The 288,358-nt window shown below is 44.2% G+C and overlaps 1 protein-coding gene across 7 annotated transcripts; it reads left to right on the top strand.

Moving 5' to 3' along the window:
- The first annotated feature begins 52,388 nt into the window (after nt 1–52,388).
- Nucleotides 52,389–220,064, top strand: SEMA6C (semaphorin 6C). Of its 7 annotated transcripts, XM_077259649.1 has the most exons (21): nt 52,389–52,554; nt 54,963–55,138; nt 106,765–106,821; nt 178,043–178,230; nt 178,597–178,711; nt 179,771–179,828; nt 180,285–180,338; nt 195,710–195,811; nt 196,250–196,340; nt 196,613–196,735; nt 197,542–197,630; nt 198,057–198,274; nt 200,039–200,170; nt 201,341–201,496; nt 201,695–201,868; nt 201,945–202,082; nt 203,022–203,099; nt 203,956–204,008; nt 206,684–206,734; nt 212,183–212,332; nt 215,751–220,064. In XM_077259649.1, exons 4-21 carry the CDS (start codon nt 178,122–178,124, stop codon nt 216,995–216,997), a joined length of 3,138 nt encoding a protein of 1,045 aa, XP_077115764.1. In that variant the 5' UTR covers nt 52,389–52,554; nt 54,963–55,138; nt 106,765–106,821; nt 178,043–178,121; the 3' UTR covers nt 216,998–220,064. The 7 variants fall into 7 exon arrangements, with proteins under 7 accessions (XP_077115764.1, XP_077115815.1, XP_077115778.1 ...); XM_077259663.1 differs by lacking the exon at nt 52,389–52,554 and having other exon boundaries at nt 54,920–55,138; nt 206,684–206,719; XM_077259654.1 differs by lacking the exons at nt 52,389–52,554; nt 54,963–55,138 and adding an exon at nt 69,794–69,935.
- Nucleotides 220,065–288,358: the final 68,294 nt, after the last annotated feature.

The raw sequence follows: 288,358 nt of genomic DNA on the forward strand, positions 1-288,358 counted from the left end.
TTACTAAGAGAAGTTAGCTACCTCCTCTCTTATTGATTTAACTGGAAGTCAGCTACTTCTTCTGCCTGATTTCGTTAGAACTTAGCAACTTCCTCTCCTACTGATGTCACTAACGGTTAGCTACTTTCTCTTTTTTTTTAATTCCACTAGAGAAGCTAGCTTATTGATTTTACAATAAAAACTACTTTCTTATGGATTTTATTAGGATAAATTTGCTACTTCCTCTCTTATTAATTTATCAAGAAGTTAGCTAATTCCTCTCTGACAGATGCCATTAGAAGAAGTTAGCTACTACCTGTCTTACTGATTTTACTAAGAGAAGTTGGCTACTTCCACTCTTATGGATTTTATTAGAAGTTAGCTACTTCCTTTTACTGATTTCACCAGGAGAAGCTGTTTCCGCTCTCACAGATCTCACCAGAAGAGAAGTAAGCTATCTCTTTCTGTAACTGATTTCACCAGGGATAGTTAGATACTTCCTTTCTCACTAATGTCACTAGTTAGCTACTTCCTCTTACTGTTATCACTTTGAGAAAAAGATGAATGTTGGTTCTCTTAAGGATATATAGCAGAACTCAGAGCAAACCCTAACCCTAACCCTAGGGATCCAAACCCTAACCCTAACCCTAGGGATCCAAACCCTAACCCTAACCCTAGGGATCCAAACCCTAACCCTAACCCTAGGGATCCTAACCCTAACCCTACCCCTAAAACTACCCCTAACCCTAACCCTAGGGATCCTAACCCTAACCCTACCCCTAAAACTAACCCTACCCCTAACCCTAACCCTAGGGATCCTAACCCTAACCCTTAGGGTTAGGATCCTAACCCTAACCCTAAGGGTTAGGGTTAGGATCTCTAGGGTTAGGGTTAGGGATAGGATCCCTAGGGTTACTAGGGATCCTAACCCTAACCCTAACCGTTACCCTAGGGATCCTAACCCTAACCCGATTAGGGTTAGGGTTAGGATCCCTAGGTTTAGGGTTAGGATCCCTAGGGTTACTAGGGATCCTAACCTTAGGGTTAGGGTTTTCTTGTTTTTTTTGTGTTTTCTTGTGTTTTTCTATAGAAACGCATGCAAAAGCATGTGCTTGAAAACGCATGCGTTTACATAGACAGCAATACATTTTTTTGCCGCGAATAAACGCCTGCGTTTTTTTGCGGCAAAAAAACGCCGCTAGAAATTACTACAGGTTGCATTTCTGCAACTAAACGCACGCATTAAAAAACGCATGCGTTGCAAAAAACGCGTCAAAACGCATGCGTTTTTAATGTTAAGTATAGAAAAAAAACGCATGCGTTTTTTAGCGCTAAAACGCAGCGGCAAAAAACGCAAGTGTGAAACCAGCCTTAGAAGTTACGGTAGTTACTTCTCTTACTTATATCACCATAAGGAGAAGCTAGCTACTCTGCCTTGCATATTCTTTTGGTCACAATTTACAGGAAGTTATTAAGTCAAGCATGTCTCTGTGTGGGGAGAGGGATAGTAGGGTTATGTCACTTTGGCTCACAGGGAGAAGAAGAAGGAAGAATGCTCTGGATGAAATTATGACATAAGAAGTAGTCATATGCAATAGTATGGCTTACAGGTAGTAGATAGACTTGATAGTGGTATATTTTAAGGCTCCTGGATGTAAAATCTGCATAGTTAGGCAATATGGATGGTATCTCGGCTAATATGACATTCAGGTCTCAGGGAAAACTAGATGACAACACATATTATAGCAGCCATGTTTCCTTACTTCCAATTCTGTACATTTTGAGAACTGTGACCACAGATTTTTTTTATATCCCCTGGCGTGATAAGCAGAGGTAATATTTTGACGTTCGTCATAACGGGCAGACATGATAGATGCTACAGTTGAGTATATCTGGAGATAGCAGATGAGACATCGTCCTCTGCTCTGATGGAGGCAGCCTCTTTAATCCCCAGATAAGATGACACGTTATAACTCAGGCTTTATGGAGTTTGCTTTGGATTCTGTTACAGTTCAGCTGCAGAATATAATCTTGCTTTATGACACAGGACCTCGCCGCACGGCAGCCATGATTCCAAATATTCACATTGGGGATCCATTCCACAGAAGTGGGTGCTTCTAACACAATGATGATAATTACAGTTAGAATTCTTCTTTAAATGGGATGGGGAGATTTTTTTTGGGACTAAACTTCTAAGGCTGTGTGCACACGTAGCAGATTTTTTGCGTTTTTTTGCGTTTTTTCGCTATAAAAACACAAAAAAAATGCATACATAATGCATCCCATCATTTAGAATGCATTCCGCAATTTTTGTGCACATGATGTGTTTTTTTCCGTGAAAAAACGCATCGCGTTAAAAAACGCAGCATGTTCATTATTTTGTGGATTTTTTTGCGGATTTCCCACTATATTATTGCATTGGGAACCTCCGGAAGAATCAGCGAAAAAAACGCATCAAAAAGCGGTAAAAACGCGCAAAAAACGCATGCAAATTTCTTGCAGAAAATGTCCAGTTTTGCTCAGGAACTTTCTGCAAGAAATCCTGAACGTGTGCACATAGCCTAAAAGGCAGGGCATCTGTCTACATGCAGCATACAGGACAGGAGAAGTGGTACTGTGCAGTGTATATATACAGAATAATACAGATACTGAGAATTACACCCAGTATACAGGACAGGAGAAGTGGTACTGTGCAGTGTATATATACAGAATAATACAGATACTGAGAATTACACCCAGTATACAGGACAGGAGAAGTGGTACTGTGCAGTGTATATATACAGAATAATACAGATACTGAGAATTACACCCAGTATACAGGACAGGAGAAGTGGTACTGTGCAGTGTATATATACAGAATAATACAGATACTGAGAATTACACCCAGTATACAGGACAGGAGAAGTGGTACTGTGCAGTGTATATATACAGAATAATACAGATACTGAGAATTACACCTAGTATCTAGGACAGGAGAAGTGGTACTGTGCAGTGTATATATATATATACAGAATAATACAGATACTGAGAATTACACCCAGTATACAGGACAGGAGAAGTGGTACTGTGCAGTGTATATATACAGAATAATACAGATACTGAGAATTACACCCAGTATACAGGACAGGAGAAGTGGTACTATGCAGTGTATATATACAGAATAATACAGATACTGAGAATTACACCCAGTATACAGGACAGGAGAAGTGGTACTGTGCAGTGTATGTATACAGAATAATACAGATACTGAGAATTACACCCAGTATACAGGACAGGAGAAGTGGTACTGTGCAGTGTATATATACAGAATAATACAGATACTGAGAATTACACCCAGTATACAGGACAGGAGAAGTGGTACTGTGCAGTGTACATATACAGAATAATACAGATACTGAGAATTACACCCAGTATACAGGACAGGAGAAGTGGTACTGTGCAGTGTATATATACAGAATAATACAGATACTGAGAATTACACCCAGTATACAGGACAGGAGAAGTGGTACTGTGCAGTGTATATACAGAATAATACAGATACTGAGAATTACACCCAGTACACAGGACAGGAGAAGTGGTACTGTGCAGTGTATATATACAGAATAATACAGATACTGAGAATTACACCCAGTATACAGGACAGGAGAAGTGGTACTGTGCAGTGTATATATACAGAATAATACAGATACTGAGAATTACACCCAGTATACAGGACAGGAGAAGTGGTGCTGTGCAGTGTGTATATATACAGAATAATACAGATACTGAGAATTACACCCAGTATACAGGGCAGGAGAAGTGGTACTGTGCAGTGTATATATACACAGAATAATACAGATACTGAGAATTACACCCAGTATACAGGACAGGAGAAGTGGTACTGTGCAGTGTATATATACAGAATAATACAGATACTGAGAATTACACCCAGTATACAGGACAGGAGAAGTGGTACTGTGCAGTGTATATATACACAGAATAATACAGATACTGAGAATTACACCCAGTATACAGGACAGGAGAAGTGGTACTGTGCAGTGTATATATACAGAATAATACAGATACTGAGAATTACACCCAGTATACAGGACAGGAGAAGTGGTACTGTGCAGTGTATATATACAGAATTATACAGATACTGAGAATTACACCCAGTATACAGGACAGGAGCAGTGGTACTGTGCAGTGTATATATACAGAATTATACAGATACTGATAATTACACCCAGTATACAGGACAGGAGAAGTGGTACTGTGCAGTGTATATATACAGAATAATGCAGATACTGAGAATTACACCCAGTATACAGGACAGGAGAAGTGGTACTGTGCAGTGTATATATACAGAATAATACAGATACTGAGGATTACACCCAGTATACAGGACAGGAGAAGTGGTACTGTGCCGTGTATATATACAGAATAATACAGATACTGAGAATTACACCCAGTATACAGGGCAGGAGAAGTGGTACTGTGCAGTGTATATATACAAAATAATACAGACACTGAGAATTACACCCAGTATACAGGACAGGAGAAGTGGTACTGTGCAGTGTATATATACAGAATAATACAAATACTGAGAATTACACCCAGTATACAGGGCAGGAGAAGTGGTACTGTGCAGTGTATATATACAAAATAATACAGACACTGAGAATTACACCCAGTATACAGGACAGGAGAAGTGGTACTGTGCAGTGTATATATACAGAATAATACAAATACTGAGAATTACACCCAGTATACAGGGCAGGAGAAGTGGTACTGTGCAGTGTATATATACAAAATAATACAGACACTGAGAATTACACCCAGTATACAGGACAGGAGAAGTGGTACTGTGCAGTGTATATATACAGAACAATACAGATACTGAGAATTACACCCTGTATACAGGACAGGAGAAGTGGTACTGTGCAGTGTATATACAGAATAATACACATACTGAGAATTACACCCAGTATACAGGACAGGAGAAGTAGTACTGTGCAGTGTACATATACAGAATAATACAGATACTGAGAATTACACCCAGTATACAGGACAGGAGAATTGGTACTGTGCAGTGTATATATACAGAATAATACATATACTGAGAATTACACCCAGTACACAGGACAGGAGAAGTGGTACTGTGCAGTGTATATATACAGAATAATACAGATACTGAGAATTACACCCAGTATACAGGACAGGAGAAGTGGTACTGTGCAGTTTATATATACTGAATAATATAGATACTGAGAATTACACCCAGTATACAGGACAGGAGAAGTGGTACTGTGCAGTGTATATATACAGAATAATACAGATACTGAGAATTACACCCAGTATACAGGACAGGAGAAGTGGTACTGTGCAGTATACAGTCATATGAAAAAGTTTGGGCACCCCTATTAATCTTAAGCTTAATGTTTTATAAAAATTGTTTTCTTTGCAACAGCTATTTCAGTTTCATATATCTAATAACTGTTGGACACAGTAATGTTTCTGCCTTGAAATGAGGTTTATTGTACTAACAGAAAATGTGCAATCTGCATTCAAACAAAATTTGACAGGTGCAAAAGTATGGGCACCTCACCAGAAAAGTGACATTAATATTTAGTAGATCCTCCTTTTGCAAAAATAACAGCCTCTAGTCGCTTCCTGTAGCTTTTAATGAGTTCCTGGATCCTGGATGAAGGTATTTTTGACCATTCCTCTTTACAAAACAATTCCAGTTCAGTTAAGTTTGATGGTCGCCGAGCATGGACAGCCCTCCTCAAATGATCCCACAGATGTTCAATGATATTCAGGTCTGGGGACTGGGATGGCCATTCCAGAACAGTGCAATTGTTCCTCTGCATGAATGCCTGAGTAGATTTGGAGCGGTGTTTTGGATCATTGTCTTGCTGAAAGATCCATCCCATGCGTAACTTCAACTTTGTCACTGATTCATGAACATTATTGTCAAGAATCTGCTGATACTGAGAGGAATCCATGCGTCCCTCAACTTTAACAAGATTCCCGGTGCCGGCATTGGCCACACAGCCCCAAAGCATGATGGAACCTCCACCAAATTTTACTGTGGGTAGCAAGTGTTTTTCTTGGAATGCTGTGTTTTTTTGCCGCCATGCATAATGCCTTTTTGTATGACCAAACAACTCAATCTTGGTTTCATCAGTCCACAGGACCTTCTTCCAAAAAGAAATTGGCTTCTCCAAATGTGCTTTTGCATACCTCAGCCGACTCTGTTTGTGGCGTGCTTGCAGAAACTGCTTCTTTCGCATCACTCTCCCATACAGCTACTCCTTGTGCAAAGTGCGTTGTATAGTTGACCGATGCACAGTGACACCATCTGCAACAAGTTGATGCTGCAGCTCTCTGGAGGTGGTCTGAGGATTGTCCTTGACTGATCTCACCATTCTTCTCTGCCTTTCTGATGTTTTTCTTGGCCTGCCACTTCTGGCCTTAACAAGAACTGTACCTGTGTTCTTCCATTTTCTTACTATGTTCCTCACAGTGGAAATTGACAGGTTAAATCTCTGAGACAGCTTTTTGTATCCTTCACCTGAACAACTATGTTGAATAATCTTTGTTTTCAGATCATTTGACAGTTGTTTTGAGGAGCCCATGATGCCACTCTTCAGAGGAGATTCAAACAGGAGAACAACTTGCAAGTGGCCACTTTAAGTAGCTTTTCTCATGATTGCATACACCTGGCTATGAAGTTCAAAGCTCAATGAGGTTACAAAACCAAAAAAAGTAAGTCAGTAAAAAGTAGGTAGGAGTATTTAAAACAAGAAAATGATGAGGGTGCCCATACTTATGCACCTGTCAAATTTTGTTTGAATGCAGATTGCACATTTTCTGTTAGTACAATAAACCTCATTTCAAGGAAGAAACATTACTGTGTCCAACAGTTATTAGATATATGAAACTGAAATAGCTGTTGCAAAAAAAAACAATTTTTATAAAACATTAAGCTTAAGATTAATAGGGGTGCCCAAACTTTTTCATATAACTGTATATATACAGAATAATACAGATACTGAGAATTACACCAGTATACAGGACAGGAGAAGTGGTACTGTGCAGTGTATATATACAGAATAATACAGATACTGAGAATTACACCAGTATACAGGACAGGAGAAGTGGTACTGTGCAGTATATATATACAGAATAATACAGATACTGAGAATTACACCAGTATACAGGACAGGAGAAGTGGTACTGTGCAGTATATATATACAGAATAATACAGATACTGAGAATTACACCCAGTATACAGGACAGGAGAAATGGTACTGTTCAGTGTATATACAGAATAATACAGATACTGAGAATTACACCCAGTATACAGGACAGGAGAAGTGGTACTGTGCAGTGTATATATACAGAATAATACAGATACTGAGAATTACACCCAGTATACAGGACAGGAGAAATGGTACTGTTCAGTGTATATACAGAATAATACAGATACTGAGAATTACTCCCAGTATACAGGACATGAGAAGTGGTACTGTGCAATGTATATATACAGAATAATATAGATACTGAGAATTACACCCAGTATACAGGACAGGAGAAGTGGTACTGTGCAGTGTATATATACAGAATAATACAGATACTGAGAATTACACCCAGTATACAGGGCAGGAGAAGTGGTACTGTGCAATGTATATATACAGAATAATACAGATACTGAGAATTACACCCAGTATACAGGACAGGAGAAGTGGTACTGTGCAGTGTATATATACAGAATAATACAGATACTGAGAATTACACTCAGTATACAGGACAGGAGAAGTGGTACTGTGCAGTGTATATACAGAATAATACAGATACTGAGAATTACACCCAGTATACAGGACAGGAGAAGTGGTACTGTGCAGTGTATATATACAGAATAATACAGATACTGAGAATTACACCCAGTATACAGGGCAGGAGAAGTGGTACTGTGCAGTGTATATATACAGAATAATACAGATACAGAGAATTACACCCAGTATACAGGACAGGAGAAGTGGTACTGTGCAGTGTATGTATACAGAATAATACAGATACTGAGAATTACACCCGTACACAGGACAGGAGAAGTGGTACTGTGCAGTGTATATATACAGAATAATACAGATACTGAGAATTACACCCAGTATACAGGACAGGAGAAGTGGTACTGTGCAGTGTATATATACAGAATAATACAGATACAGAGAATTACACCCAGTATACAGGACAGGAGAAGTGGTACTGTGCAGTGTATATATATAGAATAATACAGATACTGAGAATTACACCCAGTATACAGGACAGGAGAAGTGGTACTGTGCAGTGTATATATACAGAATAATACAGATACTGAGAATTACACCCAGTATACAGGACAGGAGAAGTGGTACTGTGCAGTGTATATATACAGAATAATACAGATACTGAGAATTACACCCAGTATACAGGACAGGAGAAGTGGTACTGTGCAGTGTATGTATACAGAATAATACAGATACTGAGAATTACACCCGTACACAGGACAGGAGAAGTGGTACTGTGCAGTGTATATATATACAGAAGAATACAGATACAGAGAATTACACCCAGTATACAGGACAGGAGAAGTGGTACTGTGCAGTGTATATATATAGAATAATACAGATACTGAGAATTACACCCAGTATACAGGACAGGAGAAGTGATACTGTGCAGTGTGTATATACAGAATAATACAGATACTGAGAATTACACCCAGTATACAGGACAGGAGAAGTGGTACTGTGCAGTGTATATATATAGAATAATACAGATACTGAGAATTACACCCAGTATACAGGACAGGAGAAGTGATACTGTGCAGTGTATATATACAGAATAATACAGATACAGAGAATTACACCCAGTATACAGGACAGGAGAAGTGCTACTGTGCAGTATATATACAGTATAATACAGATACTGAGAATTACACCCAGTATACAGGACAGGAGAAGTGGTACTGTGCAGTGTATATATATAGAATAATACAGATACTGAGAATTACACCCAGTATACAGGGCAGGAGAAGTGGTACTGTGCAGTGCATGTAAGCAGAATAATACAGATACTGAGAATTACACCCAGTATACAGGACTGGAGAAGTGGTATTGTGCAGTGTACATATACAGAATAATACAGATACTGAGACTTACACCCAGTATACAGGACAGGAGAAGTGGTACTGTGCAGTGTATATATACAGAATAATACAGATACTGAGAATTACACCCAGTATACAGGACAGGAGAAGTGGTACTGTGCAGTGTATATACAGAATAATACAGATACTGAGGATTACACCCAGTATACAGGACAGGAGAAGTGGTACTGTGCAGTGTATATATATAGAATAATACAGATACTGAGAATTACACCCAGTATACAGGACAGGAGAAGTGGTACTGTGCAGTGTATATATACAGAATAATACAGATACTGAGAATTACACCCGTACACAGGACATGAGAAGTGGTACTGAGCAGTGTATATATACAGAATAATACAGATACTGAGAATTACACCCAGTATACAGGACAGGAGAAGTGGTACTGTGCAGTGCATATATACAGAATAATACAGATACTGAGAATTACACCCAGTATACAGGACAGGAGAAGTGGTACTGTGCAGTGTATATATACAGAATAATACAGATACTGAGAATTACACCCAGTATACAGGACAGGAGAAGTTACACTATGCAGTATTCATACCTTCTAATTGCTATAATGTTTATTCTGGTTTATTGAAAAGAACTTCAAAACAAACAAGGAACAAAGGATTCAGCAACATAAAAAGTATTGAGTACAAAAAGAATTCTCATTTACAACTGTATATCAAGACCTGTAACCAACAAGTCCCGAAATAATATAACTTTCAGGTCAAAAGTCATTTTCAATCAAGTCCAACAAAATCTGAAAAGAAAAAAATAAATCCATGGCGGATGTAGGTATCCCCTATCCAGGGAGACTGTATGACCTCTGGCGATACATATGAGGTATCCGCTGAAAGAGAACGACCCAAACAAGAGGAGCTAGGTCACTCCAAGTAATAATGGTATAAACACGAAAGGAAAGAATGAGACTAAGAAGAGGAATAGAGGAGGAGGAGAGAGGAAGAAAAAAGGGGGAGGGGGAGGAACCGTGGAGTCTGATGTAGAAGGGGGCAACTTGCACCCCTATAATGACGTCCATCTAACCCATATTGTTCAATCTATCTTCCTTGTGGCTTAGAAAAGTGGGATTGAAAATCCTGAGAGTCCATATACAAACGTTCTAATTGCTATATGGATCATGTTATGTTTTCTTACTGAACTGTAAAATGGGGTCATTTAAAGAGTGAGAATAACTCAGAATATAATATTAGCAGCTGACCTGGTATTGAGAAGGGTTAATCCCTTTCTAGTACTGATGTAGTGCAGGACGGGATAATGGAGATTCTGAAAGTACATGGATTCGGCATACTTATTCCAGCCGGGAAAAAGACACAAGACCTGCTGGGATAGATGTGAAAATCCCCAGCACTCCTCATAACCTCCATTAATTCCATTCTTCCTGATCGTTCAGTGTTACAAACAACATCTAAAAATACCTGTATTGTAAATCGCTCCCGAGTCCCGGCCTACAGCCACCGACGTGAGCACAATGTCAAGTGGTGGAGGCAGAGGTGTCAGTATAATGTCATTGTCATCAGAGATTGTCAAACAGGAGAGGTAGAGACAATGCTGCGAAAGAACATTGAAGAGCCGTGATGTAATAAAACATTTCATGAGGTGCAGAATTTTGAGGGGAATGCAGAAATTTCATCATTGTTATGCCATTTTCCAAATAGCCAGAACCCTTTGGTTGGTTGATTAATCAAGTCAGTGTTAATGCCCAAGTCAGCTTCACAGCCTGGCGATTGCAGTGGCAGTGGATGCTGAGCTGGGTTAGCAAACAAGGACAAAAGGGCCAAATTTTTAACAGTACAGGAGCTTATAGTTAATATTGTTTAGAAATAGTAGAAGTGAGTGTGTAATCGGGGAACAGTAGGAGAATGTATACTATACGAAGATACAGGAAACCAGATTCAGGCACTGATCCAGGGGTACAAGGTACTGGAAAATGGTCAGGCAGCAAAGCTAAGTCTCATTGGGCTCATCTTCTGGATACAAGGACTAAAGGTACCGTTACACTAAACGACTTACCAACGATCACGACCAGCGATACGACCTGGCCGTGATCGTTGGTAAGTCGTTGCGTGGTCGCTGGGGAGCTGTCACACAGACAGCTCTCTCCAGAGACCAACGATCAGGGGAACGACTTCGGCATCGTTGAAACTGTCTTCAACGATGCCGAAGTCCCCCTGCAGCACCCGGGTAACCAGGGTAAACATCGGGTTACTAAGTGCAGGGCCGCGCTTAGTAACCCGATATTTACCCTGGTTACCATTGTAAAAGTTAAAAAAAAAAACACTACATACTCACATTCTGATGTCTGTCACGTCCCCCGCCGGCGTCCGCAGGGTTCCCTGCACTGAATGTGTCAGCGCCGGCAGTAACAGTGACGTCACCGCTGTACTCTGCTTTACGGCCGGCGCTGACACATTCAGTGCAGGGAAGCTCTCGGCCGGAGCGCGTGCATATTAGCAGCGCTCTTGCCGAAAGCAGTTTTAACCCTGTGGACGCTGGGGGACGTGACAGACATCAGAATGTGAGTATGTACTGTTTTTTTTTTTAACTTTTACAATGGTAACCAGGGTAAATATCAGGTTACTAAGCGCGGCCCTGCACTTAGTAACCCGATATTTACCCTGGTTACAAGTGAACACATCGCTGGATCGGCGTCACACACGCCGATCCAGCGATGACAGCTGGTGATCCAGCGACCAAAAAAAGGTCCTGATCATTCCCATCGACCAACGTTCTCCCAGCAGGGGCCTGATCGTTGGTCGCTGTCACACATAACGAGATCGTTAGCGGGATCGTTGCTTACGTCACCAAAAGCGTGACGTTGCAACGATATCGTTAACGATATCGTTATGTGTGACTCAGCCTTAAGGCTCATTAACAGGGATTCCACATTTGGGATTCAATGTACTGGTAAATGCGTGGAGACAGAAATCACAATAAGGATTCAGAGCACAAATTTGAGTGCAGTTTGATTTAGACTTGTACAGATTTAGGAATAGATTCAGGTTTCCAGTTACAGGTTCAGATTTCAGGTACAAGTTCAGGCTTCCGGGTACAGGTTTAGATTTCATTCTACAGTTCAGCTTTTTGGGTAAGGATTCACGTTTTAAGGCTGGTTTCACACTTGCGTTTTGATCTGCAGCGTTTAAAAAAAAAACGCATGTGGTGAAAAAACGCATGTAAACGCGGCAAAACGCCGCGTTTTTTAGACACATGCGTTTTTGCATGCAGAAAAAAAACCGTGGCGTTTTGCGGCGTTTACATGCGTTTTTTCCTGCGTTTGCGTTTTTTAAACGCATGCTGAGAAGTGTGTGACAGCTGCCAATCATCAAAATCAACTAGAAAACCCACTAAAAACAGAAATAGCTAGGGTTAGGGTTAGGTTTAGGGTTAGGATCCCTAGTAACTCTAGGGATCCTAACCCTAACCCTAACCCTAGGGATCCTAACCCTAACCCTAGGGATCCTAACCCTAACCCTAACCCTAGGGATCCTAACCCTAACCCTAACCCTAAGGGTTAGGATCGTAACCCTAACCCTAAGGGTTAGGGTTAGGATCCCTAGGGTTAGGATCCCTAGGGTTACTAGGGATCCTAACCTTAGGGTTAAGGTTAGGGTTAGGGTTAGGATCCCTAGTAACCCTAGGGTTAGGGTTAGGGTTTTCTTGTTTTTTCTTGTGTTTAGGGTTAGGGTTAGGGTTAGGGTTTTCTTGTTTTTTCTTGTGTTTAGGGTTAGGGTTAGGGTTTTCTTGTTTTTTCTTGTTTTTTCTTGTTTTTTCTTGTGTTTTTCTATAAAAACGCATGCGTTTTTAACGCAAGCAAACGCATGTGCTTAAAAACGCATGCGTTTACATAGACAGCAATGTATTTTTTTGCCGCGAATAAACGCATGGGTTTTTTTGCGGCAATAAAACGCCGCTAGAAATTACTACAGGTTGCATTTCTGCAAATGAACGCACGTGTCAAAAAACGCATGCGTTGCTGAAAACACGTCAAAACGCACGCTAAAAAACGCATGCGTTTTTTAATGTTAAGTATAGTAAAAAAAAGCATGCGTTTTTTAGCGCTAAAACGCTGCAGATCAAAACGCAAGTGTGAAACCAGCCTAAGACACAGCATCATATTTCAGGTACAGGTTCAGGTTTCCTACGACAGGTTTTGGTTTCCGGGTACAGGTTCAGGTTTGCAGCAACAGGTTCTGGTTTCTGGATATAGGTACACGGTTTCCTGGTACACGTTCAGTTATAGTGTCAGGTTTCTGGGTATAGGTTCACATTTCCCAATAGAAGTTCAGCTTTCTGCGTACATGTTCTGGTTTCCGGGTGCAGGTTCAGGTTTCAGGTACAAGTTCAGATTTACGAGTGAAGGTTCAGGTGTTTGCGTACGGACTCAGGTTTCAGGTACTGGTTCAGGTTTCCGGGTGCAGGTTTCAGGTACAGGTTCAGGTTTCCTGGTGCAGGTTTCAGGTACAAGTTCAGGTTTCCGGGTGCAGGTTTCAGGTACAGGTTCAGGTTTCCGGTTGCAGGTTGCAGGTACAGGTTCAGGTTTCTGGGTGCAGGTTTCAGGTACAGGTTCAGGTTTCCGGTTGCGGTTGCAGGTACAGGTTCAGGTTTCCAAGTATAGGTTCACATTTCCGAGTACAAGTTCAGCTTTCGGGGTGCATGTTTTGGTTTTTGTGTGCACATTCATGTTTCAGGTACAAGTTCAGATTTAAGATTAAAGGTTCAGGTGTTTGCATACAGACTCAGGTTTCAGGTACTGGTTCAGGTTTCTGGGTTCAGGTTTCAGGCACAGGTTCAGGTTTCCAGGCACAGGTTTCAGGTACAGGTTCAGGTTTCCAGGCACAGGTTTTATGTACAGGTACAGGTTTCCGGGTACAGGTTGATGTTTCCAGGTACATTTTTAGGTTTCTAGATACATGTTCAGGTTTCTGGCTATATGTGCTGGCAACTGGGTGCAGGTTCAGGTTTCAGGTACAAGTTCAAATTTCTAGGTAAAGGGTCTGGTGTTTGCATACATACTCAGGTTTCAGGTACTAGTTCAGGTTTCCAAGCACAGGTTTAGGTTTCCAGGCACAGGTTCTAGATACAGGTTCAGGTTTCTATGTACCGGTTCAGTATTCAGGTACAGTTTCTAGTTTCCAGGTACAAGTTCAGGTATTAGGTTCAGGTTTCTGGGTGCAGCTTCAGGCACAGTCCAGAGAAATGACAGCATAGAGGTCAGTGCACATCAGATTCCCATTCCTCTCCCACCCCTCCGATAGGTGAGCCAGATTAATTCCTCTCAGAATGTTACAAATAGGGAAAATCTGGGTTTATCTAGTGGATGGCAAATCCAAGTCAAAGACATATATACAGTTGTGCTCAAAAGTTTACATACCCCGGCAGAATTTTTGCTTTCTTGGCCTTTTTTCAGAGAATCTGAATAACAACATCAAAGCCATTTACTGTCAAACTACTGTGTTTTCTCTTTTTATGTCATAATGACAACCCAAAACATCTAAATGACCCTGATCAAAAGTTTACATACCCTGGTGATTTTGACCTGATAACATGCACAAAAGTTGACACAAATGGGTTTGAATGGCTACTAAAGGTAACATCCTCACCTGTGACCTGTTTGCTTGTAATCAACGTGTGTGCATAAAAGCTGAGTGAGTTTCTGGGATCCAGACAGACTCTTGCATCTTTCATCCAGCCACTGATGTTTCTGTATTGGGAGTCATGGGGAAAGCAAAAGAATTGTCAACAGATCTGTGGGAAAAGGTAGTTGAACTGTATAAAACAAGAAAGGGATACAAAAAGATATCCAAGGAATTGATAATGCCAGTCAGCAGTGGTCAAACTGTGATTAACAAATGGAAAATCAGGGGCTCTGTAAAAACAAAACCACGGTCAGGTCAACCAACAAAAAAATCTCGTCCACAACTGTCAGGAAAATTTTTTGGGATGCAAAGCAAAACCCACAAATAACATCAGCTGAAATACAGGACTCTCTGAAACTAGTGATGTGTCTGTTTCAAGATGCACAATAGGTACTTGAAGAAAAATGGGCTGCATGGTCGAGTCGCCAGAAGAAAGCCATCACTGCGCAAATGCCACAAAGTATCTCGCCTACAATACGCAAAACATCACAGAGACAAGCCTTAACACTTTTGGAACAAGGTAATTTGGAGTGATGAGACCAAAATTGAAATTTTTGGCCACAACCATAAACGTTACATTTAGAGAGAGGTCAACAAGGCCTAGGATGAAAGGAACACCATTCCTACTGTAAAGCACGGAGGTGGATCGCTGATGTTTTGGGGATTTGTGAGCTACAAAGGCACAGGAAACTTGGTCAAAGTTGAAGGAAAGATGAATGCAGCACGTTATCAGCAAATACTGGTGGCAAATTTGCACTCATCAGCCCGGACGCTGCTCATGGGACAAACTTGGACGTTCCAAAATAACAACGATCCAAAACACAAGGCCAAGTCGACCTGTCATTGGCTACAGCAGAACAAAGTGAAGGTTCTGGAGTGGCCACCTCAGTCTCCTGACCTCAACATCATTGAGCCACTCTGGGGAGATCTCAAAGGCACAGTTCATAGTAGACAGCCCAGGAATTTACGGGAACTAGAGGCTTTTTGCCAAGAAGAATGGGCAGCTTTACCATCTCAGAAAATAAAGATCCTCATCCACAAAAGACTTCAAGCTGACATTGATGTTTGAGGGGGCAATACATGGTATTAAGAAATGGGGCATGTAAACTTTTGATCAGGGTTATTTGGATTTTTTGGGTTGTCATTATGATTTAAAAAGAAAACCACATTAGTTTGATAAATGGCTTCACACAACCACTGACCTTGGGTGGAGAAAAAGTTTTGGTGTTCATATTCTTTTAAAAAGGCCAAGAAAGGAAGCAAAAATTCTGTGGGGTATGTAAATTTTGGAGCACAACTGTACACAGAAACTGCTCTGATAAGATAGGATGAATATATAACTCCATCGTAGCTCATTCTTTTTCATTTCTCCTTGTATTGTTTTGTACATTTTTCCTATCCATTCCTGCCAGTGTCGATAATCGGAAAGCATTTTTTATTATCAAACAATCATTTTGTGACCTTCACAGGTTCTTTGTAGGAACATATAATGGAATTCACGTGAGCACCAGTCTGAAGTAAATAATACTTCAGGTTATGCCTATTTTTATTACCAAGAAAGCATCATTCACAAGTCTCGTCCAACCTTTTGTCATTTAGGAATAAAAGCTATGTGGTTAAATAATATTATGTCACTGTTATGTACTCTTAATCCTCTCATTATTATGGTCAGCTTTAACGGCTGCTGACTGATGCTGACCACTTTAGTGTCCAATTTCAGCTACTGACAAAGCCATATGGAAAACAGAGACTGACTTAGTGTTAGTCAGCGCGCTGAATTTGCAGAATTGGCAAAACAAAAATTGGAACAGGACCATCAGTTTACACAGAACATTATGTTCAGTGATGAGGCAAATTTTTTTGGGTGGCCCATTTAGATGGATACACCAAAATAACATGGGAATGGTGACAGTTTTCTTGCGTAGGGTGTCTTGCATTGAAATCTGCTGCAATTACCCGGGTACTGCGTTCACCAGACATCAATTTCTATCCACTCCTCACGTGTTAACCTCTGCGACATGTCAATGGCTGTAAACAAAGAGAAACTTGTAACTAACTCATGAAAGAATAAAGTTACGTTAAAACCAAGCATACCATTGCTTTTCTTGTGGAATTCTCAATAAGTTTGATGTGTCATATTACCCTCTTCCCATTGAAAAAATAAAGTTGGATCCAAAATGGCCAACTTCAAAATGGCCGCCATGGTCACCACCCATCTTGAAAAGTTTTCCCCTCCCACATGCTAATGTGCCACAAACAGAAAGTTGATATCACCAACCATTCCCATTTTATTTAGGTGTATCCATATACATGGCCCACCCTGTATATAGGGAACTGACATGTGGGCAATATATTGTCTTGTATCATCTGAGATGATTGTTTTATATTGAGACATCTTTTGTGCCTTTCTAATTGTACTCCATAGGCATAATATTATTATAAAAGTATATATAGGTATATTAACATTCTTCATATGAGATATCCCCCTTCATTATTTAGTGTCCCTACTGCTTGGTGTCCCTTGACAGTATTTTTTATTGTATTTTATATGTAATGTGTAATAAGGGTTACTTTTTTATCTCTATTTGAATTTCGGATCTCTTCATATTCCCATAAATATTTTTCAGTGAATGGGAGTTTTGGGTTATTGTATTTGTTGAAGTGCCCCTTAACTATTTGGACATATTAGTATTAGTTTATATACTCAACTGGAATAGGCCAAAACCGTCTTTCTTTCTACATCATCTGTCTGGGGAGAGTTTGGAACCAATCTCGTCAATATCAGCAGATTTGACTGACTTAGTCTAATGTGCATGGAGGCTTTTTGAAAGTACCACAGTTTGTACTCATTGTATATTGCAACCTTATGAAGACTGGCTCAATATTTCCTCTATGGGCCCCTTCTGACCTTACTTTGGGTCTACTCATTCCCTCTTTCCAAAGATGATGTGAACGTGGGCATAAAGAGTATTTTCTTTGTAGCAAGGGCTAAGTTTTATGATCTCACATGTTGTGATCCAAAATAACAGGATCATAGACAATTAGAATCACAAGATCTGTGGATGGGCCAAATAATACTGTCATGTGAATTAGTCCCTACCAGGGTCTGCTCCAGGTTTTTGTGGGCCCCGGGTGAAAGAGTCTCAGTGGGCTCTTTTAACACATACCGCAATTCATGATGCACAGATACAGCAGAGAAATATAGGTATAGCACAATGTCAAAGATTTCACTTCTTACATTACATGAGTGATATCTATTGTATAGTACTCCACACAGTATTATGGGCACCACATAATGCTCTATACAGAATAATGAGCCCCACATATTGCTTCATACAGAATAATGGACCCCATATAATGCTTCATACAGTATAATGAGCCACATTTAATGTTCCATAAAGTATAATGACCCCATATAATGTTACATACAGTATAATGAGCCACATACAATGCCCCATACCGTATAATGAGCCCATATATTGCTCTATACAGTATAATGAGCCACATATATTGCTCCATAAAGTGTTATGGGCTCCATATAATGCTTCAGTATATGATGGGCCCCATATATTGCTCCATATATATAATTGCCCCCATATAGTGCTCCATACAGTATAGGATGGGCCCCATAGAGTATAATGAGCCCCATATATTGCTCCATACAGTATATAATGGGCCCATATATATCTCCATACAGAATGGGCCCCATGTAAAGCCCCATATAATGCTCCATATATAAAGGATCCTATATGATGCCTCATATATAATGGGCCCCATATGATGCTCCATATACAATGGGCCCCATATGGTGCTCCATATATAATGGGCCCCATATGACGCTCCATATATAATGGGCCCCTTATAATGCGCCGTGATGACCCTCCTATAATGCTTCCATATATAATGGCCCCATATATGATGCTCCAGTGAATGATGGGCCCATATAATGTTCCATATATAATGGCCCCATATACAGTGGGTATGGAAAGTATTCATACCCATTTAAATTTTTCACTCTTTGTTTCATTGCAGCCATTTGGTAAATTCAAAAAAGTTCATTTTCTCTCATTAATGTACACTCTGTACCCAGTCTTAACTAAAACAAAAACAGAAATGTAGTAATTTTTACAAATTTATTACAAAAGGAAAACTGAAATATCACATGGCCATAAGTATTCAGACCCTTTGCTCAGTATTGAGTAGAAGCACCCTTTTGCGCTAGTGCAGCCATGAGTCTTTTTGGGAATGATGCAACACGTTTTTCACACCTGGATTTGGGGATCCTCTGCCATTCTTCCTTGCAGATCCTCTCCAGTTTTATTATTATTATTATTATTATTATTATTATTAATAATAATAATTTCCAGTTCCGTCAGGTTGGATGGTAAACGTTGGTGGACAGCCATTTTCAGGTCTCTCCAGAGATGCTCAATTGGGTTTAGGTCAGGGCTCTGGCTGGGCCAGTCAAGAATGGTCACAGAGTTGTTCTGAAGCCACTCCTTTGTTATTTTAGCTGTGTGCTTAGAGTCATTGTCTTGTTGGAAGGTGAACCTTCAGCCAAGTCTGAGGTCCAAGCACTCTGGAGGAGGTTTTCATCCAGGATATCTCTATACTTGGCCACATTCATGTATCCTTCAATGACAACAGTCGTCCTGTCCCTGCAGCTGAAAAACACCCCCATAGCATGATGCTGCCACCACCATGTTTCACTGTTGGGATTGTATTGGGCAGGTGATGAGCAGTGCCGGGTTTTCTCCACACATACCGCTTAGAATTATCACCAAAAAGGTCTGTCTTCTTCTCATCAGACTAGAGAATCTGATTTCTCATAGTCTGGGAGTACTTCATGTGTTTTTTAGCAAACTCTATGCGGGCTTTCACATGTCTTGCACTGAGGAGAGGCTTCCGTTGGGCCACTCTGCCATAAAGGCCCGACTGGTGGAGGGCTGCAGTGATAGTTGACTTTGTGGAACTTTCTCCCATCTCCCCACTGCATCTCTGGAGCTCAGCCACCGTGATCTTGGGGTTCTTCTTTACCTCTCTCGCCATGGCTCTTCTCCCATGATTGCTCAGTTTGGCTGGACAGTTAGGTCTAGGAAGACTTATTGTGGTCCCAAACTTCTTCCATTTAAGGATTATGGAGGCCACTGTGCTCTTAGGAAACCTGAGTACTGCAGAAATTCTGTTGTAACCCTGGCCAGATCTGTGTCTTGCCACAATTCTGTCTCTGAGCTCCTTGGCCAGTTCCTTTGACCTCATGATTCTCATTTGGTCTGCTGACATGCACTGTGTGCCGTGAAGTCTTATATAGACAGGTGTGTGCCTTTCCAAATCAAGTCCTATCAGTTTAATTAAACACAGCTGGACTCCAATGAAGGAGTAGAACCATCTCAAGGAGGATCACAAGGAAATGGACAGCATGTGACTTAAATATCAGTGTCTGAGCAAAGGGTCTGAATACTTATGACCATGTGATATTTCAGTTTTTTTCTTTTTTAGTACTTTTAGTATTTGTAAAAAATTCTACATTTCTTTTTTTGAGTCAAGATGGGGTGCAGAGTGTACATTAATGTGAAAAAAATGAACTTTTTTGAATTTACCAAATGGCTGCATGAAACAAAGAGTGAAAAATGTAAAGGCGTCTGAATACTTTTCGTACCCCCTGTATGATGCTCCATATATAATGGGCCCATATATGATGCTCCAGTGTATGATGCGTCCATATATGATGCTCCAGTGTATAATGGACCCCATATATAATGCTCCAGTGTATGATGCGTCCGTATATGATGCTCCAGTGTATGATGCATCCATATATGATGCTCCAGTGTATAATGGGCCCTATATATGATGATCCAGTGTATAATGGGCCCCATATATGATGCTCCAGTGTATGATGGTCCCCATATATGATGCTCCACTGTATGATGGTCCCCATATATGATGCTCCAGTGTATGATGGGCCCCATATATGATGCTTCAGTGTATAATGGGCCCCATATATGATGCTCCAGTGTATGATGGGCCCCATATATAATGCTCCAAACATATATAAAAAAAATATTCACCTCTCGTCGCTGGATGCTGCTCTGCTCCAGACTCCTCAGCATCGCCATCTTCCGGCTTTCTGTACTGTGATGGCTCAGGCAGAGGGCACACAGACGTGACGTCATCGCACTTTCTGACCTGAACGTCAGTCAGGAGACGATGAAGATGCCACAGCGGTGGAGCGGGGAGAGGTAAGTATCACAAGTGCCAGGGCCCTGAGCAAGTGGGGGGTCCACTCGCCGGCACTGGCACAGACACCGGGCCCCCATAGCGTGCCAGTGTCCAGGGCCGGCGTCAGCACCCGGCGTACCCGGGCAAGTGCCAGGGCCCTGAGCAGGCCCATTTGCACACTATGGGGGCCCGGTGTCTGTGCTAGTGCAGACACCCGCGAGTGGGCCCCTCCGCTTGATCAGGGTCCCGGCACTTGTGATACTTACCTCTCCCAGCTCCACCGCTGCGGCGTTTGATGACTGGAATGTTCAGGTAAGAGGGCGTAATTACATCACGATTGTGCACCCTCTGCCTGAGCAGTCACAGTTCAGAGACCTGGAAGACGACAACGCTGAGGAGTCCGGAGCAGAGCAGCAGCCAGCGATGAGAGGTGAGTATTTCATTTTTTTAATGTTTTGAGCATTATATATGGGGACCATCATACACTGGAGCATCATATATGGGGCCCATTATGTATGGGGCACATTATACACTGGAGCATCATATATGGGCCCATCATACTCTGGAGCATCATATATGGGGCCAAAAATATATTTGGAGCATTATATAGGAACTATTCTATATGGAGCATTCTATGGGGCCCATCATATACTGTATGGAGCATTATGTGAGGCTTATTATACTATATGGACCATTATTTGGGGCTCATTATACTGTATGGAGCAATATATGGGGCTCATTATACTCTATGGGGCCTATCCGATACTGTATGGCGCATTATATGGGGCCCGCTATATATGGAGCAGTATATGGGGCCCATCATATACTGGAGCATTGTATGGAGTCCATCATATACTGGAGCATTATATGGAGCCCATCATATACTGTATGGAACATTATATGGGACCCATTATGTATGGAGCAATATATGGGGCCCATTATACAGTACAGAGTAATACATGGGGCTCATTATACTGTAAGGAGCAATATATGGGGCCTATTATATACTGTATGGAGCAATATATGGGGCTCATTATTCTGTATGGAGCAATATACGTGGCTCATTATACTGTATGGAGCATTATATGAGGTCTATTATTCTGTATGGATAAATATATGGGGCTCATTATTCTGTATGGAGCATTATAGGGGGCCTATTATTCTGAATGGAGCAATATATGGTGCCCATAATACTCTACATACTCTACGGAGCAATATATGTGGCTCATTGCACTGTATGGAGCATTATATGTGGCTCATTATATTGTACTAGCTGAAGAACCCGGCGGTGCCTGGGCATAGTAAATATCTGTGGTTAGTTATAGCACCTCACTTCTCTTATTTTCCCATCACGCCTCTCATTTTCCCCCTCACATCTTTCATTTTCTCCCTCACATCTCTCATTTTCTCCCTCACACACCTCTCATTCCCCCTTCACTCCTCTCATTCCCCCCTAACACTTGTCATTTCGACCTCACATCTGTCATTTTCCGATCAGTACACTATTTTCCCTCACTCCTCTCATTTTGCACTCACACCTTTTCACTTTCACCTCACACCTCTCATTTTCACCTCACACCTCTTTTTCCCCTCAGTATATACATGTTTGTCATCTCCCTTATATATAGTATACACCTGTATGCCATTTTCTGTATATAGTATATACCTGTATGTCATCTCCCCTGTATATAGTATATACCTTTATGTCATCTCCCCTGTAAATAGTATATACCTGCTGTATGTCATCTCCTCCTGTATATTGTATATACCTATGTGTCATCTCCTCCTGTATATAGTATATACCTGTATGTCATCTCTTCTGTATAAAGTATATACCTGTATGTCATCTCTTCCTATATATAGTATATACCTGTATGTAATCTCCTGTATATAGTATATACCTGTATGTCATCTCCCCTGTATATAGTATATACCTGCTGTATGTCATCTCCTCTATATACCTATGTGTCATCTCCTCTTTTATATAGTATATACCTGTATGTCATCTGCTCCTGTATATAGCATATACGTGTGTCATCTCCTCCTGTATACAGTATATACCTGTATGTCATCTCCTCCTATTTATAGTATATACCTGTATGTCATCTCCTCTTATATATAGTATATACCTGTATGTTATCTCCTCCTGTATATAGTATACTAGACTGTGGCCCGATTCTAACGCATCGGGTATTCTAGAATATGCATGTCCCCGTAGTATATGGACAATGATGATTCCAGAATTCGCGGCAGACTCTGCACGTCGCTAATTGGTCGAGGCAACCTTTATGACATCTACGTCGATACTGTGCCCGTCGCTGATTGGTCGAGGCGAATTTGCGGCAGACTGTGCCTGTCGCTGATTGGTCAAGGCAACCTTTATGACATCATCGTCGCCATGCTGTGCCCGTCGCTGATTGGTCGAGGCCTGGTGGCCTCGACCAATCAGAGATGCGAGATTTCCAGGACAGACAGACAGACAGACAGAAAAACCCTTAGACAATTATATATATACTAGACTGTGGCCCGATTCTAACGCATCGGGTATTCTAGAATATGCATGTCCCCGTAGTATATGGACAATGATGATTCCAGAATTCGCGGCAGACTGTGCCCGTCACTGATTGGTCGAGGCAACCTTTATGACATCATCATCGCCATGGCAACCATTATGACATCTACGTCGATACTGTGCCCGTCGCTGATTGGTCGAGGCCTTGTGGCCTCGACCAATCAGAGATGCGGGATTTCCATTATGACATCATCGTCGCCATGCTGTGCCCGTCGCTGATTCAGAGACGCGGGATTTCCAGGACAGACAGACAGACAGACAGAAAGACAGACGGAAAAACCCTTAGACAATTATATATATATATATATAGATACCTGTAAGTCATCTCCTCCTGTAAATAGTATATACCTGTGTATCATCTCCCCTGTATATAGTATATACCTGTATGTCATCTCCTCCTGTATATAGTATATGCCTGTGTGTCATCTCCTCCTATATATAGTATATACCTGTATGCCTTCTCCACCTGTATATAGTATATACCTGTATGTCATCTCCTCCTGTATATAGTATATGCCTGTGTGTCATCTTCTCCTGTATATAGTATATACCTGAAAGTCACCTCCTCCTGTTTATAGTATGTACCTGTATGTCATCTCCCCTGTATATGGTATATATCTGTGTGTCATCTCCTCTTGTATTAGACCGCGCTCACACGTTATTTGCTCAGTATTTTTACCTCAGTATTTGAAAACTAAATTGGCAGCCTGATAAATCCCCAGGCAACAGGAAGTCCTCCCCCCTGGCAGTATATATTAGCTCACACATGCACATAATAGACAGGTCATGTGACTGACAGCTGCCGTATTTCCTATATGGTACATTTGTTGCTCTTGTAGTTTGTCTGCTTATTAATCAGATTTTTATTTTTGAAGGATAATACCAGACTTGTGTGTGTTTTAGGGTGAGTTTCATGTGTCAAGTTGTGTGTGTTGAGTTGCGTGTGGCGACATGCATGTAGCGACTTTCGTGTGATGAGTTTTGTGTGGCGACATGCGTGTAGCAACTTTTTGTGTGTCTAGTTGCATGTGACAGGTTAGTGTAGCAAGTTGTGTGCAGCAAGTTTTGCTAATGGCGAGTTTTGTGCGTGGCGAGTTTTATGTGTGGTGCGTTTTGAGTATGTGCAACTTTTGTGTGAGGCAACTTTTGCATATGTTGCAACTTTTGTGCATGTGGCAATTTTTCCGCGTGTGCAAGTTTTGCGTGTGGTGAGTTTTCCATGAGGTGAGTTTTGCACTTGTGGCGAGTTTTCCATGAGGTGAGTTTTGCTTGAGCCTAGTTTTGCAAGTGGCGAGTTTTGAATGTGGCGAATTTTGCGCGTGGCGAGTTTTGAGCTGTGACTTTTGTGTTTTGACTTTTATGTGGCGAGGTTGGTGTGTGTGTGGTGAAATGAGTGCTGAGGGTGGTATATGTGTTCAAGCACGTGGTAGTGTGTGGCGCATTTTGTGTGTGTGTTCATATCCCCGTGTGTGATGAGTATCCCATGTCGGGGCCCCACCTTAGCAACTGTATGGTATATACTCTTTGGCGCCATCGCTCTCATTCTCTATGTCCCCCTTGTTCACATCTGGCAGCTGTCAATTTGCCTCCAACACTTTTCCTTTCACTTTTTCCCCATTATGTAGATAGGGGCAAAATTGTTTGGTGAATTGGAAAGCGCGGGGTTAAAATTTCACCTCACAACATAGCCTATGACGCTCTCAGGGTCAAGACGTGTGACTGTACAAAATTTTGTGGCTGTAGCTGCGACGGTGCAGATGCCAATCCCAGACATACACACACACATACATATACACACATTCAGCTTTATATATTAGATGGAGCATTGCATGGGGTTCATTATTCTATATGGAGCAATATATGTTGCTCATTATTCTGTATGGAGCAATATGTGGGGCTCATTATTATGTATGGAGCATTATGTGGTGCCCATAATACTGTATGGAGCAAAATATGGGGCACTATATTCTGTATGGAGCACTATGTGGTGCCCTTAATACTGTAAAGGAGCAATATATGGGGCACATTATTCTGCATGGAGCATTATGTGAGGCCCATAATACTGTATGGAGGACTATACTTTCCGGTTTCTGACCTATTGAAGAATTTACAATAGATATCACTCATGTAATGTAAGAAGTGAAATCTTTGGCATTGTACTATATCTATATTTCTCTGCTGTAACCGTGCTTTACGAAATGTGGTATGTTTGTTAATAGGGCCCACTGAGACTCTTTTGCCCGGGGCCCACAAAAACCTGGAGCCTGCCGTGCCAGTGTCCCAGATGGCACGTGGGCCCCCTCGCCTGCTCAGGGCCCTGGCACTTGCCCAGCTGCGCCAGGTGCTGATGCCGGCCCTGGTCCCTAGCCTTATAAAGGGAGTTGCTCACCTTCGGAAGGACCATATCTAGCCATTACAGTCAGATTTGTCTTCCAGAGACCCTGATGTGACAATAAACCTCCCAAAGAAATTTTATTTTTAGGTGCAGTACTCTATTTTTATCTGAAGGGGTACTGTACTTAATTCCAGGACAGCTGAATGACAGTTTTTATACATTACTTTCCTGACCTGTGTCCAACCTGTTCCATTAAGGAGTTCAATCATTTGGGAGGGACCAAAACAGAACCAGTTCTACCTATAAAAATTCCCCTGAAGGCATCTTATTACTGGAATTTAATTTTGTCATTCCACGCTGCCAGATATTTCCTACTCAATGCTCAGGATTGTCAACCAACTGGAATTGGGGAATGCATATTAAGAACCTAAATTAAAAAAAAACAAAATTACTCTGTCGGAAAAGGGGCAGAGACCTCACCCTACTCTGGAAGGTTAATGAGACAGTGACTGCCTTAATGAGTCCAGAAAGACATCTATCATAGTGACTGTACGGGCTATGAGCCTGTCAGCCGGAAAAGGTGTAACCTGGACTTCACCCACCCCACGTTGACTGTATCCAACAAAAATGTTTTTGGCAAATTTTAACACTAACGTATAAAATACCTGTGAATAGGATCACCCCCGGGGGGGGGATTGTATTGTTCCTCCTGAGGAGATATTGACACAGAGGTGAGACACTCATCCTGCTCCTTTCTAGAAAGACATATTGCCTCATACTGTAATTATGGTTAAAATACCCGGGGAACTTGTTTACATCAAGTCACAATTAAAAACATGAGGCCAACTTGAGTATGTGTTGATATGCTTTATCATATCTATGAGCCTGAAATGCATCAGTGGATACTTGAATAGACCATGGATCATTTTATACATTGGCTAAAAAACTAAAATAGTGTATTATTTAAAGAGTCTCTCCTCTTCTTCCTTATAAAGGTGTGGAAGGGGCAATGAGACACGTTAGTGGACTCATTACCTAAGGTTTGAATAGACCCCAGATCATCTAATCCTGAAATATTTTGAACAGAGGCATAAACCAAAAACAATTAGCTTCTTTTTACTTCAGCATAAGAGTTTGTGGGCAATGAAGTGCACTAAGTAACCTACGGTATTTTCATCATGTCAAGCAGATGAACTGTCCTTTGGGCTTGAAACGTGCCAATAGGATGACATGGTCTGCTTTAAACACGGGCTAAAAAATGAAATTATACCTATATATTTTAAATGTCTCTTCTCTTTTTCCATATAAATGTTTGGTTGGAGCAATGAAATGCATTAGGGAGTTGCATGAGATTTCATTAGGTCATTAACCATATAGCGCCTATTTATTTGTAACAGAAGCATAAATTAAACTCATTAGCTTGTAGATGATGATGAGACACATTTGCCAACAATTCATTGTGTTAAGTCAAGTAGTCAGGAGGTCCAGAGTGCAGATGTGGAAGACGAGGTGGTGGACAGTGAAATCACTGACCCAACCAGGGAAAGTGTCGGCAGAGCGAGGACAGCAGAGCAGATGGGGAGGGATCTGCAGCACGGCAACAGGCAGGCAAAGGCAATGGGATGGCCTCTGTTCCCTAGAGCACCCACATGCGGCAAGATTCCAGGCCAAGGGTTAGATGTTTCTCAGTCTGGCACTTTTTTATAGAAAGTAAGGATGACAAGAAAGCAGTCATTTGCAACCTGTGCCATACCAAGATCAGCAGGGGCCTAATCACTACCAGCCTGACCACCACCAATATCCTAAGGCACATGTCATCAAAGCACCCGACTAGGTGGGACAGACGCCTGGGTCCACGATCAGTGTGCGGGTGACACCACTGCCTCTTCCTCTGTGCTGCGTGATTGCCAATCCCCTGTACAGGACACAGGTCCGACTGCCTCCTGTCCTGCACCTGTCTTTGCACATTTGCAACCACCATCAGCAACCACGTTCACTTCGTTGTCCTAGCGCAGCATTCAACGGTCTCTATCCCAGGCCTTGGAATGCAAGTGGAAATAGGTAGCCACCCACCCAAAGGCCCAAACACTAAACGGACACATTTCCAAACTGCGTGCCCTGGAAATGTGGTCTCGCTCACCAGCCACCACTATTTCTCACTGTGTGCCTTACACAAACACGTGTCCCATAACATCACCCGTGCACTGGCCAACGCCGCGCAGTTACTGGGAAGGTCCACTTAAAGGGAACCTGTCACCTGAATTTGGCGGGACCAGTTTTGGGTCATATGGGCGGGGTTTTCGGGTGTTTGATTCACCCTTTCCTTACCCACTGGCTGCATGCTGGCCGCAATATTGGATTGAAGTTCATTCTCTGTCCTCCGGAGTAATATTGCCTTGCGCTGGCGTGTACTCCGGAGGACAGAGAATGAACTTCAATCCAATATTGCGGCCAGCATGCAGCCAGTGGGTAAGGAAAGGGTGAATCAAACACCCGAAAACCCCACCCATATGACCCAAAACTGGTCCCGCCAAATTCAGGTGATAGGTTCCCTTTAACCACCGACACGTGGGCATCTACTTGTGGTCAGGCATGGCACATTTCCCTGACGTCACACTGAGTGAAACTTGTGGAGGCAAGGACCGAGTCGGACCCTGGGACGGCACACATGCTACAGATGCCTAGAATTGTGGGCCATAGTTCCATTAGGGTTTCCCCCACCTCGTACACCAGTTCCTGCCTCACCTCCTCCTCCTCCAGCTCTGAATTATGGTCCATATTGGTCACAATCTGGAAGCACTGTATCACTGCCTCAGTGAAGAGGCAACAAGCTCTGCCGAAACTAATTTGGTTAGGTGACAAACAGCACACCTCCACAGAGTTCTTAAAAGGTCTTACAGACCAGACAGATTTGTGGCTCTCGCCTCTGAATCTAAAGGCCCCGTCTCACATAGCGAGATCGCTAGCGAGATCGCTGCTGAGTCACAAGTTTTGTGACGCAACAGCGACCTCAGTAGCGATCTCGCTATGTGTGACACGTACCAGCGATCAGGCCCCTGCTGCGAGATCGCTGGTCGTGTCGGAATGGCCTGGACCTTTTTTTGGTCGTTGAGGCCCCGCTGACATCGCTGAATCGGTGTGTGTGACACCGATCCAGCGATGTCTTCACTGGTAACCAGGGTAAACATCGGGTTACTAAGCGCAGGGCCGCGCTTAGTAACCCGATGTTTACCCTGGTTACCAGCGTAAATGTAAAAAAAAAAAAACAGTACATACTCACCATCTGTTGCCCGTCAGGTCCCTTGGCGTCTGCTTCCTGCTCTGACTGAGCGCCGCAAAGTGAGAGCACAGCAGTGACGTCACCGCTGTGCTCTGCTCTCACTGTACGGCGGCACACAGTCAGAGCAGGAAGCAGACGGCAAGGGACCTGACGGGCAACAGATGGTGAGTATGTACTGTTTGTTTTTTTTGGTAACCAGGGTAAACATCGGGTTACTAAGCGCGGCCCTGCGCTTAGTAACCCGATGTTTACCCTGGTTACCCGGGTGCTGCAGGGGGACTTCGGCATCGTTGAAGACAGTTTCAACGATGCCGAAGTCGTTCCCCTGATCGTTGGTCGCTGGAGAGAGCTGTCTGTGTGACAGCTCCCCAGCGACCACACAGCGACCACACAGCGACGCTGCAGCGATCAGCATCGTTGTCTGTATCGCTGCAGCGTCGCTGTGTGAGACGGGGCCTTAAAGCCAGGCATGGTCATGTGTGATAATGGCAGTAACCTGGTGGCGACTCTGAAGCTTGGCAAGCTGGCCCACGTACCATGCCTGGCCTATGTGCTGAATTTATTGGTTCAGTGCTGTCTAAAAACCTATCCAGATTTGCCTGAGCTCCTTGTGATGGTACACGGCGTGTGCCCCCATTTCTGCAATCACCTACAGCTGCCACCGATCTGGCAGTGCTGCAGCAGCGTTTGCAAGTGCCACCTCTCCCCTGCATGGTTTTCCCTTCTCCCTTCATGCAGGGACACCAACTTACTCACCGGTCCAGCCCTAGTCTGTGTCAGTTTACCTGACCCCTGGGATCAGCAGCTGCAATACTCGTATCTGCCTAGGAGTGGCACCTGGCGGCTACCTGCAGCCCCGTATATCGCCACCATCCAGCGCTCCAGTGAACACCAGGTAGCCGATTAGCTACACATCTTCCTAAGCAGGCCCGGCCTGACCTTTGGGCATAACAGAGATGCAGAGTCATATTCCTGGTGGGTGCAGGAAAGTTTTACCTGTTAGGGGTCTGGCACACATGGCTGACTTTCTGTACTGCTGCCTTTCCAGTGACCCTTGCGCTATTCGCATTTTGGCCAACAAGGATTACTAGTTGTAAACCCTTCTCGACCCATGCTACAAGGAGAACTTTACTCCTCTCCTTCCTTTGGCAGAGAAGGCTAGTAAAATGGTGCAATACTACAAGACCCTGATTGAATAGTCAAAACATTCCCATCTAACAACGCTGGAGGTCAGAGTTCTTTGGACAACCAAGTAGTAGAGATAAATTAAACAGGATGTGTCTAATCATGTCATACACCACATGCCTAAATAAGGTAGGAAAATGTAAAAAATAACAATTACCAGTGAATGGCTTTTTCACCATTGAAAGCAATGCAAAAACGCTAGGTGTGAACATAGCCCAATTGGTGGAAGAGGCAGGTTTTTTTGTTGTTCTCTTAACTTGCCTTAAATATAAGTCATTATACTGGAATGAATGTTTCCTGACATTTTTTCTTTGGTTTTGTATGTTTTATTGTCACTCCATAAAAGTGGCGTAATGCTCTGACAACATTGTTCCCAGCAGCGACCTGGGATTCAGAGATGCGTCCAGGCATCTATTTCAGCGATTTTCCTGACCCCCCAGCCCTCTTTGTAGTGTCTTCCAGAAAAATGCTTGCGTTTCCCATTGACTTCCATTATACTTGTTATTCGAATCAAGCCCGTCCGAACATCCGACCTGCTTGAGTCGAGTATCAAGCCCTCATGCATTTTAGTACTCGATTATCAATTTTCTGAACCATTGACTTGAATCTTAAGGATAGCATGTGACAACGGTCTTGAAACAAAAAAAAGCAAAATTCTGGTTATCTAAACCTGTAGACCAGTAAAATTTAGATTTGTGATCTTTCTTCCTATTTTTACAGTATATTAATGATCACGGATTCTGTAGTACCAGACCGCTCAGGTGAACTCAGGAAACAATAACCTATGAAAGAAAATTATGGATTTGTGATGGCACATACTTTTTAATTTCAGGTCACGAAATGAGAAAAAAAAACTCTTAAAATTCATTAAAAAAAAATTGAAAAAAAATGGAAAAGTGTAAAAGATGAAAGCTCTGGCTGATTTTTATCATTAGACAAATAATATTAGATGCCGCTCTCCAGCTGTGATGGAACTAATGTCTCAGCGGGCTCAGTCTACCTATGCAACGCTTTAATAATGAGTGTGCCAAAGAAATGGGAAACCGCGTCTACGGCCCATTTGTTAAAAAATATGTTCTTTATTACAAAGCGTCTTCAATATTAATAACAGTAGTAAAAAAGCTGCAAATAAATTTTGTCCAATGTATATAATAAAGGAATAAAAATATATAAAATGTCAAAAATGTAAAAATAAATTCTGAAAAATAATAATAAAAAAAAAATATTAGTCCATTCGAATAGTCTAGCACACGAAAATAGAGATGGAAAATACGGTAGATAATCTCTGGGGATCGTTGGGCAGATTACGGTAAGTTTTCAGGTGTTTGTGACAATGTGTTTTCCATGACTGGTCCTACAAAGGAGCCACAAGTGTAAAGGGCCTCTTTGTCACCATGAGATTTGCCCTTGTCCCATAGAATTTTCTGACTTTTTATGCATTAGTTCATCTCTCTAATTTCCATACTACATACTGTAACTGGGTACAATTACCATTCAGGCACCCCAAAAATGTGGCCAATGACCCTGCGGAACCTCTAGTCATGGCCGTATTAGCTGGTGCTCCAATTTTGCTGGAACAGAGACCAATCTCTCGATGGCACAAGGTCATCATACAGGGAGTCCCAACGTCATGAACACCCTCTAATATCTAGCTTAGAAAACTACTAAGAAAAAAGGGACCCTTGCGGATTTGGCCCATCTGTGTGAATGGACCTGGCAGGTTTGACCCAATTTTCTTAAATGACAACAGCTAATCACTGAGAACTTCCGAAAGACTCCTTGAGAAAGAATAGCCGAAAATGCTTTTAGGTTCTTCTGGTCTGATCTCTTTTGTCTCTTGTGGATTAAGATACATGATTTGTTTGCCTCCGCCAAGAATTTATCCATTACTGTTTACAATCATGCTGGAATTTCATTAGAGAGACTGGACTGGTTTTTCCTACAATGTAAATAAAAAAGAATAAAAAAACATGTCAGTCAAATGACAATGAACGCCTCTCGTTAGGGATAATGGATTGACTTCACAGTCAAAGAGGCTCCATGAAATCTCCACCTTCCGTGCGTCAGTAAAAATCTTCAAGATCATTCAATATTGACTAAAAAAGTAATTTCAGGTATGAAGGAGGCAGCCAACTTAAATGTGCCCATTTCAATCAGTTGTTTGGGTAAAATTCCGGATTAGGTAGTCTTAAGGTTTAGTCTGACTCCAAAGGATTGACTTTTTACGGAAGAGTGGAGGTAGAGTGCCCAACCAATGCCCCTATCATACACCACATCGTCTGTGGTGCACCCTTGCATTCCAATGTTGTAATACTTTCTCTCTGACTTTTGTCCAGTAGTGTAATTGGCACCGGTCTCCAAGAAGATGATAATTGTTTTTCAGGTAATAGGCTGCATTACAAGAAGACAAATTTGCCCAGCAATGTAGAGTTGAACAATTGGACTTGCGTGTAGATGGTACAATCTTGACAGCAAGTGAAGAAGTTGGCTGGCTAAGCTCAGTTATGGAGTTTTGGGTATCTTTTCATTCTTCTCATCCGTTACCCATATGCAGATACACTTTACAAGTTGAATACCCAGGTTGGGGTGCCCACCTATAGACAGTAGTGTCCATGTCTTGATCCTGTGGCAAAAGTCACGCACTGCTCATCTCAGGAGATTCTAGCATACCTTCAAGAAAAGCGGCAGCCCAGTGTGACATACATGAAGATGACTCATTTTGGCCCTCAACTGAACATCTTATTCCACAACCATAGCCAGAGTTGGTTCCTGATCTGCTTCTATAGGAACTTCCAATGTTTTGACAAGACTTTCCACTAAAGATAGTGTAGAGATAGGTGCCCATTCACCCATGAGGGCAGTGATAAGATTGATGTCGAGTAATACGTGAAGACCCAAAGTTCATGGTTCTAATTCATTCCAATGGTTTTTAATGGGGTTGAATGCATGGAATTTGCCAGTTTTTCCCCCAATAAATTTTGTCTTTATGGACCTCTTCTTCTTATCAAAGAATGTGGTAATTATTTGCCTGACTTTTCTTTGTAGAAGACCAAGCCATTCTACAACCACGGCTAAACAGCCTATACATAGGGAAAGGAAGTGTTCTCATGGCATCATCCGCATCCACATTCTTTCATGAAACAAGCCCATGGTTAACCGTGATGAGCTGTTCTGGAGAACTTTCTTAAAGTGATCCTGAAATGGTAAGATCAAGCCATGGCCACTAGATCTATGAAGCTCCTGGGGGATATTATCATTCTTACAGTATGGGTCCAAAGCTTCAACAATTATGAATGCAGCTTCATTATGGTGGACATCTGACCACCTGGACCAGTCGAAGAGGAGGCCACTTATGACTATACTATGATGACGGTTACCAACCCTAAGACCCATTCTACCTATAGAGGCCACAGGGCTGTAGACTGGATTGTATGCACCAGTTTTCAATAGGTGTAGCTGAAATGACCAAACCCACTATTTAGTAGGAGGGTGCACATACTTTTGTCCAGGTAATATGAACAAAATTACCAGATACAAACCTTGTGCTATTCAGGCCACAGATCTGCAAGGAGTTTATCTGTTTCTAAACCATATGATTAAGGTTTGCTTATCCTATTATTATACGGACTATCCCTTAAAACCCAATGCGAGCAGATTACTGATCCGTGCCCCTGCCAAAAAGACAATTATTGGGAAGGAAAACGGTTTCAATGGTAGGTGGAAAACTTTTGTAAAAGCTGAGTGAGTCATGCATTTCACAGACGAGTAACCATACAGCTTATCCAGAGAGAAGAGGAAAATGTATACAGTTGAATTGTCAGCAGCATTACAAGAAAATAATCCCCAAATCAATTATAAATAGGAAACTGGCCTAGTGGTTAAGAGCACTGACCAGAATCATATCCCACTTATGTTTATAAATAAAAATGTTAATTAAATTACCCTGATAAAACACCCCCAATATTTTATAATTAACTATTGTTTAACACTGTGGTTGTCGGATTTAGTGCTCTTACTCACTAAATCATCCCCACATCCAGTATCTATAAGCTGTCTATAAGCTCAAACAACATAAATTTATAAAAAAAATTAACAAAATGTTATTCTGTTAATCCTAAGAAACACTGTAATTTATTATCTTTTATCTCCCTGACTGGATCAGTGGTCATCCATTTTTGACTTGTTATACATGACTAACTAGTCATCAGAACTTACTGTAAAAAAATGAATATACAATGAGTTTCAAGTCTCTGAGGGGATTTTTTATTGTCCAAAGTAGCCAATCAGTATTTTGCTCTTATTTGCTAAGCCTCACATGTGGACTCTAATATTTTGCCATGACCACTTGTGACACTTATTCACTGAGGCAGGTTTATTATACAAATGAATCTCATGCAGCTTAACAAAATTACAGAAGGTTTATAAGATTTCTCAGAAATGAGTGTACAAGGATACCTGGTGCATAATTATGGGATTTTCTACAGGGAATTTCTGTGCCACATTCAGAATACTTTAAAGGGGCCCAGCCTTAACATAAACGTTTACCCCCAGAATTCTCTGAGACAGTGGAAAGTGTCACCCCCATCCATATTTGCATAGATAAATTCCTCCAAGAAATTTTGTATAGATTTAAGAACCTACATCTTCACGTCTTTTCCTCCCCACACTTTTCAGTCACAAGTGATGACAGGATCCATTAGGGGTCCATTCAATGCCAATTTCTTCCTTTCAAGTAAATTACCCCCTTTCAGAAGAAGTGCTGTCATGTATTCAAAAGATGTCCACGTCTCAACGCCCAGTACTTCTCACTGGAAAGTTTCCCGACATACAAAACTATTTCCAAATTGCGAAAAACCTATATGTCCTCCTGCAGTAAATGTTCTGAAAAACCCATAAAGAATCATAAAAAAGCCCGTACCATCCTGAACCCTCCGTCAATCCTCAAGTGTCATCCTGTTACCTTATCAGACAGTTCTGTGAAATGCGTTGGCACATTAGAAATACAATGACAGCCTGTAACCACAGCCAGGAGCTGGAGTGATGAGAAATGGGCACAAGCTGTGAAGTTCTTTCCTTCTCCGAAATTTAATGAAGGGGAGAAAATTGAAATAAACAGAGAATACATTTTTATGAGGAGTCAGAGTTAAGGCAGCATAGTCTGTGATATATATTTACCTATATTGTTTGCATTTTTACTCAGGGGCGGGACTAATATTGTTATAGATATTTAAAGATGCCCACTTTGATCAATCAGAACTCACTCTGATCTGATCTCATCAAGTGGCTGCTGGATAAGGACAATCCAGAGTACACAACCCCTTTAATTTTGGCTACATCTTCGTTTCTTTAAATGAGGTCATTAACGGTCAGCACGGCATTGTCCGCTTCTTGAAAATTCTGCTAGGATTGATTTTCACATTCTTCAAAGATATACAATAAAAATTCCTTCAATCTGGTTATAAATAAATGGAAATCTGAGTTCACACTAAATCTTACTCCAGACAGGTTGGTCCCAAATTTATGGACTTCCGCTGGAAAGCCTCAAGAGTAAATTGTGAGTCTATTTCTACTTCTATTGACTCTCCCTCTAATATGTCTGTCCCATCTTATGTGATCTTATTATTATGTAGCTTTATGGTGGTCCCATACTTTTAGCCTTCTTTCTAAATAGCCTCCAACATTCCACAAAATGCCGGGACTTTAGTGCTGCTTTGACTGTTCTCACCCCTGATGTTCCAACCTTCTGGTTGGGTAACTTCCATGGTTCAGCAGTCAGCTGTGAGTTCAGTTTAACTTCTATCGCCTCTCCACCTGATATCTCTACCCCTGTTTATCTTAAGACCTCTATAACTATAAGCCCAAAGTCCATCTGGTCCTCAATTTTTCTTACTTCTGTTTGGAAATCCTCCAAATCCAGCAGAAAGCTGAGAGCTCCACTTCTATTGCCTCTCCTACTGATGTTTCCACCCCTGCATATCTTCCCTGATGACCACTTTAACTACAAGTCCAAAGTCAAGTTGTTCCACATTTTGGGGACTTCTCTTTGGACATTCACCAAAATGCTGGGAGCTTAGTGATGGTTGTATTCTGCTTCCCCCAATGTCCATGCCCATGCTTATCTACTTTGATTACATCTGCAGCTGCAAGTCCAAAGCCCAGTTGGTCCACTCATTAATTACTTATGTTTGGAGAGCTTATGAGCTTCAGTAAAAAATCTGGGAGCTTAGTGAAGCATCTATAATCCCTCCCCAACCCTACTTATCTTTTCTGATGACCTCTGCAGCTACAAGTCCTCAGTTCATTACTTCTGTTTGGATAGGTTAGGGTTGCCTTTATTGCTCCTTCCCCTCATGTCCACATCTCTGCATATCTTCTCTAGTGACTTTAATGTCATAGTTTCACCCTTCAGTATGTCTGGGATGCAGTTACTGACAGATCAGCCGTCCAATCTGGTGTATGGGTGTGCTGAAGCTTTTAGTACTTTAACAGCTCAGTCATCCAGTTTGGTTCAGAGGCGTGCAGATCTGTAAGTGTGTTAATTGAAAGCTCTGCCATCCATTCTGATACTGAGAGGTGCTGGCTGTCTCCAGGTGTTCATTGTCCTAGGTGATTACCAGGCTAATAACTGGGCATTTACTCCCAGACCCCTGCCAGACATATATTCAGCTGCTGTGTGGTTTGTCTCCCTGTACCTTGTGTTCTGTATGTTGATCTTTCGACCTCGTTCTGACAATCCGTCTGTTTAACCCCTTCTGCTATCCTCCTGGTATTCTGACTTTGGACCGTTTCATGCCTACCCCCTTGTCTCTTCCCTCTGGTTATTACTTACCTTCCTGGCTTTTGACCTTGGACCTCTTGACCTTGCTGCCTCATGGCTAGTCCAGGAGTAGTGACTAGCGTCACATTTAACAAATAATACTCCAGAATCAATCTGATCCTAATTTTTTTTTTTTACTTCTGTTAGGATAGCCTTGAAGGTTTAGGAACAAGCTTGCAGTTTAGTGTTGCTTCTGCTGCTCCTTCAAACAAAATCCCCGCCCCTGCTTATCTTTTCAGATGGTGTCTACAACTATGGGTCCATAGTCCAACTCATCATGATTTTTTTAAATTTTGCATAGATAGCCTCTAAGGTTCAGGAGGAGGCTGTGAGCTTAGTGCTGCTCCTGTTGCCTGTCCCCTGATGCTCTACTCCCTCTAATCTTCTCTGATGACGTTTACAACTTTTGCTTCAGAGTCAAATTGGTCCTGGATATTTTTTTACTACTGTTTGCATATCCTCCAGTGTTCAGGAGGAAGCTGGGAGCTTAGTGCTGCCTCTGTTTCCGCTCCCCTGATGTCCTCGCCCCTGCTTATTGTCTCTGATTACCTCTGCACCTACAGCAAGAGGGAAACCATTGCTAGCAAGGCAGATAAGACTGGACTTTCTTTATAGCCACCATGCTTGTTTGCTCCCCCTGAACATTTGGGTGTCACGGGGAGACTAGATGGGCAAGAGCTAATAACCCGGGTCCCTGCAATTTCCCTCAGACTAGGGAAATCCTGACTGACCCTCTACCTGGAGTTTACACTGATGGTGTGCATGTCCAGGCCTCGACCCTCGCCCTGTCTCCTGTTCCAACCCTAGGCTGAAACCACCGCCCACCACCCGGTGAAAAGATCATACACCAATACCCACAGTTAGAACAGACAAGGATAACGGAAAATATACACCACGCCGCAGTCACTCAGGAATACACTATAAATGCGCAGGGCAAAATAAATACAAATATAGGAAGGAGTAAATAAGACAAAGGGAAATACACCACCAGCAACGATACTTCAACTACTTGCTCACCACTCCAGACCGAGATAACAACGCACAAGACAGAAGCTATAATCGGCGACGCCCAATGTTCAGGAGAACTATTTAAAGGCAATGGGCTTGACCCAGCTTCCAATCCGAGCATCAGGTAAATTAACCCCGGACCAGCTAGACAAAATCTAGCCGACGCCAATGAGCACATAGTGGTCAAAAGCGGAATTACCGCTGTCTGTCGAAAGACCTGGTCTGAACAGCGTCCGACATGACATTGGGTCCCTGTGGTTTTCAGTCTGCGATATAGCATCGGCCTCTTTGCACAGCATCATCTCGGCCTCTGATGAATTTATGTGTCCCCAGAGAAGTGCTTCTGTGGGTGACATAGTGCTGATGATCTGCACGGTGACATCACCTCTCATATCTTACAGACAGGTTACATCACCGCGGGGTGATATTTCATCAGCACGGTGAAGTTTTGGGGCCGCAGTCATTTCCCGGCCAACACATCGGGGCACAGACTCCCGGTATTACGATGAAATATTAGCCCACTTGATTGATAACTACTGACTTGCTCAAATTAACGCAAAATGAATTGACTTTATGCCAAAACACATATTTGTGGTGTTTTGATACATGGCCTGCAGATGCTGCATCCCAGCCACTTCTCGAAGGACGCAAGTTTATGAATATTCAACACCATAACCTTGGCCGCAGTGGAGGAGATTAGGGGTGATCCCTCCTTCCAACAAAGGGAGGCGCTGGCACAGGTATGTGGGCCGATAGGAAGGTCAAGGTTGAATCCTCTGCACCGGGCTGAACACATTCAAATGTCTATTAGATACAGCAGAGAATCTGGAGCATCACGAGACCAGGATGTCGTGTGCCAATTACCCTACCAAGCCTTCATGTTACTCCTGAAACACTCTGTGCTGCTGGACAGGGACGGACTTGGACTAAAATTCAGCCCTGGCATTTGAAGTTACACAGGCCCACTTGTCACATGGTGACTTTATAATATCTTTGTACACTTGTAGGCAGGGCCGGTTTAAGGCAAAGTGGGGCCCTACGCCTAGGCAAAGTTTAAAATGGGGCCCCAAATGCTAACATATTGCACATCACACAAAAGCATTTCGGTTGTATTTACATGCGCTGAGTTCAGGCCGCTAAATGAGTTTGATCGACAATACTGAAGTTGTTCAACACTTGTTTCCCGGCCTCTTTCCACCGTCTGAGAAAGAATGATGGGACAGAACGATCACTAACAGATCACTAACCGATCCCCATACAGTATCATGTTATCAGCAGCACATCTACAGTTTACATCGGCGATGTGCTGCTGAGAACAATGATTTTTGTTTCGGCAAAAACAATCTGAATATGCAGCATTTTACTTGTTTAGTAAACTACACCCCATAGTCCTCCATATATTATAATGTGCTCCACAGTCCTCCATATAGTATAATACACTCCCTATAGTCCTCCATATATTAAAATACACTGCTCAGTCCTCCACATAGTATAATACACTCCTCATAGTCCTCCATATAGCATAATACACTCCTCATAGTGCTTCATATAGTATAATGCACCGCCATAGTCATCCATGTAGTACAATTCACTTCCCATAGTATAATGCACCCCATAGTTCTTCATATAGTATAACGTATTCCCCATAGTCCTCGATACAGTATAATGCAGCCCACATATAGTATAATGTAGCCACCACCCTACAGAATATAATGCGGCAACCACAGAGTATAATGCAGCCACCCCACAGAGTATAATGCAGCCACCCCACAGAGTATAATGTAACCCCATAGACTATAATACAGCCCACCTCCCCATAATATATAATGTGGCCCCCATAGAATATAATGCAGCCCCCCATAGTATATAACACAACCTCCCCCATAGTATATAACCCAATCTCCCCCATAGAATATAATATACCCCCACAATAGTATATACCACAGCCACATAGTACATAACATGGCCTCCCCATAGAAGATAATATACTCCCCATAGTATATAGCAAAGCCCGCATAGTATATAGCAGTCCGCATAGTAGATAACACAGCCCACACAGCAGTATACAGCACAGCCCACACAGCAGTATACAGCACAGCCCACACAGTAGTATATCCAGCACAGCCCACACAGTAGTATGTACAGCACAGCCCACACAGTAGTATATACAGCACAGCCCGCACAGTAGTATATACAGCACAGCCCGCACAGTGGTATATCCAGCACAGCCCGCACAGTGGTATATCCAGCACAGCCCGCACAGTGGTATATCCAGCATAGCCCGCACAGTGGTACATCCAGCACAGCCCGCACACTGGTATATCCAGCACAGCCCGCACAGTGGTATATCCAGCACAGCCCGCACAGTGGTATATCCAGCACAGCCCGCACAGTGGTATATCCAGCACAGCCCGCACAGTGGTATATCCAGCACAGCCCGCACAGTGGTATATCCAGCACAGCCCGCACAGTGGTATATACAGCACAGCCCGCACAGTGGTATATACAGCACAGCCCCCACAGTGGTATATCCAGCACAGCCCGCACAGTGGTATATCCAGCACAGCCCGCAGTGGTATATCCAGCACAGCCCGCACAGTGGTATATACAGCACAGCCCGCATCTCTCCTCCGAATCCCCCCCCCCCCCGAGAATGTCCCCACAGTCCAGTAAAAAAAAACAAAAAAAACACTCTCCTCACCTTTCCTCTTGCCCGCGTTGCTTCCTGCTCCTGTCTCAGCAGCTGCAGTCTGCCCGGGACACAGCAAGTGCGCGATGATATGACGTCATCGCGCACCTGCAGTGTCAGAGGCAGAGCGGGGAATGATGGGAGAGGGAGCGTCTGTAGACGCTCTCTCCTCCATCATTGCATTCAACTGTACCGGCGACGCCGGTATAGTTGAATGCGACGGCAGGGGGGTGAGTCGGCGGCGGCGGGGGGAGGCGGATCGAGCGACCCACGACTGCCACCGGCCCTTCTGGCATTTGCCAGAAGTGCCCGATGGCCAGTCCGGCCCTGCTGCTGGAGGAGGGGTCCTGCTGCACCATCAGTCTGTCACCAATCACTCCACTTCCCTTCTGTCACATGCAGTCCTATCTTCAAATCAGTGCACAGAGCATTGCCTTCTAAAATATTAGCACACTGCTCTCCTGAAACACTCTGTGCTGCTGGGGAAGTAGGTTCTGCTATACTCTCATTCCCCGCCACATCATGATTACAGCCCTATCACATATAACCATGTCTTTACTAACATCATCCCACAAGTGGACAGGTCACAGGGTTACAATCCTGAAATACTCTGTGCTGCTGGAAGAGAGGGGGGCCTGCTTTACTTTTATCCCCCTTCTCACATCATGGTACTTCATGTTGGAAACAATCTTCGTCTGGACATCACAATATGGCCCTTGTCATAGTCATTCACATCCTTAGTTACGCTTGCTCATCTTTCCTGCTTCCACTGAGCAGTATCATGCACTTTATGATGGTTGTATGATATATTATGTACTGTGTATACACACAGGAGAGGTCGGCACCGTATCAGTAGAGCAGTACCAGTCCTGGAAGACATCGGCTTCAGCACATCACAGAGAGGCCTGAGGGGGTAGAAGAATAGGCACTGGGCAGATGGAGACGGGGGACAATCTCCATCCGAAACAGATTCCTGGACAGCTGCTAGTGACAGACGTCAGCTGCCTGCCGCAGTTGTCATGAGATGAACAGTCCCGCTTTGTGTGTGATGAGATTTAATGCTGAGATGTGATATGATCCCAATGTCCTGAGGGTCTGCGCCGATACCTGCACCTCAGACCTCTCTGTTAAAACCCAAACTAGGGGCATATTAGATCAAATCTAGTTGCTCATACTAAGGAGCTCATCCTATAACTCACTACACTGATCCGGCTCCTTGGGATGAGGAACCTGAATCTGGGGACACCATGATTATATGACCACTGGTGGTGGTGGACTAAATAATCAGCAATAAGGATCAGGGTGCTGAGGGTGCCTGCTGTCTACATTGCAAGTTTCCACCCCAAATAGTTGCACCTGGATCAGATTTTCTCACTCGCTTGTAAGAGGGTAAAGGTGGACTCTAACCACCCTATTGTGAATATGTTGCCCCTATGATTTTCCATTGTTTCCCCCGTATGTTACTACGTGTCGTATTTGGTTTGCCGGACCGCAGCACTGCCAGGGAAAGATGGTGGGTGACCTGTGAGATTTGTGTCTTTAGACCCCTCATGAAAACTTATGTTCAGTGTACTTGTTTGTGTTATGAGATGTTTTTTTGCAAAGCAGTTAGCATCTGTTGTCCAGGAGATTGATCATGGCTGTGCAGAAAGTGTTTGATTTACAGACAGAGGATTTTTAGGAGCTGGTTTCCCTCCATTCAGTGTTCATTTCAAAGGGACTAATTTCCCTCTATCCAGTGTCAGTTGCAGAAGTTCTGTGTCAGTTGCAGAGGGCCAGGTTTCCCTCTATCCAGTGTCAGTTGCAGAAGTTCTGTGTCAGTTGCAGAGAGCCAGGTTTGCGTCCTTTTAGTGTCAGATGCAGAGGGCCAGGTTTCCATTTATTCAATGTCAGTTACATAGGGTATATGTCAGTTGCAGAGGGCCAGGTTTTTCTCCATTCAGTGTCAGTTGCAGAGGGTCTGTGTCACTTGCAGAGGGCCAGCTTTCCCTCTATCCAGTGTCAGTTGCAGATGTTCTGTGTCAGTTGCAGAGGGCCAGGTTCCCTACATTCAGTGTCAGTTGCAGAGGGCCAGGTTTACCTCCATTCAGTGTCAGTTGCAGAGTGCCAAGTTTCCCTACATTCAGCGTCAGTTGCAGAGTCCCAGGTTTACCTCCATTCAGTGTCAGCTGCAGAGTGCCAGGTTTCCCTACATTCAGTGTCATTTGCAGAGGGCCAGGTTTACCTCCATTCAGTGTCAGTTGCAGAGGGCCAGGTTTACCTCCATTCAGTGTCAGTTGCAGACGGCCAGGTTTACCTCCATTCAGTGTCAGTTGCAGAGGGCCAGGTTCCCTACATTCAGTGTCAGTTGCAGAGGGCCAGGTTTACCTCCATTCAGTGTCAGTTGCAGAGAGCCAGGTTTCCCTACATTCAGTGTCAGTTGCAGAGTGCCAGGTTTACCTCCATTCAGTGTCAGTTGCAGAGTGCCAGGTTTACCTACATTCAGTGTCATTTGCAGAGGGCCAGGTTTACTTCCATTCAGTGTCAGTTGCAGAGGGCCAGGTTTACCTCCATTCAGTGTCAGTTGCAGAGGGCCAGGTTTCCCTACCTTCAGTGTCAGTTGCAGAGGGCCAGGTTTACCTCCATTCAGTGTCAGTTGCAGAGGGCCAGGTTTCCCTACATTCAGTGTCAGTTGCAGAGGGCCAGGTGTACCTCCATTCAGTGTCAGTTGCAGAGGGCCAGGTTTATCTCCATTCAGTGTCAGTTGCAGAGGGCCAGGCTTACCTCCATTCAGTATCAGTTGCAGAGGGCCGGGTTTACCTCCATTCAGTGTTAGTTGCAGAGTGCCAGGTTTATCTCCATTCAGTGTCAGTTGCAGAGGGCCAGGTTTATCTCCATTCAGTGTCAGTTGCAGAGTGCCAGGTTTCCCTACATTCAGTGTCATTTGCAGAGGGCCAGGTTTACCTCCATTCAGTGTCAGTTGCAGAGGGCCAGGTTTACCTCCATTCAGTGTCAGTTGCAGAGTGCCAGGTTTCCCTACATTCAGTGTCAGTTGCAGAGGGCCAGGTTTCCCTACATTCAATGTCAGTTGAAGAGGGCCGGGTTTACCTCCATTCAGTGTCAGATGCAGAGGGCCAGGTTTACCTCCATTCAGTGTCAGTTGCAGAGGGCCAGGTTCACCTCCATTCAGTGTCAGTTGCAGAGGGCCAGGTTTATCTCCATTCAGTGTCAGTTGCAGAGGGCCAGGTTTATCTCCATTCAGTGTCAGTTGCAGAGGGCCAGGTTTACCTCCATTCAGTGTCAGTTGCAGAGTGCCAGGTTTCCCTACATTCAGTGTCAGTTGCAGTGCGCCAGGTTTCCCTCCATTCAGTGTCAGAAGCAGAGGGTCTGTGTCAGTTGCAGAGGGCCAGGTTCCCTACATTCAGTGTCAGTTGCAGAGGGCCAGGTTTACCTCCATTCAGTGTCAGTTGCAGAGGGCCAGGTTTACCTCCATTCAGTGTCAGTTGCAGAGGGCCAGGTTTACCTCCATTCAGTGTCAGTTGCAGAGGGCCAGGTTTACCTCCATTCAGTGTCAGTTGCAGAGTGCCAGGTTTCCCTACATTCAGCGTCAGTTGCAGAGTGCCAGGTTTACCTCCATTCAGTGTCAGTTGCAGAGGGCCAGGTTTACCTCCATTCAGTGTCAGTTGCAGAGGGCCAGGTTTACCTCCATTCAGTGTCAGTTGCAGAGGGCCAGGTTTACCTCCATTCAGTGTCAGTTGCAGAGGGCCGGGTTTACCTCCATTCAGTGTTAGTTGCAGAGTGCCAGGTTTATCTCCATTCAGTGTCAGTTGCAGAGGGCCAGGTTTATCTCCATTCAGTGTCAGTTGCAGAGGGCCAGGTTTACCTCCATTCAGTGTCAGTTGCAGAGTGCCAGGTTTCCCTACATTCAGTGTCAGTTGCAGTGCGCCAGGTTTCCCTCCATTCAGTGACAGATGCAGAGGGTCTGTGTCAGTTGTAGAGGGCCAGGTTCCCTACATTCAGTGTCAGTTGCAGAGGGCCAGGTTCCCTACATTCAGTGTCAGTTGCAGAGGGCCAGGTTTACCTCCATTCAGTGTCAGTTACAGAGTGCCAGGTTTCCCTACATTCAGTGTCAGTTGCAGTGCGCCAGGTTTCCCTCCATTCAGTCAGATGCAGAGGGTCTGTGTCAGGTGCAGAGGGCCAGGTTCCCTACATTCAGTGTCAGTTGCAGAGGGTCTGTGTCAGTTGCAGAGGGCCAGGTTCCCTACATTCAGTGTCAGTTGCAGAGGGCCAGGTTTACCTCCATTCAGTGTCAGTTGCAGAGGGCCAGGTTTCCCTACATTCAGTGTTAGTTGCAAAGTGCCAGGTTTATCTCCATTCAGTGTCAGTTGCAGAGTGCCAGGTTTCCCTACATTCAGTGTCATTTGCAGAGGGCCAGGTTTACCTCAATTCAGTGTCAGTTGCAGAGGGCCGGGTTTACCTCCATTCAGTGTCAGTTGCAGAGAGCCAGGTTTACCTCCATTCAGTGTCAGTTGCAGAGGGCCGGGTTTACCTCCATTCAGTGTCAGTTGCAGAGTGCCAGGTTCCCTACATTCAGTGTCAGTTGCAGAGGGCCAGGTTTATCTCCATTCAGTGTCAGTTGCAGAGGGCCAGGCTTACCTCCATTCAGTGTCAGTTGCAGAGGGCCGGGTTTACCTCCATTCAGTGTCAGTTGCAGAGTGCCAGGTTCCCTACATTCAGTGTCAGTTGCAGAGTGCCAGGTTTCCCTACATTCAGTGTCATTTGCAGAGGGCCAGGTTTACCTCCATTCAGTGTTAGTTGCAGAGTGCCAGGTTTCCCTACATTCAGTGTCAGTTGCAGAGGGCCAGGTTTACCTCCATTCAATGTCAGTTGAAGAGGGTCGGGTTTACAACTCCATTCAGTGTCAGATGCAGAGGGCCAGGTGTCCCTACATTCAGTGTCAGTTGCAGAGGGCCAGGTTTCCCTACATTCAATGTCAGTTGAAGAGGGCCGGGTTTACCTCCATTCAGTGTCAGATGCAGAGGGCCAGGTTTACCTCCATTCAGTGTCAGTTGCAGAGGGCCAGGTTCACCTCCATTCAGTGTCAGTTGCAGAGGGCCAGGTTTATCTCCATTCAGTGTCAGTTGCAGAGGGCCAGGTTTATCTCCATTCAGTGTCAGTTGCAGAGGGCCAGGTTTACCTCCATTCAGTGTCAGTTGCAGAGTGCCAGGTTTCCCTACATTCAGTGTCAGTTGCAGTGCGCCAGGTTTCCCTCCATTCAGTGTCAGAAGCAGAGGGTCTGTGTCAGTTGCAGAGGGCCAGGTTCCCTACATTCAGTGTCAGTTGCAGAGGGCCAGGTTTACCTCCATTCAGTGTCAGTTGCAGAGGGCCAGGTTTACCTCCATTCAGTGTCAGTTGCAGAGGGCCAGGTTTACCTCCATTCAGTGTCAGTTGCAGAGGGCCAGGTTTACCTCCATTCAGTGTCAGTTGCAGAGTGCCAGGTTTCCCTACATTCAGCGTCAGTTGCAGAGTGCCAGGTTTACCTCCATTCAGTGTCAGTTGCAGAGGGCCAGGTTTACCTCCATTCAGTGTCAGTTGCAGAGGGCCAGGTTTACCTCCATTCAGTGTCAGTTGCAGAGGGCCAGGTTTACCTCCATTCAGTGTCAGTTGCAGAGGGCCGGGTTTACCTCCATTCAGTGTTAGTTGCAGAGTGCCAGGTTTATCTCCATTCAGTGTCAGTTGCAGAGGGCCAGGTTTATCTCCATTCAGTGTCAGTTGCAGAGGGCCAGGTTTACCTCCATTCAGTGTCAGTTGCAGAGTGCCAGGTTTCCCTACATTCAGTGTCAGTTGCAGTGCGCCAGGTTTCCCTCCATTCAGTGACAGATGCAGAGGGTCTGTGTCAGTTGTAGAGGGCCAGGTTCCCTACATTCAGTGTCAGTTGCAGAGGGCCAGGTTCCCTACATTCAGTGTCAGTTGCAGAGGGCCAGGTTTACCTCCATTCAGTGTCAGTTACAGAGTGCCAGGTTTCCCTACATTCAGTGTCAGTTGCAGTGCGCCAGGTTTCCCTCCATTCCGTCAGATGCAGAGGGTCTGTGTCAGGTGCAGAGGGCCAGGTTCCCTACATTCAGTGTCAGTTGCAGAGGGTCTGTGTCAGTTGCAGAGGGCCAGGTTCCCTACATTCAGTGTCAGTTGCAGAGGGCCAGGTTTACCTCAATTCAGTGTCAGTTGCAGAGGGCCGGGTTTACCTCCATTCAGTGTCAGTTGCAGAGAGCCAGGTTTACCTCCATTCAGTGTCAGTTGCAGAGGGCCGGGTTTACCTCCATTCAGTGTCAGTTGCAGAGTGCCAGGTTCCCTACATTCAGTGTCAGTTGCAGAGGGCCAGGTTTATCTCCATTCAGTGTCAGTTGCAGAGGGCCAGGCTTACCTCCATTTAGTGTCAGTTGCAGAGGGCCGGGTTTACCTCCATTCAGTGTCAGTTGCAGAGTGCCAGGTTCCCTACATTCAGTGTCAGTTGCAGAGTGCCAGGTTTCCCTACATTCAGTGTCATTTGCAGAGGGCCAGGTTTACCTCCATTCAGTGTTAGTTGCAGAGTGCCAGGTTTCCCTACATTCAGTGTCAGTTGCAGAGGGCCAGGTTTACCTCCATTCAATGTCAGTTGAAGAGGGTCGGGTTTACAACTCCATTCAGTGTCAGATGCAGAGGGCCAGGTTTACCTCCATTCAGTGTCAGTTGCAGAGGGCCAGGTTTACCTCCATTCAGTGTCAGTTGCAGTGGGCCAGGTTTCCCTACATTCAGTGTCAGTTGCAGAGGGCCAGGTTTACCTCCATTCAGTGTCTGTTGCAGAGGGCCGGGTTTACCTCCATTCAGTGTTAGTTGCAGAGTGCCAGGTTTACCTCCATTCAGTGTCAGTTGCAGAGGGCCAGGTTTATCTCCATTCAGTGTCAGTTGCAGAGGGCCAGGTTTACCTCCATTCAGTGTCAGTTGCAGAGGGCCGGGTTTCCCAACATTCAGTGTCAGTTGCAGAGTGCCAGGTTTCCCAACATTCAGTGTCAGTTGCAGAGTGCCAGGTTTCCCTTACAGAAGACCTGTGTTGTGCTCCAGGATACAGAGGTGACATTGCCTCAATGAGACTGTCTCAGGACTCTCTTGCAGAATTGTCCGCAGTCCTTCCATTCCTTCATGTCATTACCGCGAGTCATTAGAGGTCGGATCATCTTTTTTGTGGATGATTTCTCCGCTCAGGTCAGAATTCATTAGTGAGCCATTAGAGGCCCGGAAGAATATGACAGGAGCGACGTCCGACATGAGCGGCTGCCATCTTGTCACCAAGACGACAGGCTGTAAACTCGAATTGATGGGGCGTGTGTAATAATATCAGACGCCAATTACATCCAATATACCAGATACGATGTCCGCAGCCCAATCTGCGGGGGTACGTGACCGAGCCCCGGACAGCCATATATCACAGCTACCAAACTTACCGCAACGCTCCTAATTGTATGGGAACAGTCCCCCACACAAGAGGGGTATATACACCCCTACCTGAAAATGGGTGGTGCAGGGCTGTGGCGATGCGGGGCTAAAATGTCCCCAATTTACCCACATGAGACCGCAACTCCACACAGCAAACCCAATATCCTGAGAATGTAGTACGCCATGCTGAGCCCTGTATCTAAGCCAAGTGTGATACCCTATGCTAAGCTACTGTATTATGCTTATAATGTGTGACATGTCTGATGAGCCGTGTATCTAAGCCTATCCTGTGTGATACTGTCTGCTGAGCTTTGTATCTAATCCTACCCTGTGTGATACTGACTGCTGAGCTGTCTATCTAATCCTGTGTGTGATACTGGGCTGTGTATCTAATCCTATCTTGTGTGATACTGACTGCTGAGCCGTGTGTCTAATCCTGGGTGTGATACTGTCTGCTGAGCCGTGTATCTAATCCTATCCTGTATGATACTGTCTGCTGAGCCGTGTATCTAAGCCTATCCTGTGTGATACAGTCTGCTGAGCAGTGTATCTAATCCTGTGTGTGATACTGTCTGCTGAGTCCTGTATCTAATCGTATCCTGTGTGATACTGACTGCTGAGCCGTATCTAATCCTATCCTGTGTGATAGTCTGCTGAGCCGTGTATCTAATCCTTTGTGTGATACTGACTGCTGAGTTGTGTATCTAATCCTATCCTGTGTGATACTGACTGCTGAGCTGTGTATCTAATCCTATCCTGTGATACAGTCTGCTGAGCCTTGTATCTAATCCTGTGTGTGATACTGTCTGCTGAGTCCTGTATCTAATCCTATCCTGTGTGATACTGTCTGCTGAGCCGTATCTAATCCTATCCTGTGTGATACTGTCTGCTGAGCTGTGTATCTAATCCTATCCTGTATGATACTGTCTGCTGAGCCGTGTATCTAATCCTATCCTGTGTGATACTGTCTGCTGAGCTGTGTATCTAATCCTATCCTGTGTCATACTGTCTGCTGAGCCGTGTATCTAATCCTATCCTGTGTGATACTGACTGCTGAGCCGTGCATCTAATCCTATCCTGTGTGATACTGACTGCTGAGCTGTGTATCTAATCCCATCCTGTGTGATACTGACTGCTGAGCCGTGTATCTAATCCTATCCTGTGTGATACTGACTGCTGAGCCATGTATCTAATCCTGTGTGATACTGACTGCTGAGCCGTGTATCTAATCCTATCCTGTGTGATACTGTCTGCTGAGCTGTGTATCTAATCCTCTCCTGTGTGATACTGACTGCTGAGCCATGTATCTAATCCTATCCTGTGTCATACTGTCTGCTGAGCCGTGTATCTAATCCTATCCTGTGTGATACTGACTGCTGAGCCGTGTATCTAATCCTATCCTGTGTGATACTGACTGCTGAGCCGTGTATCTAATCCCGTCCTGTGTGATACTGACTGCTGAGCCGTGTATCTAATCCTATCCTGTGTGATACTGTCTGCTGAGCTGTGTATCTAATCCTCTCCTGTGTGATACTGACTGCTGAGCCGTGTATCTAATCCTATCCTGTGTGATACTGTCTGCTGAGCTGTGTATCTAATCCTATCCTGTGATACTGTCTGCTGAGCTGTGTATCTAATCCTATCCTGTGATACTGTCTGCTGAGCTGTGTATCTAATCCTATCCTATGTGATACTGACTGCTGAGCTGTGTATCTAATCCTATCCTGTGTGATACTGTCTGCTGAGCTGTGTATCTAATCCTATCCTGTGTGATACTGTCTGCTGAGCCGTGTATCTAATCCTATCCTGTGTGATACTGTCTGCTGAGCTGTGTATCTAATCCTATCCTGTGTGATACTGTCTGTTGAGCTGTGTATCTAATCCTATCCTGTGTGATACTGTCTGCTGAGCTGTGTATCTAACCCTATCCTGTGTGATACTGTCTGCTGAGCCGTGTATCTAATCCTATCCTCTGTGATACTGTCTGCTGAGCTGTGTATCTAATCCTATCCTGTGTGATACTGTCTGTTGAGCTGTGTATCTAATCCTATCCTGTGTGATACTGTCTGCTGAGCTGTGTATCTAACCCTATCCTGTGTGATACTGTCTGCTGAGCCGTGTATCTAATCCTATCCTCTGTGATACTGTCTGCTGAGCTGTGTATCTAACCCTATCCTGTGTGATACTGTCTGCTGAGCCGTGTATCTAATCCTATCCTGTGTGATAATGTCTGCTGAGCTGTGTATCTAATCCTATCCTGTGTGATAATGTCTGCTGAGCTGTGTATCTAATCCTATCCTGTGTGATACTGGCTGCTGAGCTGTGTATCTAATCCTATCCTGTGTGATACTGTCTGCTGAGCCATGTATCTAATCCTATCCTGTGTGATACTGGCTGCTGAGCTGTGTATCTAATCCTATCCTGTGTGATACTGACTGCTGAGCTGTGTATCTAATCCTATCCTGTGTGATACTGTCTGCTGAGCCATGTATCTAATCCTATCCTGTGTGATACTGTCTGTTGAGCTGTGTAGCTAATCCTATCCTGTGATACTGTCTGCTGAGCCGTGTATCTAATCCTGTCCTGGGTGATACTGGCTGCTGAGCCGTGTATCTAATCCTATCCTGTGTGATACTGTCTGCTGAGCCATGTATCTAATCCTATCCTGTGTGATACTGTCTGCTGAGCCGTGTATCTAATCCTATCCTGTGTGATACTGGCTGCTGAGCTGTGTATCTAATCCTATCCTGTGTGATACTGACTGCTGAGCCGTGTATCTAACCCTATCCTGTGTGATACTGGCTGCTGAGCTGTGTATCTAATCCTATCCTTTGTGATACTGTCTGCTGAGCCGTGTATCTAATCCTGTGTGTGATACTGACTGCTGAGCCGTGTATCTAATCCTATCCTGTGTGATACTGTCTGCTGAGCCGTGTATCTAATCCTATCATGTGTGATACTGACTGCTGAGCCGTGTATCTAATCCTGTGTGTGATACTGACTGCTGAGCTGTGTACCTAAGCCCATCATGTGCAGGTGAGCGGAGCCCAGTGGTGAGGTGCAGACAGAGGACACCGTGACTGTGACATGATCCGAGCTTTGCTTTCCTACACCCATTAGCAGCTACAATGCGCCCAGAGCCGTCCGTGTGCCGCAGCTCCTCACCTCCTGGCTGCTCAGACGTGGGCATACATAGCTAATGGTAACCCTTCTCGCCCCAGATATACTTGGTGCATCTGATGACTGATCCACCAACGCCACTGTCCTACCATATTGCTGCATGGCATCCATGTGCTTTTTTGTTTTGTTCTGGCCCTTTAACTGTGATATTTTAAAGAGACAGTACCCAGAACTATAGGATGGGCTGGATGGCAGAGGATTAGGATTAGTGACATCCTGAGGAGTCAGCGGTGACAGCACCCGCTCTGCTGAACCTGTTCGGGCACATACTATGTATGATGGAGGCACGTGCAGCCTCACAGGGTGACTATAATCACTGCCACCGTGCCACGTGTGTTCCTAGAGGTCAGGCTGACCCAAATGCCGGGACTAGTTTCTGGAAGTCTCGTCTTGCCCAGTGAATTTATGAGGTGTAATACTTAATTTCCCCTGTGGTGGCGCTGTTGAGAAAACAGTCACCAGATTTAACCACCGCTGAATAGAGATCAGGGCTTGTCTAACAAGATGGAAGTGTCCAAAACGGAGCATCCCTTTAACTACACTCTATGGCGGACACATGGGCACAGTCTAATTTCCCTGAACGTTCAGTATGTGGCTATTTATCGTGAACCAGGGACGGACTATTCCCTCTTTGTCTGTGGTTGGAATACCCCTTTAAAGGAATTTTGCTTGTTGGATAACCTACTTGGTAGAAAAGCCCCTTGACCCCAAGTTTCCTCCAATCCGCAGTGAGTGATCGGCTGTGATCTGTGTCACAGTAATTGTACAGTTTGCCCACAGCGACACCGCTGGAGCAGTGAGGTATTACATGTAGATATCATTGCCCTGTGTGTGGACGTGTCCTCCAGAGAGAGACGCTTTTTATAACCATCGTCCACACTAGGAGGACCCTGATGTCATCTGATTATCCTAAACTGGAGGACCCCAGACTGACCTGACCCGGGTCTGTGTATGCCAGACTGACACATTGTAACGATTCCTCTTCTGTGAGAAATATCAGGTATGTACAATTCACTGACAGCAAACAGCTCTCCACAACCCAGACTAACCCACTGTGACTGACCCACTGTGACAGACCCACTGTGACTGACCCACTGTGACTGACCCACTGTGACAGACCCACTGTGGCTGACCCACTGTGACAGACCCACTGTGGCTGACCCACTGTGACTGACCCACTGTGACAGACCCACTGTGGCTGACCCACTGTGACTGACCCACTGTGACAGACCCACTGTGACTGACCCACTGTCACTGACCCACTGTGACAGACCAACTCTAACTGACCTACTGTGACTGACCCACTATGACAGACCAACTGTAACTGATCCACTGTGACTGACCAACTGTAACTCACCCACTGTGACTGACCGACTGTGACAGACCAACTGTAACTGACCTACTGTGACAGACCCACTGTGACTGACCCACTGTGACTGACCGACTGTGACAGACCAACTGTAACTGACCAACTGTGACAGACCAACTGTAACTGACCAACTGCAACTGACCAACTGCAACTGACCCACTGTGACTGACCCACTGTGACAGACCCACTGTGACTGACCCACTGTCACTGACCCACTGTGACAGACCAACTCTAACTGACCTACTGTGACTGACCCACTATGACAGACCAACTGTAACTGATCCACTGTGACTGACCAACTGTAACTCACCCACTGTGACTGACCGACTGTGACAGACCAACTGTAACTGACCTACTGTGACAGACCCACTGTGACTGACCCACTGTGACAGACCAACTGTAACTGACCAACTGTGACAGACCAACTGTAACTGACCAACTGCAACTGACCCACTGTGACTGACCCACTGTGACTGACCCACTATGACAGACCAACTGTAACAGATCCACTGTGATAGACCCACTGTGATAGACCCACTGTGACAGACCCACTGTGACAGACCCACTGTGACAGACCCACTGTGATAGACCCACTGTAACTGACCTACTGTGACTGACCCACCGTGACTGACCCACCGTGACTGACCCACTGTGACTGACCCACTGTGACAGACCAACTGTAACAGACCCACTGTGACTGACCCACTGTGACTGACCCACTGTGACAGACCCACTGTGACAGACCAACTGTAACTGATCCACTGTGACAGACCCACTGTGACTGACCCACTGTGACTGACCCACTGTGACAGACCAACTGTAACTGACCAACTGTGACAGACCAACTGTAACTGACCCACTGTGACTGACCCACTGTGACTGACCCACTGTGACTGACCCACTGTGACTGACCCACTGTGACTGACCCACTATGACAGACCAACTGTAACAGATCCACTGTGATAGACCCACTGTGACAGACCCACTGTGACAGACCCACTGTGACAGACCCACTGTGACAGACCAACTGTAACTGATCCACTGTGACAGACCCACTGTGGCTGACCCACTGTGACAGACCCACTGTGGCTGACCCACTGTGACAGACCCACTGTGACTGACCCACTGTCACTGACCCACTGTGACAGACCAACTGTAACTGACCAACTGTAACTGACCAACTGTGACAGACCAACTGTAACTGACCAACTGTGACTGACCCACTGTGACTGACCCACTGTGACTGACCCACTATGACAGACCAACTGTAACAGATCCACTGTGACAGACCCACTGTGACAGACCCACTGTGACAGACCCACTGTGACAGACCCACTGTGATAGACCCACTGTAACTGACCTACTGTGACTGACCCACTGTAACTGACCTACTGTGACAGACCCACTGTGACTGACCCACTGTGATAGACCCACTGTAACAGACCTACTGTGACAGACCCACTGTAACTGACCCACTGTAACTGACCCACTGTAACAGACCTACTGTGACAGACCCACTGTGACAGACCAACTGTAACTGACCCACCGTTACAGACCCACTGTGACTGACCCACTGTGATAGACCCACTGTAACAGACCTACTGTGACAGACCCACTGTAACTGACCCACTGTAACTGACCCACTGTAACAGACCTACTGTGACAGACCCACTGTAACTGACCCACTGTAACTGACCCACCGTGACAGACCCACTGTGACAACAGACCCACTCTGACTGACCCACTGTGACAGACCCACTGTAACTGACCCACCATGGCAGACCCACTGTGACAACAGACCCACTGTGACAGCCCCTCAGCTGTGAAGCCGCCCCTCTCCAGACATTAACCCGTGGCGTGCTGCAGAAGCTGGCAGTGACAGATGACAGCAGGTCTGGGCGGTGATGGAGGAGGAGTGTGCAGCCAGGGGTGGGCAGGCAGTGGCTGGCCATTGGTCGTCAGCAGCAGGGAGTGATCGGGGGCTGTCGGGGGATTACGAGATTCTGGCATGCAGTAGTTTTGTTTTTCTCTGCCTTCAGTTTGGAGAAAAGGAGCAACCTTCACACCACAAGGAATTATACCACCCCTGCCCAGGAATCCGGGGCATGTGCCACCCCCACCCTCCTCCCCGGACCCTCAAACCCTCTGACAACCCATTGTTTTCAGAAACGACCCTCAAAAAAGAAGGAAAGTGACCTCTTCATCACCCTGCAAGGTAAGACCCGTCCCCGCTCTTCTCCTTATTCCTGGCCCATTGTCTCCTTCCACTTTGGAGATCCACTGGGATGGCAGCTGTCAGCGGGCAGACGATCGCCAGCTCCGCAGGTCAGGGATCGCAGTGCTCGGTGGAAGTTGTAATGGGGAGACGTGGTGGTCCCAGCCAGGAGGAGGGTTGGGGGCAGTAATTATCTGGCTTCTTGACTGGTGGGACAACGTTATTCGCAGGTCACCCCCCCTTCCCCGCTGTCAGCGACTCCGTAATCAGGACTTCTGTATACAGTTATATACACGGACCACCTATAGATGTGTGTCCTATATACACCTGACAGTACCGATGTGTGCTATACACTTATATACACGGACCACCTATAGATGTATGTGTCCCATATACCTGACAGTACCGATGTGTGCTATACAGTTATATACACGGACCACCTATAGATGTGTGTCACATATACCTGACAGTGCTGATGTGTGCTATACACTTATATACACGGACACCTATAGATGTGTGTGTGTGTGTCACATATACCTGACAGTACCGATGTGTGCTATACACTTAAATACACGGACCACCTATAGATGTGTGTCACATATACCTGTTATATACACGGACCACCTATAGATGTGTCACATATACCTGTTATATACACGGACCACCTATAGATGTGTCACATATACCTGACAGTACTGATGTGTGCTATACAGTTATATGCACGGACCACCTATAGATGTGCGTGTGTTTGTGTCACATATACCTGACAGTACTGATGTGTGCTATACAGTTATATACACGGACCACCTATAGATGTATGTGTGTGTGTCACATATACCTGACAGTACTGATGTGTGCTATACAGTTATATACACGGACCACCTATAGATGTGTGTGTCACATATACCTGACAGTACCGATGTGTGCTATACACTTATATACACGGACCACCTATAGATGTGTGTGTGTCACATACACCTGACAATACTGATGTGTGCTATACACTTATATACACGGACCACCCATAGATGTGTGTGTCACATATACCTGACAGTACCGATGTGTGCTATACACTTATATACACGGACCACCTATAGATGTGTGTGTGTCACATATACCTGACAGTACCGATGTGTGCTATACAGTTATATACATGGACCACCTATAGATGTGTGTGTGTCACATATACCTGACAGTACTGATGTGTGCTATACCGTTATATACACTGACCACCTATAGATGTGTGTGTCACATATACCTGACAGTACTGATGTGTGCTATACAGTTATATACACGGACCACCTATAGATGTGTGTGTGTGTGTGTGTGTGTGTGTGTGTCACATATACCTGACAGTACTGATGTGTGCTATACACTTATACATGGACCACCTATAGATGTGTGTGTCACATATACCTGACAGTACTGATGTGTGCTATACAGTTATATACACGGACCACCTATAGATGTGTGTGTGTGTCACATATACCTGACAGTACTGATGTGTGCTATACAGTTATATACACGGACCACCTATAGATGTGTGTGTCACATATACCTGACAGTACCGATGTGTGCTAAACACTTATATACACGGACCACCTATAGATGTGTGTGTGTCACATATACCTGACAGTACCGATGTGTGCTTAACAGTTATATACATGGACCACCTATAGATGTGTGTGTGTGTCACATATACCTGACAGTACTGATGTGTGCTATACAGTTATATACACTGACCACCTATAGATGTGTGTGTCACATATACCTGACAGTACTGATCTGTGCTATACAGTTATATACACGGACCACCTATAGATGTGTGTGTGTGTGTCACATATACCTGACAGTACTGATGTGTGCTATACACTTATATACATGGACCACCTATAGATGTGTGTGTGTGTCACATATACCTGACAGTACTGATGTGTGCTATACAGTTATATACACGGACCACCTATAGATGTGTGTGTGTGTGTGTCACATACACCTGACAGTACTGATGTGTGCTATACACTTATATACATGGACCACCTATAGATGTGTGTGTGTGTCACATATACCTGACAGTACCGATGTGTGCTAAACACTTATATACACGGACCACCTATAGATGTGTGTGTCACATATACCTGACAGTACCGTTGTGTGCTATACAGTTATATACACGGACACCTATAGATACCTGACAATACTGATGTGTGCTATACACTTATATACACGGACCACCTATAGATGTGTGTGTCACATATACCTGACAGTACCGTTGTGTGCTATACAGTTATATACACGGATACCTATAGATACCTGACAATACTGATGTGTGCTATACACTTATATACACGGACCACCTATAGATGTGTATGTGTTGTATATACCTGACATTACCGATGTGTGCTATACACTTAAATACACGGACCAGCTATAGATGTGTATGTGCTCAGCATATATGCTGTGCGGTATACATATGTGTATTTTCAGTTGTGCGGTATACACTTGTATACATAACACATCTATATGTTGTCCATATTTGTGCCCGTGCACACACGATAAAAAAAATACACACATATACAAAATGGTATATGTGCGCACAGTTCTACACATGCATACAGAACAGACACTCTAATATATATTTGTTTACACACAAAAATACATTAAGATACAAACACATTCACAAAACCAAATACACAACTACAGAAACAAGCACAGAGAAAGTTCCATACATAAGCTCCCGCAGGCAGGTGCTCACACTGCAGAGATTTGTATATTCATACATACACACAGATCCATGCTGATACACATAGTGATACGTGCACAAAGTGTGAACACCCATATCCCGCACCCCCTCCAGATACAAACGTACACACAGTCATAGACACAAGCACAAGTGAAGCAGCAATCAGATATACACACATAGTTGTATATTTCTGTGTGCAGCCATACTTGGGCACATACACCCAGACCGGACTCTCCGCTCCCTCCTCATCACAGGGAAGTACAGCATTAACCCTGCTCCAGCAGGTGAGGAGTTAAGCAGAGGCCTCTCCAGCTGTGACTGATGGATCTGCTCCTGGGCACACCATCCTCTGCTGGGAGCTCACAGGACTGGAAATCTCCACACTGGGATCAGGACTGGGAGCAATTAACCCTTCAGCTGCCCCGACCCTGCACAACAGCAGAGCAATGTGCCAAACGTGCAGTATATGCCATGCAGAGCAATATGTGTATGATATGTGCAGTATATATCATGCAGAGCAATATGTGTACGATACATGCAGAATTAGCCGTGCAGAGCAATACATGTCCGACATGTGCAGTATATATCATGCAGAGCAATATGTGTATGATATGTGCAGAATTAGCCGTGCAGAGCAATACATGTACGACATGTGCAGTATATATCATGCAGAGCAATATGTGTATGATATGTGCAGTATATATCATGCAGAGCAATATGTGTATGATATGTGCAGTATTAGCCATGCAGAGCAATATGTGTATGATATGTGCAGTATATATCATGCAGAGCAATATGTGTATGATATTTGCAGTATATATCATGCAGAGCAATATGTGTATGATATTTGCAGTATATATCATGCAGAGCAATATGTGTATGATATGTGCAGTATTAGCCATGCAGAGCAATACATGTACGACATGTGCAGTATATATCATGCAGAGCAATATGTGTTTGATATGTGCAGCATATACCATGCAGAACCTTATGTGTACGATACATGCAGAATAAGCCATGCAGAGCGTTAAGTGAACTATATGTTCAGTATATATCATGCAGAGCATTATGTATATGATACGTGCAGTGTATACCATGCAGAGCATTATGTGTACGATATGTGCAGTATATACCATGCAGAGCCTTATGTGTACGATATGTGCAGTATATACCATGCAGAGCCTTATGTGTACGATATGTGCAGTATATACCATGCAGAGCAATATGTGTACGATATGTGCAGTATATACCATGCAGAGCCTTATGTGTACGATATGTGCAGTATATACCATGCAGAGCCTTATGTGTACGATATGTGCAGTATATATCATGCAGAGCCTTATGTGTACGATACATGCAGAATTAGTCATGCAGAGCGTTAAGTGAACTATATGTTCAGTATATACCATGCAGAGCATTATGTGTACGATATGTGCAGTATATACCATGCAGAGCATTATGTAAATGATACGTGCAGTATATATCATGCAGAGCCTTATGTGTACGATATGTGCAGTATATACCATGCAGAGCATTATGTGTACGATACGTGCAGTATATATCATGCAGAGCCTTATGTGTACGATATGTGCAGTATATATCATGCAGAGCCTTATGTGTACGATATGTGCAGTATATACCATGCAGAGCCTTATGTGTACGATATGTGCAGTATATACCATGCAGAGCCTTATGTGTACGATATGTGCAGTATATACCATGCAGAGCATTATGTGTACGATACGTGCAGTATATATCATGCAGAGCAATATGTGTACGATACATGCAGAATTAGTCATGCAGAGCGTTAAGTGAACTATATGTTCAGTATATACCATGCAGAGCATTATGTATATGATACGTGCAGTGTATATCATGCAGAGCCTTATGTGTACGATATGTGCAGTATATACCATGCAGAGCCTTATGTGTACGATACGTGCAGTATATATCATGCAGAGCAATATGTGTACGATACATGCAGAATTAGTCATGCAGAGCATTATGTATACGATACGTGCAGTGTATATCATGCAGAGCCTTATGTGTACCATATGTTCAGTATATACCATGCAGAGCATTATGTATACGATACGTGCAGTATATACCATGCAGAGCATTATGTATATGATATGTGCAGTATATACCATGCAGAGCATTATGTATATGATATGTGCAGTATATACCATGCAGAGCATTATGTATATGATATGTGCAGTATATACCATGCAGAGCATTATGTATATGATATGTGCAGTATATACCATGCAGAGCATTATGTATATGATATGTGCAGTATATACCATGCAGAGCATTATGTGTACGATACGTGCAGTACAGTGCCTTGCGAAAGTATTCGGCCCCCTGGAACTTTTCAACCTTTTCCCACATATCATGCTTCAAACATAAAGATACCAAATGTAAATTTTTGGTGAAGAATCAACAACAAGTGGAACACAATTGTGAAGTTGAACGAAATTTATTGGTTATTTTACATTTTTGAGGAAATTCAAAAACTGAAAAGTGGGGCGTGCAATATTATTCGGCCCCTTTAACTTAATACTTTGTTGCGCCACCTTTTTCTGCGATTACAGCTGCAAGTCGCTTGGGGTATGTCTCTATCAGTTTTGTACATCGAGAGACTGAAATTCTTGCCCATTCTTCCTCAGCAAACAGCTCGAGCTCAGTGAGGTTTGATGGAGATCGTTTGTGAACAGCAGTTTTCAGCTCTTTCCACAGGTTCTCGATTGGATTGAGGTCTGGACTTTGACTTGGCCATTCTAACACCTGGATACGTTTATTTGTGAACCGTTCCATTGTAGATTTTGCTTTATGTTTGGGATCATTGTCTTGTTGGAAGACAAATATCCATCCCAGTCTCAGGTCTTTTGCAGACTCCAATAGGTTTTCTTCAAGAATGGTCCTGTATTTGGCTCCATCCATCTTCCCATCAATTTTAACCATCTTCCCCGTCCCTGATGAAGAAAAGCAGGCCCAAACCATGATGCCGCCACCACCATGTTTGACAGTGGGGATGGTGTGTTCAGGGTGAACACGCACCCGGCAGCCCTGCTTTTCTGGACATGCGGCGCGTCTTTTTAGAACGCAGCATGTCCGTTTACCTTGCGGCGCCGCTGCGCCTCCGCAAGGTAAAACACAGGGCCCTATGTGTGGGGTGCAATGATTCCGGATGTGTGCAATGAACACATCCAGAATCATCGCGTCTACAGAAGGGGGCGACGCTTTGGGTGGAGCGAGTTTTCCGCTCCGTCTAAAGCGCCGGCCATCCTGAACGTGGACACATACCCTCAGAGATCCACGATTAACTTCTGGAGTGAGTTTCCTGCACTGAAAGTAAAGGGACTGTATAATATTGCACGCCCCACATTTCAGTTTTTGAATTTCCACAAAAATGTAAAATAAGCAATAAATTTCGTTCAACTTCACAATTGTGTTGAATTTGTTGTTGATTCTTCACCAAAAATTTACATTTGGTATCTTTATGTTTGAAGCACGATATGTGGGAAAAGGTTGAAAAGTTCCAGGGGGCCGAATACTTTCGCAATGAACTGTATGTACCATGTAGAGCATTATGTGTACGATATGTGCAGTATACACCATGCGGAGCATTATGTGCACACTTTGTTCTGTGTATACCATGAGGAGCAGTATGTGTGTGACACCTGCATTGTATACCATGCAAACTCCCAGATGGCCCGTCTCCTCCGTAGTGCACATGTGGTCAGTGGGGCTCCCAGTGGTCGCTGTTACGTTGTGACTGTATGTTGGTATCCCTTCAGCACTCTATGGTGGTACGTATGTAGGCATGGTGTGGCACTACTACTTGGGCACTCTGCGGATTAGTAGAGTATGGTGGGACTTATGTAGGCATGGTGTGGCACTACTACTTGGGCACTCTGCAGATTAGTAGAGTATGGTGGTACTTATGTAGGCATGGTGTGGCACTACTACTTGGGCACTCTGTGGATTAGTAGTGTATGGTGGTATTATTTTCCGCACAGATAGTGTTTATTACCGCACTGTACGGCCTTGTTATTGGTCAGTGTGTGGCAGTATTATTTCCTGACAGTATGTTGGTATTATGTGCGCACTGTATGGTGGTAATTACTGTACTGTTCGGGGGTTTTCAGGGTAAGGTGGTGACAGCGCAGTATATCATAGGTATTAGCCAAAATATGGCATTGTTATATGGGCACTGACACTGTATGGCAGGGTTATTTGTGCTGTATGTGGCAGTACACCATATGGCGGAGTGAAGGTACCATACAATCTTGTTTTGTTTTTACCGGTCGAAGTGAACGGTTGAAAACCGACTTTGCGGCACTTTATGATACGGCCTATAGATCCGCTCCAGAAAACAGGCGAGGACTTGCAGGAACAGCTGGGAGATTGGAGACGTAACGTTCTGTATCCCTGCCATTGTTATAGCTGTCAGTGCCGAGGGGCCAGTATTGGGGGGTCTCTGTGAGAGCGAGGTATCCGGGCCCTGAGTGCAGAGCATTGGACCTGCTGTGAACCCTTCCTTCGTATCTAGAAGCCCCTGTTCTCGGAATTAACCCCCTTGCGTCTCTTTCTTCTCCCGACACGAATCCGGCGCTGTCAGGCTGCCAAGAGTCGAAACAATGGCTGTCGAAACCGCGCTCGGAGCTTGGACAAGGAGTTTTGTGTCTCCCAGAGGTGTGTGTAATGCAGAATAGGGAAGTGTGCGGAGTGTGTGCTGCGGCGCCCCTCCTTGTGCCTGGAGAGATGCCATTTACCTGCCACCCCTTGCTGCAATCATCTCATTACTATGCCCTGCTCCGAACCCTTGTATTAACCGCTTACTGCCTTCATGGCCAAAAATACCCTCTGCCCCCAAGAGCTGGCAATCAATTCAGCGCGCAAGTGAAATTCTGTGCACAAGAGCTGACAATCGAAGCTTATAGTGTCAAGGTAAAGGCGGGAAATCTGAGCCCTCAGTGTTAGGACTACGGCTCCCATCGTGTCAGACTATCCTTGATGTAACTCCTCGCATGCCGGATTACCTCTACCTCAACTCTGTATTTTTGCCACAGAATTAGGGCAATTTACAGTCTGTCAGAAAGCATTAGCGGAGCAGGGAACGGAGAAGGGAAGATGCATGTTAAATGATCGCACACTGAGCGGCGGAGACAAAGCGCAACGTTTCCATATATTCAGTACCAACTTCTCATCAGCGAGCTGCCAGAGGCCACAGTACCGAGCAGGAATATACCTAGCACTCGCTGCACCGATACTACCATTCTCCAATAGGAGCAGTATTATAGTAGTTATATTCTTGTACATAGGAGCAGTATTATAGTAGTTATATTCTTGTACATAGGGAGCAGTATTATCGGAGTTATATTCTTGTACATAGGGGCAGTATTATAGTAGTTATATTCTTGTACATAGGGGCAGTATTATAGTAGTTATATTCTTGTACATAGGAGCAGTATTATAGTTGTTATATTCTTGAACATAGGGGCAGTATTATAGTAGTTATATTCTTGTACATAGGCAGTATTATAGTAGTTATATTCTTGTACATAGGGGGCAGTATTATAGTAGTTATATTCTTGTACATAGGGAGCAGTATTATCGGAGTTATATTCTTGTACATAGGGGCAGTATTATAGTAGTTATATTCTTGTACATAGGGGCAGTATTATAGTAGTTATATTCTTGTACATAGGGGGCAGTATTATAGTTGTTATATTCTTGTACACTGGGAGAAGTATTATAGTAGTTATATTGTTGTACATAGGAGCAGTATTATAGTAGTTATATTCTTGAACATAGGGGCAGTATTATAGTAGTTATATTCTTGAACATAGGGGCAGTATTATAGTAGTTATATTCTTGTACATAGGGAGCAGTATTATGGGAGTTATATTCTTGCACATAGGAGCAGTATTATAGTAGTTATATTCTTGTACATAGGGAACAGTATTATCGGAGTTATATTCTTGTACATAGGGGCAGTATTATAGTAGGTATATTCTTGTACTAAAGGGCATTATTATAGTAGGTATATTCTTGTACATAGGGGCAGTATTATAGTAGTTATATTCTTCTACATAGGGGCAGTATTATAGTAGTTATATTCTTGTACATAGGAGGCAGTATTATAGTAGTTATATTCTTGTAGATAGGATCAGTATTATAGTAGTTATATTCGTGTACATAGGGGCAGTATTATAGTAGTTATATTCTTGTACATAGGGGGCAGTATTATAGTAGTTATATTCTTCTACATAGGGGCAGTATTATAGTAGTTATATTCTTGTACATAGGAGCAGTATTATAGTAGTTATATTCTTGTACATAGGTGCAGTATTATAGTAGTTATATTCTTGTACATAGGAGGCAGTATTATAGTAGTTATATTCTTGTACATAGGGGGCAGTATTATAGTAGTTATATTCTTGTACACTGGGAGCAGTATTATAGTAGTTATATTCTTGTACATAGAAGCAGTATTATAGTAGTTATATTCTTGAACATAGGGGCAGTATTATAGTAGTTATATTCTTGAACATAGGGGCAGTATTATAGTAGTTATATTCTTGTACATAGGGGCAGTATTATAGTAGTTATATTCTTGTACATAGGGGGCTGTATAATAGTAGTTATAGTCTTGTACATAGGATCAGTATTATAGTAGTTATATTCTTGTACATAGGGGGCTGTATAATAGTAGTTATAGTCTTGCACATAGGAGCAGTATTATAGTAGTTATATTCTTGTACATAGGGAGCAGTATTATCGGAGTTATATTCTTGTACATAGGGGCAGTATTATAGTAGGTATATTCTTGTACTAAAGGGCATTATTATAGTAGGTATATTCTTGTACATAGGGGCAGTATTATAGTAGTTATATTCTTCTACATAGGGGCAGTATTATAGTAGTTATATTCTTGTACATAGGAGGCAGTATTATACTAGTTATATTCTTGTAGATAGGAGCAGTATTATAGTAGTTATATTCTTGTACATAGGGGCAGTATTATATTGGTTATATTCTTGTACATAGGGGGCAGTATTATAGTAGTTATATTCTTGTACATAGGGGGCAGTATTATAGTAGTTATATTCTTGTACATAGGGGCAGTATTAGGCTATGTGCACACGTTGCGGATTAGCCTTAGGAATTTCTGGTGCGGATTCTGCCTCTCCTGGCAGAAAACGCAGCTGCAGATTTGTTGCGTTTTTTGAGCGGATCCGCAGTGTTTTTTGTGCGTTTTTGCTGTGTGTTTTTTTGCGGATTTGCTGCGTTTTTTACCCCTGCGGATTTCTATAATGGAATGGGTACAAAAACGTTGCAGATTCTCAAAAAAGAAGTGACATGCTACTTCTTTTAATCCGCAGCGGATTTTCCGCAACGTGTGCACAGCTTTTTTTTTCTCATTGATTTACATTGTACTGTAAATCAATTGCGGATCTGCAGCGTTTCTGCACCCCAAAAAACGATGCGGATCCGCAGAGAATCTGCAACGTGTGCACATAGCCTTATAGTAGTTATATTCTTGTACATAGGGAGCAGTATTATGTAGTTATATTCTTCTACATAGGGGCAGTATTATAGTAGTTATATTCTTGTACATAGGAGCAGTATTATAGTAGTTATATTCTTGTACATAGGGGCAGTATTAGAGTAGTTATATTCTTGTACATAGGGGCAGTATTATAGTAGTTATATTCTTGTAGATAGGAGCAGCATTATAGTAGTTATATTCTTGTACATAGGAGCAGTGTTATAGTAGTTATATTCTTGTACATAGGGAGTAGTATTATAGTAGTTATATTCTTGTACATAGGGGCAGTATTATAGCAGTTATATTCTTGTACATAGGGGCAGTATTGTAGCAGTTATATTCTTGTACATAGGAGCAGTATTGTAGCAGTTATATTCTTGTTCATAGGGGCAGTATTATAGCAGTTATATTCTTGTACATGGGGCAGTATTATAGTAGTTATATTCTTGTACATAGGGAGCAGTATTATAGTAGTTACATTCTTGTACATAGGAGCAGTATTATAGTAGTTATATTCTTGTACATAGGAGGTAGTATTATAGTGGTTACATTCTTGTATATAGGGGCAGTATTATAGTAGTTATATTCTTGTACATAGGAGCAGTATTGTAGTAGTTATATTCTTGTACATAGGGGCAGTATAAAAGTAGTTACATTCTTGTACATAGGAGCAGTATTATAGTAGTTATATTCTTGTACATAGGAACAGTATTATGGTAGCTATATTCTTGTACATAGGGGCAGTATTATATTAGTTCTATTCTTGTACATAGGGGGCAGTATTATAGTAGTTATATTCTTGTACATAGGGGCAGTATTATAGTAGTTATATTCTTGTAGATAGGAGCAGCATTATAGTAGTTATATTCTTGTACATAGGAGCAGTGTTATAGTAGTTATATTCTTGTACATAGGGAGTAGTATTATAGTAGTTATATTCTTGTACATAGGGGCAGTATTGTAGCAGTTATATTCTTGTACATAGGAGCAGTATTGTAGCAGTTATATTCCTGTTCATAGGGGCAGTATTATAGCAGTTATATTTTTGTACATGGGGCAGTATTATAGTAGTTATATTCTTGTACATAGGGAGCAGTATTATAGTAGTTACATTCTTGTACATAGGAGCAGTATTATAGTAGTTATATTCTTGTACATAGGAGGTAGTATTATAGTGGTTACATTCTTGTAAATAGGGGCAGTATTATAGTAGTTATATTCTTGTACATAGGAGCAGTATTGTAGTAGTTATATTCTTGTACATAGGAACAGTATTATGGTAGCTATATTCTTGTACATAGGGGGCAGTATTATAGTAGTTATATTCTTGTACATAGGGGGCAGTATTATAGTTATATTCTTGTACATAGGGATAGTACTATAGTAGTTATATTCTTGTACATAGGAGCAGTATTAGGCTATGTGCACACGTTGCGGATTAGCCTTAGAAATTTCTGGTGCGGATTCTGCCTCTCCTGGCAGAAAACGCAGCTGCAGATTTGTTGCGTTTTTTGAGCGGATCCGCAGTGTTTTTTGTGCGTTTTTGCTGTGTTTTTTTTTGCGGATTTGCAGCGTTTTTTACCCCTGCGGATTTCTATAATGGAATGGGTACAAAAACATTGCAGATTCTCAAAAAAGAAGTGACATGCTACTTCTTTTAAACCGCAACGGATTTTCCGCAACGTGTGCACAGCTTTTTTTTTTCTCATTGATTTACATTGTACTGTAAATCAATTGCGGATCTGCAGCGTTTCTGCACCCCAAAAAACGATGCGGATCCGCAGAGAATCTGCAATGTGTGCACATAGCCTTATAGTAGTTATATTCTTGTACATAGGGAGCAGTATTATGTAGTTATATTCTTCTAAATAGGGGCAGTATTATAGTAGTTATATTCTTGTACATAGGAGCAGTATTATAGTAGTTATATTCTTGTACATAGGGGCAGTATTAGAGTAGTTATATTCTTGTACATAGGGGCAGTATTATAGTAGTTATATTCTTGTACATAGGGGCAGTATTATAGTAGTTATATTCTTGTACATAAGCGGCAGTATTAAAATAGTTATATTCTTGTATATAGGGGCAGTATTATAGTAGTTATATTCTTGTACATAGGAGGTAGTATTATAGTGGTTACATTCTTGTAAATAGGGGCAGTATTATAGTAGTTATATTCTTGTACATAAGGGGCAGTATTATAGTAGTTATGTTCTTGTACACAGGGGCAGTATTATAGTAGTTATATTCTTGTATATGGGGGCAGTATTATAGTAGTTATATTCTTGTACATAGGAGCAGTATTATAGTAGTTATGTTCTTGTACACAGGGGCAGTATTATAGTAGTTATATTCTTGTACATAGGGGGCAGTATTATAGTAGTTATATTCTTGTACATAGGGGCAGTATAGTAGTTAAATTCTTGTACATAGGGGCGGTTGTGCACACGTAGGAAATGTGGTGCAGAATTTTCGGCACTAAATCTGCATCTCCTGGCAGAAAACGCAGGTGCAGATTTGATGCAGTTTCTGTGCAGATTTTACCAGTGCAGATTTTTATCATGGAGGGGTGCAGAAACGCTGCAGAACTGCACAAAGGAAGCGACATGCACTTCTTTGAAATCTGCAGCGTTTCTGCACAGATTTTTCTGCACCATCTGCGCAGCTTTTTTTTTTCAGATTGATTTACATTGTACTGTAAATCACAGTGCAGTTCTGCACCAATTCTGCACTACATCTGCATCGTGTGCACATACCCTAATAGTAATTATAGTCTTGAGAAAATTTAGAAATGTTTTCTGTAGTATTATGTACAATCTTGAGTCTTAGAAGTTACATTGTATGGAAAAGTTGTGTTAATGCTGTGATGGGCGGTTTTTCGTTTGGTCATTTTTTCCAGGCGAGTCTTTATTTACCATCTGGGTATTAGGCTGCTGCTTGCACATTGGTGTACAGTATGTATAGGGATAGGAGTGTACCTATCATTATGGCACAGTTATTGCGTGCTCCATATTTGGGAGGAATAGCCAGGGCGGGTGACACATCTGCAGGAGAGAAGGGTTCAGGAACTGGTTATGTTGTTATTCAGCAAAACAGCAGATTCCTGTTTTGTTTTGTTTTTCTCGTTTTTTTTTTTTTTTGCAGTGGGGGGTACAAAATGATTATTTTCACTTCAAGATCACTACCACTATATACTTATCCGTTAACCTCTTCTCTTCCATAATATTCTGTGCCATTGTTTACTGCTCGCTTATCTGGCAGACGAGGAGGGGGGTTCTTACTTTAAACTTCATAATGATGGGAAAAAGGAAACGGCCATCTCCATTCACCATTGTACAGCGATGCCGTGTTCCCGTACTTGAGGTGAAGAATGACACATGACTTAGTAATGTGGCACTTATATCAGATGTACGACTTTTGTCATTTTGTCACAAAATATAGTTGTTTTACACAGAATGTAGTTTAGGAATCATTTTTGGGAAGGATCGACTGGACTACAAGGTCCAGAAGATGTTTTCGAGAAGATTTTGTGACCATAATTAATATTCAGTGGCATCAATGAGAATTTTGAGAAACTGATTTTGTTTCTTCTGTGACACCAAATATCATGTTGTGGCACAAACGAAAGATATTGACTGGATAAGGTGTTCTATAAAGTCTCTGAGGTGTTTTCTAGAATCTTCTCTGTACAAAGACTTCTTTTTGTTCCAGTTCATTAATATTCTGTGGCACCACATCCGATTTTTGGGAAGCACGTTTTTTCTTCTGTGACACAGCCTGTTGTTTTCTGGCCTCAATTGAAGTGTTTGATTGTTCTTGAATGGGGAGATGTTTTCTAGAAATGTTGGTGATGATTACTTATTTTTCTACTATCATTTAATATTAGGCAGTACAAAGTACAATGTTGTGGAACAGATTTTCTGATTCTTGTGCCCAGAATATCACTCAGACGGCACAATTTAGGCATTCATATCGGTTTAGTTTTGGCCGTTCTTTAGGTATTTTGTGCTTACAGAATGCATTTTGTGGTACAAAGCGAACGGTTGAAATCAGGTCATAGAGGTCAGAACATGTCTACATTCACCTGGCTGTTACACGTATGATGACCATGATCATGGCGCTGTGATGTCACTACAGACTTTTTGGGGTTGCTGACCCCATTTTCTGACATGTTTTCCATTTCGCCTTGTAACTCTGATTTTGAAGCCATTGGAAGATGCTGGGATAAAGAGGGAGGAAATGTATATCTTACCGCATATGAGATGGAAGTGGGTTATACATATAGTAGGGGGGAGGAGAGGCGAAGATTGGGAGCGCTGCGTTCTGATTAGGATTCTCTGCTGCCAGCGGAGCTGAGAAGAGCCGATCTGCGAGTCTGACACCTGGAGGGAGATGATGAGGAGGAAGGTTAGACATGTGCTAGCCTCCTGATAAGTGACTGCACATTCTCACGCCGAGAGGAGACCACGATGCCACTTGTGACGCTCTCATCTCAGGTATCTCGGTCTATATCTTCTCAGGTCTCATTTTGAATGATGGTGAACTCCAACACAGTGGTGTCTTGTGTGAAGAGCTTACAGATAGTTATGTGTCACCTGCAGGGTTCAGGAACGCCATGCCGAAATGCAGGCTTGGACTGGCCCACAGCAGAACAGGAGAATCCTCCGGTAGGCCCCTGTGAGGAAGTGCTAAACAGTAGTGCAGGATTAAGTATCGTCTTATCATTCATTAAGCAAGATAGCCATATTAGCGTTACCTAGAAGCAAAAGTGAAGTTGTTTACTAGGGTCAGGTAAGGTTATTTTGGCATATAGCTGAATAGTGGGCTCCAAAAATCACTGTTACTGCTGGGCGTTTACCAATCCAGTCCGATACTGCTAATATGTGTAATATCTATCGATTATCTTTCATCTAGCTATCTATTATCTATTTATCTATTTGTTATGTGTTTATCTATCTATTATCTATCATCTATTTTCTATCTATCTATTATCTATCAATCTATTATCTATCTATTTATCTATTATCTGTATATATATCTCTTATCTATCATCTATCTATCTATCTATCCATCTATTATCTATTTATTATGTATCTATCTTCTATCTATTATCTATCTATCGATTACCTATCTATTATCTATCTGTATATATCCATTATCTATTATTTTTATATCTATCAGCTATCTATTAGCTATCTATTAGCTATCTATCTATCTATCTATCGATCATCTATCTATCTATTATCTGTATATATATATCTATTATCTTTATATCTATTTATCTATTATATATATATATAATTATTTTTATATCTATTTATCAGCTATTTATTATCTATCATCTATCTATTATCTATCTATATATCTATTATCTATCTATATATCTTATCTATCTATTATCTATACTGTATCTATCATGTATTTATCTTCTATCATCTATTATCTATCTATCCATTTATATATCTATCCCTTTCCTTCTATCTATCTATCTATCTATCTATCTATCTATCTATCTATCTATCTATCTATCTATCTATCCCATTCCTTCTATCTATCTATCTATCTATCTATCTATCTATCTATCTATCTATCTATCTATCTATCTATCCCATTCCATCTATCTATCTATCTATCTATCTATCTATCTATCTATCTATCTATCTATCTATCTATCTATCGCAGTGTTTCCCAAACTCCAGTCCTCACGGACCCCAACAGGTCATGTTTTCAGGATTTCCTTAGTATTGCACAGGTGATGGAAGTATCAGGAGTTCTCTCACTTGTGCAGCACTATGGAAATCCTGAAAACATGACCTGTTGGGGTCCGTGAGGACTGGAATTTGGGAAATACTGGATAGTATGTGTCTCCTGTTTGGCTCTTCCATGTGAGCATTCGGTCTCCGTATCGGTGCTGCCTGGTCTGTATCGCAGCAGAGTCAGTCATCTGCCATTCAGGAGTCTGGGAAAGCTGGACAACACTTTCTATAGAAAGCATTAGATCTGTAACCTCTGAGCCTGGCCCATGATTTCCCCTGTGTATGCAGCGGAGGGGTGGAGGGAGCTCCTGGGGATCTGTGTTTGGGACTGAGGGGGCCACTTTTGACGAAAATGTCAGATTTCACAAGTTTACAGGCCGAGGGGAGATGTTGTTTGCTCAAATCTTGGCCTGTTTACGATTTTCTTAGTTTTCCAAGTAGATTGTTTTTTTCTTCATCCGTGAGAAATAAAGACAGGAAATGTATGTGTCCTCACTACGAAACCAACACTGCGGGGGGCAGCATGGGGGGTGAGGAATTAACCCTGATCTGCCAGAGGTGTAGATTTATTTGTGGGATGAATCAGGATGAACTGTATGAATAGTAGGAGTATGTCATCTTCTTAGGACTCTGTGCTCTGTATGTTAGTCCTCCACAGATCTGTATCTAGACATGGACAAAGCAGACCTCTTGGTCGGGGTCAGGCCTCCCGATGCGACAGTGGTTTTCCATTCACAGATGTGAGACTTACCGTAACATCCCCTCACCCCGGTAGTTATGAGGCTCACCAAACTTCATACAGCCAGCATCTTAATAATCTGCAGTGAGTGGCGGGATCTTTATCCAACAATCCTTAATAAAGCGTGTGACATGCCAAGGATAGGCTGGCCCCATGCCAACACAGATGCGGGATGCTTCTTAAAAGTAAACTTAGCCGCCCCTTGTTGTGGGATGGCGTGAGTCTCTGCTGTCATTTATCTTGTCACTCCATGATTACTGAACAGTTGGGCATGTCACCCCGTCATAGCCGCCGGGCTCGCGCCATACTGTTCTGTGAGTGATACAGTTATGCCATCTGTCACTGGGCATTTTGTCACCAGGCTTACTAAAGTAATACACCAGCTTCTCTAATAGTAATAAGCCTAAAACCCCCAGCAGGCCATGCTGCTGTCAGAGACAATATATTTTACTGCCCCCTAGAGGTCTGAAATATACCATAATGCCGACTGCCCCCATACTGACACTCACTTCCATGATACGTGTCTACAATCTTACAATCCTACTGCAAGTGCCTTGTTTCCTTGTAGATGGCTGTGGATCTCACCTTTTTTTCTTTGTTGGTAGACTTGTGGCAGTTGTACAGTTTTCTTTAAGGACCCTGAATAATTAGTTCTGTATTTGTTGCCTGTTCCTAACCACCTAGGAGATTATTAATGTCCTATGTAATAACTATTTGGCTTAATAAAAAACTTGGACTATGTTCCCTCCAAATGTGGGGCATACCTTAAAATTGACTCAGTCCCCTATAGAGCAATACTATGATGTCCCTGTCTTCCTTTTCTCTGTCCCCAGTTTGGCTAATATCCCTGATTATAGTTCAAACCTATTTTAATGGTTGGAGCTGCAGTTGCATCTCCTCAATGAGATCCAGTACCTCCATCCGCTCCAACACTAGAGCTTCCCTTCATCGAGGCTAAACATGGCACAGTGACTTGTTTCATGTAGAAAGCCTGAGAACTGACCATGTAAAACCAAAATGAAGACACGACACCTGGGAGCTTGAAATGTACTTTGTGTGGGGTCAGTGAATTGGTGTTATTAGCGTGTTTGGTCTTTAAAACAAATGTGATGTCTGTATGGACGACTGGTGTGTTTCTTCGTGTATCATTTTCTCTTGAAGTCTCCAGAACTCATCATCTATTTCTTGTTTTTCTTTCTTCTAAAGAAGAACCATTGAAATTGGCTGAAAAAGTCCAATTTGAATACTTTTTAGTAGATTTCTAAATTCCTTGTTAGATTTTGGATTATTTTGACATTTCTTGACACTCTCAAGAATCTTCCTTTTCAGGTGTTTGGGGTGAATGCTTAAATTAACATATGTAGGAGATCTCCAGGACTCAAAATCTCTTTCATTGTTCTTCTTTGTCAGAAGAAAAATGATTGAAATTACTGGAAAAATAAAGTGCATCATGAATATTTCTTAGAACTTTTTTTAAATTCATCATATTCAGGACTATTTCTGGGCCACCAGTTATTTTACAGGCCCATTGTGGAACTGATTGGTGAGTTTCTTGACCTTTAGTTTTGACTTGAGATCTCCAGAGCTCAACACCTCACTTTGGTTCTGCTTCTGATGAACCATTAAAATTGGTCGAAGAAAAAGTCCCACTTGAATGTTTCTTAGGAAATGTCTAAATTCCTCATTAGATTATGTATACTTTTTCTGCGTCACCAGTTCTTGATATCCTCAAGAGCCTTCATCTTCTACTGTTTTACTATTTGGTTTGACAGGTGGAATCAGCATATCTTTGAGATCTTCAGAACTTGATATTTCATTCTTTGTTTTCATTCTTTAGAAGAAGACCCATTGAAATTGGTTACAAAAATATATAGTCCATCTTGAATATTTCTTAGTAAATTTTGAAATTCCTCATTAGATTCGCAAATGCATCAAGAACTGGTGGCCCAGAGATAGTCCAGGTATCTCTGGGCCACCAGTTCTTGATGTCTTTGCGAACATTCATATCATACCGCTGCTGCCGCCTCCTCGCTCGCTCCCGGCCTCTGCTTCTCGTGCGCGCGCGCGCATACCAGGTTCAGTGCTGCGCGTGTGCACTTCTGATCTTCTGTCGGCGTCTCCTCTTCATCTCCTCTATGGTCCTGGAAGACTAGTACCAGGAAGTCGGTCCTCCTTATTGTCCTCTCTATGGTTCTAGAGGTCTGTTACCCGGAAGTGCTACCCTGCCTTTAGGTATTTAAACTGCTTCCTGCCGTCCCTCTGTGCCTGGTTATCATTTGTTCCTTCAGGTGTTCCTGGCCGCTCTTAGTCTCTGTGAAGTCCGTTTTCCCTCTGACTTTGGGTTTATCCTGTCTTTCCTGTATCCTGCTAGCCTCTGCGTTCCCTCAGTTCCTCCGCCAGTCCCTGCACTGCTGCAGTTTACCCACCAGTCCTGTGTCTCTGCAGTACTCGCCTATCCTGTGGTCCTACTATCTCCGCCTCTTCTTTGTCTTCTCCCGTCCTGGTCCTCCAGCTTCCGTGGCGATAGTCCCTCACGGGCCTGCCCCTAACTCTCCCTGTATAAGGGGCGGTCTATCTGGTCAGCTCGTCCGTGAGGGGTTCGTCGTCGCGGTCTAGAGGGTCCACTTTCCGTTTTCCCTCTTTGAATCGTCACACTCACATTAGGAATGCACTCGGATGACATCTGAGTGCAGCCTGATTCTTACAGCATAACAATTCATCTTAGTAACATAGTTAGCAATGCCGAAAAAAGACATTTGTCCATCCAGTTCAGCCTACATTCCGTCAGAATAAATTCCCAGATCTACGTCCTTCTAAAGAACCTAATAACTGTAAGATACAATGTTGTTACGCTCCAGGAAGACTTAGTAACATAGTTAGCAATTTTCTAACAGGTGTAGTGTGGAGTGACTGGTTGATTTCTTGACCTGCAATATTAGCTCGAGATCATAACTCAACATTTCTCCTTTGGTATCCTGAAGAAGAACCAATAAAATTGATCAAAGAAAAAGTCCAACTTGAACATTTTGTAAGAAATGTCTAAATTTCTTTTTAGATTCTGGACTATTTCTGGACAACAGTTTTTGATGTCCTCATGAACCTTCATTTTCTACTACTCTGATGTTGAATGATTGATTCAGTAATCAAGATGCATAGCTTGATGACATTGTCGACCCCAAAGAGTGGGGCTTAGATAGAAGTAGATAAGGAGACACTTGGAGAAGGTACAAGCCTTGGCTGGACCCATTTCTGTTAGGAATACTACACTGGTTTTTGCCCTTTTTTGAGAGAATCTAGAGAACTGATCCAAGGACAAACAAACAAAAGACCCTTTTGTTCTTAGAGGCCAAATTTGAGTAGTTGACATCCACTGTTGGCATCAGGACAGGAGGATGGTCCGTTATGGCTTGATTGGCCCTTTTTGGGTCAAGATATCTTGAGTGTACTGAAGCCTGATCCGCCAGTTGTGACTGGGCACATCCATGAATACATTATCCAGATTTGTATTCACAGAGACTCCCCGCGGGCTCCGGCAGTGCCCATCACACCCTTTATCATAAGACATGACATAGACACCGCAGGGAGACACACTAGTGAGGATGTCTGAGCTAAATGATATGTCAGCTCTCCTCCCTATGACAATCTTGTTTTGACAGCCGCTCAAATAACAGACAATTTGCGTGCGCTGTTCTGCGAGGCTGCTCGTTTTCCCCACGCTTGCTGAATAACGCTCGGAAAAATTTTCTCCTTGTTTTTGACAATGCTTGGGACAGAGAACAAAAAAGACAGGGGGCTCCTCTTTATTGCAAAGAATGTCTACAAAACTTGAAATATTTCTGACATTTTTGTGGTACAAAATTCATTTTATAAGCAAAGAAAATGGCAATAGTAAATAATAGATCATATAATGAAATTATAAAATGGCAAACACAATCATAGTCTCTGACAAACTGGTAATCTGTCACAAAAAATATAATTTTTATCTGATAACTTTATGTTCCACAAATTGTCATTTTTTTTAAATAAATCCTGTGGCACAAAATGAGAAAAAGACAAAAAAAAACCCACTTGAGCCAATAAATTGTTACACATCCACCTACAAGACACCATTTTTTAAAATGTGTCATGAAATTATAAAATGGGACATACAATTATGTTCTGTGGCACAAAAAATGATGAAATGGGACACACGATCGTAATTTGTGTTAAAAATAGTAACTAGTGTCAGCCCAGACATTATTTTGTGAGACCTAAGTTTTGTTTTCTTCTGTTGTAATATTTTGTGATTTGTAAAATGGATTTTGTGCAACAACATTTTGCGCTTACTTCATTTTAACCACTTCGGAGAAATTTGTGCCGTAGAGATGGGTCATAAACTGTATGAAATTTTCTTGTCGAAATCTTCGTCTTCCTCTGGGTTGTTTACAATTTCCAGAACAAAGGCAGGATACGGCTGCGAGGCCGGGAGGCACATCATGGGTACCTCACACGACTCACAATGAGAAAATCAACAATGGCCCTGAGGGGAAGCAGATTTCAGAAGCAGAGGTCATGCTCCACTTATGGGCACCGACTCTGTGGCAAATGAAAGGCGATTTTGCAAAGAAAAAAACATATATATACACATTGAAAAAGAACCACAAGGTGCATTAGTTATGTCTCCCGGGGGCCAATACATATGCAGTTCACGTCAAAAACCGGTTAATGTCATCCAAGTCAATGTCCACTTCGCGGCTCAGTGTGTTCATCTCTAATGGACGCTCTAAAGTGATTTTGATTTTTCAGGATGAGACTATTGACCAGATAATTTTTCACCCGGGGCGGCCGTATGTGGCAAAAGCCATAGTCATTCTCGAAGCATTAGGATGGAGCAGAGGGATCATGCGAAACTTGTAACATATGCCCTTGTGGGTGTCACTGACTTGGAGGTATCCAATCCTTCCCAGAAACGCCTCAGACTGGATGGGCCACTCACTTATGATCTGGTCTGAGGGCGGACATTTTTCTCAGGTCTACTCTGGGGTCAATATTTTTAGGGATCTGGTCTTTGGTCTGTATTTTTAGGGGTCTGGTTTGTGGTCTTTATTTTTAGGGCTCTACTCTGGGGTCTACATTTTCAAGGCTCTCTTCTGTGCTCTATATTTGTAGGGATCTGGTCTGAGGTCTGTATTTTTTAGGGTCTGGTCTGTACGCTGTATTTTTAGGGGTTTGCATCCCTCAAGGGGATGCAGACCTCAAGTCTGGGATCTAAATTTATTTTGGGGATGTGGTCTAGATTGGAGCATGATAAAGGGGGTCGTATTTGTGATTCCAATGCTGTGTATTGGGGGAAGGTCCTAAACAAATGGACATAATGCCCAGGAAAATCCACACACATCTTGTTCTGTTTTTTCTGTGAAGACTCTTGATACTTTGGCTGCTGTTCCTTTATTAAATATTACTTGTTTGGGATCTTAGCGCCAGGTATACCATCCCTTTAAGTTGCTTACATCTATCTTGTCCATTTCCTCCTTGCTTCTCGCTGGCTTTCTATGAAACACAATTGCGGTCCCGTCAGGATGGCCAAGTCCCTGATTACATTGTCTTTCTGACGGCGAGAGGTTTCGCCAATTCTTACCTCATGCTCGCTAAGTGCTCGCTGTAATGATGTGAGAGCCGCCAGCAAGCCGCTCACCGACCCCCTGTGGCAAAACGGCACCAAGATAAAGTCTTCACATTTAACCATATCAGGGCCAGTCTTAAAGAGATATTACCCTGAATAAAAACAAGAACATGTTTCTTAAAGGGCATCTACACATAAATTAAAGTGAAATTCTACCACCAAATTCTACCACATTCGCCACCATATTTGTTTTACTTGTTTATATTGATGAATGAGGCCTAATATGTTGTGTACAGTTAATATTTGGCCCTGCACTGGAACCAGGGGCCCGGCAGGAAGCCCCAGGCTTATACCAAGTAGTAGAAGTTAGTTGTAGTTCTGGAGACGTCTTTTAATAATCATTATATTTATTTTGCCTTTGTGATAAGTTTCAGTTCACCCGATAGACAGTGAGCGGCCCCCGCAGGGCTCGTGGCCAGAGGGCCATACGTCTTCTGAGATCCCCAGACCGGCACAATATGGGGGCCTAATGCAATGAAAGCTCCCCATTATTGTGAGGATGCCCCTGGCCACCATCAGTCTTGCAGGTAATAAATTGGTAGTGATTGATGAGCAGCGCCATGTCGTTATTCTCTGCCGCGCCTCTCTTCTGTAATGTGGCCGCTGTGCCCCCTTCCTCCCCGGACATATTGATTGTAGACTCTGACAAATTAGAAATTATTTCTTAGCAAACCGATCAATCCAGGATTTTTCTCACCCACAGACATGTGCGAGGGAGGGGCGGATGTTCACGCTATAGAGGCCACTTTGTCGGCCAGGGAGGATGAGAGCGAGAGTCAATTCATATAAATACTGTAAATAGTAAATAATGCTATATAGCAGACTGCCTGCCTGGCATATATACAACACTGGACTGTAATAGTGGTGTGCCTGGCTGGCGAACGTAAAGTGCTCAGACTTCATGCAATTGTAACGTACCCTCAGCTGTGACATGTATCAGATCTGTACTGGTTCCAGTGCCATTGCCTTGTAGCCTTCTTTTGAAAGAGGACTTATACCTAAATTTATAGAAATCAGGATGTGGCGTTAATATGGGCTGTTGAATGATTCGGGAGCTCCATGGTAGCCTTTATGAATATTTTTATTGTGTGACTGTCCCTTTAAGATGGCTTCATCCTCTAGGAAGAACAGTAATTAATCTTCTCCACTTCCTTCCCTAACATAAACTAATCTGAGCCGTGTGAAGCCAAAATTATAGGTATGGTGATGATATCTTCTCTACTCGTGAGTCACCCATGTTCTTGGCTCAATGTCAGAGATGAGGAGGTGGAAGCATTGCAGGGGATGCGGGGGAGGTCTGTTTTGTTGTAAGTAAAAATGTAACTGATAAAGTTGTAACAAAGCAAATTATATAATCATGACTCCACCCATATAGGTAACACCCATGAATATTATGTTAGGTGTGGAACACAAGAAAAGGAACACAACATATGGAATAAGTGCAGTGGTGGCGTCTCTACATTAGGAGAGTAGTGGTGGAGACTATTATAAACATGAAAAGTAATGGTGAAGCCAATGCTAAACCAGAAGAGCAGGGGAGGGTTCTGTGTGATAAACGCAGAGCGGGGTGGAGCCTATGATAATAAAAAGAGCAGGGGAGGGACCTACCTTAAAAACAAAGATCAGGGGCAGATCCTATGATAAATACAAAGCAGGGGCAGAGCCTGTGATAAATACAAAGAGCAGGGGAGGAATCTGTGATAAATACAATGAGCAGGGTGTCACGCTCACACCCTGACTGGGCGTGAGCTCGGGGGGTTTGTGGCCCCACCGTGCCACAAATCAGACTACCCTGGAAGGGGCATGACTATGACAGCTGCCTGGGTTTTCACTGGAGCCTCTGATGGTGAGGTCAGGCTTGTGCAGCAGGCAGCTGCCAGGTGCTACTCCAGGGTGGTGCCTGGCTGTGGCTGCTGATCCCACTTGGAGAACAGGAACACTAGGACAGGTGCGGGCATCAGGCAGGACTGGCAGATGAGCACAGATGAAACTCAGACGAGTAGGCTGGCACGGCTGAGACACACGGCTGGCAGGAACGGCAGAGACACAGGGCTGGCAGGAACGGCAGAGACACAGGGCTGGCAGGCACGGCAGAGACACAGGGCTGGCAGGCACTTCAGAGACACAAAGCTGGCGGGCACAGCAGAGACACAGGGCTGGCAGGAACGGCAGAGACACAGGGCTGGCAGGAACGGCAGAGACACAGGGCTGGCAGGCACGGCAGAGACACAGGGCTGGCAGGCACTTCAGAGACACAGAGCTGGCGGGCACGGCAGAGACACAGGGCTGGTGGGAACGGCAGAGACACAGGGCTGGCAGGAACGGCAGAGACACAGGGCTGGCAGGCACAGCAGAGACACGGCTGGCAGGAATGGCAGAGACACAGGGCTGGTTGGTGTGGTGTATGAAGGAACAGGTAGGGACCTGTTCACACAGGAGGTGAAGGTACGGAAACAAGCCGGAAGGAAAGGAGTATGAAGGGACAGGTAGGGGCCTGTTCACACAGGAAGAGAACCGCAAGGCTGCGGATAGGAGTGGTAGAGCAGCAAGAGATTGAGCAGCAGCAGAAGCTAAGCAGAGCGGAACCACAAGGAATGCGGAGAGGAACCACAAGGAATGCAGAGAGGAGCTGCAGCAAGAGATTTCTGCAGCAGCAAAAGCTAAGCAGAGCGGAACCGCAAGGAATGCGGAGAGGAGCTGCAGCAAGAGATTCCTGCAGCAACAGGAGCAGAGCAGAGTAGATCGGAGCAGAACCACAGGAGTGCGGAGCAGAGGTAAAGCTGCAAGAGAGCGGAGCACAGGCAAAGTCACAAAGGTACAGAGCAGGCAGAGCCGCAAGAGTGCGGAGCATAAGCCAACAGAGAGGACACAAGGAAAGACACAGCAGGGAAAGAAGCCACAGACAAGGAGACAGAGATAGGACAAAGTTCAGACAAGGTAATGGTATAAGACAAGGTACAAGAACAAAGACACAGGGACCAGGATATTCTGCCTCTTGGAGGGCGGACAGACCAAAACAAGGACACAGACACTGAGACCAGGATATACAGCCTCCTGGAGGGCAGACCAACAAGAACAAGGCAAAGCTAAGAGTAGATCCTCCAGAGAAAGAGGAACACAGAGCAAGGCCTGGCAGCTCAGATTCTAAACACTAACTGAGTTTACACATTGCACAGGCCCAGTCCACAGGGTGGAGCTGCCCTAAATACTGGAGGCCTCTTGGTAATTGGTCAGGAACAGATTAGACAGGTGCACCTGATTCCTATAAGAACCAGAGAGTTCTGGCGCCACCCCCCTATGCATGCACACAGCAGGAAGCATGCAGAGAGCAGAGGCACAGAATATGAAGCTGGCAACAGACAGAACACAACATGACATGCTGCTGGCATCACTACACGGCCTTCCATCCCTCATACACCATCTTACTCACTGCTCCAGTGAGTAAGATGGTGTATGAGGGATGGAAGGCCGTGTAGTGATGCCAGCAGAGTTGTTACACAGGGGAGGAGCCTGACATAAATAAAAAGCAGGGGAGGAGCCTGTCATAAATACAAAGAGCTGGGAGGAGCCTGGCATATATAAAAAGCAGGGGAGGAGCCTGTGATAAATACAAGAGCAGGAGAGGAACCTGTGATAAATACAAAGAGCAGGGGAGGAACCTGTGATAAATACAAAGAGCAGGAGAGGAACCTGTGATAAATACAAAGAGCAGGAGAGCAACCTGTGATAAATACAAAGAGCAGGGGAGGAACCTGTGATAAATACAAAGAGCAGGAGAGGAACCTGTGATAAATACAAAGAGCAGGAGAGGAACCTGTGATAAATACAAAGAGCAGGGGAGGAACCTGTGATAAATACAAAGAGCAGGGGAGGAGCCTGTGAGAAATACAAAGAGCAGGGGAGGAGCCTGTGATAAATACAAAGAACAGGAGAGGAACCTGAGATAAATACAAAGAACAGGAGAAAAACCTGTGATAAATACAAAGAGCAGGGGAGGAGTCTGCAATAAATAAAAAGCAGGGGAGGAGCCTGTCATAAATACAAAGAGCAGGGGAGGAGCCTGACAAATAAAAAGCAGGGGAGGAGCCTGTCATAAATACAAAGAGTGGGGGAGGAGCCTGTCATAAATAAAAAGCAGGAGAGGAGCCTGTCATAAATGCAAAGAGCAGGGCAGGAATCTTGGAGAAATACAAAGAGCAGAGGAGAAACACATAGAAGGGGTGGAGCCTATAATAAATGCAAAGAGTAGGAGCAGAGCCTATGATAAATATAAAGAGCAGGGGAGGAGCCTAGTGGTTGTCGGTTCTATTTACCCATACTCTCATTTCCATGCTGAGAGGGGGCCCCTGTGCCATACCATGTCCCCTGTTGTGAATTCTGCTTTTGGGTTCCCTCCGGTGGTAGTAGGTGGTAATGCAGTTGTCCCTGGGTTGCAGTCCTGGTCAGGTGTGTCTGCTGATTGCAGTTCTGACTGGGGTATTTAGGTGTGCAGGATTCATTAGTCCTTGCCAGTTGTCAATTGTTGTTGGGAGGTGTTGGACCTCTGCCTGGTTCCTCCTGTCATTCTGCCAAATCAGCAAAGATAAGTGTCTGGTTTTTTTTTCCTGTGGCACACATGCTGTGTGCTTCACAATTCAGTGCTATTCTTTGTGTTTTCTTGTCCAGCTTAGATTGTCAGTATTTTCTCAGTCTTGCTGGATTCTCTGGAGTGGCAGATATACATCTCATGTCTTTAGTTAGATTGTGGAACTTTTTGTATTATCTGTTGTGGATATTTTTGGAAGGGTTTTAATACTGACCGCCTAGTAATCTGTCCTATCCTTTCCTATTTAGCTAGAGTGGCCTCTTTTGCTAAATCCTGTTTCTACCTCCGTGTGTCTATTCTTCTCCTACTCACAGTCATTATTCGTGGGGGGCTGCCTATCCTTTGGGTGTCTGCTCTGAGGCAAGATAGCATTCCTATTTCCATCTATAGGGGTATTTAGTCCTCCGGCTGTGTCGAGGTGTCTAGGGTTTGTTAGGCACACCGCACGGCTACTTCTAGTTGCGGTGTTAGTTCAGGATTTGCGGTCAGTACAGGTTCCACCGACTCCAGAGAAAGTTTTCATGCGTCTCCAAGGTCACCGGATCATAACAGTCCCCCACTTGAGTGGAAGGGACTAAAGGCATACAGCATGACCTTGGAGGGACTAGGGGGTTGTTCTTTCACTTTACAGTTTATCTTTATGTAACTTCCCCCCACAGTCATTCCCTCCAGGCCTGAACCCATTCCATACCTTTCCATGAGCGAGCAGGTGGAGCGGATAATTCCGAGCGCGTCTCACTAATGTTCCACTGCAGTTATTACAATTAATCTTGGAGGATAATGCGGGTCAGGGGAAGACTAGGAAGAGAATTTCAAATCGCCTTTTAGTAAATTAAAAGCAAATGGCAGGTGGAGTGTGAAGGTTACAGATCAGTAACTGGGAAGTGTAGAGATGTAGCAGAGCCGGCGACGTGTCCGCCACCTCTCCGGTGATATTCCCATCACGTCTCATACCTCCTCTTCGGAATTATATCTAATGGATATAGCTATGATCCTTGGGACAGCTTTATCTAGAAATGAATTGGGCCTAACCTTTTTACCCAGAAGGCTCTTTGCTTTGCAAAGCGGAGGGTGAAGGGGTTAAAACAGCAGTTTGTGTTAGCGGATCAGACAAGCTGTGATTTATGGTGGCGCTAAGTTTCTCCATCTGGTGCTGACCTCCGCTAAGGCATCATTTCATTAGGAGGAAGATGCATTGTCATCAAGACCATGGCCGGTCTGAGGATGAGGAGTATCGGGTGCAAAACTGCCTTCATACAATAATCATCCTGATCCTCCTGTTTCACAAATCCTACACCTGCCATTTCCAGTACCTGCATGTGTTTATTGTATCTACTACATCTTTGAAGACCTATACAGGCACATATGTCGGGTTCGAGAGGAAGAAGCATTGCCATGAAGTCCGGAGCCAGTTTTGGGCTGCGGAGGGGCCTGATCCTCTTGGTTCCCGAATACTTCTCCTGGGCATTCTATGGCACTGCCTGTTCCAGTACCCGCATGTGTTTAATGCACCGGAGTAGACCACCACAGGCACAGACGTGGGAATCTGGAGGAATATGCATTGTCATTAAGGCCAGGGTGGTCTGTAGATGAGGGGTAGCCTGACCTTCCTGGTTCCCGAATACTACACCTGGGTATTTTGCAGTATTGCATATTCCCGTACCCGCTAGATATGTGAAGATCAGCACAAGTACAGATGTAGTGATCTAACAGAAGATGCATTGTCATGAGCGCCAGGGCTGGTCTGGGGATGTGAAGGGGCCTGATCCCCTTGGTTTTCAAATACTTCATCAGGGTATTCCAACTCTCTGCCTGTTCCAGTACCTGCATGTGTTTAATGCACCTAAGTAGACCCCCACCGGCACAGATGTAGGGATGTAGAGGAATATGCATTGACATCAAGGATGAGGTGGTCTGGGGATGAGGAGAGGCCTGATGAGGATAGGCCTGAATACTACGCCTGGGCAATCTCTGGTACTGACTGATCCAGTGCCCGCATGTGATTTATATGTGAAGATCCACATGAGGGCAGATGTAGTAATCTAAAGGAATATTCATTGTCATTAAGGCCGGGGTGGTTTGGGGATGAGGAGAGGCCTTATCATCTTGGCTTCTGAATACTACGCCTGGGCAATGATCATCCTGGCTTCTGAATACTACGCCAGGGCAATGATCATCCTGGCTTCTGAATACTACGCCTGGGCAATCTCTGGTACTGACTGATCCAGTGCCTGCATGTGCTAGATATGGGAAGACCCACATGAAGGCAGATATACTAATCTAAAGGAATATTCATTGTCATTAAGGCCGGGGTGCTCTGGGGATGAGGAGAAGCCTGATCATCCTGGCTTCTGAATAGTACACCTGGGCAATCTCTGGTACTGACTGATCCAGTGCCCGCAAGTGCTAGATATGGGAAGACCCACATGAGGGCAGATGTACTAATATAAAGGAATATTCATTGTCATGACTGCCAGGGCAGGTATGGGATGCGAAAGGGCCTTGGTTCTCGAATACTACACTTGGGCACTCTGTGGTACTGCCTGTTCCAGTACCCGCATGTGCTAGATATGTGAAGACCCACATGAGGGCAGATGTACTAATCTAAAGGAATATTCATTATCATTAAGGCCGGGGCAGGTCTGGGGATGCAAAGGGGCCTGATGCTTCTGGCTTCTGAATACTACGCCTGGGCATTCTGCCCCCATCCCTGATGTTCTGGATCACTGCGTTGAGAAACACGTGATGGTGTCTCCGCGGTGTTGGATGTTTTGATCTCCCCGAGGTCATTCACCCTTATGTTTATAGTCTTTTCACTAGGCACTGCTCCTAATAGCCAGTTTCCTACTCCACACTGATGAGGGGCAAATACCCCGAAACAGCTGTCTGTGGATGGATACCATGCTTTGGCATAGGTGGTTTTCCTTTATTGGATGCTGCCCTTCCCGTGGTTGTTCCTTCCCGGTGAAAGACCTGGCTATTCATTGCTTGCGTTGAGAAACACTTGATGGTGTCTCCGCGGCTTTTCCACATACATTTGCATATTTCCCATCAGGGATGGGGGCAGTGTTCTGGATCACTGCGTTGAGAAACACGTGATGGTGTCTCCGCGGTGTTGGATGTTTTGATCTCCCCGAGGTCATTAACCCTTATGTTTATACTTACTTAAATGCTGTCATACATGTCCAGGGGAGTAAGGGTATGTGCACACGTTACGGATTCCATTGTGGATTTTTCTGCATGGATTCTGTGGATTTTGTGCAGTTTTTGTGCGGTTTTTACACCTGCGGATTCCTATTATGGAACAGGTGTAAAACGATGCGGAATCCGCACAAAGAATTGACATGCTGCGGAATAAACAATGCTACATTTCCGCCCATTTTTTTCCGCAGCATGTGCACAGCGGATTTGGTTTTCCATAGGTTTACATGGTACTGTACACCGCATGGAAAACTGCGGATCCACAGGGCCAAATCCGCAACGTGTGCACATACCCTAAGAGAGGTTTGCAGGGTTCATGGTTCTCCGGACAGACCTATGTAAAGGATCAGTGATGGTAGACACGAATAGTTGATGGGTAATGGTGTTTGGCAGTCAGTGGAGATGTGCGTGAGATGATAATGGCCATGGCAGAGCCCCGCACTTCCAACACATAGGATGATAATGTCATTGTGTGAGGGGCAGGAGACTTGCATTAGAAGGACCCCGACATGGGGAATAGAGCTGAAGGCAGGAAGGATAATATGTGTTATGGACGCTGGCTGCCGGCCATCATTTACAGACCATTAATGGTGCTCAGACCCACTGTAAAGTAATGGCTTTTTAATGAACCTGGAGTGATATAATAGTGCCAGAGGGTAATGAGGGGATATATGTATCACATGTATATTACCTGCATCTATCTCTCCATCTGCAGGTTACTTTAAGGTGTCCCTGTTTCCCAGGCCTTGTGCATATTCTATAATGTGGAGGGGGGTAATTTTTCTAGAATTTGTTTCCTTCTTTTTTTACTGTAGAACTTTGAAGACATTGGAGATAATTGATTACACACTCCTCGCCAGTCATTTCTGTAAATCCTAAACTTTTAAAACATTTTTTACACACAAATTTCAACCATACAATGGTGGTGGCAGGTACTGGGATGGTGATAGGCACTGGGATGGTGTCAGGCACTGGGATGGTGATGGGCACTGGGATGGTGATGGGCACTGGGATGGTGTCGGGTACTGGGATAGTGACAGGCACTGATGTGGTGTCCAGTGCAGCAGAGTTGTCAGGCACGGATGTGGTTTCTGGTACAGCGATGCTGTCAGGCACTGTGGTGGTGTCAGGCACTGTGGTGGTGTCAGGCACTGGGATGGTGGCAGGCACAGGGATGGTGGCAGGCACTAAGGTGGTACCAGGCACTGAGGTGATGATGACAGGTCCTGGGATGGGGTCAGGCACTGGGTTGAGGTCAGGCACTGGGATGGCATCAGGAACTGGGATGGTGACAGGCATTGGGATGGCGTCAGGCACTGGGATAGTGTCAGGCACTGGGATGGCGTCACTGGGATAGTGTCAGGCACTGGGATGGCGTCAGGCAATGGGATGGTGTCAGGCACTGGGATGATGTCATGCACTGGGATGATGTCATGCACTGGGATAGTGTCAGGCACTGGGATGGTGTTAGGCACTGAGATGGTGTCAGGCACTGAGGTGATGATAACAGGTACTGGGATGATGAAAGGCACTGGGGTGGTGTCAGGCACCGAGGCCGGGTCCGGTACAGCAATGTTGTCAGGTACGATGGTGGTATCTGGCACAGCGATGGCGTCGGGCATTGGGATGGCGTCAGGCACTGGGATGGCGTCAGGCACTGGGATGGTGTCAGGCACTGGGATAGTGATGGGCACTGGGATGGTGTCGGGCACTGGGATAGTGACAGGCACTGATGTGGTGTCCAGTGCAGCAGAGTTGTCAGGCACGGATGTGGTACGATGGTGGTATCTGGCACAGCGATGGCGTCGGGCATTGGGATGGCGTCAGGCACTGGGATGGCGTCAGGCACTGGGATGGTGTCAGGCACTGGGATGGTGTCAGGCACTGGGATGGTGTCAGGCACTGGGATAGTGTCAGGCACTGGGGTGATGTCAAGCACTGGGATAGTGTTAGGCACTGAGGTGATGATCACAGATACTGGGATGATGATAGGCACTAGGGTGGTGTCAGGCACCGAGGAGGGGTCCGGTACAGCAATGTTGTCAGGTACGGAGGTGGTATCTGGCACAGCGATGGCGTCAAGCACTGGGATGGTGTCAGGCACTGGGATGGCGTCAGGCATTGGGATGGCGTCAGGCACTGGGATGGCGTCAGGCACTGGGAGGGTGTTAGGTACTGAGGTGGTGCCAGGCACTGGGGTGATGATGACAGGTACTGGGATGATGACAGGTACTGGGATAATGAAAGGCACTGGGGTGGTGTCAGGCACCGAGGCGGTGTCCGGTACAGCAATGTTGTCAGGCACAGCGGTGGTATCTGGCACACCGATGGCGTCAGGCACTGGGATGGCGTCAGGCACTGGGATGTTGTTAGGCACTGAGGTGGCGCCAGGCACTGAGGTGATGATGACAGTTCCTGGGATGGTGTCAGGCACTGAGGTGATGATGACAGGTACTGAGATGATGACAGGCACTGGAATGATGGCAGGCACTGGAATGATGACAGGCACTGGGATGATGACAGGCACTGGGATGATGACAGGCACTGGGGTGGTGTCAGGCACCGAGGCAGTGTCCGGTAAAGCAATGTTGTAAGGCACGGAGGTGGTATCTGGCACAACGATGGTGTCAGGCACTGGAGTGGTGTCAGGCACTGGGATGGCGTCAGGCACTGGGATGTGTTAGGCACTGAGGTGGTGCCAGGCACTGAGGTGACTAGTGATATTTTTTGCTGTATAGCGATAATATTTAGACACTGAATGGCAGCGTTATGTGTTGATGTAAGGCAGTCTTACATGGGAACTATACTAGTAGTATGTAAGTACTACTGTATGGAGATATTGTTTAGACATTGAATGGTATATTATGTGGGATTGTATAGCAGTGTTATGTTGGCAGTATATGACAACAGTACTACATGGGTACTGTTTGGTAGTATTTAGACACTAAGTAGAAGTTGTATTTAAGCACTAAACTGCATATTATGGGAGGGATGTTGTGTTATATGTGCACTTTCTAGATTAGTAGTACTGTTTAGTTACTATATGGCGGTAATGATTAGACACTGAGTGGCACTTTTATTTAGGCACTGAATGGCAGTATTATGTCGGCACAATACATTATATTACTTGGGTACTGTATGGTGGTATTATTTACCTGATACTGGATCCCAGGTGAAGGACTCCCACCAACCCGATCATGTAGACCTAAAGTGACTACTTCTTAAAAGCCTATGTTGGCAGAACCCTTTTTTAAGAGAAAGTTGTGATTTTTGGTGGCCGTCTTCATGCCACTTTTGTCATTCGTCGTAGTTTCTGGCATTATGTGTGCAGGTCTTGCCCTGTGGGCCATGTAGGATAACTCACATACAGGGTTGTCTTTGAATAGACAGATCTTTTGTCTCCTCGTTGTCGTGCGTTCATCACGCTTGCCGAGGCCGCACATAATTAGGTAAGCAATTTTCCTCCCGGCGCAGCGGGTGGGACTGGCGGTAACGTGATGGTGGATTGCCTGTGGAGAGATCTGACCCCATTTAACATGTAATTGCAGAACGGCGCTATGTTTATTGTCGATGCTACGCCCGTTAATTTCACAGATTCTCCCTGCAGAAAACTGAGTTTTTCATATTTCATATTGATGGCGCCATTTACCGTAGATAAAAAATGAAAAGTTGATTCCAATTACAATGGAAACTGAGGTCCAACTATCACTGACACCAATATCCCATTCTTAGCTCCGTCATCAGAAGCTCCGTCAGCAGCAGTGCTTCCAGGAGGTTTCCTGTATGTGACACTGAGAAGCTCCGTCAGCAGCAGTGCTTCTAGGAGGTTTCCTGTATGTGACACTGAGAAGCTCCGTCATCAGCAGTGCTTCCAGGAGGTTTCCTGTATGTGACACTAAGAAGCTCCATCATCATCAGTGCTTCCAGCAGGTTTCTATATGACACTGAGAAGCTCTGTCAGCAGCAGTGCTTCCAGGAGGCTTCCTGTATGTGACACTGAGAAGCTCTGTCAGCAGCAGTGCTCCAGGAGTTTTCCTGTATATGACACCGAGAAGCTCCGTCAGCAGCAGTGCTTCCAGGAGGTTTCCTGTATGTGACACTGAGAAGCTCCGTCATCAGCAGTGCTTCCAGCAGGTTTCCTGTATGTGACACTGAGAAGCTCCGTCATCAGCAGTGCTTCCAGGAGGTTTCCTGTATGTGACACTGAGAAGCTCCATCAGCAGCAGTGCTTCCAGGAGTTTTCCTGGATATGTCACCGAGAAGCTCCGTCAGCAGCAGTGCTTCCAGGAGGTTTCCTGTATGTGACACTGAGAAGCTCCGTCAGCAGCAGTGCTTCCAGCAGGTTTTCTGTATGTGACACTGAGAAGTTCCGTCATCAGCAGTGCTTCCAGCAGGTTTCCTGTATGTGACACTGAGAAGCTCCGTCATCAGCAGTGCTTCCAGGAGGTTTCCTTTTCAGCAGCAGTGCTTCCAGAAGGTTTCCTGTATGGACACTGAGAAGCTCCGTCAGCAGCAGTGCTTCCAGGAGATTTCCTGTATGTGACACTGAGAAGCTCCATCAGCAGCAGTGCTTCCAGCAGGTTTTCTGTATGTGACACTGAGAAGCTGCGTCATCAGCAGTGCTTCCAGGAGGTTTCCTGTATGTGACACTGAGAATCTCCGTCATCAGCAGTGCTTCCAGGAGGTTTCCTGTATGTGACACTAAGAAGCTCCATCATCAGCAGTGCTTCCAGCAGGTTCCTGTATGTGACACTGAGAAGCTCTGTCAGCAGCAGTGCTTCCAGGAGTTTTCCTGTATATGACACCGAGAAGCTCCGTCAGCAGCAGTGCTTCCGGGAGGTTTCCTGTATGTGACACTGAGAAGCTCCGTCACCAGCAATGCTTCCACCTGGTTTTCTGTATGTGACACTGAGAAGCTCTGTCAGCAGCAGTGCTTCTAGCAGGTTTCCTGTATGTGACACTGAGAAGCTCCGTCATCAGCAGTGCTTCCAGGAGGTTTCCTGTTCAGCAGCAGTGCTTCCAGAAGGTTTCCTGTATGGACACTGAGAAGCTCCGTCAGCAGCAGTGCTTCCAGGAGATTTCCTGTATGTGACACTGAGAAGCTCCGTCAGCAGCAGTGCTCCCAGGAGGTTTTCTGTATGTGACACTAAGAAGCTCCGTCATCAGCAGTGCTTCCAGCAGGTTTCTATATGACACTGAGAAGCTCTGTCAGCAGCAGTGCTTCCAGTAGGCTTCCTGTATGTGACACTGAGAAGCTGCGTCATCAGCAGTGCTTCCAGGAGGTTTTCTGTATGTGACACTAAGAAGCTCTGTCATCAGCAGTGCTTCCAGCAGGTTTCTATATGACACTGAGAAGCTCTGTCAGCAGCAGTGCTTCCAGTAGGCTTCCTGTATGTGACACTGAGAAGCTGCGTCATCAGCAGTGCTTCCAGGAGGTTTTCTGTATGTGACACTAAGAAGCTCTGTCATCAGCAGTGCTTCCAGCAGGTTTCTATATGACACTGAGAAGCTGTCAGCAGCAGTGCTTCCAGTAGGCTTCCTGTATGTGACACCGAGAAGCTCCGTCAGCAGCAGTGCTTCCAGGAGGTTTCCTGTATGTGACACTGAGAAGCTCCGTCACCAGCAATGCTTCCACCTGGTTTTCTGTATGTGACACTGAGAAGCTCGGTCAGCAGCAGTGCTTCCAGCAGGTTTCCTGTATGTGACACTGAGAAGCTCCGTCATCAGCAGTGCTACCAGGAGGTTTCCTGTTCAGCAGCAGTGCTTCCAGCAGGCTTCCTGTATGTGACACTGAGAAGCTGCGTCATCAGCAGTGCTTCCAGGAGGTTTCCTGTATGTGACACTAAGAAGCTCCGTCATCAGCAGTGCTTCCAGGAGGTTTTCCTGTATGTGACACTGAGAAGCTCCATCAGCAGCAGTGCTTCCAGGTGGTTTCTATGTTACACTGAGAAGCTCCGTCATCAGCAGTGCTTCCAACAGGTTTCCTGTATGTGACACTGAGAAGCTCCGTCATCAGCAGTGCTTCCAGGAGGTTTCCTGTATGTGACACTGAGAAGCTCTGTCAGCAGCAGTGCTCCCAGGAGGTTTCTATATGACACTGGGAAGCTCCGTCATCAGCAGTGCTTCCAGCAGGTTTCCTGTATGTGACACTGAGAAGCTCCGTCATCAGCAGTGCTTCCAGGAGGTTTCCTATATGTGACACTGAGAAGCTCCGTCATCAGCAGTGCTTCCAGGACGTTTCCTGTATGTGACACTGAGAAGCTCCGTCATCAGCATTGCTAGCGTCCAAACAATACATGCCAACTTCCCCTATAGGCTCCCAAATATAAGGAAAGAGTTGTAATTTTCATCCAGCCAGAAGAACCTCCCTAACAGGAACAGCCGTATTGTTTGGAGTCGTTACATTATGTGGCCCCTGCCTCCTGATCGCCGGCTCCTCCGATATCAGGGTCTCGCAGGGCTGCAGCTGCTGTGACCTTGAAGGAGGCGAGGGGGCTGCATGTTGTCCCCTGCGCACATCCCAATATTATTTTAAGTGAATTACAGGTATAAATAGCTGGGATTAAAGGGGAACTCCGCCGGCAGCACACTTGTCAGGAAGCCTTTGAAGTGACTTAAATCCTGACCACTGTCCATGTAACACAAGACGCCTGGTATAGGGAGCGACAGCTGTTATAATGATATTATGAGACCCCCTGTGCTGCAAGAGCGGTGACAATATGAAACTGTAGAGGGGGCGAGACGTCCACCGAGAGAGCCTCCGCTTCTGGCTAAGTAAACTGCTAACGGCGCCAGACATATCTATCAAATGTCCTACAAGAAGCTGCCGCCTGCAAACATGTACGCCAGGGGATGTCAAAGACCAACTTGGTATAACCTGGGTATCTTCTGTACATACGGTACTTATATATGTACAGCTGGTATAACCTGGGCATCTCCTGTATATAATTATATATGTACAGCTGGTATAACCTGGACATCTCTTGTATATAATTATATATGTACAGCTGGTATAACCTGGACATCACCTGTATATAATTATATATGTACAGCTGGTATAACCTGGGCATCTCCTGTATATAATTATATATGTATATTACAGCTGGTATAACCTGGGTATCTCCTGTATATAATTATATATGTATATTACAGCTGGTATAACCTGAGCATCTCCTGTATATAATTATATATGTATATTACAGCTGGTATAACCTGGGCATCTCCTGTATATAATTATATATGTATATTACAGCTGGTATAACCTGAGCATCTCCTGTATATAATTATATATTTACCTGCTGGTATAACCTGGACATCTCCTGGCTCTTACTGAAACCTGGATCCAGCAGTCAGACACCACCGCTGCTGCTGCTCTTTCATATGGTGGACTACACTTTTCTCATACCCCAAGATCAGACAACAGAGCAGGTGGAGGCGTTGGTCTGCTCCTTTCACCCAAATGTACCTTCCAAGTTATCCCCCAAGTACCCTCACTTGTATTCCCTTTCTTTGAGGTCCATGCTGTCAGACTCTACGTCCCCTTCTCTAGTATATAAACAAGCCCACCAGAACATACCTGCGCAAGAAATGAGTGCGTTAAGAGATATACAAAAATGGAATGACATAGTCATCCGCAAAGCGGATAAAGGTGGAAACATCGTCATCCTCGATAGGAAATATTACATAGAGGAAGCGTTATCTCAGCTGAATGATTCCAATACATATACTCTATTAGAACGCAATCCCACCAATGGTATCAAAACGAAATTAAGAACATTCTTGCGCAGGTATGTGGAGATGGGCACTATAACACGAGCAAGGGCTGAAAAATTAATTCCAGAATTTCCCCATTATGCCAATTGGTATAGCATCCCAAAAGTTCACAAAAATGCTAAACAACCACCGGGCCGCCCAATAGTTTCGGGGAAAAATTCTATCACCGAACCCTTGTCCCAATTTCTCGATTGGCTTCTTAAGCCGCTGTTAATGGAAATACCATCTTTTGTTAAAGATTCTGGCGATTTTTTGTGGGCACTTAAAGATTTAATTTGGCAACCAACCTTTTCGTTGGTATCGATTGATATTGTTAACTTATATACCCGCATACCACATCAAAAGGGCCTGGAGGCCATTCAGCGCATTCTTATGAATACAGAGAAAGATGAGAATTTTATTTCATTTATTTTGGAGGGCTTGGATTTCGTACTCACCAATAATACCTTCAAATTTCTTGATAAGTGGTATTCTCAGCGGGTTGGTACCGCGATGGGCACTCCGGTGGCGTGCGTCTTCGCAAATCTGTTTCTTGCAGCATTTGAGGAGAAGCACGTCACCGGACCCCTCAATCCATTTCTGAGCCACATACGAATGTACCTCCGTTTTGCTGACGATGTATTTATGGTATGGGATGGGGGGGAATCGAGTTTTCAGGAGTTTGTAGCATTTCTAAATGATAATAATAATGAAAATATGATATTCACATCTGTATTCGGGGACAAATCCCTGGAATTCCTGGATGTAAAAGTGGAGGTCCAAGAAGGGGTAATCACCACCAGGGCCCATAGAAAGGAAACAGCTACTAATAATGTGCTTCACTTCCAAAGTGCGCACCCTGAGCATACGAAAAATGCCATACCGTACAGCCAAATGGTGCGCTTAAGAAAAATCAACAGTAACGATGAGGGTTTTAATAATCAGGTGCGAGAACTAAAATCACGTTTTAGAAACAGGGGGTACCCTAAGCACGTTTTGCACCAGGCTGAATTACGAGCAGCGAGTCTGTCACAAATGGACCTTCTAAAAAGAGGAAGGAATAAAAAAAGGCAAACAACAAATGGAGTGGATAATTCAAAGAAAGAGGGGGTGTTCACTTTTATTTTCAAACACAGTCCATTGGATAATGAGGTGTTTTCGGCCATACGAAAAAACTGGCATATTATAAAAAATGATGCTGATTTTAGGAATTTACCCGATTGTCGTCCACGTTTTGCTTATAAGCGTCCCAAGAATATAGGAGACTTAGTTGTAAAGAATAGAATTGCAGCAGATAGTAATGATTGGATAAAAAAATCACGTCCCCAGGGAAACTTCAGATGCGGGAATTGTAGTATGTGCCATCTGCATAATACCAAAAATCCGTTAAAGATAGGTACAGTGACACATTCTGTGAGGGACTTCATTACATGCAAGACCAAATTTGTCGTATATGCAATTTTCTGCCAGTGCAATAAGTTTTATATAGGAAAAACAATCAGGCCGCTAATGGTTCGTTTCCGTGAGCACTTTAATTCAGTGCTCACTGGGAAGGGACGTGTTCGTCTAATCAAACACGTACATGAATCGCATGGAGGAGATCCCAACCAGCTCAGTTTTGCTGGTTTGGAAGTGATCAAATTCCCACAGCAGGGAGGAGATCACAATAGACTGCTCCTCCAATGTGAAGCGAGGTGGATCCTCAAAACTAATGCCCAGGGGCCCTGGGGGCTAAACGACAAATTAGATATGGCCATTTTCCTATAATCCGATAGAAATTTGTTGAAAGATCGTGTTGCTGTTTTTAAATTTAATTTTAATTATATATGTATTTATTCATCATGTGGTGCGTCGCTCACCTGATAAAGGAAATGACGTTCAAGGCTTAGCACACATGGACCCGTAGAAGCACGCAAGTGCGAAACGGCCGTCGTCTTGTCTTCACCGCTCCCTCTCTTCACATTTGCCCCAGCCTATACCGTACCTGTATGTCAAGTTTTATTGGTTTGAATAAAAAGGAGTTTTTACAACGGAAGAAAGAAGGGTGAGTGCTGCCTTTTTCTCTCTATTTTCTTTGCATTTGGATGTGTCATCATTCAAGGTTCAGCACCGCCCGGTCCTTCCGAAATAAACAAACATTAATCCCCGGACTCTTAAACTCCACGTTTGCAGCAGTGGTTCATGATCATTGAAGTACGTTCTGTGCCAACCAAACCCTTTTCTTTCATATGGTGGACTACACTTTTCTCATACCCCAAGATCAGACAACAGAGCAGGTGGAGGCGTTGGTCTGCTCCTTTCACCCAAATGTACCTTCCAAGTTATCCCCCAAGTACCCTCACTTGTATTCCCTTTCTTTGAGGTCCATGCTGTCAGACTCTACGTCCCCTTCTCCATGCGAGTGGCGGTGGTGTATCGTCCTCCCGGCCCCTCTCATCAGTTCCTGGATCACTTTGCCACCTGGCTTCCACACTTTCTCTCCTGTGACACCCCCGCCCTTATCATGGGTGATTTCAACATCCCCATTGCTTCTCCCCTCTCCCCATCTGCTTCTCACCTTTTATCTCTAACCTCCTCTTTCAGCCTCTCGCAGCATACTAACTCTCCAACGCATGAAGATGGAAACTCCCTTGACTTGGTCTTCTCCCGGCTTTGCTCAGTGGACAATTTCACAAACTCCCCTCTCCCGCTCTCTGACCACAACCTTCCTTCATTCTCTATCAAGAACTGCCATCCCGCTCAGGTCACCCCCACTTTCCACACTTATAGAAACATACAGGCCATTAACACCCAGAAACTTATGAAGAATTTGCAGTCCTCATTGGCCCCAATCTTCTCCATCTCATGTCCTAATTCTGCTCTGAAGCATTACATGAAACCCTGCAAAGTGCCCTGGATAAAGCTGCACCTCCTATACATAGAACAACTCAGCACAGACGGCGACAATCATGGCACACGCTGCAAACACGTTTCCTGCAGCGGTGCTCCAGGTGCGCCGAACGTCTGTGGAGAAAATCTAATCTACCCGAAAATTTCATCCATTATAAGTTCATGCTAAAAACATACAACTCTGCCCTTCACCTCTCCAAACAAACCTATTTCAACACCCTCATCACCTCACTGTCAAATAACCCTAAACGTCTCTTTGACACTTTCCAGTCCCTACTCAACCCAAGAAAGTAGGCCCCAACCACTGATCTCCGTGCTGACGATCTGGCCAATTACTTCAAAGAAAAAATTGACCACATTCGACAGGAAATCATCTCCCAATCTCTTCATACCATGCACTGTCCTCCCTCCCCCACTGCATCTAGTTCACTCTCTGACTTTGAACCAGTTATAGAAGAAGAAGTAAGCAGGCTTCTTGCATCTTCTCGCCTGACCACTTGCACCAGTGACCCCATTCCGTCGCATCTCCTCCAGTCCCTTTCCCCGGCTGTCACCTCTCACCTAACAAAAATATTCAACCTTTCTCTCACTTCAGGTATTTTTCCCTCCTCATTTAAGCATGCCATCATACATCCATTACTTAAAAAACCCTTCCTCGACCAAAACTGTGCCGCTAATTATAGACCTGTCTCTAATCTTCCCTTCATCTCTAAACTCCTGGAACGCCTGGTCCACTCCCGTCTTACCCGCTATCTGTCAGATAACTCTCTTCTCGACCCTCTTCAATCTGGCTTCCGCTCTTTACACTCTACTGAAACTGCCCTCACTAAAGTCTCTAATGACCTACTAACAGCTAAATCTAATGGTCACTACTCCATGCTAATTCTATTGGATCTCTCCGCAGCATTCGACACTGTGGATCATCAGCTCCTCCTCACTATGCTCCGTTCCATCGGCATCAAGGACACCGTTCTCTCTTGGTTCTCCTCCTATCTCTCTGACCGATCCTTCACTGTATGTTTTGCTGGTTCCTCCTCCTCTCACCTTCCCCTTAAGGTACCTTCACACTAAGCGACTTTACAACGATAACGATAGCGATCTGTGACGTTGCAGCGTCCTGGATAGCGATATCGTTGTGTTTGACACGCAGCAGCCATCAGGATCCCGCTGTGAGATCGCTGGTCGTTGCTGAAAGTCCAGAACTTTATTTCGTCGCTGGATCTCCCGCTGACATCGTTGAATCGGTGTGTGTGACACCGATCCAGCGATGTCTTCACTGGTAACCAGGGTAAACATCGGGTTACTAAGCGCAGGGCCGTGCTTAGTAACCCGATGTTTACCCTGGTTACCATTGTAAAAGTAAAAAAAAAAAACACATACTCACATTCCGGTGCCCGGCGTCCGCTTCCCTGCACTCCTCCTGCATCCTGTGTAAGTGCCGGCTGTAAAGCAGAGCGGTGCCGTCACCGCTCTGCTCTGTGGGAGATGCCGGAGATGTTCGGCGGAGATGTTCGGCGCTGACACAGGATGCAGGAGGAGTGCAGGGAAGCGGACGCCGGGCACCGGAATGTGAGTATGTGTTTTTTTTTTTTACTTTTACAATGGTAACCAGGGTAAACATTGGGTTACTAAGCGCGGCCCTGCGCTTAGTAACCCGATGTTTACCCTGGTTACCAGGGGACTTCAGCATTTTTGGTATCTGGAGAGCCGTCTGTGTGACAGCTCTCCAGCGACCACACAACGACTAAACAGCGACGCTGCAGCGATCGGCATCGTTGTCTGTATCGCTGCAGCGTCGCTTAGTGTGAAGGTACCTTTACTGTTGGGGTTCCTCAAGGATCAGTCCTAGGCCCCCTCCTCTTCCCTTTGTACAGGTCCTTCTCAAAAAATTAGCATATAGTGTTAAATTTCATTATTTACCATAATGTAATGATTACAATTAAACTTTCATATATTATAGATTCATTATCCACCAACTGAAATTTGTCAGGTCTTTTATTGTTTTAATACTGATGATTTTGGCATACAACTCCTGAAAACCCAAAAAACCTGTCTCAATAAATTAGCATATCAAGAAAAGGTTCTCTAAACGACCTATTACCCTAATCTTCTGAATCAACTAATTAACTCTAAACACATGCAAAAGATACCTGAGGCTTTTAAAAACTCCCTGCCTGGTTCATTACTCAAAACCCCCATCATGGGTAAGACTAGCGACCTGACAGATGTCAAGAAGGCCATCATTGACACCCTCAAGCAAGAGGGTAAGACCCAGAAAGAAATTTCTCAACAAATAGGCTGTACCCAGAGTGCTGTATCAAGGCACCTCAATGGTAAGTCTGTTGGAAGGAAACAATGTGGCAGAAAACGCTGTACAACAAGAAGAGGTGACCGGAACCTGAGGAAGCAGTGGACTGAGTCTGGTGTGGAAACATCCAGAGCCACCGTGCACAGGCGTGTGCAGGAAATGGGCTACAGGTGCCGCATTCCCCAGGTAAAGCCACTTTTGAACCATAAACAGCGGCAGAAGCGCCTGACCTGGGCTACAGAGAAGCAGCACTGGACTGTTGCTAAGTGGTCCCAAGTACTTTTTTCTGATGAAAGCAAATTTTGCATGTCATTCGGAAATCAAGGTGCCAGAGTCTGGAGGAAGACTGGGGAGAAGGAAATGCCAAAATGCCTGAAGTCCAGTGTCAAGTACCCACAGTCAGTGATGGTGTGGGGTGCCATGTCAGCTGCTGGTGTTGGTCCACTGTGTTTCATCAAGGGCAGGGTCAATGCAGCTAGCTATCAGGAGATTTTGGAGCACTTCATGCTTCCATCGGCTGAAATGCTTTATGGAGATGAAGATTTCATTTTCCAGCACGACCTGGCACCTGCTCACAGTGCCAAAACCACTGGTAAATGGTTTACTGACCATGGTATTACTGTTCTCAATTGGCCTGCCAACTCTCCTGACCTGAACCCCATAGAGAATCTGTGGGATATTGTGAAGAGAAAGTTGAGAGACGCAAGACCCAACACTCTGGATGAGCTTAAGGCCGCTATTGAAGCATCCTGGGCCTCCATAACATCTCAGCAGTGTCACAGGCTGATTGCCTCCATGCCACGCCGCATTGAAGCAGTCATTTCTGCCAAAGGATTCCCGACCAAGTATTGAGTGCATAACTGAACATTATTATTTGATGGTTTTTTTGTTTGTTATTAAAAAACACTTTTATTTGATTGGACGGGTGAAATATGCTTATTTATTGAGACAGGTTTTTTGGGTTTTCAGGAGTTGTATGCCAAAATCATCAGTATTAAAACAATAAAAGACCTGACAAATTTCAGTTGGTGGATAATGAATCTATAATATATGAAAGTTTAATTGTAATCATTACATTATGGTAAATAATGAAATTTAACACTATATGCTAATTTTTTGAGAAGGACCTGTATACTGCCCCTATTGGACAAACAATCAGTAGATTTGGTTTCCAGTACCATCTCTATGCTGACGACACCCAATTATACACCTCTTCTCCTGTTATCACGCCGACCTTTTTAGAAAACACCAGTGATTGTCTTACCGCTGTCTCTAACATCATGTCCTCCCTCTATCTGAAACTGAACCTGTCAAAAACTGAACTCCTCGTGTTCTCTCCCTCTACTAACCTACCTTTGCCTGACATTGCCATCTCCGTGTGTGATTCCACCATTACTCCCAAGCAACATGCCCGCTGCCTTGGGGTCATCCTTGATTCTGAGCTTTCATTCACCCCCCACATCCGATCACTGGCTCGCTCTTCTTATCTGCATCTCAAAAACATTTCTAGAATTCACCCTTTTCTTACTTTCGACTCTGCAAAAACTCCTACTGTTTCACTTATTCATTCTCGTCTGGACTATTGTAACTCTCTACTAATCGGCCTCCCTCTTACCAAACTCTCCCCGCTCCAATCTGTCCTGAATACTGCAGCCAGGATCATATTCCTCACCAACCGTTACACCGATGCCTCTACCTTGTGCCAGTCATTACACTGGCTACCCATCCACTCCAGAATCCAGTACAAAACTACTACCCTCATCCACAAAGCACTCCATGGCTCAGCACCACCCTACATCTCCTCTCTGGTCTCAGTCTACCACCCTACCCGTGCCCTCCGCTCCGCTAATGACCTCAGGTTAGCATCCTCAATAATCAGAACCTCCCACTCCCGTCTCCAAGACTTTACACGTGCTGCGCCGATTCTTTGGAATGCACTACCTAGGTTAATACGATTAATCCCCAATCCCCACAGTTTTAAGCGTGCCCTAAAAACTCATTTGTTCAGATTGGCCTACCGCCTCAACGCATTAACCTAACTATCCCTGTGTGGCCTATTAAAAAAACAAAACAAAAAAAACTTAAACCATAATCAGGTTCCTCGCATCATGTTCTCATACACTTTATTGAGTTAATAGCCTCTGTGTCTGTACTGCTACATACTTGGGCAGTTAACTGGTTCATGCAGCTTTACATGAACACCCGAGCCTTACACTATGGCTGGTCCAAATAACTAAAGCAATTGTTACCATCCACCTCTCGTGTCTCCCCTTTTCCTCATAGTTTGTAAGCTTGCGAGCAGGGCCCTCATTCCTCTGTTTCGAACTGTGATTTCTGTTATGCTGTTATGTCTATTGTCTGTACAAGTCCCCTCTATAATTTGTAAAGCGCTGCGGAATATGTTGGCGCTATATAAATAAAAATTATTATTATAACCTGGGCATCTCCTGTATATAATTATATACGTACAGCTGGTATAACCTGGACATCTCCTGTATATAATTATATATGTACAGCTGATATAACCTGTTCATCTTCTGTATATCATTATACACTGTATGTACAGCTGGTATAACCCAGATATCTGCTGTATATCTATATATATAATTGCCTAAGGGGTACTTCCGTCTGTTTCTAACTTCCGTCTTTCTGTCGCGGAAATCCCAGGTCGTTGATTGATCGCGGCCGGCTGGCAGCAACCAATCAGCGACCGGCACAGTCCGGCCGCGAATTGGCCCCTCCCTACTCCCCTCCAGTCAGTGCCCCCTCCATACTCCCCTCCAGTCAGTGCCCCCGTAGCTGTTTAGCAGTCCGTTCAACGGACTCCGATACACCGCGGCATAACGCGGTGTAACGCAGTCTGTTAACGCTGCTATTAACCCTATGTGACCAGCTTATTACTATTGATGCTGACTATGCAGCATCAATAGTAAAAACATATAATGTTAAAAATAATAAAAAAATACAAAAATTATTATATTCTCACCTTTTGGCGCCTTTCCTGCTCCTCGCGACGCTCCGGTACCAAGAATGCATTTCTGCAATGACCGGAGATGACGTAGCGGTCTCGCGAGACCGCTACATCATCACGTGCTATTGCCGCAATGCATTCTTGGGACCGGAGCGTCGCGAGGAGCATCGCTAAACGCCTGGCCTGGATCCGGGGGCCGACGGAAGGTGAGTATATAACTATTTTTTATTTTAATTCTTTTTTTAACAGGGATATGGTGCCCACATTGCTATATACTGCGTGGGCTGTGTTATATACTGCGTGGCCTGTGTTATATAGTATGTCTCTGTTCTATATACTGCGTGCGCTGTGCTATATACTGCGTGGCTGGGCAATATACTGTGTGGCTGTGCTATATACTACGTGGCTGTGCAGTATACTATGTGGGCTGTGTTATATACTACTTGGCTGTGCTATATACTACGTGGGCTGTGCTATATACTATGTTGCCTGTGTTATTTACTGTGTGGGCTGTGCTATATACTATGTGGGGTGTGCTATATACTGCGTGGCTGGGCAATATATTACGTGGCTGTGTTATATACTATGTGGGCTTTGTTATATACTATGTGGGCTGTGTTATATACTGCATGGGCTGTGCTATATACTACATGGGATGTGCTATATACTACTTGGGCTGTGCTATATACTACGTGGGCTGTGCTATATACTACGTGGGCTGTGCTATATACTACGTGGGCTGTGCTATATACTACGTCGGATGTGTTATATACTACGTGGGCTGTGCTATATACTACGTGGGCTGTGTTATATACTACGTAGGCTGTGCTGCATACTACGTGGGCTGTGCTATATACTACGTGGGCTGTGTTATATACTACGTGGGCTGTGCTATATACTATGTGGGCTGTGCTATATACTACGTGGGCTGTGCTATATACTACGTGGGCTGTGCTATATACTACGTGGCCTGTGTTATATACTACGTGGCCTGTGCTATGTACTACGTGGGCTGTGCTATATCCTATGTGGGCTGTGTCATATACTACGTGGGCTGTGCTATATACTGTGTGGGCTGTGCTATATACTGTGTGGGCTGTGCTATATACTGCATGGGCTGTGCTATATACTACGTGGGCTGTGCTATATACTACGTGGCCTGTGTTATATACTACGTGGGCTGTGCTATATACTATGTGGGCTGTGCTATGTACTACGTGGGCTGTGCTATATACTACTATACATATTCTAGAATACCCGATGCTTTAGAATCGGGCCACCATCTAGTCACTATAAATGTACAGCTGGTATAACCTGGGCATCTCCTGTATATAATTATATATGTACAGCTGGTATAACCCAGGTATCTGCTGTATATCACTATATATTTACAGCTCGTATAACCTGGGTATTTTATGTATAATTAAATGTGTGTAGCAGATATTGGCAATCCATGAGGTTATAATTGCTGCTATGATGGGACAGTATCCTATTAAAAAAAGAGATAAGAGGGTTTATAAATCTTTGTACTTTGCACAATTTTAATTTTTCTGCTCATGTTAGGAGTTCATAAACAGGACCATTAAAGCTCTAATGTTGTCTGCTGTGTGTCTATAAACTCTCGCCTCATGTTAGAGAGAATCCATCACAGGGAAATAGGATTACTTTCACTAGATAAGTACCCACTACTATTAACGTTAATTTCCATGGAAGGGATCCAGATTTCAGAAAACCTTTGATTAAGGGGAATTCTTGCCAATAGCAAAGGGGAATGTGTTCATTCATAAGGACACACATTACCACTGGATTCAGCTATGTTGTCCTTACAGGGCGACCCTCCAGCACTCAGGAAAATAGAGGCACTACTATAATACTGCCTGCTATATCCAGGAGCATAACTGCTATAATACTGCCCCTATGTACAAGAATATAGCTACTATAATACTGTCCCCTATGTTCAAGAATATAAGTACTACAATACTACTCCTATGTACAAGAGTATAACTATGGTACTATAATACTGCCCTCTATGTACCAGAATATGACTACTATAATACTGCCCCCTATGTACAAGAATATAGCTACTATAATACTGCCCCTATGTACAAGAATATAACTACTATAATACTGCTCCTATATACAAGAACATAGCTACTATAATACTGCCCCTATGTACAATAATATAACTACTATAATAATGTTCCTATGTGCAAGAATATAACTACTATAATACTGCCTGCTATATACAAGCGCATAACGTATATACGGTACTCGAGTATAAGCCGACCCGAGTATAAGCCGACCCCCCTAATTTTGCCAAAAAAAACAGGGAAAGTTTATTGACTCGAGTATAAGCCTAGGGTGGGAAATGCAGCAGCTACTGATACATTTCAAAAATAAAAATAGATACCAATAAAAGTAAAACTAATTGAGACACCAGTAGGATAAATGTTTTTGAATATCCATATTGAATCAGGAGCCCCATAAGATGCTCCATACAAAATACGCCCCATATAATGCTCCATAAAGTTCACGATGGCCCCATAAGATGCTCAATAAAGTTCATGATGGGCCCCATAAGATGCTCCATATACAAATATGCCCCATATAATGCTGTACAAAGGTTAATGATGGCCCCATAAGATGCTCCATAGAATAATATGCCCCATATAATGCTGTACAAAGGTTAATGATGGCCCCATAAGATACTCCATAGAACGATATGCCCCATATAATGCTGCACAAAGGGTAATGATGGCCCCATAAGATGCTCCATATTAAAATATGCCCCATATAATGCTGCACAAAGGTTAATGACGACCCCATAAGATGCTCCATATTAAAATATGCCCCATATAATGCTGCACAAAGGTTAATGACGGCCCCATAAGATGCTCCATATTAAAATATGCCCCATATAATGCTGCACAAAGGTTAATGATGGCCCCATAAGATACTCCATAGAACGATATGCCCCATATAATGCTGCACAAAGGGTAATGATGGCCCCATAAGATGCTCCATATTAAAATATGCCCCATATAATGCTGCACAAAGGTTAATGACGACCCCATAAGATGCTCCATATTAAAATATGCCCCATATAATGCTGCACAAAGGTTAATGACGGCCCCATAAGATGCTCCATATTAAAATATGCCCCATATAATGCTGCACAAAGGTTAATGACGGCCCCATAAGATGCTCCATATTAAAATATGCCCCATATAATGCTGCATAAAGGATAATGATGGCCCCATAAGATGCTCCATAGAAAATTTGCTCCATATAATGCTGATCATATCAGTGCAGTTTATGCTGATATGATCACTGTATATCTGCTGCTGCTGTAATTAAAAAAAAATGACATCCTCACCTCTCGTCACTGCCTGCTGCTCCTCAGCGTCGCCGGCTCTCTGCAGTGACTGTTCTGGCAGAAGGCGCACACTAACCATGTCATCGCGCCCTCTGACCTGAACGTCACAGCCAGAGGACGCGGAAGACTCAGCACGGCGGTGGAACAGTGACAGTTGAACATCGCAAGTGCCGTGTCCTGAGCAAGCGGCGGCACAAGCACCTGACCTCCATAGCGTGTCGTTGTGCCCGCCTGCTCTGGACATCGGCACTTGTCCCGGTGCCAACGCCGACCGCCGGCCCCATCAGCAGCAACCGGGAATACTTACCGAGGCTGCAGGGGAGAGCGGACATGTTTCGGGGACCTCAGCACTGGGACCGTGACTTGTGTATAAGCCGAAGGGGGGGGGTTTAGCCAAAAAAATGGGCTTATACACGAGTATATATGGTAACTACTATAATACTGCACCCTATGTACAAGAATGTAACTACTATAATACTGCTCCTATGTACAAGAATATAGCTACTATAATACTGCTCCTATGTACAAGAATATAGCTAGTATAATAATGCTCATATGTACAAGAATATAACTACTATAATACTGCTCCTGTGTACAAGAATATAACTACTATAATACTGCTCCCTATGTACAAGAATATAACTACTATAATACTGCTCCTATGTACAAGAATATAACTACTATAATACTGCTCCCTATGTACAAGAATATAACTACTATAATACTGCTCCTATGTGCAAGAATATAACTACTCTAATACTGTCCCCTATGTCCAAGAATATAACTACTAAAATACTGCTCCTATGTACAGGAATATAACGATAATAAACTGCCCCCTATGTACAGAAATATAACTGCTATAATACTGCTCATATGTACAAAAATATAATTACTATAATACTGCTCCTATGTACAAGAATATAGCTACTATAATACTGTCCCTATGTGCAAGAATATAATTACTATAATACTGCTCCTATGTACAAGAATATAACTACACTGTGTGCAGAATTATTAGGCAAGTTGTATTTTGATCACATGATACTTTTTATACATGTTGTCCTACTCCAAGCTGTTCAGACTTGAGAGCCAACTACTAAGTAAGTAAATCAGGTGATGTGCATCTCTGTAATGAGGAGGGGTGCTGTCTAATGACATCAAAACCCTATATAAGGTGTGCTTAATTATTAGGCAACTTCCTTTCCTTTGGCAAAATGGGTCAGAAGAGAGATTTGATTGGCTCTGAAAAGTCCTAAATTGTGAGATGTCTTGCAGAGGGATGCAGCAGTCTTGAAATTGCCAAACTTTTGAAGCGTGATCCCCGAACAGTCAAGCGTTTCATGGCAAATAGCCAACAGGGTCGCAAGAAGCGTGTTGGGCAAAAAAGGCGCAAAATAACTGCCCATGAATTGAGGAAAATCAAGCGTGAAGCTGCCAAGATGCCATTTGCTACCAGTTTTTCCAAATTTCAGAGCTGCAACGTTACTGGAGTATCAAAAAGCACAAGGTGGTCCTATGTACAAGAATATAACTACTATAATACTGCTCCTATGTACAAGAATATAACTACTATATTACTGCTCCTATGTACAAGAATATAACTACTATAATACTGCTCCTATGTACAAGAATATAACTAGTATAATACTGCTCTTATGTACAAGAATATAACTACTATAATACTGCTCCTATGTACAAGAATATAACTACTATAATACTGCCCCCTATGTACAAGAATATAACTACTATAATACTGCTCCTATGTACAAGAATATTACTACTATAATACTGCCCCTATGTACAAGAATATAACTACTATAATACTGCTCCTATGTACAAGAATATTACTACTATAATACTGCCCCTATGTACAAGAATATAACTACTATAATACTGCTCCTATGTACAAGAATATTACTACTATAATACTGCCCACTATGTACAAGAATATAACTACTATAATACTGCCCCCTTTGGGACTGATTAGAGCTCATTTCTTTTACATGTGGTTGGAATGGGTTCGGTCTCTTAGCTGTTGATTTCAGGATTTGCTGTCGTTCTCACCATCTTTTCTCTCACTTTTCAGATTTACAGTCGCCATTGAAGTTGAAGGGCCCTTCTGTGCTCCCGGAGCGGCACTGCGGTAAGGCTCTGAGTATCTGTAACCTGTCTGCGTTATGTGTCTTGCGTAGTTTACAGTCTGGTGGAGCTGCTGCAGTATGAAAGCCATTTACTTGCCAGATGTCACCACCTTGGCTGTTTATAGGCAATTTATGGGTAGCCCAGTCAAAGTGAATCCCATAAAACACATCACCATCTGCAGCACTAATCTATTCCTATGCTCCCTGAATGGAACGTAACTGCAGTACCTGACACAGCCACCTCTGTGAATATGGCGCTGTTCATGAATGCACCATGAAGAGGACTACCTTGATCATCAAAGCTGTTTCAATCAGTTCATCTGTAGGGGTCCTATGGGTCAGAGCTCACTATTATTACAGTCTCCTTTAATTTCCTTAACTTTATTCAATAGTTCTGTTTGCTGTCAATGAATGAATGATAAAAATAAGTGTATATTCCTGCTTATGTGTCTGGGCGGTAGTGCACTACATAAACAGCACATGTCAAAAATTGGAAGTATATATATCAAGCAAAATTCTTCGAAGGTGAGTTTAAATGTCTAAATGTGGGTGACTCCATCCGCTGGGGATGGTTTTAGCAGATCCAATGTTTCCAACCTGTCCGACTAAGGAATTTCTCCTTGAAAGAGAAAGACAAATGAGGCAGCATAACAAGAAGTGATGCGCCGGCTGCAAAGGTCAGCTGCCCGGGTTTGGGTTCCTCGGCTTCGCTAATAATGCACAAAACACAGATTTTTCCAATAAAACAGGATGTGCATGGCCTTGATAAATCACATTCATTCATATTCATGGCTCCGACTTAAAAGAGCAAACAAATCTGAGTGAGAGTAAGTGCGGAATACCAAATATACTCTTAACTCGCTCACATAATCTAGCGCAGAGCTGTAAGCATAAACAGGGAACATCCATACCCTGCATGTTACCTGCCAGCCAATGGCCTCTGTGGGGTATATAGCGGTATAAGGCTTCCATTACAGCCCGCACCATCAGGCCTTTGGATGTTGTATTTCCCTACTACTTATTCCCCTTCTCTCAGAAATAGGAGAGGCTACCTAACTCTTAAGGAAGCTTTGGTGGTAACACAGTGGATCCTCAGGGGTGTGACCAAGGAAGTAAGGAGGTGTGGCCAAAGCTTGATCGAGGTCTGACCTTTAAAAGTTAGACTTCAAAAGTATGTCCTGATATGGGATATCACCATACAGTGACCATAATAGTGTCAAATGTTGGCCAAATTACACTTCCCTAGAATTGACTACTTAAAAATGTATACAACCCACGCTAGGGATAAGAAACAGTGGTATACAAGCAATTAACACCATACAGTGCTCAAATACCGACATCCAGTTATGAAATAACAGCTGAACACAGGTCAAATAAGTCTAGTTATATATTAAAAAATCTTGACAACTAGTTTTAACAGCAAATCATACACTAATAAACCATGTGTCACGCCACACAATACTTAAAGGAGACCTACTATTTGCCAGAAATATGATTTTTTTTAACCTATTATAAATGCCGCTGTTTTCCTGAATCCCACGTTTTTCTTTTGTTTCTGTGCCTCTCCATTTCTAAGATCGGGCCCTCTCTTTCTTGTATATTAATCTACCCTTGTTATGCAAGTGGGTGTGGTCATCAAGCAGTTAATGATGACCTCACCCATTTGGATAACAAGACTAGTTTTATATACAAGAAAGAGGAGGCCACATCTCAGGAGCGAAGAGGTGCAGGAACAATATAAAAACATCGCTGGATTCAGAACAACAGCATTTAGACCAGGTAAAAAAATTACATCATTATTGCAAGTAACGTAACAAAGAACAGCTCTTTTACATAGGAAAAATTGTAATAAAAGTGCTCAACAGTGTCTAAATAATATTAGTATTCAATAGTATTAAAATACCTGGTGGTCACAAACCTGGCGCCCTCCATGGGCCTCTTTTTTAGTGCCTAGTCATAGTATATCTTACGTCCTAACCCCATACCACCAAGACCCTTTTCTAGCATTGCCTAGACACAGGTACTTTTATGTAAATGTGGGTTTTTCTGCCCATTTCAGAGCCATTTCACCAGATGGTTGGAAGGTAGGCCGCCATTATAGATGCAGTGTGGGTCAGGGACTGATGGTGTAGGAGTATGATAGATGATGGTGTAGGAGTATGATAGACTTCTCACCAGTTCAAGCTGTGAGAAAATACACATGGGGTAAAAAATAAACTATTTTACACATATATCCTGTCCAGGCAATGCTAGTCGATTCAGACCATTAAACGTCCTCAGAAAAATCCTGGAGAACCCTTTTAAGGTCACCAGTAAAGGACACATTGCCCCCGGGGACTGAGTTGGAGACATTCCCAAGTAGCTGCCATGAGACGAGTCAGCGGGGAGTTGTGGCAGTCTGTTACTCTGACTGATTTGCAGCGGAGTGCAGTTACTTTTAATGCATAATAAATAAAGCTCATTGTCTCCCCATCCCTTTTATATGAGGCGAGGAAAGGCCGCGTCACAGCACTCCGAACACTCGTCTCCCTAATCGCAGCAGCTGAACAGAGGCAATGAGAGGATCTAAGAGAATGTCAGCCCAAGTCAACGATCACAGAGTGCATCTATTGGACAACAATAAGTGGTCAGAGCCCTGCCCCTTTTTACTAGCATTAGAGGTAATGATGTTACAGTATAACCCCTCCTTCCACCTTAAAATTCAGATGTGAATGACGAGAAACCTCATAGCTCCCTTTTCCTCCTCTTTTGAGTAATGTCAGCCTGGTGATCACAGATCATGGCACTGTCAGCTAGGCGATCACAGATCATGTAGGTTTCAGCCATTGTAATGCCTGCCTGGCGATCTACAATCGCAGCAATCTTGATCATAGTAATGCTAGCCTGGCGATCAATGATCATGGCGATCTCTGTATCGTCAAGCTCGACCATGGGGATGCCAGCCTGCCGACATAATCATGGTGATTTCAATCATGGCAGTGTCAGCCCGGTGATCAGCGATCATGGCTATCTTGGTTGCATGAATGTCGATCATGATGGTGCCTGCCTGGCGATCTCGATCATGGTAATGCCATCTTGACGATCATTGATCATCATCTCTGTCATTACGTTTCTGACCAAGGCAATGCCAGTCTGCCAACATGATCATGGTGATTTCAATCATGGCAGTGTCAGCCCGATGATCAGCGATCATGGCTATCTTGGTTGCGTAAATGCCTGCCTGTCGATCTTGATCATGGTAATGCCAGCTTGATTATCATTGATCATCATCTCTGTCGTTATGTTTCTGACGAAGGTGATGCCAGTCTGTTAACATGATCATGGTGATTTCAAGCATGGCAATGTCAGCCCGGTGATCAGCGATCATGGCTATCTTGACCACGTTGATATTGATCTTGGCGATGCCTGCCTGGCAATCTGCAATAATTGCGATATTGGTCATGGCAACCTCACTTGTGTCGATCTCGACCATGGCGATGCCAGACTGCCAACATGATCATGGTGATTTCGATTGCCAGCCTGGTGATCAGTGATCATGGTGATCTCGATCGTGTCGATCTTGATCGTGGCAGTTCGAGCCTGGTAATCAGTGATCATGGCATTCTATAAGAGTCTGTTTTCTTAAATTGTGGCCATCCATATAATATATGGAATGAGTCGGTCCACATAACGAGAGATACTATTTTTGTCAGTAGATCTCTAATCTTCTCGTTAGAGGGTGGGGTCTTTAAAAGCACCTCCCATCACATAATTTTCAGTTCTCGCGGAATAAAAGGGAGACCTTCCATACTCAACAAAACCAGCATTTCTGTAAGGTTTCTTGTGCGTTGTGCTGGGATGCTCCTACATCATACGAAGCCCACATGTCCAATAGTACATTCATGGTACAGGACACAAGATATGGAGGGGCGTGGCATATAAAAAGGGGCGTGGTTATGGCTAAAAATTCACGTTCCACCCAAGAACCAGAAAAGATTGGCAAGTATGTCCTATGATGTCCTGATGCCCTAAAACGGCCTATGGTAAGGGGTTGTCTTATGGAGAAAGTCTCTGTAACTTTTTCCTGTCTTACATAGAGGAATAAAGTGGTCACTGGTGATTTCCTAAAAGGGATTGTCCAGTTCTTAAAATAAATTTAAAACTTTAAAAAAATTAAATCCTTACTAATCCAGCACAAATGCCTTACAGGTCCATCAGACAACTTATAACCTTACAATATGGTTGCTCTGTAGGATCAAAAATAGAAATCAGTGGTGACCACCTTTCCCCTCCATGTCGTGAAGACAATGTGAGGAACTCAGCGGACAGCTCAGAGTGGACAGCGGCGTGCTACCGGACAGCTCACTCTCCTTTACCCCCAAGGTAGTTACCTGCGGTTAATTAACGCACTTTGTGAGCTTAATCTGGGATGAGCCTATGTGGGTCATCTTTGAGGGTCAAGAAACAGAAGCAAGGCAATGTAATTTCTTCTCCTATCTGGCTGGGGCAAGCGGGTCACCAGAGGATTAGTGAGGGTGGTGGGGCATGTGATGTATTAATCTGGCTAATGCTGTTGTGTGCAGGGCAATGAATGGGCAGAAGGTGGTAAGCCGTTTCCCAGCACTGAGATCTGGTCTCCGGCTAATCTGGAGCTGTTAACTGGAAGAACATAACTGGGATTAATGAGCCGCTGGCCCCAGAAGGGATTAGGAGCGTGACCCTTCCTTATTAGCTGCAGTACAGTAGGCAAGGTGTAATTGTAACAAACAGTATTGGACTGCTGTGTGCTATATATGATGGACAATTGTACTCATAATTACTGCCCCCTGTGGAGCACATAATTCTATTACCTTTTTTTTGGAAATCTCTGCAAAATGCAGTTAGGATAACGAGCAGGTAACCCTATTGCCTATGATAATCAGGTATCATTAGGGGTACAATGCCGTGAATCCTGTGTATATTACTGTCACTTGCTTCTTACCAATAATAATAATTAGAAATTTCAAGCTACTATGTTATCTATTCTGTGTCTATTGCTGTCACTTGCTTTTTACCTTTGTGAGTTCTGTACACACTACTGTCACTTGCTTCTTATGTATAATGATTAGAGATTACCAAGCTACCATACTGTTTATTCTGTGGCTATTACTGTCACTTGCTTTTTACCTCTGTGTGTTCTGTGCACACTGCTGTCACTTGCTTCTTACTTGTAATGATTGGAGATTACCAAGCTACCATACTGTTTATTCTTTGGCTATTACTGTCGTTTGATTCTTACCTATGATAATTAGGTGCAACAGGGTTAAGGCCCCGTCACACTTAGCGACGCTAAAGCGATCCCGACAACGATACGACCTGTCAGGGATCGTTGCTGCGTCGCTATGTGGTCGCTGGTGAGATGTCAAACAGTGAGATCTTCCCAACGACGCAGCAGCGATGCGGCGACCTGTAGCGACCTGTACAACGATGTCACATGGCAGCTATTATGACGATTCAGACCTCGATGAGGGACGTCCTGTGTGAACGAGGTCGTTGGTAAGGTGTCAAACACAGCGATGTGTGCTACCCAGCGGGACCTCAACGATCAAAAAAAGGTCCAGGCTATTCGGACACGACCAGCGATCTCACAGCAGGGGCCGGGTCGCTGCTATGTGTCACACATAGCGAGATCGCTACTGAGGTCGCTGTTGCGTCACAAAACTTGTGACTCAGCAGCGATCTCGCTAGCGACCTCGCTTAGTGAGACGGGGGCTTTACAATACTTTGTATTCTCTGTCTGTTACCGCTGCTTGCTTCTTATCGATAATAGAGATTGCCAGGCCATCATACTGGACAAAGAAGACACTTGCTCCTTATCTATGGTAATCAGAGAGCACCAGAACTACAATACTGTATATTCTGTGCAGATTGCTGTTATTTGCTGTCTACCTATATTAGGGTACTGTCACACAGTGGCACTTTTGTCTCTACGACGGTACGATCCGTGACGTTCCAGCGATATCCATACGATATCGCAGTGTCTGACACGCAGCAGCGATCAGGGACCCCGCTGAGAATCGTACGTCGTAGCAGATCGTTTGGAACTTTATTTTGTCGCTGGATCTCCCGCTGTCATCGCTGGATCGTTGTGTGTGACAGCGATCCAGCGATGCGTTCGCTTGTAACCAGGGTAAACATCGGGTTACTAAGCGCAGGGCCGCGCTTAGTAACCCGATGTTTACCCTGGTTACCAGCGTAAAAGTAAAAAACAAACAAACCGTACATACTCACATTCCGGTGTCCTTCAGGTCCCTTGCCGTCTGCTTCCCGCTCTGACTGACTCCCGGCCGTAAGACAGTACAGAGCACAGCGGTGACGTCACCGCTGTGATCTGCTTTCACTTTACGGCGGCACTCAGTCAGAGCGGGAAGCAGACGGCGAGGGACCTGACGGGCACCGGAATGTGAGTATGTACGGTTTTGTTTTTTTTACTTTTACGCTGGTAACCAGGGTAAACATCGGGTTACTAAGCGCGGCCCTACGCTTAGTAACCCGATGTTTACCCTGGTTACCCGGGGCCTTCGGCATGTGTGACAGCTCTCCAGCGACCACACAACGACTTTCCAACGATCACGGCCAGGTCGTATCGCTGGTCGTGATCGTTGGAAAGTTGCAGAGTGTGACAGTACCCTTAGAGAATTCAAGTCCATAAAACGGTGCACTCTATATCTATTTCTGTTGCTTGTATCTTACATATTATAATCAGTGAGCACAATATTGTAAATTTTGTACTACTGTCACTTGCTCCTTACTTATGGTCGTAGTGCACCAAGGCTACAATATCGTGAATTAAATGTATGTTACTGTCACTTGCTACTTACCTACGTTACTGAAGTGCACACCAGGACTGCAATACCATATATTCAGTGACCGTTACTGTCAATTTTTCCTTATATAATCAGATAATACAAGGGCTATAATATTGTGTAATCTGTACATATTTCTGTCCCTTGCACCTTACCTATCATAATAAAAAAGCACTGGCGCTGCAATACTGTATATTCTGGGTACATGATCTATTGCTGCTTACCTAAAATAATAATCAGACAGTACAATGGCTACAATGCCTATGTATTTTGTGCATAATTACTGTCACTTGCTGCTGACCAATGATTACCGCAGAGCCCCTTATCTATGATAATAAAAGACTACCTAACCCGCAATACTGTTTTCTTAGTCAGTTACAGCCACTTTCTCCTTACCTATAATGATCAGAGAGCACCAGGGTTTCAATACTGTGTATTCTGAAACTATCGCTATCACTTGCTTCCTACCTATGATAATCCGAGAGCAAACAGCTACAATACTGTATATTCTGTGCAGATTACTGTCTCGTGATTCTTACCTATGTTAATCAGAGCTCAGTTGTTAAAATTGCTGTCGCTTGCTCCCAACCTATGATAATATCACAGCACAATGGCTGAAATACTTTGCATTCTGTGCACATGGCAGTCACTTGTTTTTCTTGTCTGTGACAATCTGAATAGCATAAGGAGTAGAGATATACAAGCTGTCATCTCTACAGTTCCATATTGCGTTGTAATAGTTATTGTACATTTATTATTTTAAGATCATTAGTAAGTGACTTTAGTTCTGTTACTGGATAATTATCTCACATCTGATCGATTTTTATTATATGTCTTCACTGTCTGCGTTAACTCTTTAGAGTGGTGGACAACGGGCACCGCCTATACATTTACACTCCAGGCTTACGTTATACTGGAAGACAAAAACTATCAGGACAATACATGACAGAACACACACTTTGACATTATAGGATTCCTGGCATTGTGGACTCCATGCATAAACATCCAAAGCCAAGGAGACAGACGGGAGGTGATAAGCGGCTGAAGCAGACACAACCATCTAATTCTGTCCTAGTCCCAAGCTCACAAGTGCCAGATGCAAGGTATCCCTGATAAGATAAGGAAACTGGCAATTGTATAGTTTCCCACGATGCTCTGTGCCTTCTAGCAGTGCCCCCCCCCCTCCATAAACATTGTGCATGCCAGCCTCTACATCATTAGATGTATAATCAACCTGCACAAAAATACTACAACACCGAAGATATACATGGACATACACATAAATACAACCCAATCCAATGCCCCTTTGTGGGGCTCAGATAGCCCTTTAACGCCCACATTAGTGACCTAATGTCTCCCTGTCTTGAAAGCATGACTAACCCAACATCAATTTATCTTCCCGTCACAACCATCCAGGATTAGAATAGATGACCCATTTTTGACAGGGTCAGATACAGCGCACAATATACTGTACAGAGACCCCCAGAGGATAGTCTTAAGGTACCGTCACACTAAGCAACGTCGCCAGCGATCTGTGACGTTGCAGCGTCCTAGGGAGCGATATCGCTGTATTTGACACGCAGCAGCGATCAGAATCCCGCTGTGAAATTGCTGGTCGCTGCTAGAAGGTCTGCACATTATTTGGTCGCTAGGTCGCCGTGTATCGCCGTGTTTGACAGCAAAAGCAACCATACCAGCGATATTTTACACTGGTAACCAGGGTAAACATCGGGTTACTAAGCGCAGGGCCGCGCTTAGTAACCCGATGTTTACCCTGGTTACCAGCGTAAAATGTAAAAAAAAACAAACAGTACATACTCACATGCTTCCCCCGGCGTCCGCTTCCCACACTGACTGAGCGCCGCAAATTGAAAGTGAAAGCACAGCACAGCGGTGACGTCACCGCTGTGCCCTGCTACTGCCGGCGCTCAGTCATTACAGGAAGCGGACGCCGGGGGACGCATGTAAGTATGTACTTACATTTTACGCTGGTAACCAGGGTAAACATCGGGTTACTAAGCGCGGCCCTGCGCTTAGCAACCCGATGTTTACCCTGGTTACCCGGGGACCTCGGCATCGTTGGTCGCTGGAGAGCGGTCTGTGTGACAGCTCTCCAGCGACCACACAGCGACGCTGCAGCGATCGGCATCGCTGTCGCTATCGCTGCAGCGTCGCTTAGTGTGACGGTACCTTTATGTAACCTATGGGAGACTGCGAATATAAGGGTGACAGTGATGTACTATATGTAGTATACATGAGGTCAGTATTATAGTAGCTAAATCCTTGTACATAGGGGGCAGTATTATAGTAATTATATTCTTGTACATAGGGACAGTATTATAGTAGTTATATTCTTGTACATAGGGGGCAGTATTATAGTAGTTATATTCTTGTACATAGGGGCAGTATTATAGTAGTTATATTCTTGTACATAGGGGGCAGTATTATAGTAGTTATATTATTGTACAAAGGGGGCAACATTACAGTAGTTATATTCTTGTACATAGCGGCAGTATTATAGTAGTTATATTCTTCTACATAGGAGCAGTATTATAGTAGTTATATTCTTGTACATAGGGGGCAGTATTATAGTAGTTATATTCTTATACATAGGGGCAGTATTATAGTAGTTATATTCTTGTACATGGGAGCAGTATTATAGTAGTTATATTCTTGTACATAGGGACAGTATTATAGTAGTTATATTCTTGTACATAGGGGGCAGTATTATAGTAGTTATATTCTTGTACATAGGGGGTAGTATTATAGTACTTATATTCTTGTACATAGGGACAGTATTATAGTAGTTATATTCTTGTACATAGGGGGCAGTATTATACTAGTTATATTCTTGTACATAGGAGCAGTATTATAGTACGGTAGTTATATTCTTGTACATAGGAGCAGTATTATAGTAGTTATATTTTTGTACATCTAGGAGCAGTATTATAGTAGTTATATTTTTGTACATCTAGGAGCAGTATTATAGTAGTTATATTCTTGTACATAGGGGACAGTATTATAGTAGTTATATTCTTGTACATAGGGGGCAGTATTATAGTAGTTATATTCTTGTACATAGGGGGCAGTATTATAGTAATTATATTCTTGTACATAGGAGCAGTATTATAGTAGTTATATTTTTGTACATCTAGGAGCAGTATTATAGTAGTTATATTTTTGTACATCTAGGAGCAGTATTATAGTAGTTATATTCTTGTACATAGGGGACAGTATTATAGTAGTTATATTCTTGTACATAGGGGGCAGTATTATAGTAGTTAAATTCTTCTACATAAGGAGCAGCATTATAGTAGTTATATTCTTGTACATAGGAGTAGTATTATAGTAGTTATATTTTTGTACATATAGGAGCAGTATTATAGTAGTTATATTCTTGTATATAGGGACAGTATTATAGTAGTTATATTCTTGTGTATAGGGGCAGTATTATATTTGTTATCTACAACAGTGAGGACAGGATAAAAGCCATTGTAGTGTAGACCAGTTATGACCTGCACACCGTGTTCGTTGCTGAGGTATGCTGGGAAGGACATTTAGGATACGAATAAATGGATCTTGTTAAGGTCAATCTCCTACCTCTGTGATTATCAGTGGTGTCTGGGAGTGTTCAGCGAGACTCATTAGGAGGCCATATTAGGGCCTACTCCATTGTGTGGTTTCCCTGTGGATGGTCCTGGCCCTCTGTATGAGGCAGTGGTACTGTGCTCAGTGATCGTCAGGAAGGATGACAGGAGTGTAGGTGCTGTGCAGCACCATGCTGAGTACCATAAACTGTCAGGTTGGGATTAAACAAGGCAAGAAAAGACGTTTGAGGAGATGCAAAGAATTCGATAAAAGCACAAGTCACTTTTAATGAGGGCTTTTTATAGCCTTGAGAAGAAGACGACTGAGGTGGTGGCAGGAGGTCCTATGTTAAGTGTGAGCGACGCTCACTGTGGAGCTTCATGATGAACATCTTTTTCATAGTAAAAGCCGACCTCATCTGCACTAATAAAACAAAACTGTATGAGAAGAAAAAGATTAAAGCAAATGTAAAAGGGGCATCAGGCTTAGGATCTCCAACGTAGGCATTGTATAACAGTATTAAATAGGTAGGTAGTGTATGGCGGTGCTATCCTGGCATTGTATGACAGTTGTATCCTGTAGGTAGTGTATGGCATTAGTATTAGTAGGCAATGTATGGTAATATTATCAACAAGACAATGATCCCAAACATAAAGCAAAATCTACAATGGAATGGTTCACAAATAAATGTATCCAGGTGTTAGAATGGCCAAGTCAAAGTCCAGACCTCAATCCAATCGAGAATCTGTGGAAAGAGCTGAAAACTGCTGTTCACAAACGATCTCCATCAAACCTCACTGAGCTCGAGCTGTTTGCCAAGGAAGAATGGGCAAGAATTTCAGTCTCTCGATGTACAAAACTGATAGAGACATACCCCAAGCGACTTGCAACTGTAATTCGCAGCAAAAGGTGGCGCAACAAAGTATTAAGTTAAAGGGGCCGAATAATATTGCATGCCCCACTTTTCAGTTTTTGATTTTCCACAAAAATGTAAAATAACCAATAAATTTCGTTCAACTTCACAATTGTGTTCCACTTGTTGTTGATTCTTCACCAAAAATTTACATTTGGTATCTTTATGTTTGAAACATGATATGTGGGCAAAGGTTGAAAAGTGCCAGGGAGCCAAATACTTTTGCAAGGCACTGTATATATATATATATATATATATATATATATATATATATATATATATATATATATATATATATATATATATGCACCGTATGTCGGTATTATATGGGCTTTTTTTAGGCATTGTATCACTATTATGGCCACAATGTAGACCAGTTTTATGAAGGCATTATATGGCACTGTTATTAAACCATAAAAAGGTATTGCTTTGTAGTCATTTGATCGCAGTGTTTTATAGACCATGTATGGTGGTATTATGTGCGCTTTTTTGGAACTGTAAGCATTGTATGTCAGTATTATAAAAGTATTATTATGGCAATGTAATGCAGACATGTTATTGAAGTATTATGTGGACATATGGTAGTATTATAGAAGCATTATTTGGCAGTATTATATTGGAAGTGTATGGCAGCATTATGTAAACCGTTTATGGCACTATGATGAGAGTATTTGGGAGTATTATGTAAGCACTTTATAGAAGCATTATGTAGATGTTATATGGTTCTATTATGAAGGCATCATTTGTTAGTATTATGTAGGTACTGTAATGCTGTATTGTAGATGTACTGTATAGTGGTAGTATTTAGTTGGGTACTGTATGGTACTCTTTTGATTGGCAGAGAAGCCATGCTAAGCTTTGGTTACACAGTAATATAGGATGACTGGATTGTTTTGTCCTGGTGGTGATGTATATTGTCTATATCATATATGAGCATGAACTTGACAGCACCATTTAGTACAGATAATTAGTTGGTCTCTGTTAGCGCTTTATACCGAGCGGCGGTGCTCGGCATCCCACGTAACCATAAAGCCGGGTCCTCCAGGCCAATTCTATGTTTAGATCTTGTCACAATAAACTGATGGAAAGTGTCAAGGCATTGATTAAATCTACCAAGTGAATCCCCTCTTATGTGAGAGAGGAGGCGTCATATATGTCTGTGTCTTCCCAGATTATTATGGTCTTCTAGATCCAGACAGCCGGACAATGAAAAACATCAACCGTATAATAAAACAAGCAATAAAATAGGACTCTGGAGGGCGAGGGAAGGAGAGGAATGGAGGGAAGTGAAGGATAAAATAAGACAGGAGAAGACAGTGTAAGGGTGTGGGACAATGGCTATCGCGTTCCTGTCCCTGAAGGCACCAATCGGCGTGGTATTGTAGTGTAAACTATGTCCTGCGGTTATCTTTATACATTGTGTAGTTATGTGATATTTTGTGAATTGCAAGAGCTGACGGCATGTAAAGTACCCAATGTTCTGGGCAGTACGAGGACTTACTATTATTCCCTGGGCAAATATACTCCAGTCCTGGAACATCTGGAACTCAAGGCTCGATTCTAGTGCTATGGCGCACAGAGGGCGATTGATGGGGAGACGTAATGGACCTCGGGCGTACTGGGGGACTGGGAATCCCTGGGACTGACAGAAGCAGGGTCGGCATGGATAGTACAGGTGGAAAGGAAGGAAAATGTGGAGGTTTAATATGCTGTGGATGCGAGGAAAGGAAACTGTTGTGCCTGATACTATGAGTTGCAAAATTCTGTACATGGACTGGTGAGTTAATTTCTTTTTGATGAAACAAACTGGGTATCCTCTGATCCATGTGTGGCGGCACCTGAGGCCTCTTTCACACTTCCGTTGTTTGCAATCCGTTGCAATCCGTTGTTTTGGGCAAAAAAATGGATCCTGCAAATGTGCTCGTAGGATGCGTTTTTTGCCCATAAACTTGTATTAGCGACGGATCGCGACGGATCGCCACACGTGTTTTGGCGGACCGTCATCACAAAAAAAGTTCAATGTAACTTTTTTTGTACATCGCGTCCGCAATTGTCAAAAAACTGCATCCGCTGCCCACGTCGTGCAAAACTTTCACAACGTCCGTCGGTACGTCGGCCCGACGCATTGCAATGGACCCGTACCAATGGAAGTGTGAAAGAGGCCTGAAACTAAAGACTTGGAGACAGCTAGGCCTACAAGTGATCACTGTTGTGAATTCTGCTTTTGGGCTCCCTCCGGTGGTTGTAGGTGGTAATGCAGTTGTCCCTGAGTTGCAGTCCTGGTCAGGTGTATCTGCTGATTGCAGTTCTGACTGGGGTATTTAGGCGTGCAGGATTCATTAGTCCTTGCCAGTTGTCCATGGTTGTTGGGAGGTTTTGGTCCTGGTTTGGTTCCTTCTGCCTTCTGTCAAATCAGCAAAGATAAGTGTCTGGTTTTGTTTCTGTGGCACACATGCTGTGTGCTTAATAATTCTGTGCTATTCAGTGTTTTTTTTTGTCCAGCTTAGATTGTGTCAGTATTTTCTCAGTCTTATTGGATTCTCTGGAGTGGCAGATATACATTCCATGTTTTAGTTAGATTGTGGAACTTTTTGTATTATCTGCTGTGGATATTTTTGGAAGGGTTTTAATACTGACCGCTTAGTATTCTGTCCTATCTTTCCCTATTTAGCTAGAGTGGCCTCTTTTGCTGAATCCTGTTTTCTGCCTGCGTGTGTCTTTCCTCTCCTACTCACAGTCAATATTCGTGGGGGGCTGCCTATCCTTTGGGGTTCTGCTCTGAGGCAAGGTAGTATTCCTATTTCCATCTATAGGGGTATTTAGTCCTCCGGCTGTGTCGAGGTGTCTAGGGTTTGTTAGGCACACCCCACGGCTACTTCTAGTTGCGGTGTTAGTTCAGGTTTTGCGGTCAGCACAGTTTCCACCTACTCAGAGAAAGTTCATGCGGTTCCAAAGTCACCGGATCATAACAGATCACCCCATACATCACAGCACATTTAAACAGGAACACTAATTTTCTGTTAAGTGCCAGGGCGACATAGAGCAACAACTCGCCCATGATTACCCCTCTCTTGCACCTTACTATAGAGATGGGGAGCCACTTAAAGACTGTAAAATTTCCCAGGACTGTCTGAAAGTGGGTGGAGATATGTGAACTCCACCTAAAAGTGAGTAATCCTGGTCAAGTTTTAGCGTGGGACTAAAAGATCCCTGTTATACGATTATTGAGAAATCACACAGATTGTCAGTGGGATGAACCCGACTCAGAGCCCGCATTATCCACCATCTGTGAAGGGAAGTCTCCAAAGATAGCCCATATCCATAATTTTATATTATAATTAACAGCACAAACACCTGAAACCTGGCTCAGGTCAGTTAAGATTTTTTTCACTTGGCTGTTACAAGATGATAAATCGATCGTAGGAAGGAGGAGAGTTTTCTTCTATCGCTGGCTCATCACTATGCTCCTCAGACAAGAGATCCTGGTGGGGTACATGCCATTAATCACCGCCTTTATTTACTACTGTGCCAGGGAAAAACATATGTAGAAAAAACGCAGCAGTAACTCCATGCCTGGCACCATAAATCTGGAGCTCTCATGGCCGCCCTCTGGAGAGGCCGCCATCTGTGACCCACCTGATCACATGATCTCCCCAATCAGAGCGACAATCACGCTGAACCTGCTTGATGCATAATCTATTCCTGAAACTTGGAGACGAGCCCCTGTGGTTCCCGATAAACTGAATAATCGCTCTTATTGATTTCACGGCCATTTAGGAACATCCGGATATCTCATCCAGCCCCTCCAGCCTCTGTCTTCCAATTACATCCATAGGAAAGGTATGGCGTGGCACTCTTAATATCTGGCAGTAGGGGACATTCGTTAATGTGATGCTTGCCCTTTAAAAAAAACAAACATTTTAATTAACCCTTCAGGTACTGTTTAGAAAGTCATCCTGAGGATATTCGAATAATAGAAATTTAGGACTTGATGGCATTCAAAGTTATGGACAAAAAGTGAATATTTCCATTGTTGCTGGTCATTCCCTTCCCAATTAATGATCCAAATGGTTACTGTCAGTCTTCACTGCATCTCTAGCATTCATGAACCAAGAAGCCCAGGATGAGCATGCCCAGTTAAACCCAGCCATATTTTCTTTATCATGTCCATGTGAACATGACCGCTGATGTAATTTTCCCTGATTAATTGACCTGACATGCCAATCAGAAGTGAGAGAAAGCACAAAGCAGGGGGTTATATTATTATGGTGGGAGAGGAGATATCATGATTACAGCTTCGGGGAAAATATCTCCAAACGTAAATGAAATGATGAAATAAGTGAAAGGAGCGAGATATTAAGTGATTACAAAAGGAAGAAATTAGATTGTGTTTTACGTTCAGGCCTCCGTTATGACATGTGATTTGTGAATGGGCTCATCAGCCGGTGCCCTGACCACGGGGAGAGGTGACACCGAGAAATCCAATCTCCTCTGCTCTTTCAGCTTCCTGACGAAAAATAGGGGACGGCCCTGAATTATTAATAATCTAATCTGGAGGCTGACAGCGCTGAGTGGGAGTCAGGAGCGGAGGATGACGGTAGCAGGGCCTATTGTGTGTAGCAGAGCCGGGAAATACCTAGAAGGTATCGCGCATGAGAGGCTTAGATACACCAGATAGTATCACACATGACAGGAGCCGGAGCCTGTTGTGTGCAACAGAGGCGGGAAATACTGAGACGGTATCACACATTAAAGGTTTAGATACTAGACCGTATCACACATGACAAGACCGGGGCCTATTGTGCGTAGCAGAGTTGGGAAATACCAAGAAGGTACAGTGCCTTGCGAAAGTATTCGGCCCCCTGGACCTTTTCAACCTTTTCCCACATATCATGCTTCAAACATAAAGATACCAAATGTAAATTTTTGGTGAAGAATCAACAAGTGGAACACAATTGTGAAGTTGAACGAAATTTATTGGTTATTTAACATTTTTGTGGAAAATCAAAAACTGAAAATTGGGGCGTGCAATATTAGTCGTACCCTTTAACTTAATACTTTGTTGCGCCACCTTTTGCTGCGATTACAGTTGCAAGTCGCTTGGGGTATGTCTCTATCAGTTTTGTACATCGAGAGACTGAAATTCTTGCCCATTCTTCCTTGGCAAACAGCTCGAGCTCAGTGAGGTTTGATGGAGATCGTTTGTGAACAGCAGTTTTCAGCTCTTTCCACAGATTCTCGATTGGATTGAGGTCTGGACTTTGACTTGGCCATTCTATTCTATTCCATTGTAGATTTTGCTTTATGTTTGGGATCATTGTCTTGTTGGAAGACAAATCTCCGTCCCAGTCTCAGGTCTTTTGCAGACTCCAACTGGTTTTCTTCAAGAATGGTCCTGTATTTGGCTCCATCCATCTTCCCATCAATTTTAACCATCTTCCCTGTCCCCACTGAAGAAAAGCAGGCCCAAACCATGATGCTGCCACCACCATGTTTGACAGTGGGGATGGTGTGTTCAGGGTGATGAGCTGTGTTGCCTTTACGCCAAACAAATCGTTTGGCATTGTTGCCAAAAAGTTTGATTTTGGTTTCATCAGACCAGAGCACCTTCTTCCACGTGTTTAGTGTGTCTCCCAGGTGGCTTGTTGCAAACTTTAACCCTTTCACCCCCGGAGCTTTTTTCGTTTTCGTTTTTCGCTCCCCTCCTTCCCAGAGCCATAACTTTTTTATTTTTCCGTCAATTTGGCCATGTGAGGGCTTATTTTTTGCGGGACGAGTTGTACTTTTGAAAGACATCATTGGTTTTACCATGTCGTGTACTAGAAAACGGGAAAAAAATTCCAAGTGCGGTGAAATTGCAAAAAAACTGCAATCCCACACTTGTTTTTTGCTTGGCTTTTTTGCTAGGTTCACCAAATGCTAAAACTGACCTGTCATTATGATTCTCCAGGTCATTAGGAGTTCATACACACCTAACATGACTAGGTTATTTTTTACCTAAGTGGTGAAAAAAAATTCCAAACTTTGCTAAAAAAAAAAAAAAAAATTGCGCCATTTTCCGATACTCGTAGCGTCTCCATTTTTCATGATCTGGGGTCGGTTGAGGGCTTATTTTTAGCGTGCCGAGCCGGCTTTTTTAATGATAGCATATTGGTGCAGATACGTTCTTTTGATCGCCCGTTATTGCATTTTAATGCAATGTCGTGGCGACCAAAAAAACGTAATTCTGGCGTTTCGATTTTTTTTCTCATTACGCCGTTTAGCGATCAGGTTAATGCTTTTTTTTTATTGATAGATCGGGCGATTCTGAACGCGGCGATACCAAATATGTGTAGATTTGATTTTTTTTTTAATTGATTTATTTTGATTGGGGCGAAAGGGGGGTGATTTAAACTTTTATGTTTTTTTTATTTTTTTCACATTTTTTAAAACTTTTTTTTTTTTACTTTTGCCATGCTTCAATAGCCTCCATGGGAGGCTAGAAGCAGGCACAACGCGATCGGCTCTGCTATGTAGCAGCGATCATCAGATCGCTGCTACACAGCAGAATTGCAGGTGTGCTGTGAGCGCCGACCACAGGGTGGCGCTCACAGCTGCTGAGGATCAGTAACCATAGAGGTCTCAAGGACCTCTATGGTTACCTTCCTGATGCATCGCCGACCCCTGATCATGTGACGGGGGTCGGCGATGACGTAATTTCCGGCCGCCCGGCCGGATGCGGTAGTTAAATGCCGCTGTCTGCGTTTGACAGCGGCATTTAACTAGTTAAATTGCTATTGCGGGCACATGTCAGCTGTTCAAAACAGCTGACATGTCCCGGCTTTGATGCGGGCTCACCGCGGAGCCCTGCATCAAAGCAGGGGAGCCGACATCGGACGGTATTGTACGTCCGATGTCGGTAAGGGGTTAAACAACACTTTTTATGGATATCTTTGAGAAATGGGTATCTTCTTGCCACTCTTCCATAAAGGCCAGATTTGTGCGGTGTACGACTGATTGTTGTCCTATGGACAGACTGTTCCACCTCAGCTGTAGATCTCTGCAGTTCATCCAGAGTGATCATGGGCCTCTTGGCTGCATCTCTGATCAGTCTTCTCCTTGAGATGAAAGTTTAGAGGGACGGCCGGGTCTTGGTAGACTTGCAGTGGTATGATACTCCTTCCATTTCAATATGATCGCTTGCACAGTGCTCCTTGGGATGTTTAAAGTTTTGGAAATCATTTTGTATCCAAATCCGGCTTTAAACATCTCCACAACAGTATCACGGACCTGCCTGTCGTGTTCCTTGGTCTTCATGATGCTCTCTGTGCTTCAGACAGAACCCTGAGACTATCACAGAGCAGGTGCATTTATACGGAGACCTGATTACACACAGGTGGATTATATTTATCATCATTAGGCATTTAGGACAACATTGGATCATTCAGAGATCCACAATGAACTTCTGGAGTGACTTTGCTGCACTGAAAGTAAAGGGGCCGAATAATATTGCACGCCCCACTTTTCAGTTTTTGAATTGTCACAAAAATTTAAAATAACCAATAAATTTGGTTCAACTTCACAATTGTGTTCCACTTGTTGTTGATTCTTCATCAAAAATTTGCATTTGGTATCTTTGTGTTTGAAGCATGATATGTGGGAAAAGGTTGAAAAGTCCCAGGGGGCCGAATACTTTCGCAAGGCACTGTATAACCCATGAGAGGCTTAGATATAGCAGACAGTATCACACATGACAGGACTGGGACCTATTATGTCCAGCAAAGGTGGGACATACCAAAAATGTACTGTAAATGAAAGGCTTAGATACACCAGACAGTATCGGCCATGACAGTAGCGGGGCCTATTGTGAACAGCCGAGCCCAGAAATTCTGAATAGGTATTAAAAATGAATGGCTTAGATATGCTAGAAAGTATCACACATGACAGGACCGTGGCCTACTATAGGCAGCATAGCCAGGAAGTACCAAAGGGTATCGCACATGAGAGGCTTAGATACACGAGTCTGTATTACCCATGAAAGGAGAGCAGCCTGCTCTGAGCAGCTAATAGATAGTAATGCCTAGAATGAAATACATGTGGCTTAGATACACCACTTGTGTACAGTTGATGAGCTATTGCGGTGGAGTGTGCTGGTTCCCCAGATTACAGAGAGACGGGGTGCTGGCTATATTCGGAATTACGCTCCGTTACCGGCAGATAATTAGCTGAGGCTTCTGATCAATGAGCCTCGTCTGGTGAGCTCATTACATTTGCATCAGTTGCTCGTGTGCAGCCCACGGCCACACATAAGACCTTGACAATGCTCATCGCCACCGCTACCCTCTTTGCCAACCGGTACCTTCTACAAGGGATCACCACCACAATCCATATGGCAGTAATGCGGTATACAAGTACAGTCTATATGGCAGTAATGCGGTATATAAGTACAGTCTATATGGCAGTAATGCGGTATATAAGTATAGTCTATATGGCAGTAATGCGGTATATAAGTACAGTCTACACTGTGTTCCAAATTATTATGCAAATTGGATTTGAGGGTAATAAAGATTTAATTGTTTTGTTTTTCAAATAAACTCGTGGATGATATTGTGTCTCAGGGCTCAATGGATCACTGAAATCAATCTTAAACACATGAGATAATTGGCTTTCCAGGTGATTCTAATTAAAGGAAAACTACTTAAAAATGATGTTCCACATTATTAAGCAGGTAACAGTTTTCAAGTAACATGGGAAAGAAAAAAGATCTCTCTGCTGCTGAAAAGCATCAAATAGTGCAATGCCTTGGTGAAGGGATGAAAACATTAGAAATTTCCCGAAAACCTAAGCGTGATCATCATACTGTTAAGAGATTTGCGGCTGTATCTGAGCACAGATGTGTTTGTGCTGATAAAGGCATAATGAGGAAGATTTCTGCCAGGCAAGTTCATTGGATTAAGAGAGCAGCTGCCAAAATACCATTAAAAAGCAGCAAACAGTTATTTGAAGCTGCTGGTGCCTCTGGAGTCCCTCGAACCTCAAGGGGTAGGATCCTTCAAAGGCTTGCTGTGGTGCATAAACTTACTATTCGGCCACCCCTAAACAGTGTTCACAAGCAGAAATGGTTGTATTGGACCCACACATACATGAAGACTAATTTCCAAACAGTCTTGTTTACTGATAAGTGTTGAGCAACCCTGGATGGTCCAAATGGATGGAGTAGTGGATGGTTGGTGGATGGCCACCATGTCCCAACAAGGCTGCAACAACAGCAAGGGGGTGGAGGAGTCATGTGTTGGGCCGGAATCATGGAGAAACAGCTGGTAGGGCCCTTTAAGGTTCCTGAGGTGTGAAAATGACCTCTGCAAAGTACATAGAGTTTCTGACTGACAACTTTCCTCCATGGTATAAAAAGCAGAAACGTGCCTTCAGGAGCAAAATCATCTTCATGCATGACAATGCACCATCTCATGCTGCAAAGAACACCTCATTGGCTGCTATGGGCATAAAAGGAGATAAACTCATGGTGTGGCCGCCATCTTCCCCTGACCACAACCCTATAGAGAACCTTTAGAGTATCATCAAGCAAAAGATCTATGAGGGTGGGAGGCAGTTCACATCAAAACTGGGAAGCTATTCTGACTTCATGCAAAGAAATACAAGCAGAAGCTCTCCAAAAACTCACAAGTTCAATGGATGCAAGAATTGTGAAGGTGATATCACTGAAGGGCTCCTATGGTAACATGCAACTTGGCCTGTTAGGATGTTTTGGCGTTAAATAGCTTTTTTGTTCAGTGAATGTGACCTCCTAATGCTGCAAATTCCACAAATGAGCATTTTCAGTTCTTTAAAACACATCAAATGTTTAGAAATTCTACTGTGCCTAATAATTTGGAACAGTGCATTTTAAGTTTTTATTCATTTTGGAGATTATACTGTTATCATTGGGAGGTTTCTTCAATAAAATTCGATGTATACTCTTAACGGGTGATGACTTTTATTAGACTGACTGTCATTTGCACCGACCATTTAGGAAAATCCGAGAAAAATGTCATTTGCATAATAATTTGGAACATAGTGTATACAGCAGTAATGCGGTATATAAGTACAATCTATATGGCAGTAATGCGGTATATAAGTACAGTCTATATGGCAGTAATGCGGTATATAAGTAAAGTCTATATGGTAGTAATGCGGTATATAAGTATAGTCTATATGGTAGTAATGTAGTATATAAGTAGTCTATATGGCAGTAATGCGGTATATAAGTACAGTCTATATGGCAGTAATGCGGTATATAAGTACAGTCTATATGGCAGTAATGCGGTATATAAGTATAGTCTATATGGCAGTAATGTAGTATATAAGTACAATCTATATGGCAGTAATGCGGTATATAAGTACAGTCTATATGGCAGTAATGCGGTATATAAGTATAGTCTATATGGCAGTAATGTAGTATATAAGTACAGTCTATATGGCAGTAATGCGGTATATAAGTATAGTCTATATAGCAGTAATGCGGTAAATACAGTAAGTATAGTCTATATGGCAGTAATGCGGTATATAAGTACAGTCTATATGACAGTAATGCGGTATATAAGTATAGTCTATATGGCAGTAATGTAGTATATAAGTACAGTCTATATGGCAGTAATGCGGTATATAAGTATAGTCTATATGGCAGTAATGTAGTATATAAGTACAGTCTATATGGCAGTAATGCGGTATATAAGTATAGTCTATATGGCAGTAATGCGGTATATAAGTACAGTCTATATGGCAGTAATGTGGTATATAAGTACAGTCTATATGGCAGTAATGCGGTATATAAGTATAGTCTATATAGCAGTAATGCGGTAAATACAGTAAGTATAGTCTATATGGCAGTAATGCGGTATATAAGTACAGTCTATATGGCAGTAATGCGGTATATAAGTATAGTCTATATGGCAGTAATGTAGTATATAAGTACAGTCTATATGGCAGTAATGCGGTATATAAGTATAGTCTATATGGTAGTAATGTAGTATATAAGTAGTCTATATGGCAGTAATGCGGTATATAAGTATAGTCTATATGGCAGTAATGTAGTATATAAGTACAATCTATATGGCAGTAATGCGGTATATAAGTACAGTCTACATGGCAGTAATGCGGTATATAAGTATAGTCTATATGGCAGTAATGTAGTATATAAGTACAGTCTATATGGCAGTAATGCGGTATATAAGTATAGTCTATATAGCAGTAATGCGGTAAATACAGTAAGTATAGTCTATATGGCAGTAATGCGGTATATAAGTACAGTCTATATGACAGTAATGCGGTATATAAGTATAGTCTATATGGCAGTAATGTAGTATATAAGTACAGTCTATATGGCAGTAATGCGGTATATAAGTATAGTCTATATAGCAGTAATGCGGTAAATACAGTAAGTATAGTCTATATGGCAGTAATGCGGTATATAAGTACAGTCTATATGGCAGTAATGCGGTATATAAGTACAGTCTATATGGCAGTAATGCGGTATATAAGTAGTCTATATGGCTGTAATGCGGTATATAAGTATAGTCTATATGGCAGTAATGCGGTATATAAGTACAGTCTATATGGCAGTAATGCAGTATATAAGTATAGTCTATATGGCAGTAATGCGGTATACAAGTACAGTCTATATGGCAGTAATGCAGTATATAAGTAGAGTCTATATGGCAGTAATGCAGTATATAAGTAGAGTCTATATGGCAGTAATGCGGTATATAAGTACAGTCTATATGGCAGTAATGCGGTATACAAGTACAGTCTATATGGCAGTAATGCAGTATACAAGTACAGTCTATATGGTAGTAATGTAGTATATAAGTACAGTCTATATGGCAGTAATGCGGTATATAAGTACAGTCCATATGGCAGTAATGCGGTATATAAGTACAGTCTATATGGCAGTAATGCGGTATATAAGTACAGTCTGTATGGCAGTAATGTGGTATATAAGTACAGTCTATATGGCAGTAATGCGGTATATAAGTATAGTCTATATGGCAGTAATGCGGTATATAAGTATAGTCTATATGGCAGTAATGCGGTATATAAGTACAGTCTATATGACAGTAATGCAGTATATAAGTACAGTCTGTATGGCAGTAATGCGGTATATAAGTACAGTCTATATGGCAGTAATGCAGTATATAAGTATAGTCTATATGGCAGTAATGCGGTATACAAGTACAGTCTATATGGCAGTAGTGCGGTATATAAGTATAGTCTGTATGGCAGTAATGCGGTATATAAGCATACTCTATATGGCAGTAATGTGGTATATAAGTATAGTCTATATGGCAGTAGTGCGGTATATAAGTATAGTGTGTGTGTGGCAGTAATACAGTGAAGTGCTGCCACCAGGAATTTCTGGGCCCCATACTGACATCTTTGAGCCCCCTTGAGACTAACCCCAGGCTCAGCCCCAGTGACATGACAGTAATGCGACATATATTAGAGTCTGTATGGCAGTACTTTGTTTTGCGTATATCTTGGTGCACAGTGGCAGCTGTGTTGTTTGGTTTTGTATGGTACAGTTACACAGCTTGTACCTGTTCACATTTCCATCTTTCTGCTAAGAGATGCTGGTCAGATTTGTTTCTTTTAAGATAGAGCCAGATTATAATTTTAACCCTATGTTGCTCAGTAGATAATACGGCTGGTGACAATTCTGTGTTGTGTTGTTTTGTTTTTTTTTCGCTTATTCTACAGTGAGTTGTGACAGGGACACCTGCAGGATAAGATGTGTTATTACACCATTAGAAAAAAATAAATCACTTTTTGGGTTACAGAATATTTTTCTGCTGACAGTATCCCTACTCCAGATTTTAGATGGCCTCCTCACTCAGTGTAAATGGATGATTCTCTAAACCATTTAGCAGCATGTTTTCATTGGTATCTTTCTATAACAGCCTGTCCGTACGCTGAGGATGGCTCTGGTAATAGCCCTCCTGGGAGGGGGAAGCTCATTATACCTACATTACATATAGCCTCAGGGTTAAAGTCGATGCTTTCTTAATCGCGGCCATATTTCATCAGATTTGCGCTCGGTTCATCAGCACATCTTAATTCTCACTCTAGATATTTCTGAGGATTACTACATGCACAGAACCTCTGCTCCATAGAAATAACATTCATAGAGAAAAGTGTCATCTGCTCTACGCCCAGTGGTGGACCATTGACGACGCAGGCTCGGAGGGTCCTGGTGTTGGGGTGTACTGACCTTAATACTATCTTAATTCTATCACTCATCAGAGTCATCAGCTGATCATGTATCCAAGCCACTCATGTGTGACAACAACCTCTGAAAAAAGAGGAAGACTCTTTTTAGAAGGGGTCAGAGATGTGTGAATATCACTTCCAGTCGGCCCTCAGAGTAGATGATGCTCGTGCCTAGGGTTGGCATCCCATGTCTAACAGTGGATGAAGACCTACACTCACTGGTAAGTATGTAGGAGTTGTAGACTTCATTCCATATTCTACAGCATAGAAATGGAACACGTTTCGGCTTCAGCTCAATCTTCTATTTATATAATTACCATAAATTGTCTATCATCCACTTCCGTCTGGACATCCTCAAATCCCACAATCCACTGCGCCGCACAGGAAGTACGCTGACCGCCATATTGGAATACCCAAGTGATGGGTATTCCAATATGGCACCCACTGGTGGTACCAGGCCCTTGCGCAGTACCACCAGCGGGTCATCGCCGGACCCCCCCCCCCCCCCCCCCGCTGCTGGGACTCCCCCCGCCACAAGAACCCCCCTATTTTTATTTTACCTCAAAAAATGTATCCTCTGCGATCTCCCGCTGTAATGTCAGTATTGTCTTTTGCTTCCTCCCCTGCCCAGGAGCTGTGGTATGTTCGGTACACGGTCAGACACAGACCATTTTTAAAATGAACTTTTGTTCGTGGGAAAACCCCTTTAAAAACCAAATATCAACGCCAACATGGCTCCTCATAAAAAGTACGCCAATGACAATGAAAGGAAAGCAGCAAAGGCACAACATTGAAGACAACAAAGGGCAAACGAGACTCTTGAAGAGCAACAGCATCGCTGGGACAAAAGCAATGCATATAAGCGTAGGCGTCAAGCACATGAGTCCCCTGATGCAAAAGTCATTAGATTATCACAGGATGCCATTAGGCAACAACAGCAAGGCATGCGTGCCCCCATCATGACATTACCGCCCTCCTGATGCGATCGCATCGGGCCTCCATCCACACCACTGTCCCGCACCACTGTAATACCGCACCACTGCCCCGGGACAGCGAGTGCTGACAGCACTGGATTGGCGACAGCACTGGAGATGAATTGTATCTGGGCCAAACATTTAGTTCAAGTAGGGGATGTCCTAGTAGTGGACAACGCCTTTTAACATGTTACTCACGTTATGAAACGGAAGGAGAAGAGAATATTTTTTTCTAATAAATATCATCTGCAGTCCTCCGAATAGTAGCATAATGTTTCACAGCTGCAGTTTCAAATTTTGGAGAAAATACAGCAACCCAGGAGAGGAGGAAACCGTATACAGTTGTGATAAAAACGCAAGGTGTTCTGGATATACAGATTACAGTAATTACAACCGCTGGGTTGAAATAGAGAATACGATGTCCAAAGTTTTTTCTAGTATTTTTAGTTTTTTATCCTCTAATCATTTTTTGTTATAAAATATATTTTTTTGAAAATTTTTGATGACATGTAAGAAAAATGCTTATTAATTTTCTATAATATTTTTCAGGATACAATAGTTATACCTTGGTTTATAGAAGGTTAGTACCCAGTGAGGATTATAATTAAATAAATAATAAATGAAATTTCTCTTTACTATAAAATATATGATAAAAATGCCTTTCAGTGCTGTATAATGGATGATGGTTATGAAGAGCTGTTTGATATGTACTTGTGTAATTAACACTGTTCATGAACCTATTTGTATTGATAAGGATGTATAGAATTTTATCCAAAAACTTCATGGATCAGGGATAATTACCTGAATCTGTTAAGGAATAAATGATGAAGCTGAAATGCGTCACATTTATATACTGAAAAATATGGAATAAAGTTTACAAATTCTTAAAACTTACAAGTGAGTTCCAGTCTTTTTCTTATTGTGTTAGAGATGTAGTCATACAGTTGCCCTCTACTTAAAGGGAACCTTTTACTCCCCATAAATACGTGTATGTTATTACCTGGTGTAAAGGCCGCTGTTCTCCTGAATCCGGGGAGGTCTCTCTTTTTTTCCTGCACCTCTCTATTCCTGAGATATGGCCCCCTCTTTCCTGTATTTAAATCTGGTCTTGTTACCAATTGGGTGTGGTTTGCACCTCTTTTCTGTGTGCCTCGTCCAGTAGTCTAGATTTGGCTAGATTTCTATGCAGAAAAGATGAGGTCACATCTATGGAACAGAGAGGAGCAGCAACAAAAGAAAAGCATTGCCAGATTGAGGTGAGCAGCGTCATGTACACCAGGTAAATAAATTAGATGTTTATGCCAAGTAACAGGTACTTTTTAAAGGAGTCCATTCTGATGGCAGTGATGCTTAGTGTCTACATGAGGCTTGGGTACCGACATGGGCACTTCGATTGTGCAGGAGCATGCTACATCTTATAGCTGTCCTAATATTACTGGCGCTGCCTTCCAAAGTGCTGGTCAGGGGATGGAAAGCAAATTGTAGACGTTTCCCGGCATTAAAATGGCCTTGTACCTTGTGTAGGAGCATCCTGTATCTTAAAACTGTTTCTGGACCTGACAATATCCTCTGAACTTCCTAACAAAGCACCAGATAGAGCTTGGAATGAGTACCCGGCATTAAAATAGCCTCTGACAGTGTGTAAAAGTCTCCTATCCACATTTGTCCTAGTATTTCCAAGGTGACATCAACATCACCATAACAGACTCAAAAATGGTGGGGTGGGAAGAAAATTGTGGAACAGGCATTAAAATGGATACCTAGGACCATCATATATCTGAAAACTTTCCAGGTATTCCTGAATGGGTCACTGCTTCCTCACATAGTGCCAGTTAGCGGAAGTAAATAAATTGGGCTACAGGGACCCCGTAAAGATACGTGAATCAATTTGATGTAAATAAAATTTGTGTGGAACTTTTAAGAATTAGCTGAACCTGGGATTTGCCTTACATGAATGGCCTAAAATTGCTGTAGTGATTTTATTCATTACAGAAGATTGCGTTGGCCAGAGAAGGATCACCAGACGTCATAGCCATTGGAGAGACTATCGTGACCTCTATAAAAGCTGAGGCAGGGAATGCATCCGGCAACTTTGTGGTGAATTTACATAGTAAGATGATGTCACAACCCAGCCACAAAGATTGAGAGTGAAAGCCATAAAACACTGAATAAACTGTACCGATAGTGTGTTAGAGACTAGCCATGAAGAAAACTAGTGTGCAAGGATATGAGAATAATACAAAGATTTGTATTGGCACAGAAGAGACCAGAGAGTGTCCTATTTGTCAGTGCTAGTCAGGAGAACGAGAGCATTTCTACAGTTCACCCTGTTTTCTGTCAGTCCCTTTAATTTACCAACTTCAAAATGGCCGTCGATGTGTCGGGAAGGAACTTACCAGTCTGCCAACTTTCCTTAAAGCCAGACACCTCGTTTTCCTGCTCTGAAAGAAATATTATTCTGCAATTAAGAAGCCATTTTGTGGTCCAGTGGTCAGTAATATTCCAGTCTACTGCGGCTATTTATCATCCACCCTCGTGCTGTTTTTTTGATAGTGCACGGTGATATCTTGTGGAAAATTAAGGAAAGATAAATGTTGACGTCTTTTGGAGTGTGACATGCGGCCCGGGGTCCCTTCTCTGAAATTAATAATAATAAAAACCCGCTATAATGCAGCAAGTGTCCCTATATGGTGGCGCTGTAAGCCCCTCGTCTAGCCCTGCTTCACCGTCCCGCTCGGGGGGGAAAGCTTTTATTACATTCCCTAGAGCTCTGCTGGATTTTTGTCTCTAAGAAGAAATAATTTGATTTCTAGAGAGCTGCCCCGAGGCAGGAGCCATTGTTTCTTATTTGATTTTGTTTTAATTGAAGTCTTTCGCCTCCTTCCTCTGCTCCTCTGGGTCTTTATATTAAGTCGCTTGACGAAAAGTAAAATTTATATCGTGTGTGAGATTATAGTCTATGGCGGCTTCACTGCCAGGCAAATTGCAGCGTAGGTGACCTATACTAATGGGATTCTACTGAGGTAGAACTAAGTCATAGAAACTTACATGACTATGACTGGCCCAAAAGAAAATACCACCATAGCCAAAAACATGAGAGAGTATTCAGGTCCACCTTCCCAACGATTGGTGGGGAAAACAGGAGCAACGTTGGGTCACCTTCCCTTCGCTAGGTTGCTTACGTTATGGTTCCTTCACTTGGTCAGGACATAGGTTTCATCCACCACACAGTGGTTTGGCACACTAATTACCTAAATGTAGGTCTGAGAGATTACCTAGGTAGAATCAACTTGAGTTTGGATAATGTGACATTCTTGGAAGAGTCAGGACTTATGGACACCAATTGAACATAGGAATTCAAGGATGGGTTGATGTTTCTCCAACCACCTGTATGTATCAAGATCAGGTCAGTGTATGGGCATCTTATTGTGATGAAAGCAGAGCCAGAAAAAGGTCCACATCTTCCCAATGAGTTTGCATCAGTTCTTTTCATGTGCACTGAAATTCTGTGTTGGTTCCTCTCCTGAGTGGCGTCTGTTGTAAGCTATCGCTTAACGGCCGCTTCATATGCTGTGCGCATTACGCTCAACTGCTGATACAATACCTATTATTAGTGCCGGAAACAGCAGGATAGCAGGCTGTCATTTCTTGCCGTGATATGTCCGTTAGCTGAGAGAAGCGATTTCTACTGTTGTAAATATTACATCTGTATGCTGGAGGCACAATCAGATCCGGGAGCCGTGTGTCTGCAATATGGGAGGTAAAATAAGGAAACTGAAAGATCTATACCAAACAGCATAAGAGAATACAACTGCTATAATACTGCTCCTATGTGCAAGAATATAACTACTATAATACTGCCCCATGTAGAAGAATATAACTACTATAATACTGCTCCCAATGTACAAGAATATAACTACTATAATACTGACCCCTATGTACAAGAATATAACTACTATAATACTGTCCCTTATTTACAAGAATATAACTACTATAATACTGCCCATATATACAAAAATATAACTACTATAATACTGCTCCTATGTACAGGAATATAACTACTTTAATACTGCTCCTATGTACAAGAATATAACTACTATAATACTGCCCCTATGTACAAGAATATAACTACTATAATACTGTCCCCTATATACAAGAATATAACTACTATAATACTGCCCCTATGTACAAGAATATTACTACTATAATACCGCCCCTATGTACAAGAATATAATTACTATAATACTGCCCCCTATGTACAAAAATATAACTACTATAATACTCCCCCGTGTACAAGAATATAACTATTATAATACATCCCCTGTGTACAAGAATATAACTACTATAATACTGAGCCTATGTACAAGAATATAACTACTATAATACTGCTCCTATGTACAAGAATATAATTACTATAATACTGCCCCTATGTACAAGAATATAACTACTATAATACTGCCCCTATTTACAAGAATATAACTACTATAATACTGCTCCTATGTACAAGAATATAACTGCTATAATACTACTCCTATGTACAAGAATATAGCTACTATAATGCTGCCCCCATGTACAATAATATAACTACTATAATACTGTCCCCTATGTACAAGAATATAACTACTATAATACTGCCCCCATGTACAAGAATGTAACTACTATAATACTGTCCCTTATTTACAAGAATATAACTACTATAATACTGCCCATATATACAAAAATATAACCACTATAATACTGCTCCTATGTACAGGAATATAACTACTATAATACTGCCCCTATGTACAAGAATATAACTACTATAATACTGCCCCTATGTACAAGAATATAACTACTATAATACTGCTCCTATGTGCAGGAATAACTACTATATTTGCTACGTATAGTTGTCACTTGATAATCACTTGATATGAAGTACTTGTAAACACTTTTTGAGGAAATATAAGTGTCAACAATTTCAGCAAATTAAGACAAATGAAGCATCCGCCATCGCTGTTTCGTGCTGCGTGTAGATGTATATCTATAAGAGGCTCCGATAAGACAAGGAATGATATAAGGGAAGTAGAATGCGGAGCTGCGAGTCCTCCAGGAAGCCCGTGGTGGGGTGTGAGAAGGGTGTCTGTGTTTGATGAATTTACATTCATTATTTGACTTAAAATTTCTCATTAAATCAGAGATGAGAAATGTTCATTCATCTTACACCCCACCACCATCACCATCACTTACTGGTTCTCCCCCACTAGTCGACCGGAGATGAGGAGGGGGAGCAGAATATTGGCGGCTTATATTTCATTCATTATTACGCCTGCAGGCCCTATCATGTCCTAATGGATGCGGCCTGCGGAGCCTGGTTGCCATGGTGACTCGAGGGCGTTCAGATGTTGGGGTGTGGTGGGCTAATGTGTAGTGGGCCATAATGGCATTATTCAAGGAGATAATTACATTCAGCCATTCCCTTTCCGCTGCGATTTGGACTTGACAAATGACTGTAAATCTAGTGATCTAATAAGAAGGCCTGATCACGGGTGCAGGAAAACTAGACCCGGGATTTATTATGGCACATTGATGGCCGACGACGGCAGGGCCGAGAAGAAAGCATAGTCCTCGTTCCCTACGACACCACACTATTGTTAGGGAACCATTCTAGACAATCCGATATTGTCAACGTGGTGATAGAATTGCGGGGTTATCAGCTCCATGTTAATGTCACCTATGGCTTCTTTCTTCTACCAACCAGACTCGACCTGCCAACCTAAATGGGTTCAGTCTGAATAATGAAGGTGAAAGCGACCTAAAAAGCCACAGACAAGAGCGTCTTATAAAGAAGACCGGTCTCATTCCTTGCTTCCTTTGAAATCAGACTCATATGACACTCGCGGGAACAGTGGCGTGCTCTCTTATTACTGGCCCTCATTGTCCTCTGGACATCCATTATATTTTACTACAGTGTACGGCTCCTTCGCGCCTGAGAACCTCACGTGATACACAACATCAGTCAGCAGAGAGTGTTCGGAGTCCATCCAGAATTAGGGAGTAGGGCTGGTATATATAGGTCACTTTTATATCACTGTGACTTTACTGATCAGTACTATACCCAGATCACCAGGACATAGAGCGGTGATATCACTGTATATACATCACTGGGGAGAGGTCACTATAGTGATCAGTACTGCACCCAGATCACCAGGATATAGAGCGGTGATATCACTGTATATACATCACTGGTGAGAGGTCACTATAGTGATCAATACTACACCCAGATCACCAGGGTATAAAGCGGTGATATCACTGTATATGCATCACTGGTGAGAGGTCACTATAGTGATCAATACTACACCCAGATCACCAGGGTATAAAGCGGTGATATCACTGTATATGCATCACTGGTGAGAGGTCACTATAGTGATCAGTACTACACCCAGATCACCAGGACATAGAGAGGTGATATCACTATATATACAGTACAGACCAAAAGTTTGGACACACCTTCTCATTTAAAGATTTTTCTGTGTTTTCATGACTATGAAAATTGTACATTCACACTGAAGGCATCAAAACTATGAATTAACACATGTGGAATTTTATACTTAACAAAAAAGGTGTGAAACAGCTGAAAATATGTCTTATATTGTAGGTTCTTCAAAGTAGCCACCTTTTGCTTTGATGACTGCTTTGCACACTCTTGGTATTCCCTTGATGAGCTTCAAGAGGTAGTCACCGGGAATGGTCTTCCAACAATCTTGAAGGAGTTCCCAGAGATGCTTAGCACTTGTTGGCCCTTTTTCCTTCACTCTGCGGTCCAGCTCACCCCAAACCATCTCGTTTGGGTTCAGGTCTGGTGACTGGGGAGGCCAGGTCATCTGGCATAGCACCCCATCACTATCCTTCTTGGTCAAACAGCCCTTACACAGCCTGGAGGTGTGTTTGGGGTCATTGTCCTGTTAAAATAAATGATGGTTCAACTAAACGCAAACCGGATGGAATAGCATGCTGCTGCAAGATGCTGTGGTAGCCATGTTGGTTCAGTATGCCTCCAATTTTGAATAAATCCCCAACAGTGTCCCCAGCAAAGCATCCCCACACCATCACACCTCCTCCTCCATGCTTCACGGTGGGAACCAGGCATGTAGAGTCCATCCGTTCACCATTTCTGCGTCGCACAAAGACACGGTGGTTGGAACCAAAGATCTCAAATTTGGACTCGTCAGACCAAAGCACAAATTTCCACTGGTCTAATGTCCATTCCTTGTGTTCTTTAGCCCAAACAAGTCTCTTCTGCTTGTTGCCTGTCCTTAGCAGTGGTTTCCTAGCAGCTATTTTACCATGAAGGCCTGCTGCACAAAGTATCCTCTTAACAGTTGTTGTAGAGATGTGTCTGCTGCTAGAACTCTGTGTGGCATTGACCTGGTCTCTAATCTGAGCTGCTGTTAACCTGCGATTTCTGAGGCTGGTGACTCGGATAAACTTATCCTCAGAAGCAGAGGTGACTCTTGGTCTTCCTTTCCTGGAGCAGTCCTCATGTGAGCCAGTTTCTTTGTAGAGCTTGATGGTTTTTCCACTGCACTTGGGGACACTTTCAAAGTTTTCCCAATTTTTCGGACTGACTGACCTTCATTTCTTAAAGTAATGATGGCCACTCGTTTTTCTTTACTTAGCTGCTTTTTTCTTGCCATAATACACATTCTAAGAGTCTATTCAGTAGGACTATCAGCTGTGTATCCACCGGACTTCTGCACAACACAACTGATGGTCCCAACCCCATTTATAAGGCAAGAAATCCCACTTATTAAACCTGACAGGGCACACCTGTGAAGTGAAAACCATTCCCAGTGACTACCTCTTGAAGCTCATCAGAAGAATGCCAAGAGTGTGCAAAGCCGTCATCAAAGCAAAAGGTGGCTACTTTGAAGAACCTAAAATATAAGACATATTTTCAGTTGTTTCACACTTTTACGTTAAGTATATATTTCCACTCGTGTTAATTCATAGTTTTGATGCCTTCAGTGTGAATGTACAATTTTCATAGTCATGAAAGTACAGAAAAATCTTTAAATGAGGTGTGTCCAAACTTTTGGTCTGTACTGTACATCACTGGTAAGACGTCACTATAATGATCAGTGCTTTACCCTGTATGCAGTGCGAGTGCGGTTTAGGATTAATCTAAGGGAATTGTCATGCTGCAGATGATGAGGACTTTCTTCATTCTGGCAGAGCACAGAGAAGACGTTGTCACAGACTACTGACTAGCTTTGCCGTAATGACAATATTACTCCCGAGCAGCCATGATGCACAGACCTGAATTGCCTCTCTAATGTTAATGATATTATTATGCCTTCAGTTGAATACAATACCTGGCGTCTGCGGAACATTTATTTCCTATAGATTATCTGTTTGTTCCCTCACTCTCTCCCCCGCTATGTGTTTGTTATTCAGCCAAAGGCAAATGCTCAGCCTCCACAGCATCGGAGAGTTCAGTGCTCAGCCGCTCCCCGGCATCCCTCACCTGCTGTGTGTCAGGACTAATAAGCCATTAGTCAGTTATCGCTATATTGATTTTTAGTAGCCTTTTATTTATTTATTTATTTATTTACTTACACAGGATGAAGGATCGGAGGGAATTCATTTCCAGCTTGTGGTACAAAAGCAATTTTTTACGTCTGCCTTCGAAAGGACTCTTGGGGGTTCAGGGAAAAAAAAACATTAAAGAGTGGGGGGGTGAACACAGTAATTCAGTCTGGCCACATCTGCCTGTCAAGATCCCTTTTTACTGTGAAGGGAAAATAGGTCTGAAATATGGGAACAGCGATGGGCACACCATTGATGCCAAGGACTGTGACAAAATATATGTAAATTTTACAAATGGACAGCAAGATGTACCCTTTCTTTCACCATGTCCACTGAAAATATTAAATCATCACTTAACATAGGTATGATTTACATTGACTAATGTGATAAGAACAAAACTGAGTCCATATTGTGTGGATTTTCCAATATTGGAATTATTTATATTTATTTGACATGACTATTTATCAGCTGTCGCATTGCTGCAAAAGGTGTTTTGATGGTGTGTCTGTAGTACGCACCACCTTACTTGAGCCAGGGACTGCTGCTTAATCATTAAAATATGTCATATAAACTCCCTGATGTTTTGCCATTAATCTGGCTTCATCAGGCTTACAGATGTGTACAGCTTATAGCTATATTGCTGTCTAATTGAGAGTACATTTCTTCAACTCTCCTATTGCTGCAAAAGGTATGTTGTTGTATGTCTGCAGTGTCTTGTGCCAGGGACAGCCACTACAATTGTTAAAATCCATCACACAAGCCACCTGACATGTTTCACTGTTAATTTGGCTTCATTAGGTGTACAGGGGCTTTTAGCTTGTTAAAGCTGCAGTAATTGTGTTGATGAAGATTCCTCCGTACTCACCACCCTACTTGTGCTAGCGACATCCAACACAATTGTTAAAATCTCAGATCTCAAGGCACGGTGCACATATAAATCACATAGAAGGGGGTACCATCACCACCAATGGGCACCAATGGAAGTTAACACGGACAAATCAGAATTTGAAGTGATAAACTGAGAAAAACTGACTCCCTGACGAAGGCAGATGCCGAAACGCGCGTCGGGGCTGGGCGCATCCTGGGGACTCCTCTCATACCGCAGCAGGTAAATACCAGGTGGCTACTTCTTTGACTCGTTTATGCTGGTAGCACTTGAATCACAAATATTTCCTTATTATGTTTTAAACCCCTCGATCACTGGTTTAGCCACCTCTCATATTATGCATTTGCACTTAATCTTTTTTATCTTGGTATTTTACCTGGAATATTGTTTACTCTGCTGATTGCGGTTTTCACTTATGGCACTTACATTTCTGTACCATTTATATCAATTGTTGACATGTTTTTTGCTGGTGACACTTTTTTACTATCATTTATGTCCCTGGTGTAGTGCCCTCTTTTGGTATTTTGTTCCCCACTCTACCTCACGTTGTTATATTCCCTTAATAAATGTTGTCATATATTTAATCATTGGACATTGTTTTGGTTTTTCTCCGTTTATCACAATTGTTAAAGCCTACTACACATCCCCTCTCTACATCCACCCTCTGATTTGTTTCAAGTATCTTGTACACCTTACCTCCATTCCAGGGTCTGCACCCTGTTCTTCTTGTACTATTTAATGGGGTTTAACATCCTTTAAGGGGCCCAAACCCCTACCAAATAAAAACACTGTGCTGAGGGCACAATCTGAGTCGATGCCAGATTCCATATTCTGCATTGCGATCAGGCTTATGCTACTCAGTTTTACCTATAAGAGAAAGCCGATGGGGTTGCGCTGTCCTTCAACGATAGCAGAGCGTGACAGCGCATACGCCTCAGCGCCAATCCCTCTCGAATTCAGAATTGTAATTCCGAGCTGATGAAGTTCCCAAGTCACACAAAACAGTCCTAGCATATAAATCACACCCGCTTCCTGCACTATTGTCATAAAACTGAGACTCTTAACCCAATCAGGAAACCAAGTCACCTCCCCAAATATTAACCCTGCTTCCGACCACATTGGAACAGGAAAAGAGTGCAAGTTCTATCACCTAATGAGCTGATAAACAATCAATTTCTAGTGTTTTTGTTTCTTAGAATTGATGACCGCTCTTAATTACAGAAAGGAAGGGCGAGAGATGAGAACGGTAAACTCTGCGATTTTCATAAAACCGGTATTGAGGCTGATAACCTGAAGCCCAGAAATTTAGATAGTTCTCTATGGGGACCTAAATGAAATATCTATTTATTATAATTTTTTTTCACTTACAGTACCTTTTCTCACCAGTGTGGCAGCAGAGAGCTGTTTCTGTTTACAGCAGTCTCATAACTCAGCCTGCTGTCAGGGCTAAGGCACTCAAACCATTGATCTTTATAATGCCGTAACTTTTGTACAAAACATTTGGCAGTGATGCCAAAACCGTTATTTTAAGCAACAGGATGAGATCTACAACATGTACCAGTTAGGAAAATTAGTCATAATTCCCCTTTAAGTGGAAAATGAAACCAACATGTGTATTTCCTCTTATATTTTTATTATGAGCTGTGTGAGTTTGCTGGAGAAGTAGTTGTGTATACTTTGATTTGCTCATTTAATTCAAGTGTCCATTTAATCTGTTTTGGACAATCTGGAAGCCCTCTGTTATCAGCACTGCAGCACGAGAGGTTTAGCAAACATTGACCGGGATTAGGGTGTAGCCTGCAGGTCAGGAAGCCGCAGGTCCAGATAAGTTTCCCATGGGACCACAGGGGATTGTAGTATCAGTCTAGAGAGGGGAAGGAAGCTCATGTAAAATGGGAAGAGACAGCCAAAGTCAAGGGGAAAAGGGAGCGACGTCTCATGAATCCACTGACACTTCACCTATATCCACTATCCTATAAATCAGAACCGCCCTACTACAACAGTCATAATCAACAGGACCAGAATGTGTGTAATGCATCAAAGGCTTAGATACACCGCCATGATAGAATTAGATGCAGCAGCTCAGCAGAAGGTGACACATGGCAGGCTTAGATACAGTGTTTCAGTGGTTTAAGTATCTGCAGGTCTCCTGTGATTGTCAGGGCGCCACTTGCACTTGACTTTGGTCAATGTCATCTCCATGGACAACCACAACTCTCATATTCATTAGGGACATAAATCACATTAACCCCCCTTTAGATCTCCCCCAATTAGGGAGAGGGGTGGGGGTACGGGGAGCAGATGCCAGCCAGGGGCTTGTGAACTTTAGCAAGTAAATGGTAGAATTAATGTGCAGCTGAGCTTAATTACACATATTAACCAATTAGTAACAGGTGTATGTGGGAAGCGGCTGCCAGGAATAGATGGAAGTGTTACCGCCAGCACCTGCCCTTCCTTCCCACTCCCTAATAAAGAGCTGCTGGATGCACATATACCATCACTGGAGCTGCCCAGGAGTCATAGACTGCCACGCTCCAAAGAATTTAGTAAAAGCCAGTTGGATATTTTCAGTCTTAAGGCTGTTTGGTTAATTAAGGCATCGCTAATGATTGCATGTTCCAAACTAATGTCTTGTGGCTGACTCATCTGAACACCATATTCTGCAGGTGGTACTATAAAAATGGAAATCATAGAAATATGACATAAAAGTGGACTGTAGATGCCTAGAGTCTTACGGAGCCTTGATACTGGAAAAGCAGCTCTCTCTGCCCCTCTCCCAGCGAAGGTCACAGCATGTGTCGTCACATCCCGATTAGAAAAGAACACATGATGTATATATTTTAAGAGAATTTTTCCTTCTGTATATATTGATGCTGCCAAGATCAGGCAATTAAAGAGAACCTGTCACTCACGTTAAATATGGAATTTTCTTTTACCTGGTATAAATGCCCCTTTTCTGCTGAATGTTTTTCTTTTATTCCTGCATCTCTCCATTCCTAAGATATGATCCCCTCTTTTCTGTAAGTAAATCTAGTGTTTTTAGCCAACTGGCTGTCATCCTCAAGTTTCCTCTGTGGGCGTAATCTTGTAAACCACACCCAGTTGTCAAAAAAAATAGATTTATATCCAAGGAAGAGGGGGCAACATCTCAGGAACAAAAGAAATATAATTTCGGATTCAGGAGAATAGAGATATTTGCACCAGATAAAGAAAATAAAATATATGGCAAGCGGCAGGTTCTCTTTAAGGAGTTATAAACACCCCTAGTCATGCCTGGTATAACTAATATCAAATGTACAGACAATTGTTCAACAGGGAGAACAGATGGTGACCAGAGCAGCCCTCTCTGCCCCTCTCCCAGCAGGAAGTCACAGCATCGCTAAATTAGCAGGCCATCAAACCCTTCCCAAGAAGCTGAACCTTCTCTGCACAGGCTAGTCATCACTTCTCTGGCTTAAAGTGAAAAGCATATTAAGATTACAGATGAATAAAATCCTCATTGATTGTTTAGGTGCACGGCTGACGAGAATAAACCCATCTTCAAAACTGTATATTTTTTGCCTAGCCTTCGCCTGCATCGAGGGGCTCTCGGGTCTTATGCGCCTTCAGATAATACAGATCATCTGTAGCACGTGTCCCACTCCATCCCTAGGCTGTCCATGGCTTGCATCACAAACAGCCTGACCTTTACACTTCCAGCAGCTATGATGTATGTGGATATTGCTGGAGCCCTGGCCCCCATCTGTATTCTGTGCACGCCAGCCTGATTGATCAACGCACGTCTTTGAGTCTAGACTTTGAGACTATCATTTAAGGCTTATTTTTGTTCTTTTTTTTTTTTGCAGCTCTGGTTGTCAGGCGGCAGCCACCACGGTCTCCAATCATATACTCACTATAAATCTGAGACAACCGGGAGTTCAGTGTAGAACCTCAGATGTACTATGTAATGAGACATCCTGTCCTCTGGATGGTGCTGCTAATATCAAGACTGACTTATTGTCTTATAGTCTTGTCTTAACACCTTAAACCTGACTTAATACCACATGATCCTACATTAATACCTCTAGGTTTTTCTTATATCTAAGACTTGTTGTAATATTTTTGAGAATTATCTTGCAAATCCTTTAAGAGTATGTTCACACAGGGCGTTTTTACTGCATTTTTTATGCTAATTTTCAGCCCCTTTTTAAAGTACCAGCGAAACCTATGATATTTCACAAATCTCATGCACTCACATTGGTTTTTTTGTCATCAGGATTTAGTGATTTGCTGTGTTTTTTGGACATAGAGCATGTCACTTGTTTCAGCCTTTTTCACCCATTGACTTGAATGGATGGTGAAAAAACGCTGCAAATACGCAGGTTGACTTTTTTTGCAGCGAACTTGCTACAGAAGATTCAAGGGCAGCCGGATGTGACGTCACACCCGGCTCTGCTACATCTAGATGGCAGGCTGCATGGTGCATCCATACAGCCTGTCATCCAGCAGAGCAGACCCGAACCCCATTCACTTGAATGGGGGGGCGACAACACAGTGTTTGACACGCTGTCATATGCATGACAGCGCAGCAAACACCACTTCTGATCGGCCGCGGTTCCCATGCTGTCAAAAGACAGTGTGAGAGCTCAGCTGTGATCGGAGGTATAAACTTTACCTCCGGTCACTGGTGTCAGCTGATGGGACTACTGATCCCATCGTCCGACACCTGCTACCGCTAATAACGGCAGGAGCAGCGGATGGGTGTATTCATCTGCCGCTCCTGCCGTATAAATAAGTAATTTAAAAAAAAACGGCATGGGTTCCCCCATATTTTTGATAACCAGCCAGACTAAACTCACAGCTGGGGGCTGCAACCCTCAGCTGTCAGCTTCAGCTAGGCTGGTTATCAAGAATAGAGGGGTCCTCACGCTTTATTTTTATTATTTAAATAAATAATTTAAAAAACAGCGTGAGGTCCCCCCCAATTTTTACATCCAGCCTTGCTAAAGCTCACAGCTGGGGCTGGTATTCTCAGGCAGGTAAGGGGCCATGGATATTGCCCCCTCAGCCCAAAAATAGCAGTCTGCAACTGCCCAGAAAAGGCACCAATTCTTCCCACTTGCCCTGTAGCGGTGGCAAGTGGGGTTGATGTCACCTTTCAGGTGACATCAAGCCCATGGCTTAGTAATGGAGAGGCGTTTATAAAACACCTATCCATTACTAATCCTAAAATACTAATATTAAAATGCTCTGTCATTTTCCCACGGTCCAGAGGTCACCGCGGTTCAGGCTGTGAGGGAGTGCAGCTTCAGTGACGTCACCGCTAGTCACTGAAGCTGCTCTCGAAGCATCTCCTCATTCAGCAGTGGTTTTCAGCCAGGACGGTCGCATCTTAGCACCGTCCAGGTTGAAAACTGTATATCCCCCAGATATGGATTACTGCGTGGGACACAACGACGGACGGGTAGGTATGAAACCTGCCCAATTTCAGCCTTGCTGAAGCATCCCCAGATCATCACCGATCCTCCACCAAATTTTACAGTGGGTGCAAGACACTGTGGCTTGTACGCCTCTCCAGGTCTCCCTCTATCCATTAAACGACCAGGTGTTGATCTGGAAATGCTTCAGCAAGGCTGGAATTGGGCACGTTAATCTTTTTGATGGACATATGAATCAAGCCGCAAACAAGGTTATCGTGGAAATACAGTTGATTCCTTCTGCTCAGGCAATGTTCCCCAACTCTGTGGACTGTTTTTTCCAGCAGGACAATGCGCCATGCAACAAAGCTAGGTCAATCAAGGTGTAGATGAAGGACCACCACATCAAATACCTGTCATGGCCAGCCCAATCTCCAGACCTGAACCCCATTGAAAACCTCTGGAATGTAATCAAGAGGATGATGGATAGTCACAAGCCATCAAACAAAGAAGAACTGCTTACATTTTTGTACCAGGAGTGGCATAAGGTCACCCAAAAGAAGTGGGGTGAACTCGTTGAAAGCATGCCAAGATGCATAAAACCTGTGATTAAAAATCATGGATATTCCACAAAATATTGATTTCTGAACTCTTCCTGAGTTAAAACATTAGTATTGTTGTTTCTAAGTGATTATGAACTTGATTTTTTGCATTATTTGAGGTCTGCAAATACTGCAGTTTCATTGATATTTTGACCATTTCTCCTTTTCAGAAATTAAAATACAAAATTTATTGCTTGGAACTTCGGAGACATGTTGTCAGAAGTTTATAGAATAAGAGAAGAATTTACCGTACATTGTACTGAAAAATATACCTATAAAAAGAAAAATCAAGCAAACTGAAAATTTTGCAGTGGTCTCATAAATTTTGCCAGAGCTGTATATGTATTCCATGTGTATATATCTATTCTATCCATTCTATTCTAACCTGTCAGTGTGATTTTACTGTAGCGGCACTTGAATTGCGACTTTTCAAAGGAGGTACGGTTCTACATGTAGTAGGTTTTTTTTTTTTTATCTCTGGGGGTATTCAACTTTATTAGCATGCACAAAAAGACCCAAGTTAGCCCCAAAAAGGAATGAAAAAAATTCACTGCAACAAAAATGCAAACAAAAGCACCAAAGTGCACTAAAACATGCGTTTTTGCCGCAGCTTCTTTCAAATCCGGTTTTGCTGCAGAAAAAAAGCAGCAAAACTGCCCAGTGTGAACATACCCTAAGGGTACCGTCACACAGTGAAATTTTCATCGCTACGACGGCACGATTCGTGTCGTTCTAGCGATATCGTTACGATATCGCTGTGTCTGACACGCTACTGCGATCAGACATCACGCTGAGAATCGTACGTCGTAGCAGATCGTTTGGAACTTTCTTTCGTCGCTTGATCACCCGCTGACATCGCTGGATCGTTGTGTGTGACACCGATCCAGCGATGTGTTCGCTTGTAACCAGGGTAAACATCGGGTAACTAAGCGCAGGGCCGCGCTTAGTAACCCGATGTTTACCCTGGTTACCAGCGTAAACGTAAAAAAAACAAACAGTACATACTCACATTCCGGTGTCTGTCCCCCGGCGTCTCAGCTTCTCTGCACTGTGAGCGCCTGCCGGCCGGAAAGCGAGCACAGCGGTGACGTCACCGCTCTGCTTTCCGGCTATGGTGCTTACACAGTGCAGAGAAGCAGAACGCCGGGGACAGACACCGGAATGTGAGTATGTACTGTTTGTTTTTTTTACGTTTACGCTGGTAACCAGGGTAAACATCGGGTTAATAAGCGTGGCCCTGCGCTTAGTAACCCGATGTTTACCCTGGTTACCCGGGGACTTCGGCATCGCTCCAGCGCCGTGATTGCAAAGTGTGACCGCAGTCTACGACGCTGGAGCGATAATCATACGACGCTGCGACGTCACGGATCGTGCCGTCGTAGCGATGAAAATGGCACTGTGTGACGGTACCCTAAGTCAGGAATATGAGATAACATCAAGTCAAGACGTAATAAACTAGGACTCTTAAGGTGGTAATAAGCCTAACCCTCAGACATCATGTCAGGTCTAGGACTACTATGATTGGCACTGACATCAGATGGTGATTAAATGTTCTGACTGAACATCAGTCTACATAAACCAGGGGCAGAGATGCCAAAAGTCCCCTGATTTGGGGACGGTCTTGAATTTTTAGAAGATATACGTGAACATTTCGGCTTGTTCCAGTAAGAAAAGGTTCAGGCTTTCAAACTAATTCAACCAACGTGGCATTTCTTGGGACAAAACCTAAATGCCCCCATTTCTACTTACTGAAATGTTGATAAATACACAGGAGCAGGGCCAGCTCCATGTGTGTTTGGGCCTTAATTTCCAGTGGGTTCCTGTTTTACTCCTATCTAGCCAACCTCTGCTAGAGCCCCTTGATGCCAAGTTGGCACTGGGATCTTTCTTAGTTTTCCAAGTGCCAGCCACCAGACTTGACTTTGGGCATAGAACAATGCCACTTGTCTTGCATAAATAAAACAAAAGCACTCAGACCAAAAAAACAATCCAGATCAACTGATATTCCATGGTGTTTGGGCACCAATTTTAAGGCTGGCCATACACATTAGATAGGAGAGATTGCTGCTCTGTATTGACATAGGTGCGCTCAGCATATGTTCCCACCAAGCAAAAGGATCAAGCTATTAAGTTCCAACCCCAGTTCAGGGGACTGTGGAGAGGCCCGCATAGTATTTCAGTCATGTATAAATTGTAGTAAGGCCTATGGAGTTGACGTTCCCGGAATTATCCAAGTGTGATTCGGAAGGTGTGTTGTCAAAAATTTCCTTTAACTTCGCCACCTTTTTAAGACCACACTCCATGTTTTATTCTCGAACCCCTGAATATGTATTTGGACATTGGTTTTCGATCTGATCTCTCAGAAGAAGCCTTCCGGTAGTCCTAAATACTTTCAAGGCAGTTTCGAGACGCTTTGGCATATGCCAACTCTTTCAGAAGTCAAATAGGTCTCACCTTTTTAAGGAAGCCTTATGGACGTTCAGGGATATTTGGCAAGTATGTCCTAAACTATTCAGATCTGGCATTCGGTCCCAACTCTGTGTGGGTGGCACTAGCCCAAACAGAATAACATAAAGTTGATAAAAAATGCCATATACAAATCCAGCTAATAAAATTGTAAATAACACAAAGCATTAGAGGCTTAAAATATCTCTTAACAGCAGCATGCCCTTCTCTGAGACGATTGTGATGTGTGACACTGGCACAGGCATGATTACAAGGCTTTGCAGGCAGACAGCGTAAACCACGAGGGTGTTGATAAGCCCGGGCATCAGTACGAATAAGCATATTCTGTAATCACACCGCCAGAATGTGACCTGATTACCTCCGCTATTTCTGTTTAGAAAATTGGGGGGAAAATGCTTTATGTACAGAAAAATAACAATCTTCCTGGAGATGCAGAGAATCTGCGTCCTGCCAGTTCTGCACAAGATCTCCTTCGAGATGGAGGAGTTGACTTCTTAATTGGTTGATGAGCGTCCCCCTGAGGGAATAAGCGGGTATGCGGGGGTGGCTACAGAGAGATTGCTCAGGTGGCTATCATTTTCCCTAGGTGGATGAGGGAGTATTAGTGAGTAATAGCCTTAAGCTAGACCCATTAGAAGCTGTTACAGACTTTAGATAATATACCAGGCCTGGAGCAAGTATTCCTGCATATCTAAATCTCTCGGACTGCATCTATTATTACCGAGGATGTGCTGGTATTTACCGGCCCTGTTGGACAGACGTATTAAAATCCATTTAGCTGGACGGAATTGGAACTTGGAAAATAGCATTAATCTGCTCTGCAGAAGGCCATCACCATACGAGAAACATTACAAATACCGTATATACTCGAGTATAAGCCGACCCGAGTATAAGCCGACCCCCCTAATTTTGCCACAAAAAACTGGGAAAACTTATTGACTCGAGTATAAGCCTAGGGTGGAAAATGCAGCAGGTACCGGTGAATTTCAAAATTAAAAATAGATACTCCATACCGTTCATTATGGCCCCATAGATGCTCCACATAAAGCTGTGCCACATATAATGCTCTGCACCGTTCATTATGGCCCCATAGATGCTCCACATAAAGCTGTGCCATATATACAATGCTCTGCACCGTTGCCCCATAGATAGCTGTGCCATATATATAATGCTCTGCACCATTGCCCCATAGCTGTGCCATATAGTGCTCTGCACCTTTGCCCCATAGCTGTGCCATATATATAATGCTCTGCACCATTGCCCCATAGCTGTGCCATATATATAATGCTCTGCACCATTGCCCCATAGCTGTGCCATATATACAGTGCTCTGCACCGTTGCCCCATAGATGCTCCACATAAATCTGTGCCATTGCTGCTGCTGCAATAAAAAAAAAAAACACATACTCACCTCTCTTGCCGCAGCTCCTCAGCATCCGGTCTCTGCACTGACTGATCAGGCAGAGGGCGGCGCGCACACTATATGCGTCATCGCGCCCTCTGACCTGAACAGTCAGTGCGGAGAGACGCCGGGAAGATGGCGCGGCGCCCGGCGTGTGGAACGAGGGGAGGTAAATATGACATACTTACCTGCTCCCGGCGTCCCACTCCTTCCCCCGGACAGCTGGTCTTCGGTGCCGCAGCCTCTTCTTCCTCTATCAGCGGTCACCGGCACCGCTTCATTAGAGAAATGAATAGGCGGCTCCGCCCCTATGGGAGGTGGAGCAGCCTATTCATTTCTCTAATGAGCGGTCCCACGTGACCGCTCAAGGGAAGAGCTGCGGCACCCGGAGACCGTGGGACGGGCAGGGGGAGCGTCAGGAACGCCGGAACTAGGTGAGTATATGACAGTCCTCACCCGCCGACCCCACCACCGATCATGACTCGAGTATAAGCCGAGAGGGGCACTTTCAGCCCAAAAATTTGGGCTGAAAATCTCGGCTTATACTCGAGTATATACGGTACCTGCTTTCCTGGCTTACAGTCCTCTTCTCGGTCCTAAATATCTGTCATGGGGAGACTAGGTGGGCAAGAGCTAATAACCCGGGCCCCTGCAATTTCCCTCAGACTAGGGAAATCCTGACTGACCCTCTACCTAGAGTTTACACTGATGGTGTGCATGTCTAGGCCTCGACCCTCGCCCTGTCTCCTGTTTCAACCCTAGGCTGAAACCATCGCCCACCACCCAGTGAAAAGATCATACACCAATACCCACAGTTAGCACAGACAAGGATAATGGAAAATATACACCACGCCGCAGTCACTCAGGAATACACAATAAGTGCACAGGGCAAAATAAATATAAATATAGGAAGGAGTAAATAAGACAAAGGGAAATACACCAACGATACTCCAACTTCTAGCTCACCACTCCAGACCGAGATAACAACGCACAAGACAGAAGCTATAATCGGCGACGCCCAATGTTCAGGATAAATATTTAAAGGCAATGGGCATGGCCCAGCTTCCAATCCGAGCATCAGGTAAATTAACCCCGGACCAGCTAGATAAAATCTAGCCGACGCCAATGAGCACATAGTGGTCAAAAGCGGAATTACCGCTGTCTGTCGAACGACCTGGTCTGAACAGCGTCCGACATGACAATATCAGAGAATATTTTAAGTAGGAAGGATCAGGACTGAAGCGGTAATTCCGCTTTTGACCACTATGAAGGACAGGTGTGGCAGTAAGCAGGCCTGGGTGTGGCTAGGGAATTTGAACTCCGCTTCCCAAAGATGTGATGAACCACAGTTATGTTTTAAGGGTGGGTGGGGGCACTCACTTTTTCACAGAGGGCTCTGTCAGTTTGGATTTCTTTTTCCCTTATTAATAAATACCTTACCTGCATTTTTGTGTTTACTGGTGTTATCTTTGTCTACACATGAAAAAGAATAGGAAATCAGGAAGGGAGCACACACTTTTTCACACAACTATACCTTTACTAGGAGCCAGTGGTACAACACATTTTCTATCTACAACTACAAGTTATTAGGATGGTTGCCTTTCATCGTCATAGCAAGCGTTGTCTTCTACCAGACCTGGTTCACCTTCACGACTATAACACAAAAGCCCAGTTAGATCTCTCTCTTCATTTACTTCACTATCATTATTGTCCTCCACAGGAAGGCAAGACGGTTGAGATACAATGAACGTCTGCTCCTGCACAAGGTGACACCTGGACACAAAAGCCACTGATGGGCCTGAGAATGCCACCGAGGAAACAAAAGCAGTGTCCGCCATGGCCCATTGTATCACATAGAGACACGAGACCGCCGTCCAAGGCCTGAGTGACAGCTGAGAGCAATCAATACACGTCTTGTCCATCGCATCCCCTTTATCTAAACATTTTGTCTCATCCACAGAGAGGAAGGCTCTCCACCTATATAACATCATCTCCACAGTATGACTGCCCCTCCACCAGGCTGTGCCCTTCATCTCCTCAGCTCTTCTCGGCCACCTCATTTATTTCCCCTATTAGCTGCAGTAGCCCTATGACTAATCTCTACACCCCGGGGAGCTCTCTGGAAATTGATGGATTTACACCTTATGTACTTTACTGTTGGAGCCGATCCTCCTGTTCATCAACCATAAATAACCCTTGCTTGCCTAGAGGGGATTAATTAGAAATTCTAGCACCGTGTAAAGCAGCGTTTGTTTGTTGTGTCTGGGCTGTAAGTTACATCTTGTAATCTGGCGATAAATTATATGTGAAGCAGACTCTCACTGATACACAAAATTCACTCTGTGTTGGCGGGAAAATACTCTCCCTTTCTGCTGCACCCCAAACCTACAATCATGGCTGGAAGTTCCTTTTTGTGTCACCCCAGACTTGCAGATCCAGCAGGACCTCCAGTATTGCTTAACCCTAGACCAGCAGACCTAGCTGGACCTCCCTTCTTACTTCATCTTATACCTATGGTCTCAGGACAATCTTCCTACTTTCTTCACTCTAGACCTACTTTGTCAGGCCGACCTACCTTCTTGCCTCAACCTAGAGTTACAGTCCCAGAAAGGACCTATCTTCTTGCTCCACTGTAGAACTACAGTACCAGCAGGAACTCCCTTTTATTATTATTATTATTATTATACATTTTTATAGCACCATTTATTCCATGGCGCTTTACATGTGAAAAAGGGGGCAAATATAGACAAATACATTAAACATAAGCAAAAAACAAGGCACACAGGTACATAAGGAGGGAGGACCCTGCCCGCAAGGGCTCACAGTCTGCAGGGGATGGGTGAGGATACACTAGGAGAGGGTAGAGCTGGTTGTGCGGCAGTTCAGTATGTTGAGGATCAATGCAGGCTGTAGGCTTGTCGGAAGAGGTGAGTCTTCAGGTTCTTTTTGAAGGTTTCAGTGGCAGGCGAGAGTCTGATGTGTTGAGGTAGAGAGTTCCAGAGTATGGGGAAGCACGGGAGAAGTCTTGGATGTGGAGGGAAGAAGAGATGAGAGGGGAGTAGAGAAGGAGATCTTGAGAGGTGAAGGGCTTGGCATAGGGGAGAGGCTGGGGAATAGCGGGGAGACGGGTGGATTAGTCGGGCAGCAGAGTGTAGGATGGATTGGAGTGGTGCCCTTCTTGCTCCACCTTAGATTTACAGTCCTGATATGACCTTCCATCCTCGCCCCACCCCAAACCTGTAATCCCAGGGGGGTTATGGAAAAGGACTGTGCTATATATGGAATCCTGTGTAAAGGTGTCCTTTTGGGTGAAGACGTTAGTCTGGTGCCCATCCAGAAAGAAGACCATGGGAATATCGCCTCTTAAGTGTAGACCTCCATTTATTCTCAGCATATGGCTCTACATACAAGACATAGGACTCCATAATGTTGTGCATATAGAAATTTGGGCCCCATGAGCCTCTTTTTTCATGCCAGTTCTTATCTCTATATCCCTTACCACCTGAGAAAGTAGTTTTGTTAGCCTCTATCCACCTCATTATTAATCGAGAAGGAAACCCTATTAGAAAAGGGGATGAAGCCAACAAATGTGGGGCCCCCTAGGATTAGGAGCCCCATAGCAGCTATATGTCCTCATTAGTATGTGCGACCTTGATGTGGAAAAAGTGCTCACAAGATTATTCTCAAGTCAGCAGGGGATAATTGAAACACATTGATATGGAAAAGTACCATAATCTGGCATCCCATTGGCACTATATGTGCCAAATTATCACAAGGACACATGACAGAGGAAACCTCCTCTCCATAATTATCTCCCCTGCCCATCATGTTCCCATCCAGCTGACTGGAAAGCAGTGGCACACATTATAATATATGCCTGGAGGCTGGATAGGTTAGCAAAACGCACAGCCAGCTCATGGATGCTCTGCAGTCAGCAGAACGAGGCGGCACATTTAGCGCATTATGTTATTTTGGAAGATTGATGCTTGGCAGGGTCTCAGTACGGAGACCCTAGATCCGTCTCTAGTCTCAGTGTGACTTCATCCAAATACCAAGGGAGTGCTGAAGGACATTCCCATAAGAACAGGCTCCATGGTGGTTTCTACTGTATGATGCCCATGCACACCACGCGTTTCGGGTCACCTGTAAGGTCAAAAATTGTCAGATGAATCAAACGCAGCAGGGTACCAGCTCGTGCCATGGGGGAGGCATACAAGTACATTAATTGCGGTGTGTAAACCGCTGCTTGCTTCAGTTTGTCTGTGCAGACTGGCATGAAAGCAGAAGTTTGACAGTGCCTCGCAGCACTCACGGCATGAGACACAAGGAAGCGTTAAGAGTATGGAGTGGCGGAGGGATTAACAAGTTATTTTTATCAATGGTTTGTTACTACATTGGCGCGGTGTACAAGGGGATTATGCGGATCTATAAGTTTATGCGTTAAGGCTGTGATGAATTCTTCTTCAGGCACTCGCCACCAGGAGACGACACCACAGCCGTATGACGTGTGCCCCCGACATCGCCCACCATTGAGATGTATTTATAGTTTCTCCCATCCAACGTAAAAATGAAATTGTCTCCCGACGACCTTCCATCCTGTATCCTATTAATGAAAGAGGAATTAAGTCGGATAATGAGATTCCAGTTATTTTATTTTCACAGGCTGTCAGCGGCGCGTTTCAAGCACAAGGGACTGAATTATTATTTTCACCGGCCGAGGACAGCTTGTACTATAGGTAGAAGTCTCAGCGGGATCATTAGTGATACGTAATCAGTAGCCGCAGTTACCCGGCCTCACTTCTATCTATAATGAGGTTTCTAGACTCCCATAATAAGACAAGATGTGTACTTATACACTGACATCTTCCCTTAAATTTGCAGTAGATAAGGTGATTATGAAATATATACAGGTTTTTATTTCAGTTTAGGAATACGATATAGTAATTAATTGGGGTGTGAAAACTTTCTCACCGCCATAATTTCTCTCTTATTTCCACCTCATTAGTCGGTGTACGTCTCTGTCTTCAGCCATTTTGAGGGTCAATATTCGTTTAATCCACAATAGAGTCAGCCTTAAAGAAGCAAAATTATATGGTGTGTCTATAGTGAACAGTGGAATGTAAAGTTTGAGCACCCCTAGTCAAAATTACTGTTATTGTGAAAAGTTAAGCAAGTTGAAGATTAAATTATTTCTAAAAGGGCTTAAAGCAAAGATGACACATTTATTTAGTATTTAAGGCTATATATATATATATATATATATATATATATATATAATCAAAAGAAGCTGAGGCAGCTCTTCATAATGCAAATGCAAGGTGCTTTTTATTAGTCCATTTGGCGACGTTTAGGTCCTAGGTGCAGACCTTTCTCAAGCAGATCTGCACCTAGGACCAAAACGTCGCCACAGTTGGAATGATGCTCAAAATCAAAGTGGAAAATGAAGTTACAGGCTGATCCAACTTCAGTGGAAATGCCTCAAGACAAGGAAATGATGCTCAGTAGTGTGTGTGGCCTCCAAGTGCCTGTATGACCTCCCTACACCGCCTGGGCATGCTCCTGATGAGGCGGCAGATGGTCTCCTGAGGGATCTCCTCCCAGACTTGGACTAAAGCATCCACCAACTCCTGGACAGTCTGTGGTGCAACGTGACGGTGGATGGTGCGAGACATGATGTCCCAGATGTGTTCAATCGGATTCGGGTCTGGGGAACGGGCGGGCCAGTCCATAGCTTCAATGCCTTCAACTTGCAGGAACTACTGACACACCCAATCCACTTGAGGTCTGGCATTGCCATGCATTAGGAGGAACCCAGGGCCAACCGCACCAGCATATGGTCTCACAAGGGGTCTGAGGATCTCATCTAGGTACTTAATCACAGCCAGGCTACCTCTGGCAAGCACATGGAGGGCTGTGCAGCCCCCCAAAGAAATGCCACCCCACACCATTACTGACCCAATGCCAAACCGGTTGTGCTGAAGGATTTTGCAGGCAGCAGATCGCTCTCCACGGCGTCTCCGGACTCTGTCACGTCTGTCACATGTGCTCAGTGTGATCCTGCTTTCATCTGTATAGAGCACAGGGCGCCAGTGGCGAATTTGCCTATCCTGGTGCTCTGTGGCAAATGGCAAGTTTCCTGCACGGTGATGGGCTGTGAACACTACCCCCATCTGTGGACATCGGGCGCTAAGACCATCCTCATGGAGTCGGTTTCTAACCATTTGTGCATATACATGCACATTTGTGGCCTGCTGGAGGTAATTTTGCAGGGCTCTGGCAGTGCTCCTCCTGTTCCTCCTTGCACAAAGGCTGAGGTAGCAGTCCTGCTGCTGGGTTTTTGGCCTCCTACGGCCACCTCCATGTCTCCTGGTGTACTGGCCTGTCTCCTGGTAGCGCCTCCAGCCTCTGGATACTACGCTGACAGACAGTGCAAACCTTCTTGCCACAGCTCGCATTGATGTGCCATCCTGGATGAGCTGCACTACCTGTGCTACTTGTGTGGGTTGTAGAGTCCGTCTTATGCTACCACGAGTGTGAAAGCACAACCAACGTTCAAAAGTGACCAAAACTTCAACCAGAAAGCTTTGGTACTGAGATGTGGTCTGTGGTCCCCACCTGCAGAACCACTCCTTTATTGAGTGTGTCTTGATAATTGGCCATAATTTCCATCTGTTGTCTATTCCATTTGCACAACAGCATGTGAAATTGATTGTCAAACAGTGCTGCTTCCTAAGTGGCCGTGTTTCGACTGCACTAGGCAGTCTTACTCATGACTGTCATGAGGAAGACTGCCTAATGCAGTCAAAATGCGTCGACTGGGTCATGTCAACCATGTACATTTTTCTTTTGTATGCACTATAATTTCTTTTGAAAAATAAAATGAAAATCCTGTCCTGTTGAACCTGACTCCAATTTTTTCTATTTTCCTTGATGTGAGGCCAGGGCGAGGCCGGTGTCTGAGTCCCAGGTGGATGAGCATAGAGCAACTGGGTGAGCTGGAATCAAGTTTCTATAGTTGTGGATGAGGTTCTTTATTTTCTCAGATGGTAAAGCTGCCACTCTTCTTGGCAAAAAGCCTCCAGTTCCTGTAAATTCCTGGGCTGTCTAGCATGAACTGTGCGCTTGAGATCTCCCCAGAGTGGCTCAATGATATTGAGGTCAGGAGACTAAGATGGCCACTCCAGAACCTTCACTTTGTTCTTCTGTAGCCAATGACAGGTCGACTTATCCTTGTGTTTTGGGTCGATGTCATGTTGGAGCGTCCAAATACGTCCCATGCGCTGCTTCTGGGCTGATGAGTGCAAATTTGCCTCCAGTATTTGCTGGTAACGTGCTGCATTCATCTTTCCTTCAACTTTGACCAAGTTTCCTGTGCCAGCTTGGTGTCCAGGCTAACTCCTTAAGGAGTTTGAAAGGCTTGTAAAATGGTATTTGTTGCCCATAGCAGCCAATCAGAGCTTGCCTTTCATCTTTCCAGAGATGTTTAAAGAATAAAAGCTCAACTTGTTTGCTAGATACAATATGGACAATTCTGTTCTAACAGCCTTGTAATGAACATGACTTCCAAGATTTTCCTCCGTTCTCTAATGAAATCTCTTTTTGTCTTGACTTATCAATATTTTCCTGCTTCGATCTGTTCTGTGGATAATCCAGGAGGCCAAATTGATTCCTCCATTCTCTTCGGGAATACATAAGAGGGATTAATTTAATCGCCTAGCAGGACATTGAGATAAAGGGGCTGGAGGATGGGGGATAAAATCTTTGTAAATTGAGCAGATAATCTAAAATCTATTCAGACACCGTCCCTTGACGCCGGCTGGACGTCATATTCCCGATGGCGGTTTCTTGACCAATTAGAGGGGAAGACATATACGGTAATCTCCATCGATAAAAGGGCTCTGAAGATGAGGCGCCGGCCTCAGGGGCTAATTAACCGCTATCCAATTGTCTCCAGCCAGAAAATGTAATATAAAAAAAACAAACATATTTAACTACGGCTGGTGAGAAAATGAGAAGGGATTTAATGCTACAAGACGCAACGCGTTTCAGGCTCAGAGAACTGCTAAATTGTGTTTGGAATGAGCAAGTGTGCCTGTCTCTATCCATATCTCTAAAGAAAGTCCTTTTCATCAATAAATGCACAACCACAATCCCACCAGCGAAATGCAAATGTTTTTTTATGTCAAAACAAAATTTCCATTGATGCTGTATCTGAGTGATGTCTCACAAAATGGCTGCTTCCTATTCACCATATCTTCTTATGTGACCCAGGGCATACAAAATGGTCACCTCCTTTTGTGTATGAATTATGGTCTCCTACAAAATGGCCATCTCTGTGTAGGAGTGATGGTGTCATACAACATGGTTCCCTCCAATGTGTATAAATGATGATGTCAAACAAAATGACCACTATGTATGAATAATAATATAATTGAATACAGCCCTCTAAAATGGCTGTAAAAGATGATGTAATATAAAATGGCTGCATCTGAGGTAAAAAAAATTATCCCTATCAGTCGATATGAGTCCATCCATGTATGGTAAGAGCATGTGAGGCACCAAGAGCCTCTTTCACCACTGATATCACTACAGTTTCTTCTCTCTACATAATTTAATGCCGCGATCAGACACACGTCACCCGTACCCAGAAATGTGATATTTGAGAAGAAAATAGTCCTCATTACCAGACATTGGATATACTCCGCCAACAAATAATCCATACTCTTCCTCCAGTACCTGAGAATGGCGGGTTGAGAATATTGGAGCACCAAGAATCCTTCAGGGCCCACAGCCTTGTTGTTTCATTGAGGCGCCGCAGCTCATCCCGAAATGGCACTTAGAAATGAGCTGCCTTTTTGTCACCCAACAATCAGCTCTCGTCCTCCACCACTGACCGACTGCCATTACCGTAATCCCAGAAAGTGAGTAATAACGTGTTTGCTTCCCAATATCAATTCTCCTTGTATTTTCTTGTCACCTACATAAACATGAACTGGTCCCACCCCACGTGTCACCGTGCTGCCGCCACCAAGGCTCTGTGGCATACTCTCTTCTCAGTTCCCAAAAAAGTGAGGCATTTTCTGAGACAGAAATGCGTCATAGGAAAAGCGTGACCTACGCGCTTCAGGCCGTGAGAAGGAATGAACTAGGTCTGTCTGAGCGCCGGCTGCAACGCTCGACCTACAGCCCCCATACGCTGGCCTCGATGCTGGATTGGAAAGCTGTGGGAACGGTCGCCTGTGGGGTATTGGACGTTCCCAGGGTCCCTTTAAAAAATGACATAGGAATAGCTGAGAGTCTTGGCTGCGTCCCAATGTATCAGCCATAACGTCTGAGGACACAGGCAACTGCCGAGTAGAAGAAATCGTCTCATGCTTCCTCTGAAGAGGCTCTCCATGAGAAGGGGGAAAAGGGGAGGCATGAGCATGTATCTAAGCTGATACTGTGTGCCGAGCTGTGTATCTCAGCCTTCCATGTGTGGTACTGTGTAATAAGCTGTGTATGTCAGCCTTTCATGTGTGGTACTGTGTGTTGAGCTGTGTATCTCAGCCCTCCATGTGTGGTACTGTGTAATAAGCTGTGTATGTCAGCCTTTCATGTGTGGTACTCTGTGTTGAGCTATGTATCTCAGCCCGGCATGTGTGGTACTGTGTAATAAGCTGTGTATGTCAGCCTTTCATGTGCGGTACTGTGTGCTGAGCTGTGTACCTCAGCCCTCCATGTGTGGTACTGTGTAATAAGCTGTGTATGTCTGCCTTTCATGTGAGGTACTGTGTGCTGAGCTGTCTACCTCTGCCTTCCATGTGTGGTACTGTGTAATAAGCTGTGTATGTCAGCCTTTCATGTGCGGTACTGTGTGCTGAGCTGTCTACCTCAGCCTTCCATGTGTGGTACTGTGTAATAAGCTGTGTATGTCAGCCTTTCATGTGCGGTACTGTGTGCTGAGCTGTGTACCTCAGCCTTCCATGTGTGGTACTGTGTAATAAGCTGTGTATGTCAGCCTTTCATGTGCGGTACTGTGTGCTGAGCTGTCTACCTCAGCCTTCCATGTGTGGTACTGTGTAATAAGCTGTGTATATCTGCCTTTCATGTGCGGTACTGTGTGCTGAGCTGTGTACCTCAGCCTTCCATGTGTGGTACTGTGTAATAAGCTGTGTATGTCTGCCTTTCATGTGCGGTACTGTGTGCTGAGCTGTGTACCTCAGCCTTCCATGTGTGGTACTGTGTAATAAGCTGTGTATGTCTGCCTTTCATGTGCGGTACTGTGTGCTGAGCTGTGTACCTCTGCCTTCCATGTGTGGTACTGTGTAATAAGCTGTGTATGTCAGCCTTTCATGTGCGGTACTGTGTGCTGAGCTGTGTACCTCTGCCTTCCATGTGTGGTACTGTGTAATAAGCTGTGTATGTCAGCCTTTCATGTGCGGTACTGTGTGCTGAGCTGTGTACCTCTGCCTTCCATGTGTGGTACTGTGTAATAAGCTGTGTATGTCAGCCTTTCATGTGCGGTACTGTCTGCTGAGCTGTGTACCTCAGCCTTCCATGTGTGGTACTGTGTAATAAGCTGTGTATGTCTGCCTTTCATGTGCGGTACTGTGTGCTGAGCTGTGTACCTCTGCCTTCCATGTGTGGTACTGTGTAATAAGCTGTGTATGTCAGCCTTTCATGTGCGGTACTGTCTGCTGAGCTGTGTACCTCAGCCTTCCATGTGTGGTACTTGTGTAATAAGCTGTGTATGTCTGCCTTTCATGTGCGGTACTGTGTGCTGAGCTGTCTACCTCTGCCTTCCATGTGTGGTACTGTGTAATAAGCTCTGTATGTCAGCCTTTCATGTGCGGTACTGTGTGCTGAGCTGTCTACCTCTGCCTTCCATGTGTGGTACTGTGTAATAAGCTGTGTATGTCAGCCTTTCATGTGCGGTACTGTGTGCTGAGCTGTCTACCTCTGCCTTCCATGTGTGGTACTGTGTAATAAGCTGTGTATGTCAGCCTTTCATGTGCGGTACTGTGTGCTGAGCTGTCTACCTCTGCCTTCCATGTGTGGTACTGTGTAATAAGCTGTGTATGTCAGCCTTTCATGTGCGGTACTGTGTGCTGAGCTGTCTACCTCTGCCTTCCATGTGTGGTACTGTGTAATAAGCTGTGTATGTCAGCCTTTCATGTGCGGTACTGTCTGCTGAGCTGTGTACCTCAGCCTTCCATGTGTGGTACTGTGTAATAAGCTGTGTATGTCTGCCTTTCATGTGCGGTACTGTGTGCTGAGCTGTGTACCTCTGCCTTCCATGTGTGGTACTGTGTAATAAGCTGTGTATGTCAGCCTTTCATGTGCGGTACTGTGTGCTGAGCTGTCTACCTCAGCCTTCCATGTGTGGTACTGTGTAATAAGCTGTGTATGTCAGCCTTTCATGTGCGGTACTGTGTGCTGAGCTGTCTACCTCTGCCTTCAATGTGTGGTACTGTGTAATAAGCTGTGTATGTCAGCCTTTCATGTGCGGTACTGTGTGCTGAGCTGTGTACCTCTGCCTTCCATGTGTGGTACTGTGTAATAAGCTGTGTATGTCAGCCTTTCATGTGCGGTACTGTGTGCTGAGCTGTGTACCTCTGCCTTCCATGTGTGGTACTGTGTAATAAGCTGTGTATGTCAGCCTTTCATGTGCGGTACTGTCTGCTGAGCTGTGTACCTCAGCCTTCCATGTGTGGTACTGTGTAATAAGCTGTGTATGTCTGCCTTTCATGTGCGGTACTGTCTGCTGAGCTGTGTACCTCAGCCTTCCATGTGTGGTACTGTGTAATAAGCTCTGTATGTCAGCCTTTCATGTGCGGTACTGTGTGCTGAGCTGTCTACCTCTGCCTTCCATGTGTGGTACTGTGTAATAAGCTGTGTATGTCAGCCTTTCATGTGCGGTACTGTGTGCTGAGCTGTGTACCTCAGCCCTCCATGTGTGGTACTGTGTAATAAGCTGTGTATGTCAGCCTTTCATGTGTGGTACTGTGTGCTGAGCTGTGTACCTCAGCCTTCCATGTGTGGTACTGTGTAATAAGCTGTGTATGTCTGCCTTTCATGTGCGGTACTGTGTGCTGAGCTGTGTACCTCAGCCTTCCATGTGTGGTACTGTGTAATAAGCTGTGTATGTCAGCCTTTCATGTGTGGTACTGTGTGCTGAGCTGTCTACCTCAGCCTTCCATGTGTGGTACTGTGTAATAAGCTGTGTATGTCAGCCTTTCATGTGTGGTACTGTGTGCTGAGCTGTGTACCTCAGCCTTCCATGTGTGGTACTGTGTAATAAGCTGTGTATGTCAGCCTTTCATGTGCGGTACTGTGTGCTGAGCTGTGTATCTCAGCCTCTCACATGTGGGAACAGCTGACTTTCTAGATCTTTCTTCACAACACGTTGGCGGCAGCCCCTTAGGCGTCTTCACCCGGCTGTCTCCAGCTCACAGTCAGCATTAATGCCCAAGTTGATTGTCTTCGTACTTATTTGCATGTCATTACCCAGAATCCCCCTCACCGGTGGTTAGACCATGGCAGGCTGTCATTAGGCCAGCACCAGGAGATGCCATGGAGCTTTAGAAGATGCTAATAATCATCATGCGTGGCAGGGCTGCTCCAACAGCATGGGGTTGACTCTGCCTTCACTCTCCACATTTTACGTGAGCATTAAAGAGTATAAAATGTCTGTGACATGGAGCGCAGGAAGCAGAATTGTGTGTGACACGTGCCCAGAGACACCGGGCCAGGTAATGAAATCCTATGAGCCAGCCAGGCAGAACATGCTGTGACTTTGTAATGTAATGGAGAGTTTATTCGAGCAAGACGCACTGCAAGCTTCCCTTGTCAACTCAATTTATACCTTGGCTCCAGGGAAGAGGCGGCGTGAGGAGATACGAGGGCGACACTGCTCAGCCATATTGTGAGAATGGGAGAGGAACCCAAACTAATACTCTTCACCTATATACACGTCCCCGGCCACGTGCACCAATGACACGGGAGCCCAAGAGCTAGTCAGGGCCAAACACATGGCGTAGACCATAGAGGCAATATTATAGTAGTTATATTCTTGTACATAGGGGCAGTATTATAGTAGTTATATTCTTGTACATAGGGGCAGTATTATAGTAGTTATATTCTTGTACATAGGGGCAGTATTATAGTAGTTATATTCTTGTATATAGGGGCAGTACTATAGTAGTTATATTCTTGTACATAGGGGCAGTATTATAGTAGTTATATTCTTGTACATAGGGGCAGTATTATAGTAGTTATATTCTTGTACATAGGGGCAGTATTATAGTAGTTATATTCTTGTATATAGGGGCAGTATTATAGTAGTTATATTCTTGTACATAGGAGCAGTATTATAGTAGTTATATTCTTGTACATAGGGGCAGTATTATAGTAGTTATATTCTTGTATATAGGGGCAGTACTATAGTAGTTATATTCTTGTACATAGGGGCAGTATTATAGTAGTTATATTCTTGTACATAGGGGCAGTATTATAGTAGTTATATTCTTGTACATAGGGGGCAGCATTATAGTAGTTATATTCTTGTACACAGAAGCAGTATTATAGTAGTTATATTCTTGTACATAGGGGCAGTATTATAGTAGTTATATTCTTGTATATAGGGGCAGTACTATAGTAGTTATATTCTTGTACATAGGTACAGTATTATAGTAGTTATATTCTTGTACATAGGAGCAGTATTATAGAAGTTATATTCTTGTATATAGGGGCAGTACTATAGTAGTTATATTCTTTTACATAGGGGCAGTATTATAGTAGTTATATTCTTGTACATAGGGGCAGTATTATAGTAGTTATATTCTTGTATATAGGGGCAGTACTATAGTAGTTATATTCTTGTACATAGGGGCAGTATTATAGTAGTTATATTCTTGTACATAGGGGCAGTATTATAGTAGTTATATTCTTGTATATAGGGGCAGTACTATAGTAGTTATATTCTTGTACATAGGGGCAGTATTATAGTAGTTATATTCTTGTACATAGGAGCAGTATTATAGTAGTCATATTCCTGTACATAGGAGCAGTATTATAGTAGTTATATTCTTGTACATAGAGGGCAGTATTATAGTAGTTATATTCTTGTACATAGGGGCAGTATTATAGTAGTTATATTCTTGTACATAGGGGCAGTATTATAGTAGTTATATTCTTGTTCATAAGGGGCAGTATTATAGTAGTTATATTCTTGTACATAGGGGGCAGTATTATAGTAGTTATATTCTTGTACATAGGGGCAGTATTATAGTAATTATATTCTTGTACATAGGGGGCAGTATTATAGTAGTTATATTCTTGTTCATAAGGGGCAGTATTATAGTAATTATATTCTTGTACATAGGGGGCAGTATTATAGTAGTTATATTCTTGTACATAGGGGGCAGTATTATAGTAGTTATATTCTTGTACATAGGGGCAGTATTATAGTAGTTATATTCTTGTACATAGGGGGCAGTATTATAGTAGTTATATTCTTGTACATAGGGGCAGTATTATAGTAGTTATATTCTTGTTCATAAGGAGCAGTATTATAGTAGTTATATTCTTGTACATAGGGGCAGTATTATAGTAGTTATATTCTTGTACATAGGAGCAGTATTATAGTAGTTATATTCTTGTACATAGGAGCAGTATTATAGTAGTTATATTCTTGTACATAGGGGCAGTATTATAGTAGTTATATTCTTGTACACAGGGGCAGTATTATACTAGTTATATTCTTGTATATAGGGGCAGTATTATAGTAGTTATATTCTTGTACATAGGAGCAGTATTATAGTAGTTATATTCTTGTACATAGGGGCAGTATTATAGTAGTTATATTCTTGTACACAGGGGCAGTATTATAGTAGTTATATTCTTGTACATAGGGGGCAGTATTATAGTAGTTATATTCTTGTACATAGGGGACAGTATTATAGTAGTTATATTCTTGTACATAGGAGCAGTATTATAGTAGTCATATTCTTGTACATAGGAGCAGTATTATAGTAGTTATATTCTTGTACATTGGAGCAGTATTATAGTAGTTATATTCTTGTACATAGGAGCAGTATTATATTAGTCATATTCTTGTACATAGGAGCAGTATTATAGTAGTTATATTCTTGTACATAGGGGCAGTATTATAGTAGTTATATTCTTGTACATAGGCAGTATTGTAGTTATATTCTTGTACATAGGGGCAGTATTATAGTAGTTATATTCTTGTACATGGGGCAGTATTATAGTAGTTATATTCTTGTACATAGGGGCAGTATTATAGTAGTTATATTCTTGTACATAGGGGCAGTATTATAGTAGTTATATTCTTGTACATAGGGGCAGTATTTTAGTAGTTATATTCTTGTACATAGGGCAGTATTATAGTAGGTATATTCTTGTACACAGGGGGCAGTGTTATAGTAGTTATATTCTTGTACATAGGGCAGTATTATAGTAGTTATATTCTAGCACATAGGGGCAGTATTATAGTAGTTATATTCTTGTACATAGGGGCAGTATTATAGTAGTTATAGTCTTGTACATAGGGGCAGTATTATAGTAGTTATATTCTTGTACATAGGAGACAGTATTATAGTAGTTATATTCTTGTACATAGGAGCAGTATTATAGTAGTTATATTCTTGTACATAGGGGCAGTATTATAGTAGTTATATTCTTGTACATAGGGGGCAGTATTATAGTAGTTATATTCTTGTACATAGGGGGCAGTATTATAGTAGTTATATTCTTGTACATACGAGCAGTATTATAGTAGTTATATTCTTGTACATAGGGGCACTATTATAATAGTTATATTCTTGTACATAGAGGCAGTATTATGGTAGTTATATTCTTGTACATAAGGGCAGTATTATACTAGTTATATTCTTGTACATAGAATCAGTATTATAGTAGTTTTATTCTTGTACATAGGGGCAGTATTGTAGTTATATTCTTGTACATAGGGGCAGTATTATAGTAGTTATATTCTTGTACATGGGGCAGTATTATAGTAGTTATATTCTTGTACATAGGGGCAGTATTATAGTAGTTATATTCTTGTACATAGGGGCAGTATTATAGTAGTTATATTCTTGTACATAGGGGCAGTATTTTAGTAGTTATATTCTTGTACATAGGGCAGTATTATAGTAGGTATATTCTTGTACACAGGGGGCAGTGTTATAGTAGTTATATTCTTGTACATAGGGCAGTATTATAGTAGTTATATTCTAGCACATAGGGGCAGTATTATAGTAGTTATATTCTTGTACATAGGGGCAGTATTATAGTAGTTATAGTCTTGTACATAGGGGCAGTATTATAGTAGTTATATTCTTGTACATAGGAGACAGTATTATAGTAGTTATATTCTTGTACATAGGAGCAGTATTATAGCAGTTATATTCTTGTACATAGGGGCCAGTATTATAGTAGTTATATTTTTGTACACAGGGGCAGTATTATACTAGTTATATTCTTGTACATAGAATCAGTATTATAGTAGTTAAATTCTTGTACATAGGAGCAGTATTATAGTAGTTATAGTCTTGTACATAGGGGTCACTATTATAGTAGTTATATTCTTGTATATAAAAGGCAGTATTATAGTAGTTATATTCTTGCACATAGGGGGCAGTATTATAGTAGTTTATATTCTTGTACATAGGAGACAGTATTATAGTAGTTATATTCTTGTACATAGGGGGCGGTATTAAAGTAGTTATTTTCTTGTACATAGGAGCAGTATTATAGTAGTTATAGTCTTCTACATGGGGCAGTATTATAGTAGTTATATTCTTGTACATAGGGGCAGTATTATAGTAGTTACATTCTTGTACATAGGAGCAGCATTATAGTAGTTATATTCTTGTACATAGGGAGCAGTATTATAGTAGTTATATTGTTGTACATAGGAGCAGTATTATTGTAGTTATATTGTTGTCCATAGGGAGCAGTATTATAATAGTTATATTCTTGTACATAGGGGCAGTATTATAGTAGTTCTATTCTATTACATAGGGGCAGTATTATAGTAGTTATATTCTTGTACACGGGCAGTATTATAGTAGTTATATTCTTGTACATAGGAGCAGTATTATAGTAGTTATATTCTTGTACATAGGGGCAGTATTATAGTAGTTATATTCTTGTACATAGGGGGCAGTATTATAGTAGTTATATTCTTGTACATAGGGGACAGTATTATAGTAGTTATATTCTTGTACATAGGAGCAGTATTATATTAGTCATATTCTTGTACATAGGAGCAGTATTATAGTAGTTATATTATTGTATATACGGGGCAGTATTATAGTAGTTATATTCTTGTACATTGGAGCAGTATTATAGTAGTTATATTCTTGTACATAGGAGTAGTATTATATTAGTCATATTCTTGTACGTAGGAGCAGTATTATAGTAGTTATATTCTTGTACATAGGGGGCAGTATTATAGTAGTTATATTCTTGTACATAGGGGGCAGTATTATAGTAGTTATATTCTTGTACATAGGCAGTATTATAGTAGTTATATTCTTGTACATACGAGCAGTATTATAGTAGTTATATTCTTGTACATAAGGGCAGTGTTATAGTAGCTATATTATTGCACATAGAGGCAGTATTATAGTAGGTATATTCTTGTACTTAGGGGCAGTATTAAAGTAGTTATATTCTTGTACCTAGGGTGCAGTATTATAGTAGTTATATCCTTGTACATAGAGGCAGTATTATAGTAGGTATATTCTTGTACCTAGGGTGTAGTATTATAGTAGTTATATTCTAGTAAATAGAGGCAGTATTATAGTAGTTATATTCTTGTACATAAAAGCAGTATTATAGTAGGTATGTTCTTGTACCTAGGGTGCAGTATTATAGTAGTTATATTCTTGTACATAGAGGCAGTATTATAGTAATTATATTCTTGTACATAGGGGCACTATTATAATAGTTATATTCTTGTACATAGAGGCAGTATTATATTAGTTATATTCTTGTACATAAGGGCAGTATTATAGTAGTTATATTCTTGTACATAGAGGCAGTATTATAGTAGGTATATTCTTGTACCAAGGGTGCAGCATTATAGTAGTTATATTCTTGTACATAGGGGGCAGTATTATAGTAGTTATATTATTGTATATACGGGGCAGTATTATAGTAGTTATATTCTTGTACATAGGGGCAGTATTATAGTAGTTATAGTCTTGTACATAGGGGCAGTATTATAGTAGTTATATTCTTGTACATAGGAGACAGTATTATAGTAGTTATATTCTTGTACATAGGAGCAGTATTATATTAGTCATATTCTTGTACATAGGAGCAGTATTATAGTAGTTATATTATTGTATATACGGGGCAGTATTATAGTAGTTATATTCTTGTACATTGGAGCAGTATTATAGTAGTTATATTCTTGTACATAGGAGTAGTATTATATTAGTCATATTCTTGTACATAGGAGCAGTATTATAGTAGTTATATTCTTGTACATAGGGGGCAGTATTATAGTAGTTATATTCTTGTACATAGGCAGTATTATAGTAGTTATATTCTTGTACATACGAGCAGTATTATAGTAGTTATATTCTTGTACATAAGGGCAGTGTTATAGTAGCTATATTATTGCACATAGAGGCAGTATTATAGTAGGTATATTCTTGTACCTAGGGGCAGTATTAAAGTAGTTATATTCTTGTACCTAGGGTGCAGTATTATAGTAGTTATATCCTTGTACATAGAGGCAGTATTATAGTAGGTATATTCTTGTACCTAGGGTGTAGTATTATAGTAGTTATATTCTTGTACATAGAGGCAGTATTATAGTAGTTATATTCTTGTACATAGAAGCAGTATTATAGTAGGTATGTTCTTGTACCTAGGGTGCAGTATTATAGTAGTTATATTCTTGTACATAGAGGCAGTATTATAGTAGTTATATTCTTGTACATAGGGGCACTATTATAATAGTTATATTCTTGTACATAGAGGCAGTATTATATTAGTTATATTCTTGTACATAAGGGCAGTATTATAGTAGTTATATTCTTGTACATAGAGGCAGTATTATAGTAGGTATATTCTTGTACCAAGGGTGCAGCATTATAGTAGTTATATTCTTGTACATAGGGGGCAGTATTATAGTAGTTATATTCTTGTACATAGGAGACAGTATTATAGTAGTTATATTCTTGTACATAGGAAGCGGTATTATAGTAGTTATATTCTTATACATAGGGGCAGTATTATACTAGTTATATTCTTGTACATAGAATCAGTATTATAGTAGTTTTATTCTTGTACATAGGGGCAGTATTGTAGTTATATTCTTGTACATAGGGGCAGTATTATAGTAGTTATATTCTTGTACATAGGGGCAGTATTATAGTAGTTATATTCTTGTACATAGGGGCAGTATTATAGTAGTTATATTCTTGTACATAGGGGCAGTATTTTAGTAGTTATATTCTTGTACATAGGGCAGTATTATAGTAGGTATATTCTTGTACACAGGGGGCAGTATTATAGTAGTTATATTCTTGTACATAGGGCAGTATTGTAGTAGGTATATTCTTGTACACAGGGGGCAGTGTTATAGTAGTTATATTCTTGTACATAGGGCAGTATTATAGTAGTTATATTCTAGTACATAGGGGCAGTATTATAGTAGTTATATTCTTGTACATAGGGGCAGTATTATAGTAGTTATAGTCTTGTACATAGGGGCAGTATTATAGTAGTTATATTCTTGTACATAGGGGGCAGTATTATAGTAGTTATATTCTTGTACATAGGAGACAGTATTATAGTAGTTATATTCTTGCACATAGGAGCAGTATTATAGTAGTTATATTCTTGTACATAGGGGCCAGTATTAGAGTAGTTATATTTTTGTACACAGGGGCAGTATTATACTAGTTATATTCTTGTACATAGGAGCAGCATTATAGTAGTTATATTCTTGTACATAGGGAGCTGTTGTGAATTCTGCTCTTGGGTACCCTCCGGTGGTTGTTGGTAGTAATGCAGTTGTCCCTGGGTTGCAATCCTGGGCAGGTGTCCCTGCTGATTGCAGCTCTGACTGGGATATTTAGGTGTGCAGGATTCATTAGCCCTTGCCAGTTGTCCATTGTTCTTGGAGGTTTTGCATCTCTGTCTGGTTCCTCCTGCCCTGCTGCCAAATCAGCAAAGATAAGTGTCTGGTTTTGTTTCTGCAGCACACATGCTGTGTGCTTTACAATTCAGTACACTTCAATGTTTTTTCTTGTCCAGCTTAGACTGTGTTTGGATATTTCAGTCAAGTTGGATTCTCAGGAGATGCAGATATACATTCCATGTCTTTAGTTAGATGGTGGAATTTTTGTATCATCTGCTGTGGATATTTTTAGGGTTTTAATACTGACCGCTTAGTATTCTGTCCTATCCTTTTCTATTTAGCTAGCTTGGCCTCTTTTGCTAAATTCTGATTTCTGCCTGCGTGTGTCTTTCCTCTAATACTCACAGTCAATATTTGTGGGGGGCTGCCTATCCTTTGGGGTTCTGCTCTGAGGCAAGATAGAATTCCCATTTCCATCTATAGGGGTATTTAGTCCTCCGGCTGTGTCGAGGTGTCTAGAATGTGTTAGGTACACCCCACGGCTTCTTCTAGTTGCGGTGACAGTTTAGGGTTTGCGGTCAGTACAGGTTCCACCTACTCCTGAGAAAGTCTCATGCGGCTCCAAGGTCACCGGATCATAACAGGGAGTAGTATTATAGTAGTTATATTGTTGTACATAGGAGCAGTATTATTGTAGTTATATTGTTGTCCATAGGGAGCAGTATTATAATAGTTATATTCTTGTACATAGGGGCAGTATTATAGTAGTTCTATTCTATTACATAGGGGCAGTATTATAGTAGTTAAATTCTTGTACATAGGAGCAGTATTATAGTAGTTTATATTCTTGTACATAGTAGACAGTATTATAGTAGTTATATTCTTGTACATAGGGGGCGGTATTATAGTAGTTATTTTCTTGTACATAGGAGGAGTATTATAGTAGTTATAGTCTTCTACATGGGGCAGTATTATAGTAGTTATATTCTTGTACATAGGAGCAGCATTATAGTAGTTATATTCTTGTACATAGGGAGCAATATTATAGTAGTTATATTCTTGTACATAGGGGCAGTATTATAGTAGTTACATTCTTGTACATAGGAGCAGCATTATAGTAGTTACATTCTTGTACATAGGGAGCAGTATTATAGTAGTTATATTGTTGTACATAGGAGCAGTATTATTGTAGTTATATTGTTGTCCATAGGGAGCAGTATTATAATAGTTATATTCTTGTACAAAGGGGCAGTTTTATAGTAGTTCTATTCTATTACATAGGGGCAGTATTATAGTAGTTCTATTCTTGTACATAGGGTCAGTATTATATTAGTTATAGTCTTGTACATAGGGGCAGTATTATAGTAGTTATATTCTTGTACGTAGGGGGCAGTATTAAACTAGTTATATTCTTGTACGTAGGGGCAATGTTATAGTAGTTAGATTCTTGTACATAGGAACAGTATTATTGTAGTTATATTATTGTATATGTGGGCAGTACTACCGGTATATTAGTTATCTTGTATACAGGGAGCAGTATGAGGGTATGTGCACACGTAGAATGGTCCACTGCGGATTTTTCCACAGCGGATTTGATAAATCCGCAGGGCAAAAGTACTGCTTTTTTCCTGCGGATTTACCATGGATTTACCGCGTTTTTTTTGCGGATTCCACTGCGGTTTTACACCTGCACTTTTTCTATTATGGAGCAGGTGTAAAACCGCTGCGGAATCCGCACAAAGAATTGACATGCTGCGGAATGTAAACCGCTGCGTTTTCGCACATTTTTTTCCGCAGCATGTGCACTGCGGAGTGCGTTTCCCATAGGTTTAAATTGTACTGTAAACGCATGGGAATCTGCTGCGGATCCGCAGCTGCGGAAACGCTGCGGATCGGCAGCAAAATCCGCTGTGTGTGAACATAGCCTGATAGTAGTTATATTCTTGTATATAGCCGGCAGTATTACAGTAGTTATTTTCTTGTACATAGGGGACAGTATATACCGTAGTAGTTATATTCTTATACATAGGGGGAGTATTATAGTAGTTACAGTATTATAGATCTTTAGGAATAAATTAATAACTTTATCGCCCAGTGTTGCTCCTTGGGGGATCTAAATGTGATCTAAAAATATAAAACCTTTTACACTCTACCACCAAAGCAAATCTCTTAATCTGATAATTGCAAGACATGACATCAATTTCACATCTTATTTTGGAGGAGATGAATGTATCATCTGGTAATTTCATTAGTTGATTAGATTAGGATTTAATAAATTATCTGTTGATTAGGGTATTTCGATTAGCTGCTTTAAAGTCTTTGACGTCATACTACTAAGGACCTGATCATTATGTGACAGGCTTCCTTTAATGTCGCACCCAAATAAGTTCACAATATGGCGGTGACACAAGAGGTTTAACAAGATAAAATGATTTTACTCCAGCCCCAGACTACTTTTCTTTAACTTGACACTGAGTATGTAACTGGACCTTTCGCAGCAGCTGTTTATGGATAAGGTCAGATACATAACGTATTTTTGTAAGACTTAGTTTCTCATAGTTGAAACCTCCAATATATAACTCAACGACCTTTCAGTAAAAAGTTGAGAAATGTGAATTATTATGACTATTGATGAGAGAATGTACTCGTTACTCGAGCATGCTCGGGGGTCCTCCGAGTATTTTTTAGTGCTCGGAGATTTAGTTTTTCTTGCCGCAGCTGAATGATTTACATCTGTTAGCCAGCATAAGTACATGTGGGGGTTGTCTGGTTGCTAGGGAATCCCCACATGTACTTATGCTGGCTAACAGATGTAAATCATTCAGCTGCGGCGATGAAAACTAAAACTCTGAGCACTAAGAAATACTCGGAGGACACCAGAGCATGCTCGAGAAATCTCGAGTAACGAGTATATTCGCTCATCACTAATTGACCCATGTTTTTAATTACAGTACTATGTAGGGCTCTTTCTGCCCTGGAACATGTCTGAGGAGTATGTTCTACATGTTCCTGAGAAGGTCCTTCTCTGGGATTTTGTGCCCTGGTCCTGGGTTTATATCTATCTGAAAACAAAACAGATGTCACCGGACAGTTTGCTTTTTCCCTTATCTCTGTGAGTGCAAGGGGATGTAAACAGAAGCCATCATATGACAGAGTTTTCTTTTAACCTTAGCTCAGTGAGTGCAAAAGTGTAAAAACAGAGCAGTCATCACGTCACAGAGTTTTCTTTTAAACATAATTTCTGGGTGCAAGGAAGTGAAAACAGAGCAGCCATCATATGACAGTTTTCTTTTATCCTTAGCTCAATGAGTGCAAGGGAGTGAAAACACAGCAGCCATCATATGACAGTTTTCTTTTATTCTTAGGTCAGTAAGTTCAAGGGAGTGAAAACAGCAGTCATCATATGATAGAATATTCTTTTAACCATACTTTTGTGAGTGCAAGGGGGTGAAAACAGAAAACTATGTAGTATGGCAGATTTTTTCTTTTAATCTTACCTCTGTTAGCACAAGGGGGTGTAAAACAGAGGAGCCATCATTTGACAGTTTCACCATCATGGAATTTGGCATTGGCAATGTTTCCTCAGTAGATGCAGCTATATGTGCTTCATAATGTTGGATACTCACATGTAAAGGGATCTTTCGTGTGTGGAGGTCTCAGTTTGATACTCAGGCACCATCTTCATATATGAATATGTGCAACTAGCGGTACTGTAGACTGTCGATTCCTGACTAGCAATTGGTATCACAGACTAGACTCGCTACCTTTAGACGCCGTGTAACAAGATTCTGTTTTATTAGAGCCCTGTGTTTCTCTGCCGGCTGCTACATTTTTGTCCATTCTCTGTTTCTACCTTAACCCCCCACAGATAGTACCCAATTATCTACAACGAGACACCACTCCGCCATCGCCTGTAAGACCAATTTTGCTTCAATTTGGACCTCTTAAATGGCCTGAAATTATAATCTGTGAGAAGGGGCGGGTGATGGGCCTGCGTGCTTTTAGGGTTAATTTCCACTCCATTTCCTTCCATCTGCTGGGTAATAACAGGGAGTGATTTTCTACACTTCTCCGCTCCTCACTGGTTCCACGTGCGGCGCTTTTCTCACCGGGAGGATGTCAAAAACAGGAAACGCATTCTCCCCAGTGTGAGCACTTTCAATGGCTTCTGGTTAGGACTCTGACTGCAAATTACCCTTTGCATAAGATGAGATATTTGCTGACACTTGATCATTTCCATCATGACTGAAGCGGAGATGGCTTTATGCTGCATTATATAGCGCGGTGTGACATTCTACGCATGAGCGCCATGGATTGGTGATATGTCCTGCAGATTATTGCACTACTGACCCTTACAAAACGAGCAAAATTAAATAACACAAGAGTTACCAAGCAAACAAGTGATGTCCCTTTATGGGATAAGTGCTGGTTGTCATGGCGGATGTCTCGCTGATGACCGGCCTCTTCTGTTTGTGCTGAATGATTAAGCCGAGGCGGACGATCAAGTGGAATTGTAGAGCGTAGGAGGGGCGGCAAGCTGCTAATAAATACACGATACAGACGCGGTATCAGATTGGATCAACATTCCTATTAATCAGGCCTTTGCTTCCCTGGTCCGGGGTTGAGGAGGTCCAGCGTATTACCAGTCTATAGAGACAGAACGATGCCGTGTGAAATTAATACTGACACACATGGAGATAAACGATACCACCATATACGGGCTGTACCAGGCCTCAGGAGTGATGATGACAATGTATAGAGATTTAACCCACAATGCCATTTAATGGAGTAAGAGGGAGACTGTCATGCCCACAACACTCAACTCTGAGACCAGAGCATATCACATTATCCCACAGTGCCCTCATAATGACAGCCATGGTGTCCCATAATGGAGATAACCATACTATGCCCATATGAGGTAACCAATGTCCAAAGCCAAGTACAGTAACTGTGCCCTCAAAAGAGGCCACAAAATAGCTACTGCCCCCTAATGACAGCCATGGTGTCCCATAATGAAGATAAGCATACTATGCCCATATGAGGTAACCAGTGTCCAAAGCCAAGTACAGTTACAGTGCCCTCATAAGAGGCCACAAAATAAAAACTGCCCCCTAATGACAGCAATGGTGTCCCATAATGAAGATAAGCATACTATGCCCATATGAGGTAACCAGTGTCCAAAGCCAAGTACAGTAACACTGCCCTCAAAAGAGGCCACAAAATAGCTACTGCCCCCTAATGACAGCCATGGTGTCCCATAATGGAGATAACCATACTATGCCCATATGAGGTAACCAGTGTCCAAAGCCAAGTACAGTAACAGTGCCCTCATAAGAGGCCACAAAATAAAAACTGACCCCTAATGACAGCAATGGTGTCCCATAATGGAGATAAGCATACTATGCCCATAAGGGCTAACCAGTGTCCAAAGTCAAGTACAGTAACAGTGCCCCCATAAGAGGCCACAAAATAAAAACTGACCCCTAATGACAGCAATGGTGTCCCATAATGGAGATAAGCATACTATGCCCATAAGGGCTAACCAGTGTCCAAAGTCAAGTACAGTAACAGTGCCCTCATAAGAGGCAATGAAATAGCTACTGCCCCCATAGTGACAGCCACGGTGCCCTATAATAGATATAACCATACTATTCCCATAAGGGGCAGCCAGCTTCCCAAGCCAATTACAGTAACTGTGCCCTAGTAAGAGACCATGAGACAGCTAGTGCCCCCATAATGACAACCATGATGTCCCACAAAAGGGATAACCATACTGGTCTCATGAGGATTAGTCAGCGACCAAAGTCCAATATAGTAAAACTGCACCCATAAGACATCCAATGCCTCAATAATGACAGCCATTGTGCCTCATATTAGAGATAACCATACTGTGCCTATAAGGGAACACAGGACAGCCAGAGTTCCCACGAGTCCTCAGAAGGACCACTTCTAGAGGTCCAGATTGATCCAATTGGGTGCTGTACAGCCTTAATTGGTAAACATGTAGGGTAAGATGTGTGCATCCAATTTTTCTAAAGTTGGGGGATGTATTTAAGTGTTGACCAGATATACTGTATGTACTACACCTGGTATCACTGCTATACAAATACTTGTTTGTACCCTGAAATAGCATACAATTTAAGGGGAAGGGAATGTTGGTCCATGACAAGGTGAGAGCATGTAGATTCATAACTTGTGTGAAACAATATGTCCTCTCTCCACTCTCATCAGTGCTTCTATTGTGTTCTTATTTCAGAGCCTCTTGGATCATAATGAATATCCCCTAATATCCGGATACCACCCTCTCATTTCTGTTACTTTGGAAGAGGATAAGAATGTCCCACCTGCTTCTTGCACTGGTTCTTCTCCTTGTCAAATGTCAAGCGTCCTCCTCACTCGTGTTCCCAAAAGACCTGAATGCCCTAAGGACCATCGATAGTGGAAGTAAGTCCTATGTTCTCAAAAAAGTATTCTATCTATGTATGAACAGAAATAGGAAAGAAAGTGGTGGGTGTCTTCTGGGCACTGTAAGAAAGGAGTCCAACCAAGCCAGGTGCCAGGTGGACAGAATAGTTTTAATTGCACTACACATTCCAGACACAGTCCGTCCCCTTAATCAGGGGGCCGCTCTTGTTTGTGCTTTCTTCTTGTTCAATCTATATGTTTCATTATGTCCTGATGACTCTGGACATCCTAAGAACATTCTAAACGGTTCTCGAATAGGATTTTCTGTCCCATAGACCTTATAAATATGGAGACAAAGTCAAAACAAGTTTCTCCTTTATTAACATCTGCTTCTCTATCCCGAAGGTACAAAGGCCTATCCATGGTTTCGAGGGTTGACCACTGATCACGACTCTGCACATCTTGGCCTGGACTTTCAGAAGATGCTGAAGCTCAACCAGACCTTGTTTGTTGCGGCAAGGTGAGTATTGACCAGACTAGCTGCTTCAGAAATGTGACAATTCTTTGGTTATCACACCATTCCCATAAACAGGACTCAACGGAAACTAGGTTTTCTTTATTTTACGAGAGGAAAATGCCCTTTTAGGTTTTCATCATATGTAATTATATGGTATCATGGGAATATTCATAATTTTATAATCACTAAGGGTTCGACATCTGGGCCTTTACCGATCGTGATAATTAAGGCTCCTTGTATTCTCTCATGATAGTCGCCAGAACCCAGACAAATCGGCCTTGGAAAGTCTACTACTTTGTCTTATTGTCGTGTTGGCCAAATAATGCTGCCTTACAGTGGTCACAGTTCAGTGCCATACCATATTAAAATCAGTACTGCAAGGTTAAATTATACCGCCATACAGTGCCAAAAAAGGAACAAAAATGAAGTTACATATAGGTGCCAAATAATAGTATTTGTTTCTAAAAAAGCGAAACCATGCAGTGTCCAAATACCGCTTCTCAGATCCAAAATAATGCCGCCATAAATTATAAAACAAAAAATTAACCATTTGGGTGTCTACTAAATAAAACACCCACACAAATGTTCATGGTGTCATTACGATCCGGGTCTGGGGTGTGGATCAGAAACTGGTGAGCTGTCTGGTCTGCTGGCCCCATGCGGAAATCTTTATGAAGCCATTTTTCAACCCAAAATTCATCTTCGTAATGGGACGATTCATCGATGTCGCAGATGGAGAAAATGTGTATAATTGCACCACAGAGCGCAGATTTCCTTTTTCCCGCCTGAGGGGATAATGACGGGTATGCCTTGAGATATAAACTGTACTCATCAATCTCGGAAATAGGATATCGTATAGAAAAAATATCTATGTAGAAATATTTGGGCTAAATGACACAACATGGTGTCTTATCCAAATACAAAATGGCTGCCATCTCCTTTTTCAAAGAAAGGAGTAGATTTGTTATCTGTGACAACCAATAAAAACCATGTTAGGTGTTGATGAGGCCTGGTGATGTCTACTATATAATGACGTGTGTCTGATTTCGCTGTTTTTTTCAGGGATCATGTATATGCCATAGATCTACGGAAAGCCAAAGACTCCATTATACCAGACAAGGTAAGATGTGTATGGCAACCCTTCTCCATCACCCGATGAAAGCCATATATATATATACATGTCCTCCACTGGCCTTGCCTTGCTATGTAGCAGTCCAGACAGGTAGAGCTAGGCCGAAGCTTCAGTCACTAGGCCTGGAGGACTACCTAAGGAATCAGTACAATCTCCAGGACTTTTCGTATAAATACAGTCTCCCGATTGAACAGGAACACCCACTTTTGGCAAGTTTTCAGAAAACCATTCCCCTCTCAAGTTGTGTTTGGAAACACTTGTACTGTACACATCAGAAGGACGTCCGTTACCTCGGAGATCGGGCAGATCAGCTAACAAGTTTTTGTAGGCCTATGAAGTGACCCTTTAGTTTTATTTATCCATTGACTGGTCACTAAGGAGCCCCTGTGCAAAAAAATCAATGCTGGAGGTCTACATATTACATATCTTGTTTTTTTTTTCCAGTATATAACATGGAAGACGAAGGACATGGACAACTGCGCTATGAGGGGCAAACCAGTAAGTGGCATTCATCATGGCGTAGGGGTTATATGAGAACTGTTGTTGCTTGTTATGACACACCTGAAAATTGGGACATCTAAGCACACCTTGGGACCCCCTAGGGGCTCATTCAAAACATTTCTTTTTTGGGACAGCAATAGCTCCCCTTGGTTCTGGCCAGGAAAGTTGAGACTGTTGCAAGTATGATATCGTAGCCAGTTTTTAGCACTCGGATACTTCATTTTGATAGCCAACGATCCACGTACATGGACATGAGTTGTCCTAACATAATGGGTAGAGTGGGTGCACGCCTGTTGCGGTGTGTGCAGTCATCTAGCTCATCTTCCTCACCACTAATTAACATGGAACACTTCCATCCCTGGATGACAGAAAAGCAAATTAGGAATGTACCAAACACAATAGATTACGGAAAACCATTTTTTTTTCTTAAGAGCTTCAAAAATGAGCCGAAGAACTCTCATTCACAATCCCTGATCATCGCTGCCGGCTCAAGGCCTTTGTTACTTGTCTGCTAAATGAAAATTTCCTAAATGAGAAAGCTCCAACTGCTGGCCCAGGGAAAATAACATTATCCCCGGCACTAATTAGAATTCGCCTTTAATTAAGAAGAGCATGCTGCTGAGGCTGAGCAGCAGATGACCCCGCTCCCCGTACACTCAGCGACTCTGTGATGTTGCACAGCGGCAGGTTTTCTCTTGCTGAGCTAAGCACCGATGTCTGCACGCTTCTCTTTGTCAACGTCTCACACTCCAGTGCCTTCCACACTGGCGCAATGCTCTCTACGACGGGCGCCTTGATTAGTTTTCTGATCTCAAACAAAATGGCTCACCTGCAAGTTTTTCCCCTCCGGGAGATTGGCGGAAGTGCTTTTCGAATGAGTCAATGAACGGAAAACGGCATCCAGACAGACTGGGGTTGGAGATGGAGACGTCTCAAATAGTTTTGGGACCGCCACTGATCCGTGGAATCTTTCTTTTTGTGTCTATAAATTGTTTGAAAACATGGTACTGTAGTAGAAGAATTAACCCAATTCTAGAGAGGCTGAAAATCGAATTTTAAGGTCAGTGTGAGTCTTCTGTTACTAAAGCCTTTACAAAACTACTTAATCGATAAATGTTTGTAACCTTCATGAACTCTTGTTCAGCTGCAATTTTTATAAACTTTATCTGTTCGTACACCTGGGCCCCAAAATATAATGGAGAAACCCCCTAAGTCCCCAGCTGTGACAATGAAGAAGACACTTTAGAAGGAACATCACTATGGCACTAAGACCATGCTTATCTTCACTCAAAACCAACTTCAAAACTGGATGTACCCTTTTATCCTCAACTCCTCGTAAGACTTGGGGGCTTTTGTAGACCCTCTTGGGTTAAGGGGCTTAATCCCAGTTGGCATCACCTTCCTCTTAGGTGGCCCTGTCTCTTCATGACTACACTATATACTACATTTCTCTTCTATAATGGGAAGACGAAATGTGACATGATGACAGGAGCAACCACACCAACTATAGTAAACCAAATCATTTTTTTAAATTAACTACACAAGGGTCTAGAAGTAACAGCCATAATTTATGTTATTCTTTAACTCCAAATTGTGAGTTAAACTTTTTGTGTTTTAGTCCCATTACCACTTTACAGCATCAGCTATCTTTTAAGCAGAACATACACCATTCAGAATCCACCCCCTTCATCACACTTCTAGTATAGTTCCAGTCCAATTATGTTGTTCTCCATTCTACTGAGACCAATATTTCTATCAAGAATCTTGCCAGCAGGACCATCACAAGTTTCATTAAAGAACAATTGGACAGAGAGCAAAACAGCGGGACAAGTTTTTTCCAGTTATTTTTTTTTGTTATGCTCTCACAAAGGTAAAAGAGTTAAAACACATTTTAAAAAATCACACATGCCAGCTTCGTTCTGAGTCTGGGTTTCACCTGTTGGCTTCTTCTGGGGCAAGCTATATTTTATCCATTTTGGGGATTAATATGTTGTAAGTATTATATATGGGGATAATTTAATGGTATTATGTATTGAGAAAGAAAAATTGTTGATAATAAGGGGTTAGCAACAATATAATGTGACCTAAAAGCAAACCCATCTTGCCTTGGAGTTTTTTAAAGAAGTTTGTGATGGTTCTCTTGGAGAGTATTGTTTATGAAACTTTCTGGAATCTGCAGGACTTTGATATTGAGAATGTAATGAGGGAGGATCTTGGATGATACGTGTTCTGCATCGTTGATGCGGTAAAGTGGTATTTTATCTAATTGTCATTATGAAGGATATTTGACTTTTTCATTGGACTTGACCATGTTCCTTGTAGTTGGAAGAGTGCCCGGTATCAAGGTTTTTTTTATGTTTTAAGCTTATTTATCTTGTGTGAGCACCTAGTTATATACTGCCATTTTTTTATTTCTACGTGAAAGGTTTGCGAGGTCTTTGTCGTTGGAATACATAATGGCACATACATAACAGCAAGTGGTACACCCTCACCGCTGCGCTCCAGACCCATCTCTGGGGCCTTTTTCACAACAAGAAAGCTTTATTATTCCTCACAACTCTGCAGGGTAGCACTTTTTTCACACAACCGTATATGATTACGGAGTTAAAAGTGTAAGGCCCCAGCTAAGTGGACAGCAGTCAAGCTGTGACACTTTGGACACCAATGTGAATAGCATAAAAAGTACATTTTCTTTCGGAGGAGCCATTTTTTTCAAGCCTGAATTGTCGGTGAAGGTGTTATGGGAGGCAAACATTTACACAAAGGCAACGGAGCAATACAGATGACCGTTCAATTGCAGGCACGAATTTAATGGAGTGGAGTTTGACTGCCCAGATTGTGTCTGAATAGGTTTATTATAGGAATCCACAGCCCAGAATAATTCACTAATATTTACTTCAGACGACAGACGCTTGTTTCAACATGCTGGTTGTAAATGCCCCGATATAACAAACAAAAATTGGGCAAAATCGCATAATATTCTGGAGTACATGTCAGCTGTTGCTTGCCCAGGGACCAAGAAGCCTCTTCGTGGACAAATTGTCATGACATGCCAGCTGACCATTGATATAATGATCTGTAATCATGAAGATGATCTCACTAGACAGACGCCTGTTCCGGCATTTTAGCCCTCATTAGTGAAAGTCCATGATTGTGGCATCTTGCTTCTACGTCTCTGTACCAACCTTTCTTTCTGTCATCAGTATAAAATATGGATTGTGACTGTTCATGGTCATGGTTTCTACTATTTCTACAGTGCTGTGTTTTTCCTGTGCCAACCATTTTAGATCTCATTAGCATGGATTTGTCTAATTCTGTGTCTCTACAATATTAGGATTTTTAGATGTTATCAGGATAAGGCACAGATTTTACCTTTTGCTGTAAATTTTGTTTTTTTCACCACTGGCATGACTTTTGGTGTCTTCTGCCACCCATTTTAGGTTTTATATAACACATGGATTGTAGTACTTTTGTGGTTTTACCATGTAACCCTTTTAGAGCTCATCAGTATAAGGCAAAGTTTATGGCTTATTTGTTGTTATTTTTTCTCTGCCACCCTCTTGAGATCTAATCCATATAAATTAGAGATTATGGGCTATGTTAAAATTTGACTGTGCCTACTGTAGCATAGCGGGGTTGGTGCAGTGTGACAGACAGGCAGTGGCCCCTGTATAGCTCAAAAGCAAAGTCTCTTTTTAATGGTCAGTGTACTCACAAACAGAACAAAGTAAGGCTGGGTTCACACTGTGTCTGTGGCGTCCGTTAGAGGGACTACGTTACTCCGCGGCATAACGCGATGTAACGTAGTCCGATAACGCCGCCATTAAGTTCTGTCAGACGCATCGCTAGCGCACGCCCACAGTGGGCGTGCGCTAGCCATGTGCCGTCATTGAGTGACGGACCCTGGAAAACGGGCTGCAGCTTTTTCGGGTTTGTCACTGCTAGCGCAGATAGAGCTAGCAGATGCTCTATCTGCGCTAGCGATGTGACAAGTCGGCACTTGCGTTAACAGCAGCCCGTTAACGTATGTGTTGAACGGGCTGCTGTTAACGCAGTGTGAACCTAGTCTAAATAGGATCCTCCGGATCGCAGTCGGGAAACAGGATAGTACGTAACTGGGACTGTTACCGTGGGCGACTGCACCGCCGTGTACACTGAGGGGTCATTTACTTTAACCTCACCCCCAGCCGTGTCTTTGCCCGGTGACAGGGGATTCTCCATTGTTACGACCGGGGTCACCTCCATGACCAAATATTCTCGGTCCTTTCAGACTTTTAGTAGGTTGACATGGTACAGTTATTCCGGTTTCCTCTTTCCTGGTTGTTACACTCTATAATTTACTTCTCCCACCTTTAGCCATATCTCATATGGCCCTTGCCACTTGGCCATGAGCTTACTCTCTGTGGTGGGCACTAATACCAACACCCAGTCCCCTTCTTTAAAGGTCCTCACCGTGGCTCTTTTATTATACCCGCGGCTCTGCGCAGCCTGGACATCCATCAGATGCTCCTTTACTATGGGCTGTTACTGCCGCAATCCGCAATCCGATCCTGCATGCTTGCCACATGCTCGATGACACTCTTATGTGGAGTTGGCTCCTGTTCCCACGTCTCCTTGGCTACATCCAGTAGTCCCCTTGGGTGCCTGCCATACAATAGCTCCAATGGTGAAAACCCCATGAATAGGGCAGTAACATGTCCCAATTTCTCCTGTCCTTGGCGACCACCTTTTTTAGTATGGAATCATTAAATCTCTCCACCAACCGTCGGTTTTTGGGTGGTACACCAACGTACGTGGTTGTTTTATATGGAGCAGCTTACATAGCTCCCTGGTCACCTTGGACATAAAAGGAGTCCCCTGATCAGTAAGGATATCCTTTGGCAGCCCAAGGTGACAAAACATTGCAAACAGCTCGTGGGCTATTACTTTGGCCGAGGTGTGGCGAAGGGGTATCACCTCTGGATACCGCGTGGCATAATCCACTACGACCAGAATATGTTGGTGACCCCGGGCGGATTTCACTATGAGGCCAACCAGATCCATTGCTATCCGCTCAAATGGTACCTCTGTGATGGGCAGAGGTACCAATGGACTCTGGTAGTTCGCGGTAGGTAAGGATAATTGGCACTCCGGACAGATCTCATGCATCTTTTTGGCCCCTAAGTGCCCTCCTAGTATGCAGGTGTGAGCCATGTCGAGCACCGCCCGATGGTAGGATTGGGACACCACCAGCTGTTCCACCACCTCATCCCGGACTTTATTCACCCGGTCTAACCGCTACTGGTGGATAGCCATGTGGGGAAACTGGTCTCAGCACCGGGTTGCTGAGCTACTCCATTAATTTCAATCACCCTTCCTTGTGCCTGGGCGGGATCCTGGACCTGAGTTGTCCCGAACTTACCAGGGGACACCTCCAGCTCGGGGATCGGTGGGGTCTCCTCGACCTCTCCTGCCAATACCTCTAGGGGAAACCTATTGGGTTACACTCTGTCCCTATGTCGGCGACCCCTATAGCAGGTATCCCTGACTCGGGATCTTCGGGTTCCGTGCCCGTAATAACATTTACCTTGGGAGAGTAACCCTGGTCCCCAAAATAGGGGCAAGTTTTGTCCCGTATGGAAGGGTCTTCACCACTCCCACCACATGTTTGATTTCTCCATACGGTGTGGAAAAAATAACCTTTGCGGTCTGGTACTCTCGTAGTTCCCCATGGATACATACCACCTCCACTTTATGTCCATTGGGGTTGTCCCCGGCAACAAGGGACCCATGGGCTAGAGTCACTAAGCTCCCCAAGTCTAAGAGAGCCTCTGTCTGGTACCCGTTGACGAGTACCTGGCACAGTTGGGGCTCGCTGCTGGCAGTGCCTGTAGTTGCAGTGCAGATGGGCTAGGCATACATAGACACTCATCGGGTATACCCGCAGTCCATGGGTTCAGTTGTTAGGGGGCAGTTGGCAGTCACATGTCTGGGCCCTTGGCATTGGCAACACTTAACAGCTGCGGCTTGAGTGCATCTTGGGGCCAATTAAGGGAACACGGGTCTGTTGTCACTCTCCCTTCGGGACACCCCCGCAGTATGGGCTCGGCCTAGATTAGTCCCAGTGGAGGGTCTTGGACTTTTCCCTTGCTCCTGGACTGGGGGGCCTTACGTGACAAGCGAAGTGGAGCAGTGTACCGTATAAAGTCCTCAGTGGCTGTATACTGCTCAACCAGTCCAACCACCTAGTCCAAAGTGCCAAGGCCTCCAGTCCCACCCAACGCTGAATAGCTCCTGGCAGAGCCCTCACCAGACGGTCGACCAGCACCCTCTCTAACATCTGGAAAGGAATTAAGGTCTCAGGCTGGAGCCATTCTTTTACCAGCTGCAGCAAGTCATATGCCTAAGACCTGGCAGGACGAGACTCCACAAAGGACCACTGGAATACCCACTGTCGGGCAAGGATCTCACCTTTCAGCTTCTCATAGTCCAGGGCATCATCGCGACTACGGTCTAGGTAGGCCTTCTGGGCATCTCCTGTCAGGAAGGGGGCCACCACTTCAGCCCACTAGGTCATCGGCAAGCCCTCCCGCTCTGCTGTGTGTTCAAACACGGTGAGGAAGGCCTCCATATCATCCTCAGGACTCATCTTCCTTAAGGCTGATCAAACTTTATCCCGAACCTCTGAACGGATTGAGGTTGCTGGTGGGGCCGCCCCTCGCCTCTCGCATAGCCGCAGTGTGCTGCATCAACAAGTTATCTGCATCAATTGAAGCTGCTCTTGCTGCCGTTGCTGCAGCTGCTGCTGCCATCGCTGCTGCTGTTACTACTGCTCCTGCTGCCATCACTGCTGCCGCTTCTGCTACCATTGCTCTTATTGTTGGCGCTGAAACTGCAGCTGCTGCTGGTGCTCCTCTGGGTGAGGACCAACTGCTTGTCAGTAGGCTTCGGCTTCAGTGTCACAGGTCTAATCACTGACATGCACCATGCTTTGTAGTATGCCTCAGTTCACCCTGCCTACATTCTCAAACCATATGTAGTGCAGCGGGGTTGGTAGACAGACAGTGTGGCAGACAGGCAGTAACCCAGGAAAAGTTCAAAAGCAAAGTCTCTTTTTAATGGTCAGTGTACTCACAAACAGAACAAAGTAAATAGGATCCTCCGGATCGCAGCTGGGAAACAGGATATTCCAGGACCGGTTACCGTGGGCGACTGCACTGCCATAAACGCTGAGGGGTGCCAGGCCTTTTGGCTTCGCTTGGCCTTGTTGCATGTTACCTCACACAGGTGGAGCCCTCCAGAGCATTCTGCTCTGCACACATGCAAAACCATATACTGACACACCCAACCCACTGCTGCAGGGATTTTTACCAAATCCGGACACCTGGAAAACCTGGGCCGGGTGAGAAAAAGGAATGCCCGCTACCTTCCTGTAGTCCGTTTAAAAAATAAAAGCCCATGGCAAGTTTTCCTAAATCTGTCTTGGACACATAGCATGCCCAAGACCAATATTCACTTTTATTTTGCATTGCAATCACAGCTATGCCTGTGACTGCAATGCACTTCCGCGGCCTCAGTATACTTCTTTGCAAATCCTGGTAGACACCTAGCGACCCTCGCATATGACCCCGGTCACTGCCTCACACTACCTATTTAGATCCCATCAACACAAACAAGAGGTAATCAGTTTGTTCTGTTCCAGCCTTTTTTAGACCTCATCAGTATATGGTTATGACTTTAGTCTGCACTCTTGTTGTTTTGTGCCTGCCTTTCTAGATCTCTTTCATATATGACTATAAGCTGAGCTTTCTTTGTACTGTGACAGCCTTTTTAGATCTCCTCATTATAAGACACTGATTATAACCAGCACCCTTTGTTTTGTTCAGTCCTTTCTAGATCTCATCAGTATAATGCACTCTTTATAACCTGAGTTCTCTTTGCGGTGTGCCAGCCTTTTTAGATCTCATCAGCATAAGGCAATGATTATGACATGAGCACTGTACTATGCTATCCTATTTAGATATCATTGGTAAAAGGCAATTATGTACTCTCTTTGTACTGTGTCAGCATTTCTAGAGCTCATTAGTATAAAGGAATGATTATGGCCAGCACTCTTTACTCTGCCACCCTTTTCAGATCTTACCAGTATGAGGCAATGATAATAGGTAGCGCTCTGTGCCAGCTCTTCTAGATCTCAACAGTAAAAGGCAATGATCATAGCCTCTACTCTCTCTGTACTGTGCCAGCCTTCCTTGATCTCTTTTGTGTAAGGCATTGATTATGACCAGCACTCTCTATCTACTGTTAAAGTCTTTCTAAATATAATCAGTATGAGGCTATGAGTTTGACATATGTAGAGGGGGAAATAGTCAGCTTACCGTGTTCCAGGCACCTGGTAAGGAATTAAGTTCATGCTCGGAACCACCCTGGTCCTAGGCGTTTCAAGAAGCAGAAACAGAAGAAAATTCTCCATCGCAGAAGCGAAGGTTAAACATCATGTTTATTCTGCATCCATCACTAAGACTATCTAGTCGAAACGTGTCAGTTTTGTACCCCCTCGGATATTCACTGGTGTACCAAACATGTCTTCCTTTTAACAAGTACAGAATAAAGGTGAAGTTTTACCCTTGCTTCTGTGCTGGAGAATTTTCTTCTTCTATTTCTGCTATTAGTTTGATATGGCTTCTTTTTGTACTGTGCCAGCCTTTCCAGATCTCATCGGTGTAAGGCTGTGAAAATGACCTGAGCTCTCTCTGTAGCAAAATATGGCTGTGAAAATTACTCAAGCTCTCTCTGTAGTGTTCAAGCCTTTCTAGATCTCATCAGTATAAGGCTGTGAAAATTACCTGAGCTCTCTCTCTGTAGTGTTCCAGCCTTTCTGGATCTCGTCAGTGTAAGGCTATGACAATGACCTGAGCTCTCTCTGTAGTGTTCCAGTCTTTCTGGCTTTCATCAGTATAGGGCTGTGACAATGATCTGATCTCTCTCTGTGGAGTTCCAGCCTTTCAAGATCTCATCAGTATAAGGCTGTGACAATGACCTGATCAATTTCTGTAGTGTTCCAGCCTTTCTAGATCTCATCGGTATAAGGCTGTGAAAATTACTTGAGCTCGCTCTTTAATGTTCCAGCCTATCTAAATTTCACACATGGTAAGACAATGACCTGATCTCTCTCTGTGGGGTTCCAACCTTTTTAGATCTCATCAGTATAAGCCTGTGACAATGACCTCATCTCTCTGTAGTGTTCCAGCCTTTCTAGAGCTCATCAGTGTGGCTATGACAATGATGTAAGGTCTTTCCGTAATGTTCCAGACTTTCTGAATCTCGTCAGTATGAGGCTGTGACAATGACTTGTGCTCTCTCTGTAGTGTTCCAGCCTTTCTAGATTACATCACTATAAGGCTGTGAGCGTGACCTGAGCTCTGTCTGTAGTGTTCCTGCCTTTCTAGATCTGATCAGTATAAGGCTGTGACCATAACCTGAACTCTCTGTGGTGTTCCTGCCTTTCTAGATCTGATCAGTATAAGGCTGTGACAATGACCTGAGCTCTCTCTGTAGTGTTCCAGCCTTTCTAGATCTAATCAGTATAAAGCTGTGACAATGAGCTCTCTCTGTAGTGTTCCTGCCTTTCTGGATCTCATCAGTATAAGGCTGTGACAATGACCTGAGCTCTCTCTGTAGTGTTCCAGCCTTTCTAGATCTGATCAGTATAAAGCTGTGACAATGAGCTCTCTCTGTAGTGTTCCTGCCTTTCTGGATCTCATCAGTATAAGGCTGTGACAATGACCTGAGCTCTCTCTGTAGTGTTCCAGACTTTTTAGTTCTCATCAGGTAAATACATGATTCTGATTGTACATACAGATTCATGAATTCCCTTGTTTCAAGCATCGGAGTGCCCCTTATTTTGGGGTCAGGTGGTGTTATACCAACAATCAGCCCTGTTGCAGTATGAACATCTCACATCTATCATAGGAGTCTTTCATTCCTTTTAATTATCTGTCAGGTTGTTTGATATTGATAGAATTTATCGATTTCTTTTTCTCAAAGTGCTAAACAAAGATAAATCAAAATTATCGGCGTTGGTCGATGTGATAAAACCACTGACAGATGAGGCGGCTCGAGTCCCTTCTAGATGTATTTGGGAAAAGTTTGCGGGTGATTCTTTCCCAGCTTTTCCATTAACAGACTTAACTAAACAACAGCCAATCCAGACAGTAAAGAACAATCACAGATTTCTCGATATCAGACATAACTAAACAACTAACATTCTATTTAGTAAATAATGATCATGATATCCCAGTACTGGACAAAACTAAACAAAGTCCAATTAAGGCTACTTTCACACTAGCGTCGGGCTCGGCCCGTCGCTGTGCGTCGGGCCGACGTTCCCGACGCTAGCATTGTCTCCACCGCACAACGGGGGCAGCGGATGCATTTTTCCAGCGCATCCGCTGCCCCTTTGTGAGGTGCGGGGAAGTTCGGGGAGGTGGGGGCGGAGTTCCGGCCGCGCATGCGCGGTCGGAAAAAGCGGACCGTCGTGAACAAAAAACGTTACATGTAGCGTTTTTTGCTCCCGACGGTCCGCCACTGCACGACGCATCCGTCGCACGACGGGTGCGACGTGTGGCAATCCGTCACAATACGTCGCTTAATGTTAATCAATGGTGAAAAAACGCATCCTGCAAACACTTTTGCAGGATGCGTTTTTTCGGCAAAACGACGCATTGTGACGGAATGCAGTTAACGCTAGTGTGAAAGTAGCCTAAGACAATAAATAACACTCTCAGATGTCCGATATAACGAAACAGGAAATCTAGACCATAAAAAACGATCCCATGTGTCCCAGCATCAGACATAACTAAAATCAGCCAATCCTGACTGTATATAACGATCCTAGATGTCCTAATATTAGACATAAGTACACAACAGCCAATTTGGACCATAAACAACGATCCCAGTAGTCCCGATATCAAACATAACTAAACAACTGCCAATCTAGACCATAATTAACGATCTCTGATATTCCAATATGAGACATAACTAACAGTCAACCTAGACAAATAAAGGATCCCATATCAGGCATAACTAAACAATCAACAATCTAGACATCTAGACAGTAGAGAACGATCCTAGATGTTCTATTATCAGACATAACTAAACTATCGCCAATCTAGACAGCACAGAACGATCCTAGCTGTTCTGTTATCAGACATAACTAAACAATCACCAATCTAGACAGCACAGAACGATGCTAGATGTTCTGTTATCAGACATAACTTATCACCAATCTAAACAGCACAGAACGATCCTAGATGTTATTAGACGTAACTAAACAATCATCTATCTAGACAGCACAGAACAATGCTAGATGTTCTGTCTGTTATCAGGCATAACTAAACAGTCATCAATCTAGACAGCACACAACGATGCTAGATGTTCTGTTATCAGTCATAACTAAACAATCACCAGTCTAGACCACAGAATAATGCTAGATGTTCTGTTCTCAGACATAACTAAACCATCACCAATCTGGACAGCACAGAACGATGCTAGATGTTATCTGACATAACTAAACAATCACCAATCTAAACAGCACAGAACGATGCTAGATGTTCTGTTACCAGACATAACTAATCACCAATCTAGACAGCACAGAACAATCCTAGATGTCATGTTATTATCAGACATAACTGTTGTGAACTCTGTTTTCAGGCTCCCTCTTGTGGTCACTGGTGGTATGGTGTGACAGACACCTGAATCTATGCAATGTGACAGAATTCTGACCAGAAGTGAACGGCAAAATTATAGACGGCAAAATGGGTTGTGCTTTTACTGTGGTGACTCAGCTCATGTCATCTCAGCATGCTCTAAGCGCAAAAAAAAGGTTGCATCAGATTTGGAATCATGTGGTGGACAATTTGAAGTTGTCACAAGAGAAGGCTCAGCTCTTTGCCAACCGCCGTCGCTGTGTGGGTCCCCGACTTCGCGTTGGGGACTTGGTGTGGTTGTCTTCTCGCTTCGTTCCTATGAAGGTCTCCTCTCCTAAGTTCAAGCCTCGGTTTATCGGTCCTTATAAGATTCTGGAAGTCCTTGGCCCTGTGTCATTCCGTCTGGACCTCCCGGCATCATTTGCTATTCATAATGTGTTCCATCGCTCGTTGTTGCGGAGGTATGTGGTACCTGTGGTTCCTCCGGTTGAGCCTCCTGCCCCGGTGCTGGTTGAGGGAGAATTGGAATACGTGGTGGAGAAGATCTTGGATTCTCGTGTTTCTAGACGGAGGCTCCAGTATTTGGTCAAGTGGAAGGGCTATGGTCAGGAGGATAATTCTTGGGTTGTCGACTCTGATGTTCATGCGGCTGATTTGGTTTGTGCCTTCCATGTGGCTCATCCTGATCGCCCTGGGGGTTTTCATGAGGGTTCGGTGACCCCTCCTTAAGGGGGGGGTACTGTTGTGAACTCTGTTTTCAGGCTCCCTCTTGTGGTCACTGGTGGTATGGTGTGACTTTTGCTTTGGGCTCCCCCTGGTGGCTTTGTTTGTTATCCTGCTGGTCTCTGGCTATCAGCTGGTTCGTTATCCTCTGGGAGGTTCCTATATAGCTCTGTTTTACTTCCACTTGTTGCCGGCTGTCGATGTAATCAGTGCTACTCAGATTCCTTCTGACTACCTTGCTCCCAGTCCATCCAGGACAAGCTAAGTTTTGTTTGCTCATTTTTTGATCAGCAGTGTTTATCATGTTTTCTTGTCCAGCTTGCTAAAATGTGATTCCCTCGCTTGCTGGATGCTCTAGTGGACTGAGTTTCTCCCCACACACCATTAGTTGGTGCGTGGGTTCTTGAAATCTCAGGATGGATATTTTGTAAGGGTTTTTTATTGATCGCATAGACCCCTGCTCTATTTTCTGCTTTCTAGTACTAGTGGGCCTCTTTTGCTGAATCTGATTTCATCCCTACGTATGTGCCTTCTTCTTACTTCACCGTTAATATTTGTTGGGGGCTTCTATATCTTTGGGGATTATTTCTCTGGAGGCAAGCGAGGTCTTTCTTTCTCTTTAGGGGTAGCTAGTTCCTCAGGCTGGCTCGAGACGTCTAGGAATTTTTTAGGCACGTTCACCGGCTACCTCTAGTTGTTTTGGATAGGTTCAGATTTGCGATCAGTCCAGTTACCATCTCCCTAGAGCTTGTCCTTAGTTTATTCACTTGCTGGTCTATTCGTGATCCTCAGCCACTAAGGATCATAACACATAACTAAACCATCACCAATCTAGACAGCACAGAACGATCCTAGATGTTGTTATCAGACATAACTAAACAATCATCTATCTAAACAGCACAGAATGATCCTAGGTGTTCTGTTATCAGACATAACTAATCACCAATCTAGACAGCACAGAACGATCTTAGATGTTATGTTATTAGACATAACTAAACAATCATCTATCTAGACAGCACAGAACGATGCTAGATGTTCTATTATCAGACATAATTAATCACCAATCTAGACAGCACAGAACGATCCTAGATGTTCTGTTATCAGACATAACTAAACAATCATCTAGCTAGACAGCACAGAACGATGCTAGATGTTCTGTTATCAGACATAACTTATCACAAATCTAGACAGTACAGAAGGATGCTAGATATTCTGTTATCAGACATAACTAATCACCAATCTAGACAGCACAGAACGATCCTAGATGTTCTGTTACCAGACATAACTAATCACCAATCTAGACAGCACAGAACGATCTTAGATGTTATGTTATTAGACATAACTAAACAATCATCTATCTAGACAGCACAGAACGATCCTAGATGTTCTGTTATCAGACATAACTTATCACCAATCTAGAGAGTACAGAACGATACTAGATGTTCTGTTATCAGACATAACTACGGTAATCACCAATCTAGACACCACAGAACGATGCTAGATGTTCTGTTATCAGACATAACTAATCACCAATCTAGAGAGTACAGAACGATGCTAGATGTTCTGTTATCAGACATAACTACGGTAATCACCAATCTAGACACCACAGAACGATGCTAGATGTTCTGTTATCAGACATAACTAATCACCAATCTAGAGAGTACAGAACGATGCTAGATGTTCTGTTATCAGACATAACTACGGTAATCACCAATCTAGACAGCACAGAACGATCCTAGATGTTCTGTTATCAGACATAACTAATCACCAATCTAGACAGCACAGAATGATCCTAGATGTACTGTTACCAGACATAACTAATCACCAATCTAGACAGCACAGAACGATCCTAGATGTTCTGTTATCAGACATAACTAAACAATCATCTAGACAGCACAGAACGATGCTAGATGTTCTGTTATCAGACATAACTAATCACCAATCTAGACAGCACAGAATGATCCTAGATGTACTGTTACCAGACATAACTAATCACCAATCTAGACAGCACAGAACGATCCTAGATGTTCTGTTATCAGACATAACTAAACAATCATCTAGACAGCACAGAACGATGCTAGATGTTCTGTTATCAGACATAACTAATCACCAATGTAGACAGCACAGAATGATCCTAGATGTACTGTTACCAGACATAACTAATCACCAATCTAGACAGCACAGAACGATCCTAGATGTTCTGTTATCAGACATAACTAAACAATCATCTAGACAGCACAGAACGATGCTAGATGTTCTGTTATCAGACATAACTAATCACCAATGTAGACAGCACAGAATGATCTTAGATGTTCTGTTATCAGACATAACTAAACAACAGCCAATTCAGTCATTAATGAACAGTGTAGGGAGTTTTCTCCCTTTGTTTCGGAGGCGTCGATGATCAATCACATAAAATGTTCCAGGGCGAAAGCTTTCAAGACTTCAAAAAGTGATGGAAGGCCCCCCGTGAGCGCCTCCACCTGGACAATCCCATCACTTGCGTGCGGCCTTCAGATCTGTCACCCACAGACCCCTCCTAGGCATCTTTTAGCATTTTTTTTTTTCAAACATATATCTGGAAAATGAGGCTTGAAATGCTCACGCCACGGAGATAATGGAGATTCGGGCCGGCGCTGAGCGGCCATTGTTTTGTCACCGCCTTTCATTGATATGATCTGGACACGAGTCTCGGTTGCTGAGTAACGATGCGTCTTGAGATAAAAGCCCGATTCCTCATTCCTGAGGCTCCCGACATCTTTCCTGCATTCAGAAAAAGAGAAAATTACCTTTCGCCGGACAAAAGAGTAAAATACGGAGGGAATTCAATGCTGGCGACAGCAGGGAGGAAGGTGGAGAATTCACCAAGCGCTGCATAGTTTATATGGGGCAGGCTTGTTTTATCTGGTGCTGGGGAAGCTGGGTGTGAATTGTGTCCGATATTTGTCTCCATCGCAGGATGAATGCTACAACTACATCAAAGTGCTGGTCCCCAAGAACGACCAGACCCTCATTGCCTGCGGCACCAACTCTTTCAACCCTACGTGCCGAAACTACAAGGTGAGTGTCACCTAAAAAATGTGTCTATAGCATAATATAAAAATTCTTTATCTGGAGATTACAGCAGTGAAAACCGCGATTCTCCATCTCATACCTCTGTGGAGATATCTTTAGTTGAAAATGCAGACCGTACGCCACTCCAGTGTCCACATGTCAACACTTCCGGTCACATGTGGGGTTTCAGGTGTTTAATTGATGATATCTCCGCACCGGAACGAGATAGAGAAAAACAGTTTTCACATAATTAATGAGCAGGAAAAGGGTTTTTACATGATAATACGGATGTAGTAACTATATTATCAGTACATGACGCCCCACGTTGGCCATAAACATTCTGAGCCGATTCCATCAGTGCCGATGAGGCACGTGTCAGGCTATTCTAAGGTCGCCCTCCATATTCTGTGAATGACGTATCCCACACATATGATGTTCCTCCAGATCAAGACCCTGGAGCAAGAAGGGGAAGAGTTTAACGGTCAAGCGCGCTGCCCATTTGATGCCAAGCAAGCCAATGTGGCGCTCTTTGCAGGTAAGATTAGAGCCAGTGTGGTTCATGCTGAGGATCCGACACTGACACTTGGGGTATCACACATGATGGGCTTAGGTACAGTATAATAAGACCTCCATTATCAGTGATGGCGGAGCGCGCTAATAATACGCAGTACGGCTATTAGCGGGCGCTGTGCCCATGAGACGGTGACTAATTGACTTAGCAGTACACGGGCCACCGCAGCTCCTGTGCAGACTGCACACCGCGCTCACCCTCCCTCCCCCGCATCACCCTCTTTTCTCTCCGTATAGATGGGAATCTGTATTCTGCCACCATGGCTGATTTTCAAGCCAGCGACGCCGTCATCTACCGCAGCCTGGGGGAGAAAAGCCCCGTCCTGCGCACCATCAAGTACGACTCCAAGTGGCTGAGAGGTGAGGACACAAATCTGCATTACATTACTTGCTATAGCTCTGCTCACTGTCAGTGACTGGGGACATCCAACCAAAGGCTGAAAACATGGACAAGCCTAATTCTTCTCACAGCTCAGGGTTTGTTGCAGTTATATACGGATACTCAGATCATCAGGTCTGTGGTCAATGGACAGAGAGAGTCTAATTAATGCTGTGATGTGACCACTAGGGGGCAATGTCCATTAGGTTATTTTCCATGGTGATGTGACCATTAAGGGGCAGTGTACATTTTATTTTCCATGTTAGTGTGACCACTAGTGTGCAGTGTATACAATGTTATTTTTCATGTTGGTTTGGCCACTAGGGGGCTGTGTACATAATGTTATTTTCCATGGCGATGTGACCACTAGAGGGCAGTGTACATAATGTTATTTTCCATGGCGATGTGACCACTAGGGGGCAGTGTACATAATGTTATTTTCCATGGAGATGTGACCTCCAGGGGGAGGTGTACATAATGTTATTTTCCATGGCGATGTGACCACTAGGGGGCTGTGTACATAATGTTATTTTCCATGGCGATGTGACCACTAGGTGGCAGTGTACATAATGTTATTTTCCATGGCAATGTGACCACTAGGGGGCAGTGTACATAATGTTATTTTCCATGGCGACGTGACCACTAGGTGGAAGTGTACATATTGTTATTTTCCATGGCGATGTGACCACTAGGGGGCTTTGTACATGATGTTATTTTCCATGGAGATGTGACCACTAGGGGGCAGTACTTAATACCTGTGTTCACTTCCTCCTTCTTCCTTTTGCAGAGCCCCACTTCATCCACGCAGTAGAATATGGGAGTTACGTGTACTTCTTCTTCCGGGAGATCTCCATGGAGTACACCACCCTGGGAAAGGTAGGTAGATGGCGGGTGAGGGGTTCCTTTGGCTAGTTGTATTTGTTCTCATTTTATATCATGGATTATAAAGTTTGTTTTAGGTTATCCACACCACTTTCCTTTTGGTCTGATTCATGATAATCAGGTGTAAACCAATTACTATGGTCTGTGATACTTAGTATCATAGTACTTATCTTATTTTACTGCATACTGTATACCCAATGATACTTAATATATGCTGCCGGCTCCTTTGTGTGTGTGTGTAAGGCGCATGTGGCAGTAGTATCGCAGAGCTTTGTAAGTTAACTGGAGATGGCGGTATTATCTTGGTACTACACTGCATTATGATGGCAGTAATATGAGGAAACTGCCTAGAAGTGGCCAGGACCAGGGACTCTCATCTGTATTCTGGGCATCACAACAATGTCTCCATTATGCCCCCAGGTGACATTTTCTCGGGTGGCCCGAGTCTGTAAGAACGACATGGGTGGTTCTCCTCGGGTCCTGGAGAAATATTGGACCTCCTTCCTGAAAGCTCGTCTCAACTGCTCTGTCCCCGGTGATTCCTTTTTCTACTTCGATGTTCTCCAGTCCATGAGCGACATCCTGGCCATCAATGGCCGTCCCGCCGTCGTCGGAGTGTTCGGCACCCAGGCGAATAGGTGAGATGGGGAAGAAACCGTGACACACTATGAGTAATCCGAGCCTGTATATAAAGAGGAATTCCAGCTGCGCAGGGTTATAAAAATTTACACAAAACAGCGCCACCCCTTTATGCAGGTTGTGGCTGGTATTACAGCTCAAATTTACTCAATTCAAAGGAGCTGCAATACCAGATACAACCTGTTGACATAAAGGGTGTTGTGCCTGCAACAGAGCAGACTTTTTTTCAATTTTCTCTTACCCCTTTAAAGGGAACCTGTCATGCCATTTTTAGCACTTTTTTTCATTAAAAACGGTGATCTCATCATGAGGAAAAGGCACTTTATATAGTAATATGGTACCTGCTCATTTAGTCACAGGGGTGTGCTTCATTTTTCGTATAGTCATGGGCATTGCTGCCCAAGCAATTTGATTGATGTTCCGGGTGCGCCAATGTCATTCGAATCCGCTGTAATATCCCACGCTTGGGCAGTGTATATCATGGACCGGCACTTGCTACATAGTAGCACGTGGCTGCCCGCTTAACACTGCGCAAGCGCCGCTCCACACTGTGTAAGCGCGGGATTTTACAGAAGATTCGGGTGACGTCTGCGCACCCGGAATATCAATCGAATTGAGTGGGTGGCAGCGCCCCTGACTGAACGAAAATGAAGCACACCCCTGTGACTAAATGAGCAGGTAGCATATAACTATATAAAGTGATTTTTGGACATCATTATAGCGCCATGTTAAATGAAAAAAACGTGTTAATGATGCACATTGCATCACTGACTACACACTGGGGACAGTTTACATGCAACAAAGGACATGACAGGTTCCCTTTAAGCTTTTTTAAATTAGCTTTGGAAGTGACCAGAGAGGATAGGACATAGATAAAGCAGCGTGCCTACAGCATTAGACATGTAAAAAAGGGGCTAGATAATGAAGCCGGTAATAGCTCCTGACGCACATGGGCCTTCTCTTCCTCCGCGCACCTGCGGCCCAGTTATTATATATTAATGGATACTCCCCGGAGGGCTATGAAAGCTGCAAGAGCGCATAGACAGCCCCCAATAATGGCCGCACAGTATACGACCGCGTCCAGGAAAAGTGGAGCATTATATAGACCCTATTAGTGGATTAGGTAAGCAAAACAGAACCGTACGGAGATGCCCAGTAGGGCCGTGAAACAGAAATTAAGTGGCTGGGAAAGTTCAGAGGAAGATTTAACGCCGACTCTGTGGCTGCTAGACAAAACGTAATAAAGAGGAGGCGATAAATTACAGGTTATAAAGAAGGAAACCGCAGGTAATGGAGGGCAATACATCAGAAAGAGGTGCCAGAGAATGAGGCCTCCTTTCCTCTCCAGGCCACAGACTCCATCCCTGAGGCTGCCGGGAGACGCAGGGAATAAATCCATTTATATCAATGTTTTCCATGGCAGCGAATGTATCGGCTCATAAAGGAAATTGATCTTCAGGGATGCATTGCTTTTGGATGGGAGGCACATTAGCATCATGTGTATGGGCGTCGAGGGAGAGGGGACATTAAAATGAGAGATTAATACCCCTGCCCATAATTGGGGCAGGAATCCTTATTAACAAATGTTTCTGCATGGAAGGCTTGAGGTCCATGTCAAACACAGCGCCGTACCGAGCTGTAAACCACAGTAGAACATTTTCTAAAAGGATCCTTCTGATTTAAGGTGGAGGCTTATTTGATTGATGGTAGATATCGAGAGCAGAAACCCACTTGTAATTTATCTGGAGCTTGTTTTCTTCTAGTATCACCGGATCTGGCGTTTGTTCTTTCTACATGGATGAGATCGAGAAAGTTTTTAATGGGAAGTTCAAGGAGCAAAAGACCACTGAATCTGCTTGGACCCCAATTTCAGAAGATAAAGTCCCAGTCCCCAGGTGTGTGTCTCAGATTTCTAAAAACGAGGAGATACGGAGCCTGAGGTTTCTACAGGATTCATACATTGAGGCTTGAGGAGATTGATAACTTGAGAACTTTGTGGAGATCCATCTAGGAGGTTAAATCTTCTCAGAGATCCATCATTTAGGGCTTTAAGAAAATTGATATTTTGAGGCTTGGAAACTTCAAAGAGATAACTTTTTTTTTTGTTAACTTGAGGCCTAAAGTACAGTAGTTTCTAAAAGTTACATAGACTGTGTTTTGAAACAAATCCATATCATGTGTCTTTCAAAAAATCCACAATTTGAGGCTTTAAAGATATCCATAAAGCTTTAAAAAGATTGAGGATTCCTGTAGATCTTTAGCTTGAGACTTCAAGGAGATTTGTAACTTAATGCATCAAAGAGATACACAGCTTGAAACTTTAGGAAAAACAAAGTTTAACGCTTTGAGCAGATCTATAGCTTGAAAATCCAAAGACATGTTTTACTTGAAGGTTTGAGGAAATCCTTATCTTGAGGTTGGTTTGAGATCTAAGGATCTGTAGAACAGAGATCCGTAGCCTGAAGCTACTGGAAGATCTATAGCTTGGAGTTTTGAAGAGAGTTACTCCCTGTGACTTTACGGAGATCCATAATTTGAGGCTTTGAGAGGACCTATGTCTCAAAGCATTGATGAGATTCATAGATTGCATCAATTGAGGCATCAACGTGATTGACTGCTTGAAGCGAAGTAGATCCATAGCATGAAGAGTCATGGTTTGAAGTTTCAAAAAGAATGATGGCTTTTGGCTTTCAGGAGATCCATAGCTTGAGACTTTGAGAAGATCCATATCTTAAGACATTGAGGTAATTCATAGCTTGGATTTTGAGGAGATTCTTAGCTTGGAGCTTCAAAGAGATCCATACGTTTTGGCTTTTACGAGATTCATAACTTGAGGATTTTAGGAGATCTGTAGCAGAAGCTTTCCGGAGATTCCATAGCTTGAGGCTTTGAAAAGATCTATAACCTTAGACATCAAGGTTATTTATAGCTAGGGTTCTGAGGATATGATTAGCCTGTGCCTTCAAAGAGATCGACAATTTAAGGCTTTGAAGAGATCCATAGCTTGGAGCTTGTAGATGTTTGTAACTGAGATCTTTACCTTCCACTATACTTTTCCATTCCAGGCCCGGGTGTTGTGCAGGTTTTGGCAATGCTGCTTCTTACAAGGCATCCAATGAGTTTCCAGATGAGACCCTTTCCTTCATCAAATCTTTCCCTCTCGTAGATGAGGCTGTGCCTTCCATTACAGAGACACCATGGTTTACAAAAACGACCAGCAGGTATGGAGAAATTAATGAACCTATAAGGAGAATTAAAAGGCAGGGTGCTCCAGAGAAATTAATGAGCTATTAATGTAGAAGATGACCGTTTTTTTTATTCTCCTTCCCAAAAAGATGAACGTCCTTTATGCCTCTTACTATATAAAGATCGTTTTGAGCGATTCTTTCTATTTCATTTTCCGTATTCTGATTTCCCAGATATAAGCTAACACAGATTGCTGCCGACACCTCGGCCGGTCCTTACGGAAATTACACAGTCATCTTCTTAGGGTCCGAAGATGGAAAAATTCTTAAGGTTCTTACAGGAACTACAGAAAATTCCACAGTGGAAACTGTCCTCCTGGAAGAACTTAATGTCTACAACCAAGACAGGTAAGTTCTGGTCCTTCAGTTCACTTTTTGGTGCTGTGATTATACAACCCACACAATGAAATATTGTATAACATAGGTGCGGTGGGAAAATGGATGATGGGAGAATCCTAGGATTGCAGTTGGATCGAGACAATAACGCCCTGTTTGTAGCTTTTTCAAGCTGTATCATTCGCGTTCCTCTCAGCCGATGTGAATCATATGGGACCTGTAGGAGGTAGGTAACAATGACTCGGGTGTTGTTTGACCAAGAATAGGGGGTATTTCTGATTTTGTCAAAGCTTTGCCCACATCTGAGGCTAAATACTTCCAAGTGGCCTGGACCCTAAGATTCTAGGTAGTTTTATCAATATATGTTAACTTTGCCCGCATACTCCACCAATTTTTCTTCTGGGATGTTAAATGTTGCTTGTAATAAGGGCTCCATCAATCAAGGGAACAGACCATAACGAAGAGAAGAAAGGAAAGACATTGCTTGTGTTTCATAAGTGGGCTGTATTCATTGCAACAATCGCTTCACATCTATTGTTCCCGCCAGTTTTGGAAGCAGTTGAAAAAAAAAATCCCTTCTGTTCTAAGTAAAATGAACCAGCTCTGTAATAATCTCATTAATAAAGTCACATCATATGTGTGCATCTCAAGAACAAAGCGGCTTACAATTCACGGCTAGTCATTCATTCTCTGCATGCCCCTCGATGAGACAATCCCACCCTTTCCGACAGCGGGTAAATTTGCCAGGCTGAATAACCCTACCACAAAGTCATCATTATTACGAACCGAGCAATAATGTTTGAAGGGGTCCCAGGATGCCCGCTGCTGCAGCTCTGGTGGTGGAAAGGGAAAAGCTTTAATTTGCAGGCTCCTTATTGCGATGGGAGCCAAGAGACAATCGAAGGCTAGAAAAAGCTTTCTTGCCAAATGCATCGTACTCAAGCCTCAGCTCTTTGGAAGGCTGCCAAAGCGTGGTGCCTACAGGGGCTCCGATGTAAGGAAGTCTATGATGGTTTTCGATAAGAATGGTGCTAAGCTCCAGGCTTTCTCGTACAGACTGTGTTCTCTTTTGCTTCTCAACGACTTGTACCTGGTCCGAAAATGTCGCAGACCCTCATTACAAAAAAGTTGTAACATACAAAGTCAATTATTTTCCTTCCCGCAGAAGTTGCCTGGCATCAAGAGATCCTTACTGCGTGTGGTTAAAATCAGGGAACTGTGCCAATTACCGAGGTGACATAAGGTAATATAACATGAAAGATACATTATATGACAGCTCGTGCATTCCAGGGGAGGGGAACATCTCCGCCAATCTCCTATAGCAAACTGAAGATTAAGATTTAATGAATGGAGTAGTCTGTCCCTTAAGAGCTAATTAAATGCATCTAAAATATGAATAATCTGTCTCAAATAAATATTAAGGGATCTCTGTCTAAACTTCCCAACCCATAAATTATGCTTAAGATGATTTCTATGAGCAGGAGTACTAAACTTTAGCAATAAAATCTGACTTGAAGTGTAATTACATATATAGATGCTGCATGATGTAGATGGCCATATTGTGCTTAGAAATTACAAACCAATGTGGGATTTTTATTTATTTGACTCATTTATATAGCGCCATTAATTCCACAGAGCTTTACATACACTATTGGCACTGTCCCCGTTGGGGCTCACAATCTAGAATCCCTATTAGTATGTATTTGGAGTGTGGGAGGAAACCCACGCAAACACGTGGAGAACATACAAACTCCTTGCAGATGTTGTCCTTGGTGGGATTTGAACAACAGGATCTCAGCGTTACAGTGCTAACCACTGAGCCACCGTGATGCCCCTCAAGTTTCTTGGTTCCTCTGTCAACATTGCTGAGGGAACATCTCCATTCTTTATTCAGAACATCCCGACTTCTCTTGTGTTGCTAGTATCAGGAAGATCGCCTTCCTTCTTGTTATTATTTGACATCTTTATCTTTTCTTTTTGGACTTTTTCAAAAAGATCATGCCTGATTAATTTGTAGGTTTATTTGATATCATTGTCTCCGCCTGCAAGAACATCAGTAATATACTTCAACATACTTTTTTTTTTAAATTAACTTCTAGGGTTGGATTTGAGCAAGATATTGAGCAGCCAAAGCATCGAGGCAACTGTCAAGGTGAGCAACACAATTCCCAAATTTTGTCTAGACTAGACTGGAGGCAGACCAATGACAGGCATCTGCGTTACTACGGGGCATAGAAGTGAACCTATGTTGGAACAGCCTAACATGGAAGAGTCTTAATATGCTTCAAGAGTAACCAAACTTTCTTTTTTATTTAATTATTGATCAGCCTTTGTAAACTTATAAATCTTTGTCATAAACTCCATTAACGTATCTTGCTTCCTTTTCTATCAAATGCCATTCTGAAAATGCAGGTGCCTAATTCAGGCTTCTTTAGCAGCTGCATTGAACTGCTGCTAGAGCAAGAATCTATCTGTACTCAGACACCAGTTACAATAGTGGGAGCATGGTGGAGGGGAGAAGAGAAGCTGGAAAAGTCTTTGTAAATAGGAATTGAGTACAGATTCTTATTAGATCTGCAGTTCAAAGCAGCTAGTAAAGAAGAGTTAACTGAACAGGTAAAACAGCACTTTCAACATGGAGTTTGAAAGAGAAAGAAGCTAAATAAAGTAATGAAGTATATTACAAAAATGTATAACTTTTCAATGGCTGATTTATAATTAAAAAAATGGTTAGTTACTGTTGAGTCATGGAAGACTGGCTGATCCCCCTGATGAGCAACCCACCATCTAATAACCATATTAAGTGGCTACAAAAATAGTCAGCATGGTACAGCCGTGTATGGTTGGATTTGGTTTCAGAGAGCCAGCCACCGTAGAGAGAAGAACTCATGGGGGTTGCAGTAACGCGTGACAAGAGATTATTTGTAGGACATGAAAGTCATGTTTTATAGGAGCTGATTTGGCAGTGGTGAAATGTGTGCCCTACAGATAGTCCTGTCTCGGCAGGAGGCCTCAGTGATTGGGCTCCAGAGTGAGGCAGAAGGGATGAAGCTGCCTGTATATTAACTTGCGGGTTTTACTCTAGTCTGATTCCCAATCTCATATTTCACGACGTTCGAAACCTTCTGGGCACATTACAAGACTCCACATTAATAAAGTCAATATATACCGCCTAACCATGCTGCAAAGTAAAGATCCCATTATGAGTCCTGACATTTACAAGACAAATGCTGACCGGTAGCTATTATTCTGCAGTCCAATGTTGCCGTTATTTATTATCCGTCCTTAAGGTTGCATTAATTTTTTACATTGAGCTACGGAGCTTTCTCTGCTTTTCTAGTATCGGCCATCTTTGTTCTGGTTTCAAGTGAAAAAAAAGTTGGCATTATGTTTTCCTTTGGATAAGTAGGCAGAGATTGATAATAAATTAACCATATAATAGTGGAGGGGAGTAGATGGAAACCAAGACCATAGTCAGATCTCTCTCCTTGTACTGTGTGTAAATCAATGGGGTCGTGTCAGATTCTTCCAAAGTGTCTCCCATTTTTACACCAAAATCAGCGCCATATGATAACATTTGGCAACAGAGCTCTCAACACAGATGTGAACATAGCATAAAGCTCGTGTAAGCAAATCGATTTGATTGTGCCGACTCTCAGATTTGAAACGGGGTGCGGTTTAATTGAAAAGGGGTCTGGTCACCCCCAGATACATCTTAGGCATACTAGAGGTAGTCAAGACCTTAAAAGGGTTGACCAGAACTGTGATATTAATGACATGTCATTAGAAACAGATCAGTGTCCATTTTTCGAGCAGGCACCAATTGGTAAGTAGGTGACCTCTGCTCTACCATAGACAAATACTTTGTCATTGGATAGGTTTATCACCCCCACTGATCAGCTGTTATCAGCTCCGGCGGTATCTGGATGTAGACTGCCTACAAATCCAGTACCGCACCGCTCTATATTCCCGGGCACTGTAGCTCAGCTGTGATTCACTTTAATAGGATAGGTGATCATGACAGTCCTGGAAATCCCCTGTAAATAGATAATTTGATGTATTAGATACCGTGACCCCAGCCTTTGTAAACAGCATTATTAATGTGATGCGGTTTTTTGTACAGTTTTCGAGCAGCCAACGTTTGGTACATAGTTGACCTCTTCGAGACCACGGCACCATTAATCTGTCTAGTTCCAGGGTAACACTAATAAGGTAGTGTGCTATAAGCCATAGAGCGAAATTTTACGCCCCCTCCCCCTGAGGCATTTGTTCTGTTTAGAGGAAAAATAGGGGATGTCTATAAAGAATCATTATCTCCAAAACTCTAAGGACAGTAAAGGACATATTGTAGTCCTGAAGATAAGATTGTTATATGTTTTCTAACCTCATAGAGTGGATCATGAGTTCACTACAGAGGATGATTGTTCACTGCCGGCTCCTGACTCACACTGAGCTTATTGACTTAAGGAAATCTGCGAAACGCACTGTTCTTAAGACCCACGAATGTTATGATACTGTTTGTTATTGTGCATTGAAAACCACGAGGCTCCCCGATTGGAGCCTGTGATCACCTTGTGATTTTATTTTCATTAGGTCTATAACTATCTCACTTCAAAATTTTATTAATTTCTCCAAATTATTTCTTCAATATCTCTTATTTTTTTCTATTTATCTACATACGTACTGAAAATTGTAAATAATCATTGATCCGAAATGTTGACCTTGTACATAAAAATGTAAACCTTTAAACTAGCAAAAAAAAATTTTTTTAATCAATCTTGTTCTCGATCTCTAAATCATTTTTTTGTTGTTTTGTCTCCCTTCCAGATGTTGTCACCGCCTCAGGAAGTACAGACATAGAAGGTGACTCTTCTTATGGTAACTTTCTTGTGCTTTTCTTTTTCCAAACCTTCCGTCATCCTTTCCCTGCCCATATCCCATCATTTCCAATGCTTTCTGCCTCATGTCATTCACATGGTTTTCAAACAATTTGATCACCCAAAAGTGGGTGTGAAACCATTGTAATGAAAGCCGTTCCACCAAGCTGGTCATAGTTGAACATTTGTGTATGTTGCAGGTCATACATGGTCTAAAAAATTTTCCATTGGCTGTAAGCCCAAAAACGTTGCAACTTTTTGCTTTTAACAAATTTAAAAATTTGACCAGCTTGCCATCATTCATCCCATAGGCTATTTTCCTTGATTCAGACCTTAGCAGCATGGTGGCACCATGTATCCATGTATACAGATCCATAATGAGGTCCCCATTGAAGTCTACAGGGCATATATTGTGCCTTAAACTAGATTTTATACAGAATCCACGAGGAAAAATATTAGCCATGCTGCCCAAGAAATATGCTTCCGAGGGTGACATAGAGTACTGTACGAAGATTTGTAAGATACATTAGAGTCTGTGAATAAGGGTCATGCTTTGTGTGTATCGGGCAGTGGTTTTGGATTATTGCAACCTTATTGTTAACATTTTTAGATTTCATTAACAAAAATTGATAATTGGCAAAAAAAAAAAACACAATAGTTTACTAATTTTCCAATTCTCATAAAAAAAATGAGGTAGGAGGGGTACAGTCTCAAAAAGAGAAATGCTAAGAAAGTAGATTGAAAAATTAGCTTTGTAGGATAAAATAACAAGAGGGATCTTTTTATGTCTTCTTTTCATTTTTAGATGTTTTTAGCTTTCTGTCATTCTCTACCAAAGAGATGTCAGCATGTCATATGACATACCCCTTGTCTTCATTAACAGCTCTAACATTTCTTAACATTATCGGCCTACTTCCTGTCCATGTAAATTTATTCTTAACAAAAATGTACGGACAGTATCGGATAAGATAAAGAAAAGACATTTTAATTAGGTCTTAATATTTTTTTTTTAACTTGATAAAAAGAAAAATGCAGAAGAATTAATTTGTGAACCGGTGACACTTTACTAAAGCGGGGATCATTTCAGCGGGAAGAGGAGGCAATGTCGATGTATTACCGTGAGGATTAGACTAGACGGTATATCATTAATTTAACAGCGGGTCCCATCTCGTATCTTTAAGACGTCTTGCTTTAAGCTCGGATTTGTCACTCTAGAGAGAGGTGTTTGTCAGATGGAAAGATTTACTGAAGTGTCACATACATAGGGAGAGAGAAAAAAAACATCCATCAGATCAGTGGAAAGTTACCAAACCGGAATGACTGTCAAAATGTAACCCCCGGCAACAGAAAACAAGCTGGGGAAGGAGTTTTCTAATTTACAGAATATGTTCCTCATCTTGTAAGAAAATACAGATTTCTATTTTTTTCTCTCTACTCTTTAGTGTTTTTTAACTTTTTTACTTTATTGTTCTTTTTTTAAAATTCCCTTTTTTAAAAAAAATTAGGAGTGTATTAAAAACATACATTTATACACAGTAGGAAATAAGTATTTATACAGAAAGTAGGAAAAGGCCCATGAGTGCAAACAAGTCTGAATGGTGTACAGCCTCAGGGTTTCCTTACATACAGTATAAAAGTGGAGGGGGGGGGGGAATATATGAAAGAATGGAAACAAATTGTAAAAAAAAAAAATTACTGCTTACTTGAAAATAATTTGTAAAAAAATAGTCTATTCTTAACTTACAATTAAGGATTTGAATTAAACAAAACAAAGAAATATAAGATAAGTCTTTATTTTTTTTTAAATGTTATATTAATTTTAATGCCTCGTGGAATGCGGTTTTCTAATTGTCACATTAACCAGATACCCCACGCCTACCTCTGCTTTTCTCCACCCATTTTGTAGTAGTTTAATATTTTTCATGTTACACTTAAATTATACATATAATATTGTAAGAAATAAGGTTTTGTTAAAAAAAAAAAACTTCCTAAAAAATGTAATAAAAAAGTTAGCTTTATAAGCTGGGGGTTAACATTTCAGACATTTTTATTATTATTATTATTATTATTTATATAGCACCATTGATTCCATGGTGCTGTGCATGAGAAGGGGTTACATACAAATTACAGATATTGCTTACAGTAAGCAAACTAACAATTACAGACTGATACAGAGGGGCGAGGACCCTGCCCTTGCGGGCTTACATTCTACAGGATGGTGGGGATGGAGACAATAGGTTTAGGGTTGCAGGAGCTCCTGTGCTGGTGAGGCGGTAGCTTCGGTAGTGGTGAGGAGGCAGCAGGGTCAGTGCAGGCTGTAGGCTTTCCTGAAGAGGTGGGTTTTCAGGTTCCGTCCGAATGTGGTTGATAGTCGGACGTGTTGGGGCAAATAATTCCAGAGGATGGGGGACATTCGGGAGAAGTCTTGGAGGCGGTTGGGTGAGGAGCGAATAAGTGTGGAGGCGAGAAGGTGGTCTTGGGAGGACAGGAGATTACGTTAGGGAAGAGATATATGGAGGAGACAGGTTATGGATGGCTTTGTAGGTCATTATTAGTAATTTGAACTGGATACGCTGAGGGAATGGGAGCCAGTGAAGAGATTTGCAGAGGGGGGAAGCAGAGGAGTAGCAAGAAGAGAGATGAATTAGTCGGGCAGCAGAGTTAAGGAGGTGCAAGGGTGTTAGCAGGGAGGCCACAGAAAAGGATGTTGCAGTAGTCAAGGCGGGAGATGATGAGGGCTTGCACAAGAAGTTTAGTAGATTGACGGTTGAGGAAAGGACTGATTCTGGAGATATTTTTGAGCTCGAGGCGACAGGAGGTGGAAAGAGCTTGGATGTGCGGTTTGAAGGACATGGCAGAGTCGAGGGATACTCCGAGGCAGGGGACTTCCGGTACTGGGGAAAGCGTGATGTCCTATAATGCAATAGATAGGTCAGGTAAGGAAGATCTAGGAGATGGAGGAAAGATGATGAGTTCAGATTTGTCCACATTGAGTTTGAGGAAGCGAGAGGAGAAGAAGGAGGATATGGCTGATAGACACTCGGGGATTCTGGACAGCAGAGAGGTGACATCTGGGCCAGAAAGGTAGATCTGAGTGTCATCAGCATAAAGGTGGTACTGGAATCCATGAGACTTTATGAGTTGTCCCAGGCCGAGTGTATAGATTGAGAAGAGAAGGGGTCCTAGAACAGAGCCTTTGGGGCCTCCAACAGAGAGAGGGTGGGATGAGGAGGTAGTGTGGGAGTGGGAGACGCTGAATGTGCAGTTGGAAAGGTATGAGGAGATCCAGGATAGGGTGAGGTCTTTGATGCCAAAGGAGGAGAGGATCTGTAGTAGGAGGCAGTGGTCAACTGTGTCGAAAGCAGAGGACAGGTCTAGAAGGAGGAGTACAGAGTATTGTTCGTTAGTGATTTTGGTCAGGGTAGTCTCAGTTGAGTGATGGGGGCGGAAACCAGATTGTATATTGTCAAAGAGCAAGTTAGATGAGAGGTGGGAGGGAAAATTCAGCGTCGACGTGCTGCTCCAGGAGTTTGGAAGCGAATGGGAGCAGCGATATTGGGCGATAGCTGGACATAGCTGTTGGATTGAGGGTTGGCTTTTTAAGGATAGGCGTGAGTGTGGCATGTTTGAAAGCAGAAGGGAAGGTGCCAGAAGTTAGTGATAGGTTGAAGAGGTGGGTTAGGGATGGGATAAGAGTGGTGGTGAGGTTGGGGAGGTGGTGGGATCAAGCGCACAGGTGGTGAGGTGTGATTTGGAGAGGAGACAATTAAGCCCCCCTTCAGTGATGTTGGATAGGGATGTTATGGGGTTTGGGCATTGGTCTGGTATACAAAGGGGTTGTGGTGGTTGAACAATGAAGACTTGCCTTGTTTGGTTGATTTTATTTTTAAATTGTGTGGCAAAGTCCTCAGCAGAGATGAGGGAGGTATGAGGAGGCAGTGGGGGGTGGAGGAGGGAGTTAAAGGTTTTGAATAACTGTTTGGGGTTGTAGGATAGGGAAGATACAAGGGTTGTGAAGTAGGCCTGTTTAGCAGAGGTGAGAGCAGATTTAAAAGCGAGTGTTGCCTGTTTGAATGCAGTGAAGTCATCTTGCGAATGTGTTTTCTTCCAACGCCAATCTGCAACCCTGGGCACTTGCCAGAGCTGTTTAGTGGTGTTATTGTGCCAGGGTTGTCTATTGATACGTCGCACTCTGCCATGAACAAGAGGGGCAACCGTGTCAATAGCTGATGCGAGAATGGCATTGTAGAAAGCAATGTCTGTGTCGTGGAGTGAGGATATGGATGCCAGTGGTAGGATAGAGTCAGAGTGTGTGGGTGCCTAGGTGTGCAAGGTTTCTGCGGGGGGTGCGCATGTTGCTGGACATGGGTGACCAGTGAGGAGGACAGGGATTACATTTGTATTGGATAGTGGGCATACATGAATTATGGTAATGGTAAACAATTGGTCATGGTGAATTAAATAAAATAAATATATATATATATATATATATATATATATATATATATATAATGACATACATTTATTTTGTGACAAAGAATTAGACCACTTAAAGGAAAGAAAGTCTAAAATGATTTGGCGGCGTAAAAATATTTGTTTATATTTTTCTATTCTTTCTGTGCTAAAAAAAATCTAAAAAAAAGTACAGACTAATAAGTAAATGATCTCATTTTCCACCCATCTGTTCTCTTCTTATTGTGGCATTTGGAATTCAGAGCATCTCTGCCACCTTGTGACTGACCACGGGGCTGCAGTTCAGAAGCCTATATGTCTGTACACAGTGCTTTTTCAACATTTACCTTCCCACATAGCCATAGCCGTATGTCAAAATTACACTAAATTCATAAAAATATTTTCTTGCAATCTGAATTTTTGAGCTGCTGCTCCTTTAAGAGCATTGAGTAGAGCATAGGAGTACACATGTAATGTTAATGTATGTTTGGATTTGTTGATTAAAGGTCGAGACCATTGTAAAGTAGGAGCTGTAATCAATTTCTGCACTGCCCATATGTTTGCATGCCATACTGTGTGTTAGGAAAAGGGGTGGGGCTTTTGGATGGAGAACTGACATCTTTCTGGTTGATTTTTCCAGTTGGTATTGATCACTGTCATTAATAAGTGTAGTATTTTGAATTGCTAGAGTTAATCACAGCACATAGCCTATTTGCACCATATTATGGAGTAACCCTTTAAATGAGCTCAATACCCCGGTTGCCCTTTCAGTAGGACAGTAATGAATCAGTTGCCTCTTACACTGGGTTACTTAGCTGTTCATCCACACTGAATGGTGTTTTACAACTGTCACATTAACCAGATTCCCACCCCTACCACCGCTTTTTCCCCACTGCTCCACTCCCCCCACCCCCCGATGATTCACCTTATTCACCGCTATTGATGATATTGCCTATGCCTATGTTTTATTATGTTTTATTTCTTGCTGGTAATGCAGGGAAAGTCCCGCCCAGCAGAGACCTCTCCATTGCCAATGTTGCCTCCCTTGGGGAAGTGACTCACCCAGGCTGGCCTCACTACGCCCCGCCAGGCGTGACATCAGACGGTTACTACCAACGTTCTGCCTGGCACAATCTAAAAACCCAGGGTAAGAGGGATGTTCATTCTTTGTAGCCCTAGGCTCTTAGTAGATTAATTAACATACACATCTAGATGCTGTAGGTTAGTCCTGGCTTGTACCCACAGTGCCACATCCCCTTTCCCAGTCATGTCCCTTCCACCCATCCTTGATGCAAGGCCTAACATCTGCTTTGTCCATTGTGTCCTGTTAGATATCCACTGCTTGTCAGCTTGCTTGTGGCAGGCAGTGCATGGACTGTGCATGAGACTGCAAAGCCCTCGTTACATGTGATAATTGTGTTTGTGTTATAACTTGTCTAATTCATCTAGTTATATTTTCTAGAAGACATCACAAATAATAATAATAGAAGACATAGGGAGCTCCAGTAGTTGTACTGCTCGTCATCAGAATGTAGAAAACAGCCCCTTGGTTGGCGATTTCAGGAATGACAACCCCTAGATTTTTTCTGTTTTTCCTTGTGTAGATCCTAAAGTTGTCCTTTTTTCTACCAGTAAAAAGTTGCAGATCATCTCTCCTAGCTCCTACTACTAAGGCAACTTCTTCTGGATCCATAAAAGGTCCCAAACAAAAAGAGTAGCAGATGTCTAACAACCATTAGAGAAACCATTCTCAGTCGCTTTTGGTAGCCAAAAAGCTTCTTATTCTAGGAGCCAATAAGCTTCTGCTTCCTAAGGAGCTCAGAGAAGCCAAATGTGAGGCTGAAAGTTCCAACCAAGGTCAAGCTTTTAGGTCTTGGTTAGAGTTCCCCTTTGATTAGGCACATAAGACAAAAGGGAAAGATATCAAGCTTCCATTTTGATCCATAAATCATGTATAAACAAAAGATAAGGTACAGTATTTTTCCAGCAGAAAGAGGTGTGAAGGTCTGACAACAATCTGAGAAACCGGTCATAGTCTCTACTTTGATTTTCAAAGTAGCCCTAAGACAAATATTTGTGAGGCTAAAAGCTCCAAATCCTGTCAAGCCTTTTGGTTCTTGGTAAATTTTTCCTTTTTAAATGTGGTTGGTTTTCTCCAACACAGTGCAAATAGAACCATTGGGAAAGTCCTCAAATTTCATTATTGGCCTAAAACCTATGTGTATACCTGAGGAAAGGTTCTGTTTTTGAGAGGTGTGGAAGACTGACAACCCATTTTCTATCACTTCTGATTGTCATTACTCAAATCTCCTTTCTTAAGCTGTTACTTCGTTTTGCACAGATGAGTATAAGCGTCAGTTAACAAGTCAGTATACATCACGAATGGTGACAAATTTGAAATTTTTTGCAGAATTGGCAAAAAAAATACCCTATCTCTGTCACTGAAACTCAACCACATCCCGCTGGCAGCAAAGTAAATATAGAGCTAGTCTATTTATACCTGTCTCAGATATACTATACCAGCAGCTGACTCTGAAGTGCATCAATCTTTAACAAATGGGGAAAAAAATAGAAAAAAAACAAACTTTCGATTATTCATAGATCTTGAAGTTGAGAAATAATTATCTCCCTCTTCGTCCCCAGTCCTCACCTCAGCATGAATTAGGTTAAAATAATTGATTCTAGAATAGGATACAAAGAAAATGCAATTTCCCGACACTTTCTGTAAAGGAAATTACTCCAAGAACGTGAAAGCTTTTGGAAAAAAAAAGAAATGTAACAATTCCAAGTGTGGAAAGATTAGAGGGAGCCATGGAGGAGTCGGTGTGTAATTATAAAAGTGGTGTATTAGTTTTTGTGATTGCCCTACCTTCTGTCATGGCTTTGAAGGAGAGAGCTCATTACCTCTCGGCAGCTGAGCGCGCTCTGGTTTGATTGGCTCCCGTCTTTCATTCCATTACTAACACTCAGCACTCGCTAGTTTGAATGTAGTTGTCTCGGGTCTAGGGCTCAGCTCATGCTAGGCAGTCTTTAGGGATGAAGGCCGGTTACATTAGCTAACACAACAATGACTGAGACTCTTTTTCTGAGGTTTGAATGGCACATTGCATAGATTTTCCGAGCTCCTTGATGTCTGATGCGACTCTGCGGCTTTTTCTCCAGAAACATCACTTTGGTCTCTTTTGCGACATGAGTCAGACACAAGATAGAGGAAAAGCGAATAATGTAATCGGTGGGACAATGCTTCTTAGAGGAGATGTTCAAGAGAACTTCAGGTCACCAGGAAGAACCAGCTCAGATTATTAGCTTACTCAACTCTGTAAAAAGACTCATTGAAATGTACAAGGACCTAGTAATAAGGGGCATTAAGACCGAGATTGTACACGGGACCGTTTTCCTGCTGTTCCATGGCACTTTTTCACTCAGAACTTCTATATAGTATATAACCAACAAAAAAAGAGAAATGATGCTCTGAACCTTCAGAACCTGCAAAGTATTGTTTCAGTGCAAATTTCTGTAAAAAAGTTAATGTAGAATTTTCTTAGATTTTGCTTTGACCCAGAATTGGCTATCCTAGTTATGTAGCTTAGACTTGTGGTTTGGTTAAACATTGAAACTTTCAATCACATATGAACTTAAGGCAAATATAAAATTATACTGTGGCCTACCTACCTAAAGTTTAGCAAGACAAGCAAGTTTGCGTAAGCAAATTGTGCAAGTATAACAAATTCCAAATTATGGTAGGGTTTGGGGGCAGAAAAGCTTAACATACAAAAAAAGTCATACTTACCATCTGATTTATGAATTTGGGCCTCCCCCCATTTTGATTGTTTTTTATTTTTACTGTCATGATTATTGACTTTGAACATTGCACTGCACCTAAACCCTGCTCTGAGACTGTACAGATAATTGGACCCTTAGCTGTTCCTTCATCGTTTGTTGTGTTTTTTTCCAATCTCAAAGGAGCAAGACAAGGTTTTGTGGAATTTTTTTATTTCTGTACCTGAGTAGAATTTTAAGCTCGATTCTATATTTTCTTGCTAAACAAACTTTTGGTTTTGTGACTGAAAGTTTGGAACAAGTGCAGAGTCTTGGCTGCATTTTTAAAGAGTACTTGAATACTAAAAGTATAAAAAAAAATGAAGAACAACTTCAGACTGTAAAAGAGATGAGCAGCATCAGAGTTATCTGTGAAAAGACTTATGGCTATTATTTTGACTACAGATGTGGAGGAGAATGTTTGCGGTTACGGGTCATGTGCCTGAGGTTGGGTGGCAACATGCCTTATGATGGGTGATGTGCGGTATAGTTTGTATGCATTTCCTGTCCATAGTGTACAAATAATACCATGACTGTGTTTACGTATCATGCAATATCAAAATAACAGCACCATACAATGCTTTTGACTTACTGTTGACTTACTAGCAAAGCTATAGAGTCACACCATGCATTAATAAATACCACTATACAAATTTTATATAATTGTGGCTGATATGAAGGCCAGAAGGTGAGTCTGGTCACATTACAATAATAATTAAATTGTATATTTCTCTATTCTCTTGAAGGTAAACATCAGGAGGTCATGGGAAAAGATTCAACCAAGACAGTCCACTTCACTTTCCTTATCGGATGCGTCTTTGTAGCCTTTGTGGTTGGAGCTATCTTCTCTGGACTGTTTGTGTCCTGTTACTGCAACCATATGTTTCAGAAAAGCAAACACAATCCTAAGGATCCAGAATCCAATCTTCAACGACCACTTTCCCTGAGGAGTTTGGCAAAAATGAATGGCCTACTAGACAGTCAGTCCAAGGAAGGAATGATGGAAGCAACTTCTCCTAAACTCTATACCACTCTTCTTCACAGTGACAAAGAACAGCCGACAGAGACGACCAAAGCTGGAGGCAAGGAACATCCAGAGCTTCAGGGTCTTCCGACCCCAGAGTCCACGCCAGAACTGCCAATGAAGAACCTCAAAGCCTTTAAGAACCAATGGGAAAGAAACCAGAACTGTAATAATGCTAAAGAGATCCAAAGCAAGAGCCCCGTGTTTCATTTCCCCGTTTCAAACTCCCAAGTATTCCAGTTTCCTAGTACTCTGGTCCTACCAAGCAGCATGCATGGATACGACCAACCTCTTTCTAGCTATGCAGATGATAAAAAGATACCCAACTCTGAAAGGGCTTTGAACCGTCATTCGCAGTGTTATCTTCCAAAAGGTGGTGAGATGACCACACTTGATGAACTTCTAAAACACCTTCCAGAAGGTGGAGGGTCACCAAGAAAAATGTCAGGAATGATGGTGTTAAGCCCACAAGCCGTCAGTCCTCATTCCCCTGTATCATTCATGAACAGAGTACAGCCCCAAATTCCCGACACTGAAAGTGCTCCTTACTATAGCTCCTCCACGCTTCCAAGAGACAGTCTGCCCAGGAGACTGGACATTCCACCAGATGTTACTCCTCAGTCATGTTTGGAAAAACAATCTAGACACCCATCCCAGAGACATTCTCTATCCTCTGGGCACAAGCTCATGAACATAGGTCCAGGAGGGCCATTAGTTTCAAGGCAGCATAGCCTAGGACAAAGTAGCAGACATCCACCTCCTCTCCTCACAAGGATGCATTCAACAGGCACCCCAGTGCCCATGGATAGCCACAGTGTTTTTCTTTCTCGCCAACACAGCTACACAGAGCAAACCCCAATGCAGCGGAGTATGGTGAAAAGAACCCTGTCTTTGAGACCAGAGATGTCTACAAACCCATTGTTCTTGCCATCTTCTCCAGTAAAGGAGGGAAACCAATTTAAGTATTAATGATCACTTCTGGAAGTTATACCAAACAAAAGACTCTTCAAACTTCAGTAATGTGAAAACAGATGCTATGAAATTTGCCTTGGAGTTCTAAAACTCTAAAAGAGTGCTTCAAAAACATCTATGTCAAGTCTTCTCCAGCAAACAGGAATGTTGGGTTAAAGGACTGGAGAGTGGTGGGAAGCGTTAAGATGGACTAAGCCACTAACATCCCATCAGCCGGCCTTATGTGAAGCCATGGTGGGACTCTGTTGGGTGGTAGACAACTGCTGTTCACTTTTAAGTATTCTACCTAACTACACCGTTTTCCTCTATTTGGAGAGCATGATCTGTTGACCTACGCTGACGTCCAATGACCTTTGGTTGGTCCATCGAAAGTTGACAGTATTGGGAGGGCTAACCATTGGAGTAACATCACACATCATACCAATCAACAGATCAATTCAATGGACTTTATCTGTGTCCCTGAGCCGTAAAATACCACTAATGAGGAATGTGTTGAGGAAATGTTTTTGGATGCAGTTGGATACAACGAAAGGATACCTCAAGAGGAATAGAACAAATGTAAATTAACATATATATATATACATCCATGTGTGTGTATATATATATATAAAGATATAAATATATATTTCACAACCTAACTCCATATAAAAGGAGGTTTAATACCCTACTGTGTAGGGGCAAGAAACTCACTTCTATATTACTGAAAATGTATAGTTAAAAAAGAAACATATTGGGGAATAGATGTTGGTGCCTGAGGCAGGCTATAATGTGACCTCCCCCACTTAAGATTAGGTAACAATGGTGGCCCACCATAATATGATTTTCTCACTTTATCAGTATCGCAAGTCAACTGTCTCGTCTCGGCTGTCCTTAAATCCCTGGTGACTTACTGTACATGAGCGTTATATATTCACAATCAGGGTGATGTATGCCAGCCAAGATATAAGCACTGTGTGCTCAAACTGAACGGGGCTCTGACCTACTGCCTCTTTTAACGAGTGTCCGAACAGAGTTGGCCAAGACGTCAAGTTCCTTGAGAAGAGTAAGAGGTTCTCGGCCTTGCGGCTCTGCCTTTGTTTGAATCAAGTTAGCTCAATAGATAGTCTGTGTACATGTGTGCCTTATTTCAATCTAGTATTATGAACAGTGCGATTGTAGCAACACAAGTCTGTATTTATTTTGTCACGGAGTGGTTGTCATCTTTTGGGTGCTTTTTGGTTGCTCCACTTGACACTACAAGTTCAGGACTTTGGGTGCTGTATGGTCCGATTTAGTTTCCATATTCCCTTAGTTCTTTATTTTGATGTTTCCTGTCCAAAAAGCATATTTTCCATTGATGGGTCCCATATGGCCTTCATTTGGTCACCTATCCCCTCCAGCGGTCAAGTGAACTTGGCCATAAACAAAACTTAATGAAAAATTCTACCAAGGTTTTCAGCAAGGCCGTGTATACCACTGGGGCAAAAATGAGGCTTTAACCTCCTACTTTATGGATGGTGTGAACCTGTTTACGGCTTCCCCTTTCTACAAGTTCTATAATATGAGAAAAAATTGTGAGGCCGTATCTATAAGGTATGGGAAGAGGAGGGCTGCGGCAACCCAGCACATGGTACTCCTGTTTTTAATGGAGATGTGAACCAGAATTAGGGCTACATCGAAAAGTACAATATGAAGCCCTATTTCCTCTTATCTCCACTTTTCAAACATTGCCCAGAAGTCACAGGATATTTTTTTCATCAGTATCTAAAAACTTCTATTTTTTGGTGAAAATAATTGTCTTTATACTAATCTGCTTAATTTTTGTATAAAAGATTCAACTGCCAGCACTCCACTTGCTACTTGGCAAAATCAAACTGAATGGATCAATGCCACACCTGACCGGTGGATAAGCATGGCACTGTTCAGATGCTCAACTCCTGAAAAGGAGAAGATTTTAGGAAAAGCTGGGGAAATAAATTAAAAAAAACTTTTTGGCTTCTATCCAGAAAGCGATTGGCCGCTTGTCTGGTGCTAATTGATTTTTACATAATATGTGAGATCTGAATTAATTATGTTACAATTTAGAGTGACAAGCTCTGAAGATCGCAGACGTGCGCGCCAGCAATAGTGCTTCATACCCAATTAAGTCCCCACAAAAACATCGACATGTACAACATTTGTTAAATTCTAAAAAAAAAATCACTGCCAATTCTTTTCTTCTGATATCTTCCCTACGCACGGAAGCACCAAGTGTAGGAATAGTTAAATGGTCAGTTGTTTAAAGGGGTTGCCTTCATATCATCTAGTTGGCTACTAAAGGAAAAATATAGTACAACACATCGCAAATTGAAATGAATGGCCAACCATGTGGTGATTCGACAAGTTGGACCACCAGAGCGGTTGATGCTCGGACTTCATGAGAAAACTTCTTTAAGCTCCTCACCCACTAGTTTTCTCAGCACATGGACTTTTTGGGATAATTTTTTAATGAATTTAGCAGAGAAAAACTAAATTGTCCATAAATTGGGGTCTAGGTTGACACCATTGGAGCCCGAGTGTCATTAATATTAAAAAAAAAAAATTCTGTGACTTAACCCTAGAAGATCTACTAAAAATGTACCATGTGCCCACACAAAGATGAAAGTCACTTTGTATGGTAGCCCCTGGTAGAAAGCCCCTGGAGATAAACCAGTGGTGGCCTCCAATTTCTCGGTGATTTCATCCTAACATGCAAGTTTTGTTTTTTTTTGTTTCCCACATCCACCGGGGTGGTAACCAATGGTTAACCAATTGATTTTGAGCATGAGACTTAATATGGAGTCACCATGCAAGGTATCCTCCCCCTCAGAAGATCTTTCAGTTAATCAGGTAAGATTAATGTCTATGGCAGGTTCCTGACTTGTTCACCCTTACACACAATTGCACCCTTCACCCCTTACTATAAACATATAAAAGTCCGACTCTCCGGACTAAATGACCCGTTGTCCTTCTGTATTGACTGACATCATCTGCATTTTTATAAAGACAGTGAATGTAAAATTTGTAAAAAAAAAATATATAATAATAAAAAAAGGAAGAAAAAAGAGTAATGTCTGCTGTCATATGTTTCCCACGTGGGTGATTCAGAGTGTAGTCGTAAATTAGGCAATGAAAGTACAAGTGAGTCAAACAAGAAAATGCTTTAATGACCTTCTTGAAAGAAAGTTTCCAAATAATGTAGATAAAAAAGGTATAGCTTATTATACATATTTACCCACACTGCCTATTATGTACAATATAACTACTATGATACTGCTCCTATGTACAAGAATATAACTACTATAATACTGCCCCGTATGTACAAGAATATAACTACTATAATACTGCCCCTATGCCCAATATAACTACTATATTACTGCTCCTATTGCTCCTATGTACAAGAATATAACTACTATAATACTGCTTCTATGTACAAGAATATAACTACTATAATACTGCCCTTATGTACAAGAATATAACTACTATAATACTGCTCCCTATGTACAAGAATATAACTACTATAATACTGCCCCTATGTACAAGAATATAACTACTATAATACTGCCTCCTATGTACAAGAATGACTACTATAATACTGTCCACTATGTACAAGAATATAACTACTATAATACTGCCCTTATGTACAAGAATATAACTACTATAATACTGCCTCTATGTACAAGAATATAACTACTATAATACTGCCTCCTATGTACAAGAATGACTACTATAATACTGCTCCCTATGTACAAGAATATAACTACTATAATACTGCTCCCTATGTACAAGAATATAACTACTATAATACTGCCGCTATGTACAAGAATATAACTACTATAATACTGTCAATGTGTACAAGAATGTGACTACTAGAATACTGCCCCTATGTACAAGAATATAACTACTGTAATACTGCCTCTATGTACAAGAATATAACTACTATAATACTGCCCCTATGCCCAATATAACTACTATATTACTGCTCCTATTGCTCCTATGTACAAGAATATAACTACTATAATACTGCTTCTATGTACAAGAGTATAACTACTATAATACTGCCCTTATGTACAAGAATATAACTACTATAATACTTCTCCCTATGTACAAGAATATAACTACTATAATACTGCCCCTATGTACAAGAATATAACTACTATAATACTGCTTCCTATGTACAAGAATGACTACTATAATACTGTCCACTATGTACAAGAATATAACTACTATAATACTGCCCTTATGTACAAGAATATAACTACTATAATACTGCCCCTATGTACAAGAATATAACTACTATAATACTGCCTCCTATGTACAAGAATGACTACTATAATACTGCTCCCTATGTACACGAATATAACTACTATAATACTGCTCCCTATGTACAAGAATATAACTACTATAATACTGCCGCTATGTACAAGAATATAACTACTATAATACTGTCGATGTGTACAAGAATGTGACTACTATAATACTGCCCCTATGTACAAGAATATAACTACTGTAATACTGCCTCTATGTACAAGAATATAACTACTATAATACTGCCCCTATGTACAAGAATATAACTACTATAATACTGCTCCCTATGTACCAGAATATAACTACTATAATACTGCCGCTATGTACAAGAATATAACTACTATAATACTGTCGATGTGTACAAGAATGTAACTACTATAATACTGCACCCATGTACAAGAATATAACTACTGTAATACTGCCTCTATGTACAAGAATATAACTACTATAATACTGCCCCTATGTGCAAGAATATAACTACTATATTACTGCTCCTATGTACAAGAATATAACTACTATAATACTGCCTCCTATGTACAAGAATATAACTACTATAATACTGCTCCCTATGTACAAGAATATAACTACTATAATACTGCCCCTATGTACAAGAATATAACTACTATAATACTGCCTCCTATGTACAAGAATGTAACTACTATAATACTGTCCACTATGTACAAGAATATAACTACTATAATACTGCCTCCTATGTACAAGAATGACTACTATAATACTGCTCCCTATCTACAAGAATATAACTACTATAATACTGCTCCCTATGTACAAGAATATAACTACTATAATACTGCCGCTATGTACAAGAATATAACTACTATAATACTGTCGATGTGTACAAGAATGTAACTACTATAATACTGCTCCTATGTACAAGAATATAACTACTATAATACTGCTCCTATGTATTAGAATATAACTACTATAATACTGCCTCCTATGTACAAGAATGACTACTATAATACTACTCCCTATGAACAAGAATATAACTACTATAATACTGCCCCTATGCACAAGAATATAACTACTATATTACTGCTCCTATGTACAAGAATATAACTACTATAATACTGCCTCCTATGCACAAGAATAGAACTACTATAATACTGTTTCTATGTGCAAGAATATAACTACTATCATACTGCTCCCTATGTACAAGAATATAACTACTATAATACTGCCCCTATGCACAATATAACTACTATATTACTGCTCCTATGTACAAGAATATAACTACTATAATACTGCTCTTATGTACAAGAATTTAACTACTATAATACTGCCGCTATGTACAAGAATATAACTACTATAATACTGCCTCCTATGCACAAGAATATAACTACTATAATACTGCTCCTATGTACAAGAATATCTACTATATAATTGTCTAAGGGTCACTTCCGTCTTTCTGTCTGTCAGTTATTCGTTCGCTGATTGGTCTCGCCAGCTGCCTGTCATGGCTGCCGCGACCAATCAGTGACGCGCACAGTCCGGAAGAAAATGGCCGCTCCTTACTCCCCGCACTCACTGCCCGGCGCCCGCATACACCCCTCCGCTCACCGCTCACACAGGGTTAATGCCGGCGGTAACGGACTGCGTTATGCCGCGGGTAACGCACTCCGTTACCTCTGCTATTAACCCTGTGTGACCAAGTTTTTTACTATTGACGCAGCCTATGCAGCGCCAATAGTAAAAACATCTAATGTTAAAAATAATTTTAAAAAATAAAAAATGATTATATACTCACCTACACCGCCTTTCCCGCTCCTCGCGATGCAACCGCCACGTTCCGTTGGCACGGATGGTCTGGCAGAAGGACCTGCCGTGACGTCATGGTCATGTGACCGCGACGTCATCACAGGCCCTGCGCGCCTGGGCGAGCAGGACCTGCCATGACGTCACGGTCATGTGACCGCGAAGTCATCACAGGCCCTGCGCGCCTGCGCGAGCAGGCTGGGACCGGAAGCTGCCGCCTGTACCTCGCACAGGCGACAGAACTACAAGTATGGTGAGTATGTTAGAACTACAAGGGGCCCTCGGATCGGAAGGTGAGTATGTTTATTTTTTAACCTGTGACATACGTGGCTAGGCAATATACTATGTGGCTGTGCAATATACTGCGTGGCTCTGTGCTGTATGCTACATCGCTGTGCAATATACTGCGTGGCTCTGTGCTGTATGCTACGTCACTGGGCAATATACTACATGGCTGGGCAATATACTACGTCACTGGGCAATATACTACGTCGCTGGGCAATATACTACGTCACTGGGCAATATACTACATGGCTGGGCAATACAACGTCACTGGGCAATATACTACGTGGCTGGGCAATATACTACGTCACTGGGCAATATACTACGTCGCTGGGCAATATACGTCACTGGGCAATATACTACATGGCTGGGCAATATACTACGTCGCTGGGCAATATACTACGTCACTGGGCAATATACTACGTGGCTGGGCAATATACTACGTCGCTGAGCAATATACTATGTCGCTGGGCAATATACTACATGGCTGGGCAATATACTACGTCGCTGAGCAATACACTACGTGGCTGGGCAATATACTACATGGCTGGGCAATATACTACGTCGCTGGGCAATATACTACGTGGCTGGGCAATATACTACGTGGGCTGGGCAATATACTATGTCACTGGGCAATATACTACGTGGCTCTGTGCTGTACGTGGACTGTGCAATATACTACGTGCACATGCATATTCTAGAATACCCGATGCGTTAGAATCGGGCCACCATCTAATAACTACTATAATACTGCTCCTATGTACAAGAATATAACTGCTATTATTCCGCTCCTATGTACAAGAATATTAGTGCAATAATACTGCCCCATATGTACAAGAATATTGGCGCAATAATACTGCCCCCTATGATAAAAAACCACAGGATTATATAATGAAAAACTAGTTCTTGTTCTATTATCTTATGTTGGTTTCTTCATATTTAACAAATCCGGACACTTGACATATACAAATCTCATTATGTAATTATTCTTCCTCTGGTAATTACTGTACCTATAAACACTATTCCTCTAGGGGTATAGCGCCATTAATTCTGTTTTTATATGCACAGAGTCCTGATTACTGTGATTATACATTCTGCATACAATTAATGGATTTTGTCACATGATGCGATGGTAGAAGGGTCGAATTCCAATTAGGCTCCACTTCCTGCATACTAAGCAGTGTATTCCCCTAGGAAAGCCTCTATCTCTACCCATCACGTATTAGGCAGGAATGGGTTTGTATACAGTAATGGAGACCTCCTTTCCCTTTCCATATAGCATTTTTATGCTGCTCATTACTACCAGTTTATGAAATATACACTGGGTTAGGTCACATAAGTAATTTAGTGAGTTCCTCCAACCAATAGGTTAGCCTTTTCACTGGAGGGTCATTAGAGTCCAGGAACAGCTCATAAGGTACTATGTAGAGTTTAGCAAAATGATTCACAGGATCCAGTCCAGCTGCCTGTATGGTGGTCTGTCCTGGCCACCAGAGGAAAGCCATGCAGACCTCATTGGTGCCTTTTCAGCTTAATAGGCCACCAAGGACTTGGAGGTTCGCAGGGATCTGGTCTGACAACTACAGACTGCCAACATGGTCGCTGGACCAAGGCCTTGCATATCTTTATACTCAGCTCTAGTAGTCGTTTTTTTAATTCTAGGCTGCCTACATTTGCTTTCGTTGACAGGTTGTCAAACCCAGTGGTCCTTTTAATCCATGATAAGATTATATGAAATGGGGGTATTTGCCTGGTCGCTTAGAATGTAAAAGACCCAGACACAGCCAACTGAGTTAGCTAAGTTGAGACCTCTTGCCTTTATTGGCCTAAGCGCACAATAATGCCCTGTGGTAGTCAGGAAAGTCAGTCAAGAGGACTGGCTATGGTCCAGCTGTCAGCTGCTATGGTCCAACTTCTTGACCCAGATTAGTGGGCCAGCCCAATTTTGCAGGACCTTATGTTTAACTTTTTTTTGGCGTTATGTGATGTCTTTGAGATCCACACTTTACATGGAGTCCTGTCCATACCTTATGTATAAATATTTCCAGAGATTCGGTCGTAGGTAGGCAGATATCTGCATGGAAATTTTCCATTATTGATAGTTCTGACTCGTCTTCAATAATTGGAGGTGCGTTATGAGAACCATATAAAAGAAATATGAAGGGTTCCTTTCGGTGTATTTCGTGACTATAAGCCTCTCCTGCACGGTAGTTATGTGACACAGGATTACATGGATTCACCAGAAGGTTCTGAAGTGATTTTCAATGTCGCCTGGAGAAGATCAACGGTAATAGAAAAACCAGTGAATGAGGAAATTGACTTATTGCACACATACAGTAAAATCTTCAATTATTACCAGACTTAAAAAGGGAAAACTTTAATAAATCCATAGGCACTCATGAAGCTTGAAGGAGCTAATTTGCTAATCATTCGACTTACAGAAGAATGGCACCGCTCCCTCCCGCTAGTTTTCTGTATAAAAGGCTTTTATGATACTTAGTTATGGTTGGTTTGTTGATGCCATTAAAACATAAATAGGAAAAATGCAGAAGGTGCTTAAGTGTGGACACACTGAACTATAGAACATCAAGAATTCGGGAGAGTAACTGCAGTCAACCCCAAAATCAATATTTCTTCAGGGCACCCACTAAGCAGTCCAGGGAGGCAATGTAACGAGGATTGTTTAGTTGGGTTTCTACCCTAAGGAAATCGGTCTACGTCTGTACGCCAGTACCTTAGCTTCTTGGGTCGTGTGCACCCATCAAATATTTTACATTTTGAGCAGTGGAAACACTATTTCAAGCTATCAGAATCCAATAACATTGTTTCTCGATGTGGAAAATAATGGTGGCTTCTTTCCAGCTGAATGGACATCCAAATATAATGTTCCAATAAGTATCCCCATTGGGTGGCAGCAGCTCTCGCTTGGACAGCCTTTAGCCAACCATGTATTAGACCTTGCTGGAAGTGTCCATAATCGAACTCTCACTGCCCGCAGATTATGAAGGGTGTTTGTGGTGAGACATCCTTTTTATGCTTTTGGGTAAAAATTTCATTTTTGTCTGGGAAACTACACAACTTAGTTGTAATCTCACAACCAACTTACATTTGAGTTTACCTTAGGCCAGTCTCACACGTCCAGATAATTCCGGTACTGGAAAAATCGGTACCGGAGTTATCCGTGTCCGTGAGCTCACGTGGCACATCAGTGTGGCACACATGCGGCAGCCATGTGCCGACTGGGTACCACACGGACCGTGCAGGAGACAGCGCTACAGTAAGCGCTGTCCCCTGCTTTGGGTGCTGAAGCCGCCATTCATTTCTTCTCTCCAGCAGCGTTCGCTGGAGAGAAGAAATGAAAAATCATTATTTTGGTTTTTTTGTGTGTTTAAAATAAAGATCCTTGTCACTACCCCCCTCCCACCCCCTGTGCGCCCGCCCGCTGGAAATAAAATACTCACCCGGCTCCCTCGATGCTTCTGTAGCGCCCCCACCGCCGCAGGGCCGAGGGGTACCCGGTACCGGGCCTCGGAGTCTCTGCTCTGGGGTTGTCACGGCGGCTAGGCCCCGGTCCGTGACCCTGCCGTGGGGCGCACAGTTCTATAACAGGTGTGGATGATGTTAGTGGGGATGCGGTGCAGTAAATAACGAGGACACCAGGTTGCAGTCTCTTTACCTCTTTACTGAAGATCTCTGGGTCCTCAGTCCGGAATACGGTTTACCAGGCTGCGCAAGTCCGGCCGGTCCGATGGCACCTCCAGAGCTCACTTCACAGGTGGAAATCGGTGCCTTCCTTCTAGCGCTATGTGTTGCGGTCCTCCCCTGCTGTGCTTACGGAAAGTCCCCACAACCGTTGTGTCTGTTTCTTAAGTTCCCTCACAACTCGATTAAATGATGTTCTTCTAATCCTCCGTCCCTCCCTGTTGTTCTGGTTGGGACGGCACCCGTTTGACGGGTAGGCTCGGAGCTCTTCCGGGACCCTAGAGTCGCCCCTCTCCACAAGGTGCCCCCCAAGACTTCATAGGTGATTTGTGTGAGACAGCCCGCCTAAGACTGACTGTCCTGCCGCTGTTTAGAGTATTGCTTGAAGCTGAATGTTATGATACTCCCTCGGCGTTCCGGCCACCGGTAGTGCGCCTCAGTAGGGTGTTGCTCCGGTCTTACAGCACGACCCCTACTGGTATTCTCCTATCGCTTGATCTCGTTTCTCACTCAGCACAATCTATCTCGCTTCTAGTCCTTTCTTGGGCCCCGCCGCTTCCCGGAGCTGGCGCGGACCCGTTACGTTCTTTCCAATGCCAAGCCTCTGTCAGGATCCCACCCCTGACAGAGACCCTACTGTCTCTTCCTCCACAACACCCTCTGCCACCAGGTGTTGCTTCGTCCAATCCAGTCAGCTTTCTGATCTAACTTCCTGCCTGACCCCCAGTTTACCCACTATGGTGGGGAGTGGCCTAATAGCACCCTTAGCTCCCCCCGGAGGCCCAGCTGTGAAATATATTGGTGTCTGTGATACCTGATCCGATGAACTCCTTCAGTGCCATCAGACGCACCGTAGCTCCCCATAGTGGCGGAGCCACAGTACTGCAACGACCAGGACTCTGGGGCGCTGCACTCCCCCCTGGTTAAACACAGTACTCCGGGACTGGGAAGAAAACAACAATACAAGTTAGCAAAAAGACATACAATTTTGTTGAGTGCAATAACAATAAGTATACTTTGAACAGAGCTTCCCTTTATGGGAGGTGAGGACACTTGAACGTTACAAACATGGTTAACATTATAAATTACAGGTTATAAATAACTCCTGTTACCCAACCGGGTATTCTACTAAGTGCAAAATTTGTTGAACAATAATTTAACTTTGCCTTTAAGGATATACACTCTTTATCCACTAAAGACCTTCCTATAATCACATTATAAGGTATTTTAACTTTTACATTCTCCTACTTTGGATCTGCAGGACCGCCTGTCCTATCGGCACCAGGCCTACTGCCTCTCCTTTCTGTTACAGGACCGCCCCGTTCAGCCAGGGCCTACTGCCTTTTCAACTACTATACACAGTATAGAACATAACATTACTTTCAGTTCAAGAGCACTGAGCCATCTCTACATGGCTCCTATGAGGACTCAGGGTTTACCTTCTATCCTAACTATCTATCAACATTATCAAGCATTTTCTTTCAAACATTAAGCCTTCTCATTATCTTTCTTTCTTGCATGCTGGACACCACATCTATCCCTACGGGTCCACTGCATCCTTCTTCTATCTTTCACCTTTTCCTTCTCAGACAACATCATTAACACTTTTTCACAATTAACCAGTTGAACACATATAACTTTCTCATACAAACATTATCATCACTTTTCTCTCATCAACATTATTGCTACTTGTCTTAAGCAATATTACTATCGAAGTGCGACAAATGAACATCCCCTTTAAGAGGGGACCAAGTCTCTGTGAGGTAGCGTATCTTCTCAAGCTACCAGTCCATACTCAGCAAAGGTTCCAGTGCGGTATCTTCGCAAAGAGTCCTTCTTTAAGTAAAACCAGTAGGGAGCGCCTTTAATAAGGTGCAAACTATATACAAGAAGTTCGGATCATGCACTGTTCATGATTTCAGCAGTTTTTGAAGAACATAGAAAAAATAGAAAATAACCAAAAACAATAGGGATCCCGGGTCAACAAAGGGATCCCTTTAAGAGTTTACCCTGAACGGGTTTAGCAGCAACATAAAAGCAGTAAAACAGTAACTATTTACAAGTAAGAAAGAACAGTAAAATCTTACTGTGGTGGTCTCCGATCTGGCCTCACCAGGCCAACGGATCGCACTGCTGAGCCAGGAAGCGGTTCCGGTCCCAGCAGCGATAAAATCCCTCGCCGGGAGGCCCTTCTCGCTGGCAGGTGCACACGTTCCTCCGGGGCACGGCGAGGCCGGGCTTCTCGCGGTTCCGCGGGGCCGGGCTCTGCTGCTTTCCCCACGGGATCATCTTCTTCCGGTGTTCCGGCAGCAGCCTGGAGGGCAATGCATCGCTGCACGCCTCACGCCATCCAGCCAGCCTCTCCCGTAGCCCTCCTCCATCTGGTGTAAGTCACCGCATCACCTGGCTCCAGGTCGCGGGGAAATCTTCCGCTGCAGGGCTCCACCTCCTCCCGATCCACGTGAATTTGTAGCGGCTCCCCGATTTCCTGGATAACCCCGCGCCCATATCGGGGGTTGAAGGAGACCACTACACCCCAGTGGGATGGCGGGATCTCCGGAGCTCTGACCAAGTCAACCGATGCTGCAGGCTGGGGCCGGCTCCGCCATGCTGCCATCAGACGCCGTAGATGTTCGGCGTCCGGCAAGATCTTCAGGTCCGGCGTCTGTAGCGTACCTCCAGCCGCGGCCAGGCGGGAGGGGACAGGGGACACTGGGGACAAACGGATCTCCGTGGGCTGGCCTAGCCGAGTGAGCACGCGGGCATCAGCCTCCAGCCGGCGGGCTAGCTGTCGGGCCTCGGCTGCAGCCACACACTCCTCAGACAGCGGCAAAGGGGGTCGGCCCATCGGTGGTTCCGTAAGGGTCAGACCCCGCAGCGTCGGCGCTTCTGGGGCTGTGTCGGGTTGCGCAGCCTCAGGCCGGATCGGGTCAGTCCCACGCGGGGTTCCTGGTGTCGCCATCTTGGCCTTCTCTCCAATGTCCTCTTCCCGCGGTCTCTTTCGTGGGCGGCCCCGTCCCCATGGTCTCCACCCTCCAACCAGGATCAGGAGGCGGACCTCGGCGGTTGACGGGCACGTCCTCAGGACACAGAAATACTTAGACTGGGCGGCCATTGCTGTTCGCGCTCTCCAGCTTGTCTACGCCTACTTCACGCCCCTCCTCTCTTCAGCGCTGCAATGGCGGCGGATTTTGGCGGCAAATGGCGCAGCACAGTCTTTGCAATAAAGTACAGTCCGAGCGCAACAAATCACAGTTCCAAGGCACACATGACCTGATTCTTCAGGCTTAAGTAGATCCTGTTCGTGACGCCAAGTTGTAGCGCCCCCACCGCTGCAGGGCCAAGGGGTACCCGGTACCGGGCCTCGGAGTCTCTGCTCTGGGGTTGTCACGGCGGCTAGGCCCCGGTCCGTGACCCTGCCGTGGGGCGCACAGTTCTATAACAGGTGTGGATGATGTTAGCGGGGATGCGGTGCAGTAAATAACGAGGACACCAGGTTGCAGTCTCTTTACCTCTTTACTGAAGATCTCTGGGTCCTCAGTCCGGAATATGGTTTACCAGGCTGCGCAAGTCCGGCCGGTCCGATGGCACCTCCAGAGCTCACTTCACAGGTGGAAATCGGTGCCTTCCTTCTAGCGCTATGTGTTGCGGTCCTCCCCTGCTGTGCTTACGGAAAGTCCCCACAACCGTTGTGTCTGTTTCTTAAGTTCCCTCACAACTCGATTAAATGATGTTCTTCTAATCCTCCGTCCCTCCCTGTTGTTCTGGTTGGGACGGCACCCGTTTGACGGGTAGGCTCGGAGCTCTTCCGGGACCCTAGAGTCGCCCCTCTCCACAAGGTGCCCCCCAAGACTTCATAGGTGATTTGTGTGAGACAGCCCGCCTAAGACTGACTGTCCTGCCGCTGTTTAGAGTATTGCTTGAAGCTGAATGTTATGATACTCCCTCGGCGTTCCGGCCACCGGTAGTGCGCCTCAGTAGGGTGTTGCTCCGGTCTTACAGCACGACCCCTACTGGTATTCTCCTATCGCTTGATCTCGTTTCTCACTCAGCACAATCTATCTCGCTTCTAGTCCTTTCTTGGGCCCCGCCGCTTCCCGGAGCTGGCGCGGACCCGTTACGTTCTTTCCAATGCCAAGCCTCTGTCAGGATCCCACCCCTGACAGAGACCCTACTGTCTCTTCCTCCACAACACCCTCTGCCACCAGGTGTTGCTTCGTCCAATCCAGTCAGCTTTCTGATCTAACTTCCTGCCTGACCCCCAGTTTACCCACTATGGTGGGGAGTGGCCTAATGAATAGCACCCTTAGCTCCCCCCGGAGGCCCAGCTGTGAAATATATTGGTGTCTGTGATACCTGATCCGATGAACTCCTTCAGTGCCATCAGACGCACCGTAGCTCCCCATAGTGGCAGAGCCACAGTACTGCAGCGACCAGGACTCTGGGGCACTGCACTTCCTCTCAGCGCCACAGCTTCTTCCTGTATGAGCGGTCACGTGGTACCGCTCATTACAGTGATGAATATGCGGCTCCACCCCTATGGGAGGTGGAGCCGCATATTCATCACTGTAATAAGCGGCACCACGTGACCGCTCATACAGGAAGAAGCTGCGGCACTGAGAGGAAGCATCGAGGGAGCTGGGTGAGTATTTTATTTCCAGCGGGCGGGCGCACAGGGGGTGGGAGGGGGTGGTGACAAGGATCTTTATTTTAAATACACAAAAAAAAAAGATTTTTAATTTCTTCTCTCCAGCGAACGCTGCTGGAGAGAAGAAATGAATGGCGGCTTCAGCACCACGCTGGGGGGACAGCGCTTACTGTAGCGCTGTCTCCTGCACGGGACACGGACTGCACACGGACAGCATCCGTGTGCGGTACGTGTTTTACACGGACCCATTGACTTTAATGGGTCCGTGTGATCCGTGCGCTCCCATGAACACTGACATGTCTCCGTGTTTTGCACACGGACACACGGTCCGCAAAAAATCAATGACATCTGCAGAGACACATTGATTTTAATGTGTCTACGTGTGTCAGTGTCTCCGGTACATGAGAAAACTGACACCACACGTACCGGAGCCACTGACGTGTGAAACCGGCCTTACACAATTTTTTTTTTCTCCAGGAAATTAGTGACATCAGTCCATTGGTTGCAAAGCCATTTTTCTCCCATCTACCTTGACATAAACAATAAGTATGATATTTTATTATAAGCGCTACTTTTTATGTTACGAGATAAAGAAAACAAGGTGAATAGCTCTCAAAATGCAGATTAAGAAATAAACACCTAAGACTAAAGAATGAGGAGAAACAATGAGATTCTGCCAGGAACCATTTTATAGGTCAAATATCCATAGTCCATGTGAGAAATAATCAACTTTATATCCCCCCGGTCTCAGTGTCCTGCTTTCCATCTCCCTCAATCTAATTCTCTTCTATTTTTCAATCATTGTTCCCATCAAGCGGCATGAATACGGAACAGTTGTTTCTGTGGAGGTGTGAATATATTCATGAAAAGAAAGCAAATGAGAAAGATATTGGCAAATTCCAGAGATGGCTTCTCTTCTGGGAGCCATCACTTCTCTAGGAGCTGGCCATCAATGAAAGGAAGCTTAAGTGGCACGTTAATGCCAGTCTGCTGCAGGCAAAGGACCTTAAATAAGTTTGATTTCTAAAGCAAAGTCTCAAGATTTAGTTATTTTTAATAAACATGAATGACGGCTGATGAGATGACGAAATCGAGAACCGTAACTAAAGTCGTACAGAAAAAGAAGATGGCAAATCGGGTGTTATTTCAGTTGTCCTTGAATGCCATTTAGTTTACCAAGCAGGTATCACTCAAATATTAATACCTTGTTTGTAGGTGGCTCATTTCCAACACATTATAAAAAAAAATCTGTGCCCCTATATACTCAGTGTTCCTACATTACGACAACCTGTATCTGTTATCTCTGCTCCGCCTCGTTCTGGTGCTTCCATTGGTTGGTAAACAGTCAATTCACAACAAACCTCATTCTAGGTTTGGAAAGTTTCAGGTTATTTGGAGATAAAGCTCTTGAGAACAGTTCAAATACCTCCTGGGTGACATGGGTTCCTCCTAAACCATGGGTCTGAAACTCAGCTGGTTAAATGGGCTGCTCGTAGAAAAATTTTGAATATGAAGGTTCACGTTCTTTGCGGGGGAAAATGACGTTTTCAATGATACCATTAGTTTTCTATGTGACTTTTTGATCATCATTTTTTTTGCATTTTTTTATTGTTTTTAATGGTGTTTATCTTATGGTACAGGTCTTCTTTTTTTACTTCAGTTTTTACATAAAACAGCATTTTTTTAGTGGCCAAATATTTTTCCGTTAATTTTTCATACTTTAAAAAAAAAAAATTTAAAAAAGGTTTCTTTTTTTTTTGTCCCCTGGTTGGCCCCATACACAGGGCCGTATTTGCCACGAGGCACTTGAGGGCACGTACTTAGGGCGGGAGGATGCGGGGGGTGGCGGCAGCTGAGCAAGGTTGTTTTTTTTTTTTTTCTTTTTTAAGTCCGGTAGTGCGTTCAAGACAGGTGGCGGCAGAGCGGCAGTCAAAACGCTTGGTGCTGGTGCCGACTCTCCCTACTCCCTGCTGAGTGAGACACAGTGACATTTGGTGCGTGCACACACCCCTGCTCACAGCCTAACTCGTGCCCGGAAGGTGACTTGTTACCAGTCCACTTACCGGGGCTGAGGTGGAGTGGCGGCGCCCTGTCTCCCGACCCTGGGACACACATTGCTGGCCTGGCCTTGGACTCGCAGAGCAGTACACAGTAAGTAAACATGATCTCCCTCCTGCCCGCATACTGCCTGCTGCATGGCTGTCCGTGACTCACCAGTCACCACTTCCCTCATACTCCTCAGCCTCGTTTCTGCCTGGAGGCTGGAGCACACACAGCAGCAGCACTGGAATGTTTGATGTTTGCTCCCAGGAGTCGGACCCAGATAGAGTGAGTGGGAGTGTATAATACACCATGTATAATACACCCCACATGTCAATTCTTTTTGCGGATCTGCAGCGTTTCTGCACCCATTGACTTCCATTGTGTCAGGCACATACGCAGCAAAACCGCAGGTTTAAAAAAGATCGGCGGTTTTGCTGCAGTTGTGCTTGCGAGAAATGCTGCAGATTGGAAGGGGGAGAGTGTGTGGGCGGAGACTGTGTGGATGGAGACTGTGTGCGGAGAAGATGTTTGGGGCTGTGCGTGGGTGTTTGTGTATCTGTGCGGGGCTGTATGTGTGCGTGGGTGTGCGGGGCTGTATGTGTGTGGGGGTGTGTGTATCAGGCATCGTCCGATGGGAATACTAGTCCCATCCGGCTATGCCTGCTACAGTGACAGGTAGCCAGATGATGGGACAGTAGTAGCCCCATCATCCGGCTACTGTGTTCAAGTGTAAAACAAAAAAATTATACACATATATACATACAACATACAGTACATACCATACAGCTAATCCCCGAAGCCCTCGATCACCTGTAAAAAAATTAAAAACAATAAATCAACAGTATACTCCCTGATCCGATGTAATCCATATAATAACGAGTGTCCATCGACAATCTCCCATGGAGAGCTGTCACATCGGCAGAAGCGACCGCTCTCCAGGGGCTCCGGGATACAATGACGGAAGGTATCCTTCCACACTGTATCTCTCCGCCACTGTGAGTACAGTATAGAATATATAATGGTGTGCACTCAGTCGGAAAAGGCGAGGTGCAGGTGTAATAGACTATGAAAGTCCTAAACAGTATAAGAATTTAGGATACACCGCACACTCTATAGATAATTATAGAGTGTGCGGTGTATCCTAAATTCTTATACTGTTTAGGACTTTCATAGTCTATTACACCTGCACCTCGCCTTTTCCGACTGAGTGCACACCATTATATATTCTATACTGTACTCAGTGTACTGTGCCCGTCGCTGATTGGTCGAGGCAACCTTTTTGACATCATCGTCACCATGGCAACCATTATGACATCTACGTCGATACTATGCCCATCGCACAGAGACGCGGGATTTCCATTATGACATCATCGTCGCCATGCTGTGCCCGTCGCTGATTGGTCGAGGCCCAGGCGGCCTCGACCAATCAGCGAATTAATAAACGGGACAGACAGACACAGACAGAAAAACCCTTAGACAATTATATATATAGATAACACATATATATAGATTCACATAACATCATTAAGGGAGCAGAAATGGTGTAGTATGTACAGTAAGCGACCGAACTTTTGACGTTTCGACTCTCCCGAGACTTACTCATAAAGTCGTTGTAAATTTGGTATAGTATGTAGATTTGTATAGATCCCCTATGGGATATCGGAGTTGCTGGTAAGGCTTCTTTCACACTTCCGTCTTGAGACGACCGTCATAATGCGTTGGCGCGACGTATCGACGGACATTGTAAAAAGATTGGCAAACGGATGTAACGCATCCAGTAAACTGACGGATCCGTCGAATTTGGTAGTACCTGAATTTTAATGCATAAAATTCGAGAGAGAGAGAGATTTGTGTTTTTTCTCGGACTAGAAAATCCTTCCAGGCATGCTCAGAATGAAAAAACAGGATACATCGCTGGATTCCTGTGTTTGACGGTCACCGACGGATCCTGCGTGCATAGGCTTCCATTATAGCCAGCGACGGACAGCGCAGGACCCGTCGCTGAGCGATTTTCCGACGTGCAAAAAAAAGTTCCTCAGAACGTTTTCTCCGCCCGACGGATGCAGTGCACAACGGAAGAAACGGATGGCCATCCGTCACAATCCGTCGCTAATACAAGTCTATGGGAAAAAACAGGATCCTGCAGAAAAATTTGCAGGATCCTGTTTTTTCTAAAATCGACAGATTTCAACGTGAGGAAAAAGACGGAAGTGTGAATGAGTCCTTAGTAGTAATGGAGGTTTAACACATGCCTTGTGTATCCTCAAAAGGGGCCGGTGATGGTTCTCACACGAGCTGCAGGGGGCAACATGGCAGAGGTGTTAGATGTGCACAAATCTGAAGGGTCTTTTAAGGGGAATTGTGAATACAGTCTATTGTTCGTGACGCCACCTGTGGTGTTCAGTCAGTGGGGACCGACGCCGCTTAAAGGGGTCCTCTGGGGTGATGAGATGGTGGCTAGTTGGTAACACTTCCCACAGGTGAAGCGGGGTCACCAGGGCCCCCAAGGTGTATGGCAGAGATAGTAGTTTGCCGGTAAAATAAGTGGAGGACACAGTGTTGTAAAGTGTTTACCTGGTTTACTGATGGTAGTAGTGCATCTCAGTCCAGAGTACCAGGTACAGGTGTCCTGTGGTTTGGCCGGCTCGGAGGCAATGGGAGAATCTCTCCCAGGTGAGGTCCGTGAGCCTTTCCTTAAAGCGCTGTTGTATGAGGTCCCTGCTGCCTGAAGCTTACTGGCAAAGTCCTCTTTTCCCCTGTCCTGGAACAGGTACCTGCATGACGGGCAGCTTGAGCTGTTTTACAGGGTCTCTATCATGACCCAAGCTCTTCAGGTGCTGCTGCGTCTCAGGCGTGGTGTTGGCCAATCACTTAAAGTTCTTAGCCCTCCGATTCTATCATGCATCCTGGAGAACGACATGGCTCCCGGCAGGGCCGTATTTGCAACTAGGCACTTGAGGGCACGTGCCTAGGGCAGGACGATGCGGGGGCGGCACCTGAGCAAGGGTTTTTTTTAAATTTAATTAAGTCCTGGGTCACCGACCGACCGCCCCCCAGCCCGCCTGCCTGCCCGCCTGCCTCCCACCCACCCTCCTTGAATACGTCATACTCACCCTGCTCCAGCGATGCCTGGTCTCAGCGTCTGCAGCTCGTCCTGAGTAAGCGGTCACATGGTATCGCTCATTAAGGTCATGAATATGGGCATAGTCATGACCTTAATGAGCGGTACCACATGACCGCTCACTCAGGAAGAAGGTGCTGTGCCGGGAGACGGGACAGAGCTAGAGGGATGTTCGGCGCGGTGTGGGAAAGGTGAGTATGAGGGACGGGGGGGACGGGATGGGGGGATGAAGGAGGACGGTAAGCCAAGCCATGCAAGATGGGAGCAGGAGCGCGGGGGGGTTGAGAAATGAGCCATGCATACATCGGGGGAATATGAGCCATGCATACAGGAGGGGGGGAATATGAGCCATTCATACAGGAGGGGGGGGAAATATGAGCCATGCATACAGAAGAGGGGGAATATGAGCCATGCATAGAGGAGGGGGGGAATATGAGCCATGCATACAGGAGGGGGGGAATATGAGCCATGCATACAGGAGGGGGGGAATATGAGCCATGCATACAGGAGGGGGGAATATGAGCCATGCATACAGGAGGAGGGGGGGAATATGAGCCATGTATACAGGATGGGGGAAATATGAGCCATGTATACAGGAGGGGGGAATATGAGCCATGCATACAGGAGGGGGAGAATATGAGCCATGCATACAGGAGGGGGGGAATATGAGCCATGCATACAGGAGGGGGGAATATGAGCCATGCATACAGGAGGGGGGAATATAAGCCATGCATACAGGAGGGGGGAGTATGAGCCATGCATACAGGGGGGGAATATGAGCCATGCATACAGGAGGGGGTGGAATATGAGCTATGCATACAGGAGGGGGGGAATGTGAGCCATGCATACAGGGGGGAATATGAGCCATGCATACAGATGGGAATATGAGCCATGCATATGGGATGGGAGGGAGATGAGCCATGCACACAGGAGGGGGGGAATATGAGCCATGCATACAGGAGGGGGGGAATATGGGCCATGCATACAGGAGGGGGGAATATAAGCCATGCATACAGGTGGGGGGGAATATAAGCCATGCATACAGGAGGGGGGAATATGAGCCATGCACACAGGAGGGGGTGGAATATGAGCCATGCATACAGGGGGAATATGAGCCATGCATACAGGTGTGGGGGGAATATGAGCCATGCATATGGGATGTGAGGGAGATGAGCCATGCATACAGGAGGGGGGGAATATGAGTCATGCATACAGGAGGGGGGAATATGAGCCATGCATACAGGAGGGGGGGGGATATGAGCCATGCAGAAAGGAGGGGGGAATATGAGCCATGCATACAGGGGGGAATATGAGCCATGCATACAGGTGGGGGGGAATATGAGCCATGCATATGGGATGGGAGGGAGATGAGCCATGCATACAGGAGGAGGGGAATATGAGCCATGTATACAGGAGGGGGGAATATGAGCCATGCATACAGGAGGGGGGATATGAGCCATGCATACAGGAGGGGGGAATATGAGCCATGCATGCAGGAGGGGGGGAATATGAGCCATGCATACAGGAGGAGGGGAATATGAGCCATGCATACAGGAGGGAGGATATGAGCCATGCATACAGGAGGGGGGAATATGAGCCATGCATACAGGAGGGGGGATATGAGCCATGCATACAGGAGGGGGGAATATGAGCCATGCACAAAGGAGGGGGTGGAATATGAGCCATGCATATGGGATGGGAGGAAGATGAGCCATGCATACAGGAGGGGGGATATGAAACACACGTACAGGAGGGGGGATATGAGCCATGCATATGGGATGGGAGGGAGATGAGCCATGCATACAGGAGGGGGGGAATATGAGCCATGCATACAGGAGGGGGGGAATATGAGCCATGCATATGGGATGGGAGGGAGATGAGCCATGCATGCAGGAGGGAGGGGATATGAGCCATGCATACAGGATGGGGGAGATGAGCCATGCATACAAAATGAGAGGGGGGCATTATACAGTATTGAGCATCATGTGGGGTCATTATACAGTATGGAGCATCATGTGTGGCCATTATACAGGATTGAGCATCATATGTGGCCATTATACAGTATGGAGCATCATGTGTGGCCATTATACAGTATGGAGCATCATGTGTGGCCATTATACAGTATGGAGCATCATGTAGGGCAGGGCCGGCTCCAGGTTTTTGAGGGCCACGGGCGAAAGAGTCTCAGTGGGCCCCCCCTTTAACACATACCACGATTCATGACGCCCAGATACAGCAGAGAAATATAGGTATAGTACAATGCCAGATTTCACTTCTTACATGAGTGATAGCTATTGAAAATTCTGCAGTGTATATATACAGGACAGGAGGCGTGGTACTGTGCAGTGTATATATACAAGGGAGTGATGGTACTGTGCAGTGTATATATACAGGACAGGAGGAGCGGTACTGTGCAGTGTACAGTCATGGCCAAAAGTTTTGAGAATGACACCAAAATTATATTTTCACATGATCTGCTGCCCTCTGGTTTTTATTAGTGTTTGTCTGATGTTTATATCACATACAGAAATATAATTGCAATCATATTATGAGTACCAATAGGTTATATTGACAGTTAGAATGAGTTAATGCAGCAAGTCAATATTTGCAGTGTTGACCCTTCTTCTTTAAGACCTCTGCAATTCTCCCTGGCATGCTCTCAATCAACTTCTGGACCAAATCCTGACTGACAGCAGTCCATTCTTGCATAATCAATGCTTGCATTTTGCCAGAATTTGTTGGTTTTTGTTTGTCAACCCGTCTCTTGATGATTGACCACAAGTTCTCAATGGGATTAAGATCTGGGGAGTTTCCAGGCCATGTACCCAAAATCTCTATGTTTTGTTCCATGAGCCATTTAGTTATCACCTTTGCTTTATGGCAAGGTGCTCCATCATGCTGGAAAAGGCATTGTTGGGCGCCAAACTACTCTTGGACGGTTGGGAGAAGTTGCTCTTGGAGGACATTCTGGTACCATTCTTTATTCATGGCTGTGTTTTTAGGCAAGACTGTGAGTGAGCCGATTCCCTTGGCTGAGAAGCCACCCCACACATGAATGGTTTCAGGATGCTTTACAGTTGGCATGAGACAAGACTGGTGGTAGCGCTCACCTCTTCTTCTCCGAATAAGCTGTTTTCCAGATGTCCCAAACAATCGAAAAGGGGATTCATCAGAGAAAATGACTTTGCCCCAGTCCTCAGCAGTCCACTCCCTGTACCTTTTGCAGAATATCAGTCGGTCCCTGATGTTTTTTCTGGAGAGAAGTGGCTTCTTTGCTGCCCTCCTTGAAACCAGGCCTTGCTCAAAGAGTCTCCGCCTCACAGTGTGTGCAGAAGCACTCACACCAGCCTGCTGCCATTCCTGAGCAAGCTCGGCACTGCTGGTAGTCCGATTCCACAGCTGAAACAGTTTTAAGATACGGTCCTGGCACTTGCTGGTCTTTCTTGGGCGCCCTGGAGCCTTTTTGACAACAATGGAAGCTCTCTCCTTGAAGTTCTTGATGATGCGATAGATTGTTGACTGAGGTGCAATCTTTGTAGCTGTGATACTCTTCCCTGTTAGGCCATTTTTGTGCAGGGCAATGATGGCTGCACGTGTTTCTTTAGAGATAACCATGGTTAACTGAAGAGAAACAATGATACCAAGCATCAGCCTCCTTTTAAAGTGTCCAGTGATGTCATTCTTACTTAATCATGACTGATTGATCGCCAGCCCTGTCCTCATCAACACCCACACCTGTGTTAATGGATCAATCACTAAAACGATGTTAGCTGCTCCTTTTAAGGCAGGACTGCAATGATGTTGAAATGTGTTTTGGGGGTTAAAGTTCATTTTCTGGGCAAATATTGACTTTGCAAGTACAGTAATTGCTGTTAAGCTGATCACTCTGACATTCAGGAGTATATGCAAATTGCCATTAGAAAAAATGAAGCAGTAGACTTTGGAACAATTAATATTTGTCTCATTCTCAAAATTTTTGTCCATGACTGTATATATACACATGGCAGTGATGGTACTGTGCAGTGTATATATACAGGACAGGAGGAGAGGTACTCTGCAGTGTATATATACAGGACAGGAGGAGTGGTACTGTGCAGTGTATATACAGGAGGAGTGGTACTGTGCAGTGTATATATACAGGACAGGAGGAGTGGTACTGTGCAGTGTATATATACAGGAGGAGTGGTACTGTGCAGTGTATATATACAGGACAGGAGGAGTGGTACTGTGCAGTGTATATACAGGACAGGAGGAGTGGTACTGTGCACTGTATATATACAGAATAATACAGATACTGAGAATTACACCCAGTATACAGGACAGGAGAAGTGGTTCTGTGCAGTGTATATATACAGGGCAGTGATGGTACTGTGCAGTGTATATACACAGGACAGGAGAAGTGGTACTGTGCAGTGTATATATACAGGGCAGTGATGGTACTGTGCAGTGTATATATACAGGGCAGTGATGGTACTGTGCAGTGTATATATACAGGACAGGAGGAGTGGTACTGTGCAGTGTATATATACAGGGGGAGTGGTACTGTGCAGTGTATATATACAGGGGGAGTGGTACTGTGCAGTGTATATATACAGGAGGAGTGATACTGTGCAGTGTATATATACAGGACAGGAGGAGTGGTACTGTGCAGTGTATATATACAGGACAGGAGGAGCGGTACTGTGCAGTGTATATATACATGGCAGTGATGGTACTGTGCAGTGTATATATACAGGGCAGTGATGGTACTGTGCAGTGTATATATATTTCAACAGCCGCCCAGCCCAGGCCCCCAGCACCGTCCTGTATATATATTATATATACTGTCATACAGGCTGTATAGATACAGTATATACATATACAGGACAGGTATATAACTGTTAGATTTTGCTAAGGTTGGTTAGACCCAGTCAGCAACCTGGGAACTCCTAAATCAGTTAGTGACCCAGTATGTCCACATCAGATACACCACCAAAGCGGTCGTAACTGATGGACCACATTACCCCATATGAACTCAAAATCAAGCTCCCTTGACACAGCACATTTTAGGTTGCATTATTATTATTATTTTCAAACTTTGGCTCAATCTCGAGCCAAGGCGACTTGATGGATGAAAGCTTTAAGGTTGTATACAAATAACAAGTCCTGAGGATCATTGAACACCCGCTGAGTATGTCTTTGTGCAGTGATCTTGCATTTCACATGTAACCAGGATGAATATAAAGGGCTTTGTGATGTGGGTCAGGTTCTGTCCTCTCTCTAGATCATTTACACAAGGATCTTGGGTGCTGACTGCTGAGAGCTGTCATCAGCTGAAGGTCTGAAATAAGCTTTTGAAGATTTTGTCTTCATGTGGATCTCTGGATAGGAGGATTGGCAGACATTTTTGTGGTCAAAAACAATGGTCATGGGAATGTGGTTGATTAATTCTGTGAGAACATGAGAAAATGCTGTGGGCTATGGCAGTCATTTTGTGCTTTCAACAACAGCTACTTAAAGGGATTGTATGAAGTTAGAACAACCTGGATGGTTTCTTCAAGAAACAGCGCCACCTTTGTCCACGGACCTGGTATTATGAAGCTTCTCAAATAGTACAAAGAAAAAAAGGAGGAAATTTTGGCAGCCATTTTACAAACATTTTATCGGTTCAGTTCCCGAGTTGATTTTTTTCATGACCGCTTTCACTGGTAAATTTTTGGGAGCAAATCACAAATACTCCCCTTGGTCAACACCACTGTGCTATATTAGAATCTCTTGGAAGAAAAACTGTAGGTAAATAAAAGTGCACAAGACCATCAAGTGATCCCATTTTGGAAGCAAAGGAAAGTAAAAAGAAGGTGCTCACCTGAGCAGGTTTTGTGCAGGCACAACACCTGTGAACACCTGAAAAAATCATCTGCTTCAGCCTTGTGGCTGGGGTTGATCTCCTCCAGGATAGATGACAATTAGAACTCTTATGTTGATTTGTTCTTTGTTTATGAGTACAAAACTCTTCTTCAGAGTGATCCATCTCTTCCTAGAGGCGTTGCTAAGTCACCAGACACGATCCACTGTGAACTTTATGGTCTCAGAAGAATTTCCTTAAGCTAAGCCTTAAAAATGGCTGTCATCCATTCAATAATGTGTAAGGGGTGGTTGTGGTTCCTGGTTAAATGAGGTTTCATTGTTTTTTCAAAAGCTGTGGCAGCCATGGCTGGACGGGAATAATTGAGAGATTGTGGTAAAAAGGTGCTAATACTATAATATGTATGTATTATTTTTTCTCTTCTTTCCAGGAGTAATGTTTGGTTGGAGTCGGGTCTTCAGAGGGGAGGGGGGAGGGGGGGGAAGGGTTGTTTCTTTTAAATCAAAAACACAAATGTACCCTGTTTATTTGAATGGATACTGTTGTATTTATTATACAGAATAAAAATAACTGATAAAAAAAAAAAAAAAAAAAAGAGGTTTCATTGGACAGTGTAGACTGGATGCTAGCAGGAAGATACTTTGTGTAGACTGTAATCCATGTCATCAGGTGTGGAGGCAGCATCGTGACATTGGTTATAAAGTCGGTGCCATTGGGTATGTGTCCCTCACATGCCAGGTGGTAGCTGGTAGGCCAGAGCCTGTCACTGTTGTGGGTGTGTAGTGAGCCCAGTGTCTACGCTTACTTAGTACCCCAGCACAGAGTGGTCAAGGTCTACTTAGAAGTTGTGGTTTGGGTGGTCCGTGTATCGTTTGAAACACTGAGTGAAAAAGCATACCTCAAAGTGGTACCTCAAGACAGGGGTAGTGTCGGGTGAGTACTAGAAGTACGACCTTACAGATGCATGCCCAATTAATTACTTAGTAGATATGTTGTTTATCAAGAAGCAGGATGTACTAGGCCCATATTGAATCTACTAGATGGTGGCCCAATTCTAACGCATCGGGTATTCTAGAATATGTATGTAGTTTATTTATGAAGATTTCAGAATAATGCAATGAATACACAAGATTTGGCCGGCTGGGCGCGACCAATCAGCGAAGCGTGGTTCAAATCCTGCGCCAATTCGCGGCCGGACTGCATCTGTCGCTGATTGTTCTTGGCCGGCCAGGCGCGACTAATCAGTGAAGCCAGGGCCAGCTCCAGCTTTTTGAGGGCCCTGGGCGAAAGAGTCTCACAGCCCACGTAGTATATAACACAGCCACGTTGTATATAGCACAGCCACGTAGTATATAGCACAGCCACGTAGTATATAGCACAGCGATGTAGTATATAGCACAGCTTACGTAGTATATAGCACACCGACGTAGTATCTAACACAGCCCACGCAGTATATAACACAGCCCACGCAGTATATAACACAGCCCACACAGTATATTGCACAGCCACGTAGTATATAACACACCCCACGTAGTATATAGCACTGCGATGTAGTATATAACACAGTCCACGCAGTATATAACACAGCCCACGTAGTATATAACACAGCCCACGTAGTATATTGCACAGACACGCATTATACAACACAGCCCACGTAGAATATAGCACAGCGACGTAGTATATAACACAGCCCACGCAGTATATAACACAGGCCACGTAGTATATAGCAATGTGGGCACCATATCCCTGTTAAAAAAACAATTAAAATAAAAAAAAAGTTATATACTCACCTTCCTGCGGCCCCCGGATCCAGCCCACCCCAAAGATTACAGTGATCAATTCTGTATACAGAATAATGTAAACTAAGAAAATGTACAATACATGATAAGATCATTCATAACATGAACATATGTGCGCATAATGGAAGATCACAGAAACCACACCTGTACACATTTCTAATGAAAAGAGCAAATGTAACCACAAGAACATGGAAGGGTTAAGTGGACAAGAATCTAAAGGTGTTGTCCCTGACAAAAAAATGAGTGTTAACGAAACTGCACTCACTCACCAAAATTTGTGAGGAGGCCTGCAAAATAGACAGAGAACAATGTCAAAGACTGCATCACCATAATTTAAGATACGATCAGAATCCAGATACGGTAATCATAAAGTCAGAAGAGCAATGCTCTCAATGTTCTCTTGTGTACCCTCATAGAATATACCTACATCACGAGTTGGAATCGCCGGAAGGAGAACAAAGTTTGCCAGGGAACTAGGTGTGGAAAGGTGGGGGCTAAGAGTCGGAATTAGCCACCAGGTGCCTGGGAACCGACCCCACGTGTATCACTGCTTCTAGCGCAGCTTCGTCAGGGGAAGTTGTGGTTTGGGTGGTCCGTGTATCATTTGAGACCCTGAGTCAAAAAGCGTACCTCAAAGTGGTACTCAAGACAGGTGTTATGTCGGGTGAGTACTAGAAACACGACCTTACAGATGCATGTGTAGCGCCCCCACTGCTGCAGGGCCGAGGGGTACCCGGTACCGGGCCTCTGAGTCTCTGCTCTGGGGTTGTCACGGTGGCTAGACCCGGTCCGTGACCCTGCTGAGGGGCGTACAGTAATAGATGTGGATGGTGGTGGTGGTGCGGTGCAGTAAATAACGAGGACACCAGGTTGCAGTCTCTTTACCTCTTTACTGAAGGCTTCTGGGTCCTCAGTCCGGAATACGGTTAGCCGGGCTTCGCAAGTCCGGCCGGTCCGATGGCACCTCCAGAGTTCCCTTCGCAGGTGGAAATCTGTGCCTTCCTTCTAGCGCTTATGTGTTGTGGTCCTCCCCTGCTGTGCTTACGGGATAGTCCCCACAACAGTTGTGTCTGTTTCTTGTGTTCCCTCACAACTCGATTCTGATGTTCTTCCTCTTCTTCTCGTCCCCCAGATCTTATGGTAGGACGCACCCGTATGACGGGAAGGCTCGGAGCTCTTCCGGGACCCTAGAGTCGCCCCTCTCCACAAGTTGCCCCCTATGTCTGCGTAGGTGATGTAGGTGAGACAGCCAGCCTATAGCTCTCTGCCCTGCCGTTGGTTTGAAGTAATGCTTAGAGCCCTGTACTTCCTCGGCGTTCCGGCCACCGGTTAGTTACGCCTCAGTAGGATGTTGCCTCGGTCTAACAGCACGACTCCTACTGGTATTCTCCCTGTTGCGTTGATCTCGTTTCTCACTCAGCACAATAAATCTCGCTTCTTGTCCTTTCTTAGGGCACCGCCGCTATAAAGTGCAGGCGCGGTCCCGTAGCTTTCTCTCCGTTTGCCAGGCCTCTGTCAGGATCCCACCCCTGACAGGGACCCTACCGAATCTTCCCCTACAACACCCTCTGCCACAAGGTGTTGCCTGGTTCCAACCCAGTCAGCTTTCTTCTTAACTTCCTGCCTAACCCCCAGTTTTACCAGACTGTGAGGAGTGGCCTAATGAATAGAACCCTTAGCTCCCCCTGGAGGCCAGACTGTGAAATGTATTGGTGTATGTGATACCTGGTCAGATGAACTCCTTCAGTGCCATCAGACGTACCATAGCCCCCCTTAGCGGCGGAGCCACAGTACTGCAATGATCAGGACTCTGGGGCGCTGCACTCCCCCCGGTTAAATCCAGTACTCCTGGACTGGGAAGAAAACAACAATACATGTCAGCAAAAAGACATACAATTTTTGAAAATGCAAGTACAAGTCAACTTTGTAACAGAGCTTCCCTTTATGGGAGGTGAGGACACTTGAACGTTACAAACATGGTTAAATACTTTTTAAATAACTTTACTATAAATAACTTTTCTTACCCAACCGGGTATTCTACTGAGTGCAAATTCTGAACAATAATCCAACTTTGCCTTTAAGGACGTACTCGCTAAATCCACTAAAGACCTTCTTATATCACATATAAGGCTAATTAACTTTTATGCATTCTCCTACTTTAAGTCTGCAGGACCGCCTGTCCTAACTGCTCCAGACCTACTGCCTCTCCTTTCTGTTACAGGACCGCTCCTTTCCGCCCGAGCCTACTGTCCTTCCACTACTATACATAGTATAGAACATATCATTTTTCTTTCAGTTTAAGATCACTGAGCCATCTCTATATGGCTCCTAGGAGGACTCACTACTAACCCCTACGGGTTCACTTCCTGTCCTCATTCTTCTATTAACATTATTGAACATTTCTTACAATCAACTAGTTAGTTACATTTAACTTTCACATATCAACATCATCAATACTTTCTTTTCAAGACATTATTGCCATTCAACCATCTTAAGGCAACACTGTTCATAAGTGCAGGATGTGAACATCCCCTTTAAGAGGGGACCAAGTCTCTATGAGGTAGTGCAACTTCTCAAGCCGCAAGTCCGTATGCAGCAAGGACTCCAGTACAGGTTCCAAGAACCGTATCTTCGCAAAGAGTCCGTCTTTTATGTAAAACCAGTAGAGAGCACCTTTAAGAAGGTGCAAACTATATACAAGGAGTTTGTATCATGCATTGTTCATGATTCAGCAGTTCTTTGATAACTTGTGCAAAAACTTAGAAAACAACAAAAACGATAGGGATCCCGGGTCAACAAAGGGATCCCTTTAAGAGCTAACCCTGGACGGGTTTTAGCAGCAAAATAGCAGAGAAAACAATGAACTATTTACAGTCATTAAAGCATTTTTCCTTACTCATTACTCAGTTTCTGACAGCCCCCACCAAGGCTTTACCTGGCAGGTGGCCCTCTGCAGCCCGGATTGGCTGGACTCCAAGTTTACTCCCGCGGCCAGGTGTACCCCGTGGGTTCGGGTCTTCTGCACGACCAGGTTGTGCGCTGCGATGAGTGTCTGCATGGGTCGATGGATGATACTGGCGGCGGCGGCGGCAGCAGCGGCTTCAGCGGCAAGCTCCTCCCCCTCGGTTCGGGATACCGCCAGAACGGCTGTGCAGCGCTGCATATCCCGGGCCCACCAGCTGCTCCCCTTTAGGTGCCGGCGATACGTTACTGGAGCGCCCCCACTGCCGCAGGGCCGAGGGGTACCCGGTACCGGGCCTCTGAGTCTCTGTTCTGGGGTTGTCACGGTGGCTAGACCCGGTCCGTGACCCTGCTGAGGGGCGTCCAGTGAAAGGTGGTGGTAAATGGTGGTGATATTGCGGTGCAGTGTAGGTCGTAGTAAATAACGAGGACACCAGGTTGCAGTCTCTTTACCTCTTTACTGAAGGTTTTAGAATCCTCAGTCCAGAGCGCTGTCAACAGGGCTGTCAGAGACCGGCCGGTCCAAAGGCACATCAGGAGTTCTCTTTACAGGTGGGAATCAGTGTCTACCTTCTAGCGCTGTGTGTTGTAGTCCTTCCCTGCTGAGCTCCCGGGATAGTCCTCACAACTGAGTCTGTCTGTCTCTGATGTTCGTTCTCTCCGTCCCCCAGATGATATGGTAGGACGCACCCGTATGACGGGGTAGGCCTGGAGTTCTTCCGGGACCCTAGAGTCGCCCCTCTCCCACAGCTGCCTCCGTTGTCTGCTTAGGTGATTTGTGTGAGACAGCCAACCTATAATTGGCTGTCCGGCCGTGGTTTGCAGTAGTACTTAGAGTCTCTTACTTGCTCGGCGTTCCGGCCACCGACTGTTTGCGCCTCAGAAGGATGTTGCCTCGGTCTAACAGCACGACTCCTTCTGGTCCTAATTCCTCTTTACTGTATTCCCGTTGTTCACTGGTTAGTTCTGCTCTTAGGAGTCTGCCAGGATCCCATCCCTGACAGGTCCTCTCACTAGCTCTTCCCAGTTACTTCTCTCTCCCTCTTCCTGTCCAACCCCCAGTTTTACCAGAGTGTGAGGAGTGGCCTACTAGATAGAACCACCCCCCCTGGTGGCCGGAGTGTGAAGTGTAGTGTGAGTGTTACCTGGTCAGAGAAACTCCTTTAGTGCAATCAGACGTAACATCACTCCCTTTAGTGACAGAGCGACATTACTGCAACGACCAGGACTCTGGGGCGCTGCACTCCCCCCCGGTTAAATCCAGTACTCTCGGACTGGGAAAACAAGAACAACAATACATGTTAACAGAAAACACACAGAATTTTAAAATTTTGAAATGGCATAAACAATTAAACATAACAGTGCTTCCCTTTATGGGAGGTGAGGACTCTTGAACTTTGCGAAAGTTAGGTCATGCACAGTTTATGACTCTCAGTTCAGTGGTTGAAACAGCGGGGGCCCCGGGTAAACAAAGGGGTCCCCCTTTTGAAAGTTTTTGAGCAATTCACCGTCCATTACTCTATTGTCCATTTTAAAACCTGTAACAAAAGATATGCACACAAACATTTTCAACTAGATAGCAGCCCTTATTAATACCTCCAAGTTTTGTAGCGGAGGGGAGTTTGATTTTGAGTGCTGCGTGTGGACCTTCGCAGCGCAGGGGTTGCTATTGGCCTAACAGGGCCCACTATGCTTGCTACCGCTGGTGTAGTGCACTGTCTTCTAGCTACACTTCTAGTGAGTCTGGGTAGCACTGGCAGGCTGGAGTTCTCAGAGCTGCTGCTATCAACAGTGGGTACAGCAGATTCACCGCCAGCAGAGGGAGGATTTGCCGGTTCAACGGTTGGCATGGCATCTTCAGGTAAGGCTTGTTGAGGTTGCGGGGCCGGATTATCTGGTACCACCATTGTTTCTGGTGGGTCCGGCTGTTGAAACATTAGAACAGGTACCACGATGGCCTGATTTATCTGAGTCCAGGACTGGGGAAAGTCACCAAGGACGGTATGGATCATCTTCTCCTTTTCCACCGGCGGGGAGATTCCTGGGGCCGTGTCCCTCTCTCTCAACTTATCGGGGCAGACCTTAAGGTGATCCCTGGATACCGCTGTCGAGGTCTCCCCTCTGTCCTTGCTGATGAGACAGACCTTCGTGTTGTCGAAATCGGATGGCAGGATGGTATACGGTTCCGCTTCCCATTGGTCATCGAGCTTGTGTAGTCTCCTCTTTCGTTTAAGTACTTGCTCACCAGGTGACAGGGGAATCGCAGGAGCGTGCTGGTTGTAGTCCCTTTCTTGTTTTTGCCTAGCCTGGGCAAGACTTCTTTCCACGCACTCCTGTACTTTGCGGTACCTTCGCTGCCTTTCTGCATCCCAATCTGCATCCGGTGAGGTATCTTCGGGGACTAGGACCCCCATGTCCAGATCAACGGGTAACTGGCTAGGCCTTCCCCTCATTAGGTACGCTGGAGTACAGTTGGTGGAATTTACTGGGATGTGATTGTAGATATCCACCAAATTAGGCAACTTTGTCGGCCACAGGTTCCGTTCCTCTACGGGCAAGGTCTTCAATAAGTCGATCACCACCTGGTTCATCTTTTCGCACATCCCATTGGTTTGAGGATGGTACGGCGTGGTTCGGATCTTCTTACACCCGTACAGTTGGCAGAACTCTTGGAACACTTCTGCTTCGAATGCTGGTCCCTGATCGGTCAGTACCTTCTCCGGGTAGCCATGGGGCCTACAAAATACTGCTGGAAGGCCTTGGCGGCAGTCCTGGCCGTTAGATCCTTGACAGGTACAACCACCAAAAATCTGGAGTAGTGATCTACGATGGTAAGAGCGTAGATATAGCCTGACCGGCTAGGTGTCAACTTCACATGATCCAGCGCGACCAGTTCGAGCGGCCGTTTGGTGATGATAGGCTGCAGGGGAGCCCGTTGGCTGCCACGGTCCTTCCTGCGTAGGCTGCATGGACCGCACTGCCGACACCACTTCTCAATGGCTCTCTTCATGCCAATCCAATAGAACCTCCCTCGGAGTAGCCTCTCTAGCTTCCTCCATCCGAAGTGTCCGGCTCCATTGTGGTAGGCTCCCAGAACCATGGGCGCATCTCGCCTTGGCACCACTATCTGCCACACCAATTCATGAGTACGTGGGTCGATGCTCCTCCTGCACAGCTTGCCATCATGGATAAACAGTTTGCTTCTCCCCTTCCACAGCTGTTGGGTTTCCTGTGGATCATCTGGGCCGGGATGCAACCCTGCCTGCGTCAGGAGCTCTTTCACCCGACGGACCGCGGGGTCACCATCCTGGGTCTCCGCCCACCCGTGATGGGGCAGGGGATTCAGCGTGGTATCCGGTTGGTTCCTGTGCCTGTTCTTCACATGATGAGAGTTCTGAGTGGCTTTGGGGCGATGGAACGCAGGCAGCTCCACCTCTTCAAGTGCCTCCGGGTCTTCTCCCGTTTCTGGCAAATTGGGCATTCAGGACAAGGCATCGGCATTGGCATTCTTGTGTCCTGCCTGGTACTTGATGGTGAAATCGTAGTTGGACAGCCGGGCCATCCACCGCTGTTCTAAGGCCCCGAGTTTGGCAGTATCCAGATGCGTTAGCGGATTGTTATCCGTGAAGACGGTGAATTTCGCGGAGGCCAGGTAGTGTTTGAACCTCTCTGTCACTGCCCAGACGATGGCAAGGAATTCCAGCTTAAAGGAACTGTAGTTGTCAGGGTTCCTTTCCGTGGGACGGAGTTTCCTGCTGGCGTAAGCGATCACCCTTTCTTTGCCTTTCTGGACCTGGGACAGCACGGCTCCTAATCCCACATTGCTGGCATCTGTGTACAGCACAAACGGTTGGTCGTATTCGGGGTAAGCCAGTACCTCTTCTCCCGTCAGTGCCGACTTCAAACAAGTGAAGGATCCCTCCAGCTCCTCGTTCCAATCAAAGGGGGTGTTCTTCCCCTTGGTCTTCTTTGGTTGACCTACCAACAGGTGTTGCAAGGGTGCGGCCTTCTTGGTGAAGTCCTTAATGAACCTCCGGTAATAGCCTACCAGCCCGAGGAACTGCCGGACTTCGTGGAGGTCACTGGGCTTTGGCCAGTCCTTGATCACCGTGACCTTGTCGGGGTCTGGGGCCACTCCTTCAGCGCTCACCACATGGCCCAGGTACTGCACTTTAGGTTTCAGCAGATGACACTTGGACGGTTTCACATTTAAGTCAAAGTTGGACAGGGCTTCAAACACCTCGGCCAGGTGCTTCAGATGGTCTTCGTAGGTCTTAGAGAAGACAATGACATCATCCAAATACAGCAGCACGGTTTCGAAGTTCATGTGCCCCAGGCAGCACTCCATCATCCTCTGGAACGTCCCGGGAGCATTGCACAATCCGAAGGGCATGTAATTGAATTCGCAGAGACCCATTGGCGTCGTGAAGGCCGTGTTCTCTTTGTCCGCCTCCGCTACAGGAACCTGCCAGTACCCACTGGTGAGATCTAAGGTAGAGAAGTAGTTAGCAGATTTTAAGGCAGCCAGAGACTCCTCTATCCTGGGCAGTGGGTATGCGTCCTTATGTGTAATGCGATTCAACTGCCTGTAATCAACACACATCCTCATTGTACCATCTTTCTTTTTAACAAGGACTAACGGAGCTGCCCAGGGGCTACAGCTGTCTCTCACCACCCCAGCCTCCTTCATTTCCCGCAACATGTCCTTGGCACACTGGTAATGAGCTGGGGGTACAGGGCGATATCTCTCTTTTATGGGTCGGTGATCTCCCGTGGGGATATGATGTTGGATCCCTTTCACCTGCCCAAAATCTAAGGGGTGTTTGCTGAATACCTGCTCGTACTCGTGTACCACCCTGTAGACCCCTGTTTTTGATGGGATGGGGTAGAGTCAGTGCCCACATGCAATTCCCGACACCAGTCTTTCAAGTGCTCTGCAGAACCGTTGTCCTCCGCCACGTTTGACGGGACCAAGGGTTCAGGTGTCTGTATCACACTATTATTAACAGTGAACAATTTGGCGAGCGTGGCATACTTGGTGAGGTGAACCTCTTCCTCCCCACAATTGAGGACACGTACGGGCACTCTCCCCTGGCGAACGTCGACCACCCCCCGGGCTGTCAGAATAGTAGGCCTACTGTCTGAATATACGGGTTCTACCAAGGCCTGGTAGTCCTTTCCCCTGAGGCCTATGGCTGCCCGACACCATATTAACATTTCACTCCTGGGGGGTATCGCGATGGGGTTTGAATCACTCACAGTGACACGACCAATCTCACCACCAGTCAGCTCTACCTGCTGTCTCTGCATCAGAGCTCTGATTTCCTTCTGCAGGGCACGTTGTTCACTGTGGCCAGCGGTTTCTGCCACCTGTTGCAACAAAACAATAACTTCTGCAAGACAATTTTCTATAACATTAGTACCAAGAGTCATCATGGGATTACATTCTCGATGATCAATATCAACAATCACAATCCCTTGGGCTTTCAATTCCACCCGCCCCACCTTGATGGTGACCTCCTTATACCCCACTTGTGGCAACGGCTGACCATTACTGGCTATTATGGTGAAATCATCGTCAGGGCCACGAGTAATATCAGTGTCCTCCCAATACCATTTATAAAGCACGTAAGGTATAGTCGTCACCTGAGAACCGGTGTCCAGCAAAGCATTCAAGGGGATTCCATCAACCACTACAGGGAGAACTGGTCGTCCTCCAATATACTTGGTTCTCCAATGCTGCGGGCCTGACCGTCCTACTCCTGGGGGTTGGCCCTTTGCCCCAGGGGTTGCTCGTTTAAAGGACAGTACCTTGCAAGGTGGGCCACCTGGTGACAGCGGCGGCAGATGGGTCGTCCGTCCTGATGGAAGCGATCGCTGTCCCGGCCTCTGGTCGGTGGGGTCCTCTTCTGTCGCGTCCAGGGGACATCTTCTGGTCTGGAGGCTAGCTGGATGTTTTCCTTGGGGGCCTCCTGTAGGGACTGCACCGTCCGGGCTAGGGCAGCAACGCTCTTGGTCAGCTCCTGCATCTGAAGACGGAGTCCTGCAGGGGAGTCGTCCTCGAAGCTCTGAGCGTCGGCCTCCGCGGCAACTGGGGTATCCGATGCTACCTCCTGGTGGTATGTGAGAGCGGGGCGCCTGGGTGGTATTGCGCGGCTGGGCTGTCGCTCCTGCAATGCCTGGATAGCTTTATCTTTGAATTGCGCAAAAGTCAAGTCTGGATTCTGCATGGCCAGGAAGTGTAATTGGCCCCGCTGGTGACTGCACAGGAGCCCCTCAATGAACCGCTCCTTCAGGAGTTTATCCTCATCCTGCATGCTGCCGGGGTCACTCTGCTTAATGGCCCGCATCGCCTCCTGGAGGTTAAGGGGATAGTCCCGTAAGCTATCCTGCGGTCTCTGTTTGCATCCATAGAAAGTCAGTTTAATTTCTGTAGCAGTGCGAGTATCGAAGGTGGCTTTAAGCTTTGCAAAAATCTGCTGTGCAGTTCCCTTATCCTCGGCGGGCCAGGACTTCAATTCTCTCAGAGCCACCCCAAAGAGTTGGCCGGTTATCATATGAACCTTCTGAGGCTCTGTCAGGGGATAGAACTCGAGCAGGCTGCAGAGCCCTTCCTTAAAGTCAGTGAATGTATGCGACTCCCCGGAATATCGTGGGAGCCAGGCCGCTCCGGGCAGGTACGGCATAGAGAAGGGCATTATGGCTTTTGTGTTAGCGGCAGCGTCCGACTGGCTGAGGGGAACAGCGGGTTCTGCGGCAACCGGTGGTTGTATTAGGGCCGCGGCTTCGCCCGCTGCGGGGCCCGGAGGTGCCCCTGCGTCCCCGGCTGCGGCCTCTTCCTCTGCTCCTCCCGACTCAGACATGGCTGGCCCTTCCTCCACTAACCTGCTGGAGATCAGAGTTCCTCTTCCGGGATCGGCACGTTACCGCGCTTTCTCGTTCCGCGCTTCTTTTTGGCCCGTCCCGCCCACAAAGCTGAGGCTCCTCCCTCCGCACACTGCGATGGCGAATCGTGGCGGGAACTCCTGGTGGCAGTTGTCAATGCACAGTCTTTGCAATAAGTTACAGTCCAAGCACAATAAATCACAGTTCCAAGGCACACATGACCTGATTCTTCAGGCTTAAGTAAATCCTGTTCGTGACGCCAAAATGGAGCGCCCCCACTGCCGCAGGGCCGAGGGGTACCCGGTACCGGGCCTCTGAGTCTCTGTTCTGGGGTTGTCACGGTGGCTAGACCCGGTCCGTGACCCTGCTGAGGGGCGTCCAGTGAAAGGTGGTGGTAAATGGTGGTGATATTGCGATGCAGTGTAGGTCGTAGTAAATAACGAGGACACCAGGTTGCAGTCTCTTTACCTCTTTACTGAAGGTTTTAGAATCCTCAGTCCAGAGCGCTGTCAACAGGGCTGTCAGAGACCGGCCGGTCCAAAGGCACATCAGGAGTTCTCTTTACAGGTGGGAATCAGTGTCTACCTTCTAGCGCTGTGTGTTGTAGTCCTTCCCTGCTGAGCTCCCGGGATAGTCCTCACAACTGAGTCTGTCTGTCTCTGATGTTCGTTCTCTCCGTCCCCCAGATGATATGGTAGGACGCACCCGTATGACGGGGTAGGCCTGGAGTTCTTCCGGGACCCTAGAGTCGCCCCTCTCCCACAGCTGCCTCCGTTGTCTGCTTAGGTGATTTGTGTGAGACAGCCAACCTATAATTGGCTGTCCGGCCGTGGTTTGCAGTAGTACTTAGAGTCTCTTACTTGCTCGGCGTTCCGGCCACCGACTGTTTGCGCCTCAGAAGGATGTTGCCTCGGTCTAACAGCACGACTCCTTCTGGTCCTAATTCCTCTTTACTGTATTCCCGTTGTTCACTGGTTAGTTCTGCTCTTAGGAGTCTGCCAGGATCCCATCCCTGACAGGTCCTCTCACTAGCTCTTCCCAGTTACTTCTCTCTCCCTCTTCCTGTCCAACCCCCAGTTTTACCAGAGTGTGGGGAGTGGCCTACTAGATAGAACCACCCCCGCTGGTGGCTGGAGTGTGAAGTGTAGTGTGAGTGTTACCTGGTCAGAGAAACTCCTTTAGTGCAATCAGACGTAACATCACTCCCCTTAGTGGCAGAGCGACATTACTGCAACGACCAGGACTCTGGGGCGCTGCATTACCACATCCCCCGGCTTCAGGAAGGACTTGGCGCCGTCTCCGCACAGGCAGGGCTCCACTTCGTCCCGGGTGATGCGGACTCTCAGGGCTGTTCAAATCTCCTGCACGAAGCCCTTTCCTGTCTGGGGCAGGTAAACAATTACGACGCCCCACTTCGGCAGGGAGCCCTCCAGCAGCTCACCACGCGCCTCCCGCTCCACTTCCCGCTGGAACTCCGCAATCAGGTGATTCCTGTACTCTCCCCAAGGGAAGGGCCCCATGTCTGGCCCCCCCGGTTCTTTGGGATCAGGCGGCAGGACTGCTGGGGCACCAGTGGCCGCAGCGGCGGCCGGGTCTGGTGCAGAGGTGAGGCGGTCTTCCTGGGGGTCACAGCACTCCGTACCCCTACCTGGGGTGACTCCTCCATCGTCACTCCTTTCCCCTGGGGGAGGCACACGGGCTGGGGACCGCGCAGGCAAAGGATGCCCCATCGACAGCTCCCACGGATCCAAATCCTCCAGCGGGGGCATATCAGAATAATCCTCTGGTGACGGGGGTCGATGCGGGGCCATCCTTTTCTGCAGGCCTTTTCTAGTCTCCAGTCCCACCTCATCTGAGTCATAGTTTCGTTTCTTCGGTCTCCGCCCGCCATAGAAGATCAGGAGGCGGATCTCCCCTGTTGACGGGCCCGTCCTTAGGATGCAACAATATTTAGACTGGGCGGCCATTGTCTTTCGCGCTCTTCAGTTTGTTCACGCCCACTCCACGCCCTTCTTCTTCTCCTGCGCTCTCCTCAGCGCTGTAATGGCGGCGGATTTTTGCGGCAAGTGGCACAGCACAGTCTTTGTAATAAGTCACAGTCCAAGTATAATAAATCACAGTTCCAAGGCACACATGACCCGATTCTTCAGGCTTAAGTAGATCCTGTTCGTGACGCCAAGTTTGTAGCGCCCCCACTGCCGCAGGGCCGAGGGGTACCCGGTACCAGGCCTCTGAGTCTCTGCTCTGGGGTTGTCACGGTGGCTAGACCCGGTCCGTGACCCTGCTGAGGGGCGTACAGTAATAGATGTGGATGGTGGTGGTGGTGCGGTGCAGTAAATAACGAGGACACCAGGTTGCAGTCTCTTTACCTCTTTACTGAAGGCTTCTGGGTCCTCAGTCCGGAATACGGTTAGCCGGGCTGCGCAAGTCCGGCCGGTCCGATGGCACCTCCAGAGTTCCCTTCGCAGGTGGAAATCTGTGCCTTCCTTCTAGCGCTTATGTGTTGTGGTCCTCCCCTGCTGTGCTTACGGGATAGTCCCCACAACTGTTGTGTCTGTTTCTCGTGTTCCCTCACAACTCGATTCTGATGTTCTTCCTCTTCTTCTCGTCCCCCAGATCTTATGGTAGGACGCACCCGTATGACGGGAAGGCTCGGAGCTCTTCCGGGACCCTAGAGTCGCCCCTCTCCACAAGTTGCCCCCTATGTCTGCGTAGGTGATGTAGGTGAGACAGCCAGCCTATAGCTCTCTGCCCTGCCGTTGGTTTGAAGTAATGCTTAGAGCCCTGTACTTCCTCGGCGTTCCGGCCACCGGTTAGTTACGCCTCAGTAGGATGTTGCCTCGGTCTAACAGCACGACTCCTACTGGTATTCTCCCTGTTGCGTTGATCTCGTTTCTCACTCAGCACAATAAATCTCGCTTCTTGTCCTTTCTTAGGGCACCGCCGCTATAAAGTGCAGGCGCGGTCCCGTAGCTTTCTCTCCGTTTGCCAGGCCTCTGTCAGGATCCCACCCCTGACAGGGACCCTACCGAATCTTCCCCTACAACACCCTCTGCCACAAGGTGTTGCCTGGTTCCAACCCAGTCAGCTTTCTTCTTAACTTCCTGCCTAACCCCCAGTTTTACCAGACTGTGAGGAGTGGCCTAATGAATAGAACCCTTAGCTCCCCCTGGAGGCCAGACTGTGAAATGTATTGGTGTATGTGATACCTGGTCAGATGAACTCCTTCAGTGCCATCAGACGTACCATAGCCCCCCTTAGCGGCGGAGCCACAGTACTGCAACGACCAGGACTCTGGGGCGCTGCACATGCCCAATTAATTACTTAGTAGATATGTTGTTTATCAAGAAGCAGGTTGTACTAGGCCCAACTAGGCTGGCTGATGGCATCTTACATACAAAATGGCCACGTGGGTACGAGTCCACTGTGTCTTTCAGGCACTAGCCGGTGTGAGCCGGTTCATCACGCCAACTCAGCTGAATAGGGCACGAGTCAGAGTGAAACAGGTGCGAGTCCCGCTGGTGGACACAAACAAGCGTAAAATATGGAGTATCACATGGCAGGGAGTCTAATCTCAGCATTAGTGTCGGGCTGATGTCAGCTGTCATGAATGTCGCACATCTTGAAAGGACATCAGACGAAGGGAAAGGGACCATATTGGTCTGTGCCAGTCGCGCGTTATCAATCTTTCTAAAGTGCAATCTCTGCTGTATTATACACGAGACTGTCAGTCAGTCCCATCTCCGAGAAGATCTGATTGATTTATGGTTACTGCTTTGTGGGTTCTCGTGTGTTCAAGACGAAGCGGGGATAAATGATGACATCTTGTGGCACAAACTTCTGTTGTGAGGCACGAAATATCATTTTGTGACCTCTCAAAATGCAGTTTGCGTCCTTTTCATGAATTTTGTGAACACCAAATTCTTGTTTGGCCACAATGAGGGAATTACGTATAGAGGAGGCACCATTAGCGTTGTGTACCCCAGCTGTCTCTTTCATATACCATTTGTTCTTCATATATCCTCTCCTAGAACTGTTGTATATGTAACCCTGATCAGGATGGGTTTATTAAGCCAGGTTCAAAAACAAATCTAAAAATTAGGAGCCCACAAGACTTGCCCAATGACAAGTCACAACCGCCATCTACTTCTTCAGTATTCACAGGAGACCCCTTATATCATGGGTAGTCACAACAGCCCTCTTATTCCTGACTAGTTTCAATAGCCCCCTACTTTTCAAAGAGTCACAGTCGACTCTTCTCATAGCGGCAGTCATAGAAGCTCTCTTACGTTAACATTAGTCACAACAGCCATTCTTCCTCATGGTTAACAGCATCTGCTTACTTATCTATACAACAACCTAAACCTCTATAAGTCACAGCAGTCTGCCAACTTTCCAGATAGTCACAGTGGTCCCTTATAACAACCCAGTAGACACATCTTTCTCCTACATCATCAGTCAACACAGCAGTCTCCCAGCTTTCCAGATAGTGATAGTAGTCCCTTGTAGTAGTCAAGCCAATCTCTTACATTCTCAGTGGTCATAGCAGGTTCCCTACTTCTTAAGTAGTCAAAGTATCCACCCTTCTTTCACAGTATTCTCAACAACCTTCTACTGTGCCAGTGGCCACAGTAAACCCATGAACCCCCCATTAGTCTGACTCATGGCAGTTACATAAAGTTTTAGATAGTCATAGCAATAATGATATTTCTTATGAGTCGCCCACCAGGGCAGCGGGGTACTCGGCACCGGGTCCGGTCGCTATTAAAGGGGATGTCACGGTGGCTGCGACCCGGTCCGTGGCCCTGGGACTCACTGTAAAAGGGGAACGGTCTTTAAAGGGGAATTGTGATAAAGTCTGTCATGACGCTACCTGTGGTGTTCGGTCAATAGGGGAACCGGCGCTGCTTTAAAGGGGTCCTCTGTGGGATATTGTTGCAGCAATGATGGTGACGCTTCTCACAGGTGAAGCGGGGTCCCCAGGGCTCTCAAGGTGTATGACGATGATGGTGTATGTCAGAGAATGAGTAAAGGACACAGCGTTGCAGTCTTTACCTGATTTACTGAAGTTGTCACAGGCCTCAGTCCAGGGTACAGGCAACAGGTACATTTGGAGTCCAGGCAGCCCAGAAACAAGTGAAATCCCCTTTGGCAAGTCAGATTGGGAGCCTTCCACTTTGAGCTCGCTATAAGTCCCTTGCTACCTGAAATGTCCTAACAAGGTCCTGGTTCTTTCCCCTGTCCTGGGACAGGTACCTGTATGGTAGGCAGCTTGAGCCGTTCCTTCTGGGGTCTCTGCATGGTGACTCCAGGCTCCAGAATGCTGCTGTACCACAGGCTTAATTTGGGCAATATACGTGTAGTTTTGTGCCCTCTGGTTCTGCTATGGGGCTTTCAGCTCCCCTCAGCCTCGGGTTCCTGGTACCCGGTCTCTGCACTCTGGCTCCTCAGAGGCCCACTCGCAGCCTCCTTGAGCCCTATTCTCTCCTCTGTGCTCCTCTCCTGTCTGTCTACTCTCAGACTGTCTGACTCCCCCTCCAGACCAGGATCTTTATTCAGGGAAGCTGCCCTAAAACCGGGTTTTGAGCTCCACCCCCTGGCCTGGATTCAGAAGGCCTTGTGTGTGTGAGGTACCTGCCAAAGAGATCCCTCTTGTTTCCAGGCATAGCACTACCCTTCCCGAGAGGAAGGCAGCGCTACTGTGGTACCCGAACTCCTGGGGTGCCACACTTACAGCGGTCCACCTATTACCCCAATAGATACTGTAACCCTACTTCCTCAGTACTTAAAGTGGTTATCCTTAGGATAGGTCATCAATGTCTGATCGGTGGGGATGCGACACCCGGTACCTCCCGCCGATCAGTAGTTTTTGGTATTGGCGGCCGTAACTGCTCAGTTACAGAGCTGCACAGCTCCATTGATGCAACACTGGCCACAGCTGGGCACTGCACATCCACCCGGCCGCAGCCACTATAAGTCCACAGAGCAGTACTGTACAGCTCTGTAACTGAGCATTTCTGGCCTCTGCCGACACCTGGAACAACTGATCGGTGGGTGGGTGCCGATTGTCGCACCAGTCATCTCACTTGACCCCTAAAAGTACTCCTCTGTTGAGCATGGCTGCCTTTTGCCCTGGAGTCAGACAAGCAACTGCCAGGCACCTCTGACAACACCTGTGTCCTGGCAATAATGAAGTGGATATATGAAAGTTTATAAAACAGTGTTCCCCAACTCCAGTCCTCAAAAGCCACCAACAGGTCATGTTTTCAGGATTTCCTTAGTATATCACAGGTGATGGAATTTCTGCCTGTGCAGGTGATGCAATTATCACCTGTGCAATACTAAGGAAATCTTGAAAACATGACCTGTTGGTGGCTCTTGAGGACCAGAGTTGGGGAACACTGTTATAAAAGGAAAATGGCAAACATTATCATGGAATCGGATCAATTTTGCCAAATTTCTTCAGTATTCGCTTAGAGTCAAAACAGAAAACCCAATTCCAGCTAACTTCTAAATTCTCATCCTATCTAAAAAAAAAAAAAACACGAAAAAAAGAGAGGGGATTGGGAAGGAGTTGAAAGCTTCACATTGATCAAGGTGCAAATTATAGAAGGAATTACGAGCCTGAAGCTCCGTGTGATTTATCCCCAGGGGTTAATAAATATTAAATACCTCTTTACAGAGCTGTATGAATTACCGGCGTGATGGCCAGATAGGATCCATACATCATTTATTACTCCTAATGCTTCTGTCCAGTGTCCTGCTTAGAATAGCTTGTATCATGTACATGGAGAAGACCCGTCCATAACAAGAGCTTGCTGAAGAAGAGCTGCCAAAGGATGAGCAATAGCTGGAATTGGCGAGCCAGCTGGGATTGTGCGAGGCGAGGGTGCAGGGAGGTGTTCCTTCTCTTGTGTGGAACGTAATTGCTTTGATTGTCCTCATAATACACAAACACATCATGTTTTGTGATATTGTTAATGTACAGGATACTATTACAGCTGCAGAGGAGTGAAGATATGTTTCTCTACAATGCAATGGGTTGAATAACACAGCAAGACGTGACATATGAGAAAAAAATATCAATGGGCCAGCAGCTAACTCATCCGAACCCTCCATACGCATGAATGATCGGCCGATGTCTACCTCACCTTGACTCCCCACACACATGAAAGCTCATCTCAACTGCTTCACCCGACTACCCATATACATGAAAACTCATTTCAACTGCTTCACCCGACTACCCATATACATGAAAGCTCATCTCAGCCGCCAGCTGTTTCACCCAACTACCAATATACATGAAAGCTCATCTCAGCCACCAGCCACTTCACCTGACTACCAATATACATGAAAGCTTTTCTCAGCCGCCAGCTGCTTCACCCGACTACCCATATACATGAAAGCTCATCTCAGCCCCTTCACCTGACTACCCATTGTAGTATAGCGACCCCTGTGGCAGATAGGGGGCGCTGTGTGTGCTCCTTGAGATATGCATTGAGGCATGTATATGGTGTGCAAGGACCTGTGGTGATGTCACGCTCACCTGACTAGCCATGTGACAGGTACCTGGGTGTGGTTACACCTATGTAAAGGAGGTGTGTGGAGCACATGGTGGAATAGGAATGGAATGTGAGTGTGTGTCATGGTGGACACACTTCTGTGTGTCCTGGCTGGACACTGCAGAGTGGCCTGTGTGCTGGACGATTCCAGGTGGGGACAGACGTCCTGGAAGCACACAGTGACCATTCCAGGCTGGAGAGCCTGCGTGCTGGACATAGCACGGACGGTTGGTGTTGGAGTCATCCTGGAAGCACCTGGAGACCGTAGACCTGGACGGTCTGTGTTGGAAGGTCCTGGAGAGAGCCCCATGTGTTGGGAGTGGCGGCTCCCTGGAGAGCACATGGCGGGGGCTCTGGACCTCACACAGACCAGGCTTCAGAACGAATGGAGATTCGTGTATAATACTGACCAGGGTCAGAGAAAAGGGAAGATTGAGTGAGAAACGTTTGATGGATACCTCTGTGGAGAAGAGGGATCCGGGAAACCTGTGCGGCACCAACAGGTAACGAATGGAGATTCGTGTTTGTACTGACAGGGGTCAGAATGAGAGACATTGTGTATGGGCACCTCGGAGGCCAAGGGGTGTCCAGGAACCCGTAAAGGTTGCCAACGGGTAACGGTCTGAAAACCGTGTATAACGCTGACTGGGATTAGAGATGAACTGTCGTAAAGTTGAATATGTCCTGATACTGTTCAAGCTGTTACTAAGTTCCTCTGGCCATGGTTTATGTTGTGTAAAATAAACCGAAAAGACTGTGTTTTGATAGAAAACCGTGCCCGAGTGCTTTAATCCTGCTGCCAAGCGAGTGTCCCCCAAGACACGTAGTAGACGCTATGCTACACCATATACATGAAAGTATATAGCAGCCACGTAGTATATAGCACAGCCACAAAGTATATAGCACAGGCACGTAGTATATAGCACAGCTACGTAGTATATAACACAGCCACGTAGTATATAGCAGCCACGTAGTATATGGCACAGCCATGTAGTATATGGCACAGCCCACGCAGTATATAACACAGCCCACGCAGTATATAACACAGCCCACGTAGTATATAGCACAGCCCACGCGAGACCGCTATGTCATCTCCGGTCATTGCCGCAATGCATTCTTGGGACCGGAGCGTCGCGAGGAGCAGGAAAGGCTGGTGCAGATGGCGGAAGGTGAAAATATAATGATTTTTTTTTTATTATTATTTTTAACATTATATGTTTTTATTATTGATGCTGCATAGGCAGCATCAATAGTAAACAGTTGGTCATACTTATAGGGTTAATAACAGCGTTAACGGACTGCATTACACCACGTTATGCCTTGGTGTAACGCAGTCTGTTTAACGGACTGCTAAAACCGTATGTGGGCGCTGAATGGAGGGGAGTATGGACGGGGCAATGACTGGAGGGGAGTATGGAGGGGGCACTGACTGGAGGGGAGAAGGGGGGGCCAATTCGAGGCCGGACTGTGCCTGTCGCTGATTAGTTGCGCCCACTGGCCGCGACCAATCAGCGACGCGGGATTTCTGCGACAGACAGACAGACAAACAGACGGAAGTGGACCTTAGACAATTATATATATAGATATATATATATTTAGTGAAAAATTTAAAGGGGTCTGAATACTTTCTGTACCCACTGTACAATCATAGAGAGCACCGAGTGTAGACAATGGGAACAAATATATATATATATATATATATATATATATATATATATATATATATATATATATATATATATATATATATATATATATATATATATATATATATATATATATATACATATATATATACATATATATATATATATATATATATATACATACATTCTTAACTGGCTGGGCCAGTCAAGAGTGGTCACAGAGTTGTTCTGAAGTCACTCCTTTGTTGTTTTAGCTGTGTGCTTAGGCTCATTGTCTTGTTGGAAGGTGAACCTTTGGCCAAGTCTGAGGTCGAGAAAACTCTGGGAGAGGTTTTCATCCAGGATATCTCTGTGCTTGGCTGCATTCATGTTTCCTTCAAAGACAACCAGTCATCCCGTCCCTGCAGCTTAAAAACACCCCCATAGCATGATGCTGCCACCACCATGTTTCACTGTTGGGATTGTATTGGGCAGGTGATGAGCAGTGCCTGGTTTTCTCCACACATACCGCTTAGAATTATCACCAAAAAGTTCTATCTTCGTCTCATCAGACCAGAGAATCTTATTTCCAATAGTCTGGGAGTCCTTCATGTGTTTTTTACCAAACTCTTTGTGGGCTTTCATATGTCTTGCCCTGAGGAGAGGCTTCCATCGGGCCACTCTGCTATAAAAACCCGACTGGTGGAGGGCTGCAGTGATAGTTGACTTTGTGGAACTTTCTCCCATCTTCCTACTGCTTCTCTGGAGATCAGCCACAGTGATCTTGGGGTTCTTCTTTACCTCTCTCACCAAGGCTCTTCTCCCACGATTGCTCAGTTTGGCTGGACGATCAGGTCTAGGAAGACTCCTGGTGGTCCCAATGGTCTTCCATTTAAAAATTATGGAGGCCACTGTGCTCTTAGGAACCTTGGGTACTGCAGAAATTCTGTTGTAACCTTGGGCAGATCTGTGCCTTGCCACAACTCTATATCTCAGCTCCTTGGCCAGTTCCTTTGATCTCATGATTCTCATTTGGTCTGACATGCACTGTGAGCTGTGAGGTGTTATATAGACAGGTGTCTGCCTTTCCAAATCAAGTCCTATCAGTTTAATGAAACACAACTGGACTCCAGTGAAGGAGAAGAACTTTTTTGAATTTGCCAAATGGCTGCAATGAAACAAAGAGTGAAAAATTTAAAGGGGTTTGAATACTTTCCGTACCCACTGTATATGTATACTGGTGACTAGGGTTGAGTGAAATGGATCGGACAATTTAAAAAATCGCCAACTTTCGGCAAAGTCGGGTTTCGTGAAACCCGACCCGATCCCAGTGTGGGATCGGCCATGCTGTCGGTGATCTTCGCGTCAAAGTCGCGTTTCGTATGACGCTTTCAGCACCATTTCTCAGCCAATGAAGGAGGACGCAGAGTGTGGGCAGTGTGATGACATAGGTCTCGGTCCCCACCATCTTAAAGAAGGGCATGACAGTGATTGGCTTGCTTTCTGCGGCGTCACAGGGGCTATAAAGGGGCGTGCACGCCGACCGCCATCTTACTTCTGCAGATCTGAGCATAGGGAGAGGTTGCTGCAGCTTCGTCAGAAGCAGGGATATACTTAGGGAGGGAAGATTAACCCCCAAACCGCTTGTGCTGTAGCGATTTCCACTGTCCAACACCACCTTTTATTTGCAGGAACAATGGAGGCTAGATTTTTGTGGATCAGCTCTGTACCTTATAAGGCTCCCTTGATAGCTGCATTGCTGTTTGTACGCCGCTGTGCAAACCAACTGCTTTTTTAAAAGCAAAAATCCTGTTGCTCCTTTCTGCACAGTTCTATTGTTTATTTGTCCACACTTTTGTGTGCAGCAGTCCTTTTTATTGCTGGCTGCCATACTTTTCCTGAGATCATTGTAGGGAGATTGTTATTGTAGTACAGTCCCTGTTTTTTATATATATATCTTCCAGCCCCTTTCTGCCACGTATACTGTGTAGTGTAATACAGTGGGCCTGATTTTTGCAGTAGTCTCCCACGCATAAAAAGGGAGATTTAAATTGCCGCTAAGTGCATCTGCGTCAGTTCTGTTTGTCGTATATCTGCCAGCCCCTTTCTGCCACGTACACTGTGTAGTGTAATACAGTGGGCCTGATTTTTGCAGTAGTCTCCCACACATAAAAAGGGAGATTTAAATTCTCAACAAGTTTACATACACCTTCTACCTTGTTTTACAGTACCATATGACGGTTGTTAGTTTGGTTACATTTTCCCAAGAATGAGGAAGTCTGGTGGAAGAGGCTGTGGGCGGTTATTGCCAGCTGTTAATGATGGTGGTGGTGATGGAGCATCTGGTGGTAGTGGAAAAAGCAAAATAGCACCTAAGGCTCGAGTTGTTGAGCCAGCGTCATCGTCTGGCTACACAAGGCCTCGAAGGCTCCCTTTTCTGGGAGTAGGAAAAACGCTTTTAAAGCCGGAGTAGCAGGAAAAAGTTTTGGCTTTCCTTGCTGACTCAGCCTCTAGCTCTTTCGCCTCCTCTTCCGAAAGTTCCAAATTTAAAATCAGCGAGTCGTCAGTGGATGCTCACGGTCAGGAAAAAGTCGCTTCCTTGTGTCCTTCACCCAAAGCCAAAGTGAAGGATGCGGCAGGCGACACTACAGTTTACTCCATGGAGCTCTTTACACATACCGTGCCAGGGTTAGAAACGGAAATAGTTCACAGCCCTTTACAAGATGAATCGGACATGGAGTGCACAGATGCACAGCAACAGCTAGATTATTATGCTGTTCCATTGACTCAGATCACAACATTGCCCTCGCAGTGTACTGAGCCAGAACCTGACCCTGATGATACTATGGTGCCCTGTACCGAACGCTATAGCACCTTACACGGTGACACAGAGGAAGGTGCACAGGACATTGAAGAGGAGGTGATAGATGACCCAGTTGTTGACCCAGATTGGCAGCCATTGGGGGAACAGGGTGCCACTGGCAGTAGCTCAGAAGGGGAGGAGGATGAGCCGCAGAAGGCATCAACATCGCAACAGCTTTCATCTGGCAGGCCCGTATCAGGCCAAAAACATGTGTCAAAAACCAAAACAGTTTTAGGACAGCGTGGCCATCCGGTGAAAGTAGTGCAGCGCCCCAAAGTCCTGGTCGTTGCAGTACTGTTGCTCCACTGCTAAGGGGGGCTATGGTACGTCTGATGGCACTGAAGGAGTTCATCTGACCAGGTATCACAGACACCAATACATTTCACAGTCTGGCCTCCAGGGGGAGCTAAGGGTTCTATTTATTAGGCCACTCCTCACAATCTGGTAAAACTGGGGGTTAGGCAGGAAGTTAGGGAGAAAGCTGACTGGGTTGGAACCAGGCAACACCTTGTGGCAGAGGGTGTTGTAGGGGAAGATTCAGAGGGGCCCCTGTCAGGGGTGGGATCCTGACAGAGGCCTAGCAACCAGAGAGAACGTTACGGGACCGCGCCTGCACGATATAGCGGCGGTACCCCAAGAAAGGACAAGAAGCGAGGTATATTGTGCTGAGTGAGAAACGAGATCAACGCAACAAGGAGAATACCAGTAGGAGTCGTGCTGTAAGACGAGGCAACATCCTATTGAGGCGCATAACCGGTGGCCGGAACGCCGAGGAAGTATAGAGCTCCAAGCCAAACTTCCTAACCGTAAGATCAGGGGGACGTAGAGGGAGAACATCAGAATCGAGTTGTGAGGGAACACGAGAAACAGACACAACAGTTGTGGGTACTATCCCGTAAGCACAGCAGGGGAGGACCACAACACACAAGCGCAGGAAGGTAGGCACAGATTTCCACCTGCAAAGGGAACTCTGGAGGTGCCATCGGACCGGCCGGACTTGCGCAGCCTGGTTAATCGTATTCCGGACTCAGGACCCTGAAGCCTTCAGTAAAGAGGTAAAGAGACTGCAACCTAGTGTCCTCGTTATTTACCGCGACCGGCACTTCACCGCACCATAACATCATCATCTTACCACCACCTTTCATTGTGCGCCCCTCAGCAGGGTCACGGACCGGGTCTAGCCACCGTGACAACCCCAGAGCAGAGACTCAGAGGCCCGGTACCGGGTACCCCTCGGCCCTGCGACAGTGGGGGCGCTGCAGTAGCACAGCGTGCAATGCCTGAAAAGGTATTCGATAGTAGGAAGAGTGCAGTGTGGCAATTTTTTAACCAAGATCCGAATGATCAGTGCAAAGTTATCTGTAAGAAATGCTCAAAGACCTTTAGCAGAGGGCAGAATGTCAAAAATTAAAATACAACGTGCATGCGTAGACATTTAACCAGCATGCACTTGCAAGCCTGGACTAACTACCAAACGTCCCGTAACGTTGGTGCACCTGCTCAGAATGAAGGTAGTCAGCAATGCTACATTGCTTCCCTCACTGTAAGCCCACCGTTTAGGACACCACCTGCAGCAAATGCTGAGGTATCGTCGCAAGGCTAAAGCAGTCAGGGAATCACCAGGTTCTTGGTAGGAAACACTGTATGTAGGCCAACATCAAGAATACCATCACCAACCCTCTCTCAATCTGCTATGTCCACCACCACCCCCGCTAGTTCCACCATATGCAGCTCTCCTGTCTGTTATGGATCCCAATGGCTAGGGGATCGCACTGGACAAGCAAAAAATAACTCAAATAACGGACGAGCTCTAGGGTGATGGAACCTGGGCTGACCGCTGCCCTACTCCTGACAAACACAACTAGAAATAGCCAGGGAGCGTGCCTACGTTGATTCTAGACGCCTCGCGCCAGCCTAAGAGCTAACTAGCACTGCAGAGAAAATAAAGACCTAACTTGCCTCCAGAGAAATAAACCCCAAAGGTATAGTTGCCCCCCACATGTATTGACGGTGAAAATGAGAGGAAGGCACGCACATAGATATGAAAATAGAGTTAGCAAAACGAGGCCCGCTATAACTAGAAAGCAGAAGGATACAAAAGGGGTCTGAGCGGTCAGCAAAAAACCCTAATCAAAAACCATCCTGAGATTACAAGAACCCATGTGCCAACTCATGGCACATGGGGAGCACCTCAGCCCACTAGAGCTTCCAACTAGCATAGAGTAATATTTAGCAAGCTGGACAAAAAACAAAACAACTGAAAAGCATAACTTAGCTTATCCTGAGAGATCTGGAAGCAGGTAGTCAGAACCAAACTGAGCACATCTGAGTACATTGATAGCCGGCAAGGGAATGACAGGAAAGCCAGGTTAAATAGGAAACACCCAGCCTCAGATGGACAGGTGGAAACCAGAGACCGCAACCCACCAAAGTCACCCAGTACCAGTTGTAACCACCAGAGGGAGCCCAAAAACAGAATCCACAACAGTACCCCCCCCTTGAGGAGGGGTCACCGAACCCTCACGAGAACCCCCAGGGCGATCAGGATGAGCTCTATGGAAGGCGCGGACCAAATCAGTCGCATGAACATCAGAGGCGACCACCCCGGAATTATCCTCCTGACCATAACCCTTCCACTTAACCAAATACTGGAGTTTACGTCTGGAAACACAAGAATCCAAGATCTTCTCAACAACATACTCCAATTCTCCCTCCACCAGCACCGGAGCAGGAGGCTCAACCGAAGGAACAACGGGCACCTCATACCTCCGCAATAACGACCGATGGAACACGTTATGAATAGCAAACGATGCTGGGAGATCCAAACGAAAAGATACAGGGTTAAGAATCTCCAAGATCTTATAAGGACCGATGAACCGAGGCTTGAACTTGGGAGAAGAGACCTTCATAGGGACAAAACGAGAAGACAACCACACCAAGTCCCCAACACGAAGTCGGGGACCCACGCGGCGACGGCGATTAGCAAACTGCTGAGCCTTCTCCTGAGACAACTTCAAATTGTCCACCACCTGATTCCAAATCTGATGTAGCCTGTCCACCACCACGTCCACTCCAGGACAATCCGAAGGCTCCACCTGACCAGAGGAAAAACGAGGATGAAACCCCGAATTACAAAAGAAAGGAGAAACCAAAGTAGCAGAACTAGCCCGATTATTAAGGGCAAATTCGGCCAGTGGCAAAAAGGCAACCCAGTCATCTTGATCAGCAGAAACAAAACACCTTAAATAAGTTTCCAAGGTCTGATTAGTTCGCTCCGTCTGGCCATTCGTCTGAGGATGGAATGCAGACGAGAAAGACAAATTAATGCCCATCTTAGCACAAAACGTCCGCCAAAATCTAGACACAAACTGGGATCCCCTGTCAGAAACGATATTCTCCGGAATCCCATGCAAACGAACCACGTTCTGAAAAAATAAAGGAACCAACTCAGAGGAGGAAGGCAACTTAGGCAAGGGTACCAAATGAACCATCTTAGAAAAGCGGTCACACACAACCCAGATAACGGACATTTTCTGTGAGACAGGGAGATCTGAAATAAAATCCATGGAAATGTGCGTCCAAGGCCTCTTCGGGATAGGCAAGGATAACAACAACCCACTGGCCCGAGAACAGCAAGGCTTAGCCCGAGCACACACTCCACAAGACTGCACAAAGGTGCGCACATCCCTTGACAAGGAAGGCCACCAAAAAGACCTGGCCACCAAGTCTCTAGTACCAAATATTCCCGGATGACCAGCCAACACAGAAGAATGGACCTCGGAGATGACTCTACTGGTCCAATCATCCGGAACAAACAGTCTTTCTTGTGGACAACGATCAGGTTTATCCGCCTGAAACTCCTGCAATGCACGACGCAAGTCTGGGGAGACGGCGGACAATATTACCCCATCCCTAAGGATACCAGTAGGCCCAGAGTCTCCAGGAGAGTCAGGCACAAAACTACTGGAAAGAGCATCTGCCTTCACATTCTTTGAACCTGGCAGGTATGAAACCACAAAATTGAAACGAGAAAAAAACAACGACCAACGAGCCTGTCTAGGATTCAGACGCCTGGCAGACTCAAGGTAAATCAGATTTTTGTGATCAGTCAAGACCACCACACGATGTCTAGCACCCTCAAGCCAATGACGCCACTCCTCAAATGCCCACTTCATGGCCAAAAGCTCCCGATTACCCACATCATAATTGCGCTCGGCGGGCGAGAATTTTCTAGAAAAGAACGCACATGGCTTCATCACCGAGCCATCGGAACTTCTCTGTGACAAAACCGCCCCCGCTCCAATCTCGGAAGCATCAACCTCAACCTGAAAAGGAAGTGAAACATCTGGTTGACATAACACAGGAGCAGAAGAAAACCGGCGCTTAAGTTCCTGAAAGGCCTCCACAGCCGTAGGAGACCAATTAGCAACATCAGCACCCTTTTTAGTCAAATCAGTCAAAGGTTTAACAACACTGGAAAAATTAGCAATGAACCGACGATAAAAATTAGCAAAACCCAAGAACCTCTGAAGACTCTTAACAGATGTAGGTTGTGTCCAGTCACAAATCGCCTGAACCTTGACGGGATCCATCTCAATAGTAGAAGGAGAAAAAATGTACCCCAAAAAAGAAATCTTCTGGACTCCGAAGAGACATTTCGAGCCCTTCACAAACAGAGAATTGGCCCGCAGGACTTGAAACACCTTCCTGACCTGTAGAACATGAGACTCCCAGTCATCAGAAAACACCAAAATATCATCCAAATACACAATCATAAACTTATCCAGATATTCACGGAAAATATTGTGCATAAAGGACTGAAAGACTGAAGGAGCATTAGAAAGTCCAAAAGGCATTACCAAATACTCAAAATGGCCTTCAGGCGTATTAAATGCGGTTTTCCACTCATCACCCTGCTTTATCCGCACAAGATTATACGCACCGCGAAGATCTATCTTAGTGAACCACCTAGCCCCCTTAATGCGAGCAAACAAATCAGTCAATAATGGCAATGGATACTGATATTTGACTGTAATCTTATTCAGAAGGCGATAATCTATACAAGGCCTCAGGGAACCATCTTTTTTAGCCACGAAAAAAAAACCTGCTCCCAGAGGGGACAAAGATGGACGAATATGTCCCTTTTCCAAGGACTCCTTAATATAATTCCGCATAGCAGTATGCTCTGGCACTGACAGATTAAATAAACGACCCTTAGGGAACTTACTGCCAGAAATTAATTCTATAGCACAGTCACAATCCCTATGAGGAGGGAGCGAATTGAGCTTAGGCTCCTCAAAAACATCCCGATAGTCAGACAAAAACGCAGGGACCTCAGAAGGAGTAGATGAAGCGATTGAAATCAGAGGTGCATAATCATGAACCCCCTGACATCCCCAGCTTAACACAGACATTGTTTTCCAATCCAGGACTGGATTATGAGTTTGTAACCATGGCAGACCAAGCACTAGTACATCATGTAAATTATACAGTACAAGGAAGCGAATCACCTCCTGATGAACGGGAGTCATGCGCATGGTCACTTGTGTCCAGTACTGCGGTTTATTCATAGCCATTGGTGTAGAGTCAATTCCCTTCAAAGGAATAGGAACTTCCAGAGGCTCCAGACTAAAACCGCAGCGTTTGGCAAATGACCAATCCATAAGACTCAGGGCAGCGCCCGAATCCACATAAGCATCGACGGAAATGGATGACAGTGAACAAATCAGAGTTACAGACAAAATGAACTTAGACTGCAGAGTACTAATGGCAAAAGATTTATCAACCTTTTTTGTGCGTTTAGAGCATGCTGATACAACATGAGCTGAATCACCACAATAAAAACACAATCCGTTTTTCCGCCTATAATTTTGCCGTTCACTTCTGGACTGAATTCTATCACATTGCATAGTCTCAGGTGCCTGTTCAGAAGACACCGCCAACTGGTGCACAGGTTTGCGCTCCCGCAAACGCCGATCAATCTGAATGGCCATAGTCATAGACTCATTCAGACCTGTAGGCGCAGGGAACCCCACCATAATATCCTTAATGGTCTCAGAAAGACCATCTCTGAAGTTTGCAGCCAGGGCGCACTCATTCCACTGAGTAAGTACCGACCATTTCCGAAATTTTTGACAATATACTTCCGCTTCATCATGCCCCTGAGAGAGGGCTAATAAAGCCTTTTCAGCCTGAATCTCCAGGTTAGGTTCCTCATAGAGCAATCCCAGTGCCAGAAAAAACGCATCCACACTGAGCAATGCAGGATCCCCTGGTACCAATGCAAATGCCCAATTCTGAGGGTCGCCCCGCAGGAAAGATATTACAATCTTGACCTGCTGAGCAGGGTCTCCAGAGGAGCGAGATTTCAAAGAAAGAAACAATTTGCAATTGTTCCTGAAATTCAGGAAGGTAGATCTATCTCCAGAAAAAAACTCTGGAATAGGAATTCTAGGTTCAGACATAGGAGTGTGAACAACAAAATCCTGTATGTTTTGAACTTTTGCAGCGAGATTATTCAGGCTGGAAGCCAAACTCTGGACATCCATATTAAACAGCTAAGGTCAGAGCCATTCAAGGGTTAAGAGGAGGTAAGAAGCAGCTAGACAGCAATTAAAGGCTAGGCAGCAAAACTCTGAGGGGGAAAAAAAAAAAAAAAAAAAAATTTCCCTTCAACACTTCTTTTTCTCCTGCTTCAGCCCAAACAATTAACACTTTGTGGGCCGGCTATACTGTTATGGATCCCAATGGCTAGGGGATCGCACTGGACAAGCAAAAAATAACTCAAATAACGGACGAGCTCTAGGGTGATGGAACCTGGGCTGACCGCTGCCCTACTCCTGACAAACACAACTAGAAATAGCCAGGGAGCGTGCCTACGTTGATTCTAGACGCCTCGCGCCAGCCTAAGAGCTAACTAGCACTGCAGAGAAAATAAAGACCTAACTTGCCTCCAGAGAAATAAACCCCAAAGGTATAGTTGCCCCCCACATGTATTGACGGTGAAAATGAGAGGAAGGCACGCACATAGATATGAAAATAGAGTTAGCAAAACGAGGCCCGCTATAACTAGAAAGCAGAAGGATACAAAAGGGGTCTGAGCGGTCAGCAAAAAACCCTAATCAAAAACCATCCTGAGATTACAAGCACCCATGTGCCAACTCATGGCACATGGGGAGCACCTCAGCCCACTAGAGCTTCCAACTAGCATAGAGTAATATTTAGCAAGCTGGACAAAAAACAAAACAACTGAAAAGCATAACTTAGCTTATCCTGAGAGATCTGGAAGCAGGTAGTCAGAACCAAACTGAGCACATCTGAGTACATTGATAGCCGGCAAGGGAATGACAGGAAAGCCAGGTTAAATAGGAAACACCCAGCCTCAGATGGACAGGTGGAAACCAGAGACCGCAACCCACCAAAGTCACCCAGTACCAGTTGTAACCACCAGAGGGAGCCCAAAAACAGAATCCACAACACCTGTCCAGCTCACCCTACAAGAGACTCTCGTTAGGAAAAGGAAGTACTCATCCTCACATCCGCATACACAGGGTTTGAACGCCCACATTGCTAGACTAATCTCGTTAGAGATGATGCCCTACCGGTTGGTTGAAAGCGAAGCTTTCAAAGCCCTGATGGCCTACGCAGTACCACGCTATGACCTACCCAGTCTGCATTTCTTTGCCAGAAAAGCCATCCCAGCCCTCCACCAGCATGTCAAAGACCGCATTGTCCATACACTCAGGCAATCAGTCAGTAGAAAGGTGCACCTCACAACAGATGCATGGACCAGTAGGCATGGCCAGGGACGTTATGTGTCCATCATGGCACACTGGGTTAATGTGGTGGATGCGGGGTCCACAGGGGACAGCCCTAGTGGGACAGTTCTGCCTAGCCCATGGTCTAGGAAAAAGTTGGCTGTAGGCGTTCGCCACCCCTACTCCTCCAGCAGAAGCGAAAGCTCGTCCACAGAGCGCGGTCGCACGACCACTCCATCCGCAGCTGCCAGTGTTGCACACGAGGTGTCCCATTATGGAACAGCTAGTGGTAAGCGTCAGCAGGCTGTGTTGGAAATGAAGTGTTTGGGTGACAACAGACACACCACGGAAGTTCTGGCCGAGTTCTTGCAGCAAGAAACTCAGTCATGGCTGGGCAGTGTACATCTTGAGGCAGGCAAGGTAGTCAGTGATAACGGAAGGAATTTTATGGCTGCCATAGCCCTTTCAGAACTGAAACACATACCTTGCCTGGCTCACACCTTGAACCTGGTGGTGCAGTGCTTCCTGAAAAGTTATCCGGGGTTACCAGCCCTGCTCCTGAAGGTGCGAAGACTTTGCTCGCACATCCGCCGGTCGCCCGTACACTCCAGTCGTATGCAGAACCATCAGCGATCGTTGAAGCTTCCCCAGCACCGCCTAATAATCGACGTTGCAACAAAGTGGAACTCCACACTGCACATGCTTCAGAGGCTGTGCGAACAGAGGCGTGCTGTATTGTATTTGTGGGAGGATACACATACACGGGCAGGCAGTTGGATGGCAGACATGGAGTTGTCAGGTGTGCAGTGGTCGAAGCTACTAGACTTCTGTCAAGTCCTTCAGTGTTTTGAGGAATGCACACGGCTGGTAAGTGCAGACGATGCCATCATGAGCATGAGCATCCCACTAATGCGTCTGCTGATGCAAAGTTTGACGCACATTAAGGAGAAGGCGTCTGCAGCCGAGGATGAGGGAAGCCTTGATGACAGCCATTGTCTGCTCTGGGAACTCTCCTGGACGAGGTGGCGGATGAAGAGGAGGAGGAGGATGATGGGGATGAATATTTATGGGAGGAGGAAGCTTCTCAGGGGGCAATAGAAACTGGTGGCATTGCAAGGTCAGGTACAGGGTTTTTGCAGGAGACAAGTGATGTTGATTTGCCAGAAAGTGCTCCTCAACCCAGCACAAGCCGTGAATTGACACCTGGAACATTGGCCCACATGGCTGATTATGCCTTGCGTATCCTAAAAAGGGACCCCCGCATTATCAAAATGATGACCGATGACGATTATTGGTTGGCCTGCTTCCTGGATCCACGTTATAAAGGGAAATTGCAAAATATCATGCCACATGAGAACCTTGAGCAAATATTGGCTACCAAACAAGCAACTCTTGTAGACCGTTTGGTTCAGGCATTCCCAGCACACAGTGGCGGTGATGGTTCTCACACGAGCTGCAGGGGGCAACATGGCAGAGGTGTTATAGGTGCACAAATCAGAAGTGGCGTTGGACAGAGGGGTTTTATGACCAGGTTGTGGAGTGATTTCGCAATGACTGCAGACACGACAGGTACTGCTGCATCAATTCAAAGTGACAGGAGACAACATTTGTCCAGTATGGTTACTTACTATTTCTCCTCCCTTATCGATGTTCTCCCTCACACGTCATTCCCCTTTGATTACTGGGCATCTAAAATAGACACCTGGCCTGAATTGGCAGAATATGCACTACAGGAGCTTGCTTGCCCAGCTGCTAGTGTGCTATCAGAAAGAGTCTTCGGTGCTGCTAGTTCAATACTGACCGAAAAAAGGACTCGTCTGACTACCCAAAATGTTAATGATCTAACCTTCATTAAAATGAACCAATCATGATTGGATTTCTAATTATTTTGCCCCACCTTCCCCTGCTGACACGTAGCTTGCCTGAAAAATGTCTTGCTTTTGCCCTCCTCTTACTGACTGCTCCAATTCCTCCATTTGCAGCTGCTGAATGTCCACCATAGGCCATTTTTTTACCTCCATAAATGGGCTGACTCCGCCCACCGGGCCATGGTCACCACCTAGCGCATGCACCCGTGCGAGCGCCGTTTGCCTGGACAGGTGGGTGTGCCCACTCTTGGGCGATGGCACTGGCACAGGGTCCCTCATAGTACAATGAAGTGTCTCTGACGGTGGTGGTGCACAACCAACGTCAGACACACCGTCGTAATATGAGGGGCCCTGGGCCAGTACCGCCGACAACGAGAGAGTGTCCCCCCCAAGCTCGAACAGCGCTCTACCACTTGCAAAACTTACCTCTCCCAGCTCCACCACTGTGTAGTCTGTGCTGTTAAATCCTTCAATGGCACTGCCAATAAAAATGTGTTGAAATGATAGATGATAGTAAAAATATACAGGGGCCCTGGCCTCCATTTAGACCAGTTAATACTTTGCGCCAACTACCACTGTCTGCTACTCAGCAGAGGAGCCCACCCCTGTAAGTAGCTATGCCACCTGTTTATTTATGAAAATTTGTTTGGCAGACATTTACCTCACTTTATGATTTTGGCCTACTAACTGTGTCATCCACTCCTTACAGTTGTCCTACACTGAACAAACCTATGCCGCCAGTTTACTCCTGCTACCAGTTTTGAACTGCATTGAGCCTACTTTTTTATTTTTGGCCTACAAAGTCTGTCTGCGCCACTCCTTACAATCGTCCTCCGCTGAACAAACCAATGCTGCCTGTGTACCCCTGTAACCTATTTTGCACTGCATAGAGCCTACTTTTTTATTTTAGGCCTACAAAGTCTGTCTGCGCCACTCCTTACAATCGTCCTCCGCTGAACAAACCAATGCCGCCTGTGTACCCCTGTAACCTATTTTGCACTGCATAGAGCCTACTTTTTTATTTTAGGCCTACAAAGTCTGTCTGCGCCACTCCTTACAATCGTCCTCCGCTGAACAAACCAATGCCGCCTGTGTACCCCTGTAACCTATTTTACACTGCATAGAGCCTACTTTTTTATTTTAGGCCTACAAAGTCTGTCTGCGCCACTCCTTACAATCGTCCTCCGCTGAACAAACCAATGCCGCCTGTGTACCCCTGTAACCAATTTTGCACTGCATTGAGCCAACTGTTTTATTTTAGGCCTACTACCTGTGTCTGCGCCACTCAATACAGCTGTCCTCCACTGAACAAAGCTGAGCTTAGGTTTTCAGGCTATCAGCCTATATCAGATATTAAACTGCATTTGGCCTACTTGTTTGGTTGGGCCTACTAATGGTGTCTGCCGCTCCTTGTTGTTCTCCTCCACTGAAGAAAGCTGAGCTTCAATTTTCAGGCTTTCAGCCTATAGGAAATTTTAAACTGCATTTGGCCTACTTGTTTGGTTGGGCCTACTAACGGTGTCTGCCGCTCCTTGCTTTTCTCCTCCACTGAACAAAGCTGAGCTTAGGTTTTCAGGCTTTCAGCCTATATCAGATATTAAACTGCATTTGGCCTACTTGTTTGCAGGGGTGGATTAAGGGTAGCCAGGGCTCTGGGCTGTTCAGACACTGTGGGCCCCCCCGGTCATGTGACGGGGGTCATGTGACAGGGGTCATGTGACGGGGGTCATGTTATAACCGAACCAGATTATTCCAGAAAAATGGCCGGGCCCTACTCTACTGTAACCTATTAAATATTTGTTAAAATCTGCAATACAATTTAGGTATATTTTGACCAATAATATCACATACAAGGAACAAATACCACCGTGCCATGACCAGACCACAAATTACAACCACAGTGATCGAATAATATCACATACAAGGAACAAATACCACTGCACCATGTCAAGACCACATACTGTATTACCACCACTTGGTGACCAAATAGCACATTCAAGGGACAAATACCACAACACCATTTCCAGACCACATATTACCACCACATAGTGACTGAATACTACAATACTGATCTGTAATTAAAAAAAAAAAAAAAAAGCACCATACTATCACCATAAGTGCCAGTATTCACAGGAGATCTGTACTTAGTATGCAGTGTCTGTGTATAGGTAATACAGTGATCACTGGTGACATTGTACACAGGACCTCTGTATATAGTACACAGTGTATAGTGTCAGTGTATAGGTAACACTGACTCACCAGTGACGTCTCTAGGTGAAGTCCTTCATCTTTCATCCAGCACAGACCGCCATCATTTCTTCCAGCCAGGACTCATTTGTGCAGGAAATAACACAGTTATCTCGAGCTCTGCTTGCAGAACACATTACTTAATTTTTCACAACTTCTACATTACACCACATGGAGAAAAAAAGGCGATATAGTGGTACTCTGCACAGTAACAGGATCGCCCCCCCCCCCCATTTAAAACAGTATACTCAAAAAATAAAATAAATACATCACTGCAGTAATAATATCCCTTAATTAGCCCCTATGGTAATAATATTCCCACACCCTGGCCCCGTGTGTCTCATTCCTGGCTCCAGCCATATGTTCTCCCCTCCTGCACTCATGAGTATCCATTCTACCCCATATGATCTCCCCATCCTGCCCCATCTGTCTCCATCGTATCCATCCTGCCCCATGATCCAATCCTGCCCCATGTCTTTCATTCTGCCCCGTGTCTCCAATCATGCCCCGTGTCTACATTCTGCCCATGCCTCCAGTCCTGCCCCCAGTGTGTCCAGCAATCTGCCCCAGTGTGTCCAGCATATTACCCCCAGTGTGTCCAGCATATTACCCCCAGTGTGTCCAGCAATCTGCCCCAGTATGTCCAGCATATTGCCCCAGTATGTCCAGCAATCTGCCCCAGTGTCTCCAGCATATTACCCCCAGTGTGTCCAGCAATCTGCCCCAGTATGTCCAGCATTGCCCCAGTGTCTCCAGCATTGCCCCAGTGTCTCCAGCATTGCCCTAGTGTCTCCAGCATTGCCCCCAGTGTGTCCTCCAGCATTGCCCCCAGTGTGTCCTCCAGCATTGCCCCCAGTGTGTCCTCCAGCATTGCCCCAGTGTCTCTAGCAATCTGCCCCAGTGTGTCCTCCAGCATTGCCCCAGTGTGTCCTCCAGCATTGCCCCAGTGTCTCCAGCATTGCCCCAGTGTCTCCAGCAATCTGCCCCAGTGTCTCCAGCAATCTGCCCCAGTGTCTCCAGCATTGCCCCAGTGTCTCCAGCAATCTGCCCCAGTGTGTCCTCCAGCATTGCCCCAGTGTGTCCAGCAATCTGCCCGTGTGTCCAGCAATCTGCCCCAGCGTCTCCAGCAATCTGCCCCAGTGTCTCCAGCAGTGCCCCAGTGTCTCCAACAATCTGCCCCAGTGTGTACTCCAGTATTGCCCCAGTGTGTCCAGCAATCTGCCCCAGTGTCTCCAGCAATCTGCCCCAGTGTCTCCAGCAATGCCCCAGTGTCTCCAGCAATCTGCCCCAGTGTCTCCAGCATTGCCCCCAGTGTGTCCAGCAATCTGCCCCAGTGTCTCCAGCATTGCCCCCAGTGTCTCCAGCAATCTGCCCCAGTGTCTCCAGCAATCTGCCCCAGTGTCTCCAGCATTGCCCCAGTGTCTCCAGCATTGCCCCAGTGTCTCCAGCAATCTGCCCCAGTGTCTCCAGCATTGCCCCCAGTGTGTCCTCCAGCATTGCCCCCAGTGTGTCCAGCAATCTGCCCCAGTGTCTCCAGCATTGCCCCAGTGTCTCCAGCAATCTGCCCCAGTATGTCCAGCAATCTGCCCCAGTGTGTCCAGCAATCTGCCCCAGTATGTCCAGCATTGCTCCAGTGTCTCCAGCATTGCCCCAGTGTCTCCAGCATTGCCCCCAGTGTGTCCTCCAGCATTGGCCCCAGTGTCTCCAGCAATCTGCCCCAGTGTGTCCTCCAGCATTGCCCCAGTGTCTCCAGCAATCTGCCCCAGTGTGTCCTCCAGCAATCTGCCCCAGTGTGTCCAGCAATCTGCCCCAGTGTGTCCAGCAATCTGCCCCAGTGTGTCCAGCAATCTGCCCCAGTGTCTCCAGCAGTGCCCCAGTGTCTCCAGCAATCTGCCCCAGTGTGTACTCCAGCATTGCCCCAGTGTGTCCAGCAATCTGCCCCAGTGTCTCCAGCAATCTGCCCCAGTGTCTCCAGCATTGCCCCAGTGTCTCCAGCAATCTGCCCCAGTGTCTCTAGGATTGCCCCCAGTGTGTCCAGCAATCTGCCCCAGTGTCTCCAGCATTGCCCCCAGTGTCTCCAGCATTGCCCCCAGTGTCTCCAGCATTGCCCCCAGTGTCTCCAGCATTGCCCCAGTGTCTCCAGCAATCTGCCCCAGTGTCTCCAGCATTGCCCCCAGTGTCTCCAGCATTGCCCCCAGTGTCTCCAGCAATCTGCCCCAGTGTCTCCAGCAATGTGCCCCAGTGTCTCCAGCATTGCCCCCAGTGTGTCCACCGTTAGCTTATCAAAAAAAACAAAAAAAAACACAAACATCTCCTCACCTGACCAGCGATCCAGGCGGCGAGCTCCCTCCAGCAGCGCACACTCGCCGGTGACGTGTTGATGCCCCCGGAAGAAGCAAGGGCGAAACGCGCGTCGGGGCGCCGGGAAAAGCTGCAGAGGAGACACACGTTCATTTACTGCATCTGGGTAATAATATTTTGCACTGTTTGATTATTGTATATAAGCGGCATCAGCTACATTAGATCCATAATGATTGTCACCATGCCTTAAAATATAATATATTATAATATTATGTAGCTGCTAATGAAACGGGGGACTTTGTTGTGATAATAGGGATGCTGATAGCACCATATATGTGATCCTATTGTTTTCCATGAGTTTCTAAGCTATCTCTTTGTCCAGCTGCACTTTTTTGTATTAGCTATGTTCCCAGTACAATGAGATATACGTGGCCTCCCACTGCTATTTTCCCATGGGGTATTATCCTGGTGGAATGTAGTAGCTTTTAAATTTATGTGTTGATGTATTGTTTTCATTTTTCTCAATAAACACTTGTTTTAGAATATTTTTTATGTATGGTCGGCTTCTTTAGGGTGACAGTGATTTTACTGCCATCTTGTGGTTGTTTATAGGAAATTTTAAACTGCATTTGGCCTACTTGTTTGGTTGGGCCTACTAACGGTGTCTGCTGCTCCTTGCTTTTCTCCTCCACTGAACAAAGCTGAGCTTCAATTTTCAGGCTTTCAGCCTACATAAAATATGAAAATGCATTTGGCCTACTTGTTTGGTTGGGCCTACTAACGGTGTCTGCTGCTCCTTGATCTACTCCACTGAACAAAGCAGTGCCACCTGTTTACTCCTGTTACCAATTTTGAACTGCATTTGGCTCACTTTATTACTTGGGCCTACTAACTGTGTCTGCCACTCATTACAGTTTTCCTCCACTGAACGAAGCAATGCCGCCTGTTTAGTCCTGTTACCAATTTTGAACTGCATGTAGCCTACTTTATTGTTTGGGCCTATATCTGTGTTTCCTCCTATTCCTGCCCATTGCCCAGCCACTGCTAGATGAGTCTGCTGGTACATTGACCCAGACCACTACATTCCCCTTGCACTCTACACAGCCAGAATCTGACCCTGCTGAAAGTCAGGTTCCCCTTCCCGCATACTATAGTTACATAGTTACATAGTTATTAAGGTTGAAGGAAGACTGTAAGTCCATCTAGTTCAACCCATAGCCTAACCTAACATGCCCTAACATGTTGATCCAGAGGAAGGCAAAAAAAAACCATGTGGCAAAGAGTAACTCCACCATGGGGAAAAAAATTCCTTCCCGACTCCACATACGGCAATCAGACTAGTTCCCTGGATCAACGCCTTATCAAGGAATCTAGTGTATATACCCTGTAACATTATACTTTTCCAGAAAGGCATCCAGTCCCCTCTTAAATTTAAGTAATGAATCACTCATTACAACATCATCCGGCAGAGAGTTCCATAGTCTCACTGCTCTTACAGTAAAGAATCCGCGTCTGTTATTATGCTTAAACCTTCTTTCCTCCAGACGTAGAGGATGCCCCCTTGTCCCTGTCTCAGGTCTATGATTAAAAAGATCATCAGAAAGGTCTTTGTACTGTCCCCTCATATATTTATACATTAACATAAGATCACCCCTTAGTCTTCGTTTTTCCAAACTAAATAGCCCCAAGTGTAATAACCTATCTTGGTATTGCAGACCCCTCAGTCCTCTAATAACCTTGGTCGCTCTTCTCTGCACCCGCTCCAGTTCAGCTATATCTTTCTTATACACCGGAGACCAGAACTGTGCACAGTATTCTAAGTGTGGTCGAACTAGTGACTTGTATAGAGGTAAAATTATGTTCTCCTCGTGAGCATCTATGCCTCTTTTAATACATCCCATTATTTTATTTGCCTTTGTAGCAGCTGCCTGACACTGGCCACTGAATATGAGTTTGTCATCCACCCATACACCCAGGTCTTTTTCATTGACGGTTTTGCCCAGAGTTTTAGAATTTATACTATACTATACCACCTTACACGGGGACAAAGAGGAAGGTGCAGATGAAAGTGCAGGTTCCTTCATCAGGTGGGGGAGGGGCATACTCGTTGGCGACGTCACTGGCACAGGGCCCCTCATAGTACGCAAAAGTGTCTCTGCCGGTGGGAGGCGCCCCCGCCGTCAAACACACCGCCGTACTGTGAGGGGCCCTGTGCCAGTGCCAATGCGAACGAGTGGCCCCCCCTGCTTGCTCAGGATCACAGCACTTGCAAAGTTGAAATACTTACCTCTCCCTGCTCCACCGCCGTGACGTATTCCGCGTTTCCTGGGCCCACGAAAATCTTGAGCCAGCCCTACCCCCCCACAACTTTAGCCAAATGACCCCCTGTTTTCAATGAATAACTATTATTATAAGGTAAATTAAGATTGACAAGCTTAAGTAACAAGAATTGATGTTTTTGGCATTAAAATGGGCACTGTAGGTGTTTTCCTGTCCTCCACTCACTGCCGACTTTGCTTCCCCATTGACTTGCATTGGGTTTCGTGTTTCAGTCGGCTCCCTGACTTTTCGCAATAATCGGACGATTTCACCTGACCCGACTTTTGAGAAAGTCGGGTTTCGCGAAACCCGACTCAATCCTAAAAAAGTAAAAGTCGCTCAACTCTACTGGTGACATCACACTTATATTATCAGTGATCATTCTTGGGAATATAATATGTTATATATTGGGGACACCCCAGCTCTTGCAGGAGGAATATTTTCAGGATTGTTTGTGATTTCGGACACAGGAGATATCTATGGATGGCGGGACAGAACGGCTGTGATCTTTATATGACCCCGGGTGGGCTGATTATACTGTATATATATCTCAGCTAAGGCTGTAATGTGAGCGCACAATGATCAGTTATCACTCACACTCTGCCATGCCTGAGCTGACACTGACATCTAGTGGTAAAACACGGAATAGTCCCTATTTGTGACAGCTCCCAGGGTAAAGTAATATCGGAAATTTTTTAATTTCCCTGATAAAATCACTAAGGCCGGAGTCACACTACCGTAGAATACGGACGAGTGCTATGTGAGAAAACATTGCATAGCACTCGGACCAGTGTAAATCTATGGGGCAGCTCACATCACCGTATTTTTTCTCAGGTGTATTCGAGGTGCGTGTAAAATCACAGCATGCTGCGATTGTACACGTTTATCGTCCAAGACCCGCCAGTGCAAGTCTGTGGGTGCGAGAAAAACTCGGATGCCACAAGGACCATCTGTCTAGCTTGCGACAAATATGCACACATTTACCTCATTTCAGCCCATTGAGCCATTAAATTCAATGGGGAAAATCAGTGAGAAATGTAAAGCGAATATCATACAGATACATAGGGGAGAGAAAATCACATCATCGCATTGCAAATGCATTACACATGGATGACCATACGGAGAACACTTGAGCGACTCTCTGCAGGGAGACTTGGACCGATTTCATATGTTAAGTGTGACCCCAGCCTAAGTCCTATATCCAATGGGTAAAATAGCCACTGGATATAGCAACCAAGTCTGGATGTCACTGCTATTATGGGGTACTTGAATGACAGTGACATGCACATTACCCTCCATAAAGCCACAGTCACACATTCAGTATTTGGTCAGTATTTTACCTCAGTATCTGTAAGCCAAAACCAGGAGTGGAACAGTCAGAGGAAAAGTATAATAGAAATAAGTCACCACTTCCGTATTTATCACCCACTCCTGGTTTTGGTAAATTTTAGCGAGGAAACAAAAGCATTTCCCTATTAAAAATCAAACACTTCCCAAGTCTTCGAGGCGTCCTCCATTTTTTTTCAATGAGTCGCCAATTCTGTTCTTAGTTCTATCTGTCTTGGAAAAACCCCGATGGCAAAAATATAATGGGGGCGCTGTTGTATTCTCTCTTTTATGGAGAGAACGCACTGCTGTTGCTGGTGAACGGTGGTACTGCAACACCCCAGGTTGTTGTAGTAATGTTGCCTTCCTTTCGGGGAGGGCGATGTCATGCTTGGAGGCAATGAGAATTTCCTTCACCAGGTAAGGCACCCACAAACAACACATTCTGAATCCAGGCCAGGAGGGATATATGTCCTGGTCTGGAGGAGGAGCTAGCCAGTCTGAAAGAGACAGTGGAGGGAGACAGTCAGTCTCCAGTAGGGAGAGATGGAGGAAGGATGTCTGGAACAGACAGAGAGGCCTGGCAGCCACGTGAGAGCTGCAGCCTCTGGAAAGAGAGAGAACCTGAAGGGTTGTATGTGGTGGAGCTACAGAGGAAAGGAGCACAGGAGTGGAAAAGGGCTCAGAGGGGAACTGTGACCAGGCACCCTAAGAGCCAGAGCGCAGCAACGGGCATCGGGAGCCCAAAGTTTTAGTGGGACTCTAGGACACTTAGCAGAACCGGAGGGCTAAGATCTTTACCAGATCATCACCCCCAGAGGACCCTTTTAAGCGGTGTTGGTCCCTACTGACCGAGAACCACAGGTGGCATCACGAACGATAGACTTTATTCACAATACCCCTTAAAAGACCTTTCCTCTTTAATTGGGCACCCAGAGCCACGGACCGGGTCGCAGCCACCGTGACATGCCCTTTAAGTACCGGACCCGGTACCGAGTACCCCGCTGCCCTGGTGGGCGACTCAGTACTGTCATAAGGTTGAATAATCCCTAAAAGAAAAAAGTTTTAACCTTTATTTTCAGGGTGTAACTACAGACGGCGATGTGTCCGAAAGCCCCTTTAATACTTCTCCCCTTTTACTGATAATTGGGGATTTTGTGATTGATTGATGCAAGTTTTCTATGTGATGTAACTCCGGACCCAAGGGATGATTTAATTACATAGTCCTTCATTCTCCTCCTTCTGGGGGTACAGACATGACTATGTAATCCTGTCCCTTCTGTCAGTTACTTCTTTACATCTGTATTACGCTCGCTCTCAGACTGTTTAGTGCGAACGTGGATTGTGGTCCCACTGTGCTGTAGACCGAGGAGAACCTGGAGGAGCATGACTAAGCGCCTCCCCAAGACTGACACCGCATGTACGGCAACTAACGGTGCGGTGAACCAAGGAGGCGTGACCAGTTGCTACACCAGGACTGACCTCAGTCACATGGCAGATGAGCCTTCTATGAGATATGATGGTTCTGGCAGACACGACTGATATGTAAGCAGGCAGGTGTAGGACCCAGTTCAGACTGGACGGGTAGGAAATGCATCAGGAAGAACTGGGTCACTGGCAGGTACGGCTGGAATACAGAAATGGGGTTACATGCCTCAAGTGCAGACAGGCATGGAACCACAGACGGACAGGCAGGGAACTGCAGAGACGGTCAGGCAGGACAGTACTCTGTTCGCAAGGAGTCGACAGGGTCACATAGCACGCATACAAGGATAGGTACATACAAGATAGACTGGAACAAGTTCATATGATACTTTCAATGAAGTGCAGTGGGTATGGAAAGTATTCAGACCCCTTTAATTTTTCACTCTTTGTTTCATTGCAGCCATTTGGTAAATTCAAAAAAAGTTCATTTTTTTCTCATTAATGTACACTCTGCACCCCATCTTGACTGAAAACAACAGAAATGTAGAAATTTTTGCATGTTTAAAAAAAAACCTGAAATATCACATGGTCATAGGTATTCAGACCCTTTGCTCAGACACTCATATGTAGGTCACATGGTGTCCATTTCCTTGTGATCCTCCTTGAGATGGTTCTACTCCTTCATTGGAGCCTAGCTGTGTTTAATTAAACTAATAGCACTTGATTTGGAAAGGCACACGCCTGTCTATACAAAGACCTCACAGCTCACAGTACATGTCAGACCAAATGAGAATCATGAGGTCAAAGGCACTGGCCAAGGAGCTCAGAAACAGAATTGTGGCAAGGCACATATCTGGCCAAGGTTACAACAGAATTTCTGCAGTACTCAAGGTTCCTAAGATCACAGTGGCCTTCATAATCCTTAAATGGAAGAAGTTTGGGACCACCAGAAGTCTTCTTACACCTGGCTGTCCAGCCAAACTGAGCAATCATGGGAGAAGAGCCTTGGTGAGAGATGTAAATAATATAATAATCTTTATTTTTATATAGCGCTAACATATTACGCAGCACTTTACAGTTTTGCACACATTATCATCGCTGTCCCCGATGGGGCTCACAATCTAAATTCCCTATCAGTATGTCTTTGGAATGTGGGAGGAAACCAGAGTACCCGGAGGTAAAGAAGAACCCCAAGATCACTGTGGCTGAGCTCCAGAGATGCAGTAGGGAGATGGGAGAAAGTTCCACAAAGTCAACTATCACTGTAGCCCTCCAGCAGTCGGTCCTTTGTAATAGTATGCAGGTACTAAGTATGTCACCACGGAACAGACAGACCAACAGTTGAGGGTTTTAATAACAGAAATCAGGTTCTCTTCGCAGGGAGGAAGCAATGGAATATAACTAGCAACAAAACAGTGCAAAAATATGGGAGTCAAACAGTGTAACAGAAGTAAGCAGGATTTCTTGAGAAAAGAACACTTATCAGTCTGATGAGGACTTGCTTGTAGGGTTGTCTTCTCCAACGTAGGCGCCGAGAAACAGTGGCACTTGTCGTCCCTCTGTTGTCTGTGGGCTGAGTAGTCTCTAGGAGCCTGCTGCCTGGGGTTTCGGGAGTTAATGTGATATGCACAGGCTCTGAGTCTTTAGCTTTTACAGCACAGTCTATCCCGGGAAAACGATGGTCAGTCTATTATTAAGTCTCTCACCAGGAATCAGGGGCTCTGCACTGTTAAGTCTCTCACCAGGAATCAGGGGCTCTGCACTGATACTGTGGGTACCAGGGGTCATAGTCTCTGTACTGATACCGCGGGTACCAGGGGGTCGCAGTCTCTACCCGGGCCAATGTCCCTACACGGGTCTCAAAGCGCCCCTCTCCAGTCACAGCAGAGTCCGCTTTCATGTACTCACAAGATGCAGTCTTTCTGGGCAATCTCCCTGTATTTGTCCTCTCACCGGAAGCTCTCTCTCTCTCCCAGAGAGCAGCTGCACCCTGCTCTGACCGCTGCTCACGCTGCTCTGTTCCTTGCGCGCAAGCCTTTCCGGCTCTCTGCCCGGCTTCCTTCCTGTCCCAGTCTATCAGTCTCTCCCTGGGGAACCTGTAGCACAGCTCAATGGTTCCAGGCATAGAGACGAGAAGGTAACCACCCCCGGACTCTTCTTGTGCTTCACCTCCTTACACCTTTATGGCAGAGTGGCCCAATGGAAGCCTCTCCTCAGTGTAAGACATATGAAAGCCTGCATGGTTTGCTAAAAAAAACACATGAAGGACTCCCAGACTATGAAAAATAAGATTCTCTGGTATGTCTGATGAGATGAAGATAGACCTTTTTTGAGATAATTCTAAGCGGTATGTGTGGAGAAAACCAGGCACTGCTCATCACTTGCTCAATACAATCCCAACAGTGAAACATGGTGGTGGCAGCTTCATGCTATGGGGGTGTTTTTCAGCTGCAGGTACAGGACGACTGGTTGTCATTGAAGGAAACATGAATGCGGCCAAGTACAGAGATATCCTGGATGAAAACCTCTTCCAGAGTGCTCTTGGCCTCAGAGTTGGCCGAAAGTTCACTTTCCAACAAGACAATGACCCTAAGCACACAGCTAAAATAACAAAGGAGTGGCTTCAGAAGAACTCTGTGACCATTCTTGACTGGCCCAGCCAGAGCCCTGACCCAAAGCCAATTGAGCATTTCTGGAGAGA

The sequence above is a fragment of the Ranitomeya variabilis genome, chromosome 1, assembly GCF_051348905.1.
Source record: "Ranitomeya variabilis isolate aRanVar5 chromosome 1, aRanVar5.hap1, whole genome shotgun sequence".
Taxonomy (NCBI): domain Eukaryota; kingdom Metazoa; phylum Chordata; class Amphibia; order Anura; family Dendrobatidae; genus Ranitomeya; species Ranitomeya variabilis.

Coding starts and splice junctions, on each gene's coding strand:
- SEMA6C (XM_077259649.1), top strand. CDS start 178,122: ATGTCCCACCTGCTTCTTGCACTGGTTCTTCTCCTTGTCAAATGTCAA. Junction 196,341..196,612: donor CAATGTGGCGCTCTTTGCAG/GTAAGATTAGAG, acceptor CTCTCCGTATAG/ATGGGAATCTGTATTCTGCC. Junction 204,009..206,683: donor GCATCGAGGCAACTGTCAAG/GTGAGCAACACA, acceptor TCTCCCTTCCAG/ATGTTGTCACCGCCTCAGGA.